The following is a 283,970-nucleotide window of genomic DNA, read 5'->3' as shown; positions in this document are numbered from 1 at the left end:
CGTTACGCGCGGCGTTGCGCGGGGCTGCGCGCGCGGCGCGCCCCGGGCGCGCGCGGCCCCCGCCGCTCCGTCCCGCCGCTCCGCCCCGCCCCGCCCCGCCTCGCGCGGGGCCCGCCCTCCCCGCGGCCGGCCTGGGAACGGGCGGCGGCCACGCGTGTGCCCCGGGAGTTCCGCTGCTCCCGCCTCGGGGAACAGCCCAGCGGTTCGCCTGGGAGCAGTCCAGGAGCGAGCCGCCTTGTGTTCGGGGTGGAAGATTTCCCTGCGATACGGCCGTGCGATGGCTGATGGCTCTGCTGTGCAGAGCCACGTGGGTTTGCCCAGAGCCGGCAGGAGCAGGCCCGGAGCTGTGCCGTGCTGGTGGTGGAACAAAGCTGATGGCAGGAACATGGCTGCTACGGGCCTTTGTAATTTCCAACGCAGTTGAAACTATTGCTGTTGTAGGAGGTCTCCTTTTTAAAATGGCCATTGTTACGGTGTCATTGCTTTCTACCCGGCTCTTTTTACGCTAGGGAAATACAGGGAATATTGCAGAAAAAATAAAGCACAGCAAAATGGTTTAGGGATACTCTGTTAGGAAAGAACAAGCTTTCTTCGCTCTTGTTCCCCATCCTGTTCCCGGCCGTTGTGATGCACGACGATGAAGAGCCTAAGACTACAAGATTAAGCAGTGCTCTGACTAATCAGAAAGTTGCGATGCTCCTCGCTTCGATTCCTGCACAGTTACATAAAGGCAGTGTATCTGAAAGCAGAATCAAGTCAGTGGCTTGTGGAACAGCACAGCAAAGAATACAAACGAGTCTCAGTTACACTTATACAGAGTAGCATCCCTGAACTGCTTACAGCAACAAAGTATAAACTGCCAGAGCTGACTCCCCCTTATCTGTCTGTCCAGAAGCCGACAATGCTACAATGAAGGAGTTTATCAAACGCTTAAGAAAATGTCGGGCAGATTATAATAGTCTTGTATGCATCACTCGGATTTGCCACAGAGCAGTCTTGAAGGGTGGCTACAGACTACACCATATCCTGCATTTTTATATATGTGCAGCAAACATATGTATTTTATTCTAAAATATTAAAGGACTAACTTGTAGGTAGCAGATGTTAGGTTTTCATGTTCCTAATGGCTGCCTGGTCCCCTTGTGGTGGCAAAAATGGACTTGAAGCTTACTCAGTGCAGCTTTCCTTGTTCATTGGTAGCACAGTGTCGCAGGAGTGGAGTGGGGAGTGGGTCAGGTCTTACCCTTTCATCTTGGACCGCCAGCAGATCTTTGCTGGTCCCAGGACAGCGAAGAAAAGTCACACAAAGTCTCATAAACTTATTTTATCTTCTTTTATTTGATCCTGTTTACCTGTTAGGGCCTGGCTGGACCTGTGAATCATCCCAGATCTCTGCAGTCATTAGTCAAAGCAGCTATCACCTCAGTATGATATTTTCTTACATTGTCATTATGAAGTAGTAATTTTAGAATTGCAGCAATTCTTGTCCCATTAACATTATGCTTTTTTCAAAACAAAAAATTACTGTGACTATCTCTGGGAATGTGCCAAGCTGCCATCGTGGAAGCTCAGAAACGAGGCTTGAGGTTTCTGATTAGTAGTTTGAGCAGATATTTCAACAGTCTGAATAGAATTTACAAGTTCAAAACTACAATGATACAAATGTTATAAATAACATTTCCTACTTTAACAATCTGTGATTCAAATAAAGTGTGACATAGTTCCAAACATATAACATCATGGAGAGTGCAGAAGGAATTTAGTTTTGAGGGAAGGGGATGAGGGGAATGACAGAAAGAAAAGGTCCGCTGGTACATTAATAAATTCACAAAGGTAAGATAAATTGCACATGCATGAGGGTAGCAGTTGAAAAGCTCCCCTGGTACAGTGTACTTGGAGCCCATCGCTATTTGTGACAGTTCCCAAGCTGAACCTTAGTTTCACAAATAAGATTAGGAATCTGATTAACTCAACTGTTCTTGATTTCCCCTTCTTAGTGACTTAAACTATGATACTTGAGGAAAAGACACTTGAGGATACTTTTGAAAGATGTGCAGTCAACAACAACAACAAAAAAAAAAAAAGAAAGAAAAGGAATAATATGAGAAAGCAAAAAGAAGTCAAACAGATATCAGGCTGACTTACAGATATCTCAATAGTTGAGGGAGGTGTCAGCAAGGGAGAGGGCAGCGAGGAAAGAGAACTGAAACTTAAGTGCTCAGGAGAAGTGAAAGTGAAACTCAGGGCTGTGAATGGAATGAGGACATCGTGGGGAAATGCTCAAACAACAGCAAGCTGGTACAGCAGCAGAGGTTATTGTAAAATTATCTTGCCTAGGACAGGTGCCCTGGAGTTTTTTTAACCTGGTTTTCATTAAAAAAAGTATAGCTTGTGTAGATCTTTAATGACTTGAGCCCACAGTCATGATGACTTAGGGGGAGCAACGGCACAGAGCCTTAGAGGGAAAAGTATGTCTGTAATCTCTGCCTGAGCTGAAAGCCAGATGAACTCTGATGCAACACAGAGCAGGCGGAGGAGCAGGCAGAACAGTGCTGCTGGTTTGGGAGCCTCACAGCTCCTCTCTGGGAGGTGGCTCTTGTTGGAGTACAGCAGGGGTCTGGTCTGACATCCCAGGTCAAGGGCCAGGAATGTACCACATGGAGGAAGAAGCTGTGTCCAAGAGAGCCGCTCTTGCCACAGCTGGATTTGCAGCAAAAGGAATAGTGGCTATTCTGAGTCTTCCCCCACCTGCTGCCTTTCCACCTGTACAGCAAAACCCCTGTTCAAATTATCAAAGACCCAGAGTCTCCTGAGTGCATTGAGGCTTCATTGGGGGTCTAGAAATGTTGTCCTTACTGATAGATCCTTCTGTGAACCTGGTTCCCACTGGCTGCTGGCTCTGCTTTTCTGCCTGGCTGTGACCATCACTGTTTGGATAAGTGAGCTGTGGAGAACACCAGGAGACACACAAACCAAGGAGAGACTGTTTCCTGTACTCAGTGTGTCACCATACTATGTACAGGCAGCCACAATGTGTCTTTTGAGTGAAACATCTTTCCTCACTAAGTTCTTCCAGAGAGGTCATTGGCATTTTTCTTTACCAGGCCTAAAACTTCCCCAGCAATAGTTTTAGAAAAGGAAAAGGGGAAAAACCACTAAGAAAAATAAAAAGCACAGCACTGGGACACTGGACTGAATGCTGAAGCTAAGGGAGGAACTAACAAAGCAACCTTCAACACCATTCAACATACATTTCTTTAGTTTTTTAAATAATCCTGGGGTTTTTTCAGTATTGACTTCTCACAACACAGTCAAAAGATTTTGCATTAATTTCAGCAACATATAAAACCAGTTTCGTGGTCTGTGAAACTCATTTTGTTTATTCCTTTACTGCTACTAAGGATATGCTAAAATTGTTTTGTAAGAACAGGAATGAGGTTAATCTGTGGTCCACTTAAAAATCAGATAGGAATGCTGTAGGATATGTAGATACATATTTCATATATATATCAGGAATCTCTTTTTTTTTCATGTTGGTACTGTTCCCTGAGTGCTGTCTTTGCCAATAAGTGTTTTCACTTAAAAAAAAAAAAAAAAAAAAAAAAAAAGCTGTAACAAATGCTCCCTGAGGATCTCTGCATGGATTCCCATCCTACAGGATAGAAGATACATAAATAGGGAAAGAAATCTTCCTATCATCCTTTATTCCCTTTCTTTTCCTTTCCCAGACTGTAGGAAGACCAACTGCTTTTTTATGCAAAGTCTGTAGATATGTTTAATCCACTGTTGATTGTACGGGCTATTGTCAGGTCTTTCAGCCAAAATCCTAAGGTGTAAGGGAATTGTTTTAGACAATGTCAGACAAATGTCACACGCACAAAAAAACCGCCAAACAATCTGGAAGAAAAGATAAGTTCCCTGATAAAGCTTTGGGGCAATTTTGCTGACTCATGATTTGTCATTTATCTCATGACAATTGGCATTTTTGTGTGTAACTTACCTTTCATAAAAATGGGAGGCAGTTGCCTTTCAGCCCTGGGATCTGGAAGAAAAAGCCTTGAGAATGTGACAACTTGAAATTCACTACAAATAAAGATTGTCAAATTGATAGCTTGTTATTACTTATTTTTTAATTCTTGTTGCTGTGATGGGTTATGAATATTTGAGCTATTTTATTCTTTCAGACTCTTTTTCAGCAGGAGTTGAGCAAGCTTATGTTTGAAAACTGAAGATACGTTTAAGAAATGACATTTTTTTAATATGCATATCTGGATTGAAGACAGACATTTTTAGGATTTTATATTCAATATGAGTAATAAAATGCAGATGACCCATAGTCCTAAATACGTTAACATCCAGTGTAGGAGTAAACATACAATTTTAAGCACAGTTTCAATAGTTTAAACATAGTTTGGGATTTAAAGTTACTGAAAAATAAGTTCTGTGTAGGCAGAGGGTGTGTTCCCAGGATCAACTTCATTATGAAATACTATTTCTAAAGTTAAAGTTGTTGGTTATTCATTTGCAGAGGTCATCTATCCCAGGGCCTCTTTGGCAAGCTTGCCAATAAAGGTACTATTATGAAACACGGTTGCAAATTTCAGCTCCCTGTTCAAGGGAAGCTGAACTAAGGTCATAGTCTTTCTTTTACATAACTATCAAAGGTGAGTTATTACTATTTTCATCTGGATGCAGCTCAGAAACCTATGAAAGATAGAAACATTACCAAAATGCTAAGATAGGGGTGTCTATTTCAACTTCTGTGCAAAGGAAGCAGGTTCTTTGCCTCTGTGGCATTCCAGCCTGTGGTACGCATGGCAGTCTGTACTGGTTTGCTTTTCTCCGTGTAAAGCTGTCAAGAGAATTTAAGGAGAGTTAAGCATTCAGAAGCATTGGGATATTCTTATTCTTGGATCTTCTGGCCATCAATTTCCTCATACCAATGGAAATTTTCCATGAGATTTTACCATCACAGAGCACAGCCTACACTGGTTCGGATCCCCTTGAGGTCAAGCCAGTATATATTGTGCAGTACCAAGACATATTATACTCAGAAATGAAATTTGCACAGAAAGCTACTGCCCAATCTATATGACAAATCAGTTTCAGCAAAGAGAGCAATGGGATTTTCAACACTATTCAGCTTCAGGCTTTCTAATGTTTCAGCAAGGACAGTGGTGAAGTGTCTGTGACTCCAGGGTGTTGCAGGTGAACCATCAGTGTGTGCCTTCACAAGGAGCAGCACATGAACTCATGAACATGAGCAGCCTGCACACACAGCTCAGCTAATGCCAGGGCTTTGCTGTCATGGGAATTCCCCTTAAATAAGACCATTAGACAGAAGGCCATTTAAGTGCATGGCCAAACCAGTCTCTCTTCTAGTTAGCAGTGTATTACGTCCTTAAGTGTAAAGCACTGAAATTTAAACACCTACACAAAGACTTAGGCCACCTTAAACATCTGATGAAAGTTAATTGAAAGCTGTTCCGAAATTAGGGCTCACAGGAGGAATGTGGGTGTGTCTCAGGCACCAGGCCTGCCTGATATTAGTCATGTGCATGGTAATTATGCATGCAACAAGTACCCGGCGTCAAACTGAAAGGTTTATTGGCTAGATTATTTCATAATCTCTACACTTGGGCCAGGAGGAGGAGATGAACAACCTGCTGACCAAACCATGAGGAACCATTGGGTGCACTGGAGGTTCTTCAGAGTGAAACTCTCATCTGTATGGATTCCAAGGGACCAGGGAAGAAGCACTATATCCTGACCTTTAAAATTTGCAGTCACAGTCACAAAGACCAAGGGGTGTCAGTGTGAGCTGCAGAAGAGTCATGAGTCACTTGTGAGATTTGTGCTGCAGAAGGAACACGTTATCCCTTTGCTCTGCTGGTAGTGCCAGTCTCTTTCTGTCTTAAATGATCCATCTGCTGCTGCCCAAATTAGACACACAGCTCTTGCCGTCACTGTGCAAAGCGGTCGCCAACAGCGCTCAGAGCACGGTGTTCTCCATAGCTCGAACCTTGCTTAGCATCTCACCTACGGCCAGGGAAACCCCCTCCTGCCAAATGTGGCTTATGCCCCACTGAAGGCATCAAAAGAGGAACTGTAGTTGCAACTACCTGAGCCCGTTTGTCAAAGCTGGGACCCTGTGGGTCTTTGCCAGCAAGTCTGGTTGAAAGAAAAAGGAGAGATCTTCCTCTGGGGTGGGAGTTGCTGTCATGAGCCTATGGATGAGATGGGGTCTAGTGGAAAGATGAATACCTCAGCTGCACAGCTCAGTGCTATTGGAGGTGTGAGGTGGTTGGCTTTTCCGCTTGTTTGTTTTCTGCTCCACATTGTTTTTTTGGCTCCAGGCACACATCACTGCTGTTCAAAAAATGCTCGAGCTTCAGCTCACCTTGGTACACTCTTTCTGTTTGTTTGCATCCACTGCATGCAATGTTTGCATCCATAAACCTGAAGACAGTGCAGGAGTGCTTTCTGTAGCAGGTGTTACACACTGACATTCAGTTATCGTGGAGTAGGTTGTGAAAACAAGTAAGACCAAAGAAGCAACCTTCACTTCTCCTCATGCCTGCTCATGCAATACATGTGTTTATTTTGAGGTGCCCCTAGTTCAACTGTCCTTGAAAGTTTTCTTATTTGCTCTTTGAGGTGGTCCAGTATTCAGTTCAGTTGTGAATCCCTGCTTGTAAAGCAGGAGTTCTCCATTTGGCAACCTCTTGGGAATAAAAGAAGGAATTGGAAATCTCTCAATGTGTAAGTGTTTCATTCTGGAGGTGTTTCTGGCTTTCCATGTCTGAAGAATGAGTAGGTTGCTTTGAAATAATGACATTTGTGGAAGCTCCTTAAGTCTGATCTGTATTTATTAGGACTGTATAGCATATAAGTGGGATGGGTTACAATCTGGGGTGTATGAAGAAAAGCATCACAAAATTTATTCTGGAAAAAAGAAGTAATTCAATTAATCAGTTGAGTGGATATCTCCTACAGAAGAAACAAGAAACCCACATAAGCTCTGGTTCCTACCGAAATCAATAGCCCCACTTTACTGGTTTTTAAGGGTCCAAGGCATCAAATTTGGTGTTTAGTGTCAAAATCTCAGATCCTGAGCAAACCTAAAGTAGGGGACCGTGGTACATAAAATACCTAAAGCATATATGGGCACTGGACACCAGCTTGGATCCCTGGAGCTACGCTGCCCTCTGCTCAGCCAGTCTCCAGCCTCACCCTCTGGGGCTTCACAGACTCCCACTAAAAGACCCTCCTCTGGTTAGGTGGTTTGGCTATTTTGGTGATGTCCAGGCTTAGCAACAGCAGTGATTCTTTTTCATGAGGAAGAGAGGTAATTTCTAAGTGGAGAATACAGGGCATCTTCCATACTCATGAGGTGAGTGTAAAATACTGTAGAGTATTGCAGGCTCTGAAGAACTAAAACGCCTGTGTGAGAAATCATTGGCAAGAGGGTGGGGTTTAATTAACAAATTTAAAAACTTTTTTGCCAAAAAACTTCTTAGCATCTTCTTCTCAACTGAGCAATTTCAATATTTTTCTTCATTTATCCCATTATTTTCCTCTCTGTGCCATTTGATCCACAACTGCTCAATACTTGCCATTTGATATCAATGGGCTTCAGAAGTCTTTTGATGGCCTTTGAAATTAATTCCATTATTGAGTCTGTTCTTAGCCCAAATGAGGTTTTCTTGCTGTCATCTGTGCCAAGTCTCTTGGTCCTTCCTGTTCCAGCCATCTCTTCCACTTTTGCAACTTTGACCAAAGAAAGTTGCTCAGTGTCTTTTCCACAGAGGTTCCAGTATTGCCTGATGCAAGGAAAGACATCGCTTTTAGAAGTCAGACTAACACAAGGACAATGTGGATGGGCCCTGAGATGCTTCCAAGATGAGTGGAAGAAGATATTTATTTCCAGAGCTGGCTGTCTTGGGACCAGTGGGGACTACTGTTTGCCTGTGGTCCCCATTCAAAAGTTTTCTTTTTTTTTTTTTAATGCAGTATTTCTACATCCGTTTTGGTGATAAACTCACATGGCCATGACAGAGCCTTCCTATGTATTTGTGCAGTGGCCAAAGCATTGATCGAGGCCTCCAGAAAGTAATAAGATACACAATAAAGAATTAAGAAACCCTCTCTTAGGGACATGTTGCTTTCTATACCTTTAATATGGGGGATGTACTTTGAGACACTGAAAGCATAGCAGACCATAATGTCTTGAGTTTGCCTGAAGATGATGAGAAAGCCTGATGATAGAAGGCTCAAACTGGAAAATGTTGTGAGCACACAGTCCACAGTGCAGCACTCTTATCTCTCTTAACATCTTGCTTTATCACCTCTCAGAGAAAAGGTGGCAAAATCAGTTAAATCAAATAAGTTACCATTGCAGTCTTCTGTGGGATCCCTAAAAAGGCACTCCAGCCCCTTGGGAAAGGATGCTTTGTGAATACATTTTAAATAATTTTGAGAGTTTAATTTTTTACCCATTTAACTACTAACAGTGTCAGAAGCCAGTTGCAAGATAATTTTGCCCAATTCTTTCTTTTTCTACCTTTCCTGTTTTAAAGAGTCTCCAGGGATTGCCCTTCTTCAGTCCTGAACACTCTGTTTAAATATGTTAAGAAAATAGTCTTGACATACAAACATCTAGTTTGGATATGTGGTTTAAATCTGGCATCTAATGAATTCTAAGGGGTTCCCAGATCGCTCAATTCCTCTGAACATCACACTCTGACTAATTTAAAAATTCTGCTGTCCTAAGAGCTCATGTTTTTTAAACACTTAGAGAGCATAGTAATGAGCACGAGAGAAAAGCCAGAAGAATGTGACAGATACATGAATTTCAAACAGCAAGTGTCAAAAAAAAAAATGAACATCTCTTTTCCTTTTAAATAAGTTTGCAACCATGAGAGAGAAAAAAATAAAATAATATGTCCAATCTCGGACATAGGACTAGATCTCTGGAAATGCTTGGACTTCTTTTGCCATCTGCAAAGTGCTTCTCAAACATTGTTTTCTTAATCTTAACCTTCTCCTGGGGCACCAGTGGGAAATGACTGTGTTCTTTTTCAAGGTATAGAAACTGAAACAAACATGCTTAAGCCTCATCATTTAGGAATTCATTCCCAGTGGATTCAGTCTCTTTGGCAATTCCATTTTCAGGACTGATGGCTGCAGGGAGCAATTGGAGAGGACAAGAATGGGGAAATTAGAAAGTTTCCAGAGGAAGGGGTCTTTATTGGTGAACAGAGATTAAGGAAGAAGAACGTGAACTGGAATAACACTTAGGAGTGGGAATGATTATTTGGAAGCCTTGTAAAATGTTTGAGAGTTAAAGTAAAATCCATAGCCCTGGAGAGTCAGGGGGAGGTGAAGCTGGTGCCTCAGAGGAGCATGCATACTCTGAAGGAAGTGAAGCCTAGGGCTGTGGCACCAACCCTCTCTTGTCTCTCTATTCCTGTCTCCTGTCTGTGAAATGGACCTAATACTCAGGCAGATTTCCCCAGGCAGGAGATGAAAGCACAGTGAAAACAGAGGGTGTTTAATGACAGAAGTGAGGAATACAGCTGCACTTCATTGCCTCTGGTTAGCCAAACACTGACCAACCACTATCTACCGTTGCTGCTGCAAAGGGACTCAGTACACATTTTAGCACTGTAAGTTCTCTTGTTCTGTCTTACATCAAAATGTTTGTTTGCAATAAAAAGACCAGTAGGTTAAAAAACCTTGATGACGTGTCTGAAGAACACGTGGTTACTCTGCCATGCGACATTGTCGGAAGAGCAGCGCTTTACTTGTTAGCTGTAAGACCTGGTAGGCAACATCCAATAGCAGCTTCCTACTGACTTGTGTCTCCTGTGGCCACCTCAAAGCTTTAGCCCAAGAAGGCTGGCAGAATTGGTCCACAGTGTGCAGTTAAATGCAGATTAAAACTCCTGCAGATCAGGAACTTTGCCAATAAAATAATGTGAGACAGTGCACTTAGGCACTCAAGCAGGCTGATTTATCCCTAAACGGTATCTGCCCTTTTAAATATCATCAGAACAGTCAGAACTTTTGACTTTAACAAAAAAAAAAAAAAAGGAAGAAAAAAAGCAAAGTTTGGAAAATTGTCTTGCATTGCATTCAATGTGAATTAGTGAATGATATCAGAACTGAAAAGTATTGCCTTTCATGAACAACATTATTTGCAATAAATCCTCTATCAAATTGTAGCATAAAGGGAGCAGCAGAAGCAGAACATTATGTTAGGAATTCTTTATTCCTAACCAGCATTGCCTAACCCTGTCAACACTCAACCTGAAGATACATTTTACTGCACTGTAGCCATATAAAAAAAAGAGCTTAAAATGAAAGTAAGATGGTTGGAACCGAGGAGAACATCCAACAAACTGAATTTGCATTGAAAAATGTTGCTTTGTCAAAACTGAAATGATTTGTAGGGATACATTTGTCGTGATGAAATTCTTGATGGTCTCTGAAAACTAGAGCATTGCCTTCTTACTGCTGACCAGGACACAAATAGAAACAAACATTGGGATTTTTTTAATCTTGCAATAGATGCCTCAACGTAATTTTGTTCTGCTGCATAAAAATTGTTTTGAAATCTAATGCAGCTTGATAACACATTTCCAAATGGTGGGAGGGTATTCGTGTCCTGAGCCTAGCTACAAATTATACTTGTGTCTTCTTTAGAGCCCATTTACATGACTATAAGGGTGCAGAATTGCTGTTGTATAAATGAGACTCGGAACACAGGCAGTATAATCTCGAGTAGAGCTTGCATATACACCCACACTGTAAATATTGGATACTGTTTGCTTTTATAGATATGGCTTTCTGTGCCAAGAAGCCCATAAAGACGACCAGCATAGGTGTCATCAAGGAACAGCTAATAAAGTAAGAACTGTTGGAAGAAATAGACCCTACCTCATCCTTTGGATCATCATTCTGTATATCAGAACCCGTGTCTTCCTGGAAAGTCCATAAAATGACCAAATTCTGGATACTGTTTATGCTATAGGTATAATGGGCATGTATGCTTTTTGTGGGAAATACTGCCTTTAGCCTCATGCTGTCTTTAGAACTAGGAAAAGTCTTTCAAACTTCCAAATCCCAGACTTCACCAGAGGCAAAAGTAGCTGACAGGAAAGCGTGTTGCATCAGTTCCAGAAAGCAGTTACAGGGAAGAGTTAAAAAAAGAAAAACGCGAAAGAGCCAGGTTTCAGCCACACTGACAGAGACAAGATTGAAAGGCCATGCAGGAAAAGAAGGTGACAAAGAAAGCACAGGACAGCAAAAGCTGCCAGTTGCTTTCCAGCACTCAGGAGAGAGGCCTGAGCTCTACTCCTGTGTCTGACCCATCCATGTACATCACTGCGTAAGGGTGCAGGACAATGGTGTCAGCTGCTGGTGTTTTCCTGATCCAAGTGCAAATTGATTCAGGCAGTTGTGTAAGTAAAATGTTACTGGATTTCTTTTTTTTTTTCCCCCGACCTGATAATTTCAGTTTTGTGTCTGTTAATTTTCTGGTTTGCTCTTTGAATTGTCTCACCATGAGACAAACACTGTATTGGGGCAAAGCAAATGCCTGGCTGGAATTGTGCTTGTGCCAGCTCTGGCTTGGACCTGCTTCAACTGTTGTGGAAATACACCTAAGCTGTTTTCTAAGCCCAGAGTGAAATCCACAGGCTTGGGTCGGTGATAGTTGCTTTAGAGCTGTTGCTAGCTGTACAGTGGGAATCTCTTAAAGTTCAAAACTTTTTTTTTTCCCCGCAGAGACCACCAAGCAGACATCCCCCTAATAGTAATTAGATATCACATTTGAGCTTACTTAAACCAGCAATTGATTTGGCGGAGACCTCGTCCCCTAAAGTATCATCACGTACTTTGAACTATTCAATCTTTATTTTCAATGTTCTCTTGGTTTTGAAAGGGAGGGGTTTTGTGAAAATCAGTCTTCAGGATAGTCTGATCTTACTTATGGTGCTTCAGTCACTGTTGTATCGAAAACAAGAATTTCTGTACAGCACTCTGGTGGCAGCGGTGGTGGTTTCAATAATTTGCATGTCTAGCTCTGATGAGCACTTTGAGCACCTGGCCATGTGCAGTGGTGGTGCTGAGCTGATTCTCATGGCTGTGGTGCAGAAAGAGTTGTTACAGGATAAATGGTAAAAGTGATGAGCAGTGCCCTGGGGAGCTGAGCCCAAGGCACTTTGTTTCCCTCACTGGAGGAGCCAGGGACAGAAAGTATGTCAGTGGTATCATGTGACACCATATCATTCCCATCTGGTGGGACAGAGCACTGGCCAATCTGTGGTGACTGGTGGATGCATAGATCTGGAAGGAGTGTGTCTGCTCAAAAACTCCAGTTTATGGACTTTCTTGCGGAGTTTTGGGATGCTGAAGGGACCTGGCAGGGCTTCTGATCTAAGAAAGGAGAAGATATGGGGAGGTGGGGTATGTGTGAGTATGTTAAAAATCACCTGAGGGCTGAAGAAAAGGCACTTTTTTCCTTAAGTGATTTCTACTTTTTCAGTTAGTCTTTCTTTACGCTGCTGGGTAGAGCAACATAAGAAAACCCTTTGAGTTATTCATTATCTGCTTCTCTGTGGTGCTGCTTTCTGCTGCTCTCTTTTCTATTTCTCTCCATGAAATTCTTCTGTCTCTGAAGCTGTTGAGATAGAGGAATGAAGCTCATTTTCCCAGACTCAAGTGGAGGAAGGGGGTTGATTCCTTCCTCGCTTTTGTTAGGAGAGAGGGAAGAACTTCTTCCCATTCTAATTCTCTCCAGATAATTTGATTTGTGTCAAGCCACAAACTTGGTAAGGTGTCACTGACACTGTAGGATGACTTCCTGAATTTGTACCTATGCAGATTTATAGCACAGTGTATAGGTATGGATTTCCCTAAAATCAATACTTGCTCAACTGCAGCCAGGCTATGCATACAGTACATTTTATTTGTTAGGTGGCATGAGTAGAGAAACACTCCTTTGACTATTGTGAGATCATTTTTGTAGTACCTGTTGTATTTTATCTGCTTGTTAAATAACTAATAATCCCATCTGTCTTGGCAGACCACGGGCAGATTGGCAAGGATGGATGGCCACCCATCAGGAAGAATTGGTGCAGGAGACTACTTGCTAGCCTGTGTGGATGGGACATGCCCCTTAGGGCAAAAGTAGATCCTCCAGATCAGACAGATGGTAGGAAACATCATTTGCATAGCCTGTCAATCCTTCCTTTGTTTTGACTTGTGTTTGTCTAGTCTGTAACTTCACCTTTGAAAACTATGGTAGTTCTGTTGCTGTCATGTTCAAAGCAAGCATTTTAAAACACCTGCCTGTTGTGTTTCTTTAATAGTAAATGTCAAGTCCACCTTCCACTTGTGCGTTATTCTGTGTTTTGGTGATGAAACTAGGGAATTGCCAGGTAACGTTGTGTGTAAGGGTGCAGCAACCTTCAGAGAATACTCTTCAGAGTTTTTCACTCTCCTTCTGCTTTGGGGAAAGCAGCCTGTGCTTTCCAGTGTTGGAAGATGGAAGGAGACAGCTAGTAGAGTATGGTCTTTCAAACGGATTAGTCCTCAAGTCCGTAGCTGCTTAGTTTTGGATTGGAAAAAAAGCAAGGTATCTAAAGAAAAATCTCAGAGACATTTTTGAGATTGGTTATAAGCCAGAGGAGTCCTGTTGGGTCCATTTCTAGTAGTATTTGGTGGGATCTGATGTTGGCATTTCCCCATGACCCCAGAGGTTCTGCTTTAAAAAGCATCTTGCTTTGCTTTTTTCCCTCTGCTTCTGCTTGCCAGAGTAGTAGCAGGATTTTACGTGCTGCCCAAGGATGGTGAAGAACTTTGAACCTTCTTTTAAGGTCACCTAGTACTATCAAAAGAGGAAACAGGAGGATGATCTCTAAGGAGCTGGGAAATAAGGCTGAGGTATGGACAAGAGGAGCAGCCAGTGAGGAGAACCAGAAATGGGTTGAATGTCTGGGCCCAGAGGGTGTTGATTATCAGGGCAAAGTCATTTAGTTGGAGGCCACTAACTAGTGGCGTAGCCCAGGGAACAGTCCTGGTCCCAGTCCCGTTGAAGACTTTTCTTAATGATCTGGATGTTGGGGCAGAGTGGGCTCTCAGCAAGTTTTTTTGACAACACCAAGCCAGGAGGAGCAATGGATGATAATCCAGAGGTAATCCAGAGGGTTCTCCTGTCCTCCTTGACAGGCTGGAGAAATGGGGTGACAGGAACCTTGTCAAGTGCATGAATTGCCAGGTACTATATGTGGGAAGAAACAAGCCCAGGCATCAGCATATGCTTTCCATCTGGAAAGCAGCTTGGCAGGAGGGGCCATGGAACCTCAGGCCTTGGCAGTGGCCAATGTCACTGTGCTCATTTGCATGTGGAAACATTTCCCAGAAACTTTTGCTCCCTGACACATTGTCCTCAGAGCTGGCTTATCACAGGGGCTTGGGCTGGCACTTGTTCACATTCTTGGAGCAACTGCAGAGGTGTGAGGAGGTGGGAGGAGGTGCCTCTCAGGTTCCTGCACTCCAGGAACTGCAGGACCGCTTCCACATGTCCTGTGCCATCACCAGTGCAGCACCTGCACCTCCAAGTGGCCTTGAGAGCCATGCTGTGCAGGGAAGGACAGAGGAACAGCATGTCCAGTTCCTACTCCCCCCCAGGGACTGGTGGAAGAAGTGCGAGTGGGAGAGGGGAGAGGCTGCTGCCACTGAGTTCTCAGCCCTAGTGGGTCCTGTCAGTGGTTCCCCATGCATCTTGGAGGAGCATGGGCATGTTGGCAGAGATGGCTGGTCACCCCTCAGGCAATATTGGTGGAGATTTCTTGCTCCTCTGTCTGGACTGAACAGGCATTGATGTGGCTAGGGAATACTTCACTAGGTCATGCTGATAAGAAAATCCAAACTTGCCAACCAACTATTAAGAGAAATGAGTGGAGTTTTTCCTGCTTGTGAGGAAGAATCCTTGCCTGTTGTTCCTAACTAGCCAAATTATAGCTGTCGTTGTGTTCTGCAGCTCATTAAATACTGCTTCAAATATTATGGGGAAATTAAAGAGACGGTCTTGATAAGATTCTTTCTTTTAACTAGAAGAAAACATGACTTCTCTTCTATCATGACACTTTAGTAAATCAAGCCTTTGTTTCATCCAACCTCCTTTTCCCCTTGCTTTACATCTTTCTTCTAATATCAAAGGACTTTAGTGGTGCTGGTCTCAGGAAAGAAAGAAAAGAAAGAAAGTAATATCGATAGAAGGAGAGACCTCTTCTGCAAGGCATCCTGCTCTCTCACTTTTACAGCCAGGAAGGATGTCAGAGCACAGCATAATAGCTATCACACAGGCTTTAGTGCAAATAGAGTGCGTGACAGAAACAGATTCCACCTTTTCACATTGCTCATATTTTTTCTTCCTTTGCTGTTGCTCTAAAGAAAATAAAGATTTAAATCTACCTGGATTATAAACCACTCACTGTAAAGCTTATGTTTATATACAAAAAGCACAGGAATAACCTGTGAATAAAAGGCTTCCCTTTTTGAATTCCATATTAAAGTCTTACTCCAGCTATAACAAGAGTTTGTAATGGATAAATTTCAACTACTCTTCCACTTCTTAAATATTTAATTATAGGAAGCCTTGTGCATCTCAGTCAAGGATGTGGATCCCATTGTACTCAGCACAAATCCAGAAAGAAAGGATGGAGAGTTCACAGCACAGATATTAAGCCAGATGGAGTGGGCAATAAATGGGAAAATACATGGAACCAATGAAATTATATTGATCTGTGTGCAATGTCCTGGTCTCAGTACCCTGGTGGCTTAGACCTTTTCTTTTCTTTTTATCAACACCATAAAAAAGCAGGGTTCTTTAAGGTAGCTAGTGAAAGCAGTTAATAAAATAGCCCTGTGCACACCTTCAGTAAACTCCATTAAAGCAGGAAAAGTGGTGTCAGAGAAAACCTGGTGTTGTTCATTTCCTTACCTGTTCAAAAAGTGAAGGCAGCAGCAGTGACTAGTGAGGACCAGCTCAAGGGGCTGTTCCTTTTGGTGAGGACAGGGATGGTGTTACTTGGAGAATGGGCACAGGAAAATGCAAAGAGAGAGGGAGAAAGAAGCCCAGAATCAAAATCAGAGAGGAAGGCCAAGTGGGAACAGTTAGAGATGGAAGATGGACAACATATGGCAATAATATTGCAGGGAATGGAAATAAAAGCTCTTTCAGTATATTTGAACCTAAAGCAAAGAAGGCACACAAGAAGGTGTGTGCAAGGTCACTAATCATGGATGCTTCTATATTGTATAAGATCCTGGGAGCAATAATAGCTATGCCTGCGTGGGGTACTCTCAACCCCATATCTCTGTTATTAAATACAAACATACTGTTTATTCTCTCTTTACCTTAGAAATACCAAGTCTCTCTTCCCTTAGAAATACTTCGGCTAAATACAGTTAAGCTTTTATAAAATTATCAGCATGCTGCTTGGTAATTTTATTCGCATCTAATTCCTGCTATGTGGTTAAAAACTGGGCCATGTGCTCCCTTTTAAAGCAGAACACTGTGTCCCATCTTGAAAGACGCCACGGTTAAGTGTCCACAAACTAATAAGTCTGATAGGGCAGCAAATCTAAGACCTACATAACACTAGTCACTTGTTTATCAATCCTGCAAATAACATATGGGCTTGTCAATAAAATACATTTCAATTTAATTTTCTCCAAGGCAGAAAAATAAGACATATAGAAAAAAAATGTGGTGCCGGAATGTCTATCGGTTCATTTTCAAAATCTGCTTTTATTTATCCTCTGGTTTTCATTGATCTCTGGCAATTGACATGCCAGCTGAGCGAACTTAGTTCTAACAGAGAGTTTTTCTTCCCTCTGCCAAAAGTGATCAGGTTTCCTCTAGGAGCCGTGCTCGGGAGTCTTCAGACAAGCTGAAATATATCTCAGTTCAGCAAAATATAACCAAATTAAATACAGCTTTGCTCCAAAAGATTTTTTTTTTAGGGTCTTCAAAATAGATTTTCGTTCCTTTTCTCTCTAAAACACACAGGTTTATTGACAGCATCTGTCAGTCTCTGAAATCCAGCACGTTTCTTACTGCACCTTATTATGAACCCCTTCTCTCATCTTTCTTTGCTGAACATCTCCTCACCTGCCAGCTCTCTCCTTACCCTCCTACTTCCAGACCCAAACCCTCCTCCATAGTCCTGGTGGTGCCGTCACCTTCATGCACCCAGACACAGAGGTCCCCAGCATGGGAGAGAACCACTCTGAACACACCTGCAAAGCTCGTCACCCCACAGTGGTTTTCAGATGGACTTTGTGGGCTCCTGGGCCACATCTGGGTTTGCTGCTCAGGGGTCTCCCAGCCCCCTGGTGGGAGGCAAAAATTAGGTACTCTTAGCTCTGCAAATCGGAAAAGGTGAGAAAATTCTGCTTGAAACCAACCCACTTCCTCCTTGCTGCTGCTGAATCCCTTTTCCTAGGATGTTTTCCCCAGCTTATTTCCTCTTGAGCATTGTGTGTATTTGAGTATCCTTTTCTGACAGTAAATGTCTCAGAGGCAGCTCTGATCCATGCCGAAAGCTGAAAGTCCCTTTTAGACCATAAGATTTAATTCAGTAGGAAATCCCAAGGAGCAACTATTTTAAGCATTGTTTAATTAAGGAAAAGTGGTCCCCATAGCTTAGAATTGATGCATCCATACACCCCAAACATATGCTTGGCTTGATAGGGCATACACAGCATGCCACATTTGCACTGAGAGTACTGGTGCTTTTCATGTGAAATACTGGGAGCAGTGAGACTTCTTAGTCACACTTCTCTATTTGCATACTGATACTTCTGAGCTTTCACACAAGAACTTATGAATTTCCCCTGTGACTGACATATGTAAAGCACAGGTACATTCCAGAAAGCAAATGCATGTCAAGAATGTATTTCCACCTGTGCTTGCTCCACTTGGGCTCTCTTTTCTCTCCTACAATGAAACCTCCTAGCCCATTTAAACCAGGAGGGTTACAGACTAACGGTTCAAACAGCCCAGCATATAAAAAAAGGGGTAAGCTGAACCTGGACTGAGATTCAATAAATCAGGAGCTAGTTGAAGGTAATTAACTAGACCTAGTCTTTACCACAAACGGCCTGGTATCTTGAACCACAAAGAGGGTGAGGACTTGTAGAGAAGTGGTTCTATTTGCAGCTCTATTGCCACTATCATCTGGTTGGTTAATATTATTAGCAGCATAAAACAAATTTAATTAATTTGGTGATGGTGAAATAATGTACCTATAAATAACACTGAACACCTTACTTAAAAATATTTAAAACTGAAAAAAATGGCATGACGTTCTACCTTTCCTGAAATTCAATTTTCTGTCATTACAAAGTTCAATTTCCAACATTCCTGTGAAAACCCAGCAAACAAAGCAGTACAACTGTTACAAACAGGTTAGGAAAAAAATCCTGTGACATCAGGATACGTTTCACTTTTAAGTGGGAAATATGTTCTACTCACAGCTTGACTGTCTTCTTCTGGTTATTTAACACCAGCAATCTAAATATCCTTTGATTGAAGCTAACGGGGCTTTTTGTGTGCAAATTCCCAGGGCTCAAGCAGGAAAGTGAAAGTGATTTATAGTACACGCAGTCAGGTGCACTTGAGCATCATGCATGCATTGCTGGGGCGAGTTGAATCCCAAAGTCCTGGCAGAGCCAGGCGTGGAAGGGGTCCTTCGCCTCTTGGCTAGTGGGGCTGATGATCAGAGCACCCCAATCCCGGCCTCATGGTGAGTAGTGGGAGAGCTGCTGCTCACAAGGAGGAGGAGGAGGAGGACATGGGACCAGACGGCAGTTGTTTGGCTTGGCTGTCCTCCCCTCTTACAGCAGCCAATCTCTCTGCCAGCATCCAGCCGTTCCCACAGTAAGCCTGGTCTTAGTCTGTGATGCTTGTGCTCAGTTACTCCTTTGGATATAGCTGAAGTTTTCCTGGGAAGCTTGAGCCATGGCACGGGAAACACATATTTCAGTTTACAGCCTGGGCCAGAGTGAAGTAGGATTTCTCTGGCAGGAGGAAGAAGACAGTCATTTCGCCTCAGGCCTGTCTCCTGACTGGATAGTGAAGGCTGGTGGCAAGGGATGTGGGAGAGCTCTTCAAAGAAACCCACAGGAATCTCCTCATGGAAAACCTTCAGCTTCCTAAGACACTGAGCTTGGGCCAGGTACCCTGGAAGCGAAAACAGCTACTTAACAATTTCATAGCCTTTTTTATGTTTGTTTGTTAATCACTTTGCAGCAAGTTGAGTTAACATTATCTTCCCTCTATGGGGAGCAGAAACAGACAGAGGTGTCAAAAAGCACCCGGCAAGGTAATGGTAAAAATATAAAGAGAAGCTGAGGCATCTCATTCATAGGCAGGTTCAGGGGAAAAATAAAGGGAAAAAAAAAAAGAAAATTGAGTACACAGAAGGTAAGAAAAGCACATTCGTCTGTTAAAAAGTTTTCATAGGATCACTGAGCTGTGACTGCAGCTGATGTTGTTTGTGAGCAGACAGTGGCTTTGCTATAAGCTCTCCTTCCCTGAGGAACCACAACAGAATGGGTCATTTGGACAGAAGGGAACACGGCTTAGATGCTGGCAATCTGGCTTCCTTACTTATATCAGGGTGACCTCAACCTTCAGAGGTCTATACCATTTAGATCATAACTTGTTAATGATGTGGTAAGTCAACACATCTCCATTTTGTCTGAGAGATGTAGAAGTCGACATAGTGGTTTGAACAATAGTATTTTGATTCACATAAAAAATGGATCAAGTATCAAATATCTTAAAAATAATATTTGATAAAATTTAAATAATGGGTAGAGTTATATCCTTGCTCAAAGCCCAGTAACTCGCAGCATGTACACACATACACACACCAAAAAACATGCAAAATCATGCAGCAACCAACACAATGCAAAGTATTGTCAGCAATGGCTCTGAATCACCCAGGGAAATGCTTGTCAGAATCACTCCGAGAACAAGAGTCTATGGCTGCTCTGCTCTTTTTATTACCAGTGAAGAGTATGATGTCAGTAGAGTGAACCACACTGCTATTTGTTGCATAGTTTCCCTGTGGTACTGCCTTATGTCGCTAATTTACGTGTGGAGTTACCATGCAGCCCAATCTAACTGTGCTCTTTACAGTAAACGGAGTATGCCTGGAATATAATAATAATGGCCAGTAGAACTGAAGGAACAACTTCATTAGCTCAGCCAGCAGAGGGAACTGCTAATCAGCACTAATTGCTCACACAGGCCTGACGGATACCCTGCCAAGTTCAGTAAGTACCCAGTAAGTCACGGTACTTCAAGCTTTCTAGGCTGTGTCAGACTGCAAATCATCCAGTGCATTTCAGCACCATGATCTCCCTCCACAACACTCCTCCAGGCCTTCATTTCCCCTCACCTTATGGCTTTCTGCTGGAAGGAGGGCAAGCTCTGAATCTGTTTTTGCACAATGGCATTTTTGTGTCTTTTTGGTCGATTAAGTACTCAACTAAATTCAAATTCTGGCTGAAACACACACAGTCTTTTTCCCCCTCAAGCTCCCTCTTACTCTGCTCTAGCTCTGCTCCTGTCCCAGATATATTCTGCCGAGCAGCAGCTGTACAAGAGAGGGTTAAATCATGTAGCTCATATTTAAGCACAGCTTAGCAAAGCCAGAGGCAGGTTTGACCCACACCGACCGGCTTTGTAACCAGGCTGTGAGCTTGTACCACAGTGTCACAGCCACAGTGCTGCAGCCAGCGCTCTGACAGGTACTGCTTCTCAAGAGTATGCCTTGTAATTCCTCACAGCTTTTCACAGAGGAAACATACACATAATGGGCAAAACATTCTTTGCTTAATAACAGTCACTTCAGAAACTCTGTGGTTATCAAGAGTGAGTCAAGGTATGGCTTGGTTGCATCCCCTTTGCTGCCTCATCCCAAGCTAAGCCTACATGCTTCAAATCTTCCAACACGAAGTCCTTCCCAGTGATACCAGTTTGCTTCCAAGAGGGTAAACGAAAGCTACCCCTTATGCCATCTGTGATAACAGTCCAACTTGCTTTATTCAGTTGTTGGTGTTTTATTTCCGCGCAACAGGTGAAATAAAAGGTGCTTGCAATGTCCCCTCCCTGCCAACAGGTGTAGCTCCCATTCTGGCAGGAGCCGCCCCACCAGCACAGCTGCACCACTTAGAGCCGCAAATGACAAATCCTGCATCAAACTCAGGCACTCCAAAGCGGATCCACTGGACTGAGAGCAAAGAAGGCGTGCTGCAGAAACCTAATTAAGCAACTTCTGATGATCTTAGACCTTGGGGCACATTTAGCAATGAAAGGAGCCAAAGGCAGCTCTCTCTCACACCAGCCACCTGTGGGTCACCAACATTCCTATAATGGCCAACCAGCAGCTGGAGCATAGGCTGTGTCAGCCACACCTCAGCTGCAGAGGCCATATAGAAACCCCTGTGGCAGTTGCCTGACACCTCATTTCCTTCATCTGAAACAGTGTAAGGAAAGGCTTGGGTAGCTGAAGACCTGGCCTGCTGCATTCACATAAAGTCAGCAGGGAGGTCTCTTTTGGAGGAATACAATGAATTAAACTGGAAGAGGTCCAGGACTCAGGTTACACTAATCATGGGTTTAAAATTAATGTAACACTAAACACCTGCTTTCTTCAAGCCTGAGAAAGGTGCCTTAGAAGAGTGTTATGTCTAATTTGTGCTTTTACAACCTTGAGAGGAAAGTGCTTTTACCATGTGAAATTAATTGCTTGGGAGCCCTCCCTGGGCTCTCACATGGAAATCGGAGCTTTTGAAAAAATGAAGGAGTGAAAAGACAACAGCTGTAACATGAAACCCATGATGGAATAAAGGCAGCACCTTATAGAATTAAGTTTACTTTTCCCTGTAATGCATCCCTGGTTGGCTTAGTAATTATCCATCTGCTTAAGACTTCCTTTCCTATTGCAATTTGTTAAAAAAAGAAAAAAAAGAAACTTTTCCAGCCTGGCTTTTTTTTTTTTTTTTTTTTTTTTTTTTGCATTTCAAACAAAACTGGTTTTAAAGCAGAGAGCTGTCAAAGCTCAGAGTTGATGAACTTCACCCAGCCTACTCCCATCTCTCACTCTTCAAGGGAGTCTCTCTCTCTTTCTGGGGTACCTGTGGGCCACAAGAGCCACCCTCCTCCTCCAGGTACCCTGTATCCAGCCCCATCTGGCAGCAGCTAAGAAGCAGCCTTGTCTGTGCATGCCTCTTGGGAGCAGAAGGAAAGCCACCCATACAGCACTGCAGCTGGAGAAAAATGGTTTAGAGGGTACATACTCCAAAAAGCCCTTTGAGACTTTCTGGGAACACCTCTGACTGTAGTCTGATGACACAGTTCCTACCCATAGTGTGGCAAAACGCATGTTCCTTCCTCTCAGACCTGACCTGGCATGCAGGTGCTTCTCCATCCATCTCATGGCCTCATAGAAGGGCAGAAGAGACAGAACCATTCCTGCACACTGATCTTTAAAAGTTGTGTAACTTGCATATAGCCATAACACCGGGAAATCACCTACCTTTGGGACTGGTTTATGGCTTGTAAATATTACTCACGCAGAGTAGATATTCTAGAACAGTGACTTTTGACATATGCATGCACTGTCATTCTTACTTCTTGCAGCATCTTGTGCTTCCCGCGTTTCCAAGGCTGTATTTCCAATTCACCATGTGCTGCACTGCACCTGCAGGGAGACTCATCCCAGACATCCAACTTTTCGTGCAACTTGGAGCAGCTGCAACTTTATAAAAGAAAATAATGGTACATAAGAAACAATTTAACTTTGCCGGCTGAGTGAGTTCCTTAGTCAGGTGGGAACAAGGATTAGCTGCCTAATATTTTGAGTTTGACAAACTTACTCCTGAAAACAGCACCACTGCTGATGTCCCAGAAGTCATCGGTTCTCCATGGGGCAGCACTTAGAAACCAGAAACCATCTGACTTACTTGCAAGCATTTTCTTTTCCAAAAAAAAAAAAAACAAAACCCACACCCCATAACAGATAATGAAATAGATCCTCCTCATTCCGTGAGTAGATTTTTCCCAAACTGAATAAAATTAGGTCAGTGCTTCCAGCTATAAGCATCCCTTGCTCCCTACTGCCGCATCCTCAATATGTTATGAGCCCAGAAGTACGTCCTTGATAAAAAAGCGGTCCCACAGCCATCAGTCCAGGGGAAGGGGAGTGGTAATAACTCCCTGCCATCCCAGGCACTGGGATGTTGACAGACTCAAGCAGCTGTGGGAGGAAGGTGGGAACAGGCCAGCAGGTTTGATCAGAGGAGGTGGCAAATTACAGAGCCAAGAGGGAAAGAGCCCAGAGTGGCTTAACTTAAGTAGTTAAAACACTTTAATTTTTGCACTTGTTGATACTATTTCAGGGCCTCCGTCTGTAACATCTGGTTGCCTTAGATACATGAGGTAACTATGGCAACTAGATATTACAAGGAGAAGGATAAGAAATAGATCAACATTAGTGAATTTGGCAGGCTCTAAAATAGCTTTTCTGTGAAGCAGAGGCAGGTGAAGAGGGTGCAGCACCACCGTGGGGCACTGAATGGCAAAGGTGGCCACAGGGGTACAACACCCTGGCTTGAGGCTGTGTAAGCATGTGGGTCCATTACCCCTTTACATCTGTTTGCGGCAGAATTACTGGTAAGAGAGCACCAAAATACTTGGGATGCTCATAGGGGTTGTCCAGTATTTGTCTTGGAGCTATTTTCACAAGAAGTCATCCCACCCCCACCACCCCACCCTCCCCAAACCTCTCCCCCTCAAAAGCAAGGAAGATGCTGGGAAGTACAAGTTGTCCTTCCCAGATTCCTAACTAAAGGGGGGATATATGAGGTGAAAAGATTGAGGCGACCAGAATCACTGTGAGCCTGAACACACTCACATCCTAAATATCACCACTTCAGTGGCACAACTGACACCATGCCTTGGTCATCTGACACACTGTAGAGCCACAGAACAGATCAGAAAATGATGTACAGTTCTCATTTACTGATAATTTTGGTGCTTTTCAGAATATTGTTAATCTGTTGGAAGGCAGGCAGCTTTCAGACTGTGTGTGGTGGTTGTCTTCCCCGTAGAAAGTCAGTGAAGTGCACTGAAACACCCTAGTGACCTCTTTGCTCTAGACAGTAGGGAGGAGTGGGTGTTCCCAGATTTGAAAGTGAACCATCTGAGACTGCCAGAAAGACGTGTTTATGCCCAAAATGTCTGACTTTTTTTTTTTTTTCCTGGCTTGCAGGAAAAGCTGTGTTAATAAATCTGCCTGAAAAGCTGGATCCACATGCTGTCTGAATATTCTTCGCCACGATTATTCCTACACAGAAATTTTCCTTACATAGCTAGGACAAAGCCTTCATTTCTTATTTGACTCAAAACTACAGCCATTTACTGAAGGAAGCCAGCACCACTGCTCTATCTCACATATTTCATTAAAAATACTTGTAGGATCAGGGTGTTACAGTAGCCAACCAGCCACAGTTCTGCAAATCAAAGGCATCACTCATTAAACCTGGCAACACTGTCTTCCAGACCACAAAGGGCGCTGCCTTATTATATTGCTTACATGTGAAATCCGAGCATCTAAACCAGAAGGTCCTCACCTTTTCACCTCAGCAGGCTGCTCGAGTGCAGTCTGCAGAGTTTTGCTTCACTTACGATGTTTTCCTCATTAAACAGGGTGGTTGGTAACTAAAGAAAGTCATATTTTTCCCAGCCAATTGCCCTCGGAATTCTTTGCTATTTATCTTCAGAGACGAGAATTGGTTAGATGAACAGAAGTGAAATTCAGCCTCAATAAATGTAAAGTAATACACACTGGAGGAGTAGTGAGAGCATTTTCAAGCCCCTTAAGTGCTCTAAACTATCTACCACAATTTTGTAAAGCAACCCAGGTGGCAATATATAGCTCAGTTAAAGTCATTGCTTAATATGCAATCAAAAATGCTGACAAGATATTAGAAAGTTTGAAGAATGTGTGCAAGTTAAAAAAAAAAAAAGGAAAAAGAAAAAGAGAAAAAATTAAGACCATTTGAAATGACTGAGCACTGGGCAGACTCTGGTATAATATCGTGTGTTTACTGTTCAAACAATTTCAGAAAAGGCATCACAAGGGTTAGGAGGAATTTCATAAAGAATAGCAAGTGAGAAAGCTTTCCAGTTAAAGTGACATCTGAAGGAGTGAGACTATATTCACTAGGAAGCACAAAACTGGGAGGGGACCTGGGAGCGAGCATAGAGAATGAGAAATGATCTGGAGAGATCAAGAGTTTCTCCTTTTCTTCTTTGTAATACAAATAAGGAATATCCAGCAAATTAAAAGATGGGAAGTGCACAACATAAAAAAAGGAAACACTTTTACATAGCCCATGCAATTTAAATCCCTGGAGATGGCTGTGAAAGCAATATAGGATGTTACAGCCTGGACCCTCTTTCCCATTTTGTACCTACACGTGCAGGCACTCGAAGGATCGTGTGCAGGCTCTTTGGTCACCCCCACATCACCAGATGAAGCCTTAGCTTGAAACCTGAATGAAAGTTGCCATGTAGCATGATGTATGAGGTCTGGCAGCTGGGAGCTGGGGTACATGCTCTGCTCTACTTCATTATGGGACTGACAGCCAACAACAGAGAGGTAGTAACAAGTACGTAACGATACAGAGCTGCAGTTGCTGGCTCAGCGAATATAGGTCAGAGCTACAAAACCTTAATCTAAGGAGGAAGCATGAATGTCAAAAGCATAATCAGATTCGAGCAGGATTGCAAGTTGTGTGGGTAACCAGAGACCTCAGAGTTCACCTAAATTAACTGATAGAGAATTTATCTCTTTCCATGTAAATGCAAATCGGACTAAGCAACAAGACCTTCTGAAGACACAGTGACCTTGTCCAATACTTCAGAAAAATTGCAAATTTTTTCCACCCAGCAGGCAACATAGGGCCAGGACCTTTCAACAGCAGTGCTGCAAGCTCACCTCTGCAGTCTGCTGTTCAGACACTATTAGCTGGGCGGTGTTCAAAATGAGAGGGCAGGTAGAGGAATGGGGTCAAACAGAGAAGCAAGTCGTCATTTCCATGGACACAATCCACCAGAATGCTGGTGCATCACTGTGTGCCACAGAATGATGTACATGTGTGAAACATCAGTGTGTGCTAAATAGTGAAGTACGTATGTTAAATGGTGACCATCACTGTGTGTTAAACCAAGAAGCAATCTCAAGCCAGACAGAAATTTCACAGAAATTAATTAGCTTTTTACCTGTGAAGAAGTTCCCTTCTGACAATTCAAACCCATCTTTAGAGCTTCAGTGCCCATAAAACTGTTGAAGGTGATTCCCTCACCATCACCAAATTGCCATGTCAATGTTGTAGCCAGATGTGGGAGGACAGGCGAGGGCAGGGTTCCTTCTGTGGGCTGGAGGGGTAGAAGGGCTGGTAGCAAAGCTGGTGTTTGGGAGAGGAGCAAAAATGTCAGGTTAGGAAACATTATGACTTTTACTCAGAAAGTAAAATACAGGCTTCAGTTTTGTGCAGCCTTCACAAGAGCATTTTTCTTGACACGTGCTGATATTTATATGTGGGACAGTCACACAAGCAGTGCTGCTAGGTGCAGAACACTTAATGATTCCAGTGGGAAAGTCATACATGGGCTGCTTCAGAATCCAGGAACCCTGGATCTTTGGTACTGTGACAGTCTTAAGGGATAAGCTGCTCTAATCAGACATCTGTTTAGGGAGGGAAAAGAGAGCCTTCAAGTCTTGCTTTTTGCAGACCCATGTCCTTCTCGCTGTTAATCTGAAAAGTGACATTGTTTCTTTACTCTGAGGCAGAGCCATGATTACCTAATCTGTAGCTACTGAAGCCTACGGCAAAAACTTTTGTGAAAAGAAGCATAGATTTTCACAGCTCACTTGAAAACTAAAATGGGGACAGACAGAGGAAGACCTAAGTCTAGTCAAAACTCAGTATATGAGGTAGTATCCCACTGGGACGAGGGTTTAAGCCCTCTGAATGAGCTCTCTCTCAAGGAGCAGGGTGAAGTAAGGCTATCCCTTTAAGATCAGGCTTTTTTCTTTATAGTGCCATACAGTGATTTGAACACTGTACCCTCCCTTGGTCATTCTCTGATATTCAGGGCATTAAGCCCTGCTTTAGTCTACAGAGGCAGAAGAGGAGCCTGGGCTTTGTGTGATGGGATCTGTTTTTTATAGAACTGGATTACTGAGACTGGTTTGAACACAAAGAAGCCAACCAGACTCATCCATGGCCACTAAGCATCTGAGGCTCCCCAGCCTTCCATAAGACAACAAATGCCTCACCCTTGGATGATTTAGGAAGTGAGAAAAGATTTTCAGCAAGAAAATCTTTCTGCTGCCTTTGTCTTTAAATTGATATGCATGTAACTTTGGGGAAAACAGAGAAAAAATTCTTTCAGAATGAATGCACTTGCATAAGAGTCAAGTACTATGTGTCTATATATATATTACTTTTCAGCATTGCAATACAACATTCACTCTTTAACCAAGCATGTAATGCCTCTGCTTTGTTAAAAGCTGTCTTAGGCAAACCCAAGTTCTGTTTGTGGCTTTTTTTGATGGAGTTTGAATCTGTACACAAATAATAATAATGGCCAGCCTTTGCGAGCGAAGATCCAGGGAAGGTCTTTACACCTTCCAGCCTGCGCATTGGATTTTTTAGGTGAGACACACTGTACACAAATATTCAACTATTTTTTAACACTGTTGTGATAGCTACTACTGCAATGAAAGACCATCAGGATATTACCTGGCTGCCAATATATGCTTTAAAAATGTAACTTTTTTTTTTCCTGATACACATAATCTTTGTTCATAAATTTAGAATCTTATATTAATGCTTTCCTTTTTAGGATATATGTATGTTCTTCCTATATAAGCTAGATTTTAGCCATACATCATTCTTTAAGGAAATGGCAATGGGGAAATACACACAAATGTATTTCATATTTAAAACTCTAAGTGTCATCATCAGTCTCAAAAGTACAGAAGTTATAGTAGTTATAAAAGGAATAGTTTTTTCTTTGTTGAGTTTATTAAACAGAATGCAGTTCTCAGTTTAGGAAAGCATGTCCAGGTTAGACTCAGCAGGAAAATATTACTTCTATATTGTAATTTTCAATACAGTACATTTAAAGGGTTCTTTTTCTTTGTTAAGAAAAGGATTTTACCACCCCCCCTTCAGAATTTCTACTCTCAAAGACAGCTCAGAAATGAGAAGACTTCTAGGAAAGGATTTCAAATGGAGGAAACTCTTGTCCCAGTACAGCAAGAGTCAGATAAGAAAGCTTTAATTCTAGCACGAAACAGTCTTTGACTTCAAAATTTTAATTTCTAGCTGGCACAGGACCAATAAAACCAATCATTTCCTCTTTAGATTTTGTTTTCTACTAATTGAATGTCTGCTCTTGTAAAGCATGTTAGTGAGTGGCACAGAGCACTGGCTGCAGCCCAGCTAGCTGAGCTCCTGTGTTTATCCATTTGGTAAAACACATAATTATGTGCATTGTGTTCACGGAGCCCAAAGTCCCACTGACTTTGGCAGCTGATAAGATCTCATTTTAAGACCATCAGCATCTGTTCATAAGTTATTATTCCTCCCATTCAGATTTCAGTTACATTATTTGCTGTGACTGTTTATCCTTGTTGGCTAAGGATTTCAAAGCAGCTTCAGGGATTTAGATAAATTTTCCCTTTTGTGTCCATATTTACATTTCCTTGAAGAACCCCAGTTACCCTATTTATAGACCCTTGTTAAGCTCCACGGGCAAAGCAACCTCATGGGCTTTGGGCACAAAATGTATACATTTCACTTAAGGATCAGTCAGTGGGTGAAACAGGCTGAAATATGTATTCGAAGGGCACAGGAATAATATATTCTGTGTATATAGTGGCCTGAAAACAGGAATATAGGCTTGAACCAGGGCATCAGTGACCTAATTTAGACACTAGGAAGAATTACTTAGTGATAGAGGAAGCGACATATTAAGACTATGTTGTTGTGGGATGCTAAAATGTTTCCATCTTCAAAAGGAGCATGGTCAGATTCTTTTGAAGCTGAAGGGAGCTGATTCTGCCCCTGTACTCCACTCTGGTGAGACCCCACCTGAAGTACTGCATCTGGCTTTGGGGTCACCAGCGCAGGAAGCACATGGACATGTTGGAGCGAGTCCAGAGGAGGGCCACCAAGTCTATTAGAGGGATGGAACACCTCTCCTATAAGGAAAGAGTGTTAGGCTTGAACAAGTTAGGCTTGTTCAGCCTGAAGATGGCTTTGGGGTGACCTAATTGTGGCCTTCCAGTACCTAAAGGCAGCCTACAGAAAAGATGGAGAGAGACTTTCTACCAAGAGCATATAGTGACAGGACAAGGGGGAATGGAATCAAATTTAAAGAGGGCGGGTTTAGTTTGGATATTAGGACGTAATTCTTCACTGTGAGGGTGATGAGACACGGGATCAGGTTGCCCAGAGAAGCTCTGGATGCCCCATTCCTGAAAGTGTTCAAGGCCAGGCTGGATGGAGCTCTGAGCAACCTGGCCTAATGGAAGGTGTCCCTGCCCACAGCAGCGGGGCTGGAACTAGATGATCTTTAAGGTCCCTTCCAACCCAAACCTTTCTACAGCTCCATGGTTTTAAGGGCGGGTTAGGTTGTATGGTATTTCATATTCAGCCGTGCCTCCTTTCAGGCTGGCTCTTCAGGACCCCTCCGGCTTTGTGGCTGTGCAGTTTCACACCGCTCCTAGGGAAGAGCGTTCCATGGGTAGGGAGAGCGTTCCCTGGGGCCGAGGTGAGGACTGCTGAGGGCGGTGGGGGCGTGAGGTGTCGTGTCCGGGCTGAGGGCTGCCGGTCGGGGTTAGCCTGCCCAGCGCCTCGCTTCGCTCGCCCTACAGCAAGCAGGCTGGCTGCTGGGAGGCGAGGAGAGGCCGCGCCCGGCGGGGACAGCAGCCCTCGGGGAGCCGGGCTAGGCGGCGAAACGCCGCCTTCCCCTCCTCGCCGGCTGCGGGCGGGCCCCGCCGCCGTCCCCTCAGGGCACGGCTGCCCTGCGGCGCCACCGCGCGGCCGCGGCCGGCACGGGCGGGGCGGGGACACACCGCTCCCGGAGGGACCGCCTCGCCCATCCCGGCCTTTGTGCCTGCGGATAGACACCATGCATCCGAGCGCACGCAACGGGTGCGCGGCTGCCGAAGGTGTTTTAGGTGCGCCCACCCGACGGCGAAGAGCGATCTGCTTATTTCCACCAGGTGAACAGCGCCGGGAGGCCGTAAGGTACCACGCGTGATGCCGGCACCGCTGAGGAGAGCCAGCATTCTTCGTGCACGCTGGCGGCGTGGAATACAAGCCACGTCGGGACTCCTCTAAGTTTCCGTTTTGATCACGCTGCTCGACCATGAGAATGACTCACCCACCGTGCTGAAAACCGTGACCTTTTGTGTTTGTGCCAAAAAAGGAATGATAAGCTTAGGATAGGGAAAGAATACTAGAGAAAAGGAAAATAAAAACCAACAAACCACATAAAATCCCCAAACCCAAGCATGTCTTTACTCTCTTGGAGGCGTAGTCAGCTGCTGTTATTCAGACGCAGGCTAAAGAAGTTGTGGCTGTGATTGGGTTTGTTTAGCATGAACTCCAAGGGAATCAAGTCAGTGGCTCTGCAGTCCCTGCAGCAAGCATACTGTGGTCACAGTAAAGCAGGGCAAAGCCTTTTGTGCCCATTCATCCAGTAAAGGAACCATGTGAGATTTTTTTATTTGGAAATAGACTCCATCTTTGATTTACAGCAATCCTGCCCTTCAGTCATCCCCAGAAACAAAAAGTAACAGAATCACAGAATATGCTGAGTTGGAAGGCACCCACAAGGATAATGCAGTCCAACTCCTGGCCCTGCACAGGACCATCCCTTAGAATTACACCATGTGCCTGAGAGTATTCTCCAAACGCTTCTTGAACTCCATCAAGCTCGGTGCTATGACCACTTCCCTGGGAAGCCTGTTCCAGTGCCCAACCACCCTCCAGGTAAAGACCTTTTTTCTAGTATCTAACCTAATCTTATGCTGTGAGGAATAAAATGCTGGCATTGAAGACTGTTTATTGTCAAAGTAACCAAAACATGGAGATCCAAAAGGAAACAAATCTTCAAGACTTTTAAAAATGGTTAATGGGACAGAATTCTTGAGTGTGTTTTTCCGTTTCCTCCCAAGGAAGAATAAAACCACTAAGCTAATTTCTAGTATTTTTGATCAACAGAGGACCAGCTCTAACAGTTACTACAGTGCAGATAAAAGTGTAATGCCGTGGCAGCCTGACAAAGAACATGACTTTGAAGAGAACAGACTCAAAGCATATCAACATTTAAATATAGTAGGCCAACCTGACTGACAAAACCTAAGCACTGAAGTAGATTTTTTATGCCTCTATCATACTTGGAGCATCCTTTCAGACAAAGGGGACAAAACCCTTGCCATGAATTTTTTGTGTAAGTGAAGACAGTGAACTGGACAGGTTTCTAATGTACCCCTGAAGTGTTCCACATTCAGCAGACAAGTTGGATCCATGGGGTGAGGATGAAAAGAACAGGGGGTTCGGGAAACATTTATGAGTAGCCTGCTGAGATGATCATTAGAGTTACTTGCATCCATCCCATTCTCCAGTACATTCAAAGAGTGTTCTGAGAAGGAAATTTGGCCATGCACCAGTGGGCAGCTGCATTTTTAAGTGGAAACCCCTGTTAAAGAAAATTTTTCTGTGTTATAGTATGAGCTCTACCATCTGTTGTCTAGCTCATTTATCACCAGCTAAGCTTGCAAAAAACCCAATGAGGAACTGAAATGATGCAAATGGCAAATGTCCTTAGGGACACTGTTTTGTAATTCCCACAGGGAGCAAGAACTTTTGTGCTTTAGCAGTGCCTACAACACGAAAAGAGAGATAAATGGATGTTAAAACTGAACAAAGCCATAGAGAATAAAGAAAGTAAGCTGCTTCATAAAGGGTATGTAATAGAGAACTGTAATGGCAGGACTGCATGCTGAGAAACACCTTCTAAATCCTCATTTAAGGTGCTTCAAATAACTGAGACTTTGTATAAATAGCTTTCCATTAAAATCCAGTCAAGATCAATAGAAACAACCTATTAGGCCAGTAGTTTCTGCTTTTGAAATGGCTTGTCCTCATGTGCTGACTATGGCCAATTTCAGTTCATTTTGTATACAGTGTGTTTTTTTGAGAGACACACAAAAACACACAGACCTGATTTCATCTGATGGAACCCTGGATCAGTTGCCGGCTGCTTCTTCCCCTGTGGGAAAGAGGGGACCCAGGTCTCACTGGGTAACATTTGGTACAGGCCACTGGAAACAACAAAGCCTCCAAGATTCTGCTGCCCTCCTTGCCTCCTCCAGAGGGGTAGGGGTCATATCCAGTAGCAGCAAGTTGCTGTCTTCTCCCCACATCTCCATAGGGCAGTGAGAAAGGGAAGCACAGCTCTTTCAGCCTCAGCTCCTTGCTCCAGCTCCAGCCTTGCTTCTCACCCTCCCCCTCCTACAGGCAAGAAATTGGAAGGTGAGTCCCCAGGCACAAGATAAAGTTTTTAGACCTATAACCAGACAAAGGCACAACAGTGGGGAACTGGGTGAAATGTTGGGGGTTTCTGTCATTTTAGAAACCAACTGAGGAAATAGCTCTATTAGAAAAACAGCAGCAGCTTCCAAGCTTTTGAGGAAAGAGAAAAGGTGGAAGAGGAGGAGGGATTATAATAATATAATGGCCAGTCTTCGCGAGCACAGATCTGGGGAAGGTCTTTACGCTTTCCAGCCTGCGCATTGGATTTTTTAGGTGAGACACAGTGTGCGCGGAACTGAGCCCACCCTTTAATCCTAACGTTCATTTGCCGGGGCCAAGCGAGCTTGGACGGTGGCAGCGAGGTCCTCAGGACATAGATGGGTTGCCTTTAAGGGCTAACGAGCTCCATCTGGCCCGGGAGTGTCCCTGACCTGGGAATCGAACCCAGGCCTCGGCGGTGACAGCGCCGTGCCCTTAACCACTAGACCACCAGGGGCTCCCAGAGGAGGGATTATACTCCAAGTAAAAGAGCAACTTGAGGACACAGGCAAGAGGGCAGGTCAACTAAGTGCCTTCAGGTCAAAATCAGAGGTGTCACCATCAACAGGGTGTGGTGGAGCTTGTGGTAGGTGTCTGCTATGGAGGACCTGATAGGTCAAGACAAACAGATAAAATCTTCTTCAAACCAATTGAAGATTGACAGTGGCAGCCTTGGCTGCACTTGATAAGATTATCCTAAGGAGTGTGAAGAAGGTGAGTAGAAGAATAAAGTCCCAGACCTTCTAGGAGATTTCATCTTGCTCAGAGAGCTGTTAGAAGGTATCCCAAAAGAGTCTATCTTGAAAGCCAAAGGTGACCTGGAGCATTAGGAGACTTTCAGAGACAGCATTCTCCAAGCACAAGAGCAGTTCATCCACCTAAGCAGGAAAAGGAGCAAGCACAGCAAGAAAAGAAACAAGCCTGGTTGAACAGTGAGATACTGAGAGAACTGAGGTGCAAAAAAAGGAACATGAGAGTGATGGAAAGGGGAACAGGCTTCCAGAGCAGAATATAGAAATACCACTGAGGCATGCAGAGATGCAGAGAGAAGGAGTAAAGCCCAGCCATAGCCCAAACTGGCAAAAGATGTCAAGAACAATAAGAAAGTACTAACATACTGCATGTATGTTAGCAAGCAGAAGGACAAGGAAAAGGTAGGTCCACTGTTAAATGGGGTTGGCAAGTTAGTTATAAATGACAAGAGGGAGATCTGAAGATTTTCCTTCATGCCTTCTTTGCCTTGATCTTCATGACGAAGGTCATCCTCCCCAGTCTCTATGGAAGCAATTATGGAGCAAATAATGAATTGCTGACAGTGGGAGAGTCTGAGTTAGCTGAGTTATGTGTTGTTTTCTCCCAGTTGCCTTCTTCATGCCCAGAAATAGCTTCCAAAAGTTCCATATTTTTTCAAGGTACTCAAGTGAGGTTGACTAATCTGTAATTTCCCAAATCACTTTTTTCCCCTTCTTTTTGTACATGGGTGTAATTTTTTCCCTTTTCCAGCCAGCTGTGACTTTCTCTGAACTCCATGACCTGTCAAAGATGTTAAAGTGTGCAGTGATGTTGGCAAACCCTCTCAGTAGCCTCAGATGCATTCTGCCAAGTCCCACTGACTTTTATATGACCTGCTTGTACAGGTGGTCCCAAAAACTCCTGAGCTCCTTTGCTTTCCTTGGAAACCTTTCTAACACTTTCCTGTGAAGCTGAAATTAGGAGGCATTTCACATATGACCATCTGCATATATTGTATAGAAATGTGAGATCGCCAATAGAAATATGATGCAACAGACCCGTCAACTTCAATGCAAGTAAAAACCAGTGCAATATCCAAGGATCAGTGAAGTGGTCAGGCAAGCTAAGGAAGGAACCAGAAGGGCTGTGGTAATCCTCAACCAAACAAAGAAACCATAAGCCAGGTAGCCAAAAGAAAAAGAAGAAGAAGAAAGAGAAAAGAATGTTAGAACATATTGGATCGGACACTCTGGCATGCTTGTCTACTGCATCATGGTTCCTTAATGCTATGCTGTCACTGCCTTGTTCATATGCCAGAGAGAATTGTAATAAAACAGTTTTACCCTAAATTCATACTCATGGATGCTTACATTTTGCAACACAACAGATGCTGGACAACGTGAAAAGTGTGCTGGAGGGCCTGAAGGCAAGACTGGAACAAACCTTGCTGCAGAAAGGACACAATCAACTTGGAGGCAACAATCGACTTTGATGCCTGGCAGAAGGACAAAGCAAGCAACCACAGTAACAAAGTGAGAGCAATGGGAAACGCACGTATATGCGGGGGTCTGTCAAGGTGCTCTGGTGGGAAGTGAATTCTCTAATCACTGTAGATTATTTTTAAGGGTGTGGGGGTGTGCGGTGGTGAGGGGGCACTGCTGCCTAATTTGAATGGAGGTATCTATAAAACTGTAGCTCTATTAAACACCTGATTAGCACAGAGACATTCTACAGCAGGGTCGTGTTTTATGATAGACACAGAGGTGTAATTACTCAGACACCATCAATATAATAAAAGGAAGGGAACTTGAATGGACAAGAAGAAATGACATTTTAGTCATGCTACTCCCAGGTATGCTGTAAGCCTTGCAGAGTTATTTCCAGTCTCTGTGTGAACATGTAGCAAAGTACCCAGATTAACAGCAGTTACTGTCCATATTGATCTTTAATGCCATAGTGTGTTACATGGGGATAAGGAGGACTCCTCCAGTGCCCTCAAGCAAAAGATTGTTCCTGTTTTCCAATGGCTGTGTGCAGAATTACTGCTGTCCTTCCAGGTCTGAAGTGGCTGAGTTTCAAGAACACCTAATAATATATTCACCATGGATAAGCCATGTGACTCCTCAGACTTGTAAAAATGCATGCTGTGCAGGAGGAGGTTTCAGGAATGAGTTGGAATCAGTGCCTAGTTCTCAGCAGTAAAGCATTACGACACTAGATCTGTGAGAGGTCCTCTTTGGTTCCGTGCATGAGCGGAATGTGCATTGTGGCACATATCTGTGGAAGGGGAGCGCTTCTTGTTACAACAATTCTATGTACAAAAGATGTTACAAAAGCCTAACCAGGAATGTATTTATATTCATATTTTGCTCTTTTTTTTTTTTTTTTAATAGGCACAGGCATATAATAATGTCTTTTATTTTTCCCATTAATTGAAATAAAATCTTCACTTTTTTCTCAAATAAATCTTTCAGATTTTTATTTTCATTAATTATGTGTATTACGATAGCAGCCAGAAGCCTCCAAATTAGTGCCAATGCATAGGTCCCTGTTGTACAAACAGATGTTAAAACCAGCCCCAGCTCCAAACTGATGACAAATGAAATCATGAGGATAAAGAAGTCCCTTTGGGATCCATGTCAAAGCAGTCAGGCAGAGACCCAGGGAACATGCAGCATGCTGATGGCTGTGATATTCTTTCTTCACTTTTGGGTAGACTCTGAAGGAAGAAAAAGAATTGGACCTGTTGGTGCATCACGTTTCCCACACAGGACTCTTTTCTTCATGCTTGCTGATGATCCCAGTTTCAATCCTTGCTCAGTAGAAACCTGAAATTCAGCGAGTGAAAAATGTGTCCTCATTGAGGACACGTAGTAAATTCCCATTGTCTCCTCTCAAACCAGGATTCTGAGCCTGCTCTCTGGTGGCGGATACAAACCAAAGGAAGAAAGAAGCTCCAGAGGGAGAAGGAGGAGATGACAGACTTCAGACAGGTAATTTACCCAGAGATGAGCACAAGAATTCAGTCCCACCTGCCCTGTAAATGGGGCTGGTTGAATGCTTTCCGGAAGGACTGATGTTCTGGAGAATGCTTCCCAGGAAAATACAACTGAAAAAATTAAGACAAAGTGGGAAAATATCTGCACCACCTTGCCTGAAGGTGGTTCTGCTGCCTTGTCCCTATTACACCAGTGCCTAAGGGATACAGAATTACTCCAGAGGAGGCTAGAAGGAGATTGTAAAAGATCCAGCAGGAAAGACAAAATAATACCACAGATAACAGAGCCTCAGCCTCATGCCTTCAGAGTGCCAGAGGTAGCTTGGGCCATCACTGAATGGGACAATCTACCTGCCTGGCTAAGTCTAAGCTAGGGTAGTCTAGTTTTAAGAAGGCTACACAGACTGTTTGCTCATGCACACTTTTTGTCAGCCACCCAAGCGGAGTCTTACATTTACATCCCAGGTATATAACCAATGCAGAATTATTCTCCTGAGGGGCGAAGGTGGCTAAGCCCATCTTTTTGTTTTATGCATGAGAAGCTCATCATGACAGTGGTCACCTTGTCAGCTTTATAGGTGCTCTTCCCTCACAGAGCAATGCTACTGCAAACAGAGCAGCTATACAGTGAACCTCAGCTTTGAAACCTTCCTGGAGAGGAGCCCTCCCTACCAGAGACCTTTTCCACTAGGGAAGCCAAAACTACACTAGGTAAAAGATCCTTTTGCTGTCTGGTAGGAAACACAGCACTTGCCTTCCTGAAGGCTCAGGCTGCACATAGGTTACTGCAGCACTCATATATGCAGCAGAATGTCAGAACATTTCCTCTTGTCAGGAAATCATTAAAAATCTTATCCTTTACTCTTGAGAGTTCCTTGAAATTCTGTTGCCTTCACCTTTTTCTCCACAGAGGCTGCTGGAGGAGGCTGAAGGATATTGGACCTGAACCAAAGCCGACTGAGTAGCTGAGACTCCCTTTTAAACTACTATTATTCTTTAAAGCCAAACCTTTGGTCCCATTGCTCATCAGCTCTCAGTGTGACAGTGGCTACACTCTGACTTCAGCTCATACAGGTCAAGTTGTGGAAATAGCTTCATGCTAACTAAATAAGTCTCTGCTCATTAACGAAAATATCAGAGGGAATGAAAAAGTTGTTTGGGCAGATGAAGGAACATATGGTTGACCCTGATCAAATTCTCTGTCTTTGGGTGATCCCTCCCTCTTCTGTCACTGAGGAAATACACACAGCTAGTTATCACAGGCCCTTCCTCCACCTGCTACCAGCAATGTGTCTTAAACTAGAGCAATGTTATTCCCAAAGCAGCATACCAGGCACATGTCGCTCTCGTCTCCAGGGGTTTGAACTCCTCTGGCAGTTCAAACTGCCATAAGTCAGAGGTGAATCAAGGTCACTATAAATGCTCTTTGCTCGAGATTAATCTGATACGCTTTTAAGCCATATCAGCTGTATTTTGCCTTTTATCATCTGCTTGTGGCAGCATCACACAGACCTATTTATACCCACATGTTAATAAAGGGCAGACCAGGATCTTGGCTCTGGCACTGGTTTGAGACTGGAGCGTCTGCTTCCTTGGGGAAAGATGGGAAGGGGTGATGCCATCAGCTGTATCACCACAGGGAGGCAAAGGTCGGCAGCTTCCTTCCACCACCAGAGGCCCAAGACCCAGCAAAATGGGTACAGCTTAGTTGCGAAAAAAAAAAACCCAAGGTGGCACCCAGGGGCCCCCATAAGTCCAGTCCTCTGCCATGATGTCCCCTCTCAGAGCGCCTGGCACACCTGGCCAGCAGAGCTCTCCTCCTCACAGAGTCCCCTGACCAAAGGAACTGAACCCCCTTTTGTTGCTTGCCAGGGAGAGGTGCCAGGGAACGAGGGTCAGGCAGGGAGCCCATCACCCCACGGGGGAGAGGAGAAAGCTCTGCTGCTGCTTCTGCGATGTGGGGGCAGAGCGCCCAGCTTCACGTGTGCGCCTGTCCCCATCGGTCACCTCCTCAGTGAGAGCACCACCACTGCCTGTCACAAGGATTCTTTCCAGCTGTAAAATCTCCCATGAGACACCAGGAGCAGCTACAGTCTCACAGTCTGTCAGGATACAAGGGATTTTGGCAGCCCCATGCCCCGTGAGGGGCTGCCTGTCAGAGCCCTGGCCCGCAGTGAGGACACCATTTCCCTTCAGTTCAACACCTTCTCCGAGAAGTGTCCCAGCTTCCCCTCCTCCTGCACGGGCTGTGAGGCTTGTCCACAGCAGGATGGGCCACGCTCCTGGGCCAGGGCTACACCAGGCCACCGCGGCCCCCCGCTCCCTGGTGCTGGGCAGGCGCCCTGCAGCTCCGCACACTTCTCCTTGTAGTGCTGGGCATTGCCGGCAAAAGTCTCGCAGCGGCTGAGGTTTTCTTCCTGCACGGGGCTGCCCACGTTCTCCTCGTTCGGCCCGGAGGCCGCTGTCCCCTCCTGAGAGTTTTGGCTAAGGTAGACAACGATGATGTCGCCCTTGAAATTCATTACTTGTCCACTTGAGATAAAGGTGGAGTTACTGTTTCCAGTCACATTTCCTGTGGAAGGAGAGGGAAGAAAAGAGACAGACATGATTAATATTTTCCCCTCACAAGGTGGATGCTTTGCGCAGTGAACTTAATCTGATGTGATAGCTTTACTCTTGTTCCATTATTTTTTCCCCCGTGACGTGAGGATGCTCTTAGAACCAATGCCTTCCACTGGACCTTTTAATTATTTCCATTTTTGTCTCCTCAGGACAAAGTCTGTCATATAAGGGAGCCTGTCTGGAAGGCTTGGAAATATTTTCTCTCAGAGCTGTGATCTGGGAAGCAAGAGAGAGTGGGAAGATCTCATGTTCCCTGTGCTGCCTCATGCACAGGCCATGTCCAACTTACCTGTGGTTTGTGATGTAGTTATTTCTAGTTATGAGATTTATTAGAGTCCCAGAAATCACACTGTTTACCAAAGGGGAAATGAAACCCCAATCAATCTCACCATGTGGGCTGGGTAGTAGGCTTATTGAACAAACACTGAAAGGCTTAATGTCATATCACACAGTCACACAGTGCCCAAATGGCATGGAGCTTATATGATTATCTTATATTGTCCTGATCCTTCATATAGGCACACTCTGGTACTCACCTAGCACCCTCATGATGCTACCTGGATATATGCCAAATCCAGTGGAGAGACTAAGTCTATATTACAGTAAACGAACAGAGTCATAGTTTCAGTCAACCTGCCTGTGATAAGAGATTTTTCAGTATAAATTCAATCTTTCTGCCATTCAAGAGATGGTCACTGACTCAAGTGACAGCAGGATCAGGCTCCAGGAATTAATAAACTCCCTGCAGAGCAGAAAGAAAATAACTGGGAACAAACTTCCAGCGTCAAACTAACAAATCTGTTAAAGTTTGAAAAGTTAAAAAACCCGAAGGAACCAAGTAAATAAAATCTTCCTAGCCTATGAACACTCTTCCTAACAAATGTTTTTCCTGCTGTGCTTCACTTAATCATGTCTTGAGTAGTCTGAGACCTTTTAGGTGTTTTGTGCCTTTCCTCATTACATTCCTCAACACTTCAGACATTCCCATTTTCATTGCAGCTAGGTGTAGCCCAGCCCAGTAAAATGCTGTTTCTCCAGTGGCCACGGGTGATGTTTGCACATCAGCAATGGACATGGGGCTCCAGCTGTGCAGAATTAGGACCTGTGCCTGCTCACAACTGAGTCTGGGTAGCATTTGGGCATCTCTCTAATAGGCCCCCCTAAGCAACCTTATTTCTTTCAGCTAAACCACTGCATTGCCAGCTCTCTGCTTCCTTTCCAAGTGCTGTTGATTAACAAGAGATGTCCACAAGAGTTTTCTCTGCAGGAGTTTTTCCATGCTGGTTGTTCCCCCTGTGATCGATTCAGTTTGGCTGTTTGCCATCAACAAAACTCTTGGGCATAAATGGGAGTACAAAAATAACTGTTTGTCTTTAAACAGATTGCCTGTCAATCACAAAAGGTGCTGTGAAGTTTACCAGTGCTCAGTACAAGATCAAGAATTTAGAAATATATGTGGCAGTGGGGAGGGAAATAAAAAAAAAAAGGCAGATTAACACATTTATAATTTTTAATTGAATGTGGCTGGCAAATCTTTAGTGCTTTCTGAAGACACCATGCTGAAACAAGAGAATATTTGAGGCCCAAAACCACAGAAAATGGACACATGAGCTTCCTGGACTGTACTAAGTGAAGTGATTCCAATTTGAAAAGCTTAAGGGACACCTTCAGAGTGAAGGCATCATTCTCTGCAGTGTTTCAGCCTTTTGATCTCTTCAGACTATCTGATGATATTAGTTACAATGACAGATTGATCTTTGTGATAATTGTTCACTAAGAACTGGGACAACGCAGGTGAATAATTTTCCCAAGGACATTTAATGTCCTCTAGGTGTAAGAACTGTTTGTTGCTGCCAAACCATGCTGGTTTGGGATCTGGAAGTGAAAGGCTCTGCAAAACCATCTCTTACTGTGAGTCACCCAAGTCTTCCCACACTCATACTTCATGCTGTAGCCCTACAAAGGACTTGAGGTGGGCATGAACCGACGCTTCACGTTCTGACTGCCTCCAGGCCCGTGGGGTTTGAAAGAGTGCTTGAAGGTTTACTTCTGTCTCCAGTGGTGACCCCTGTAAGTGGCACCTCTCCAGAGGCTCACTTTGGTCCTCTAGGGTTGTTTCACAGGAGGGACAGAGTTTGCCGTTTCTGTTTTCTGTCTCTTTTGTATCATTCTGTCTTAGGAGGACTGCGTGCAAAGCCTGGTGGCTTCAGTTGCTGTGAGAAGTTTTACAGAAAGCTATTTTACATGAACATTCATTCCATCTGGGCATTTCACAAGGCCTAGCAAACTGATCGATGCTGATGCAGCTCCATGTGCAACCCCAGTGTGGCTGGGGTGCTTTGGTGTGGAATCTATGGCTAAGCCCTGTCCCAGTCCTTTTGCAACCACGCGTTGCCAGCAGGGCACAGCCATTCTGTGGATAGAAAAATTACTCTGCCAGCAAGCCACATTACCTACAAATTAACTAGCCCACACTCTGATACTGCCCACAACTCAGTCAGTACCTTCCTGCAGCCGTGCCTAAAAAACGGCAGATTAGGAACACAGTATCTGTGCTCAGGTTTCACCAGATGGCACTAGAGCATGTAAATATCTGAAATCACAAACACAATTAAAATCCCATATGAAGAATGATGCTGCAGACCTGAAATGGCACTTTCTAGCACGTCACTTAAATTCAAGCTCTCCTGTTTGCTCTATTGTCTTAATATTTTCCTTAATATTTTCTCTTTTTCTTTGTTTCAGATTTAGAAAGCAAAGCAGTATCAAATACAACTTGACTTTCAGTTGTATCTCAAGAATCACCTTCCAACAATAACAAAAAGGATAATCCGTGCTCTCTTTATTCCTGCTGCATTTTGTACAGACCAGACAGTGACCAAACTGCGTCAGGATTTCAGGAAACTGAAGCAGCAGAAAGAGTTTTTGCTCTTCGGAAGATGAACGCTACACACTTTCAGATTCCCATATGGCGTGCATGTTGAGAGAGGAAGGACCTTCAAGTGTGTTGTTTTGGGGCTTTGGCAGACTGACAAGAATGCCTCTGTAAGAAACTTTAAGGCACGACATGGTTTTAAAGAAGGGCAACAGCTTACAAATGCTGTGGGTATTACAGTAATACTTGGATGTCCTACTCAAAACTAAAGTCTCATTATGTTTGGCAGTGCATCGATAGAAACAAAAATAGAACATCTGACTTTAGGATTTATAATCTAAAATGACTAACAACACATGACAGGCAGACTGCAGACTTTTATACTGAAAAAAAGTCTGAGGGAAGAAGGTTTCATCCAGAGAAGGCTCATAACTTCCCTTCTGCCGGTTTTGTTTCACTGATTTTTTCCGCTGCTTTCATTTGACAATTTTGATATATTTACTCAATTAATAAATTGGTAGACAGTTAGCAAATTGGCATCAGTGTTTCAGAGTTGTTTAGGGGACAAAGCATGTGTGTATGGAGAAACAGTGTCTGTATGAAACTATTTTTATGTGAACGCTTATGTCCTACTGAATTAAAATGAAAGAGCTAAAAGAAGAAAGTTGTACATTGTCTTTCACACCTGGTGCAGCCACCAGGTTACAGCTCCAGCTGGAGTTTCACTGACCGCCATATAAATGTAACTGGATCTAATCTATCAGCAAAAACATGCATGCAGACTGTTGAATGGAAAGTATCTGTCTGGGTATTATGCACCCTTCCTTGACTCAGCCTCTATGTCCCTATACTGTCTTACTTCTAAGTTTCCTTCAATACCCACACCTGCTAATAGAACTCTGCAGTGAGAGCCAGAAGATGGGTTCTGCACTGCTGGTTAGAACTGGGCAGGACAATGGTCCCTCACCGGGCTCACACTATTTGCAGAATTCACTACAAACCAAGTGGCCTTACTACTTCAGATTTGTTTTTCAGATTAGCTTCAGGGCAATTAAGTGAAAAGGCATCATTATATTCTTATCCTAAATCAGATCGTCTGAATACTACTGATTTAGCACAGAGAATAATCCTATACAGTGGTGTACGGGTCAAGCCTAATGGGCTTACCAGATGCTGGAGGGAGGTCTGAAGTGCTGCTGTTTGTCCCTGAAGTGCTTCTGTGTGCCCCTGAAGTGCTTCTGTTTGTGTTTTGGTACTTCACGTTGGTACTGTCTGAAGATGCATCTTCTGAACCATGATCATTTCCTAAAGTGCTCTGACCAGCAGAGAGAGAATTCAAACCACAGGTGCACTGTGCACAGGAGACAGTTTCTGGGGAAGTGGAGGTACTGTCAGCCACAGCACAACAAGGTTTGCTCCCCTTTTGTGGAGATTCCCTGTATGAAATGCCACACCTCACACAGATCTTCTCTGAGTCACAGTTTGTTGCAAAGTGATCTGTGTCTTTGTTGCCCGTTTCCTTTAGGCAACTGTTGGCACGTTGGCAAGATTTCTGAAGAAGCTGGTCCTTGGCAATGTGTGCTCCATCTGAGTTGGATGGAGGGTGAAATCCTTGAGAGACTGATACGTCCTCTGTGCTCCCAATCCCTGAAAAGCTGTCATTTTCCCCTGCCTCCATTGGTTCTGAGAATGATGACATGGTTTTACTGGCAGTCTGACTCAGTAAATATAAATAATCAGTGTTATTGAGATCCTTATCCATGTATTCATCTTCCATGGGAACTGGTGGGAAATGGTAATCATCAGTCTCAGTTCCCACAGAAAAATCTCCTGCCTCGCATGGTTCTGTGCTGGGGCTCCCGTCCCTGCATGGAGTGGGATCACTGGTGCAGCATGAGTTTCCAGGGACAGGAGAGCCAGAGGGGCCCAGGAGACACATGCCTTCAGGGATCTGGGGTACAGCAGCATTCGTGATGTTCACAGTAACAAACGCATCTCTGGGGGGCCTCTGAAAGAAATTCAAAGTAAAAATGTCTTGAGTAAAAAGAGATCAGCAGAAAGTTATTTTCTTGACAAAGAAGGAAAAGGTAGATCACATTTTTTCCTCTTTGCGGAGCTGCTGAGGTTGAGCCGCACTGCTATATTTGAGTGTAATTCTATTCTGCTGTGAAGTTGTGACTAGTGATGCTGGGTTCAGTGGGTGAGCTGGTGGTCCAGGGAAGGGGGTAATAACATTTAATTTTGTGAGACCACCATTCCTAGTTCTTATGAAAGAACTAGGTCACTGAAGTTCTTAAGAAAGAACTTTAGTCACTTAAGAAGACTAAATAAATCTGGAAGAGTTGTTGGATTCTGCTGTCCCTTATGGACCATCAGTAAGACACACCTAACTGTTTATTAAGATTTTGGAAACCCCCCATGTGTCTGAAGGGCTGTTGATCTGTGAAGGCCTTATTGGGGGCTGAATCTTTAATATCATGATTGAAGAAAGAACATGGGTTTATTCAGAAGGCCTGAGACAAGCTAGAACAAAAGAAGTCACACAGACAAGGTTGCTTTAACCCACAAAGTTAGGACAACAAATGCAAAGGCCCGTGACATCATGTCAGTACTTGTCAAAGTAAAGCTGTGTTTTTGGTTTCAGCTCCAAAAAAAGGATTGGGAAATACTTCAGGGGTTTCCTTCAGTTCATGCGAGTTGTGCTTTAAAGACAGGTATTTGGGAACTGATACCTTTAATTTTTAGTGTCTGTTCAGCTCTTCCAGGATAGAAGAGAGAGTGTAAATGCTGCCAACCACTAATTGCTGTTGATTCACTCCTCTGTCCCAGGGGATCTGAGCAGCTGCCAAGGCAGGAGGTTGCATGAACACTGATGAGGCAGAAGAGGAACTGCCTGCTTAAAAAGGTGGGTTTGTTTGATATGGAGTTGTTTATTTTTTCAGCAGTGGAATTTGACTCTTTCAACAGCTAAGATAAGCAGAACTCCTAGGAGGGGTGGTGGGGACAGCATATACATAAACACCTCAGTCCATATCCACGGTGTGAAGCAGGCTGTGTACATGAACTTGGACCAGTGCCACCATCTGGTGTCCTTCCAGAGCGAAAGCCTGGCAATTCTTGGTGTTGTCCCAAATCCAGGTTTCTTGCCTGTGAACCCTCTGGTATGTAACAAGAGGGAAACTCAGCTGAAGCCTTTCCTGCTCTCGGGATTTAGAAAGGCTCTCTCCTAGGCAGAGTCTCAGGTGTGCAGCCATTGGTGGGCTCATGTTTAACTTTCTCCTAATAAATATTTAACAATGACAGAGACCTTTATCTCTGTTAAAACTGGCTGAAACCAGAGAGCAGGTTCAGGAGCTATTTGTGAACAGTGATTTCATATGCCTCATATTTACAGAAAACCAGACTAAAAAAGCCAAACCTGAAAGCATTTTTTGAGGAACTCAAAACTTGTTTTCTAGCCAAACATTACCACGGAGTCTACTTCAGACGGGGTGTCAGGAATGCCATGAGCAAAACATAAAACAAAGACAAAATGACAGTGTCTTTGACTTTACCTTTGTTCCTTTTATTTGGCTGCACACTTCATTAGCCCAGTTCTGTAGATCTACTGCAGGGAAAACAAAAAGAGTAGCTGTAACATATAGCAGGCCCTGAAGTTAACCACAGACCTAAACACCCACAGTCATTCACAATCCACAATATCATATTAAATAAAACCAGTAAGCTGTTTTTACTGACTGTTCAAGTGTCCCAGCATCGGTTTAGCTGAGGATTCATTGTAACTGGAACAGGGATATATTTCTGTGGAACAAATGTTTCCAAGCTCCTAAAATAGACCACGGTTAAATTGTGTTCCACATCAAATGGGGTTTCTTTCCTGGTCATATGTCACACCAAGCGATGACTGGTCCAACAACGACCAGCTCGCAGCAGTATGGTCTATTTCAAGAGAAGTCACATGGATGGCCCAAAGGCCCTTCCCAGACAGGAGTGAGAAGCCTGGAGAGAAGAGGGTAAGCCACTGAAACCACAGCATGGCAGGCTCAAATATAGCATATTCTACTTAATCAGGGTATGCTTAATGGGGAAATTCGTTCCATTTTCCTTGGAGTATCTCCCAAGGAAAAGCCTTAAGTCCAACATATTTTATGGCAACAGCTGCCACTTAATTCTGGTTTTCTGCTTACACATTCAGGAGACTTTGTAGGGCTCAGGTCTCCCGTACGTTTGAAGCTTACACTGTTTTTGTGTGTCTGAAGATAGATCAACTTTGTAGCACCTGCCAGTTCACAGGAATGACTTTATTCCTCTGATGTGGAATCTGCACGTTTACCACCAGAACCCCCTGAAAAGCAGGCAGAGATTCTTCCTGAGCCTGCAATTCTCCCAGGCTTGGGTTAGCAGAATTCACCAAGCAAAGGCAACGAGGGACTGTCATAGCAGAGCAGCAGGGCAATAGAAATGTCAAAGAAATTGCATTCCCCCCTAACCTGCTCTACACTGTATTTGGTTTGTGAGGAGAGTCACCATTTCCTCCAGCCCATCCCAGAAATTCCAGATTTAGCACAACCCATGTTTAGTGTGGCAGAGGCAGCCTATTTCTAAAACACAGGCTGAAATATACTTTACAAGAAGGGATTTCTGTCTTCCCTTCCACTGTTCCCAAAACATTTCATAAGTTGCTAGCACTTGGGAAAGGAGACGATGGAAACTTTTCCATGTTTAGGGGGGAAAAATAAAAAATGAACATAACATCAGAGGTATGTCCTTCACTAAGGCTTAACACCGAGTTGAGTAACTACTGAAAGTATTTCCACTCTATTAATAATAAACTCAGTATCCCACTGCTATCCAGTATGCCCTTGCTAGAATTTTTCTGTTTTTAATACTTTTACTGTTTATGCTACTTCCTTCTAGTCTTTCTTCCATATCTTATCAGAACTTTGGCCTCCAGCTAGAAACATTGCCTCCACCATGTTTTCAAATACACATCAGGCCTCTGTCTTGAAATCCATATTTTAACCTGTCCAGATGTAGGTTTTTGCATAGGAGGAGAAGACGACAGGAGGTAGTGAAAGCCCCTATGTCTGTCCCTGATTCTCTTTGGCCAAGGAGTCTGCTGTACCACACAGTGTGGAGCAGCCATGCTGCCCTGAAAGTCTCCAGCATCAGCCCTTCTCCTTCCACACCACGGTCGTGGCTGCCCCCAGGGTGGTCACCCCACTGGTCTGTGTAATACACTGCAATACACTGCCTGTAATATGCTGTAATACACTGCCTGCCTAGAGGAAGGGAATTTGAAGCCTGGCTTTGTGCTAGGTAAAGCACATCCATATGGACAGCACAATGGAGACAGCACAAAACTTCTAGTGTAACTCCTGAGCTTCTTAATCTAGTGGCTACCCGTGAAGTCGGAGTGCACAGAGAGCCATAGCTGTCATGTTCATGAATGTCATTAGATGTCACGTACCTGTTAGCATTTTTCCCCTATTCTTGTAGTATACAATGAAGACGATGATGCCAATTAGTGTCACAAAAAACAAGATGACAATCAACACATATAAGACCCTGTTTGTTCCTGCAGGATGTAAAAAAGATAGTGCCATCAACACGCAGCTTGGACTCAGCAGTATAACAAACGTGGCTCATTTCACCTGTTTTTCTAGGGGAGAGGGTTTTTTTTTTCCTTTCTATTTGATTTTTAGTTTCTGTAATAAGAACAACAGCTCCCTTACTGAAGGTACCTGGTACCAAGACATCTCCATAAAAACCAGAGCCTTGGTGTCTCAGAGAGGTGTGATTCAGTCTCAGCGCTCCCCTGAATGTTCCCTTGCAAGCTACCAGCAGACCATGGGCTGTGCTTGATCTCACTCAGGGAATAGGAGACATAAATATCATGGAGAGTACAGAATTCAGATGGAAAACTCTGTCCTTTATCTCAGGTTATGATGAATCACTGCATGCCAGGCAAGCAGCCTCCCTGGTACCACACCTACATTGGAGAAAGAAGTGGGCAGTGGGCAAGAAGGGCTTATCTGAGAGGGATTGAGCTGAGACTGTATCCACTGCCATAAAATAAGCATGGACAGGAGCTGCTGGTCTTTATACAGGTAATGTGTGTATGGCAATCAGTAGGCTGAAAAAATGAATGAGCTGTAAACGTGATGGAGGTCATGGGTATAACAGCAATGCTGCTTGCCATGCAGTTTTAGTGGGAGGTGTAAAACTCGGCTTAGTAGTGGACATAGGCCTTAGAGCCACCAGGCTTAAAGTAATTTTTAAGGGTGGGATTTTCCAAGAACTCTGTCTTGGTCTACGGCAGCTCTCTCTAGGGTCACCCACAATGGGAATGGATTTAAGCCAGCCAAAACCCCACAGTAATCACATCCCTCCTCCTCCCTGCTACTTCTGAAGAGACAATCTATACAAGGACACGCACCGTCTTCTGATGGCTCAGACATCTTCCGTTCTGTGCAAACTGCATCAGACTTGTCAGTCCCAGACACGATTTCTGTCATTCCTAAAGCTGTACAGCTAAAAAAAACGATAAAGAGGCTACATTCTCTAGAGGAAGCTTAATGTGGCTCCTACTCTTATGCAGAGCAGTACTTTCTGTTGTAATGTACAACATTTCTCCACCCCGAAGAACACCAGATATTTTCTTTATTTTCAGCTGTGCCAGCGTGAGGATGTTTCCATTGCCGTACAGCCAACAAAGATGCTCTGTGTAATCTGCAGGCAGCCTGGAACACCCCACCGACAAAATGCTTTCACACAAGCTTCTCCCTGCCTTCTGGCTGGTGTGGTGCTTTCACAAGATACAGGGACTTACTTGGTCCAGGGTTTACACTCATCGGTGGATGAAGACACCTTGGAGAAGTATCCTCTTGGGCATGGTATGCACCTTGTGTCCTTGTCTTGTTGCACTGTGTGTAGTAAAGGAAGAAAAATTTCATAGCTGAGTTTCTGTGAATTCCTTTCAAGCGAGAGGAAGGTGACTATGCTCCCCATCCCCTTGCTCCACTCTCCCCCCGCAGTCCTCCTGAAAGCTTTCCTGAAGAGTGGATCTTAGGTTACATTAGGGCAGCAGTGACAGTCGCGTGCCAGCAGTGAAAAGTACGCGTGTCTCACCTGAGCACTTCCCTACGTGATCAAAATGAGAAATGACCAGGAGCCATTTGTAGTTTTTGTAAAATAACACACAGCTGTTACATCCTTCCCCTTCTAATAATTCCCTCATGTCAATGCTACGCCACAGACAGTGACGCTGACTGGTATTGTCACTTCTATACAGTCACAGTAAACAAAAGGCTATATCAGGATTTGCTAGGTTGGAACAGAAACTGTGCTCTAGGCCCTTGCTGCACCTCTTCCTCCATTACTCTATTACGTGCTGCTTTTTTGGGGTTCCTTAGGCTTGGTGCAGCTGTTCCCAGCGTTCACTACAACTGTGAGCTTGACTGTGTACTTTCCACCCACAAAACACCTGCATTCTGTTTTCAATCAGACTTGAGAGTAAAGCAAATGCCTGTAATAAATCTTTGCATTACTAGCCACCTAAAACAGAATACAGGCTAAAACAGAATAATTGTGCTATATGAAAGGTGTTAATCACTATTAACTTGCTTATAACACTATAAAATGGCAAAGAAAAGTCATCGGACAAAACCAGATTGCAAATGTCCAGCCTCAGGAACAACCCCCAGAGGAGTGCTTCTGTGAATACTGGAGCAGTGCACGACCTTCATAGTCAGACACCTCAGCAAGCATTAGAAATGTACTGAACACCTCGCAAATACTGCCATGTCTACGTGACATCTTGCAAAAGTCACTTGATAGCATTTAAACTACAGAGGTAGAAGCCTTCAAAATGTAAATAGTCCAGGAGGGTTATATGCAGTAGTAAGGACAACTGTTGACAGTCATCTGAGAATCTAAAGCAACCTCTTTAATGTCACAACCCATGCGATTCTGGCACCATCCAGTAGGCCTGAGCTGGACATTTCACTTCATACATGCCCTTTCTGTATCTTACCAGGAGGCTTGACTCCAAGTCCTGGAGCACACATGGTATTTCGCTGACAGCAGTCACAGTCTTCATCCCAGTGGTAGCCCACTGTACAAGCACACTGCCGCTGGAATGTGCTGTTCCCTGGGTTCACTTCTCTCAAAGCTTTCCCTAAAAGAGAAAGCAGATGGGAGAGAAAATCTCTCTGATAATAAGCCTCAAGTTTCTGAGCCTCCTGTTCTACCTATTTGCTTTGCTTGAATGCCAGACACAAAACCATTCACATTAGAGGAAATGGTGTCTTTCAGGAAGCATGGGAGACCCCTGATCAGCACAGGGGCCCTCACCAATTGCACTCCTGAACAATACTCCTTTAGCTGTCGTAGAAGATAAATGGAGCTTTTGCAAGGGTGAGACAAACACACTAGGGGAAGTGAATGAACAGAATGCTGGGTAAAAAGACAACCCTTAAGATCAACTCACAGGAGGGAATGGCCCGAGTGCAGATAACCACTATCAGCAGCACAGAGACTACGGTCACGGTGCTCAGCACAGCACAGAATCTCTGCTGCCTGGGCACCTCGTTGTCCACCAGGGCCTTCTGCAAGCCCAGCCTCCAGTGTTGGGCACCTGAACAAAGCAACTTCCCTAGACCCACTTTCCCATCTTCATGCTTCACTAATTTGGATTAAAGGTTCTGCAGTATGAACAGCTCACCTTGGTCACATATTTTATGTAGTAAGCATTTATCTTCTTCATTCCAGACATCCATATACTCATTTGGGCCACATGGCTGGCACACGCTATCAGAAGTAGCAGTGCATCTAGCAGACAAATACTTTCCTGTGATCGAGAAAAGGACAAGCAGGTCACCCAGAAGTTGCACAAAGTTGTCTTAAGCTGTTTAGAGAAAAATAACAGGTTGGACCAACACTGAAGTACCGCTGTGAACAATTGCTGCACCTTTTCAGTTTGTCAGTGTGGCCCTCAATTAGTGTGGCACTGAATTGTTCATGAAGTTGATGGTCTGGGGGCAGTCCTACCTACAGACAGCCCTGCTACCCACAGACATGCTGCTTTCTGTCTCCCACAGTGGTTAAGTGCTATCCCCACAAAATAGCTGCTGTGGCTTTTGCTGAGGCCAGTAGGACCACTCCTGCATTAGAAGACACTAGTAAGCCTGAAGTCACACACCTGTGAGGGTATGCCAATAGACTGGCAGAGTCACAACAGCCAGTCACCTCACTGACCTGCAGAGCAGCTTCTAGTGAGCTTTTCAGCTGTGCAGGTGGTACAGTCCAGTCAGTGCTCACATACCTGGCTCACACTTTGTGCAGCACCGTCCAGAGTATTCATAGTGTTGTTCGCTTTCACACGGCGGAGTGATTTGTAGTGACAACTGCAGCAGAGAAGGAAAGAGGGAACATGAGAACCAATACATCTGGAGAGCTTCAGACCCACCTAGGCACAGTGCTGGCAGGGAGAAGGGAAACTCTTCTTCTGTGTGACATTTTGGATAGCTCAGCTAAAAGTTACCCAACATTTGTGACTTCAAAGGTGCTTTGTAGACATGCTAAGAATACATACTTCATGCTGTACACATAGGGACTTGGAATAGAACCAGGTGACAAATAAATGACACATCTTGCAATTTGTCATGAACTTTTGGCCTGCTATATAAGGTTTTCTAACAGGACTCCATTATTTGAAATCTACGACTTTAAAACAATTGTAAAGGAAAAAAAATGGCATAGAGATACTTCTGTAGTCTTTTTAACAGAAATGACCTCAGATCAAGACCTGTGCAACTGACAGTTTTAATGCAGAGCATTAAGCAAACAAGCAAGGTGAATGATTTATACTCCTGAACAAGAAGAAGCACCCAGCTTCCCACTGGAATCCACAATACTCCTGGCTAGTCCCAGAAAACACTGGAATTGAATTTTGCAGCTTTTTATGGCTCCACTGTGCCCTGCAGAGCTGGTCTCACAGAACTGAGGCAGCCATCCAGAAAGGCGATCCAAATAATCCAACAGCCTGTTGTATCTCAAAAAAACCCCACAAAATAAAACCAACACAAACAACCCCTTCCCAAACCACCTGAAACTGGTACAGGAGAGGGCATCTGCAGGAAGCAGTGTTGTCTCTGGCCCTCACTGGCCTTTGCATCCCCTCCTTGCCTATATACACTGTGGTCCCACCCACAGCCCAGCTCCCTCAGCCAGACTTAGGGGCATGGCTTGTGATGGGAATCCTGACCAGCCAAGCACCGTGCCCAGCCCCTCGCTGACCCTGATTTGGCTGCCCAGAGTCCTCCAGGAAAACTCAACGCCTTACAACCAATTGTTGATCTCGCAATAGATAAAGTGATTTAAAACCTAGCCCATGGCACGGAATTCTTCATTATTGGATGCAGTTGTTAAAATCTCATTTAATTGGAGAAAGCTACAATAAAGCTCCTACTGCTGGTTAAAGGGAGCTTTTGCCATCTAATAGCACATAACAGCCCTGTGCCTACTGATACCAGTTTCCATTCCTCTACTTAGCGTTCTCCCCTTGTTTCCTCCAAGTCTTTAAATGTCCTCTTTCCTCCTTTCCTAATTTAAGCAATAGCAATCTCTTCAAAAAGAAAATAGTTTTCCCTAAGCACTTTGTCCTCTTCTAATGCTGGGAAGGGTCTTGTAAATTAAAGATGACCAAAAAAGTTTGAAATTTTTCTTTAAAAAACCACCTTTTGGCTTGGAGTTTGAGCCATGGGTTGGTGCATGATTTGTGTTTATCAAAACGGTGCTAGCTGTGTTTGGAACAGAAAAAGTAGCACAAGTCAAAGGTCTTGAGTTTGAAGATTATAAACAACTTACAGCTTTTTTTTTATATCATTATAACAATTCCAGGTCAAATTAAGAGTCTAGTCTTGCAAGAAATCTTCTGTTGCCTCATCACTTCCTTCTCTCTTTGCATTCATCAGCAGTACCTTGCTCATGATTAGATTATGCATTTTTGGAACAAACATTACATTCCATGTTTACACAGCACAGGATAATGATCAGCTCTGGCAAGGCAAGAGGTGATCTAGGAAAAGGAAAGCCGGGCCAGCCTGGCAGCTGAACAGTGACACCCCTCAGTGTCCCTGGGGAAACGGTGAAAACACTCCTGTACTCGAAACAGCTCAATTTCTGTAATGCAATTCAGGCATTATCTGCTAAAACACTAAGCTGTCCAGCAAGGGGTCCAGGTGACGTTGCAGGACCAAGCAGCAGAGAGCAGGTCTTGAGCAACTGATTCCCTACCCAGTCATACAGAAAGGTAATAGAAGTGATGTGACCAACAGCAGGTCCAGTCATTCATTTTTTGTCACAGAATGTCCTCTTCTTCCTCATTTGCCACAGTTTAATAGTTCCTCTTTTAGACAAAAAGACTGAAAAATTACTGAAATGTCAAACAAGGGCAAAGTCATCCTTTTTAGGGAAGGATATGCAAATCTGCTAAAGAGCATTCAGCTAAAGGGTCTGGAGTGATTTCTGAGAATCACAACTCAGCCTGAGGAGAAGCAGCAGAGCCCTGGTGTCAAAGTGAATGGAGCTGAGTAATTGCTTGGACACCTTTTGGAAATTGTTTCATACATTCATGCTTTATCATATAATGAGGTCTATTGTTATGGTATAGTTCACAGCTGCAGCTGCAGAAATCTATGCTGTATGTCAATAAGCAGTCTCTTCTGTAATCGTGTCCTCCCCCTTTCCACTCAAGCCAGTGCAATCACAGAGCTGCAATATTCCCTCTTTGATTTACGCCCAATGGCAGACAGACAAGGCTCTTGGCACCCACGTGCCAACCCCCACGTGAGCCCAGTCTCCTTGTGAAGGTGAGGGATTTTGGACTGGTATGGACTGTCTGGACCTGCCGAGCATGAAATCTTGGGGAAGAGAGGACAGGAAAGGAAACCAGAGCAACCTGTAGTTTGCTTAGGGTGGGAGCCAAACTTGGGCCTTTTTGCTAACAGAGCCCCACTGATGTCAGGCTATCCCTTTTTTATCTTTCTGCCAGGGGGCTATATGTGTCTGTCCCAAACTGTACATCAGCTTCCTCTGGGGGCTGAGAAGTGCTCGTGCTGCTGCCAGCACCACGACCTGACGCTTTGCCATCAGCAGCACACTCCTGCCACTGTGTCCTTCTGAGACAGGGAAGTGCAATTCATATTGCAGATGAGGAACTTGCACTCAGAGGCCAGCTGGCTTTACAGAGGTGACAGGAAACCAAACCAAGTCTCCCAAGGCTCAAGTTTGCTCCGTAACCCCTGGAACATCCTTCCTCTCATCGGATGCTGGCCCATGGGTCAGAGTGATTTGGACACCAACAAGCTCTTATCTGGGGACAGAAAAGGCCTCAATGAATGAGAAGGTGCCAACCTCCTCTGAAGTGCTTAAAATGAGACAAATCCCAGCCTGGACATTCCTTTAATGGTCTCGCTATTGATGAAGCTGCCCATTAAATCCCAACGTCACATGCAAATAAGTGCTTCAAAAAGCTCTAGGTATTCTGTGTAAATTTAATGTGTCACTTCAAAAGTGTGCAAAGCACACAGATTTGCAGCAGTTCCTAAGAAAGAGGCAGCTTTCCTGTTAGATTAACATTACCTCAGAACACATATATCTGACAGGGAAAGAGTCCATGGCGAAAAAACGACAAACCTCCTCCTGGCCTGGTGGATCCAGTCCAGTAAAGCACACAAACACCTGCTTACCTTTAAGCACATGGGCAGCACATGGGAAAAACAGGCATTCTCATGTCAAGGTTTGTGGAAAGATTGCATTTTGGCATGGAGCTACAGGCAGCCTTTTCAGATTCGATTTTTCTTGCCTGTTTGTTGAAAAGGATGCTAAGCAAGAGTGAGCTTGTGCTTTTAGGGCTGGAGAACACTGATGACAGTGCTAAAATCACCGCTGTGTTACTCAGACCTTAAAAAACACCCCCACACAGGTGCTTCTAAAGGGGGAACCAGCCACATTCCTGTCCTCAGGCTTAAGGAAATATTTATTCTTCGTGCCGTTGAGCAATCAGAGGGCAGTAGAAGCTGTGTGTCATGGATGCTAAAATTACTTCTTGCTCTTCACATTTCAGAAAAGATACAGTTGCACGGGCCTCTTTCCTTTAAAAGAAAAAAAATCTGGAAGAACAAGGTCGGGGGTTTCCACAGTCTTTTTCCCATGACACTTTTGAACAAGAACCTGAGGCTTCAATGAGGATTGCTCATTAATGTTAATCTTAGTTTGGCAAAAATTGAGATGTAAAAAGACACGTCAGGGGGTAACTATCTTTAAGATGATATACCTTCTTGCTCAGCGTAGTTGTTTCTGGAGAGTATTCAATTCATCTGTCATCATTTCACTGAACAAAGCACATTTTTTCCTCCATTTATTATCACAGCATCAAAGTACCTGTGGGAGAGACAACTACGATCTGTCCCACCTTGCACACACCATTTGTTCTTTATACTTAAGAGCCCAGGTTTATTCAAACCACTTGCTTTTGCGGTCCTTAGACTTGCCTGCTGCAGAATCAAAAAATTCCTGTGGATTTAGAGCAAAGGCTTTATTTGCCTTTGTCAAGAGGACTGAGCTTTGAGCAACATTTCCTGAACTGAAGTAGCCCCTGAAAGCACAGAATCCTGGTATCCAACTAAGACAGCCTCTGCAGTCTGCTGCTGCTGCTGCTTCTTCAAATATGAGCCACCGCCTCTCCTCTCCCAGGGGGACTGACTGTGTGCCCGCAGCCTTTGAGCTTCCTACCTGATTTGGGTCAGCAGTATCACCGACCAAACTCCAGATTTCTTCAGGCTGTCACCAGTTTTAGAGGCTTGCCTAAAAAATTGTTTAAAAATAAAACCAGAATCTGGTTCTCGATGGGTGCTGCTCTGTGGCTGGCGCTCCCAGGCAGTCTGTTGAGGTGCGTCGTAGTACCATGCACAGTGAACAACTCTGGAAAATTTCAAAATTGTGGGTTTATGGGGGAAATGAGAAGTCTTATTTTAAAGTCTTAACTGTAATCACATTATATGCAAGAGGTCCTTCACGGACAGTCTTCACTGTTGATAAAAATTACATCAAAGCAGCAGACCAGTCACAGCTTTGCAATTCCAGCTATTTGCTTGCAGGCCTGTAATTCATCACAAAAATCTTAGATTGTGAATGAAATGCTTTTGGTGATGTCAACTTTCCAGTGGCCAGTAAACCACATCACAGAACTACCACCACGCGGTAGAACAGAGCCGGGAAATGGCAACAGCTAAAACTAAATATTATTTCACTCTTAAAAATAGGCTCTTGAAACCCTGCTATAGAGCCTGAATACCTAAACAGTCCAGAAAGAGTGTGAGGGATAAAACCGATAATGAAGAGGTAAAGAGAAAACTAACGTGCAACCAGGACACGGGCAAATGGCGGCAAAAGCCACTGACTATCCCCCTTGTCCCTCTGCTTTAGTGTGCAACAAAAAGCAAACACATGAACCACTGGTGCTGCCCCACCGATGGGAAGGACCATTCACCAGTGTCAAACCCACCAGAGCTATTTCTAGCCAGCAGGCTACGTGAAGGAGAAGTGCTGCACTGACCACCCTCGGCAGGGCAGCGGGGTAAGGCAGACAGGAACCTCAGGTATATCAGATGGGAGGTGATGGAGGTGGAAGATGGCAGGGCTGAAACGGTTGCCGACTGAACCTGTGAATCAGCCAGCCTGCTTCTGTGGACAGGAGACTTGTCATCACATGCACAACATTTGTCATTCGGAGACGAAGTCACCTTCACATGACAGCCAGAGGGGTACACTTAACATTTTCACTGACTGGGCAGTCTGTAGTGCCTGCATGTTGCCTGCACTTAGGTGCAAAACCTCAGGCTTTAACCTACGTGCTCCCACTGCCACAGCAATTCAAAGATTAACAGCTACTAGGTAGAATATTTTGAAGATGAATCAGAAAGTAGGAACGCAAAAGACAACCAAACCAAAACATTTAACAAAAAGTCTTGACAGCAAGACAAACAGTCCATAACAAGCAGAAATAAAGAGTGTAGAACAATGACGCTATCAAAGCTAATACCTAGGTGTGTTTGGGACAAGGCCTGCAAAGGCAAATCTCTTCTAGATTGAACAGGTGCAACAGCAGCACTCCAAAGGAAAGCTCAGCAGCCTCACCGCTCCAGGTACAGTCTCAGTGACTCACCTTGAGTAACTCTACACCCATTCATGCTTAATTAAAATAATAAAAAAGACACTATAGACACAAGGATTTAGGGGGAGCATGCACCTCCTGCATTTTAGCTCAGCACATCATTTTTCTATGCTTCATCAACTGAAGCTGAGACTTAATGGAAGAAATGACCATGAGAGATTTCTTGGGTTGCATGCCAAATTAGGAGTTCAATGGGGACTTTCTATGTTTAATATCTGTATGTTTATCTACCCTTTCTTTATACATGTCCACAGAGTGGGACATAATGTATTAATCTCTTACAGGGTGAGGGGGGATCCCATAATTATAGCTGAGCTGCCAGGGAGAATGAGAAAACTTGTAGAGAAGAGGAGAAGCTTGCTTTCATCTCCCGATGCTCTGCTTCGGTTTTCTTTTCCTGAACCTTAGCACTGCCCATGGAACAAATGCTGTATATTCTGCAGGCAGAAACATGAAGGACAGTGGCAGATCTGTAGCCCTTGCTTCAGATGATGGCTGCGTAGAGGGATGTAATATGTAACACCCACAGACTGTTCTGCTTTGGTGTGAGTTAAAGATTGCATGATTGTATCTGCACCTTCTCCATCCCGAAGGAATCGCTGCCTTTATTAAAGGGTTCAGGACTCAGCTGAGAATTGATTAATCCACTCATTAGGTGTCATCATGAGGAACCAGCTCTGCCAGTGATTGTGGCCCAGTCAAGTCAGTGGGAATATTTCTTCCTGATCTGAAGATGCCCTGGCTTGTTTCCATAAGCAGCCTGTTTTACTACATGTGGTATTGCAGGGAAGAGTTTTTTTTCCCAGTGAGATCAGCTTCAAGGAACCATCTCTTCCTCGCTAATGGCCAGTCTTCGCGAGCGAAGATCCGGGGAAGGTCTTTACACCTTCCAGCCTGCGCATTGGATTTTTTAGGTGAGACACAGCGTGCGCGGAACTGAGCCCACCCTTTAATCCTAAGGTTCATCTGCCGGGGCCAAGCGAGCTTGGACGGTGGCAGCGAGGTCCTTAGGACGTAGGTGGGTTGCCTTTAAGGGCTAACGAGCCCCACCTGCCCGGGAGTGGCCCTGACCGGGAATCGAACCCGGGTCTCCGCGGTGATAGCGCGGCGCCTTTACCACTAGACCACCAGGGGCTCCTCTTCCTCGCTACTGAAAAATGAAAAGTTACTGAAGGACATGCTGCTCATAAGGCTGTAGCAAAATAACATGCACAAAATAGATTTCCTTGTGTACCTACATAAGCAAGTTTTAGGATTTCATATGAACCTAGTAGCACATTTTTCCCTATCTGTATTTCTGCATTCCAGATTAATGTGTTGCCTAACAAAACTTCACAGTATTTTTATTTCCATATAAGAATTTTTTTCTTTTCCCTCTACTTTGACCACTGACTAAATATATTCTGCACCCATCTGCAGTCACAAATGTTGTTCTTTGTCATTCTTGAACAGACCCTATATACTTTTTTTTTTCTTTTGGAGTAGCCACAAAGTGGTAAGGGTGAATGACCTCATTTTTTTTTTTTCTTCCTCCTTGGCTAATTGGCTCTTGCAGGGTGGATTAAACCGGACAGCTTGGCTCTTTTACCAAAACGCAGCCTTTCCTGGTCACTTTTATCTAGATTTTAAGAGAGAGGCAGCCAGAGTGTTCTGCAGAGCTAAGAGGCAGCTCCTGGTCTCAGCTCTCTGCCTGCCCGCTGTGCTGTCATCCTCTGTCACAGCCCCTGCTACAGCCTCTCCTTCGGGGACATTGAGGGGAGGCACCACAAACACATTTGGCCAAGTGGTGTGGGGAATGTGCCTCTGCCATGGGGATGCTGGTGGGGTCACGGGCAGAAATGTATCCAAAGAACAAGGGTTGGATGCTGCAGCCTATGCCATGGCATCCAGCCAGGCTGAAATATCCACTCCCTTCCCAGGCCTGCGCGGGCAGACCTCCCTGTGACTTTGGTGGGAAATGGATGGGGTGCTATCCTGCGGTGATTAATGACTCTTTGGCTTTGTTTGCAGCCATGACATCCTAAGCACTGCACAAACACCAAAGAAAGCCAAGCCTTTGGCCCAGAGAACTCACGCCCTGAAAAGGCAAACAAAAAAAGGTAACCATGGGAAGCACTGTGCAGAGCAGCCTAGGTGGCTGCACAGGTATGGGACAAAAACCAGGATGTCCTGGAGTGCCAGGGTGATGTCAGCATCACTCCTCTTGTGCAGTGCTGAGCCCTCCACAAGGCACTCCGTTGCAAATGTGATGACACACAGACAAGGAATAATCAGGAAACCTGCACTTCCCCAGTGCCAAAGCATCACGCCAAATCCCACTCCCACGGGGCAGACATAGCAGCAGGCTGCCCTGAGTGCCAGCGCAGCCTGCAGAGCCAGATTCCCACCTGTAGCCCACCTTGCGACTTCCAGCCATTGCTGCTTGTAGAGTTTTTCTTTTACTACATGAACTTTGGACCATTTTCAAAGGGTAAGTCATAAAAAACGGCAAGTTCATGCAGGTAGGCTCTTGTGATGTACAGACCAAGGCCTACCCAAGTCCAGAGTGCAACCTGATTAAACATCACTTCATTTTTATATTGCATTTATAACACACAAATATTTGCCCTTGTGCTTTGCATCAGCAGTGAGCCGTTCTCAGAGCAGCTGCTTCTCTGCACAAGCAGTGCCATCCGAGGCATCCTTAAACCAGGGGGTGCATGGCTGCAAGCAGAAGCCAGCGCCACCTGGTAAGTTGAGTTTCCGTGGAAAGGAAGGGGGATAGTCTGTTTAAGTAGCACAGCTGCAGCTCAGGACACGAGGCACCAGACATCTCTGTTCCCCCCTTCTCCTCCAGTGAGCTCAACCAGCACCCGAAGCAACCATCCCTTCCAAGTGTCCAGCAGCCTTTGCACTGCAGAACATCCCCTGGCAGTGCAGGGCGCAGGGTGGAAGGAGGTCTGGGTTCTGTGGTCACAGCACGTGGTGGCAGGAACCCTCCTGGCTCTGGTCACCACAAAGACTTCCTGGAGACCTGGTCATACCGAGAGGAAAGGAGCAGGGAGAAGCAGGAGGACAGCCCTGCAGCAAGGATTACCTTCTCAGTGCACCTACACATGTACCGGGTACAGGAGGGTCTCTCACCACGTTAACTCCAAGGGACAGATGGATAAACATAGCCAAGTGACTCACATATGATTCCTCTACATAGTGTTAAGGTATAAATGCCAGAGGGCACCACTTTGAGGTTTCCATGATTTTACACACTATAGTTATGTACTCTTTTTTTTTTTTTTTTTTACCATCTCTACTGGTTCTTGCACAGCTGTCAAATTACATACCACTTTTCTGAGCTTGAGGGCAACAGACAGTAATGGGCAATAGAATCAGATCCTTAGGGCCAAAGTTAATCTCTCTGCTTGATATGCCTTTTTTTTTCTCTTCTGGCACAGAATGAAGAAAGCCCTGCGCCCTAAACGACACAGGTCAGTACCCTCGAGATGTCTGACAAGCTTTGAGTTCTACTGACTTGAGAAATGTGGTAAAGGTTTGTTTAGGTACTGTTGGTGGAAAAGAAGAAATTACATCAGGCAGATGATGCTCAACATGAAAAAAGAAGTTGGAGAAGTTTTTTAATTATGGATTGATGCAGTTTTATATGCATTATATTCCTCTCGTATGAGGTGCTGTAAGATTTTTCATATGTTCTGGGGTAAACTGTAAAGCAATTAAAAACTTGTCAGTGCCCCTCACAGGAACCATTCCCACAAGGGAATTTTGACAAATGAACTAACTTAATTATGGTCGCTTTGAAGCCCATGCTGTTAACAACAGAATAAATCCAGGAGTTTAGATTAGATATTGTAGATGTTTTGCTCTACTGCATGATTCCTTTGGCCCTGATCAGAGCAGGAATAATGAACCAGGGCAGCCCATGATATAAGACAGTATAGTCACTGTTACACTTTTTTTCCCTCTCTCATCATGCAGACAATGCATTTTAGGAAAGCAAAAGAAAAATATATATTTTGGTCAAAATTTTTCTATATTACAAAGAATTCCAGATGCTTGCAATGAGTAAACTTCCCCTATAAAGTAAATATTACAGAGTAGTGGAAGAACCCATCCCATTGCCACAAAAGGGGACACGAATCTGCGGTGCAACTGGTTTATTGCATACTTGCAAATGTACATTCTCACAGACTTTGACTCCCACCTGATGATAACACTCATGCTCTTCACTCAGGTTAAGCAAGGAAAGGGATGTGACTATTCTGCGCAAAGAATCTGAGCAGATCATGCCTCAGAAAGCAAAGTACCTCCTACAGGCACCCAAAACAAAGTCACTTGGAAAGATCATCTTGTGGCTGAAGCACAAGATAAGCAGGAGGGTAGAGCTCTGCTCCCAGTTCTGCTCCATGCTCTGTGTGTGACCTACAGCAAGTCACGAATTCTCTGTTCCCATTTCCTCTTTGGTGAAAATGATGATGATGAGGATGATGTCCATTCTCAGCAGAATTATGAGTGGGTACTCATTAACTTACATTTCCAAGTGTTTCTCATCCTTTGCAGGAAATACATTGCAAATATCACTGTCCTAGCACTATTCCACTATATTATTGAGTCTAATATAAGTGCATCAGAAAAACCTCAGCCCTACCATGCATATTCTCACAATTCATTCCATCAGAAAACAGTACTCTTCTAAGAAACCACTGTTAAAATCAGTCAAACAAAGGAGAACCTGAAAGGTTGGCTGGGAGCACCACCTCTCCAGGCTTGCCTTACTCTCACATTCTTGACTTGTAGGTTCTGCTCACTGTTGCAGGTAGAATGTTAAATTAACAATTAATATTTTAATCTTTGACAAATTATGGCTTATCCTTATTCTTACACTACAACTTTCCTGGAGCCTCCTACAATTTTGTACTGTTATTTGTCCCGTAGCAACTTGAAAGTTTCAGCCTGTACAATCACTTACAGACTCAGAATTAAGCATGTGTTGGATACAGTGGAAAGACTTTATACACCAGCCCAAAATAAATACAAGTTCCTTGTTTTGCGTCCTGTGAAAGGCTATGAATCAAGTGAGAAATAATGAGGAGCTCCTCCTGGTTTCTACATGCTGGGAACTATAGCATGGAAATCCAAATTTTCAAGGTTTGGTCAAGAGCTGAGCAAGTTCCAGGAAATGAGCAGATGCCAAAGGGAAAACATGCACTAAACCAAAATGGCTCCAGAAGGAACTACAGCATGTAAGGGTTAGTGACCTGAAGCACAGGTAAGAACACTGAGGTCTTCTCTTCATTCTGCATTGATCAGAGTCCTCAACTCCAGCCCAGGAAAAAAGAGACAGACACAGAGGATACCAAGGAACAGGGCAAACCACCTGAAAGTTATGATGTAAAAATCACTTTTGAAGTTTGCAGGCTCATTCATATACATACGGAGGACACCTGGAAAGCAGCAATTTAAGGGAAGCCTAAGAGTGAGGGTGGACAAAATGAAACGTATGTTTTAGAGGGGAAAAAAAGGCCTGTGTGGTTTTAGGCAACATATTTAGGACCAGGGATCCAAAGGAAAGGCTCTCAGGACTATGTGGTCAGACATTAAATTGTAAGCTGTAGACAGCAGAGGGTTTTTTGTTTTGGTTTGGTTTTTTTATCTTCTTTTTCTTGAAGCTGCACCTTACTCTCAGGGAACCCAGCCATGGCCCAGTTACAGCACTGTGTTGAGGGAAGCACTTAAAATTACATAACTTATCAAGAATAATGAGACAAAGAGAAATACTAGAAGTTCAGATGAAAGAAATACAAATGGTAGTGAGGCTGCCAAACATTGATTAATGGAGGAAAGAAAGTGCGATAGCATGGGATTTGTAAACAGCCTGCCAGTCTAGGAGGGTATAAATAACCCGAAGGGAGAGGAATAATTTTTAATCTGTATAATTAGAAAAAAAGCAAAGCAAAGTTTAATTCTGCAAAATTAAACCTCTGGAGAAAACGCGATGCATGCCATCTGCAAGGCTCAGCAACAGCTGGTTGTAGAAAATGGTCTTTCTGAAAGCCAGGGGAGACCAGGGAGACCGGCAACGACCCCAAGCGTGAAACGCGCTGACCATCAGACACCTGGCACTGCACGCTGTGTTTGCAAACAACCGCAGAGCTTTCCCCTTCAAGAGGAAAGGGCTGTCCTTTCGGGGCAGCTAAAGCCGGGATGGGGATTTGGCTCCGGGCTCTGCCATGAGCAGCACGTGAACCTCCAAGCGAGCGCCGGCAGGAACCTCAGTCGAACCTCAGCCTTCCCACCCGTGGGCCCGGGGTCACAAGGCCGTCCCATCTCCCGCGGCCGCCCGGGGGCTGCCAAACCTTCGGGACGGCGGGACGGGTCAGGGCGCCGGAGGCTCTGCACACCCCAGTGGGGGTGGCTGAAAAGCTCCATCGGGGCTGCGAAGACCGTACGCGCTCGTCCCATGCCCGAGGGACGAGTGTGCTCCCGCTCTCTCGAATAAATCTGTTCGGTAGGGTGGAGCCTGCCTTATTTTTTACTCTACATGCAAATTATATCCCTCAACAACCTCACTGCAAATATTTTCTGGTTTCTCACACCCTGCCCTGGGCAAGAAGCAGGCTGTTTTCGCTGCAGATCCTCTGGCTTCCTTTGGAACTCTGGGTTTAGACTACTTTGATTTTAAAGAAGCGAGAAAAGCTCGTGAGACAGGATGAGCTGCCGGGATAAAACCAAAACCAAAACCCAAACAACCAGAGGGGGGAGAAAAGGCAGGCGAAGCTGTTCTGCTAAACCCCGCTCTCCCAGTGCCTTGGGCTCCGACCTCGCCGTCTTCTCCAAGCGAACCTGTCCGTGGGAGAATGCAACACCCACCTTCCCCCTCCGCCGGCTCGCAGCCTTACCTGTTTGCCAGAGGCAGCGAGGCAAAGGAGGAGAAGGAGCCAGCAGCCTGACGGGACGGGCATGTCTGGGTGTCCGTCTCTGCCTCCTCCTGTGGCTCCTTTTCCTGCCACCGAAGAGAAACTAGATCCTTCCAGCCAAGCCCCCGCGCCCCGGCAGCAGAGCGAGGCGCATTTGAGCTAAGTACTTCTCTTTCTTCCTTTCCTTCCTCTCAGCGACACGAGGGGAGAAGAGAGAAGAAGAAGAGAAAGAAAAAAAAAAGGCGCCAGGCTGTAGTTCCCACAGCATTTCCTCAGACTTGACATGCAGGGTGTTGTTTTTTTTTTTCCTCCCCTCTTTTTGTCCCTCCCTTTCCTTTCTCCACCCCCTTTTACAAGAAGTTTAGTCATCATATCCATGACCCTCCTCCTGCCGGTGCCGACTGCTTTCCCGGTCAGTCCTCGGCAGGGCCACCCATCCACCTGCCCCCGCCCCGTGCTCTGTGTCCTCCCATTCCAGCCCTCCACTTACCCAGTACGTTTCGTCACTGGCGTCTGCCCTGGAATTGCCGCCTTCTCCTCGCCACCCCTGGATGTTGCCTGGCACTGTCAGAAGACATCTTGAGCCTCAGGCAGCCTCCCACCTCGCCCCCTGAACCGCCCTCCTGCTCCCAGCACTGAGGAAAGGCTCCTGTCCCATCCCCTACCCCATCTCTGTGCCCGTGCAGCAGCCTCGGCGTTCTGGCACAGCTCGAGGCCCCCCCACTCCTCCATGTTCTTTGCTTTGGCTGAGGGTGAGAGCTGGTGGATGCGACTTTTGCCAGAGGGGAAGAACAGCGGAAGATGGGCTTTGGGAGCTCTCCCAAAACAATCCACACAGTGCATGGGGTCAGTCCCTGCGACCTGACTCGGAACAGTGCAGACTACCCTCCTGACCCCCAAGAATTCCATCGCCACCACCACCAACCGTGCAACAACTACCTTGCCAGCTGCAGCTGGTGGAGTGCTGGGAACTGCCTCCCATGCCCCTTTTGTCACGAAGGAGCAGGAGTCCTCGGTGCTGAGGCAGGACAGGGCGGCACTGACTTCCAAGGGCTGAGGATCCAGCAGAGCTGACTGCATCAGTACAAAACCTTCCCTGCTGTCCTGTACTCACATGCCGTGAAATAAGCTGGTATAGCACGATTATGGCTTAGGCAAAGAAGGAAGTTGTTCTTTCGCTTATATATTTAGTTAACTCTTGACCAGGAAAGAAAAAAGGGCTATTTATAAGTTTCTCTGTGTTTTCAAATAAATACATACATTCAAGCACAAAAGATGAAGAGAATATTAACAAAACATCCTTCCTCTGTGGTGCTGTGGTCGGATTTCTGCTCAGAGGAGTGATACACTCAGGACAGAAAGGGCTGCTGGGTTTCTCTCCAGTAGCTAGTGTGGAGGGCCTGCCTGCACAGCAGAATTAAGCTATGACCTTCACTTCACCTCTACATAGTTTCCAGGGGCCATAAAGCTTTTTTAATCTTCCTAATGTTCCTTTCAACACTTGACACACTCACTGTCATCTGCAAGCACTGGGTCCCTGCCCGATCCGTGCTCAACCAGGTCTTGGTGCCCAGGTTCCCCTGCCTGGTCTCTGACACAACGTGGCTGTTTGACACTGGTGACCCCTACATTTGATGCTCCACAGTGGACTGTGGGGCGAAACAACACTGCATGATGTGCCTGGCTTAGGGCCAGCGGCTGCTCCTGAGGCCCTCACTATCTGGAGATGAATGGGCAAGGGTCGTGCTGATGAGTTTTAGCAAGCCATAGAGCTTGCAGTTCCAGCATCAGAGCACTGTCAACCTGCCAAAGAAGTTGGGGTCTCACCACGCTTGGGCTGGACAGGCTACAGCTCTGGCACCAAGCAGAAATTGAGTTGGTAGTGAGGGGTAGGAGGGATGGCCATGGCACTTGACTTGCGTGGTAGGCAACAAATGCAAAGCCAACTTCATCGGGGGGCTTTGCAAGGGGGTAAAGTGCATGCCCAGCTGCTGGCAGTAGAGTTATTCCCTGTTGGTCCTGGAGGGAACCCAGAGAGATGGCAGGGCAGCACTGGGGTGAGATCCTTCTGCCAGAGCCACATCCACACATTGCTGAAAACTTGCAGCCCTGTGTCAGCCAGGATGTTTTAAAATGTTTGTATTTATGGTACAAGGAAATGTTGGTTTGTTTTTTTTTTAAACAGAACAGTCTGTTAGGTCTCTTCCCCTTTTCACATTTAGCACACCACCGAGGCTATAGGCTCTGTTTATTTACCAGCTGCTCATTATAACCACAGATTTACAAGAGCAAACTCACACTCTCAGTTAGATGTGTTACTGCCTCGCTCTGAAGGTGTAAAGTAAAAGTGTAAAGCACAGAGTAAAGTCAAGCCCTGTGCAGCTCACAGGGGCTCTAGACTACTCAGTATTGCATGTCAGCTCGATTACTTTTGCATTCTCACCCTTGATCCTGCTTGAAGTATTTCTTGTTTGGGCTGAAGTTTCTCTCATTTTCTACCACTATGTGAAAACAGCCTCTTTTTGAAAGCTCGGACATTTTCCTCTGAGTTAAATTTTATGTTTCTGAGCCAAAACCCGCAGAAGCCACTACTGGGTGCTTTACAGTCTTAATTATGGATTGCAGTAGGTTGTTAGAAACTAAAATCTGAATGCTAGAAAATACGAACTAGGGAATGTATAGCACTGTCAATTCAGATTTATCGCATATATCATTCTATGTAGCACGAATAAAACCTAAAAATTTACAACAAAACTGGTTTGTCAGCCTTTTCTAGAGTTTTTTTTTGTTTTGTTGTTTTTTTTTTAATTACAGAACATTAGTTTTTCAGCTACCTTTGTAAAACATCTATTTCAAATAAAACCAAAATATTATCGAAATATTAAAGCTTCAAATGTAACTGTGACATTTGAGTGCCTCTCGTTTCTGTTCACCACTGTGGCAAGCAAGCCTAAACTGGAACTAGCCTTTGGGAAACTGTTGTTAAAGAAGATAGATGGAAAACCATGTCCAGCCTTAGAAGTGTGAATCAAAATAATACCTTGGATAATTTCAGGATCCCTTCTTTGGCAAAGCCTGCCATGGAAAACAAACCGTGAGCCCAGCTGACCGCTTAGCAGGCTGGTACGGATCTCTTCTTACCTCCTTCCTAGAGAGAGAAAGGTGGGTATTGCACGATAAATGCTACTTTAAAAGAAGCACATCAATGTAATACTGCAGGGTTTGTAGCTGTTTGAAAATAAGACTCTTTCAGCATCAGTTAAAAAATGCCTCTTTTACAGGAGCTTAGATAAATGGCAACTAACTCCCAAACAATCCCTGAATTTGACTCTCATCTTTCCAAAACTTTCAAACTAAAAAGCAAGCAAGGGTAAGGAATGGTTTGGTGGATACACCAGTCAACTGGGCATCTGAGCAGCACCTGTAGACTCATGTTCATGTCCCCAGCTGTTCCTTCACTTTATCCATGCCACTGAACTCCCCTTCCCCGCACACAGACACCAACCCCTCATGATGCCCCATTTTCCCAGGAGGGAGAACCAGGAGGCTGCCTGTTGAACCTGAGTAGAGAAGCAACACTGAAAGGTCCATGGTTGCACCCCAGGATGCCTTTCACATGTGCAGGAAGGCTGTGAAGGAGCTTGCATTCCCTTGCCTCTCGCATGCTGTTGAGGGATGGGGGATAAGATGAAGGGTTTTGATCAATCCACATCATTGTTTTTCTTTCACTACATGTCACAAAGGTTGGTTGGGGTTTCAGGCTCTGCACTAAATACAAGCTTTGTGAATACAAGCACCTGCCTCTCAGCAGGAGGAAGCCAGTGCATGTACAAATTTAGAGCTCTAGAAAAGATCCCTCTAAATCAGGAGGATGCCGTGGAGGACAGTGGGTCATGGTGCAGTTTCTAGAGTACCATTGCACAGAGCCTGTCCTGGGGCCAGGGAGAAAGGCTGCCTCCAGCTGCCTCATCACCTGCCACAGGGAGGAACCCCTAATGTGACACCCAATATGTGGTCTAGAGAAAAAAAGATAGAAAAATATCTGCACACACTAGCACAGAGGGCTCTAATAAAAAAACCCCAAACCATACACAAAACCATGCTGTCAACTTGAAACTGTTTTCTCACCATGAAAAACAAGTTTCCACGGCAGACTATCACCCAGTCTCCTTGCAATTTTCAAATGCACAAATATTTTCCATGACAGAGCAGCCATAATAAAGCTCCTTGGTCACAGTGGTGTGGTTTACACAACACACCTTTTACAATCCCACCAAAATGTAGCAGTGATAAATACGTGTAAAAACCCCTCAACTCTGTAGCATTCAAAAGAAAAATATCTCAAAACCAGCCACTGTTAGCGCGTTACATATTTGATGAATGTGCAAGCAGACACTGAGCTGATAGGTTGTCACCAGCCACCGTGGCAATAACAACGCCTGCATAATTCTAGAAGGAAATACAAAGTCATGGTGAATTTTTAACTTTGAATATTGGTTCGTGTTTGTAAGAGATACCTGATGACCTCCTAGACTTGAGTCATATATTCATCCTTAGGACAAGAGCAATACTGCCATGAAACTGAGGAGCTTGCTCTGCACAGGGTATATCTCAAGTTCTGTCCAGCCTGGAGATGAGTCTTTATGGCTGGCAAACACCCATCAGTACCTCAGTGGGAGGACTGAGACCCGAATTCTTTTGCAACACCCCATTACCAGCTCCACAGTCACCTGTCATTTTATCCAACAGCACACTTAACAAATTTGAACTTCTTTCAAAGCTCACCAGAACATCAACATGACTCATACTTAGATCAATAGAGTGCATTCATCTGTTAGCAAAGGATCAAATCTAAATGAAACCTTATTGCCTTTTAAAGGCTTCGGCTGCTTCTTCCCCATTGCCACTTCCCCCTCCACTTGCACAATATTTAAAGGGGAGGTGCAACATGGCTGATAGAACAACACACACATGATCTCACAAGGGACACACTTTGCTACAGTCACTTCAGCACGACTCCACCGTACTGCCTCCACCTCCAAGAGGAGCTGAAGGGGTCTCTCAGGTGCTGGGGAGCGGGAAATACCTCTGTGAAAATGCAGGGTAAAGAGCAGCAGCACAAGACCACAATCACAGTAATGCTGGGAATGGTAATATTCATGTACACTGCCAACAGCCCTATTTCCAGACAGACAGTATGAAAACGGTAGAATAAACAGCCATCTGCCTCTGTGGGATGGTAAAGCTGGAGAGTAGGGTACAGACTAGCCTGGTATGTGGTATCCGAGGGACGCACTGACAAGCACGTGCAACACCATTGCTGGGAAAGGAACCAGACAGACCATGTCACGGTGTTGCCCCTTCACACCAACTAGTGAGTCACCTTTTCAAGTCACTCGCTTCTACAGCAGAACTGTTCACGTTTGAAGTTTCTAGGAAATTGAAATTTTCAGTGTAAGGAAGTCTTTCACCACATTGGAAGTGCAATGGACGTTCAAGCTCAGAACATAGTGCAGATGCCTCCACAGAGGCTTTTTACCACTGCCTTGCCTATTAGGAACTCCAGAAGCAGAATCACCTTTTCTTACAGCTTCCCTATATGGATGAAACCTGACCAGCATTAAACCTAAAGGCAGAACACCTTAGAAACAGCTTCTCTGGAAAAAATGATTACTTATTCATGGTTACTTACCAAGACTAGCTAAAACACGATATATTAGCATACATTACTATCACTCAGAACCTGAGCAACCCACTTAACAACCACACTCCTCTGTGCCTTTGTTGACCAGTTTCATAGATTAACCCAAATTAGCTACATATCTGAGTGTATTTGCTAGAAACATTAGCCAAATGCACTCAGAGAAACACCAAACCAGTTTCCTCCAAGTCTTGTTGCCTGCATCCCATAATTCATCAGCATTTACAGCTGATGCAGGAAATTCTGTGATTCCACCTCAGATCAGTGCCACACCAATCAGCTTGCCATATCAGCTGCATCAATGACTTTCTGCTTCATGAACCTTTGCTGGTGCTTTGTATTTAAGTACCAATAATTACTTACAACATTTTGAATACATGATACCCACCACTGTAATTGCACTAAAAAGTAGAGCTGCTGACTCCCGGAACACGGAGCCATTTACGCTGCCACGACAGAGAGAATGGAAAGATTCTACACTTCTGCTTTTCTGCACCTTTTTGGATCACCTTATCATCCACATGTAGCAATGAATTCACACAATATATTACAAAAACTCCTCCTTGTTCTTCACAACAGATGTTTCTCATGGATAATTTTTATCTTTCAATCCATCAGCTTCCTTGGGTTTTCTAGCCCTGAATCCACTCAAATACTGGTTTTAGTTCTCCTAACCAGAATATACTTTTATATACAGCAATAGCAGCATTTTTTTCTTCTTGGTGCACAAGGGGAGAGGGAAGAGTGACAGAAGACTGAGCTCCCTTTATTCACCTTTATAGGAAAAGAGTAATTTGCCTAATTTATCATTTTAGAAAACAATCTCTTTCAGAACAAAATATAGGCATAACATCAGTCAGCCTTATCTTTAATACTTAGATCATGAACACTCATTCAGGCAGCCAGGTACCTTCAGCCCACTGATCGCCTTTGCTTAAGAACACAAGAGTCAATATTTTAAATAAATACACTGAAGTTTCACTGGGGCAGCATGAGACCTTCAAGATACTTCCTATTTCAAGCCAACAAGTTGGAGAAGTTCAGGCAATGCCAATAAAGCCAACATTTTGGGTTTCTTACGGAATCCTTTCTCAGGCAAAGTCATAGCAAGTGAAGATTAACACTTTGGGGACGGATTGCTTTCCATGCTGCATAGCCAAATGCATTCTTTTAACGAAGCATTTTCCCCCAAAAGGTTCACCTAACTTGTTTTCAATAATATTGGGAGAGGGCAAAAAAGTGAATTCAAAATATTCTGGAAATTTTTTTCTTTAAAGAGATCTCTCTTTCCCTTCCCAATTCTGAATGCTACAGTGCCATATCTAGGAGGAAAAAAAAAAGAAAAACCCCAAATATCCCCCAATCCCACATAGAACAACTTTTTGCAATCTTCTTGAAAATTTGTCAATATCTGGCAAACTAATAAACATTTTAAAAAACTTCTGCAACCAACATATTCTAACAGAGACCTGAAATTTAGGATGCAAACCTGCTGGAGAAAACTTGCATTTTAAGTTTGCTGCCTAGACAGTAATTTTTTCACCTCACTGGTTATTGTTCCAGTCTTCCTAGAATCCTCACTCAAATTCCTACAACTGGTATGAAGTAGAACATTGGCTAGTAAAAGCTACATTTTGCAAGGGGTTGGAGAGACTGAACCTAGTTGGGTAAAGCGGCTACATTTATACTAACAAATTAAAGAGTCTCAACCCACAGTCATCCACAGTTAAACTGCTGTCACAGTTTTTTGGCTTGCACTGATTCACAAGTTCTCCAAACACTGGATGAAATTCAGTGTAGGTGAGCAGCAACTCTCACAGGCAGGTGCCCTGCTTTGGAAAGTAGATGTTTAACCATAAAGGAGTCGTTTTGGTCTCATGACTACAAAGCTGTCTCTGGCACTGCAGCTGCTGGAACAGACAGAAGAGAGAAAGAGAAAACAAAAAAAAAACAAGAAAAAACTGTGGCACGGGAGAGGAAGACAGCCTGCATGAAAATTTCTAGCAGTAAAGCTAGAAATCTAAAAGCAGAAAATCTAGAACCCAGGCACAGAGATAGGAAACTTAGCAAGTTCAGTGCTACGTAAAATGAGTTAAGACTAAAGAATTTCTGCACATTAGACCTCTCTTCCGTAACAGCTCTTTTGATGTGATAATCTTTGTTGGAGAAGATTAGAAGTAACAAGACAAGGCAGGTATACAAAACTTTTTATTGACAACAGAACAATAGAGAGGAACGTCACCACTTCCCATTCCTCAGGAATGTCTCCATTTCACAGTCAGTCTGCTAAAAGTATACTTTCATGGTAACAAGCAACACGAAGGCATGGAGCTGTCTAACCTCAAGAAAAATGTTTCATCAGTGCAGTGTAAAGGGACCGACAGTGTGCAGGTGAGCAGGCCCTGTCACAACACAAACATGGCAGGCAACAGTATATGCAGAGCCAACCGGCACAGACACAAAGCAGTCAGAGGCCTCAAGTTATCTCCATTATTTCCATCTAAGGGCAATACCTGACATGCTGTTCCATCCATGTTCTGTTTCAGAAGTGAATATGTTATTCCCTCACTCCTGTTGCTTCCCCTGTCCTCAAAGATGTGAATACTTCCAACTGAATGGTACCATGTCAGAGAATGCCTGAGCTTTTATATTTTGCTACCTCATACCAGTTCATGCATGCACTTGAGTTTACTTTCAGAAGCTTACATTGACATAAAGAAGCGGAGGGAGGAGGGGGGAAAGTGCTGCAAAAGAAGAAAAGGATTTAGTTGTTAATTCTTCCTTGCTAACAAAAACGTTTGGTAGTTGTTGAGTATTTTCCTTGTAATGTTGTTTTCAAAAAGTATGTATGCAGTCTACTTAAGATTTTAAAGAAACTGCACATCAAACTATCTCAACATAATTTCAAATACTCAGAAATGGAATTTGAACCAAAATTCAATCTATACAACAAAATTTCTTAATTTTAGTTTTCACAGTACACAGAACTGCACACTGAGTGCAAGATGAAAGCAGTCTCTCTCCTGTATTAAGGTTCCTCTGCCTGCAGAACTCTACTGGGGACCCTATGTAGTAGCTTGTATATTTATTAACATTTATTAATTTATCATGTTTTTCCTTTACTTAATGGATGTGCCTCTGGATGTGTAGACTGGTTGTTAAAGTGCTTTAAAACAAAACAAAAACCCAACAAAAGAAAACATCCCTCAAAAAACCATAATAGATGAGAGAATTTTATCAGAAGGACTTTGTACAGCATTTACAATGTCAGCATAAAGCATCTGAAATATGAGCATTCCCTGCAGACTGATGCAGTGCAAGCAGTCTCATACATTAGATACTGCAATTCCTCTGGATTCAAGATGCACAATACTTACAAAAACAACCCTAGAAGCACAGACAAATGCTGGTGGCTCTTCCTCTTCTTTTTAGAAACATAATTAAAAAATCTGCATTACTCTCTCATAATTTAAATACATAAGTAATCTTCCACTTTTATTACTTCATGACAATGACTTCAAATTTACATTATTTTAAGTACCGTCAGAATAGCTCCAAGTATAATACAGATATTTGCTGATATCCTGTCAGAAAATAAAAAAACCAAAACCTTCCACTATATTAAAAAAAATAATGCTGGAAAGACAAGAACACAGAACAGGGACTTGGTACAGACTATGATTTCAGTTTTATATCAACCACAGTTAACCCAAAATTAACAGATACACAGCGATATTCAAAAGCAGTGCAAATATCTTTGGAGGTTAGAATAAAATTATACTACAAGAACATAAGACAGAAGAAATTAAAAGGCAAGTACTTCAAGTACAGGAACCAGTCTCTGTGAGGTCCATCTTAGTGTTAGCTGGGAGTTCCTCTTCCCATCTTACTTCTTCCTCTGGAACACATTAGCCAACATTGCACCTGATGTAGTCAGCTGGCCCATTTTGTTCAAAAACTTGGTCTTTGTATCTTCACTCACCAGACTCGCTGCAATTGACATCGAGCTAGGAAAATAAAAAATTTAGTGACATAAGACTACAAAGAAAAAAGAACATTATGCTGCTATTTATTAAACAACTGAAGTGTCTTTGCATTTTAGAGGTTTCAACATAAAAGACCAGTCCATGAAGAACTGAAAAATCATTACCACCCAGTGCAGATATACACTGTCAAATTGATGTTAATGTCCTCACAGTCCTTGTGAAAATGGTAAAATATTTTTGCGCACACTACTTTTTGGTACCTTTGGATGTCACCACATTAGCATTTGTTACCTATTCAGCAATTATTCTAGTGACAAATACCTCTGTGAAAGATTGGCTTTACCTTCTCACCAGAAATGTCAATCCTTCTGTTTACTTAGTATAAGTACGACAGCACTGGTTCAGACATGGACCTATCTAGTCCGAGTATCCTGCCTACAACAGTGACCATCAGCAGACACATACAGAAGAGTAGAAGCAAGGTATGCACAAAACTGTGACCTCTTGTCCTAATTTTCAACTCTCTTATTTTCCAACTATTTCCAGCCTGAGCAGAGTTTAAAACTGGGTGTGGACTGTCAATTTAGTAACTGCCAATAAATCTTTATCTTTATTGATCATCTTTCCTTTGATCTCCTCGTAAAGCTCTGTAAACCCCACCCTGAGCTGTACTGGGTCAGCCCCTCGCTGGGTAAGGAGCATTCTCCTTCTGGTTGTTGTGAAAGTGGCTCCTGGTACCTGTGCTTCAATGTTCCTGCTTCATACATAACTAGATAAGGCAACTGAGAGTCCACAGATTAGCCACAAACTGGACTGGAAGGAACAACCCAACCAGTGCTGAAGCTACAACACACTACAACTTTGAACATGTTAAGAAATTATCCAAATGCTGCAAACAGATATAAACTGTTTAGCATAGTACCAGTAATCTGTCTCAAGACAGAAAAAATGTACAATAACAGGAACACAAATAAATATTCCATACTTCCCATATTTGTAGGAAAATGTTTGCCATTTTAACAAATTAGAGAGTTCAAATTTTAAAACCATTTCCAATTAAATTCTCCCTTGTAAGTTCAGCATGGACTCTGCATTTCAAAATTATACAGAAACCACAAAATCTGTCTTACTGGCATAGCCCAGATTCCAGGAACAGACTTTTCAGTTTGCAAGGTTATAAACAGTTCTGTTAGACACAGCTGCATCAAGGCAGGTCAAGTTGAAGTTAACTGCTTCAACAGAACTTGAATGATTTCTTCAAAGTCAGCAGGGATGCACTCAGTACTTTTCACCATTTCATACCACAAAAAAAAAAGGTGCTTATTGATAATTAATTCTGGGATTTTTTTTTAAAGTACCTTAAAAAACAAAAGGGAAGCTTCTCACTAAAGCTGTACTGTGGATTTACAGAGAGTTTAATTATAAACTTTTAAAGTGAAATATTTCTTTTAGGTACAATCACATAGCCAGACATCTTTGGCTTGATTATACACCTCCTGTCAACTAATGAGTCACCTATTTCCAGCTGATAAAACTTAGGTAAATTACTGCTACTGTAAGATGCAATTTCCTTTGATTTCGTGATAAAGCAAAGGCATATAAATTATGTAAATAACAGTTTAGACTCACTATCAGCTGGTTAAGGACAAGAAGCTATTCCTGACTGATGTATCCTAGAGTTCTGTGTAACTAGGAAAAATTATTTGGGAAATACCGTACACTGCAAGCATAAGCAGCATTAAGAAAATAAAACTTGCCCACTTCAGAAAAGAAAGTCCATCAGCTGGTGACAAACCTGTAGTTTTCAAACAAACTGAGCTTTCAGTATTCTAATAATCCTGAATAAGTTTGAGGAAACTCAGAAAATGTTCAGTTGACATTCAAAACAATTTCGGGGGATAACAGTCATCTGCTGTCAAAAATAAAAAAATAACAACTGGAGTATCTAGGAGTTCATGTTTTCCAATACTATGTTACTGCCAATACAAATATAATCCACAGCACTCAGCACACTTGAAAGTTTAAATATGCCCCCAAAATACTTCTATTACTATGCAAATTGAACGTTTAAACATACCAATAAAAATAGTATGAAAACAAGTAACTTGAGTCTCACATCTTCCAAAAGTAACCAGAGACCCCAAAAAGGCAGTAGCATATCTTATTTGAAACCATCAGTCCTATAGAGAAGTCCTTGAATTTATTAATTACTTAAAAACCAAAGCAAAACCCAATCCACCAACAAAAAAAAAATGTGTAAATATCAAATTTTTGACCAGTGTCTAGATGAATTACATGCTGCACAGAGTTCTGCCTGTTTAATGGGAAAGCTCTAGGCCAAAACAAACATTCATGCCGGGCATTTTATAAAAATCAGTTTGTAACATAAGTTGTTAGCCATGACTGAAATACCTTGTTAATTGCTAAAGAAAATGTTTAACAGAAGTGGTTATCCAATATATAAAAATGCTAAGTTTAATCTTCTTGAAAAACTATTTCTTTGACCCCATATTATTTGACCAATCTTTTCTAACAGCAAGGGGGAAAAACAAGATAATCAGCAGCATCTTATGATTGCTTTTCCATCCGTTTTTCTCTCTCTGCATGCATTCTCATGCTGTTAACAAAACCCAGTAATTTATATCCCAGTTGCACTGAAATCCTTTGTCAAATACATAATTGTCACTGAAATCAGGAACTGAAATTAGCAAGGGCTTAGGGAAAAAAAGGAGATATTTATGTCTATAAAAAGGTCATTTCTTCAGTGGTAAAATATTTCTTGTTAATTTTGTACAGTAAAGGATTGTGACCATAGTCTGCAGTTCCTTTGTTCCTTAGTTAGCCTTCCCCTTCCTTACTCAAAATCAAAGACTTATCCTATCCAAAACTTAGTTTTCAGCAGTTGCATCCTGAAAGAAAATATACTAGATGTTGTATCAGGTTTGCATTTACTGTTTTCTGCAATGGTTTAATAGGACTAACTGTGATTTCAAAGCATTTACTACCAGTAACCCCTGAAATATTTTATTTGGTGCATGAGAGACTGACCCTTTTTCCACACCACATTTCTTCTGTTCAATTCTTGTACAGCTTTCTATTTTGGTAATTCTCAAACTACTAGTCGCTTCCAGGGCCATGCATGAGCTCTTTCAAGAAGTAAATTCTATCCATTTGTTACAGATATGGAAGCATGACACAAACAAGCTTCAGTAATTGTCTCAGTTCCCATGGCAAAGTTATTGGAATTGAGGACAGATTTTCTCTTAAGACACCTACTGTTTCTTCTCGAACTCTTCCTGGCAACACCACTAAGGATTTATGAAGTTATATAATTATCCACGAGAAGTTACCTGTTGGGACGCCATTCCAAGCAACAAGCAAGCAAAAGAGTACTTAGAACTCATCATAATGACACCAGGCTTTCCAGATCTCCGTGTCCAACGTGGGTCTGTTAGCTACCTTTCTTTTCAGGAGACTCACACAGGTAGCTCAGTTTACACACTGGAGAAGCTGTTTTTGTGTGCACCAGTCACAGGCAAGCGAGGACAGCAGCCTGGAGCAAGCCATTCACAGGACCGGAACAATTCCCTCAGCCTTCAGGCTGCCCCCTCCCTGGGTGGCAAGGTATGTACCACATACCTTGCTCTGAGCACTTAGGCCAGATACTCTCTGCTTTCTCAGATTCAGGACAGAAATTTAAATACTGCTTTAAATGGATAAAAAATTAAGGACAAAGTAACACAGGAAAACAAGAAAGTCATTGCTACTGATACAAATAAAAATTTCTTGTCCTGTGTTTTTACACTGGAGACAGAAACAACCACAAACTGTGTTAAAGTTCCTAAAATCTGTTTTCAAATACAGAAGATGTCAGTATGGGATTTCTGGTCACAAACCTTGGACACCATTATGGAATACACTCTGCAGAGCATTACTCTGGAGGCATATAAAAAAAGGGAAGTGGAAGTCTTACCCTTGCGGTTCTTGGACGGTCTTGTTTTCCACTTTCTGTTCGCACTCTTTTATCATGGAGCTCAAAATAACCTAAGGAAGAGAGATACATGACATTTGACATTTTTCCTTTTACATTAACATTTCTTATGAAATGTACTCTGCAACTAATTCTGACGTTAGCAGAACTGTTTGAAAAGTTTTCTTGTTCCCCAGTTACCTGGTGTCTTGTGGCTAGAAACAACAGAAATGTTCAAAGTACCTTAAGGAAGAAAATGTGTTTGGGAACATTTACAGGAGTTCTAGATGCCCTCCTGTTTACCCTCACTTTTTGAAATAAAGTGAACTCACTTCTGTGACACACCAAATCTTCATGAACATTATGCATGAAAGAAAAAGGAAGAAAAAAAAAGTGTGACGGCATCCCGAGACAACATCTTAGTGGGAAGGAAATGCTAAAGCAAACTTGGTATCACTCCACTGGTGTCTTCCAGGGTTCCTATGAATCATGGCTTTTTTCCTTTATTTAAGCAATTGCAGTGTTAAAGGTTTCTGCAAGGTATTTAAGACTGAAAACACCTCCACACTGACATTTTTACATTTCTCCAAAAATAAAGGAATGATTCCCACGAGAAGGAGGAGAAGGCTTTAAAAAAAAAAAAAATACTGTTCATGGGACAGGTATATGGCTCCCTGCCCTGCTCACACAGTACCCACACATTAAGACAAAAGCATTTGAAACATTTAGGCAAAACAGCTACACAAATGTGCATAATGCAAAATGTGAAACTATAAATATATATATGCATATGTACATATATATATACACACACACACACACACTACATAAATGGAAACTTCCTCTGCTCACAGCTCAGGAGAAAGCTAAGCTTTTTTTTTTTGAGACACTAAACTTAAAATATCAAAGCTACAAGAAATATAAATTAGTAGTGTCTTACCAAACCTGAACATATACAATAAAGGAAAACCCCCGATTTTAATCTCTAAAATACAAATCAGTAACTAATGGTTACTACCAACTGGTAATTGTTTTTAAATGTATTTGTACACATTAAAAACCTGGTTTCTGTCAAGTTGCTTTAATTACACTGATAAGAAGCGGCCTGGTCTGCAGATCTGTGCCACTGTTCACTCTATTTCTCTAGAAGTATTGCTCCAGCATTTGAAACATTTTAGGTAGCAGGTGTTATATACACTTGAATGTTCCAGAGAGCAGCATTCAAAAAGGACTACAACTCTTACTGCTAAATCTGCTGTCCTTCATCTGCATAAAATGTTATACAAGGTACTTAAGAGTACAGAGATACAAAAGAAATACATTCAGAAATCTGGTGAAAAAGCAAACTTTTTGTTCTGTATCAAAAAATCCCCTGAGATTTATAAGCCCAGTGGCCATAATTTTGGTTACTCAGCATTTCTACCTGTGCACTAGAGCTTTTCTACAATTTTGTACATCTATCTGAATCTAGATGTTCCAAACATCAACAATATGAAGTCTTGATCAAAGGGGAGAAAAATTCATCAAGGACTCAGAATCATTTCAGTAACACGACAGAGTTCCTGGCAACTGCACACCTCCTTCTGGGAAGGCTTTGTTAATTTTTGGATGAAGTGGGGCAATTCTTTCCTCTTCCCAAAAATTAATTTATCTTAAAGTTCAGGGTGAAATAGAGGAAAGATATAAATATAATATCATATGGCAATTCTACATTATGGTTTTGCACATACTGCTCAGACCTGTTCCCTTGGGTTCTCTTTGTTTGATCCTAGGACTGATTATGAAATCATTTAGACCTCCTTTAAGAGAGAGATTTTAAAGTTGTAACTCTAAATATAGAGACATTTAAGAGATATAACATGTTTAACTATTATAAACAATACTGCAGTCTATAGACTAAATATTTTCATCAAGTACTGACTATATCTCACTATCATGCAACTCAAAATCCAGTTAATTTGAAAATAAATGGAAGGCAAGTGGAGAAGGGGGAAGAAGGGACTTAACATTGAACTAGAGATGCTGGTAAAGTATCTGAAATGTCTGCACAAGGTGAAATAATTCTTTTAAAGATGAGAAGGTCTGGTCTAAATGCCCAACTTACTCTTTTGTTTATATGAAAAAAGGAAAGCAAGTATGAGGGATAAGTGGTAAATGCTGCCTGACAGGATCACAAGCCAATTCCACAAATGTTACCTTTCCAAGATAAGCATAAACTCTGTACTGATGTTAGAGCAGTAAGAACTAAGGCTCTGTAAATGAGAAAATGTATTTTTGTAAGTCCTATAACCATTTGAATCATGAATAACACCAGAGTAATCAAAATACTGAGAAAAGGGTTAATTCTGTGTATGCAAATATCTAACTATTTGAGATAGTAAATGGTATTTTTTTCAGAAAACAATTTTAAGACAGAAGGCTTCTAAGACAGACACTAGAACTAACCAGGCCTCAAAGACTCTACCATACTGCCTAAAAACTCCTATTGTAGCAAGGAGCTGATCAAACACCAGATTTCCATTTCTACAGTAAAAGCTGTAGCGAGTTTTCTAACCCACTGGAGCAGGAGTAAATATTTTTAATTTTATATTTCTCTCCAGCTAAAAAAACAAAGCACTTGGCATCATGCCCGAAGCCACTTAATCACAGTGATGCAAAATGTGGTAACGGAGGATTGGGAACTGTCTTTCCTTATTGATTTATTTTTAATCCTATTGAAGTTCCTTCTCTGACTAACAAGGCTCAAACTCAGTCAAATAAGCTCTTTTGTTCTAATTCCGGGCATCTTTTAACTGACTGTGCCCTTAAACCTTAGAAGTTGCATTAACTACAGAAATGAAGTAAGCAGTATTTTTATCAGCTGTTCCATTAGTGAAAGAAAATTAAACATTTGCCTACTGTAGCTTTCAGATATATTCTTATGACTTCGCTAACCACAACACATCTCTCAGCTCTCTCTGAACACAGTATCTATCACTGCCACCTCTCCAGTGCTGCCTGTGGTAAGGAAGCACAGTTCTGTTGCCTTTGACTGATGCTCAGTTCACTACTGTTCCTCCTAACTCACCCTTCTGAAGTCAGATTCTTTCTGTTTAGGTTGGAAAGTTCCTTAAATAATAATATACAGAAAATAAAAGAATGAGACTATTAAATTAAAAATGTAACTGGAAGAAGGAACTTTGTTACTGAATATAAAGACTTAAGACTCCTAGAGAATACAGTCATCTCAAGTAAGTCACTTTTGCAAACATAAGGAAAATAAATTAATTTTCTCATGTACAAAGTAATCTGTGAAAGTGCAGTATTAACATTCAAGGACTACAGTGTTCCTTTGTACATTCTGATTAAATATTTTTCTTAATCTCTTGAAATGGTCATCCTTTTAAGGTTTCCCCCAACATGAAACTAAACAATGTCTTGTTTTCAGCTACTGACTTAACATCTATGTGTATCAATTGGATACTATTAATTCTCTTCAAGTATTTACAAAAAGTGCGTATACCAAGATTTTCAAGTTTCTCAAGTTGACTTCTCATGCTAATTCTTTTCTTTTACTGCTTTCTGTATTCTCCTCCTACCAGAGAAGATCTTATTTGCTTCCATGTTGTCCTGTCTGCTTATTTTAATCTGCTTTTCACAATTCACAGAATCACAGAGTGGCTGAGGTTGGAAGGTGCATCTGCAGATCACCTGGTCCAATCCCTTGCTCAAGCAAGGCCATCTGGACAAACAAAGTTGCCTGTGTCCAGATGGCTTTTGAGTATGTCCAAGCTGTGGAGACTCCACTACCTATTTGGTCAATCTGTGCCAGTGCTCAGTCACTCTGAGAGTAAAAAGAACCTCTGCCCATTGCCTCTGGTCCTGTCACTGGGCACGACTGAGAAGGACCTGGCTCAGTCCTCTTTGGATCCTCAGGTATTTGTCTATATGCTGATTCCCCTGAGCATTCTCTTCTGCAGGCTGAACAGTCCCAGCTCTCTCAGCTTCTCCTCCAGTCCCTTCATCATCTTAGTGGCCCTTCACTGAACTCTCCCCAGTAGGTCCATGCATCTGTACTGGGGAGCCCAGAGCTGGACACAGTACTCCAGATACGAAGTGCGTTCCATGTATTTTAGGACTATACTTTCTCATCTTTAATTTCTTTCCTCCACCAACTCCATCAAATATTGTAGCCATTCATTTCAGTGTACCCTTGATTTGATGAAAAAGAAAGATGGTAAAACCATTTAATTTTTCCTCAGTCTACAAAGATCTGTTTCTACATGAATTTCTGACAGGCAAATATTTCTCTGCAGAGATTCTCAGTTTAGAAATAAATTTTAAAAGATTTTACTGTTTTTTAAATAATGTGACCTACTCCTTATAAAATAACCCCTCAATAGTATGTTTTGATACTACTTATGAGCAGCTCTTCTTAACTTCTGGTTTTTAATACCATTACATTTCAACTTTTTCTGCCACTTGCACCTCAAACTCAGTAAATAGCTGCTCACCTCATGCTCTGGTGAGAGATGTTCCATGTCCGTTCGTAAACACTTCAGTCCTGGTAAAAAGTGATTGACCATTAAATCCTCTGAAATAACTAAAACCCAGGTTGTTAAGGTATTATAAGGATTGAATTCTGAAATTATACAAGTTTTTGTCTGTGTTCCAATAACGTTATTCTATGGAACACATAGACAGCAACAAAACAAAGAAAACTTCATGACTAATAAAAAGGAAAAAGGATCTTAAACATATTTAACATCTTGTATTTCATACATCCATACCATCCTTTTAGTACTGTTTCTTAATTCACTGGTTAAGATCAAGGGCTTTGTTTATGTAGCTTTGTTTTATTAAAAGTATCTATCACTTCCACTGTGTTGGGCTGTGCTGAGTTCACTTTCCCATAGGTGCCCTCAGAGTGCTGTGCTTTACGCTGGTAGCTGAAAGGTGTTGACAACACACTCAGCATTTTGGGTACTGCCGAGCACCACTGGCACAGCATCAGTGCTGTCTCTCCAACATTCTCCCCTGACCAGCAGGCTGTGGGTTAGCCAGGTCTTTGGAGGGGACATGGCCAGGACAGCTGATCCAAACTGACCAGAGGGATATTCCATACCACACGATGCCTGCTCAGATACGCAAGCTAAGAGAAAGTGTGGGAGGCGTTTGTTATTATGATGTTACCCTGCCAGAGCAACTGCTACGTGTGCTGAAGCCCTGCTTCCTGGGAAGTGGCTGGACATCCTCTGCTGATGGAAAGCAAAGAATAAATCTTCAGTTTTCCTTTGTTTCCATGCATGGCTTTTATTTATTAAACTGCCTTTATCTTGACCCATGAGTTTTTTCTCCATCTTATTTTCTCCCCCACCCTCATCCTATCCTTCTGAGGAGGGAAGCGATAGAATGGCTTGGTGGGCATTTGGTGTCCAACTAACCCACCACATTTACCATCTGTGAAAACCTCTTCCTTATGCTGAATAGACCATGTTTTACCTCACAGATTTGAAGACAAACGTAGTTATTTCTCCAGTATTAAACTTCTCCCACCACCTGTTACAGAAGTAACAGCTGAAGTTCCCCCCAAGAAAGGATACAACAACAGGAAAGAGCACTGTAGGATTCAAACAGGTGGGTAGCGATATCCAGTCTCTTCGAATCCACAGACTGCTGGTTGTTGACCAAGGCTAACTTGTGCAAGTGTGGAATAACAACTGGAAAAGTAAATATGGGAATAAGTGTTTGAAATTGCTTTCCACAGACTTGTTTAGCATTAAACAGTTGCTATGTGGCAACTGCAGGCACCTGAGGCATCACACATCAGTGTGGAAAAAGAACTGCAAATAATTGTTTTTGATGGCACTGCCCTTGCAGATTTAACTAATGAACTCAAACTTGAAATAAAAATTGTGATAGCACCACTTGAAATAAAAGGTACCTTTGAAATAGTAACAGGTACCTCACAGATTTGAAATAGTAACAATTCACAGAAAAGAAAAAAAAAAATCAGTATAATCAGAATGCCTACTAGCTTTTGGACAGAAAGAGGAAGACTGCATCTTCCCACAGAAGCAACTTACATTCGTCTCTAAATCTGGGCTCAGCATTAGGTCCAACTCTTCCAAATGTCTTTATGATTTCTGTATGTAAAGAATGTTGGTCTTGATATTGAGGGTCTTCCAGGAAAGATGCCAGCTGCATTTTTACTCTCTCCAGAAGCTTAAATATTCACAGAGAAATAGAAAGAACACAAAAGAATGAAGATGCTAGAAATTGTTATGGTCAATTCAGAGTATGTTTATAATCTTCCATATTTCAGATAACAAATCTTGGACCTTCTTCTAATTTACTTTTTTTCCCCTAACAGGATGTTCCAAATTCTTCAGTGCAGCTTTATGTCTTAAAGACTGTTAACAGGGTTTTAATCTGATTTATCTTTTAACTATAGAGAGGTGCTTCCACAGAGCTGGTCTTTCCTCCTGAGGTTTCTTTGGGTTTGACACTCCCATTTTTTACCTCCTATTAAAATTTTCCACTTGTTATTAATAACTACGGAGTTTTCTTGTTTAATTAGGACTTAATTAATCAGATTTTTTGTAATGTAACTCAATTAATAGGCTAAAAATTTTCTGCAGAGGACAGAGATGCAAAAGTAACCATCATAAAATCAATGGAATTAAGAAGATTTCTTCAACTAAAGGTGAGAAAAACTGAAAATAAAATTACTTAAGTATTTAATTTGCATTCAAAGTTGAAAAAGTAACATTTTATGACACACTTTGGAAGGTGCTATCACCTCTGTACTCTAAGGCTTGTTTTAATTAGTGCAATGGATACAGTAATTTCTGTGTGGTAACAAAACAATATTCTTCCCAACTGATTATAGGCATGCATTCCAAGCTACAAAATTCTAACTTTTCCATCTTCCAAGTACTTGTGAGTCATCACTGACTTGACTCACATTACTCACATTTCCTCAAACACATTCTTTTAGAATATGTTGAAATTACGGGAAGAATGCAAGCTCTGCAAAAAGCTGCAAAGATTTTAAGAAGAAATTCAATTGTACAGTTGTTATCTAAAATAAAATCCAGTATTTCTACTGCTTACAGCAGAATCCTGGGTGTCTTCAGAATTCTAATCTATTACCGTAGTCTCATCATTTAAAAAGAAGGAGGAATTGCATCTCTACATTATCCTCAAGGATTATTTTGGTAATGTTACACTATGTCTTTTAGTGCCATCTTGCTCACCAAGGGCTAAACCAGCAGATATGATTGGAACTACAAGAGACTTGTCCTCTCTTCTGAAGTAGTTGGGAGCCAAGCAGGATATCCTAAAGCATCTAAAATGGTAGAATATACTTATGTGGAGGTAACTGACTCCCATCATGTCTTTCTGGTTAGCATTTTAAAATAAAGCTATTTTATTTGGAAATACTGGAGTTAGATTTCACAACTGTACTGGACAATGTTTTAAAAACCATTTTGAGCATGGGATTTCCCATCTTCTAGCACAGGCCTCCCCTTTACTTATCTGTCTCTCTTTGTTTATGTTTGGTTTGTTATTTAGAAGGGAATGTTTTTATTAGTTAAGAGGATCAGTTTGTTTCCAAAAAAAAAAAACAACTAATTAAAAAAAGGCTGTTGCAAAACCAGAAAGCATTTTGGAAGAGAATATGACAAAAAAAGAAATAATTTATAAGCTGCCCTTTCTTTTACTCTGGATTTATAAAAAAATTATCCACCTATTATGCTACAAAAACAACAGCCTGACAACAAGTGTTTTACCTCTCTCTGAGTGACAGTTTCCATGATGGTACCAAAAGCAGGAATTGTAGCAATCCTTACTGAACTACAATGGAAGAATAGAGTCTTTAAGATGCATTCAAGATTAAGAACAAAATTAATTAAAGCAGAATTAAAAAATTAGTACTTTTAAGTTACACATTAGTTTCTAGCAATGACACACACAAAAAAAAGCAGGCCAGGAAAAAGACAGACAGGATTAACTCAAGGTCTCAATCTGAAACTCACAATTCAGGATCACTGGACAAGGTAACAAGGGCCGGAGCAACCCGCTTGTCAACTAATGCTTCACTCATGCCTCGAAGAGTCAGCTGTAAACCAGTCAACATGCAATAAAAAACGGTTTGGTAAACGTGAAGAACTGGGTTAGCTGTGACTGAGGATGGGCAGGCAGACTCTTGGGGTTGTTCTTGGTTTAGTCACCCACACAAGACATTAAAGCGACTAAGAGTCATTCATGCTGTAGCATTTGTTAGTAACAACCTGTTAGTGAGATTAGCAAAAGCATCCCTCTCTTAGCCTGAAAGAAATATCACATCAGAATGTCCAGGAAATCAAGTACCACAGTTGTATGAGAAATGTACAGACAAAACTACTTTGCATTTCATTAATGCAGATGATACTTAATTTAGCAGTAGTCAAGCTGATAGCATTACCAAGTATAATAATATCCAGCTTTCTGCTAGAAATGATGTAAGCAATTTGAAAACTGAGAATATGATTAAATATAAAAGCCCATACAAATATATTAAATGGATCTAAGTTTTCTATTTAAATTTTATTCAGCAGTTGTATCCAGTTTAGTTCTAGGCGTTACAGTAAAACTTTTTATTTAAAAATAAGTGATTTAAAGGTTACATTTGCTTAAAAGTAATTCAATTTTTGTTCATCTAGACTAAAAAACATAACTGATGGTTATTTCTTCCTAAGCATTAAGAGGGATGCTATGTATATAAGACAGTCAGGGAACTTACATTTCAGGGTCACTGGAGAGAGTAATGAGAGCAGGAACAACTCTCTGAGCTACCAGAGTTTCATGTACCCCCTTCACCAACAGCTGAATGGTCGGAGCAGGGGGGTATCACAGGTGATGCACGAAAAGAGTGAGCACAGTATCATGGGAAGAAGAGTGGCACAACCAAGAGAGAGAAAGAAAAAACACAAAAAGCAAACCAAAATTAGAAGCTAAGCAAATACTGCTACACTAGTGCTTCATAAATGCAAAGGCATGAAGAAAGCTGAAGTGGTCTGGCAATCAGCACAAACGTCAGCACAAATTCAACAATATGATGTTTTCTCTATTCTCAGGTCTTTTAAAACTTGAACTCACAGCTTTAGCAAGTGTATTATAATTCAAATACTAATTATGTATATATTATATATTATGTATAGATTATAATTATAAATAAAATTATGTATAATTGAATTCTAAACCAATGCCAATTTGAGTTTGACACTTTCATCTAAATGCTGCTCCTAACTCAATACAATGGTATTTATCATAGTAAGTGGCTGTCACACGCAAAATAGATGTCTTGATTAGGCCAAATGCGTGGTTTTCCCACACTGAGGGATACCTTTCACATCTTTTACAACACGACAAACAGCACCTTTCCAGATGCCAAAAAGCTTTCCTGAAAGTCATTCAGGACTACTTTAGATTTAACCACCATCCAAGCAGTATATATATATGCTGCTCTATGCAGGTAGAAAATGGGAAATCCTTGAATTATCCATGAAATATACTTCAAGTCTTTTTGCAAACTAAGGATAGATATATTTGTTGCAATACATCCCAAATTTTAAAAACTTGAAATCACAGTGAAACTTATTATCCACGAACATGAGAAAGTTGTTCGAATTTAGATGTTGCCAGGTGATCTTTTTTACATTATTTATGCAGCTATACATCATCATTTGCTGCATATGTTGTAGATGCCCTTTACATATTTTCTACTACTAATGTTCAAAAGTGACAAGTTGCAAACTTTCTCAATATTCAACTAAACAAAGTGGTTTTATCTTCATTAAATAAAGGGGAAAGCCTAGATATTTCCATTTTGCATCTCTTGTAAAGAAGTCTGCATGTATTTGCTGGTTTGAGGAGATAAACATAAAAAGTTAATTAGTGAATTCATGTGAGAAATCTGAAATGTCTTTTGAATATTTAGCTATATTCTAATTACTCACATTACATATTGAACACAAATTAAATTCTAAGCTTTTTCCCCAGCAATGCAACAAGAGATCCACAGAACAAGGGGAAAGCAGTGGCTGTCAGTATATCAGTACTCAAATCAGGCAATATTTACACCCTCTAACTAGAGAAGATTTTACATTCTATTTGCTTGAGTAATCCTGCTTTACCAACTCTGAATTTAAACCGAAGTTGTGAAAGATTAGAAGTAACCTGACTTTCCAGAAGCTTCTATACAAAGTAGTCATTTTTATTAAGCAATATTTGTGTGTGCATGTATGTGCATGCATGCAAGTGTGCACATAGACACAGAACACAGTGTGGCCTTAAGATAATAACTGGGGAAGGAAGAATGGGGAAAAGCTGTGCAAGAACATATGCATTATTGCTGCAAAGCACCTGCAGGGAAAAAGTTGCAGCTTCTTATACTTGTTATTCAGAAAGTATTAGGAATGTCAGTTCATCTACAGCATTTTAACATTAATACATTTCACAATGAGTTACACTGGTGACAACTTAAAGTGCTGATCTGTTGAGTTTATGGGCTACTCTTCAAACAGCTGTTAAGGACATAGCTCACTGATTACGATGATCTTACTCTCATATACAGATTTACCAATTTTCCCGTTTATTAAAATAGAGAATGCTTACTATTTTCAACCTTGAGCAAATAGGGACTTGAGTTTTCTTTACTGATATTTATTTTGAGAAAAGCCTAGTAGTGCTTTATAAAAAAAAAAAAATGCTTGTGATTTGTGTATTTAGCAAACAATTTAGAATGATCTCAGCTTCATTACCATGTGGGCTGCCACACTTCTAAGTATGGTAAAGCACAGTAAACAAACTAAAACATGCTTTATAACACAAGTGTCATTCTGAAGATAAGTGGTCCTAGCTTTGAACCTAAACAGACCAACAAAGCTTATATATAACTCGACTAAGCACTTCATGTCCAAACCAGCAGCAATCAAATCCTTTTGCATCAATATTCAAATGGGAAACTACTGACTGAAAACATTAACACAGAAGCAACAGAAATAGCTGGAAGGATGAAGCCGTGTAGCAGCATGTAAGGTTGGAGTGAGACAATGTAAATTTTTATCCTGTTTTAATTCCTCTAGATCATTAGTTATACATACTACACCTTAAAAATGGTAGCACAAAGCTTCCTGCCACCAAAGGAGTGAAGGGGTAGAATGGCTCCAAATCAATTCTGTGTCTTTGCAATCCTTAATGGACTGTAAAGGTTTGGTAATGCTGCTCAGAATCTTTATTGTTCCCATACAGTTGTCCTGCAGATCACATACTATTTATCTTATTACCTAATTGCTGGGCTTTGCCATTCAACAGCCTCTGAGACGTCAAATTCCTTAAGTGAGGAATCTTCCAATAGTGAAACCAACTATTACCACCTCTTTACACAGGCAACTTCCCAAATTTATGTACTGCCACGTATAAACATGTACGCTATGGCTATCAATTAAGTGCCAATATGCTACTATTTTTTGAGTGAGAAAAGTGTCTAAAACAAAGCTGCCTGTGCTTTAGTAAAAACTGAAGTATGCTAGGAAACAATTTGTCAAATAGCATGTGTATATTGCCTGAAAACAATCAACATGCAGTTGAATTTGAAAAGAAACTGCAATCAAGACAACAGCCTATTGTAACTGAAGTCTTTCACATTTGGCTAATGCGTATTGAGAAAAGAACCCTTTATTATTACAAATATGATATAAGAAATGTTTCTGTTAGATTAAAAATACTCAAACATATTTTAAGGGTGTCCATCTTTTTTTTAAAGGGAGAGGAGGGAGGCAAAAAAGTCTCAGGATAGTGCTTATTGTGGCTGTTTATTGTCTTAGCTGCTATGACTTGCAGAGCTGCAGTAAAGAATGCTAATGGATAAGTTAAGTGCTCTTTTTTTCTGAGGCAGACTTGAGATTTGTTTTTGCAAATGGATACAAGATGGAAGAGGTTCAGCTAGAGGTCCACTGCAAAGCTATTCAAATTAGTCAAATATGGAAGAAATAGAAAAATAAAGAGTAACATTGCTTAGAAATATGTGTTTCTAGCATGCAAAGGAAAAAAGTTTCTCTTTGTTCAGCAAGTGGAGTTTGTCTGAGTATGTCTTAGGGTTTTTGCATGAGATTTTTAAAATGAACGTTTGATGAAACAAAGACATAATGTGGAAATAAAAGCAAACATCAGTTATATGTATCAGTCTTTATCCTGACCAAAATTCTAGGTGTTAGGGGAAAGATGGAGCTGTCATTATGAGGCATGTAAAGTAACTGTAAATTATTTTAAATTATTTCCATTTTTGCAAAAAATACAGAATCGGTTACATGTTTGTCTTCACCACCATATCTGGTACCAATGAAAACTAATTTGAATTACAATGCAGGTGTATTGTATGAGTATACACAAAACCTACTGAAAACAGTAACTGTGAGTTAGATATTCACGATGTGTTGAGTAGCAAAAGCAAAAGTTAAAACCCAGAGATGCTTGATACGTTTAACTACATACCTACAGAAAGATGTGCTGAACAGAGAACAGATACAGGAACAACTACACAACAACCTCCTGCTCCATCACACAGTACACAGCTTATTAGTTTGTAATTATTAAGAATGTAACAGCATTGTCTGAATCCCTGTTTTTAAAAGTAAAGTCTAATTTTAAAGAGGTGCAAAAACAGGTTGGATAACACTTACCTCAAACATTCTAGCAGCTGTACATCGAACAAGAGCAGAAGTATGGACAACTCCATACCATAAAACAGTTAATAGCAGCTCATGATAAGCTGGGTTTGCACTAAAAGAAAACAGTCGAGCAATCGATCAAACAGAAATACTCCTAAACCCTGTTCTTTAAGTACAAAATACAGTCTTAAAAATTCATTATTCAACAAATCTAAAACCTCACCATTTATCCTTTCTGAAGGAAATAGAACATTTATCTCATTCTGAAGGACAAGCAACACTTTGCAGTCTAGAAAAGATGTTGCATTTTCAAGTTAAATACCCCCCCAACTTTAAGATCATAATTTTCAATATATTATGATACTGAATGTAAATACATGACAATAGTACGGTAAATACAAAATAATTTTCCATTGTATTCCATTGTAATGAGTGATTTTTGTGGAAATTTCGTGTTTCTTTTTTTACACTTCAGAATTATTTTTACCACTACATTTTTAATCTAGAGATTGCATTTGCACCAAGAAAAAAAAAGCAAGTATAACCTTAATGCACCCAAAGCACTACAGTTATTAAAATTATAGCCAGATTAGCAGCTTTTAATAAAAGCTTCTAATGTATTTAGATCTAGTCAATGCCAAGGTGTAATCTTTACCCTAGTTCCACAAAGGAAGCTTTCAGGCTATCAAGGGGAGCATGGGATAGTGAAAGCATGGTCATTACATCTTCTAGGAATCCAACTAACAGTTTGCGGTCTTCTTCCTGAAAGAAGAGAATACAATGATGAATGTAGTAGTACAAGTGTTGCTGCTGTTGTGATAACAACCTACAGATACCAAAGAGACAAACTATGAATAAGAACAAACTAGATAAGCATTTAACAATTTTCTTAGGAACTTCAAGAATGTGGTTAAAGAACAAGAACTTTTCAAAACAAACATATGAAGAGAATGTATTTCATTAAAGATGTCATACTTATGCTTGAATTGCCCATATTGTTTTACTAAAGAAAGTTTTAAGAACAGTATTTAAGCATGCTTATTACTCTTGAAAGTTTTTATTTGCTCACAGTCCACTAAAAATTAGTAAGATTATGAAGAATTTATTTTTTTTTCCTGTAAGGTATGTATATGCCAGTCTGTAATGGTTGGTTGCTGGAGGATTAGGTAATATTACTTATAGTGTGTTTATTTTAATACTAGGTAACACTATAATTTTAAGACTCCAACTAGGCCCAAAATGGCAATTTACCTTCTTATTTGTTTCAGTAAATTTTGCAAAATAACGTTTGCAAGGTTCATAGTTAAATGGCCAAGAACCCATTTAAGGAATAACATTAATAGTGTTGATAGAGGGACATGGCAGTGCATGATCTAAATGTGCATCACCACCTCACTGGAAAACTGCTTTTAAATGTGTTTACAGCTGCCCATTCATCTACCTATCTTAAAGCACAAGAACACTAAGTTTTCAGACAAAACAGTTTGTTGTTTTTTAAATAAATTTTGCACACTATTATACATTTAATGAAGGAACAGAAAAACAAACTTACTTGAATATAACATGTAAGGACCCCTGTTGCATAGATGGGAACTGTGGCTTTTGTTAGCACTCCATTACCTGCTGTGGAATCTAATGAAACACAATGAAGAATTTAGGTTCTATACATACATATGAGGGTGTATACAATGTGTATAATATATACTACATATAGTATACTTACATGTGTGTTTTTAAGTACTATAGATTTAATCACTTTTAATCACTTTTTTATATATCCATAGAGAATTTATATACATGTATGCATATATACACATATATGTGCTAAAATAACACTTAAGTGGTATTTGGATTTAATTTTTTTTTGTACCTTACACACATTCTTACACACATTCTACAATTTCAGAGTGTTCCATTTAGAATAACATTAGATTTTCCAACATTTTACTAAGATGACAAATTTGAGAACTGTGCTCTGGAAATGTTGTTTGAACAAGAGATTGACATTTTCTTTGGAGTTGCAGTTAAGATCAATTTATTTGAGTAAAAAACTACTTACCTATGTTTTCCTCAGACAGTCTTAAGATTTCCTGGAACTGTGGTTTTACCTATGCAAATGATGATGAATCCCATGTAAGAAAACTTGTTACCAGTGTCAATTAACTTAAAAAAAATACAAGAATTGAAAAACAAACCAAAAAATTCCCCCCCCCCCAGCAAAAAAACCCCTGAAACCACAAAAAGGACATTTGATGGAACAGAAAAAATAAAAACCTTTAAAAAGCACAGCCAGTAAAAAAACCTGACAGTATGACATAAGAGCGCAAAAATTTCTAATGAGTACCCACAACACAAGTAGCAGTATTTAGTACTTGTGATACAAAAAGTTTAAGTATGTAAAAAAAAAAGTTTATGTTTTGTATCTTTGCTATCAATGGACCCTCTTCCAAAAACAGCTATGATAATCAATATCAGAACAATTTTATAGAAGCAACAGTTTTACAAATAATTTACAGAAAGGGCTTTCAAAGACCAGAGACTTGTTTTAATCTCCTCTCTGGAAGCAGCATGTAATGCTAACACACTTTTATAATTTTACCTTTAGGTAATCTTCTCATGTTTTTTGAATTCCCTTTAAATTATTTTTTCATTATATTCAGAAGTTATTTTATGGAGAAAAATTATGTAATTCCTTGATTAAAATGTTTAGATGTCATCTATAGAAAATATTTCAGGCTGGGAAAGTATTAATTTTAAATATTCAAGTAAGTACAGGCTGGAGTACTTATGTACACCACAAACTGCTGCTGCTCTGAAGAAAGAACATTTTTAAATCACTCGAATTAGGATGATCTCTCATCTGTCTGTCATTCACAAAGCAATACGAAGAACATAGTTTCAAAAACCCAAATCATTCCTTGTTGGGCAAGATGAGGCAGCCATTCCAAAATGACCAAAATCAGAAAAGGATGGAAATAGAGCTTTAAAGATACCAGGTTTAAATGCACTTCTGGAAAAGCATCAGTGTGACTTGAAAATATAAATGGTCACATATAGTGTGGGTGTTCAGACATACTGTAAATGCAGACAATGTATATTATCAAGGTACTCTGTATGTAGAATATTTAAGGTAATATCTTACCTTAGTGTTTGTAAAAATTTTCCCAAATGTCCTACAAAGTCTCCAGAAAAATCTAGAGAACTCATGGACACAGGCGGTTGATGCTACATTGATCTTGCCAACTATTTCTATAAGCTGTGGTAGCCTAAAAATCAGGAAACAAAATGATATTAAACACTACTCTGATCTTTTGTTTCTCTCCAATTACATTTGTATAGATTTACTGTTTATATAAATAAATACATGCACACACAGAGCACTACTGGTTCTAATAAAATTAACTACTTGTCCCATACAATTCCTGACCTATGAAGAAAGCAAGGGTTCAGGTGCCAGAAGTCTGACCTACATTTTCAAACATCTGTTACTATCTATGAGACAGTCAGAATACAACAGTCTTCAGTTCAACAGAGAATTGACAATATCAGAAAAAAAAAAAAAAACCCAACCTTATCAGAGCAAGTAGTTACCTACACATTCTGTTAAATTGTTGATATTTTTTGAATAAAATCCAAGTCAATTCAACATGAAAATTAAAATGCCTAAAATAAATCCAATGTTTTCCTCTTCAATAATTCTCAAAGACAATCATATTTAGTGTTGTCTTATTCGGTAATTGTTAAACATGACCATGCTTAAGAACTATTAATTTTGCCACATTTTAAAATTAGGAATCCTAAGATACCAATTAACTCACAGTTGATTGACTACCCATAGCAGAGACTCCCAGCCTGTGGTACCCTCATGTTCTAGCTGATAGTCATAGAGTTGCAACAACACTGCTAATTGTTCGCGGCTTCCGATGATGATGGCCACATCCTGAAGGGGCGATACGGGTCGGGGGAATCTAGTGACTGTAACAGCAGAGAACAAGCAATCATGAACAAAAGAAGATGATAACACCATGGAGGTGATGTTTGAAATGAGAGCCAAGAAAGTAGGAAAATCCGTGGTGCCTTCTGCATAAGGTTATCAATTTGCTTTTAAAAAATTCAGTGAGTTAAAATCATCTCTGAAGAGATTATGTAACTCTCATTTAAGAAGAGAAAATGTTGATACAGGGAGATTATGCAATTATCATTGCCAGCATGGCTTCACCAAGGTCAAACCTCTCCTGACCAATGTAGTGGCCTTCTGCGATGGAGTGACTACATCTGTGAACAAGGGAGCCTGTAAAGCCTTTAACAGTGTCCTTTCTAAACTAGAGAAATGTGAATTTGATGGATGGACCTTTCAGTGAATGAGGAACTGATTGGATGGTTAAATCCAGAGGGTAGTGGTCAACAGCTCAATGCCCAGATAAACAGTGACAAGTAGTATCCCTCAGGCATCCATACCGGGACCAGTACCATTCAATATCTTCACCAGTGACATGGACAGTGGGATCAACTGCACCCTCAGCAAGTTTGCAGGTTACACGTAGCTGCGTGCTGCAGCTGACATACCTGAGGGATGGGATGCCATCCAGAGGGACCAGGACAAGCTTGAGAAGTGTGCCCATGGGAATCTCATGAGGCTCAACAAGGCCAAGTAAAAGGTGCTGCACCTGGGTGGGGCAACCCCCTGTACCAATACAGGCTGGGGGATATGAAAAGATTGAGAGCAGACTCTGGGGTACCAGTGGGTGAAAAGACTGGACAGAACCCAGTAACGTCCACGTGCAGCCCAGAAAGCCAAATGTATCCTGGGCTGCATCAAAAGAATCATGGTTAACAGATTGCTCTCATGAGACCCCCACGCATAGTACTGCATCCAGCTCTGGGGTGCCCAGCACAGAAAAGGCGTGGAGCTGCTGCAGCGAGTCCAGAGAAGGGCCACAGAGATGTGAACAAAGACACAGAGCACCTCTCCTAAGAGGAAAGGCTGATAGTTGGGCTTGCTCAGCCTGAAGAAGAGAAGGTTCCAGGAAGACTATTGTGACCTTTCAATACTTAAAGAGGGCTTATAAAAAATATAGGGACAGACTTTTTCATAGGATCTTTCATGATAGGACAAGAGGTAATGGTTTTAAAAAGAAGGTAGATTCAGACTAGATGTAAGGAAGAAATTCTTTACAGTGAGAGTGGTGAAACACTGAAACAGATTGCTCAGAGAGGTGATAGATGCCCCATCCCTGGAAACATTCAAAGTCAGATTGCATGGGGCTCTGAGCAACCTAATCTAGTTGAAGTCCTTGCTTAGTGAAGGAGGATTAGAACTACAGGACTTTTAAAAGTCCCTTCCAACCCAAAACATTCTATGATCCCAAAGAACACAGCAAGCTGACTTGCAGACAAGGTTTCTTGACTTCTATTGCTACGTTTAAATCATCTAATGGCTCCTAACTTTATGTATAAGTAGCTTATGATGCTCCCCACTCCCACCCACAACTCCTTAATTATTATTATTATTATCTGAAGAGAGTAATTTACACTTAAAAAGCAAGACCACAAAAAAATTCTAGACCATTAAAATACATGGGGACTGAAAGCCTGCTACACCAACACATTGCTTTTATTTTTTTTTTAATTCATGCTTAAAATTATTCAGCAATGAATTTAACCAACAAGAACATCATCTTTCCAACTGCAAAACTCAAGAAAGCCAGCCAATAATTCCTGTAATGCTTCCAGATCAATGAAAAATATGTGATATTTTTTCCATCACTTTTGTGGAGGGAAAAATGTCAGACTAGGCTGGAATTGGAAATTTTTGAAATCTTTAAAAAGTTGTTACTCTTTCTTTGCATCTTCACACACAGTACTATTATCAGCATGTGGCAGGTACTACCAGTAACACCTCTAAAAAGTGTTTGCAACAGAAGAAAACATTTTACAGGCTAAGACTGTTCATCTAAGTTCAACTTCACTGTGAGGTCATTGAGTAATAAAATGGTTTGGTTTGGAAGGGACCCTAAATATGATCTAGTTCCAACCCCCTACCATGGGCAGGGACACCTTCCCCTAGACAAGGATGCTCAAAGCTCCACCAACCTGGCCTTGAGCACCGCCAGTCATGGTGCATTCTTCTAAGATACTCCACACACACATAACAGATGGTGACACTCCTGCACTACACTGTATTTTCCACACTTTATAAATTTGTAAGAGCTATTATTGGTTATTAATGTAAATCAGTTCTCCAGAAACCTTCAGGAAGTACAGTTAAAAATTGCTTTGTTTTCTCCAAGTTTCTTATAAGAAGTAGAGAAGAATACAGAGATGAAATAAATTTTTTTCTTGTGATAATCAGGTCTCAAGCATAGTGAGGGGTGGAAAAAGGAAGCATTACTTAAGGATTTGCTAAGGGAGACCAATATGAAATAAATCCATATCAGAAAGTAATCATTTACCTTCTATTTGTGGTACTTCTCCCTGAAGTTTAGCCTTGCTTGTGAAAGGTGCATTCTGTAGCACCAGAGCAAACAGTGAAGGAATTAGTGACTGCAGAGCAGACAGATACATGTGGAGCTTATGTTCATCCAAGCCATGTTCACCTTCCTGAAACAAACAGGACAGTTACTCAAAGTTTTCAATTTGGATGATGTATTCACTGCCAAGAGATGAACACATCTGCGATGAGCTTCCACGCAGAGACACTGATTATACAGCAATTTAGCCTAACCACAGACTTACTTTGCCTCATCATCCAAATCCCCTTGTCACCCTTAAGTCACCTCTACTCAAAAGATTCAGGCAATACCCTTTAGCAGTTCATGCTGATGAAAAGACTGATATTTTGAAAGAACATTTTTTAGCACATTTTGGAAATGTGGAACCTTTGTCTCAGAGACCAAGGCACCTAAACTGACTAAACTAGTCACCTGAACTCTGAAAGCAAGCATCTTGTTTCAGTCTGTTAGACAGTTATGAGGTACCAAATTTTTCTAGAACTTTTGAGATATCTACCAAATCAAGTGTGCAAACTGGATCACAATTGCAAATGACCTAACTAAATAATTTAATTCTACTTTGTTTGCTTATGTAATAAAAACTGCACTTTATTAAAAACTACACAATTTACTACAAACTACAAATGCTTTTAGGCTATAAAGCAGAACAGTATTAAAGAAGAATATGTTTAGTTTTGGAGGGGTTGATGTTTTTTCTTTTTTTTTTTTTTCCCTTTTTCCAATGGAAAAGTAAAAGTTACAGAGTTACAAGAATCTCCAGAAACTTTTTCACTCATAGAACTTTAAGCACCAACTATTTGCATTTTTGTATTATTTTTAAAAAAGCCTGCCTATTTAATAAGAATACATAGAAAATTCTCCAATGTAGAAACAGCTGAACACCTACCCTGAGCAATTTTTCAATTTTTTTAAGCAGTGTAGGTATAAGATGGAACTGTAGATTTCCCAGTTCTGTTGTCCAGGCAGCATAAGCAGGTAAAAATACCTGATGTGTTGCACTAACCACACGTTCTGAAGGGTCTCCTAGAGCTGAAAGCAGCAATTCAAAGCCCTGGTAAAAGACAATGAAGAATGTAATTATTTCCCTAAAATTTATGTACACATTTTACCACTCTGCCTTCAAAAGCTCAAAAGACAGAAGTACTTTATTTTCACTTCTCTGAAACATTATTAGGCAGCATTAAGTTGAACTACAGGTAGGTTTTGTTGTAGCAAATGAATTTGTTAGCAAGTAATGATATCAAACTGGCTAATAGTATCAGGTGGGCAGTGAAATGGTATATTCTTAAAGGCAAATTATAAACTATTAGAGAAGCTTCTGTATAAGGCTTACACCTGCAGTTCTAATGCTACTTGTAGTTTTTCTTTTTGGTCTTGGTGAAATAGTAAAATCAACATTCATATATTCATAATTTTTAAGAGTGCCTGGAAAGATTTAAGAAAAATACAGGAAATACAAATCCCCCTACTCATGAAATATCTATAGAAGAAATTTTATACATATAAAACCAAATTATACCTGTTGGTATTTGTCTGGATCGTCAATATAGCCCATAATGATGCCAAGGCTTTTGATCACAGCTTCTCGTACCAGATCTGCCTTATCTTCCATTAGCATTTGTTGCAGCATGGAAAGTACTAACGAACTACGAATTTCTTTCTGTTTGTAAATGAAAAATACATTTGTTAAATCCAGTGAAACAATGTGGGTATCCATTTTTATAAATAATTTGCACTTCTCTTAGTGCTCACAAACAAAACCCCTTCCTCCAGCCATAGATCCCTTAATGAATATTACATGTTCAGTTTTCCCAACAGAAGATGAATGAATATAAAATGTCAGTAGCTTCATTAGAGTGCCTTTTGTCTTACTAAGCACAGAACTCAGGTCCTTTAATTTGCATGGAACCAAAGTAATAAAACTACTATAGGCCTAGACTTTAAACAGAATCTGTAATCAGTGAATTGCTAAATTGGAGAAGTGTTGTTTTAATTTAGTTCTGAAGTTTCAAATTCTAGTTTGCAACTGACTTAATTTTGCTTGTTTTTCTAACTGGCAGCACTCTTCTTGTAACATTCCATAGTGTCTGAAGAACTATCTATTACTGGGTGTCAATTCTTTTTTCACTGATTGTTTCCTTAAGTGGTCCTAACGATCTTTCCTTTACTTCATTTTTACTGAAAGAAGTCTTTTTTCAGAACATACTGTTTTTAGAAACATTTTATACCTAGATTAACTGGTATTTCTTTATAATAAGCTATCTCCTTCTTAGTGTGATTTACTAAATCTCTCATGTGTGACATAAAATAGAAGACAATGTGAATGTCTATGCACAATATACACACTTGGGAACATTTAAAATCATACAGGATGTGGAACAGATTTTCACCTTGCTTTCACTAGCAAGGTACTGGATGTCTATTAATACTTACTGGAAGGTAGGGTGCAAGAGCTCCACAGGATTCTGCTACCAGTAGCCGTCGCTCTGGGTATTTGTGGTTAATCTGGTAAAGAGAAGCAGATTGGCTATTTGTTTTGCAGTAACCAGTATTAAAAATGTGGTTAGAGTGCACTGCAACGGAGGGATGTGCCTGCTCCTCTTCAATTTACATTAACGAATAAAGAGAAGGTGGAAAGCAGCGTGTGGAATGAAGAATATGCATAACTCCTGAGCTGGAATGTCATGAAATAGTTTGTATTATGTAGCCCTTCAGGAGAGACATTCCTCTAAGAACTACACAAGTGCCCTCTAGTGCTCTGAGCCAACCAATGTAGAAGAGCTGCCTATGCCTTGCTGAGCAATCAGAGTCAAAAGAAGGCACAAATATTAAGTCAAAAAGCATTTGTATGCTATTGAAGCTCTGCTCTCAAGTCCTGCATAAAAATGTGGCTGAAAACAACTCCTATTGCTGAGAACATCTGGATCCTGTGCTATTTCCTCTTTCCACTCAAAAGCTGCTTGAAAATTCTGCCTTACAAATTTAATATTGACACTGTGGAACCAAGTTTGCATCCTGGTAGAGTCAGATTTAAATGCCAGTGTAATGGTTGAACAATATGTTTCAAAAAACCTTTGTGAATAAAAAATTTTATGGTAAAATGGTGAGAGGGATATGTGAATATTTTGATGCTGTCAGATAAAACAGAAAGTGCAGCATGTGGTGCAACTGTTTCTTTCTCTCTTGCCTATGCAGTGTATAGTTGGTAAGACAATCATGTTACCACAGAGAAAACCAAGGTACTCACTGCCTTCTTTGTCTTTTCTGGGAAGAACTGCTTTTAGTAGTCTGAGGTCCCTAAAGCCCATGCCAAATTCTGGAGCAAGGAAGATCTTTGGTGGAGAATTACCAGGTTAGGAAACATTTAAAGAAATCAGTCATAGGCTAGTCTGTGGCCCTGATGGGGATGCACCCATGAACACTCAGAGAGCTGGCTGATGTTCATTCCAAGATCATTCTTGACAATCAACAAAATGTTGTGGCAATGGGGAAGGTTCCTGAGAACTGGAAGAAAGTAAATGTCACTGCTACCTTCAGGAAGGGGATGACAGTGGATCCAGTGAAGCAGGCCAGCCTGCCTCACATCAGTTCCTGGGAAGGTGTTGGAGCAATTAATCTTAGAAAGCATTTCCAAACATATGAAGGGCAAGAAGGGGGCTGGAAAAAGCCAGCATATATTTATATAGGAAAAAAACACACATGGCCAAGCTTTCTGAGGTGACTGGTACAGTGAACAAGGTGAAAGCAGTGAAAAGGTAGAAAATGATGTGTACACTTGAGTTCTTTCTACAAACTCAAGACTTGTGACAATGAGATTCAGCTGGCATTTTGCTGAAGAAAATAATGACCTGGTTCCAAGTCTGGCAAACTGCATTAAATAAATGCATTATGACACATGACTTGGCAGCCTGATACGCTGTACTGTTACAGTTGGACTTGTTTCTGTTTTGCATCAGCAATTAGCAAGGAACGGATGACAAAGATGTGTTCTTACTGATGTGAAACCGATTTTTTAAGCACAACCTAAATTTCATGAGGACTAAGAAAACAAAATGTTGCTTATTTTATGTTCAACTTCTATTTCATGTAATATGAAATTTTATAACCTTCATTTAATCAACAGATACATCAGTCATACATACTAGCAAAATTGGTGCATATAATACATACTTCCACTGTCAGAAAGCATTAAGGCTATTAAAGCTTGGACTTTATTGTGAGATGCAGATTGCTGTGTTATGCAAGAAACAGTAGAAAATTACCAGACCAGAAAGACTGTGCCATCAAAGCAAGCATTATCTCTCTGTCACCACTTAGTTATTCATTGTCTTTTGGCCAGTGAAGAACTCCCTTTTCTCTTCATTATAGTGGGGAAGTGCCATACATTTTCACCTGAACTCATGTTGCTCTGTTTCTATGCCTCAGATGAAACAGTAAGAGCATTTCAGTTTGGTTGTTCAGTTATTTCTTTTAATTTACAGTACCTGTGGAAACAGTTACTGTGATTCTAGAAGTCACACATAAACTTCAGGCTGACCTCACAGGAGTAAAATCATGCCCATCTACAGGAGACTTACTTATGACTACTCTGATCTTTGATTTTTAAGAATTTAAACTAGATTAAGTATGGGCACTACTCCATGGATTTAATACAACATAAAAGAATCAGTAAATGAAATCTTTGAATGAAAATGGACTTCCAGCAGTCTGGAAATCACAGTACAAATTATAAAGGTACCTACCTAGCAATATGTTAGGCTACAGTGATGATGAATATGTGCTCTATCTACATTTCAATATAAGAAATGCAAGTAACTAGAATCTCTAGATAGTCTTTAAGAAGTTTTCCACTTTTAAGTTTTTTTCAATGCTATATATAAGTATATATCATGAGGACAACAACATCCAGATATCTTTCTGAAAAATACTTTGAACTGCCATTCATTGAAAAACAAAACCAAAACAACCTCCTCAAACAAACATTTATGAATTTTTAACTAATTTTCCAGTGCAGAGCACAAAAAAAATCAGTTACCTGCTCCCAACACTGTGGTAAAAGTTCAGCTTCTACACGTGTTGGTCCAACATGTCGGGCAAATGCCACACATCCAGTTAATATCATCTGTCTGAAAACATAAATTTAAAGCTTTAATCTGTTTATAAAGTTCTATAACATATGAAATATATTCTTTAAGTCAAGTAAAGCAGATGTTGACAGGCAACAGGTAGTTGTCTATAGTCAAGACTTCACATCATACACACTGACTTAAAAATTGAAATTTTAAATTGAAGGTCACTTTTGTGACCCTGCTCATTGCAGGGCAGGGATTTGCCTAGATGACCTTCAAACGTCCCTTCCAATACAAGCTATTCTAGGATTCTACCCAGTTTTGTATTTAAGAGGCCTTTTCCAGAATCCTGCAGATCCCAAACTCCACAAACCAAAGCTTGAGAACCTCTGATTTGGCTACTTCTGATTTCCTGTGTCTGAGGTAGGGAATATCTGACTGAATCTCTCATTTAATTCTAAGTTCTGAATGTTGTCATGCATCATGCAGTAAAAGGATATAAAATACTTAATGCTGTTATACTATCAGTATTTTACTAAAATGCACATACTACTTCTTTTAGTAGCATTTGTGAGATTTAATGGACATGGTTCAAACTGAGTAACTTAATTCTTTTGACATGGTTTTGCAATACTTCTAACATGCAAGTTACTGTCATCCCTCCTAAAATACTGGACTTCACTCTTGTGAGAAGTCTTCTAAAGCCCACTACAAAATGGAAGCAATTAATCAATCAGTAGTATCTATAATCACCTGTTATTTGCATTCATATTCTTAATTTTTGTTTGCAAGAAATTGCCATTGTTCCATCAAATTCGTAGGCAGAGATATGTTTAAAATGTCAGTAAGATTGTACTTATCTGTAATTTGTGATACTTTAACTTTCATTTAATGAGTGTTTATCTTGCTAAGATTTTTTTACTTATATTTCTCCTGTTAATAGGATTGAAAAAATACCAACTTTGCATGCAATTCACCAGTTCTGTGTTCACTTTTAGTGCCTACATGAACTCTTAAATAACCAGTTTCAAATGACAACGCATAGACACAAGACACTCTTTTTGTCACCTCCACAGTAAGACGAGGACACACTTATTAATTATTATTACTTTGTGGAATGTAAGCCAGAATGAATTTGTTACCATTTTAGTGTCCTGTCTAAACTCCTAAGTATTTACTGTAGCTAATAATATCCCCTTAAGGTTGAAAGGCAGAGATTCTGCTGGTTATTTCTTTAATAATTATAGAATATAGTCCATCAAAAAAAGGTTTATTCACTTTCAGAATCTTTTTAGGAGAAAGAGCCCATAAAAAAGAAATTCTTTTTTTTTCCCCCAGCATTCTTTAGGCCAACAGTTAGAACAAGCTCTTCATTTTTGGGTTGTGGATCTTGGAGGGTTTTACCTCTCTACCACGTACAAAGAACTAGACCTTTCATCAAGATAAAAAGGTTGAGGGAAAACAAATGTGGTTAGATAAAACTCAAGAAATCAACATCTGAGATGTGATACCAGTATGGAGACAAAAGCCTGTGGTAATTCTGAATTCTACAGCAACCAAAATAGGCATTCAAATGACTGTCTTTGGCTCTACACACTGCACCTAATCACAGAATGGGGCAATAGAATATGCATTTTTAAGATATTAAAAAAGAAAATAGCAGAATACAGTAATCACTTGAAATCTTCTGCATTTGAAATGAGTTAAAACAAAATACAGTTTTTTTAAAATCAAACCTTCTTGAAAAAGTTCCACAAAAACTCAAAATTAACTGGAATTTCCTTTTGCTTTGCCTTACTTCTTAGTGAACATTAAGAGATTTCAAAAATATTAAAAGATATTGTTTTAAGTATTTTACTGCAACCATCGTAAAAGTATATGACAGTAGCCTGCATTTCAGGGAAAGGTTGTAAGGATCTCAACAAGTGATTGAAACTAAAAACCATTAATATTAAGCTGTTACAAAAACAGCAGTCCAGAGTGGATATGAGAATAACTTCCAGGTTATGCACTTCTGATCCCTTAGGCAGGAATATAAAGAAAATTAATGTGATTCAGCAGACACCAGTTTGCTTAATCAGTACAGAAAACAACATGAAATCAAGAATGAAACTAGAGGAATAATGCAGAAGTTACAGTAGAGCAGACATTATCTAGCATTTCTAAATCCTTTCTAGATGTTTTTAAAAGTGATTGCACGCACTGGGAAGCACTTCAATCTTACACTACAGAGTTCAGACTTCTTTTGTCTCTTCTAAAGGCTATATTAGGAAATTACTTACTAGAGTTTTCCTTAATATGTCAGCAAGTTATGTGTGCTTTGTAAGAAGTGGTATAATACGGACAACAAAATATCGTAGTGGATATGATAAGCTTAATGTATTTTAGGTTCTTTTTGTTAAGAGTGCTGCTTCTGGATACATTACATAATAATCTTCAAGAGTTCACATTCTGAACTATGTTTTAACCTTGTCCTAAAAGGCCCGAACATTAATCTAACTTCTTCAGGGCTTCCTAGCCTCCAAAACAAACATAACTGTACAAAAAGTAGTTTAGGTAAAGCTAACATATATTTGTTACTTTGCAGAAGAAAATTTGATAGCCATTCTGAGAAAACTGGTACATTAATGATCAAAGCCTTGAGGACAAAGTGGCCTTATGAAATATAATGTTAGTATACAAGGCTACAGTGATACGCTATATACCAAAAAACATCTCACATGGGCAAGAAGTATAATACAGGTTTTCCACATAATTGTTTATATACTTGAGATATTTGACTTTCTAAAGTAAATTACTTCTTTTAATGGTTTAATTCTTAGAAATGCAATGTCACATATCAGTCTCCTGCATTTAGCAAATTAAAAATGTCAACTTATCAGCTGCTACATTAATGTATAACATAGGCCTATGCAGTAGAACAAAGGTAAACAAATAACATGAGATAACTGTTCTGGTGACTAAACCTGAATGTCTTTGTTAAATTTATATGGTATGAAACTCTTAAAACATCATTTAAATATATTTAGATAAAAACCAAGCATGCATAATACACTTCCATAGGTATAAAAAACCCACTGAAATTCTGAATAAGTATTTTCTATCACATTTGTATTCAGAGTGTCTTTTACTTAAATAGAATTCTAACTGTTCTTTCATCAGGTATTATGGACCCTCTGAAAGAGATTATGATGTTTATGTGTGTAAATGTTTATTATGCATATGTGTGTTTTGTCCTGGAGTTTACGGCAGAATATTCTTCCCAAATTTCTGAAGAAAACAAGTTTTTTCAGATATAAATCTCTAATTCACAACAAAGAATGAACAACTTCAAGGAAAAAAGCTTGGATTTTCTTCTTTCTTAGCTGCTGGAAAAGACACACTTAATGCACCTAAACAGGTATATGAAAAACCTACTTGATAGGCCATAAATCCTGTAACAAATTAGCCAAAAGAGACTCCAAGTGAGATGTAACTTCCTTTCCCCTTCAACCACAAATTAATTTTAGCTTCTCAATCCACACAGGACATTCAAAACAACTTAGACATTTCAGAAGCAGATTTCTAAGGAATCTGAAGTAGAACAAGGACTGCATCTTTTTGTAATTTCGGTCTGCATGGTGCCACTATGCTACAAGTTGCCTTTATTTATTTAAGCATTTTTTTTGTCTCCAAAGCTATGGCTTTCAGTTATCCCTAATCTGTACATTTTACCATGGGAATGGTCTAGAAAGACACTAGAACAGTTTTGGAGAATCTTCAAAGAAATGCTTTCAACCTACTTCATAAAGTATGAATAGATACAGATGCTTTAGAAAACACCTCTGGTGAAAATAATGGAAAAACTACAGGACAAACATGAAAAATCTTTCCACAGTTAGAGAAGGAAACATAGCAGTTAAAGTACTGTCTTTCAACCTTAAGGATATTCTCATCAAGATTGGTACAAAGTCACATTTCCTGAGTACTAAGGAAGAATTAATTTTATAGAATAAAAGGTATACTTTATTTTAGAGTCTTAGCCAAAATAAAATAAAGTTCTTAACACTTGTCAGACCTAAACCACTGCTATAGTCTTTTGAATTTTTTGTTGCTACAATAGTGAACCATAAGTAGAAAGAGCACTATTATTTTCTCATGCTATTTTCCCTAATCAAACATGGTAGTTACCTTATAAACATATAGATCACTAGGACACATTAAGACAGAGGTTTAAAAGAAAAAAAACCCTGCTTTGATTTCTCCACCAACCATTGCTAAGAACTATGACCTTAAAGTTCATTTTAACAAAAGAGTTTCAAAAGAGTTTCAGTTCAACTTTAAACAAAAAAAGGAACTGAAATGTTACACTGCAGCTTACAAGCACATTCTTACATTTCAGTAACTAGAAAGTACAGGTCATGGAAATGGAAAGTCCTGATGTTTGCATAAATTTGTCAACACTATACAAGCAAAACACCATCTTAAATGAAACTTGTCTAAAATCACCCAATAATATCCAATTTCTATTAGTTCTGCTACTCTGACAGAGAAAAAAGGTTCCTCCTTGTCCCGTAACACACAAACGCAAACACACCTTTGCTCATCATCTGGTCGTTTGATCAAATTGAACAGTATGTGTAGAAGTTGATCTCTCTCTTTGGGTTCAGGATGGAGGCAGGCTGTACACAGTATGAGTGGGATCAATTCCTAAAAGATTGTGGGTAGGGGAAAACCAAACAAAGTAAAAACGCTTTGGGCATATATTCATTAATGGCAAAAGAAACTAAGAAGATAAATCTAGTCACATAACATCAAAACAGTTTGAAGAGATGTTTTAGAGTCTTGATCTCTTATTAAGTGACCTGAAAAAAGTGAAGGTCTACAAAAGTTAGAATTATTTTCCTGCTAGGAAAAATCAGGGGAGAACCAACACATAAAATGAAAAGCTCTGCAAAGATTACAATTAACATATGCAGGTCACCTGTAAGCAGAATTAGAGGACAGTCATGATTTCATTGTCTTCACTACCCACTGAACTGAAGCAAGCTCCAAAGACATCTATGGAACAAAGCTCCTATGGAAAAATGCCATGGAGTTAAAGATTACAATTTCCAATTAGGTATGCACACAGTTTCGTGCACAAGTTTGAATAAGCATTGAGAAACACACATTGGTAAAGGTGACTGCAGACATATCCCCTATAGTGTTGAGTGAGAACTATATGATTTTTTTTAAAGGTTTGTTGATGTGTTTTTTTTCCATAAAGAGGCAATATCTAAAGCTGAATTTTCTTTTTAGGGCGATAAAAAATCCCTTAAGGAACAAACCACAAAGAAAATACTGCGTAAAACATCAATTGAGAGAAAATATAAGGCTGTTCACAATAGCTTAGACCTCCTCCTTTCTAAATATGCCTTCAAAGCTCATGGTATTCATTCCCAGAAGAAACAAATGTTTCTAAAACATGGTCTGGAAGTCCCTTTCCTTGATCTTGCTGATAAGAGCCTTTATTCCAACTGAATTTGGAAGCCACACAGTTTCTAGGTGATTTAATATCTTAGGGACAGAAACATTGGACTGGGAGGTCAGGGGAAAAGAACAAGACAGCCTAGGTGTCTGCAAAAAAACGCCTAAATAAACATGGACAAGTAATCTGGACACTTCCTTGCACATGTGCCATGTACTTTTGAGCCATTCTCAACAGAGAGGTTTTCTGTGAATTAATAAGCTGTGACAAACAAGCAGGTGATAGTGGGAAACTTATCTAATGCTACAAGGAAAGATTATAAAAAAACCTGGAAAAATCTACGGTTATTTGTAATGACTTCACAAGGAGGTGACCAATTTCTTCTTACAGACATTCAAAGTGACCTAGTTACGATGTTCTTGAGAGTAAGCCTGTTAACTGCACAACTTGTCTTTTCCTAAACAGCAAGTCCTATGTTTAAGTTAAACATAAAACAACATTCTATTTTAGAGCAGTGTCTAAGTTAGTCAACTCCTGACAAACTTTTTTTTTTCATTTTACAAGAATTCTACACAGGGTGCCATTTTCCACCCTTGAAGTTGACCAAGACACTACCTATTCTAACATTATGTGATTCTGATATATATTTTGGCAATATTTAACTGAATTATGGTACAGATTAGGGAATTTAAGACAGAGGAATGAATGTGGAAATAACCTACCCATTGCTTAAAAAAAAAAATCTAAAAGGACAGAAAGAGAAATGAGAAATAAATCTGAACAATTTGGACATTTCTATTTCTTAATACTGTTAAGTGAGCCAGTTTTGGGTGTTGTTTTCAAGTAAGTGTAGTACAACACAAAATAACATGAACCAAAACCTGCATTAAAGAAACACTGCATGAAGAACTAAACTTTCTTCAGCTGAAAGCTCCTTTCCCTGTTGAATTTGCATGTTAGATTTTTTTGTTTTTTGATACTTAAAATTCAGTTTTTGCCCATTTAAAGTTCTGAGAAGTCAGGGAGTTAGCCTATTTAACTTTGTTTTTGTACTTCACAGAAGAATTTTTTCTCCTGCAAATACTGTTTTAATTCCAAAACACTTGAAAGAATATTACAAAAATAACACAGACATCCACCACACTACTTATACATTAAGCTAAGATCTTTTAAATATGAAATCAGATTGCAATTTCCAGATATCCAACAAAGCTGCTAACTTTGCCATAAAGAATAAAGTTCACTGAAAAAAACTTTAAAAAAGGAACCCTCTGTTACTTTAGTGAGATCTAACTTTCTCAAATCTAACCTAAGGTCACATTGTCCAACTGCTCTTGCAAGTATTCTTAAGAGCTCCTATGAAAACTTTTTTTAAAAATATACTCCATGAAATGGGACATATATGGGGCTTTTATTTCATCTGATGAAACCATGACATTGACTTCACATTCTTAGTACGTTTGAATACCTACTCAAAAATCTCAACTGCTCACTCAGAACTATTGCTAGATTTCAAAACAGTGCCAGGAGCTGCCTCTTTTTAAGCTTCTTACTGAATTTAAGGACGTTTAAGTTGTCTTCCTCCAGCTGAGTCTGCACAAAAGGAAAAAATCTCAGAATATTCACCTAGAAACTACCACCTTGTGTCTGAAAGGCTAATGAGTAACCTAACACCATTGACACGGGGCAGATACAAGGCTAGTTCTTTACCTTGCAGAAAGCTGGTTATTATAGCTGATGGAATTAGCTGTATTTTCTTGTCCACTGGTCACATTCTCTCATGCATACTATGGGAGAAGAGAGTGTTCTCTGCATCGCTTCACCAGTGCTTCTACAGTTCCTTCTATTAAGGGGAGTGGAGAAATAGTGAGAAGTCTTGAACAGTGTTTTCTGTATTCCCTTATAGACCTAATGGACAGGAAGGTAAAACTGCAGGTGAAGGGGACTTTGTATGGGACAAGAAGAAAAAAACTGCTCTGACAGATGGACAAAACAGATCAAGTGAAGTCTCTCAAAGACTTATAAAGGGCAGATTCTTCTTGGGATATGCAGGATGATGACAAACAAAAACCAACCTACTGCTCAGTTTGAGCTCATTCCTTCCTGCTGCTAAGGGTCATGTGTTAGATGTAGATTTGTTTAACAAATCTCAGATTTTTCATTTTCAAAACCAGCAGAGAATTTCTATAGAAAGTAGTAATTTTTCAACAGGACAGAGTAGTACCCACACTTGTCTGTTTATATTCAAGAGAAAAGTTCACAGCATGGTTATAGAGAGTTAAAATATTTATTACTAATCAAGGAGAGGGCTTCCAGTGCTTTTTGAAACACTCTGCCTTCCTTGGGAAGGAATACCACTTGTGCTACAGTCATAAAGCAAGACCATAAGTTTAAAAAAAACCCAACAACTCTCCCTTTATTTAATTTTGGATCCTTCCTAAACATTCAGTTCATCCCCAAGCCCCTCTTTTCCCTTTTGCCTCCAAGTTTGGAAAACTCATGTCGGTAGGTCATATTAGTATTAGTCAACAGGAGGAGTGATTAGTGACTTCAGTGACTATACCACCAGGAGATGTGGTACCAGAACTTTGATATGCATTCCTCATTAGATTCCAAGCAGATTTGACATTATAACATTGTCAGCACTCGCAACTTGATGAAATAAAACATCATGTGTCAAAGGTCTCACCTCTGCTACTGAAAAGACAAATTCGTATCTGAGGCAGTTTATATCTGTGAGGTACCCAGATGTATAACAGAGAGAAAAAAGTTTTGTTTTTACTGTGAAGTAACCTACAAACAGGTGAATGACAGAAAATGCTACGAGAGTGGTCTAATGCACTGCACAGGAGAACTGAAGCGACACATCTCTCTGTTCTACTTCTGTGTAACTGTTCACGTGGATCTCTCCAAAGAAAAGCCCACATTTTTCTAACCATAGTATATCTGGATGTCTTTCTAACATGTAACAACATGTTCTGTTATTTTGGAAGAGGATTCAAAATTTGAGTTGATTTAAGTTCTCAATAAAGATAACATTTACACGGGCATATGGAGCAGCTCTTCATTATGCACAAAAGAAGGTGGCTTTCTAATAGTAATTAGTATCACCTAAGCTATACACAAGATAGTTCCTCCTGCATATTAGAAGTATTACAACAAAGTATTGAAGTCTGGGATTTTTTTAAAGTGCATTGTATAGTGACCATCTTAGAAGGTAGCAAGGAATTTTCCGTGTTTTTTTCATCATTATAACTATTTTTTGCTAAGCATTCCAACAAGTCTTCCACCTCATAGTTTCACTCATTAATTACTGTCTTGTTGGAGTGTTCCTGAGCAAAATAATTATCTCAAGGAACAAATTTAATTAGTGTTAAGTGTCAAGACTGGTTACTTCAATAGGTTAAAATAAAAGTATTTTATTAATTAAATATTAATGTAATAATATTGCAAATAGGTGACAATGTATAAACTAGGATGAAATTATGATGGATTTTTTTAATGTCTTCCTTTAATAGTCAATGCTTATATTGTAAACCAATGCCATGTAACTTAGCTTCTGACAACAAGTTAATAAAATAAAATAATCTTATTGGCAGCAACTGAAATAGTTGTAGGTACTAACAAACTACTGATATGGACTATCTTGTGCACAAATGTACTTGAGGTTCAGAATTCGTCCTTTTAGTTTTAAAATGAAAAAATATTTAGTCATAACATCAATGCATGACTCAGAATATTGTGCTAATAAATATTAAAATCACAACTATAATTACCTTTCATGAGATGAGACTATTACTCCAGGGTCCAAATCAAGCCTATTATAGATCCCAAAGGTAGGGCTTTACACAAGAATCAATGCAGGTAAGGGTGTGAAAAAACTTTCCACTTCTTTGTCTATATCTAGTGTTTATTTGCAAACCTGCATATAAAAGTTGTGACACTACCAGTAACAATTAGTAATTCAGTTCATAAACATCAAATTTAACTCCTTGCATCCATGTTAGGTTTAAAGACAGTGCTGAAAGACATCAGCTTTCAGACTAGAGATAAAAAGGATACTCTATGAGCCTGAGCTATTTCATTCTAAGAAACTACACTAGCCCCTCATATCCAAGAGAAGGGAATTAAGGGATTTAATTTTTGCCTGATGTTAGTGAGGCACTCCCATCCCCAGAACAAAAAAAACCTGCAAACCAAAACCAACACCCCATGTAAGCCAGAAAAGGACCAGCGAACAGGCTGCGGTCAACGCTATTCCTGCTTTCCAGACACACAGTCTATAGAACCTACCACAACCTAAGTTTTACAGAGTAAAAGAAAGTATTGTAATTGTTCATTTAAATTTCTCTATTGTCCCGTATTCTGTGAAATAGAAACAGTCATTTAGAAGATACCAATGGTTGACAATTTTCATGCCCAGGACTAACACTGGAATAATAGGTGAGATGAAGGACGTAAGCAGTTAAAAGACATGTCTCTTGATTAAGAACAAGAGTAACAAAATATTAAGCCAAAAAGTATACTCTGGCCCAATTCCATTAAAGGACTACATAGGAACAAGATTACTTCTGTTTTCTGACAAAAAAAATTGACTTTTACATTTTATAAAGGGTAAGAAATAGTATTGCACTGATTATTTATCCCAAACATTTTAAAATATTGCTTTTCTCTAATTACAGTTTTGACAAAGGAATTTTTATGGTACACCTCTTGACAGATTTTGGTGCCTGATTTTACTTTTGGGTTTTTTATACCTTAAATGTGTTTTACTTTTAAGTGGTAAAAAACAACTGAGAAAGCAATTTCCAATGTAAATGAATTTTTATGAACTCAAGCTGCTCATTTGCAAGAACTGTTATCACAGACCGCATGTCAATCCAACAGGCTTTTTTTTTTAAGAATTGGATTTTAGAATTTCATTACTGTAAATTCCAATTACTTTTTGGATTGCAGTACTTCCTTTGTTTGTCAGTGCATTCACATACAAATCTCAATATTGACATACATGTTTTCAGGAAGTTAGGATAACCTAGACACTTGAGATATAAACAAAATTAAATTTCTATGGTGTTACATGGAATTTTAATTACTACAAATTGCTTTAAGGCAATTATCCTGTGTTATGTGCTATTCATTTTACCCAGTTGAACTGCTTTTTTAGAAACAACTAAAATAATCCCCTCAGTCACCCTACTCAATACTGTGTCTTTCCTTCTTTCTTACGTTCCACTGGAACCTAAAGTACAGACATGAAAGAACAATTAAAGTTGTATCAATACAGAAGAATAAGAAGTAATTTCAGAAATGTGTCAACTGTAGTATCTACTGGAACACTTACTACCAAGTTAGGTGGGTTGCTATTGACCTTAAGATGGCAAAAAGCATAGGAAAAATGGTTACTGAATCTCTGTTAAGGGATAACAACTACTGAGAGATTGTCAACCTCAGCAAACTCAGTTTCTCCAAAACAAAGATGCCTAACACAAAATTTTCAGCTTAAGATTTTGCAACCAATTTCAACATAATGGATGCTTAAAGAACAAAGCTATTTCAAGGAGTCATCAAAAAATTATGTTTAGCTCTCACGCCTAATGCATTGACAGTGTAAGACTTTAAATACTACCACTCATCTTTTCAGAGCAGAGTGGCGATCACTTTGCATTATAATCTGAACTTGCTACACATCTTTCTCAAATTAGCGATCTTTAGGTATATTTTTACTTCTTTGTAACATTGCGTAAAATTCTCATTATCACATTGTTTTCGGACAAGACTCAAAGTTATACCTTGCTGAAGAGAGCCTAGTTCTTAAGTTAACTTTTCATAATATCAATATTAATAAATACTAACAGATAGTCTACCCAATTTTTCCTTCAAATTCCATGACTACATCTGAAAGAACATCACAATAGTTATAGCAACTGGTGGCAGGTAACTAAAACCAGGTATTTTTACAGCAAATTTCAATACTTGGAAAATTAGGCATCCTGTGCAATCCAGTTACCCAATTCTCACTTGAGGCTTTTCAAGTAAACTGGAACAGACAATTCATTTAAGGCAAACATATATGTAATCATATGTAACTTCAACAGTAAAACAACATAAGAAGCAAATAGGCTAAAAGGTCACAAAAATATTAAATGCATTACACAGATTATGCTACAAGCTTTGAAAAGAAGCCAAAATACCACATCCTGCGCCAAGCAGAAGGAAGGAAAGGAATAAATAAGAAATCAGAAATTAAGCACTGATCCATGAACATTCACAGAATTATTCTGAAAGACTATTAACAGAACCATTTCCAGAGCACCCAGTTAAAATCCCCACCCCCTTGGCAAAAAAAAAGCCTTTTATGAACTTTCAAAACATGGCACACATCTGAAGTTCACCATGTCAACGACTGATAATTACTTGTATGGTATAAAATTTCAGATTACAGGATCAGTACAAATTTCTTGAGGAATTTTTCAAAGCCTTACAATTAATTTATGCAAAACACACTACTAAGTCTACCATACTGTAGGTCCTGTCAACAAGGACTAAAACTTGCTCAACAAGCTATGTCACTTCAAACCCTTTATTTCAATGTCAACTATAAGGTCACCGAATTTTTGTTTGATATGTTTTTTGGGTTTTTTTTTACACATTGGGTAATGTGTAATATTTACAACAAAGCATATAAAACCAGTCGTTTGCTTTCCCATCTTCAATCACAATCTTCCTTTCCTATGCTATGAAAGAATGACTATGCAAACCACCATCTTTAGTTACATTCAAAATACACATTACATTTTGTAATTTTTAGTTAGTTTCATTTTAAAGTTAAGGAAAACATATAAGCAAGATTGTAAGAAAATGACCAAAGGACTATTTTTTATGAACCTTAACTTGGCTGATACATGGAGTTTCTAGAAAAAGACATTAAAAGATATTTTTTTAAGTCAAGTACATAATGCTGAAAAAGAACCTGAACATTAATCCTTATCAAAACCAATAGCCAAAATAAACCAAATTTAATGGTTGAACTGATAGCCTCTGTTCTTTATAATGCATATTAACACGATCTTCTCTAACAAAAACATCCGTGCTACCACAAAAGGATGGACCTACAGTAACAGTCTTGCTGAACACTAATGGGTGCCTCAAGCAGAGGAAGAAATCTTGGGATACCATGCAGGTTTACTGAACTCACCTGACAGAGGTGCAAAACCATTTTCTACGAGCAGAGATGCATGCACAAAAGTAAGAACATGATTGCAAGTAACAGACTTTCATGAAATTACACACATCTTCAAAATGAATAAGAAAACAACCTGTTAAAAATAAGATGTAAGATTTCAGGGTTCCTCACCTCTCGCTTTGCAAGTAGCACATTAGGAACAATATGAGGCAGGCAGCGTCCCAACATTAACATGACACTTTTTTCACTGTCTGCAATCCGAGATACCTAGAAAACCAAGTTGTTTGTTTGCTTTTTTTAAAAGAAGCACAGGAACAGAAAAATATCCTTTCAGAGGACTAAGGGTTACAGCAGGCTGACCACTTAGCAGAAAAATACCTAAATTACTCCCACATATTAAGCTGGAAGTTTTTGATCTGTCAGCAACTTCAAAACCATGAACCCACTTCTAGAGACTCAAAGCTTCCCAGTAATTACACATCTATCACTAGGTTTCACATTTAAGCTAAAATCCTTATTTCTAAAATTTAAGCACATCCTTATTTCTTAAGTTTCACGTACATAGATTCATCTCTCCATCTATGATCACGTTCTGTTTCAAAGCAATTAGTGCTTGTTTAACTACTGCTGCCATGCAAAATAAAGGATCTTTTAGTTTATGTCAACTGGGAAATATACCTCTGATCCCAAACGGCTGTCTGCTGACATCCGACAGAAGGACAGTAGTGCTTGATGGAAACCTGGTGACAAGGTCCTGAAACATCATCAAAAAGGGAGTGGGGTGAAAAAAGCATAAATCAGATAAGTGATAAAACAAGTCCTTTCATTCTTGTTTACTTGGTTAGGTAAAATGACACTCAGAAAGCATGTTTTAACTGGTACATAATACAGAAGATTTTGTTTAAAATCACTGTTGACTTTCAGGGTGTTTAGTTTGTAGCAAGACAAAAATCCCTGAGTGTCCTAATTAAGAAGTTACTTTTAGCTCGGAAAAATGTAACATCTTTCAAACTGCTGCACAGACAAAAATAGGACTAAAGCACGAAGAAAAGGAAGCTTTAGCAATACAAGAGGAAGCACACAATTATGCAAACAGAGGAGTGTGGGCACAGAAATCGCAAGAAACAGTATTTTTTCTATTTTTGCTTAATGCTCTGATTCTGCACATTGCATAAAAGCATTTGAGTAGTCGGTCAACTTACAAGCTTCAGCATTATATAGAGATTGCTCAACCACCACTTATGGATTGAAACGGATTCAAATGCATAGCCAGAAACTCAAAATTAACCTTACATTGCTGTCTGAGCCCTCATTCAATGTGTATCTGTAGAAGCACTGCCTCACGGCCACACCCAGCACCAGCCAATGCAGCCGAGCTACTCAAAGCGTTAAGTACACATATAAAACCTGATAATAGTCTCAAAACACCCTTGTCCCAAGAGGATAATTTGGCAAAAATGTTCCCAGAAAACTGTCACTGATCATTACATTAAACAGGCAAAGCAGTATCAGCATCCTATTTTTCCTCATAATAACAACTTCCTTGGTCTTATCTGAGGCCCGTACTTATATGCTAACACTGCTATATTTAAAGAGGAATACCAACATTTGTCTTCCAAAACAAACAAAAAGCATGTCACCCTATATCATCACCTGCTGTTTGAATCCTCTAATGACACTATATGACTTTAAGAAAAGAGGTACGATTCCTATTTCTTATGTGGAAACTGGTATCATCTTTGAACTCTTAGAAAAGCACCTGAGTGCATTTTTTGCAATCCTACACACATCTAATTATGTGCATGGACATAGATTTTTATCTAACAGATTGAAGTGTAACACTATAGTAAATACATTTTACCTTCATTCACCCTTTTCTAACCAAAAAAGCACATCAAGAATCAAAGTTCCTACTTATAACTGTTTCAACTAATCAGCAGGATACAGTTTTCCTCCTCTATTTAGAAAATACGATAAGAATTTACATTTACTACTTAAAATCAATTTTCTTGCTTGACAGTATGGATTTTTAAACCACATTTTAAATTTTAATGAAGGAAGCACGTTTTGCTTCTAGTCAGCTTGGTTTTGGTGCGAGGTTCACTTTAAAAAAGTTACTAAACTACTTAAATGCTAGCCAGTTTTAAAGAACCTCTGTTAAACAACATATTAGCCCTTATTCTGTAAAATATTCTTGACTGACAGATTTACAGGCTCTACTAAAGGCTTTATAGTTTTTTTACACTGAAAGAACAGGAGCAAGCCTTGCACTTGGAATTCTAACTAAAATCCTACATAAGGGTAAAGTTCCATGCCAACTTTGCAGAGACTGAAAACTAGGTATGACAGTATGTCACTGAACTTCCCTGTGGGTTAAATAACAACAAGCTCTGGGCAGCCTGGATCCCGTTATGATTGCTGGCTATACTTGGAGTCAGGAAAGCTTCTCCTTGATGAAGTCTAGCAAAATCCTTGATGGCTATGCTGGACAGAAACAATGAAAGACCCAAGCCTCTTGCACACAAATCAGTGGAAAGTCTCTTCAAAATGCCACTAGTGAAGATGTTCAAATATATGAAACTATGATGAATACAGAAACCAAGTACTGCTATTCTATTCCGTATAAGACCGTGACAAGAGTGAATTTACTCAAAAAGTCAGGACAGCTATATACAGAAAACACCTTGTATTTGGTGCAAATTACCACACATCTTAAATTAGTTGAATAAATACATGTGGTGCAGTCTATTTAAACTGCTGCTACTGCTTTCTACTGCAATCTGTTAGATGAGGCATTTTTCCAATGATGGCCATGTCCTCATTTGCCATCATGCACGCACAGCTGCTCTAAGTGCAGTCACACAAAGCAGGCTCACTTGCTCTTCTATCCTCTCTTCCCATCTGGGCAAGATTTATGCCAAGAATCCACTCTCTAGATACAGTAGTAACAATCTTGCCTTTTAGGATAGAGACTTCGTTTTTTATCCCTCTTAATGCATTCTGAATAAATTGTAGCAATTGTCTCCTACAAATAACCACCCTTGGACTGAAATCAATAAATATCCAGCACTTTTATTGTGCAGTTTCTTCCACAGATCTCAAAATACTGAACAAATAACGTATTTTTAAGTGAAAAAAATTACTGTGTTATTAAAAACCTAGTGCCTAATCTGGGAAAAAAATTTAGTACTAGATACTGTTCTATAAATATGTTTTTTCAAATATGGTTTCCTTTGACCCTTTGTTGACGTGTTAAGCCCAAAGCACAGTACAAAAATAGCTACATATTACACATGCATTACTTATTTCTGCAGTGAACTGCATTTGAGGGGACTTCTGAAGTTAACTCAGTGGGGATTCATGGCTTCATTGAACCACTTTTCAAGTAAAAACATGTGCTGTTATTTTTAAAACAGCTGTGAGCAGCAAAACAAACGCTGTTCTACTGTCATAAATCCCACTAGAAATACGCAGTTCCTTCCTCACTCAGTGATTTCATCCTATTTTGATACACATCCTCACCATCCCCAAACTGTCAATCTAATATTCATGCACTTATGGTCACCCAGCACTCACTGTTAAACTGAGCAAACAAACCGGAGACAAACTACAAATGAAAGTAGGCAGACAAGTATTTAGCAATCCATGTACAACAGTTCTGATTATTACCTAGTCTAGATATTCAGTTAGGATATGAGAGAAATTTAAAAAGAAAACAAACTTTGGAAAGCTTAAATGGAACCACTGACCATTCTTCAGAAAAATCTAAGCTGTTTTACTTTCCTGTTTAACACCAGTATATTCAACTAAAAGAGAAGAAATTTGCCATGAGACTCTTAAGCACTGTATTAAAAAATCAGAAATCATTCCTCCTGTCCAATTCTAAAGTTGATATCCCTGAAAAAGTGCCCCTGACCCTAGAAGTCTGTGCAAGAAGTTCAAAAAATCCAGAGAAGGCAGGATACGTAGAGCTTACAAGTAAAGGTAATTATTAGCAGGGGTAGCAACTCCTTTTTATAGTTATTCTTTTTCTTCAACCCCTTCAGCTCGCATTTATTTTCCATCTGCACAGAATGGCACACAGATTTCTACTTGGTATTTTCAGGTGGAAGATAATTCTAGAAGCATATTACAGTATCAACACCAGCAAAAAACACTACGTAAACTGACAAGATACAGAGCAGGATAGCTGACTGCTTCCCTAGCAACAGCAACAGTAAGATCATAACGTGATCTACTTGCATATCTTTGTCCACAGTGGTAGTGCTAGAAGTTGTACTCTCTCCTTAAGTCTGTGTACATGTTACTCCTGCCGGCTACACAGTGGTTTATTCTACCACTTAACGAACAAGTCACTTCCCCTCTTCACTACAAAAAGACTTTTACAGATCGGAGAGGCTTTCTTAAGAACTCTTAGACACACAAACTCAGTCTCCAAGTAACAGTACAACATGAATAACTTATTTTAGTTAAAAGAATCATAGTTACCTAGTGAAGACTTGCCCCAAAATCAAAACTCAAAAAAGCAGAATGCCATCATTCTGATAATTAAATATCTTTATGATAATTAAAAAAATATATAAATAAAAATTGCACTGCTCTCTTAGATACTCTATAATAGAGTTATACACATCTACATAGGAACAACAAAAAAAATTTTTCAAACAACTCTTCCAGTGGAACAGAAGACAATTATGAAATTAAAACTTAAAAGAGAATCTTGTCTTCCCATTCACTATGTTGATTTTATCTATTTTTTTGCTGCAGCAAACAGGACTTAGAAACAAACAGGTTTTAGAAATAAGTAGAAGACAAAAAGAAACACAAACTTAATACTGAAACTGTAGGTTTGTCATATGTACTCCCTCCTAAAAAGATTAGGGACAATATAAAAATATCAGTACTGTATCGTAGAGGTACGGTAAGTATTTTACTTGCATGCAAAACATGAATGGTCTCTTCATGTGGCAGAATTTTACTGTTAGAAAAACATCTAGTCTCTTTAAGAATTTTTAGTTATAGCACGCCAGTTTACAACTTATCACTAACCTATTAGGTTTATCAAAGTGGACTGCAGTTTTAGATGATGGAGTACGTGAGGACAGCTTCTCTGTCTCTTTACAGGGCACAGAATTTAGCATATCGTCTTTAGAAGTCCTTGAGTCCACTTCAGCTGATAAAGCAAGGCTTGTTTCCTCAGTGTTTCCATGTTTATTGTCATTCTCAGAGCTCTTGATATCCAAGTACCGTCCATTGTCCTCTGAGACTGTGAGAGGCACTTGTTTTAAAGAAGGATGGGGAGCTACACCATAAACTGTTGACACAGCAAAGTTTTCATTCTTGAGAAGATCTATTTCACTGAAAAAGGAAAAGCAAAGAATGAAATATTTCTGTAGCTTTCATGCAAATGCTGTTAAAATCACAAGGCTGAAGCACATAAATAAGGACAACATACTGAAAAGAGTTCGCTCTTCAATTCCGGTATGTTTAAAAATTCCTTTAATAGAAGTAACTTATATTACAAAAGTTATTTAAATAAATACTAGTTTCATTGAGTTGTTTAGTAGCGGGAAAAACATTGCACTTGGAGTGAGTGGATCAATGAAACAATTGGGTAACAACAGCCTTACCTACGTTTGGCTGAACCCTGAGCACTGAGACACAAATGGTTGCAAGACAGAACCCTATCTGGGTGCAAAACTTAAAACACTATAGTGGTGAAATCAATATATACTATCCTACCTCAATATATACTATTCTACCTGGCTTTGAAACGGTAACTATGCAAGTCAATAAAGCCACTTAAAAATTACACACTTTGCCATATGCTGCATTAGTGTACCTCTTAAGAGGAATGATATCTTAAGGTTTACAGTACCGCATGTTTCGACCAAACTTTTAAAGTACTTTTAACAAGAGCAAAAGCACCACTAGTCTTGCTCTTTAGAAAGAAAAACTGTGATGACATCAATCATTAAAACAAGCATCTTTCTAACAATGTTTGTAAGCTGTACACACCACAGTACTAATGAGTAACAAAGCTAAGGGAAAACTTATATAAAACACATCAGAACAGATTATGTTTTCAAAGAAATAAAGAAGTTACATTGAAAGAACAAAACTAATTACAAAATTAAATTATATAGGCAATAATAAGGAAATAGTCAGTTTGAAGTCTCTTCCTTTTTCTAATGAAATACCATCTACTGAAAAGGAAAGACTGCCCTGCCCTGAAGAATTCCTAATAATTTCATACCTTTATGTTGTATGTTTTTATTATTGTGCTAGAAAAACACTGAGAAGTTATCCAACATTTATCAGCAGTTGAGTAGACTGATAAGTACGTACCTCTCAAGTCTTTGGATTTGTTCCATCAAAGACCATTTCTCACTGTTCAATACACTAATTTGATCTTCTAATTTTTGCACTATTAAACATTGCTAAATACAAGATAGAAAAAAAAGAGTTTAGTACAGTAAAGTAGTACTGCAAACAGACGTAACATTTCTTTTATACACTTACTTCTATTGACTGTGGCGTTGTTTCAAATACAGGGACGGTCCCAAGTATAGGAGTATCAGCCTCTAACTCATCGTCTTCTACACCGACTGATGCATCCACCATATCTTTTGCAGTAACATGATGGTTTCCAAAGTCACGGTAGAGTTGTAACAGGTCAGGAGGTTTTGGAATGTTCAATCCTACATCATCCCAAAGTTCAAAATCCTTCAAAGGAATTAAAAAAAACTAAAGCATACAAAATACTTCCTTTTATTTTTGTTTCTCTTCCTCATTTGACCCCAGGCCATACAACAGCAAAATAATCACATCAAGACTGCATTGTAGTAAAGCAGATGAAAGCTTAAATCAGATAGCAAGAAACAATAGCAGAGAAAGGATCCACTTCATGAATCAAAGCAGTTTCACCCTAAAGGCAGCTCTAGGTAACATACTAAAGACAGGACCTTTCAAAACCACACAGATTACAATTTATCTTTTTACTAGAACATGAACACTTCTTAGAATCAGAAATAACATTGCTCAAATTCTAGCAGAAGCCAGTGCAGTTGATAGAAGGCTTTCTACTGATGGAGGTATTGGTTTTGTTTCCATTTCAGTCACAAGTACAGGTGTAATTTCCCAGAGGCAGACTGTTACAGTACCACACAATCATTTAGATCATTAGGCATAAAACTGATTGTCTTAGCTATGTTTGGGAAGATCTAAGATAACACCTTATGACTGGGAGCTTCTTCAATACTGTATTCAATGACACAGGGTGATTAAGTACACTCACATATATACCCAGATCACAAACAAGGAGTAAATTGTATATCCTGCACAAATCAAATGAGTATGATTTAAGGAAAAGATCATGTTCAAGATCCAGTTCTGTCACATCAGAATCCAAGACAGTATGTAGGTACCTATAACTCACAGTACTTCACTTCTTCTTTGCTTCCTTTAAAGAACACAAGCACTGTTTCCTTCCTAAAATTTTTGGGAAAATACTCCACAAACTGCTGTGTTTTCAAATCAAGCTTTATATATGAAAATGCTAACTAACATTTAACTGAAATGAACTACATGCTCAGGAGAAGTAATTCTAATCACTTGAGTTTATGACAAGATCAGAATATGGAAAGCAAACATGTGAAAAAAACCCTCCCAAAAAAAACCACAAGCAAACTTTACCTGATCATGATTTTCATCTGAAAATGTTATTGATGTAAGCTTGTAACTATTCTTCAATAAAAATTCATTAACTAGGAAGTTTAGAGCTCTTTTCTCAAGAGGTCTGATTGGCTCCTGGAAAAAGAGAAAACAATACACTACATCTTTGGTTCATCTTTATTCTCATCATAAAGTCCATGCAAAGCTCAGTTATCATCAGCCACCTACCTGAATTTCAGGACTTGATTTATAATTTTTTCGTTCCTGCAAAGGAACTTCATTTTCTGGGGAGGAAAAAAAAGTAACTAAATTTTACTCTCTCACAGAGGATGAGCTCAGCTACTTCTACATTGTTCAAAGTAGAGACTTAAGAAAAGGTTTATGTACACCACCTGCAGCCTGAGTCAGGTTGGCTCGAAGGGCCTGTATGGTCTCCTTGGCTTTCCGTAGTTCAAACTCCAGGACTGGACAGGGATTTGGATTAAACACACACAGGCATCCAACCAAGGCAAGGGAAACAAAAATAAAATATAAAAAGCAAGGATGGGTGTGAAAAAAAATATACTGTTTGTATTAAACAGAAAGCATGCAATCTTTATGGAACTTATGAACACATGCAGCAGAGTTGGTCTGAAAGCAAACTGGTGAATGTTTTCCATAGTTTCATTGGTCTTAAGTCAGCTAAATCAAAATTTCAAGCTGTCTGACAAGGACTCGCTGTAGGGTTTTGGGATAGTATTTGGGAGCTGATGCTGTCAAATGTTTTGATTTCTTGGGGCAAGGGGAGTATATAGACAATCAGAGCACAGATCTAAAGGAATCAAATAGGTGCTGTCAGCAGAGGAAGCTGTCTCCATGTAGCAAAGCTTAAACCACAAAGTGAATGTACTGTCCCATTGAGGCTACAGACCTTTGGAAAAAATTATACACTGAAATCTTAGTAGTTTTAAGGGGAGATTTTTGAAACATGCTTTATTTTACTATAAAAAACAGTGTAGTTTTAAATCTCTCTTTCAAAACAGAGGAGTTTTAGGAATACACTAGAGTTGATTAGGATTTTGAATTCAATTGAATACACTGAAGAGATGCACACGACTAAACAAAGCAAAAAATGCAGCTCTTCTACAGTACTTATAAAGAAACCTGAAACAAAAAAAGCCTTTGCTTCATTACTCTTAAAAGTTTACAGTGATTCTAGACTCAACATTTTCAAAGATCTATGGTCAGCTTTAGAGTAAAAAATACGTAATTCTAGCTGCTGTCATCACCTACTTCTCCTCTCTACTCTCCTGGTCACTGTTATGTGTTTCTCATGTTCCAGTGTTTCCTCCAAAAAGGGCCATTGGTCCTTTGTTTGCACTGGGGTTTCAAGTGTTTTGATGTTGAGGTCATATGTATATATGGTGGTTTAAACTTTAAAACCCTGTGCTTTTGCAAAATATAGAGCAAATGTTCTTTTTATAGCCCTTTACAATTAGAGCATCTAAGGGAACCTATTTCAGGACTTACCAGATAAATACATGCATTTCATTAATTCTCAGATTAGTCTAATCACACTTAAAATATACAGTTACCAGAAAGAAGGACTGTTATATTTAACTAGAAAAGATGAGCACAGAACAGCTAGAATACTGAACTGTTAGATAACCTATTAAAAATATTTTAAAGTCTACTCTATTCGCATGTAAAAAAAAAAAAAAAAAAAGTTATAGCTGCTTTTAATAAGAAAATATCAATTACACCTTTAAACATTGCCTGGAAAAAATTTAACATGGACTTTTGAAATATCTGCACAGAGGACAATGCATTGCAGAATCACTGCATTGGCTCTAGATTGTAAGAAATGCTACTGAAGGTTGCAAATAAAAATGTTTCCTCTTTTGAGCATCTGTTACTAAGACTCTTGATAATTAGCACACATGGAAAAAAGATTCACTCAGTTTGCATTTATCGATAAAAACTGAAGGAGTAACTACAGTACACCACATTTGCTACATGAAAGTAACTTGTTTGATGCACAGAATTTTACTGCAGCAATATAAAAGCGCAACTGAGGATACAATGAATAAAATATGTAAAATCTCTCTAGTATTCAGCAATGCTGATCTGCAAATACTTCTGTGCAACAAAGTTAGAAAATGCTCTCATAGTTAAGTACCTAATTTTAGCACTTCCTTGCATTTGAGTTACTTATTCACAGTTACAATTCTAAGTTGTAAACTACTAATTTGTTACTTTTTGAAAACTGTAAAGAACTCAAATTGAGTAATTTTTGTGACAGAAATGACTATGTGTTAACATTTTACTGTTGTAAAATATTTTCAAAGACCAGAACAGTTGCAGATCAGGAGTGCCCTGCACTAGAATGATATAAATAACAAAAAGAGTTAGAAAAACAACACAAACTATAAAAACTCAGGAAATCCCATTAAGGAAAATAGGAATAAGACATGTCTGAAGGCGTAGAAAGCCAAAAAACTCATGTCAGACAAACCCATGTCAGACGGCAAGAATTTTTAGTGAACTGTGATGATGCTGAAAATTCTTAGAAGCCATTAGGACTTAACCCATTCAACCTTAAAAGTAGATGACTCTGCTGCATGTTTTTCTGTTACACAGGTTCTAGACACAGTATATTTGAGAAGCTGTCACTTTGCAGCCCCACAGTTCTACTACAACACAGCACTGTCACAGTTGTACCTCATCCAGCCTTATCAATGCCACCATTATATTTGCCACCATACAAAACCTTGATGATTGCGAGTCTGTCACAAATTTAGCTTATATTTGAAGAACTTTGTATTTTTGTTATATAAGCATAAATACTTGTAAGTAGCTATAACATAACTTCAATCAAATGTTAAATTATGATTAAAAGTTCTTTATTTTAGAAATTATACTGAAATGTGATCTTCTGCCAAAATCTGTAATGATTTTAAACTCGGCATGTGTACTAATGAAATCAACACTGGAAATCCCTTAAATAGAAAGGCAGCTTCTAACCTCGCTCTTTGTAACCCTTATCAAGTGCTGACTTTTAACATAATAACCTGATCTCTCTCCCCCTCTCCTGTTACCAAGCTGTAGTACCTTAGAGAAGTTACACCTTCAAAAGCATTGATAAAGCCAGCTAAAGTTTAACTTCATGCTCAAGTGAGCTGATAAAATGTAGAACTCATTGCACTTGATGAAGGAGCAGACATTCCTTAAAAAATACACATAAGTTTTGCTGCAGATAACCTTGGAAAGAACCAAACTGACACTCATCTACATCAGGAAAGCAGAGAAAAGAAACTTAGAGCCTTGAGTTTGGTTAATCTTCCTGCCAGGAAAGGGCATTTCTGAACAATCTGGTTTGCCTTAGGGGTGATAAATTGAAATGGATCTCTAGCTTCTTATTTATAAAAAGAACTCTAATCACTACAGCTACCATTATGAAAAAAAATTCCTTAGACTTCCTCAAAAACTGAATTTTTCAAGCAAGCAACCAGGCATTAGATAAAGATTTTCAGATTAGCCATTTTTACATGAATCAGTTTTCAAGAAGCTAATCTAACACACCTTAAAAGAGAAGTAGCTTGCCTGCTGAGCTCTGACATTTAAAAGTGAAGTTTCCTCAAGGATCTTATTCTATTTACTCATATTTGTCAGTGACTTCATAAGATATTGGACCATAGGTTGAGAAGATAGCTATAAAAAGCAACCTGCGATTTGGGATGGAATAAGTGAAAATCTACATGAACAGCAGTCTTGTTGGGTCAAGGCCAAAAAGCTGAAGAAGTAAACAGTATTTCTAAAATTTTTCAGTGCTAGCTTTTGTATAAGCAGTATTATTTCCAATTATACCAGAATTTTACATTCCACTTATGAAATATCTTGTTAGACTCTTGCATACTTCACTGTGAAGTACTTCAGACAACAGGAGAAAGGTAGTTTTGTGTTGTGAAGCCAAAAAAGGCATTCAGACAATTTCTTTTAAAAGCAGTTCTCCTCTGAAGGAGGAGGGACCCTGTGCTTTCCTAGTTTTCCCCAAAATTTCCTACTGTTACAAGCTTTGTTGTTAGTTCCTTAACTGTTATTTTGAGTTCATCCTCCTTGCAAAGTAAATGAAGAACTCCAGATGTCCAAAATTATGCCCTTTAAAACATGTATGATATCCCATTACATTTTATGGATTTGTATATACATTTTGAGTCAATCAGAAAAAAATTTAAATTCTCTGACAATAGTTAGCAATGAAGTCACTATCACAAACATACTTCAAGACCTGAGGTGTCCCAATTCCCACTTTCCTAAAACAAGCACTAAGAAGAAAAGCAACCTTATTTACAGTTGTTGTGAAATTCTTCAGGACATAATACCTATAGACCTGAACCAGAAATTTGCATTACAGCATGAGATATGACTACCACACTACAAAGATTAAGACCAGCATGAGAGTTCATGAGCAAGATAATGGAGAACTTGTTGTCATAGTGGGAAGCCAACACTTGACTCGGCAGCCTCACTAATGCTTTTCAGTTAATGAGACAGGACTAGCTACGGAGAAAACCTCAACTACAGCAGACTTGTCTTCAGGTTCAACCCTTGGAGATCATCAACCTGGAAGGAAATTCAAGAGGCTTACAACTGCTTCACAGGGCCTGAGGCAGGAAACGGGAAGACAAAACCCATTTTCAGGATAAACAAATTGCACACACAGGGTTAGCACATGACTGTTGTACTACAGATGCCTTTTGAGTTCAGGGATTTTTTGGGTTTTGCTTGTTTGTTTTTTTTAAGATTTTCCTCTCATTTTGGTTGTGCTCAAGTAACAGTAATCATTAAAAAAAGCAAACAAAAAAGTCTATAAAAAGCAGAAACTGTGAACCCAAGTCTAGATAAAAGAAATTCTCAAAAATAATCAAGTGGTTTTTGAGCTTGTCTCTTCCCTTCAAATCCTGACACAAACAGTATTTCACTCTGCTAACCAGAGATACATAGTCTAGCCAGAAATCAATGCTAACACAGAGAGATCTGAGAACATAATTGATTGAAATGGAATTTGGCTATGACAATTAACTTTATTATCATGAAAAACACAACATGTGTTTTTAAAGTTATCAGATTCTAAGAATAGTAGGTGTGAAAGGCAAGTTAGCAATAACAAGGATTCTGAATTATGGAAAGTAGGGGTTCTGGATCACAAGCATACTTGTGCACATGGTCAACTTAAGATGTGGTAGAAGATTCAGTTCCTTAAACTGAATGTCAGATGACCTATTTAAAACAAATGCTGTGGGTATTTGACTTAAGTTAGATATACTCTTATTCCACAGGAAGGGAACAGGTTTTCCATTCCCTCATTGTTTTATGAAAATCAGTATTTGGAGGAGGTTTTTTAACCCTAATAAATCCTTAAGTACTGAGTTTATCTTAGCACCATTTCAAGCACTTAATACATGAGTTCAGATCCAAGATTTGTCAGTCTTAGAGAACAAGTTGTTTCCATCTAGTAAATTGCAAGCTGTAAGGATGCAAATATTTTTTTTAAGCTCTTAGTGGATTACAAGTGTATTATCCAAATTGTTACATAGCTCTCATTTTCATTAAGGTTGGGTAGATAATGAAGAATGTTTTCTAAATTGCAGTTAATTTTCTCATGCTTATCTACACCCTCAACTTGCATCTTTTCAGTCAAGCTCATAATATTACAGAAGAGACTTAGTTGCGTTTGATCAGGCTTCCCAAAAGAAAAATTCACACCAACTCTTCAAAACATGTTTACTTCTATGCCAAATTTTGTTTCTAATTCCAGATGGAATGGACTGGGCTAACAGTTTTGAAATACTGAAATCAAGTCCCTTTGACTTGGAACCAGTTTACCGATTACATTTAGTGACTGATGTGCATTTATGTCCTATCTTTCATTTGACTAGGGAAATAAGGCATTCTATCCAAACACTAAAAAACAAAGATAGCAGCATAAGAAGGGTGCTTACAAAGAGAAACTACTCAAACACCACTCTGGGAACTATCAAAAGGAAAATATGGCTATTAGATCATGGCCTCAAGCTTGCACAACAGATTACCATTTTATCTCCTAATCATCAAAGCTCTTCACAGCAAAGAAAGAATTTCAGAAGAAATAAGCAGGATGGACTTCCATTTACGTTTCAAACTGTACTTGCAGCTAAGAACTACTTCAAAAGCAGAAGTTATAAGCCAGAGTTTGTTCAAAGAAGGAACTAGATTTGCAAAGTTTTTGAAACCTCTACTGTCATAATTTTTTCATGTGCAAATTAAATACTTATCAGTTTTCTGAAGTTTATTGCTCAGGAAGATTGCTTTAAACAGAACTGCGGCAAAATATTTTAAGCAATTATGACTGAACCAGAATTTTATGTAGAAATAGGATATTTTGGAAAACTTTGAGTCTTCACGAATATCCAGAAATAATATCCAGTCTTGTTTTGTTCAAATTCTTAGGACATTTCTTAACAGCTCTTTAAAAAACATCTCTAAAGAGACACAAAATGTAATGTAAATATCCAGATATAAAATTTACTTGTCAATTACATATGACAGCAATCAACTATACTGCAATTGTCCAAAACACTGCTCTATTGTAGGATCACTTAATTAAATTTAATATTTAATTTTAGGATGTATTAATTTCATACTGGAAGCAATCAGTATATTTGGTTATTGATGTTCCATCAGAAGATTAATGGTTCTACTGAATGTCAATTCTGACTGGGAATATACTTTCTATAAGCATCTCTAATCCAATTCAGTTACTAAAGACAGCACACCAAGCACTAGTTCTCTCAGTAATACTGTTGCCAAGTAATACTGTCTAGAAACAGGAAAATCTACTAAGATGATGAAAATAAATAAAGTAAGTATTGGAAATTTGCTTGTTTCTTTCTTGTATTCCAGGACACAATTCACAAGTAGTTGGGTTCCTGAAACAATCTGCTTAGAAGATTAATTGTCTATTTACAGCTATTGCCTCCTTGAAACAGACTACTTATATTGAAAAAGAGAGTAACTAGAGATTAATAAGAATCTGGAAGATTCCATATAAATTGAAGAACAGTAAGTCCCTATAGTTTTAGACAAGAGCACCAAATAGCTGAGTTTGCTTCATGTTCATGAATTTAATCCACCCCTTTCACTCAGTAACACTGGCCAGGTAAGAAAAATTAGATTTTTCCACCACTTTTTTTTCTTCTCTCAGGTTCAATACTGGCTGCCATTTCAGACTAAGTGAGAGAGAATTTCTGAGTCAAGATCCTTTACAGAACTGTTTCACCAGCCTTTCTGTTGCTTAAGAACATGACAGTGCTTCTGCTAGGAAGCTGGTGGTTCAGAGGAGGGACAACAGCGTGGAGCAGAGACACAGCAGCTTGCATTATTTCAGGTTTCATAAAGTTTGACTATGTGAGCAAAAGTCCCAGCATCAACAACCTTCATGTATTTGTGATATTAAACAGCATTAAGTGACAAGAAGTAAACAGAGTTCTGCAGTAGTTTTCAAGAGAGTTTTATTGAGTTTCTCTATAGAAGGCATGAATAACTTAACATCTGAACTTAGAAAAAACCCTGGACTAGAGAAACAGGGTTCACATGCAAAAAAGATTACTAAAATAATCTCAGATATAGAGAGAAGGTTCTGCCTTTGGTGAGAGAAAAGATCCTGAAATTAAAAGTGCCAGAGACTCCTAAGTTCAGAACAAGAGGCAAAAAAAGTCACTTCCTTAAACCAATCTTACAGAAAGAATAAAATGGGAGAGAAAAGCACTATAATTAAGATTCATAGCAAAAAAAGATTTATGGAACTGAGTAAATCCCAAATTCGCTCTGGGTTTGGAAATGCTTATTTGACTGATCTACATGAAAGTTGTATTTAAGAGGTGACTCGAAAGAAATGTGTATATCAGAAATCTATCACCCATGTAGTAGTCACAGAATACTACACAGAATATTTTAGTATATGTTTCAGTTAAACAGTAATAGTCAGTTGACAATATCAAGATACAGTTCTACTGTCCAAAGATGGGCACAGTATTTAAGTATATTGCTTATTTCTACCTTGGTGATATCTGGAATCATACACAAGTACATCTGACTGACTATTATTGTATTAGAATTGTCTAAAACATGATAACATCAAGTGACTAGTTAAACCACTACAGTGAAGTCTTGTCATCTTTAGAAATGTTCATTTAAATACACTTACGCTAGAAACAAGTCTAACAGTAAAATTAACATTCTATGATTCCTAAATTATACAGAAAACTTACCTGCTACTCTTTCATCTGTTTCCCTATTGCCATCATCAGAGTATCTTGCAAAATCTAAGGAATCAAGAGTACTGATGCTTCCAGCGCGATCTTAAAGGGGAGGAAAGAAAAAAAAAAATCAGAAAAAATCCTGAAGTTGCCTGTCTTTGACAGATAAAGTCAAAACACATTATAAATCGAAGGTTAAGTAAGTTCTGCAAGACTGAAGTTTTACTGCATTTTCTAGAAGTCTGTCTCTAAGTAAAGACTCCATCAGAAAATCTGAACAAAAAATAGAGCATTGCAACAAGTTCACTGTAAGAAATTCACTTGTGCTCCCCCTGAAAGGTGGTGTTTCTACGCTGTACCCAGCAGCTGAGGAGCACTGCAGTGTAGCCCTTCCTCTTTTCCACAAGGGCCAGGGACTTTGGCTTGGACATGCAGGTGAGCACGCACAAGGAACCAGAGAGGTACAAACTGTTGTGCCACAGGTTTCAAGCATTTCTGTTCCCATTTTACACAAACCTTTAACTACCCCAAATATGCTACTTTCTTTTCCCATTTTTAGTATTTTGAGGCATGTTACTGTGACCAAATACTTTTCTACATCTCCTGATCTAGCCATTAACTTCAGTACGTATCCACTTAATCTACACTTACTAAGGAACATATTACCTAACAAAAGCAAAGGAAGTACAGTTCATGCTATTGCAGGCATAACATTCACAGTCTAGAATTAAATTCTTAATTTAAGAAAAGAAAAATGAAAACATTCAAGAAATTCAGTAACAAGCACAAGGTTTTGATCTAATCTTGACATTTTTCATTTCAGGAGAAAGAGAAAAGATCAAGCAAAACCCAATTTTGATAATTTCAAGCCTGTTGATGCACACATTAACCATTTTATCAGAAAAATGCCCAAAGTACTCAGTAACAGAACTCAAAATAAATTGAACATGTTTCTAGAAGAATTGAACCTGCAGAAATTATATTAAGTACCTTAATATCTTTCCCCTCCCTTTGAAATTAAATTTCTATGTAGCACTTCAGAAATAAATTTAATTACATTAGAGCTGTTGTCACATTAACAAAGAACAAACTCCATAGAGCTGTCAAGAAAACCTCCTGACTGTCAGTGGAAATAGAAGTAATTTCATCACTTGTCAGTCAGATTTTGTCATGACTAACATCTCTAAGTATTAAACCTCTCCTCCCATTCTGTGTTACATAAAACAAGTTTTTTTTGGTGTTGGTTTCGTTATTAATTAATTTCTTTTGTATATTTCTTCCTAAGTTGTCCCATAAGATCTTGTGACATCCTCTCTACATACAGACCAGCATTGCACTGAAATAAGAACACCTGAATTAAGACTGATTAAAGCATCTACACTGAAAAGCTATTGAGAATACTAAATTTGCCAACTCTAGCTGAGTGACACAGTACTGAAACAAAAGTGCCTGGCAACCCTGACTTGTTTGTTCCATGGACATAAAGCGTATGACAGTACATAGTTTATATCTAACCACAGGTTTCTTTCCTAATACTATGACTTCTCATTCAAGTAATGAAACAGACTGCTGCTCCTCAGTGAGTCTGTATTCAGTAATTGCTTTTAAACCTCATTGTTCGTATGCAGGTTCTGGTCTTATCTACTGCATTTTTTCAAGACGTTAATCTGATTTAATAATTCTCTCCAGGCTGTTCTATAACGCTTAGGAGCACAGTACAAACTCTTCTTTTAACAGTCCACTTTGCAAAATGGACTGTTTTGAAAGTAAACCAGTGGGGAATCACATTTAGAGTGGCTAAGTCAAAAGTAAGCATGAACTTTGCAAGCATAGCATCAAAGTCTTAAGAGCTGACTTTTCAAAATACTCAACACCTTGATCAGTATGTACTGTTCAAATTTATTTCTTTGGGAGCGTCAAGATAATTTTTTGAAATCCAATTCAAGACTCGAGTTAAAGAAACAGGGATCCCAGTGAAAAGCTGATGTTTAAGAAAAGTGAACCAGTCTCACAATAGCATCGCTATGGCAAAACCAGAAATACAACTGTTTCCTCATACAGTCTCACCATGTTCACAAGGTAACAATCAGAGAAACAATGCTCAGATTTTCAGGTAAAGTTAACCACATCATCATTACTGACGTATCCAAAGCCATAAGTAACACCACCTTTTTTTCCTATGACTAATGGCCCACTTTTGAGGCAAGGGCTCTCTCCTGAAAACTGATAAAACAAATCCAGCTGTAAAATACAAATGTACTAGCCAAAGCATCCAAAAAGTTCTTGAAAAAACCTCCCATGTGTCTAGAAAAACACAAGGGGTAATCAGAATCTTCATCAGGATAGTACAAAATGGACGCCGTTTAAGATGATAGCAGTGGCTATGAATCCAACAATTTGCAGTATCAATCTATTCTACAGCTTTAGGAGTCCTACAGAAACTACACACCAAGGGGTTTTTACCATTTTAACACTCGGAAACTGCCTTATGCACCACATCTACATGTACAGCAGCAATCTGTAGGGTTGAAACTTGTGTGTTCACCATTTAGGTTTCTCTTTATCACTGCAGTGTTCACAACAACAGCAAGCATCTGACACTTTTCATATAGGTTGATGTTACGAAGACTCAGATTGATTAAACAAAATGAAAGTCTAGTAAGGAACTTAGCATGGCCTGTTTCCTGCTCCATCACTGCACTCTCCCAGTAATGCTGATCCTCCTTCCTGTTACAAAAAAGCATACCCCAGCTATCATCACCCCTCAAGTATGCTGTCATTACTAGAACAGGCCAATTTGGGTGCTAGAAGTCATTATGTCCAGTGTTCAACCTGAAGACAAGGTTTAAAATGAAAAATGTCTTTATGAATTCCATGGGTGGAACCCGAAAATACACAGAGAACTACCTACAGCTCTCCAAACAAACAGTTGAAGGAAATGAAACAGTAACAAAGACAACCTATATACACATACAGGCTGAACAATATCTTCTCAGTTGATCGTCCTGCTAGATGATATATATTGCCAAATTTCAAGCTGTGAAATTATAGCTTCCACAATGCAACTTCAACTAAATGGTCAGCTTGTAATGTATATGTAACATTATCTTATAATGCAACAAGACTTTTACCACTACTTTGCTATAGGATACTGCCTTTAAAATATGTGGTGTGGCTAAAGAAGCGCTTCTTGATGGCAGGAGGCCATCAGTGCTGAAGCACTTCAGCTGAGACACCTCCTGGCCAAAGGAGCTCCACAGCCATCAATGAACCGCCAGTTCCCTGCCAAGCCCCAGTGCAGGGAAAGCCCAGTCACAGCCACAGCTCCCTCTGCCTTCAGTGCTGGCACAGCTCCTTATTTCTGCCACCCACCTGGGAAGATGGGCTTCCACCACAGCCAGGCTGGGGGAGGTCTAAATGGCAGCTCCACCTCCTCACTCTCATACTGCAAAGTTTGTAGTGCCACATGGCCCTTGCCTGCCCTGGCTACTCCCAAGTCTCCTGGCTACTCCCGAGGCACAGCTGTGGTAGGGCCAGGGCTCAGGAAAGATCGGGCAGCAAAGGGACCTGCTGCTTCTTTCAAATGCCACGGCAGCACTGGTGACCTGCTGGGACTAGGCAAGACGAATTTTGGGGCTGGAACTGCACAACAAAAGGAAGCACCTCAAGGAAGAGCCAAGCACCACACAGGAACTCACACCGGTAGGTTTACACAGCAAAGAGGGATTTCTGACAGAGCCTACTATGGTATCAGCCATGGGAGAACAAGGTGAGAAGAGAAAGCTAAACGAGACAGTTAAGAGAAAATACGACCCAGACCTGCCAGATCTATCATTATCAGCAGGGTCACAGCACAAAGGTGCTGCCAGGCAGGGCAGTGCTGAGTAGTGCCTAAAGCTGAACAGCAGCAGGCCGGCCCCATCGCCACACCTACCCAGAATGTCTCTGTGGGGTAACTCTATCTCGACCTCACTCCTAACCAATGTCTTTGTAGGCAGTCATCAGCTAAGGTTTAACTCCTAAAACTAATGCCATCATCCAGAAAATCATGGAATAACATCTTATAACCTCAAATTTTACACTTCCATAAAGGATGTACCTGCTTAGCAAAGGATCAGAGGGTGGAAAAGGTACCTCCCTGCTGGCAACTCAACAGCCTTGCTTGCCAGGAAAATGGAAAGGGCTGTTCGAATGAGAGGAATTGGCAAAGGAAGGGCTATGCTCAGTCACGTAGCTCACCTGAAGAATGTGAAACATCACCATTTGTCTGAAGTACCAATAATTGTACTCCACAACACTGAGTGGAAGTATTTCAACCAGAGCGTTCAGAAAAGAAGTCTATTTTCTGAACTGAAAATAGAAACTTAAAAAGGAAAAAATACATAACTTTTTAGAAGAAAACAACACATATTTCCTCACTTTATTTGTTAATAAAAAATAAAAATCTTAGGTTTAAGGTACTTGGTAAATAATATCAAAGCACAACCCTTCTCCTGAAAAGGAAAAGTACACTTTGGCTGAATTCTGTTTCTTTCCCAGAAGGAAATACAATTATTTCACAGCAGTGGGAACCCATTTTGCTGTCTGGATGTGTGCATTCTTACCAACAGTCCCCTGTGCATGGATTTTAGACTTCTTTCTCTGAATTAAAACACTTTTCAAGCAGCAATTAATTTTTGCTAAAAGCTTTCCTAGTGAAAAGTGACAAAATAACTGCTGTCAGCTTCATGTTTCAGAAATGGTAAAGTAAAGTAACAAGAACAGTTCTGACAAGGAGGTATAAACACCTGCAGAACACAGATCACCTCAACATGGAACAAGAAAGTGCCATGGGTGCACTGAGGAAAAGTGAAATAGGCTTAGGCTTTTCATAGTACATGCTAGTGAAGTGCCAGGACACAGACTGAGACAGTAAAGGAGAGCCTGTGTATTAGTTCTTGTGTCCTACCTTTACCAGTGGAAAAGGATGAACAAAGTCAGAATGCCAAGATTCATACTGGATACTCTAAGTTAAGAAGTTTTTTTAATCCATTTGTTAAAAAATGCAATGTTTTTAACTTTCATTTGTGAAATTAAAAATCAGATTCAACACCACACTTGGCTTAGCAACTTCTATAATCCTTTAAAATATTGCTTCATTCCAGAGGAAAGGAATTTCAATTCTTTTCTTATTCCCAGAACTGTCACCAGTATGACAAGCAGATTTTTGCTGACAGCTTGTGTTCCCTAGGCATATCCAGCTCTTACTGAAAACAGAGCATAACTATAGAAATAGGAAAATATAAGAAGATCTTGAAGTGACACATTCCCTTCTACTGACTTACACAATATGAAAGAAGTTAAGTTTCATTCACTCTGATGGTAAAATGAGATTATTTTTACTAGCTAACCTTAAGAGACACCAAGAGGGATCATATTAGCCATATTTTCATATTAGTCATATTTTCACAGTACACTAATAAAATAGAAGTTACATTCTTCTAAAAAACCACATTAAATAATCTTTACATGAGCATTTACATTGTAAAGCACCTAAAAACATAGACAAACTAAGTGATATTACTTATCAGATAGGAAGGCTCAAGAAAAAATATTTTAAAAACTAAACTAATGTTTTAGAAGATATTTGAATTTATTTTGCAAACATCCAGATCGATTTTTAAAACTACTAGTTGATAAAGCAGCCAAGAAGCTGTCATATTTCCTTTAAGATTACAGGAAATCATACCACCATATCCTAACAATCAACCAAATGGAGTATATGAAGACCAAGAACTCCATCTTTTTCCTTGAAATTGAAAGATAAGTAATGATACTATGCCTGTGCAAGACAGATTCACTTTGCATTTCTAATGAAATGTTCACTTGTACTGAAAGATATCTATAACCCTGAAACCAGACTGTTGCCATATTTTAAGGTGCTGTGCAAAACAGCTGGCTAATCACATTTTAACATGATCAGAGAAATAACTGGCTACTGGAAATTGGGTTTTGATTCACATACATATGGAACTAAAAGTGAATCCTTCCCAGTCAAGATCAGAGCAGCCTCCCACTGGATATTGCATATACTAGGACAATATATTTCCCAGTTTAAGCCAAGCTTTACATGAATTACCTGATTATATACGGGATGAAACAGCTATAGCCAAACAGCTCACACATATTATAGGAAGATACAACCTTTTCTTTGAGATAGCAAAAGTCCAAAGTTCATTAGTCTGGATAATAACTTACAGGTATCATGCTGTGACAAAGCCATCATCTGGACTCCAACATCCATCCTCATACATCACTATTTTGAGAAAAAAACCCAAACACTACTTTGCATTTAAAAAACCCAAACCAAACAAAGAATACTCTTTGAAGACCTATCTGATCACTTAATACAGTTCCATAAAAACCTGTTATGGAACACTGCTCCCTATACTGCATGCTACAAAGGATTTACATAGAGAATTCTGAATATTCATCCAAGCAGAGCTCTGCTTCCAGGAACATGGAATTTTTAGTTGATTTTTTTTTTTTAGTTTAAGGAAAGTTAAAATGTTTTTAACATTGGCATTAGAATTATCACACGAGGAACTGAATCCACCAGTAGTAATTTAATTTTATTTTATATTAATACACTCTCTTCATTAAATTGAATTTTCCCTACACAGGATTTCACTATGGGGAAACTAACAAATCCTCTCAGTTCAGTGTCAGGTACAACTCTACTTAACAGCCACCTCAGGTTAATGCCTTCTAGCTTCTTCTGAATAAAACCAGATGCGGAAAGTTACATAAGGGAATGACTGAGGCCACCAAAAATTACTCCTTAACATCATTATCTTGATGGCTATTTCTAGAAAGGAAAAAAACAATAGGACTCCAGGATGCAATTCTCTGCAGCAGTAGAAATAAGCTGCACTTCACACTTGAACTGGTCATTGAAAATTTGTTTTGTAGAACAAAATTATTAAAATAGGGAACTGCTAAGGTTTAGTTTTACTATGAATTTTTTTAAAAATACAACAGAATAATTCAACCAACAAACATGCTACACCTTAATGTAGGACAGTAAATTAAACTACAAGTGTTATGATCACAATACAAAGAAAGTTGTTGGGGATTTTATAAATGTCAGAAAACCATGTAATTACAGCTATATGTGAAAGAATTAAAGCAAAAATTTCTAATTCTGAGATACTCTTTCAGCTCTTTGAAAAGTGAGAAGCTATAAAAGCTCCCTACTGCAATGTTTTTCAACCTACAACACATGGACTCCTATTAAGACAAGCTTACAATAATCACGTAGTTCCATGTAACTTCAGAAAACATACAGAAGTTTTTCCTGATGAGTTGTGCTACTGCTATGAATTAAGATCTCCCTCTTCCCAATATACACATAAAACCCTTCCTGCATGGAAGAACCTCTGGTAGAAAATTCTCCATCCAAAAGAAAATTATGTCATAAAGAGATCAAAGCTGAAACTTAAAGAGATCTGCAAATCAAAGGCTTGAAAAAAACTTCATACACATCTGGAAAGGACAACAGTATCTATATTTTATAGAGTACAGATTATCTTTACATTTAGGACACCCAACCTAATTTTTAAATTCAAAGAGACACGGGCAAATCAGCAAGTACTCGGATGACAGATAACAATTGAGAAGTTTCAATGGAAACCACTCAGGTCTGCCACTTTTTTTCCTTTTCCTCTATGCTACAAGTACAATGATAGAACTGTTGAAGTTCATTCCTAAGGAAATGCAGATGCATAAATATTTATTTTAGATCTGCTTCTGTTGATGGTAAAGAAGTCTGCAAACTAGGTATTTTACCTCCCTTAAATATTCCAGACCTATAGTAAACTAGCCCCTACGGTCCTGCAGCAGATGGCCTGCTCTCTTCTAGAGATACTGATCCGGAAAAGCATGTCCTTGAATAACTTGCATATTCCACTGTCCTGCACAAAATCACAGGCACAAAACAGCAAAAGCTAAGGAAACTGGGAACAGAGGCTATTTGGGAGAAAGAATAAACTTCCTCTTGTATTTATTGGTACATGCTTAAGCTCCATATTAGTACTGAACTCCACATAAATAATAATAATGGCCAGTCTTCGCAAGCGAAGATCCGGGGAAGGTCTTTCCACCTTCCAGCCTGCGCATTGGATTTTATTATGAACTCCACATATACATACGTGAATAAACCAAATGGCAAGAGAGATAAAATTCACAGACATGGGATAATGCAAAAACTTGAACAGTTTTAATGGAATTCTTCCTACATTAAATGGAAGAATCAGACATCATGAACTCTTCAACAAATGATCATCACTTAGCAGTTTGTATTTGTTGCTACATTGTATAGCAACTGAAATAGGTATGTTGTGCAATACATATGAATAAATGAATTAAACTATTTAGTTCCCCATAAATGATAATTAAAATTTCTTTAAGCCTTACCAAATTTCACAACACAACTCTGGAGTAATATTACTTTGAGAAGTCTTAAATGACTGCTGCATTTAAAACTTCTGGTATGTTTCAACTTGTTCCTAGCTTACCAATGCTGGATCGGTCAGCAAAGCAAACTTGATCCATGGCAGCAGATATCTGATCTAGCATAAAACCTTTACAGTAGAAACAGACTCATACAACAATTTTTTAAACCAATTTGGGTCTGCAGAGTAAGTTTTACCAGACAAAGACATTCCACATCACTATGGTAACTCTGGGAACTCTTCTGGAATGAAGAGCCTTAAAGTAATTCATTGCATCAGGCACTAAATTGCAAGCAGCTAACCTACGTACCTTGCTTTGCAACTGCAAGTGCCTCTTTTGCTCTCTCCCAGATGTTCTAATTCAATGAGACCTGCAGAACTTCAAAGCTGGAATGCTCTGAAAAGACTTCAGACCATCATCAAATGAAAGGAAAACTTAGTTAAGTAAAGCCACCAGAATAAAATTAACTTTCAAGCTGTCAGAGTAATCCACTTACAAATTACCTAGAACAGACATTCAATACTAGTCCAGTGATGAGCAATCCAAACCAGATTGAAAACAGATGATCAATACACTTACCTACTTCATATTAACAACAAGATATAAAAATTCATGGAATGTATATGAGGGTAAAATCCCTAAAGCTACTTGGAGAAAACTAACCTATGCTTGCTGGCCAAGGACAGGAAAAAAAGAAAAAACTAGCAAAACACAAACAAACAAAAACCCCCAACCACCAGATGCGTAAAACAGTTTGTAGATACACTGCAGTAAAGAGATATAACCCTCAGTTCCATGACAGGCACATTGCAGAACCTCAATAGAAAGATTAAATTATAAGTAGAACATAGACAGATCTTGCACCCTAAGCACAGAAATAACACACTGAAATTGCGTTAAGATACAGGTGCATCTGGGCTGATCTCGTGGAGAGCCATACCAAAACCAGGCTGCTTTTAGGAGGAGGCTTATTCCATAGACATTCTCAGACAGCATAATTAAACTGGCCCTGCAAAAAACCATCTGAATGTTGCTGCAGTGAACACTGAGGTCCAGAGAGATATGACCTTGGGGAAAGCATCAATTCCAGCCCGACTCCCTACACATGTGCTGCAGTGCACTGGAGCTACCAGAGTTTCCCAAAACAGAACAGCTAAGGGAGAAGCACGGCGTGGAGGTACTTCTTCCAGCTCATGACCCCAGCTGGCTTCAGCAGAAATCAGAAAGCATCAACAGCAACAAATTAACTCCATATGCTTGATGTTGCAAAACAGCGTTTTCTAAAATGTATCCATTAACTTGCATTATAAGGATTTTTCTACTCTCTACAGTAACCCAGCTTTCTGTTATACCCTCTGATATGAAGCAAAATTATATCAATCTAGTCCTTAAATGGTTGCCCCTGCTGAGGGACTACTTAAAGTGTACAGATAATATCTATCTCTGTTCTAAAGCACTGCATTCCCTCAGTTTTCTCCATATTTTAATCCTAGGATGTTCTCCTTTGCCTACTTTCTACATTTATCTAAGGACAGTTGTAAATTTTCCAGTTAAGTTTTAACATGTGTCCACAGGGGTTCTACAGAAAATTTAAAAAGTAATAGAAACTAGCAAATGGAGACCAAAACCTCTCTGTTCAGCCTGAAGAAGAGCAGGTTCAGGGAGGATCTCAGAACGTGTACAAATAACTGAAGGGAAGGCACAAAGAGGATGGAGCCAGGCTCCTATCAGTGGTGACCTGTGATCACAGGCAATAGGCACAAACTGAAACACAGGAGGTTCCTCCAGAACACAGGAAATACTTTTTCTACTGTATGGGTGACTGAGCACTGGCACAGATTACTCAGAGGGGTGATAGAGTCTTAAAAGCCACCAGGACGTGATCCTGGGAAAGCAGCTGTAGGTCACAGTGGTTTGAGCAGGTTGGACCAGATGATCACCAGAGGTCCCTTGTCACCCCAACCATGCCGTGATTCTGTGGTTATTTTTGCCTTGATTTCTCCTACTCCAGCAGTTTTTTTCAACTGACAAAACAGCTGATAGTTTTATCTCTCCTCTAACATCAAACTAAGATGAAAAAGTACTTGTTGTATAAATAAGAAATTCTTATTCTGTGACTTTTTATGTAATAGTATTTCCTTCAATTCAACAACAAAATAATCAGTTGCATCACCATCATGCAGCATTATATTGCAGGAAGGGAGGAAGAAAATTGCCTCTCCCCTATGGTGCACCGGGGGAAATAGGTCACTATTTCTCAAAGGCTTTTTTAGCTTTGTCTGTCTTTAAAACCCAAGCAAACAAACAAACAATTTTTAAAAATATTTATCCCACAAACTCAAATATACTTAGTGCCACATCTCAGGCATGCACATCACAAATAAAAATATAAGGCCTACAACCTTTACTGAATCATTCAATGTTTCAGCCTATACTACAAGAGATTTCAACCCAGTTTCTCAAACCTTCACCTTTACAATACATTAAAAACCAAATACAAGTAATACATAGAGGACAAAGAGTTATAACTTTGAACTCACCAGCATAAGATTTTAGGACTTATCTTTATATACTAATAGAAAAGAAACTTCTGATGTTTATACGTTTATAGAACATAGGAGTACAGTATTTACAGACTTTAAATTAGCAGAGATGAGCTGCACACAGATTGGCTTCCAACATAGCTGGCATCAACATTTACTTGATACTGACTTGCAAAATACTACACAAATCTTTTTATATCAGGTAATAAAACTGGTATAAAATTTTCAGCAAGCATTATCTTGGTTGAACAGAGTTTATGAGTCACATCTTCAGTCAAGAGAAAGGTAATTCTCAGAGGAAAAAAAGCTACAGGAAATTCGATATAGCTTATATGGAATTGAAATTATGTACAGGAGAACTTAGACAAGTTGCCAGTGGTTGGTTCTGAAATGCAAAACTCTATCTCATTTTAATTCCCTTCCTTTCCCCCACTCAAAAAAAAAATCCTCTCCTTTCCCTAACAGCAAAACCTTCAGAAGGATGGTGTGCTGCTTCAGCATAAATCCTGCTCATTAGGCTGGAGCTTTTAGCCAAAGGATGGTTAAACTCACACAGAACTGAACAAGCAACAAGTGCCTATAGACAGAGGTTCACTTCTGCCTTCCCCAACATTGAAAAGTAACAGGAGTTCTGGCACAGGAGGAGAACAGAAAGTCAGAGCTAAAGCAATTAAATTCCCCATAGCATAGGTGTGAAATCCTAAAAGAACAAGAACATGCACTGAGGGTAAAATACAACATAGTCACTTGCTTCTCAGCTGAGAACTTGATACTTGCCTGCCTAGTACTGGTGACTTCTACTCTGTCTTCCTTTGCCCATCACTGTCATGCTTATCTCATGGTACCTTATCTTGTTACTTCTTTGTGTAGTTATACACTTTTCAGACTAACCTGTTGCCCAAACAATCTACCATTACATCCCAACTCACCCCTAAACAGATATCAGCCAAAGCTTAAACTCATCCATCAGGAACAGCTTCCAGAACACCTGGTTTCACTCATATGACAAGTCCAACAACTATAAAAGCCTTAACCTAAGCAGCTCATAAGCTATGAAGTGCATGTCAATGAAAACTTGTCAGTAAAATGGAGGAGGTTTAAAGCAGTCCCAACTGGAGAAAGTTTAACTGGCTTCTCTATCAGTAAAGCCAACATCAGAGCACTACAAAACCTCAGGTTTCATCCAGGCATTACTGTCTTTCGACAGGTCTGCAGAGAACTCTGCTTCCCTTTCCTTCAAGTGTTACACAGAAACCTCTACTCTACCAACAGTTTTCTGTACTTCATTTGAAGAGACAACATTCAGTCTTTCCCATCTGTTGTTACCAGCAGCTTTGAGTACCAATTTATCTGCACCTTTCCATCCTGTCCTTACTCAGGGCAGCACATCAGACAGTAAAACCACTGTCTTACCCACAAGTTGTCAGTCTACCTCCCAGTATCTGCAGAGATACACAACAGGACTAGATATATTTGTTTGCTTTCATAATGTAACAAGCAAAAGACTTGAGCTGACAACAACAAAACACCTAAAAACTAGTCATTAGAACAACAAAAGTTATTTGCCATCTTCCCAGTGTACCTTATTCAGACTGCCATTTAAGCTGAGGTATTTATGAGCTGCTTTGAGCTAACCCTGTTCTGCTGTATTTTCATTAAGAACAAAAATCTGGTGGAACACTGATGACAAAGTCTCTCACAACATTACAATGTCTGTGACTCGGGATTGAGAGCTGTTACCAAGACACCTCTTTCTCACAAAAGTATAATCAATATGCCCTTCTCACATGGATTTTTCCACTAGGATCCATCCAAATTTCAAAGGCAACAAGTAAAAATAGAGTGATACTTCACAATATGAAAAACAAACAAACCAACAAACCAACAAACCAAAACCCCAAGCACTACAATTTGTAAACAAAGCCAGGGACTTACAATGAAGAAGCAGTAATACTTAATATTTTTGTGCTCCCAGATTTGTTTATTAAAACTGGAATCAAATGCAAAAAAAGTCATAAAAAATTTCTTTTGGCAATAACTAGAAACAAATATCTTTCTAAAAACCACAAATATAACATAAGTGTTTCAACCCCTTCTTTATGATTTTCATTACAGCTACTTCAAATTTTGAAAATGTTGAGCTTTTGTAGCCATAAAATAAAAAATAAATGGCAAATGTTAAGATTAAAGCTGGTTCTAACAGTGTAAGCTGCATCCCTTCTGGAAAGGGTATTCATCAGATATAGTAACCAGAAGGATTCATATCAATCACATTATCAAAAAAAAAAAAAAGTTTCTTAATCCATTATGCTCAAGCTTGAATTACTGCCATGGATATATGGAAAAACATATGATTTACAGGAACTGGGATGAGACATTTGAACCACAGTTTTATTTCTAAATTTCAAGTGTCTCAATTTGTACTGTATCTTCTCCAGCAAAAATGATAGGGACTAAAATTTAAATTGTATGTGTAGGTGCTAACTAAAGCTTTAAAAGGTTTTACAGCAAAAAAGGAAGGATTTCCAACACATACCACTCACTGAGCAGCACTACAAAAGCGGTTTTTAAAATGGTCAACAGATGTAGAGCTACTGCTATTAAAACCAGTGCAAGAAGCTCTCACAGAAATTTGGGAAGATCTAGAAGAGACACAGGACACGATGGATGACTGTACACAAGTGATGTGCATCTAAAGGAATAGTGTTATTGCCTTCACAGCATGAATTTGCTTCAAACTAGAAGAGCAAAGTTGCTATAGATGAGATTTTTCATTACAATATATCTTAATCTCTGTTTGCAGCTATAACATTGCTGCTGCTAGAAAAGGGAAGGGTGCTTTTGCGAATAAAAAAAAAGAAATCCTAGTCATCTGACTGTCATTTGCTGTTGCAACCAAGCACTCTGAAGCACGGTTCAAAGACAAAACAGCTTCTAAGTCACTAGCTGACCACATGATGCTGGTTGTCTAAATCCAATGCCACTTCATTAAAAGCTCTTTATAGCAGTCTATGAAGATGAAGAAAAAAAACCCCACCAAAATAAATTCCAGCGTGCACTCACAGTTTAGATTGCCTAAAAGGATTCTGAAAAGTGCCAATGAACACTTGTACTGAAATTCTCCCAGTCTGTATAGCAACGCACAGTACAAAAGCTTTCCACTGCTTAGTGGAAATCCTCAGGCAGCATTCCAAACATACTTCACATTCAGTAAGAATTGCCAGTTGCACTTCTTTTTCATCCACTCGAACTATGAAAAATCTCAGTATAAAGCCACAGAAATTCATCTAACTTGGGAGCTAGCACTGAGAAGAAATTCTGACTTTAGAAATCAACTGAAATAAACAAATTTTTTTAATGATACTATGATTTATTTTCAGTGAGGCATAAAATTCACATGACCTTGAAATGGCAATCATGCCAACCTGAACTACTTTCTGCATCAATAGCTTCTATTAAGAAAGCTATTGGTTTATTTTCAAATACCTTTGGCATATTAAAGCAAGAGAAGGTACATGCGCAACTCTCCAAGTCTCCACGTGAGGATCCACAAACGCAGATCCACAACAGACTGGGTCTCTCAACAAAACTGAACATTTTGACTAACCTAGGAACCTGTTCAGACCTACTCTTGGATCTGAACTGTAGTTCAGTCATCTACCCTAAATCAAGTAATACCAGATGTTTAAGAAGGAATTGAGGGAACTCTTCCAAAGGCTGTGATTTTCAATCCATCACAGTCTTTTGCAACCTAGTTTTTACTATTTGGAAAATGGCATAACTTCAGAGGCATGAGACTATAAGCTCTTGTTGAATCAGCATCAGTCTGAACAGCACTGTCACAATTTCTAGCTCAATGCTAGACTCCTGACTGCAAGAAAGTCTGATGGCACTGAGTTAAAAAGCTACTTAAACTATATGAAAATATTTTTTCGTTTGTTCTGCATCTGTCACCTTTCAATGTCACTCAGTGTGAACTCCTTTTGAATCACTGTTGCGACAAAAAATTCCTTTGAAAAGCAAACCTAACTTGTTGTAGAAAAACACTTACACTTAAGCCTTAGCATAAAGTCTAGCATGATGTTTAACTTTAGCACACTTCAGTATTATTAAACTCGTCCAGAACAGGTGTTAGTCTCTCCTTCTTGCGCTCTCTCTCTCTCTCTTGCCCCCTCCCTCCTTTTTTTAATAGGGACATCCCACAGACATCTATCAATTAGCAGGTCAGCAAAATAATAATTAAGATGTTCTCACATAAATGTCCATTGGTCTAAGACTGCAAAAGGTCATTTCTGTGCATGCATAGCAAAGTTACACAGGCTACTGTTTTTCTAATTCTACTGCAGTATGTGCAGTATCAATAACTGGAAACAACATATTATGGTAACAAAGAAAAGAGAATGTTTAATCAGTCGGGTGAATTGCCCGGAATCCCCAAGGAAGCATCTTGGGGATGAAAGAGAAATTTATATCAGTTCAAAGCCTTGAAGCACAAGATTTTCCAACATTCACTAATCACATCATGAAGAAGACCACAGTGAAGCTCTCAGCTGGACAAAGACAAGTATGAAATTCTAATTATTCATAAAGAAGATAACTGGAATATAAACAACACAGCAGGAATTAAAAAAAAGAGCGCCATTCATTTTTTAAAAGATCTTGAAATGCATTAACAACTTGAAAATTCAGATGTCTCTGATTATCCCAGCCATCTAGATGCTACCAGTTATTTCTAAATTTTAAGTGTAACTGCATGTCTTTGCAACATTAGGAACTTTTAAAAGAAACAAAAATACAGTCCTATTTACAAAATGCCTTTTGGTATCTTAGAATACACATAAGCAAGTCTTTAACCTGTCTGCTATCCACAACTCCTTTCATTTCAAATCCTTCCCACGAGTTCATTAAGTCCTCAGAGGTCAGATGGCTGGGCAGCTTCTCTCTCTCAAAGCCACTTCCACAAGCTGCCTCCTTTTTAGAGCTCTACATTTTTGACAGTAACACTGACAAGACACACAAGCAATTTTATCCTAAGCCACGTGGTCTATTATTAAAACTCAAAAGCTTTTATGGTCAGCTATGTGACGATTGCCCCAGTATCTGCACCGGTTTTGCTCCCTAAAGTTGTACCAACCGAGTTTATTTACTGGTCCCTATCTGCAAATCCCAACGTGGTGAGACAAAGACTGGAGGCACTTGGTAAACACGCCAGCATTAATTATAGGAAACACTGTATTAGTTGTGCAAGACCTGTGAAACTCAGACCTCTCTTTGGACGCATCAGCAGAAATAACACGCTGGCACGCATTTTTACATCTCACACCGCATTTCTGACAGTTTTTCAGACTTTAAATGCAGCAGTCACGGCTTAGCAGCCCCCTCTTTCTCCTAGCGCCGTATGACTTATCTCTTGGCAGTAGGCACTGAAGGCACCGCTAAGAATCAAGGCTGAAATTATCATCTCTTTGCATTTCTTCCACATTTAGCAAACACTCGTGACATTCACAGGGGTACGGTACTCGAACAAACCACGCCTGCGGGACCAGGGTAACGCCACCTTTGGCAGCCCCGGGCCGGCCCGCTCCTACAGTCTCCCCCAGCCCCATCTTACAGAAAGCAAGGAATGACTGGAACCAGGAGCGATGCCAAACGCCTTTCCCGGCCGCCCGGCGGCACCGAGAGCCATCCCCGCCCGGCCCAGTGCGCCCCCCACACCCGAGCCGGGGTCACTTACTGAGCTGCCCGGCCCCGGGCTCCCTGCCGCCGGCTCCCCCGAGCCCGCTACCGCTGCCCAGGCTGCCCAGAGCCCCGCCGGCGGGCGGCGTGCCGCTCTGCCGCTCGAAGTTGCCCGGGTTGGAGAAGAAATCGCGGAGCCGGGGCAGCTCCCGGCCGCTCTCCAGCAGCTCCGTGTGCAGCTCCAGCGCCGTCAGCAAGAGCTGGTCCCGCAGCAGCTGCGCCGCTATCGCATCCATCGGCACCCGCGGCGGCTCCCCCGCCCCCGCCGCGGCATCGCCCGGCGCCGCCGCTCGCAGCCCCGGCAGCTCCTCGGGGCTCCCCGCCGCCTCCGCCGGCGGCTGCGGGTACGCGGGCCCGCCCGGCTCGGTGCTGCTGCTGCTGCCGCCGCCGGCCCGCGCCTCCTCGGGCTCGTCCTCCTCGGAGTCGCTGAGGAAGGGGTTCACGCTGCCGCCGCCCCCGCCCGCCGCCGCCGCCGCCATCTTACAGCCCGGTGCTGCGCGACCGACGCCGGGGCGATGCCTCGGCTAAGCCTGCGCGGGGCCGCCGCCGCCGCACCCCCTCCTGGCGGGGCCGGGGCCAAGGCCGCTGCCGCTCCCCTGTGATGATGATGGTGGTGGTGGTGGTGATGATGGTGGTGATGCTGCTGCTGCTGCGGGCGCTGCTGCTGCTGCGGGCGCTGCCGCCACCGACGGCCACAGCGACTCCCCCCGCCCGCCACCTCCCTGGCCGCCTCCCACCGCCCCACTGCCGCTTCCGGATCGCAGCCCTCGCGAGAGCTCCCGCCGGCCAACCGCGAGAGGCGCCCCGCCAGCCTGACCCGCCCCCTCCGCCGCGGGCGGGGCCCGAGGAGCGGGAGGCGGTGCCGAGGGGCGACGTTACAGCGGAGAGGCGGGGCTACAATTTAGAGGCGGGGCTACAATTTAGAGGCGGGGCTACAATTTAGAGGCGGGGCCACAGCAAAGGGGCGGGGCTTCCGGGCCGCGCCCGAGTCGGGGGCGTGACCATGATAAGGGGCGGGGGCATCGTGACAGTGCCCGGTTTGGGGCGTGGCCGGGGGGCGTGGCCTAGGGCCGGGGGAAGCGGAAGTGCCCGGCGTTCCCGGACGGGCGGAGGAGTGAGTTGTGGCGCGTGCGCCCGCGGTGCTTCCCGCGGGAAGGGGCGGTGGATCCCCAGCTCCAGCCGGGGCCCGTCCTGGGGCACGGCCGTGCGCACGGGCTCTCCCTCACGGCCGCCGGAGGGCTTTGGCCGCTCCGCAGAGAGCACGGCGGCCTCACAGCCTGTTGCTGGGACGCGAGGGGTGCGGGACTGGGCTTGGCCCCCGTGCCGGCCGGGACAGCGTGGGGCTTCCCGGGGAAAGCAGCGCTCTCCTTGGACAGCTGCTTGGACATTGGAATGGGCCCGGGCGGGGGTGGAGTCACCGTCCCTGGAGGTGTTTAAGGAAATACTGGATGTAGCTCTTGGTGCCGTGGGCTAGTTGGTGTGGTGGTGTTCGGTCACCGGTTGGGGTCGATGAGCTGAGAGGCCTTTTCCGACCTGACTGATTCATTGGGCGTGTGAGCCATGGCCCAGCATCAGGTGTGCCTCATGGGCCTGGCGTCAGGGAGGCCATTAGTACCCAGGAGCACAGGTGGATAGTAAGTTTATGGCTTTTGGAAGAAGGGTTTGGCAGCTTGGGAGGACTGCGGGGGTGTTGTGAGGTTATGCAAGGAGGAAATGAGAAGAACCCTGTGAGAACTTAACCTGGCTACTGCTATAAGAGACAACAAAACCTGTTTACAAATACATCAGCAACAAAAGGAGGGCTAAAGAGACTCTTCACCCTTTATGGGATTCAAGGGGAAGCAGTCCTAAAGGTTGAGGAAAAGGCTGAATAATAAAGCCAGTTACCCTCAGGATACACAGACCCTTGAGCCAGAAAACAGGAACAGGCCGTAGAATCCTCCAGTAATCCAGGAGGAAATGTGTAATTGACCTGCTACATTGCTTAGACGCTCACGAGTCTATGGGGCCAGATGGGATCCACTCAAGGGTACAGAGGGATATGGCAGAAGAGCTCACCAAGTCACTGAATCATTTATCACAGTCCTGACTAAGTGCACAAGTCCCAGGTGACTGGAGGTTGGCAAATGTGATGCCCATCTACCAAAAAGGGCCAGAGGGAGTGTCTGGGAAACTACAGGTATGCCAGTCTGATCTTGGTACCAGCGAGGGTCACAGAGCAGATCATCTTGAGTGTCATCGCATAGCACGTACAGGACAACCAGGGGATCAGGCCCAGCCAGCATGGGTTTAGGAAAGGCAGATCCTGCTTGACCAACCTGACCCCCTTCTATGACCACATGCACCTGCCTAGTGGATGAGGGAGAGACTTTGGCTGTTGTCTGCCTGGACTTTACTGAAGTGTTTGACCCTGTCTCTCCTATGGAGAAACTGGCTGTTCATGGCTTGGACAGGTGCACTGTTCACTGTGTAAAAAACTGTCTGGAGGACTGGACCCAGAGAGTGGTGGTGAATGGAGATAAATCCATGTGGTGGCAAGTCACAGATGAAGTTCCTGAGCGCTCAGTTTTGAGGCTAGTCCTGTGTAATATCTTTACTGATGATCTGGATGAAGAGATCAAGGGCACCCTCAGTCTGTTCACAGCTGACACCAAGTTGGGTGTTGATTTGCTGGAGGGTAGGAGGGCTCTGCAGAGGGACCTGGACAGGCTCAGTTAATGGCCCATGACAATTGTATGAGGCTCAGCAAGGCCAAGGGCTGGGTCCTGCACTTGGGTCGCAACAACTCCATGGAGCTCTACAGGCTGGGAGACAGAGTGGCTGGAAAGCTGCCCAGTGGAAAAGGACTTGGGCGTGCTGGTAGACAGCAGCTGAACATGAACCAGTCGTGTGCCCAGGTGGCATCCTGGCTTGTATCAAAAATAGTGTGACCAGCAGGACCAGGGCAGTGATCATCCCCTTGTACTTGGCACTGGTGAGGCTGCACCTCAAATCCTGTGTTAAGTTCTGGGCCCCTCACTACAAGAAAGACATTGAGGTGCTTTAGCATGTCCAGAGAAGGGCAGTGGAGCTGGTGAAGGATCTGGAGCACAAGTGTGATGAGGAAGTGGCCAGAAGCACGTTGTTTTCAGGAAGCTGGGGGTGTTTAGCCAGGAGAAAAGGAGGTTCAGGAAAGAGCTTATTGCTTCTACAACTACCTGAGAGGAGGTTGTAGCGAGGTGGGGGTTGGCCTCTTCTCCCAGGTAACAAGCAATAGGAGGAAAGGAACTGACTTCAAGTTGTGCCATTGAATTTTTTTCATAATATCCATTAGATTGTATATTAGTAAAAATTTATTCATTGAAAGGATGGTCAGGCATTTAAGCAAGCTGCCCAGGGAAGTGGGGGGATCACTATCCCTGGAAGCATTCAAAAGATGTGTGAATGTGGCACTTAGGAACGTGTTTTAGCAGTGGACTTGGCAGTGCAGGGTTAATGGTTGGACTCAGTGATCTTAGAGGTCTTTTCCAACCTTAAAGGCTCTATGATTCTATGAAGTTGTGCATCTGGAAGTTTGAAGTTACCGGTCTTGAAAAGATGATGTGAAGTGTTACTTTGTGTGTTGCCTGATGAGAAACTCCAAGTCAGAGTGTAGCTACAGGTACTCTTTGCTACTGAAGGAAGTTCAGCTCATTAAAAATGATGTGGAACAAGGCCAGCATTGGTTTCTGTTTTGTTTCTTTCAAATTATGTTCCATTCCCACTAATGGGAGCTCTGTGTAAAGCTGATTCATTAGGAATTACTTACTGGGGCTGAACTCTTGGTAGTAGAATAGTGGGAACGTTTTGCAGCAATATGGAGACCTAAAAGCACTGTTGGGTGCTGACTGCAAACTCTTCCATTCACACGGTGGTGTGCCGTAAAAGACTGCTGCTTTCCTTCTGGTTCAGATTTGCATAATTTTTTTTGTAAACTGCATGATCAATTTTGCATCCTGTCCCACAAAAAACTTTGCATTTTATCACTACCTTACTGTTTTATGTTGTTGATACACAAAAAGAGCGTTGAGCGGCAGAGCATGAACTGGTTGTGGCGTGAAGTAAAATGGTGCTGTGTTGAAATTTGAGTAGGATCACAATAAGAATAAGAACAAAAACATTTTACTGTTGCTGCTCCGGTGGAATTAGGAACCCTTAAAGAAACCTTCTGCTTTTTCCTTTCCTTCCCTGGAGAGCTAAAGCATATTCAGTACAAGCTTGTTAAAAGCCTAGTCTGGTGTTGTGCCTCTTCCTTTATAAAGGATGGAGGGAAAGCCCTGCCGGTGTCCTGCAGCGGCCTCTGGTGACGATGGGGAGTGCTCGCATGTGACTCGATTACAGGGAAGGGTTACCCTGAGGGGAGTCCAAACGCTCAATTCTACCTTTTTTTATAAGAAAGTAATTTCTGCCGACTCCAGTGTGCTGTTACAGTAAGGACTAACTTTTTTCTCTCTTCCGCACCGAAAATAACCTAAAAACATTCATTCTTTCAGTACTTTGGAAGAGGCTTGTTTGGGTTTGTGAAACAACTGAAACATTTACACATGTCGCTCAGTTGCTCCAAAATAATTTATGGATGACTGGGACAAAGCTAACGTAGCTAAAATGTGTATTACAGAGTGTAGGTAGAAAAATGTGCTTCTGACAACTTACTTTAAACAGTTTCTTAGGTACCAAAGGGCTATTGCTTTGAGAAACCTGAAAATAAAGCCTTGTAGTCTAGTACTGTGGAGGATGTGTGAGGGAGAATAAGACACATGAGTTCTGGAAATAGAGCATTATATAGGTCTACATGAGGCAGACAACTGCAAATTAATTTTTTCTTAAATTATTCAGTAGTCATTCTGAAAGAGGCAGATTATTCATCAAACTGCTTTGTCTTTTACTGGAGTTGGTGTTTCCTTCTAACTTTTAAAGGATTTGAGTTCTGTGTCTGAAGAACAGCATACCAAAATACATTGTGGAAAGCTGAGTATCCAAAATCCAAGGGGCTTGTAGAATAAAGATCTTAGGAGATTTTTGGAGGAGGTGGTGTATAAGCAATTTTTTCAGTCTGTGCATGGGTTTTTTTTTAATGAACTTTTAAAGTTATGGTTCCTGAGATGGAAAGGAAGTAGAAAAAAAATCAGCCTTGGCTTTTACTGTGTTCATATCAATAGGAGTGTAAAATCTTGAGCTAATGGTTCAAAGTTTGATGAACTTAAACATGACCAGTTTCAGGTTCCCTCTGCTATTTGGTGGGGTTGTGGGTGTGTAAAGTGTGCTTTCTTTCTGTGCTACTGTGGCGCAGCATCAGCTGCTTTCACTGTGAGTGAACACGCAGTTTGACTCAAGCTATAAGGGTTTTCTGTTTCAGCTTCTAAATGCAAGATTAATTTCTTTTAAAGTAATTAATTCTGTTAGATAATTATTGGTTTATTTCTGTGCTGAATACTTGACATATATGAAATAATGTGTTCTAATGAATCCTACAGTGAAGTAGGGTAGTTTTGGGGTTTTTTTGTCTGATTTGAATCTCAATCAAGGCACAGGGAACAAAATAACGGAGGCAAATCTGAAACAAATCTGATTTCTACTTTAAAATAATGCTGATCTGTGCGTTCTGCCAACTCTTGCTCAAGTTTTCTTGTAAAACTGAGCTTCCTGAAAGAATCTTTGTCTATACATGTTTATTTAAGACTAACTTTTACCCCCTTTCAAAAGAAACCTAAAGGAAGTTATGATTTTTATGTTTGCCTTCAGACCTTAAAAAATGAACTTTAGTGCTTTGTAAACTCTCTAAGCTCAAAAATATTTTGATAATTCTGCAGGAACTGAATAATGCAACTGTTGAGACTCATAATGTTGGTAGCTTGTGCTTAAGGACCTCTGCCATCTCTCTGAAACTGTATCTGTCTGTTCCAGATTTAAGAGTATGTTTCTTAATGAGAGTAGCCTGTATCAGTAGTTAATAGTTACTTGTGTGTTACCTACAGGTGTAGCTTTACCCCGAGAAACTGACTTTAAAAAGTGTTTGTTAAATTGAGATTTTAAGTAAAAGTAGTACAGCAATGTGAGGGGGCTCTCAGAAATATTTTCAGCCTCACTAAAATGCGATAATGACGCGTGAAATTGGATAAGGACCTAAATTAAACAAAACAAACTCCCAAAATCACTTTGAATTCAAGTTTGGCTGTGTTTTTCTACCTCTGAGACTACTCTTTTGAAACATTACTGTGAACAGTGAATATTTGAAAGTCTACCATCAAAAACAGAGCAAGCAAACCCTCAGAGCCTAAGAACTATTTTAGAAAACTTGTTCAAGCTTCATTATGCATGTATTTATGTTTTTGCGAGAATGAACAGATGGAAAAAATGCTGTTATGGATGAGTGAGGAGACATAAATTGCAAATCAAAATGTGACCTTTTATGACACCACAAACTCTTGAGTGTTGAATTGCTTGGGCTTCGCTCACCTTAGCCTAAAAGACAGAGTGTGTTGTGTGAAGTGTAGGTGCCCAGAAAGCTCTCGTAGAGGCTAATAGACCCCTCTGAGATGTTGTGCCTTGCCTTGCCTCGCGGTGGGGAAGGGAGATAGTGCACCAAGTAAAGTAGGAAAATAGTCACTATAAAGTTGTTCTTGAGTTCTAAGGTCCAAAGGTACAAGTTTATATGACATGCTGTTTTGCCTGAATTTGGTAAGGTGTCTTCTACTGAAACTTTGTGGAGGTCAAGACAATTAAGGCTTGACATTGAAAAGGTCTTATTGACCTTCCTATCATAGCAGAAACATGGCCCAACTTGCAGGAATGCTGCTATGCTAACCCCATGTCACTGCTCTGTGCTTTTTGGACTTGTCTACTTCACATTCCTGGGCAGATGGAGCTCGTTAGCCCTTAAAAAGGCAACCCATCTACATCCTAAGGACCTCGCTGCCACCGTCCAAGCTCGCTTGGCCCCGGCAGATGAACCTTAGGATTAAAGGGTGGGCTCAGTTCCGCGCACACTGTGTCTCACCTAAAAAATCCAATGCGCAGGCTGGAAGGTGTAAAGACCTTCCTCGGATCTTCGCTTGCGAAGACTGGCTGTTATTTATTTACTTCACATTATTCCCCTTCAATTTAGTACTTTCACAGTTTTGGGGAAAAAAAAATCCACCTATTTTCTTTATATGGCCTGCTGACTACAACTAGTGTGAGATGCAGGCTTCAGGGAATGAAGGAATGTGAGGACATGCTTTGAACATGCTGAGTTAGCACTGTTGGGAGGAGATGCAGTCCTGTCCTAGTGCCATCACAGAGGTTTGTTTTGGGAATTTGGGGAACTAAACTACAGCCAAGTCATCTTTACTCTTTCTTCCCTTTTTTTTTCTTTATGTTATTTTCAGTTGAATTCATTCTCCAGGATGCTTGACTATAAAGTTGTACAGATTGCTGTGCCAGACTAAGGAAGAGACTTGGCATGGGAATAAGTGGGCAGGAGCAGAGGAGGACAGGACAGCTGTCTGCAGCTGTACTGGCTTGGTTTTTCTTGGAATATCTGTGACTGTGAAGACCTCTTGTTCTGTTAACTGCTACTCCCATGACAGCCATTTTTGTATAAAATACCTAATAAAATATATTTGCCGTGCTGGTCCTAAGTATTTTTGAAAATATGCTTTTAGTTGCAAGCAGATTTTTATAGGTGGTAGTGTACAAGTCAATAACTGATACACAGATAATAGATTTTTCCTGTCACCTCAAAACTAACTGCTTGTGTCCTCCCTGAGAGCAGATACTAACTTAGGTATACTTCATCTTCTTGACATTAAGCTGATTTTGGTGCCTGTCTCACAATAGAATTGTCATCATCTCTCAGTCAGATCCATTCCCCTCTTTTGCCAGTAGAGAGATCAGGAAATTACAAATGATTCTCCATTTTGGGGGTGGGAGAAGATGTGAATGAGAACCAGAGAAATGCTGCCTATCTGTGTTCTCTAGGTTTCTGGGTCTCTCTCTAGCTGTTTTTTTCTTGCTCTCTAAGCTTTTTTTTTTTTTCCTACAAGGAATCTACTACCGTTCATTTGTCAAAACAGTTCGAGTGCTGCTTTAAATCAGCAGTGCCCCATATGGCAAAGAGGCAGAATACTGATTGTTTTCAGGAATAATTTCCTGGCTCTAGTAATTATTAGAGTGAGTCAGCAGCTGAAAAGTAAAGGTGTCTTATACAAATGAAAAGTGGCTTGGATTTGTCATGATAACTAATGCAAGCTCACAGGGTTTCAGCCGTTGTTTACGCGTTGATATATCGTAAATGCTAATGAGTGTTAATTACTTGGTTAGTAGAGGTTGATGTAGGAGCAAACACAACTTTGTTCTAAAGTGAGTATCAGTGTTTCAGGCTGCAGTAACTCGTAAGCTGAGTGAGCTTTGTGTCTTATGTCTCAAGATATCCTTGGACAAATATTGTATATACTTACATTACTGCTTGAGTACTTGAATGCTCTTTTGAAGGGGGTGTAACCCATCCTTCTTAGCGCTTTCCTGCATGTTATAACTTGACTACTGCTATTCATTTTAATAGCTTGTTTCGCTTGGTAATTAAAGGAATTGGAATTTTTTTACCCTCCATTTCTTTATGTCGAAGAGGTACTTCCTGACAGCCTTTTCTGACGTTGGGATTTCCCAGGGGCTGGGATGCAGCGATGCAGGACCCTGGAGAGCGCCGGGATGCGGGGGCTGCGGGTCCCGAGGGGGCACCGGCCATCGCCTCCTCCGCCCTTACACAGTCCCCAGGGTGTGGTGTGTAATACCTCTCCGACTGGGATTGCTTTCCTGCTGTGCCTTCACCTCAGGCCTTAAGTGAGTTTTTGTTCTCAGTGGGAAATTTAACTTACCTCTTTCTGTGTCAGCTTTGTTGTGAGCTGAAGTCTGGCAGGTATAGGTATATAAAATAAAAATCCTGCTAGCCAATTGAATAGTATTCAGCTATACATTATAGTCAACTGGCTAGCATAAGTAAGTACTACTTTCGAACTCAAAAGCTCCAAAGTCCTTTTATTAAAAAAAAAAAAAAGAAAAAAAAAAGAAAGCTTTTGAAAGGATGGAAATCTACAAATTGATTATTTGACTACTGTATACCTTCTATGAAAGTATTAGTGTATGCTTGGAAGGTTGTCTTGTGGCTCTTTTTTTTTTTTCTTCCTTCAAACTGAAGCTATTGGCAAATTGACATTCAGAGGCTTATGTATAAGATTCAGCAGATGTGGCTTGTTACTACTTGACATAATTCTTTTTGATTTGTAGTGCTTTATATCAATAAGCAAATGTGACTTAATAAAGGAAAAACAGCTTCTGTCAGCTTTTTTAAACCCTCCTTATTCAGACTAGCTTCTATGGAACATACTTTAAGCACTGTTTGGGGTGTTTTTTGTTCAAGAGTGGTTTTTTTTCTCTATATGTATGCATAATACATTTGCAAACTGATTTTGCAAAGCAATGAAGTTGAAAGTTGTTCTTTTTTTGCATCCTCTTTCCTGTATGCTCTACATTAATATTTGCTGTATGACTTTAAAAAGTTTGATCCTTGCCCCTCTTATTGTTAAAGGGCAGAATTGTCCTTGTATTGATACTCGTGCTTTATTCTGTAGTTTTACTGCAAATGTCTTTAAAATATCTCAGGGGGCCTTCAGCCTTGGTTTGTCAGGGAGGGCTGCAATGAGATAGCAAGACTGCTGTGACAAGCTATCTCCCATGTACTTGTGTTCTCTCAAGTGCCACTTGTCCCTTGACCCTGGCACCTGTGAAAATTGGTGGGATGCATTCTGTTAGACACTCTCAGGATGATGTTCTTTCCCCAGAAGTGTACCATAAAACATTTAATATGAAAGATCTGTCTACAAAATCTCCAAACAGGGTAAGAAAAACACAGTGACAGGAAAAAAAATTTTTTCCTTTTTTTTTCTTTTCCCCACAAGAATAGAGAAAACTGAGAAAATCTGCTACTTTTGGTAGCACAAAAAAGAATGCAACAGTCCATATTGAGATGAAAATATGATGTTAAGTTGTAGAACAGTAGAGCTTGAAGAAGACTTGCTGGTAGAATATTGCTGTATGACTTGGAAATCAAGCAATATGCAGGAGGATTTGCAAATACCTCCTGAGAACAGGCATAGTCCCTCCCAAGTACTGTTACTCAGTGAAATAGCTAATTCACAGCAAGACCACTCAGAGTTTCTTGTTGGGTTTTGATTTTTCCAAATTCTGAATTTGTAGCTGCCTACACACTGAGCAGATGTAATTTTTGCTGAATTTCTACTCTTTCTTCTATCTCCACTTGGTTGACAAGTGGTACCAAAGGCTGATGCTCTTATTTTGTCTTTCATACCTCAAAGTGCTCATTGTTTCTTAAAGATTTCTTCTTGTTCTCTTTATCAATGCTGTCCCATTGGCAGTATTGTTCTCAGGTGTGGATTTTTTTGCCTGGGAGACTTGTGGATACAATTTCCCATGTTTAAGGATAATTCAGAGAAAATTGCGCAGGCTGACATTGGGGTGACTGATTCACACTATGTTCAAGTACTAGGACACAATGTTTTATTGGTGCTTTACAGGCCGTAGTCAAATTTCTCCTTGGAAAGTTTTGGCAAGAGAGACTTTTCTAGGCAGGCAGAGTAATTTTGATTATCAAGTGATGTTAAAAAGAAAATTAAATATTCTTTGAACTCTTTGCCTCAGGTTTGGATGTGCTTTACTGAACCACATTTAAAATTTAAAACAGATGTCATTTGTTATTATAATCTCTAAAATGCTCAGTGAAGTCGTTGAACGTAAAATAATTTTAAAGAGATGCTGTGAATTACAAAAGCTACTTTAGTGCCAAAGCAAGTGGAAATACTCTAGCTGCAGTTTCATTGTGTGGGAGAGAATGTTGTGATTCAATAGAGAAAGAAAATGAAATTTTGGAGAAGATGAAAAGAGACTTGATCATTTTCCCTCTTCATAGTATGATTCCACAATGAAGTCAGGATGAGAATTTTGGGTTTCTTATGTTTAGGAGGTGTGTAAAGATGTGACGGAGAGTTACTCAGAGACTGGCTGGCAAATCTCTTGTATCAGTTACAGTCAGTGTCTTGTATGGTCTTGGATAAATTAGTGTCTTGTGCAGTCAATAGGTGTATGTGCTGTGACAGCAGGAAGGACTTGGTTGCATTTTTTGACTAGTATAACTCTTTAAAAATCTTAATTAGTAAAAGCATAGAGTAGGGCCTGCTAACACCATCTTAGATGTTGTATAGCTGCCATACCATGCACCGTACTGTCAGTTGGACTGCACAACTTCCACTTTGCTCCTCTGCCCTAAGGAAAAGCATCATTTTTTATGGATGGACAAATTGTGCAGTCACTACTTTGACAGTTTAAATTACAAAATACACAACCCTGTTTAGTTGAAAAGTATATTAGTCAGACAGAAACACAGCAGGCATTCCTGTCTATTGCTCTTTTCTGTAAAAGATGCTTACCAAGGCCATTGGTGCTTATTGAAAATGCATTTCCAATGGATTTTCTTCATCTTAATCAACAGACTCGACAGTATTAGTGAAGCATGGTTCCTCTAAAAGGAATGACTAATGTATCTTGAGCTCCCTGTTTTGACATTTTATTGTCCTTAACAAAATATTCCTGCCAGTGAGGCATATTCCATGCAGTATTTTGTGTATGTTTTATTGCATATTTTAGAAAGAAAAATATAAAAGCAAAATGTTACATTTCTTATGAAGAACTGTACTGTATTGCAGTACAAGTCTGGTTTTCTTTGCCTTATAAATAATGCCGAGAGATTATAACTTCAGAGGGGATGCAGCTAAGATGTGGATTACTTAGGGAAAATGTGTGCTGCATTTAATTATGTCAGCCTTCCTGTTCAGCACTGAGGGACCTGATCCAACCTGAGGCTGTGGATGTAGTTTCTATGGCGTGAGTCAAAAAGAAGGTTAAAAAAAAAAAAAAAAGTCTTGTCAACAAGTTATGGATCAGCTTGAAAAGAGGGAGAAGCTCATATGAGGAAATAACCTGCCTGCTTCTTGTCCAATGGTTGTGCTTAGGTGGCTCATTGCAGCTCTCTTGCTCCCCTGCCACCATCACAGTCTGGGTGTTTTAGTCCACGCGCTGACACAGCTGTTGGTGAGGCACTCACAGCTGATAGGAGTTTTGGATATTGTTTTGGTGGGTGCAAATACAAAGAAAGAAAGAATCCCTTCATCCACTCTGCCACCACCTGGGAGCTGAACTTTCTCTCTGAGAATTCAGTGTGAGAGGGCAGAGTACCACCAAAAAACCCTTCTCTAATCTGTGTATCACTTTATTCTGGAAAAGTAATTAATTGCAGTCAGAAGGTCCTTGCTGCTTTTCTTTCTTTAATCTCCTAGACTCTTCAGAAGGGTGTCCTGGGGTTCTGCCTTGCTGTCTCTCAGTTCAGTTGCTCCCCTGTGTGTTCTTGGTCTCATCTCTGCTCAGGTACAACATCCAGTAATGTGAGAAGCTCTCAAGTATGCTGAAGCCCAACCCCCCCATCACCGGCATCACCAGGGCGGTGCTAATTTTCTACTTGATCTGTTCATGTGAACAACTCGCATTTAATAGGCAATGAGAAGCTTAGTGGATCTTTAGTACTTTCCAGCTAAGGATCTGGAAAGGGTCTTCACTGAAGAATTCACACCAGCTTTGTGTTGTTGACTCCAAATTATTTGAACAAAAACTATTTTACTGGAATAGTTTAAGTTCTGACATACTGTAGGTTGGACAGTATCATTATTGGCTCTGTATTTAGTTTAAGAGATAGTGACAGAAGGGGAAAAATGCAGAAAGAATAAATCTGAGTCTGATATATACCTTACTAGTTGGGCTGAGTCTATAGAGCAGGTGATTTGGCTGCCTGTATTAGGATTCTGTTATAACAATTGATGTATTTGGATGGACAGAAAGAAATGGCATGTGACAAAGAGGTTGCAATGTACTCTTTTTACCTACATGGCTAGGAGCTTCTCTTGATGTAATAGGCAATGGCTTAACAGAATTAAGTAGAATAATGCAGTTAAAATTTGAGCAAAGTTTGTGTTTTGCTTTGTGAAAATAAGGACTATGGAAGGTAGTGCACTAAATCACTTGCCAAGGGATTGCCTGAGAAAATATTACAGAACACAAAAATATTGAGATATACTTGGCTTAAGTTTTCTTGACAGAAAGATGTAAGATATATTTTCAAGTGACAGTTTGTTTATCCACATTTTGGATGGTCAGGCACCTAAGGGCAGGGATGTTTTGGCACTAGTAATAAATACATCTGGCTCCTCATCCTCAAAATTCTGTGTGTTTAATACATCTCTATTTTTCTTCTCTCAACAGGCTTTGGCTTTTACTTTTTCTTATAAGCTAGTGCTTAATCCACTTTTCCCTTTTATCCTGGTTATTTTTTCCTTACAAGCAAGAAATTGTTATTGAAATCGTTATCCTTGTTATTTCCATGCCTTGTGAGCTTTCTGCCTTAAACAGTCAAGCACTGGGCTGTACAGAGAAATATGCTCATTATGACCTCTGTAACAGAGGGAGGAGAAAGTTAAAGGACTTTTTTTTGTTGTGTATTATCCCGTAGAAGCTGGGTTTATTTTCTGTATCTTGTGTGAGACGCAGAGAAATAGTACATAGATAAGCATGTTTCCTGGTGGGACAGATACATACACAGTGGTAGCTCTGCTTTCTCTGTATCAAAATGGTTTGAGGAATGTCTGAGCACCCAGTATTTACTGGGTTAGCTGCTTCCCAGCCAGAAAAACATGCTAGAAGGCCATTGAGCCCCAAGGAGTTTGATACCAGTGCTTCCATTTGCAGCTCCTGATAATACTGACAGGCCTGTCAGAACGCCTGAGATCCTGTTCAGCTTCTGGATTCCATGTTGGACTGGCAGGTTCAGACTGGGCTTCAAACTAGCCTGTCAAATGGTGATGCAAAACCACAAAGGGGGAAGAAAAAGATTGCTGGTCTTGGGTGTTTGTCCTACACGGATATGATGGGTGCTTTGGTTTGGAAGTCCCAGAGGAACCTAGGCAGTGATAAAGAACTTCCTTTTCCATTGAAAACCAGTTACTGGAAATGTTTTGTTCTTCTCTGGTACTTTTGATGTCTCAGGAGGATATATTTCGCAAATCAACTGTCTTAAATGAACTTCAAGCACTTTGGGCTGGCAAGAACCCAGTTTAGTGGTAACTTAATCAAGATAAAAGGTGTAGAAGGTCACTGGTGCCTCTCTATCCACAGATGAGTGCTCCTTTGCAACACCTTAGTGGCTTAGTAGGTTGAAAGCCAGACCTTCATTAGGAAAGGGCGTAAGGTGCCATTCTGACATTCAGCTGAATGCAATTAGGAGCTTTCCAAGCCCTTTATATATCTGTGGGAAAGTATTTGTTAAGCCTGAGGATGGAATACTTTTCACAATGTTATGTCACAGTGATAACACACAAAGTCATGCATTAAAGGAACAATGTAAGCTAAGCTAGAGGCAGAAGGAGCGGCTGTGAGGGATGTGGCAAAAGCACAGCTCTGGGAGCTGCCTGTCTGCAAACCACGTGATGGTGATGAGCAGTTGGATATGTTGGGCCCAGATGAATAGTCTAGTGTAATGTAGTCAAACTGGTTGCAAAAGAAAGTATCCTTCTTTTTTTTTTTTTAATTAATTCCATAGATACTATATTCTAAGACAGCATTAAATTTAAATTGTGTTGACTGCACTCTTTTGCTGCAAGCAAGGACTGAGGCTTGGGGAGAGTTAAAGCCAAGAGAAATAGCTAATGCAGAAAACAGATTATGTTAGTAATACTTTAATTAGAAGAACATAGAATATGTTAAGCTATAGAACTGTAGCACTGGGAGTATGCAACAAGTACCTGGTAGAATTTACTGCTTTGTTTAGTAGGGTGTTTAGTCTCATCAGTTTAAGGCGTGAATAGTTTGGATTCTCTTATCAAGCACAACTACATCAAAAGAAAAAGCCCTATGGAAAATAAAACTGATTGAATAAAATGAGGTCTGGCATTGAACTTAGTGGTATTTCTGTGATTGTGATTTCATATATTTAAATTGATGCAGGAACCCTGAATGCTTAAAAATAAACAAAATTATATTTACAGATATCCCAAGTCTCTCTTGGAATCTCACTTGTAGACATAGAAGCATGTAAGATCCTGATTAACAAAAAGTTTTTGTTTGATCACTTAAATGTGACTACTGCATGTCTCTTTGAGATGTTGTATTAAGTTATCTCTATTTTGTTATGTGGTTTTCCCTCCAAAACTCTCAAATGAGAAATTACTATAGAAGTGTTTCGAATTAGGGTTGGAGTTGTTGCATCTGTGTTTCAGTAAGGAAAATGGGTGAAATTAGAAGTTATGGTTAAGTTGTATAAAGATCTGAACTTTCTTTTGATTAGCAAGTAATATTATATATTAACTTTCAAATCTTTATTAGTATGTTCTTTTTTCCTCTAGCTTTCCTGACCTTTACCAAAAAAATTATTTTAAAAATAATCTTTCAGAGTTTTGGTCAGAATTAAAGTTAATTTGGTATTGAAGCCTTTTATCCTTATTTGATAAAAGTAATAGTCTTACCATATGGTGGCTGTCTGTGCCTGTTCAGCCACTGGAATTCTGTAAGTAACAAGATAATATGTATACTGTCATTTAGAAGCACTAACTTGATTCTTGACAAAGTGTTTCTTTTAGAGAGAGGTGTGTATATACACAGGTAATCTGAACCTTCCAGGCTGTTAGGAACATATGTTTCTAAATTGATGAGTGGAGGTACTGTTTTGTTAAGGTTGATAATTAGCTGATATTTAAATAACTAAGTTAGCAGCTTGGACGGCACTAACAGTACTTTGTCAGAACTAAGCCTTGTTCCAGCTTAAATCTCACACTTACCTGAGCCAATATACATATTTACCTTCAGTAGGCATCGCCCGAACCCCACAGTACACTTGGCAAACATGTACATTTCCAGCGAACCTGTTATTAAGCATATTTGTATCCCTAATCTGACATCAGAGGATGACAGGGCAGAAAAAAACCCAAACAAACATTCAGAAAGGGAATATAATTATCCCTGAAACATAATTCTGCAGCTGTTGTGCTTTTGTCACCTGTTTTAGAAGAGGAATAGTGTTCTGCTTTCAGGACAGTGTCTTTGTCCTTTTTAGAAGAAGGTTTCTGTTTCTAGGCAAAATATAACGAGCCCAGATTTGATAGCAAACTTGGGAAGAAAAGCAGTATTGGATGGATGTTTGCTATAGGATGGCTTTCTCTAACTGTCTGGCTCGCATTTGCCTGAACAGACTTCAACTCTGTTGTGCAACTAGCCAGTAGAGGGTAGTATGTTCATGGAGACTTTGTGTTGTCTGAGTCTTCTGTCACTGATGTAGGTCACAAAACAAACTGACTTGATTTAGTGGTCCTTTGAAGCCATCTAATAAACCAGTAAAAACCAGAGATGAGTTGCTGAGACGTAATGGCTCTCTGAAAATCTGAATTAGTCATGCAGTGGCTTTTGACCAAAACTTCTGGGGAAAAAGCTTGTTGGAAACAGAAACTGATTGTGGATCCTGGGTGATGACTGCTAATGTTGTACTCACATTCCATAACAACTGAAATAAATACTGATTCTGATAAGTCTCATCTGCCTGACTTTATTTTTCTCACTCCTTCTTAGTGTTGGACTTTGCCTTTGTCAGCCAGCTGTTGCCATGAAAATACCAGTCTTCATACTCGCTGGTCTCCTTGTGCATTGTGTGTTCTTGGTCTCCATTTTTGACATCTACTTCAGCTCTCCCCTGGTCCATGGAATGACCCCTCAGCAGACTCCACTGCCACCTCCAGCAAAACGTCTTGTACTCTTTGTTGCTGATGGTCTGCGAGCAGATTCGCTCTATGAATTGAACAGCAATGGCACACCCCAGGCACCTTACCTGCGGTAAGTCCATCTGAAAACTCTACTGATCCACGAGATTTCGCTTCTGAGGGCAACTCTGTGTAATGTCAAAAAGAGAACAAGAAGAATGACGGCAGCTGCGGTGGCTTGAATACTGCTTTCCCTCTGCCTTTGAAGTGACAAACTTTAAATTAGAGTTACACTCTGTGTGAGTTTGAGTTGGTGTCCCTTGTCAGGAAAGCTGCTAAAGCAGGAGCACTGTAAATTGAGTCAATATTGTCTCCTGCACACTACAGATAGGCAGTAACTGAGAGGAGTGTGAACTTTCTCCATTCACATCAGCATGGTGTCAATTCTGAAGCCTGACAGGCGTTAATTTAACTGCTTCCTGGATGTTCAGTTTAAGAGTAGTAGTTCATTAACGTGCTTGTCTTCTAACTCTTAAGCTTTTCAAGGAGTGATTAAGAGATGTCCTGAATGGATCTAACAGCAGGCTGCCACCTCCTCTTTATTCCACCCTTCCTGCATGCCTGACCTTGCTGCCTTCCTTGTGCTCCCTATTGTGTGTCTGATTGCTTAAGGGGGTGATTTGGTTTAAGGTTGTGAAAAATAAATCCTACCAAAAAGTCATAGCCTTGCGTGCTTAGAACCAATTTTCATTAACTTTCCCCGTTTCCTTTTACTGAGATAATTATTTGATTATAAGACAATTAATTTCTTAGCCTAAAAAGAAAGACAGTATTAAATAAGACTACTTTTGTGTAATAGCACTGGTCTGGCTTGAATATCAGAGCAAACCCAAATAATCAAACATCTGAAGCTGCTAGGGCTTTTGCAGTCCGCTACTGCAAAAGTAGTAAAGAAATCTGAGGGGTCCTTGCTGCAGTACTCACCAGCTTATATGAGCTTAGTTATACCTGCTTCTGCTGTTGTTACTGTTTTTATAAAGTGCTCTCTGCCACTGGCAGATGTCTGACACATCAGTGGGACTTGTCTTTTAGCAGTGGACTTCACACTTACTTCAGAACAGTTTCTTTTCTTAGCAGTAAAACTGTTGGTCTTTTCCATCATCAACCAACACCATCAAGGTGTGAATGCTGAAATGTCCCCATCAGTAGGAGCAGTGGTGGGTGGTGTCCAGGAAAGAGTTAGAGTGGGTATTTTTACCGTTAAAGGATTTGAGTTTTTAAGTTCAAGCCATTCAGCATTATTATGCCTATCTAGAAAAAAGTTAAACCATGTGTTGGCTAGTCTAATGCTGGAAAGTTGGCACTTTTGTTGTCTCTGCTTCACCTTGTTCGTGTAGTTAGAGGCTTTATCTTTCAGAGTCTGTAGAAGTAAAACATTGTCACCAGTGCTGAAGGTACATGGGTGAATGGGGAAGAACTGTCTTGTAACAAGCGAAGATGCTGGCAGGTCACTGAGTGGAAGAAAATGCCAGTAGAGGTTTGAAGTGCCATCTGTATTTTTCTCGTCTCTCATTCTGCATGGAAGTACCTGAGTGTGAACGTGTTTGTGTGAGAGAGGATGACAAGAAAAAACATGTGGCATGTCACACTTTCTGAAATGTGGAGCCCAGAGCGTATCTTCAGATCCATTGCATGAGCTTCCGCAATTTCGAATCAAGAGGCTCAGTGTTTTGTCACCAAACCTTTAAGTTACATAACTTACATAAGTTAACATTGTAAACAAGTTGACAAGATAAGATGTTGGTTTCTGGAAGTGTTTCCTTTTTTATTCTGCCAAGTTATTGCTGTCTGAGCATTCCTTTTCCAATAATATTAATAATATTAATTCCAATAATATAATGCAATTTAATATCAAGTTTACTTTTTGTGCACATTCATTCGTAAGTGTTCAGTCCCTTATCCACTTCATAGTAGTAGGCAACATGACATCCAGATTACTAATCTTATCCAGGTGGAGCACTTGGGGAACTACTGTGTTGTTAATGTGGTAAGATTGTCTTTAAAGGAGCAAGAACCCTTCTTGTAGCAATGTGCTATAAATAGAAGCAAAACTTTATTAGGTACATGAAATTAAAAATAAATATCCATTAGGCTTGAAGCAGATTGCTAGATGATATATGCCAAGTATCTAGTCTTTTACAAATATTCTTGAAAAATCTGTTTTTCAGCAGTGTTGTGATAGCTGTGAGGAATAGTAGGCGGTCTGAATTGCTGTGGTGGTGATTTCAGGGAAGATGTTTTCTTCCTTGCCTGTCATGTTTCAGCCATATTACTCTATCATATTAATATTTATCATTGTTATTATGGGTAGCTAATGTTTATACTGTCAAGGAAATTAATTTTTTTTCAGTGGTTCTTCTGAGTAAAAGGCTTTGAAATGATTCAAAATAGCTAAATTAATTCTGAATAGGTAAATTATGATATCTGGCTATATTTTTATCTATCTGTCTATCTATCTATCTATCTATCTATCTATCTATCAATCATCTTTTTGCTTGGTATGTATTATTGTTGACTTGAGATCCTGAAGTCAATCCTCTTGTTGACAACAGTCCCACAAAAGCAAAGGTAGAGGATTACTTTTCAATTCAATAGAAATCAAATTCTATTTAAAACAATTTCCTACCTGTTGTGACAATGAAGTATGACAATAGCTGCACATGTTTTATTTTTGTTTTAAATTTTCCTTGAATACTAGTGCAATACATCCTGATCAGTCTTTAGTGAGAATAAATTGGAAACCACTTCAAGTAATATTTAAATTCTGTTTTCAAAAATTAGCACTTTTTTCAGTACAACTTGCCTTAAAACCTAGCTGAGATGAGAGCTAGAAATAACATGCCAGAGTGCTATGTCTCTATGTGCTTTTATATTTCTCACTAGTATTAGGGGTATTCCAAGCAGTTCTGTGAGCTTTCAATTAGGCCATGAGAATGTGAGGTCTAAAATAAGATTAAAAAAGCACAAGCAAACCATGAATGCTGCAACCTTAGAGTAGAGCCTGAAATTTTAGGCTGTAGTTTGATTTTTACTTCATTAGTGAAAAATATATTTACAGCTGAGTATAGAGGTCTTGTAACTAACAGTCATATAAAATCTCTATTAAAAGCAAAGTTAAAAAGCATGAAATTAGAATTTACTTGGGCTAAAATACATCTGATAAGAATATAGCCAATTTTTTATCTTATATCATGAATAACAAAAGTACAATTTTCCAGTAATTTGTCTGTTAAAAACTGCTTTGAATTTGTTCAGAAGATTCTGCTGTTTTATCCTAAAAATCAGTATAAGGAGTGTCAGGGTGTGTTTGGTTTTCTTTCTCCCTTTGCTCTGACAGTAAGCTGAATCTTCCTCTTCTTCCAGAAGATGGAGACAAGAAAACAGCATATGGTAGTGCTCACCACTTGCTGTCCGACAGGCCCCAGCTGTTCATATCTTCAGCAGACAGGAATAGTTTATGAGGCTATTTCTTACGCTTGGGTTTTGTCCCTGTTTTCTTTGCTTTTTATCTGTTGTAACTATTGTTTCTGCATAAACCCTAGACAATTTGATCTATTTCTGTATGTGTGGTGAGAAGGTATTCTCCTTCACTTTGGTGTAATTACAGAAGATACAAGGTTTACTTAAATTTTCTTCTTGTTGCCAAAATTATTTGCAGCTTAAATTTTCATGCGGTTCAGATTCTCTTGATGCTGGCTTCTGCTATTCAGCACAGAAAAAGGCAGACATGGTCACAAGAACTGATTATATTTGAGCATATTTAATGAGTAAGATTTAACTAGACACTTTCAAGCAAAATGGAAAGAACAAAGAAAAGCAGCAGCAGGCAGAAACAATCTATCGGGGGGAAGTAAGCTAAAGTGGAAAACAGCAGAAAAAAATAGTATGTTAATTTGAAGTGTCTTACAACACCAGCAACTCATCTGTTTGCAGTGGTGATGGGCCACAATAGTAATGTTCTCTGTGGGGTGTCATAATATAGAACTACTTGCAGGTTAATGTTCTGCTTGTTTTACTGCACAGCAGGTGGTAGTGAAAATCTGGTTTAGTCTGTGTTCTGGGGGTTTTTTGGGGGTTCTTTTGGAGGTTTTTTTTGTGCATTTCCTGATTCTCATCTACCTGTACTCTTTTTATTTGCAATTTGTTGTGCTTTCAAGAAGTCATGAGCATTAACTGCCTTGTATCCTGTTTTCAGGGGTATTCTAGAGAACAATGGCAGCTGGGGAATCTCTCATACCCGGGTCCCGACAGAATCCAGGCCGGGGCACGTTGCACTTATAGCTGGATTTTATGAAGATGTCAGTGCTGTTGCTAAAGGTATTCTTGTCCTAAAGCTTTGAACGCAGTCCTCTGAGATAAGGTGTTTTCAGTGATGTGCTAGGCTTCTAGATGATGAATTAATAAATACCTGCATAGTGGTTTGTATACCAACATTGTGTGGAAAATAGTAATTTTGGATGGATTTTCCACTCTTAATATTGATAGCTATGATAATAGCTTACCTATGTTAACGTTCTATAACACGGTAAAATTTAGCACCCTAGAAGCAGAAGTACCTTAATGGCCTTACCTCTTCATATAACAGAATTTTTAATTATCATTTGGGATGTAATAGGAGGTGGCTAAGTAGATGTTGCAAACAAGAAAGGTACTGCAGTGTCTTAGCTGAACTGTTGCTGTCTTGAGTTGGAGAATCAGGAGCAAAATAAAGCAAAAGTCCCAAGTATGTATTTTGTCTAGCTGGCTGTCACTGCATGCTTGGGGCTTAATTATGGGGAACAGTGTTAGTGTCTTAGTCTTTTGTGTGGTCCTCTGCCTTCCCCCAGGCTTCCAGGCCTGAACACTGCTTATGTGTGTTGGTTTTGGACAGAGGAGTAGAGAGGAGTTACTTGGTCTTGTCCATGTTCCTAATCAAAAGCTTCTTCCTTCTGACAACTACTACAAATGCAGGATTGGCAGGAATTGTTGTTAAGAGCATCTATGTATTTCTGCCAGCTCCCTTTTTGTGGAAAGAGAAGATCTTGAAGGTTGTATCGTGATGAGTGTGTGACTGCTGGAAATATGATATGAGTGTGTAATTTATTGCCTGAAATGCCAAAAGCTGAGTTCAGACAACAGGGGATTTAGAATTCAGGAGAATTTTAGCTGTTTAGAAGGTAAATCGGCTGTGTGTTTGGCCTGTTTGAATCCCTGCATAATGAGATTGGCTTAGGTTTTCAGCTCACTTCTTAATGAGAGGGGGACTAATTATAATAGAGGTTGAAAAGGAATTAAAGCTAAGATTCACAAATTGGAGTTCATTGTGCAATAATATAAAGGAAACTTATTAAAAATAACCCAAACAACATTTTGCATGGACTATCAGTCTTGTCAGTGAGATCTTCTGGCAACCACATTTAAATCCAGGTGTATTTGTTTAACAGGATGGAAGGAGAATCCAGTGGAATTTGACTCTGTTTTCAATGAAAGTAAATATACCTGGAGTTGGGGAAGCCCAGATATTTTGCCAATGTTTGCAAAAGGTAAGACTTAAATTTTATGAATCTTTAACACATAGTTATCAGTTAGTAAAACAGAGACACTTAAAAATTTTGAGTTAGAGAAGAAGGTGAATGACATATTTCCAGTTTGTGTATTTGTGTGTATTCTATACGTGGTTTCTAGTTTGTGAATTCAAGAGGAGGTGGAGGTAAAGAAGCAAGCTTTTAATGAAGATATCTGTATTTATTAGTCATCTGTTTAAATCTGTTACCTAATTCTGTCAGCATACTAAAAGAAGCACACCTTAAATTACAAGGACCTAGTATTTTTTTCTTTGGCTGAGGTTTAAAGCTCTTGTTTGCAAGCATGCAGCTGGGAATTTTCTTCCTATGCCTGCAGCTCCCACTGATTTGGGAGATAGAACTGCAGCCATGCTTTTCGAGTGTCTGAGCTGTAGAAGTAGCTTATTGTGGTTTATCCTGCTTCTACTCTGAACAATAATATGTAAATGGAAGAACTGCATGAAAGCAGGAACTTGCTGGTGCTATTTCTGAAGCTGAGGTCTTCTGCCCATGGTATGCGGTGTATTAAAGTCTTGTCAACCCAATTGGTCTTTGAGTGTGCAGAGATTGAGGAGCAACACTTCAAACAACTAAAAGTTTAATATTGTTGGTATGAGGGCATATATGCCCTTTTGCATTCTCTCAGAATAAACAGATTGAAGTGAAAAAGAGATGAGCTACAGGCATATGCTGCAGTTCTGTTCTAAGAATTGGTATTGACAAATTAGAAAAACAGGATAGGCAGAATAGGAGTGGAATATAATATTGGTTTAGAAAAAATGTACACTGTATTTCTCGTGATGATTCTTGAACTTTTTCTGAACTCATGTCTCTTCCCTTTCTCATCCTGATATTCCCCCCACATATCTCTTTTCTGTTCTTTGCTTGAGCCTCATAAATTTATGGTTCACTGTAAAAATATCTCCTGATAATTTCCCATGACCTCAGATTACAGCTTGTATTTGGAAATCGTGTCGTGGCAGCTGGGAAGAAGGGAAAGGTAGCTGCCCTTGCACAGATTATTTATATTTTTGGGGATATGTTCTTGGGAAAATATTTGGGGAATTCAAGAGTTTCCCAGAGCCTTGTCTTTCTACTGGTTTTGTTTGAGTAAGAAGATAAGCAGAGGACCTGGGAGCAGCTTTGATGTTATCTGTAGAGATGTGCAAGGATAATACTTTCAATAAGTCTTGTTCTGAGTGGTATCAACAATGGAACTTCCTTTTGCAGGGGGGAGGGAAATCCCCCAAAGTTGGCAAAGGTTTAGTGCAGCAATGTATCTGAGAAGTAGTGGCTGTGTGGGAAAATGTATCATAGTTTCTCATGATAGAGAGATAGATTAACTTCTTTTACCTAGAAGAAGATATTTTTCTTCTTTCAAGGAGGAAAGGTTTAGAATACAAAAGGGAATGAAATCAAGTGTTTGTTCTTTAACTTTACTTTTACAAAAAAGCCAAGAGGGACATAGGGGAGCGTAGCTTAATTTCTCTCCTTTTTATGTTGGAAATTGATGAGGTCATAGGACTCTTCTTATGTGTCTTTTATCATGCCAAAATGTTCAGAATTTTATTAACTATTTCACGATTTCCATTGGATGATGAATAAAGACTATATAGCAACTACTTCTTTTTGGGAAGGATAGGAAAGTCTTTTGTTTCCTGTAATTTTCTCTATTCCCTAGGTACTTTTTTGGTAATAAATCTTTCAAGGAAATGGTTGAGGGTTCTATAGAGAAGGTATATAAAATACTCACAGATTTCTTTCAATACCACTATAGATATGCATGAAATCTAAATCTGTCAAAGTCTTAATGACTGCCTGATTAGTGTTTTAGTTTGAGAAAATGTTTGAAGGTGTTTGTTTCTAATACTTAAACTCATTTAAGATATGCAAGTTCAGTGTGCTAATTTTTACCTTATTTTCTATGATGCTTTTAGATTATACCCTTGAAATTATCTGAAAATAATGTGCTTTGAAAAAACCTATTTTTTTCCAGAATGCTCCTTAAAACTTTGAGTTTCTCTTCTATATTTGCCAGAATTTGAGGCTTGACCTGAAAAGTCCAGTACTGTACTCTTGTCATGGTTCTGGATTGGAGTATAATCTAGAGTATTAAATGTCACATTGAAAAAGGAACTGAGACTGTTGCTTCTCTTAAGGGAATTAGATGCTAGTCTGTTGCACCCACATTGCCATTTGTTCCACAGGTTCCCTTTCTCTTTCTTGGAAGCTTCCAGAAATACTAGAGTCATTGTTTAAATTCAGTATGAAGAAGGGTATCATCAAGACCATGGGGACAACTGGGACAAACCATTGTTGGGGTTATTCTGGACAGACAGACCTCTTGATCTCATGTTTTAATTCCTTGGTGCTAAACAACACACAATTTCTCACGTTCCTCACATGGTTGTGTTTGATGACAGCTCTCTGATGCCCACACTCTGTCCAGCTCAGTGTCTGACTGTCCTTGTGGATTCATTCTTCTTTCCCCTCTTTTGTGCCTGCAAAATTTGCTAGCAAAGTCTCCTACTGGTCTGGACTCTGACCCATGAAAAGCTTGTCAGACACAGGACTGCCCCACTGGCAGTGACAGCTTTGCTTTCCATGGGATGTAAATCTTAGTAAGGGGGTGATAATTTGGTCCATGATCCTCATATTTGGATATTGATGCTGAGGATGAGATAAAGTGCCAGACAAAAGAGCAAAAGGAATAGGCGGTAACTGGTTTGAGTGTTTCTGGCACCTCCAGTTATTTCCTGTAGTGTAACGGCTTCATCAAATCCAGTAGAGCTCTGTGCTCGCTTTTAAAGGATGTTTTCATCCCTGGCTTCCTTCTACTTCTCTATCCCGTCTTTGCTTCCTCATCCCCAGCCTTAAAGATAAGTGTTCGTGTACTGTCACCTGCCACCTCTCAAATAACAGAAACAAAATAGTATTTCCTAACATTTTGCATAGTAGGATTTCTTATTAAAAAAAAAGAAGAAATGCTTATAATATAAGCTATGCAGGCACTCCAAAACCTTCCTAGTATGACTTGACTTTGCTACTGTTTATCTGTATAGCAGTGCAGGGTTGGGTGGGTTGTTTTGTTTTGCTCTGGTAGAAGTTAGAAATGAGTAAGAAGTAGATGTGTTTCTTTGCTTGGTCTGCAGACTCTGTGCTTGTCTGCAGACTGTCATTTGGCTTCTTTTGTGTGGCACTTCTCAAAGAAGGTCTTCTTGGGTTTACTGTGACATTGTGGAAAAACACTACAGCATTCTATCCTCTTAGGTAGTGTTGGACAGGACTTATTTTTTCTTTTGATCTCATTTATCTGCCAGCTGGAACTCCTGAATTCATATTTTAATGCCTGGCAGTATTTTCTTCCTTTTCTTTCAGACTGAGAACTGCAGCAAGTGTTCTGTGTTATAAGTAGTTGTAACATCTCCTGGGGCGCAGGGGAGAGCTGCACCAGAAAATCTGTGCCAGCTTTCATCTTCCTGGCCTGAAATACCTGCATCCCTTTGGGTGGGTTTGCACATAATCTTGGCTAAGCAGCTCCCTTATACTGGGATGTTATTTCATTCACAAGCCTGGAAGCTTACACAACGGCATTATATAATTGTGACATCCAGCAAATCGGTTATATTCTTGCTGGTCATCGTCCGATTGAAGAGCACTTCACCCTCTGGGAGTTTACGCTGTCACAGCATAAATGGCATCCCTGAGCTGTAACAGCTCTGCCGTTGACTGAGTTATTTAATTAAACTTCACCTACCTTCAGATCTCTAAAGTTTACTTTCTTCTAGGTTTCCCCCCCTGCCTCTCTGCCTTTCTCTGCTTTGCTCCCTTCACAGTGAGTTGAGAATGAAAGCAGCTTGTCTAGATGCTGTGTTTGCACATCAGTAGCCCTCGTGTTGTACTTTGTGAGTCAGTAGTTCTCCATTTTCTATTTTGGATGCAAGTTTTAAAGATGCAGACTTTGAACATTGTCTTCTTGAAGTTGTCCACTGGGCTTTTGATAACTAGAATTGATATGTAAGAAGCCTTCTGATGCCTTTATTATATGTCATATAGGGTGTTTTCCTATGTAAAAGACCTAAGAGATATGGCATTGTCTTGTATGATTCAGTTGAAAAACCAAAAGCTGAGTATATTTTTCTCAGTCTTCCCCCAAAACACATGTTTAAAGGAAGCTCTAAATATGTATTTTCCTTGGTTAGAAGTTTCCTGGTGAAATTCTTTGTTTCAAAATGAAATTCTGTTTAATTTGCTTGAACTGGGATTTGTTTTACTCCTAACTGCATTCCATACTTTATTTCCTCACCTGAGCATACTTGATAACATTGCTCCTCCTTCCTCTGAGATGCTGATAACCTAATAAGGTAAAATGGTATGCAGGTTTCAAAAAACCATAAATTATGAGAAAGTTTAAAATAAGGATTATAATTCCTGATAAGTTTTTACTCCTATGCATAAAAGTATTTTTGACTATGAAAAGAGAAAAAAACCCTTTTATCTCATATGCCACCTATATTGTTTTTGCAGGTGCTACTGGAGATCACGTTTATACATTTTGTTACACAGCAGAAAGTGAAGACTTTGGAGCACAAGATGCAGCCAAGCTTGACCTATGGGTTTTTGATCATGTTAAGGTAAGCAGAGAATCTTTTTATGCTAGCTGTTTATAAAAAGCACATGTTAACTTTATCTTAGAACATGTAAACCTTGTCATAGAACTGAAAAGGAAGAAAGTTTTGAAAGACCGATCACGTGGGTTTGTAAGTGAAAATGACTTGAATCAACTTTCATGACTAGTGTAATGGATGCTTAGAGGAAGCATTTGTCATTCTATGCTAATTAAAAATCTAACACTAATAAAAGTACCCTTTAAAAACATTCTTGGCGCTTTTCTCTGTGTTGTTTGCCTATAATCTGAAAGCCATAGAATACTACAGACCCTTTAACATCTTGAATGCTATTAGTCAAGGATTTTATAACAGGTGTTACAGCATGGCAGAAATTGTAAGTCTTCATTAGGATAAAGAAATAGACAATATCATTGACTTAATGTTTGTCAGGCTTGCACCCTGACTGTAATTGTTCAGTGTGGCTTATTCAGATACGTGTAGCTGGCTTCTGATTATCTACTGTGGTTCACACTGTGCTGTGGCAGATGAGTCAGAGGAGTCACAGTCAGTTTTGGAGGGGAGGAAGGGGGAAGCAGAGGCAGCTTAGGCCCTGGAGCACTATAATTTGTTGATGTGGTGCTCTGCTCAGCTGACTTGGGTCAGTGCTGGTTCATGACTGTTGTTTTCTGTGACTCTGTTACTGTAAGTATTAATAGTCCAAGACACATAATTTCTGAGTATTCATTAATTCCTATATTTCTGTTACTCCATGCTACCTCCCTTGTTCTGGATTAAGAAATGCTGATAGTGGGCCTTGGTATATGAATATCTGTATCAGTGAAGCAATTAAGTCAGTTACTTTCTGTATCTCATAACAATGTTAATGGAGCTTAAGACTTCAAACTTTTTCCATGAGATCTCTGGGCAGTATGCATTAGTATTAGCTAACCAACATAAATCAAATCAAACAAAAAATCAAACCAAATAAATCAGTGAACCAAAACAGCATCTATTTAGGAAGCCAAGAGTGATTCTGCTTTAAACAGCGACATAGGTGGAAAAAATTCATTATAGTTTGCTGATTTTCAAAGGACGCTATTTCCTGAGTTTGCAGGTGAAAAGATGTTTTTCCTAACTGCCATCCTCTCCCTGAATGTGCACTTTGTGCCATGTTGTGTGTTGTAATGCATATGAATAATACAAATCAAATTAGGCTGTCAGTTACACTTGAATAGCTGTTGTCATAAAGTTGCATCCTGCTGTCATTTGGAGCAGCACAACTATGTGAGGGTGGTACTGCCTTTTGCTTCAGAACACCTAATGGCATTTCTCCTTTCAAACTATAATGATGTGTGTAATATATATGTCATCACTGATTACTTTTTCCTCGGAAGCAGCACCATTATTTTAAAGACATATTTTGCCCATCTAAATTTCATACTGTGGATGGATAGGACTTGATTGACTGGCGTAAACCACACATTCCATTAATCATGTCTTCAATTACACATCAATGATTGCTTCAGAAGTGCGAAACTCGAGGCTTACTGAAACCCAGGTCACTCTGTTATTACAGCTCAAACAACTTCCAGCTGTGCTAATGAGATTACATATAAGTAGGAGCAACAGTGCTCTTGGCCTACTCTTTTTACTCCTCCTTTGAGTTTTATATCAAGGATTTAACAACATATTGTTTAACTCATATATTGGCCAAGGTCATCCCTGGATTTCTACCTCTTTAGTAAGTAAAAGATGGTAACACATGCTCCCTCTCTGCCTTTGTCTGTCCACAAAAAAAGGTGGGAATAAAATGAAAAATGGCTAACTAATGTTTGGGCTACTAGTGCTGGCACTCTGAAATTGCTTGTTCTCTTAAAAAACCCACTAAATAATAGTAACTTGGTCAGAAAATAGGTGACTTTGACTAGTTTTTATTTGTATGGCTCAGAAGCAGATTGCTTAAATCATCACTGGAAGAAAAATTTATGACACTTGATAGTTCCTGTCATGTCTGCTCATGATCAAGGTGCTCCTAAGCCTTTCTTGGGACAGAAAATTTAGCATAGACTAGACTGTGTGGGGTTTTTATCAGCAGCTGCTTTAAAACTCAATAATTGTAATGTGCAACAATAGCTTGGAGCTGGCTTGGAGTTCCAGGTGGGCATGGAGTTGATTGACTGTGGGTTTTTTCTGGGGTTTGGGTTGTCTTTTTTGGGATTTTTGTTTTTAGAAGCTTTTCAAATAAGTATGGTACTGAATATAATCTAGTGTGATGTGGCCTGATGATTGTCAATTAAATAACCTTTACGTAAATCATACTGTGAGTCTGTACTAAGAAAAATTAAGGAGTAAAAATATTGGGAGTGTAGATTAACTCATGGGGAAAAAAAGTCTTCCTAATGCATTTCTGATTATTTAAAGTATTTTGTGGAAAACAGTTTTGTAAGATTGAACTCTTTTTTTAGGGTAAAAGGTTGAAAATTCCATGACCTTGGTCTTGGAAATGAGTCCCAGTAATGGCCTAATCGCAATTTATTATGATCAAAGAGAAGGATATGCTCCAGATATTCAGTTGGTGTCTTCTGACTTAAATGGACATGTAGATACAGATGGCAAATATTTGTGGTTCTTTTCTTTTATTCCTTTCTCATTTTGAACACAGTACTTCATTCTTGCTTTGACCCCTTTCTGCTGGAAGAAGGCCATCCAAGCCTTCAGACTGTCCCTTCTGTGCAGGGTGGCGGACAGAGTCCAGAACTGAATTATGTCAAACTTTGAAGCTCTGCAGACGGTGCCATGACCTGATGTTTGTGCCAGTGGATTTCAATACAGATAGCTCTGCTCTAATTAGCAGTACAGTGTTTGAATGATTTATTTTAAATGCGTAGGTGTCTTGTGCATGATCGTGCTCAGCTGATCCAAACCTGGCGTATGTTTATCCTGCCTTTGTACATTTGTTTTACATCTGAAAACTGGCATAACTTTTTAAACTCTCCCATTAGCACAAGTCAATATGCACAACTTTAAACAACCAATTAAATTAAGTTGTCCTAGATTATGTATGAAGGAGCTGTGTGAAAGAAAAGTTGTTTTGGTCCCTCTCCTTGTACGTGCATGCAGTCAGCAACAGTTTATCAGCCCTATTAAAGGATCATGCTTCCACTGAAGACTCTGTTTGATGGAACAAATGGTCCCCAACAACTTAGATGTTTACAATCTAAAAGTTCATATTCTGTTCAGACATCTGTAAGTCATGTATTTGTTAGATCTGCTAGGTAGTCTTTTTTTTCTTTGCTTTCTCCCATCTGAGGAGGGAGATGATTAGGAAAAGATTTCACATAGTTATAACCAATTGGTTACATTATAATTAGGCTCATATCTTGCTGTAAATGTTTTAACGGAAAACTTATTGCTGATCTCATTAAACTGCATATCAGTTGTAGCCAGTGCATTATTTTGTTGTTAGTTGACAGAAAATCATAGAAAAGTTGCCAGAATTGTATAAAAATAAGTTTGGAATAAAGCTGTAGTGGTCATCAAGTCCAAGTCCCTGCAGGAAGGAGGTTCTCTTAGAGCGAGCTGCTCAGGTCTTGTCCAGTCAAGTTTTGAGCATCTTCAAGGATAAGCCTTTTGAGAAGCTGTTCCAATATCTGGCTACACTTATGGTTTAAAAAAAATAATTTAAAAAAGTCTCTTTGTCTGTGCTGGAATTTCCCACATTTCAAATTGTGAGCTTTACCTTGTCCCATCTCTGAGGCCCCTCTTACCAATCTGGCTCAGTCTTCCCTTCAGCCACACAGTAGATGGTTGTAAGACAACAATGGGATCTCTCCTTTGCTGCTTTTTCTGGAGACTGGAGAAACTAAGTGCTCTAGGCCTCTTAGTTGTTTATTGCCCTCACTGAAACTTCTTGGTGAGATTTGGCTTAAATATAAATGTAATATTTATATATATATTTATATATATATATTTATGCAGGTAATATTACTGAATAGAGCAAATAAAAGGGAAGAAAAAAAAAAGAGACAGAAAGTTAAAGTTAACATAATGATGGGTTGGGTGGTTTGGAAACTAGTGTTGAGTGGTGATAGGACTTAAGTATTGTGAACTCTGAGAACCATAAAGAAGAGACCTTTAGCAGGCTGCAAGGAGATACAAGGATAGTTCTGGACAAACAGTTGAGCAACCACCCAAGCAAGGCCAAGTGGTTTTTACCCCTACTGTTCGGAATCCTGCTTACCAACTCACCACCTTTATCAGCCTAAGATTACTCCTTGTGGTGAGCTTCCTATTTGTGTTTGGTTTTTTTTCTCAGTTAACAATTTTTAAAAAAGCTCCATGGGATCAAGTTTTCTATTTGTTCTGGGAAAAGGTGCCACATATTAGGTGACACTTATATTCTGTTTATCATCTTGTTCTTAGCTAGCCAGCATTTGGGCAAGCTCTTCTGACTGCTGCTGCTCTGGCTTACAAGGTGGCTGGGACTGGGGTAGTGGAGTGGTTTTGATACGTCATGGGGACTCGTCTGGTGGGAGAGAAAGCTCACGCCTTACCTTCCTCTGAATGGTTTCTTTCACACAATCATTCTGTGATAGAAAAATGTGTGCCTTCAAATATTGATCTACCATTTAGGATTCAATTTTTGTAGTTTCCTGTCTGTCTGTTTTGATATGTTGTTTTCTTTTATTTAATTAAAAATAAGAAAACAGAATTATACTGTATCCCGCAAATTACTGATGAGCTCTGGAAAGTTTCTTCAATCTGTTGTCAAATGTGGGCAGGTGAACGAATCTCTGCTGCAAATGGAAATTTAAAAGAAATAATTATATTGCTATTTAATGTAATCAGATTTCATTCTTGGGTCTTTATTTAAAATATCTCTGGACTTTGGTCATGATTTTATTTGAACAAGCTGAGAGCGTGCAATTGTTAGTCGATGCAGCTTGTGTATATTCAGAGTTAAAAGGTGGAATTGCATATGGCCATGGTTTCCTGACTTAGCTTACTATGATACTGTTGCTGCCAGCTGGGTCTTCCTCTGGGTACAGTGACTTTTGTTTACACAAGGTGTGAGCTTTGGTTTTTAAGAGCTCCACTGCTGTCACAAGTGTGTGGTGGACTGCCCTGTCCTTTGGTGGCAGAAATGATTCCCTGGCTATACCAACATTTTCCCTGGACTCTTGCATGAAGTTTGAAAACACTCTCATTTATATTAGTGTACTGCAAGGTTCTCTAGATGCTCTTTGGACTAAAACCCTACCCAACTTTGTTTCCTTGGGCAGTGTTATTACTAAGGAACTGATGTTGGAATAGCTGTCTGCCTGCATTTTGCATTGCTGTAATATGGCTGGTCTAACACAGAATAGCTGTGTCAAGACTCATTCCATCTGAGGGGAAAATCCTCCCCTGGCATCTGCCTCAGGGATGCTTAAGTAGGACATGTGCAAGGCAGATGTATGTTCTGTAGTTCATGTATTTTCAAAACATGTCATGTTTTGTTCTGTTATTTTAGTTTCTAAGAACAAGTTGTAGCTTGGTATTTCAGTCCTGCAATACCTGCTTTCAAAGCAAGAGTGTTTGAGATCTTTGCTTCCAGTGTAAATTCAGTAAATGAACGCAAATGTAAAGCTATAAGTGATGCTCAGGAATGGCTCTTGTTGTGTTTATACAGGAGGCAAAGAAGGGATGGTATGCAATTAGCTGGTATTTCTGCCTACACGAACTCAAAAAAGCCCCCAAACAAAGCTAACAAAAACAAAACTAACAAACAAAAACACAAGAAAAAAAGTCTCCCAAAACAACAAAAGGACACCTCAACTTGAGTGTTGCCCTAGATAAGCTGAAACTGTGGACTGGCTATACGGATAGTAGTTATCCTCCAAGAAGTAAATTGGGAAGTAATTATCTTTTCCCTTTTTTTAACTCTAATAACTACTAGTATTTTGACATGAAAACAGGTGTATTTTAGTTTTAATAAACTGCCTTTTTCCATTTTACTCAGATTAATATATTAATGGCTTATTCCACGCAGAGCTTCTTTAATTCTTCTAGAAGTAATCAAACATTGTTCTCTGCACTGAATGAAGAGAAAGTGGTTCTGTTCCTACATTTGCTAGGCATAGACACAAATGGACATGCTCATCGGCCAAACTCAAGGTAATTGAGATATTAAGCATATCTTTCTTATTAGCTTTAAATGCAAGCAGTAACTTCTTTAACAGTGCTATTTATCTAGCCAGAAACAAGACTGTTATTGTTGTGGGTCATATATGTAACCATGATTACCTATGTTCTGAATTTTCTGGGTTATTTTGTTTTTTAAGGTACCATCTATTGAAATCACAAATTTTTGCTATATACAGTATACCTGGTTATGCTCCTGTACTCAAGTCTGATTTTTAGCAGATTGTCTTAGTTATAGCCAACACATAATCTAGAGGATATGTAGGAAATGGTGGTTTTAAATGTAAAATGGATACAGTTTTGAGATTTCTCCTTGCTGAAATTATATAGTTGAGTTTACAGGCAACAGTAAGCTCAGCTATAATTGCTACAAGTTCCAACATTATGCTTTGGCTTTCCTTATGACTCTTGAACAAAGACGAGTTTAGATTAACAGCTCTCACCACCAGTTTGGTTTGAAGTGCATTATTTGCAAACTTTCTTTTCACTTCTTCATGTGCTTTGAATGTAGGATTTTATGTCTTTCTCTTGATCATACTTTCAAAGTTCATACTCTGATTCCCTACATCATTCCAAAGTTCATATTTGCTGTATGTCTCATGTTTTTTTGTTATGATTTTTTTGAAGACAGAGTTTTAAAGCTGACTTTAGCAACAGCACCAAAGAGAAAATTAGTTGCCTGAAAATTAATCATGGTCACTTACTAAAAATATGTAGATTTTTTTATTTAGCCTCTATTCCACAAAACTCTAAGAGTTGTCCTGATCTATGAACTGTCTCAAAACAATGCCTGCGTGGTGAGATCTTTATTTGCTATTTAGTTAGTCTTAAAAGTAATTTTTACAACTTAAAATTTAAGGTGTTTGAGTTTTCCAGAATTTCTTAGTTTTCTTATTCTCCTTAACTTGCCTGATAGGTGAGAGTGATAAAATTATAGTCTTAAGTCAAGGACAGGTCATATTTGAAATATAAATCCACTTGAAACTGTGGTTTCAGGAACCTTCAAACTGTGCTGTGACAACTTAATATCTCACATAAGACTCAGAGGAGGAGAGATACTACACCTAGGAGGCCTTTTGTTAGCTTGAGGTTCTGTAGAGGATAAAACTGTCTATAATAAAAGAAGTGGGCATTATGACCACCTTGAATCTAACATTTTTTCCTATTTTTCAAGGGAATACAAGGAGAATATTAAAAAGGTGGATGAGGGTGTGAAAGAAATTGCATCAATGATTGACCATTTCTATGGAAATGATGGAAAAACTTCATTTATTTTAACTTCTGACCATGGAATGACAGATTGGGGTGAGTCTTTTTAAATGCTGAGTCAGCTGATATTTTGGGCATCTGGAGTGTGATTAGAGCTCTGTCCCATTAGAAGTTTTGGAGCCCCTGCTTTGATTTGATATCCTAAATGTTGCTTGCGTATCAAAACCCGTGCAAATTGCTGTGACAGCTGTGTTTCATATCTGGACAGAAAAAAGGCAGTAAGGTAAAGTTTAACTCCTCGGTGGCTGCTAGTAGGGATAGAAAGACCTGAATACCTCCTCTGCCAAGAACTAACCCAAGCAGGAGGAGACTCTGTTATTTGGCTGCCAGAAGCAAAGCTGGTCTTGTTCCAGCCCATGTGGGAGATAACAGTTTTCACTTTGGTGCTCTGAAGCACCTGGAAAAGGTGCAAAGTCTGTCCAGGTGCTGGTCAAAAACTTGACGGCGGGGGGAAATGGGAAGAGAAGAGCATCTTTTTGCTTATTTGGGCCTTGTAGGCAAAGCAGAAAGGATGGGAGTGCTGTGTGATCTTTCTAGAGGAGACTGGTGCTGGGAGACTGGATGGAGGAGCTGAGAGTACAGAGTGAGGCAGGGGTCAACCATGCAGATACCCACAAAGGGCACTTGTGAAAGGCGTGGCCACAGTGGCCAAATGCCCTGAGGCAATTTTGGCATAACTAGATTAAGGGCAGATGAGAAGAGTTTAAGATGGTAAGCTCATTTAGACTTTTTTTTTTCCTGAGGACCTTAAAAACACTCCTGTCCTTGTGTGCAGCCAGTGAAAGTGCTAAGTCTCTCTTCCAATGTGTGTGTTTATAACTATTGTGATATTTTTGAACCAAGGTGGCGTCAGGCATGGTCATGGAAAAATTCATCTTACTCTGTGTCTGAAATCCTAAACTTTTTCAGTTGAAAGGATGCAGATTTATTCTGCCACCAGAGGTGACAAAAATATTTATATTTATTCGTAATCAGCCTAAATACCAACTGCTCATTTGCAAAATAGCGCATTTTGAATATTACTTATTGTTGAGCTGACTACCACTTGCAAAAAATTTTAGTTCTGCTGTATTTTTTTCTGTTTCAAGTAATGGTTTAATAATTTTTTATGAGGAAGGTGTGTATATATATATATATATATATATGTTTTGTGTATATGTGATCATAGGGACCTCTAGGAAGTCCAACCATATTCTCAAAGCAGGATTAGCTTTGGGATCAGACACAGATGCTAGGACTTTATTTACCAGAGCTTTTAAAACCTTGAAGGGATGGAGCCTATGCAACCCCTTTGGGCAGCCTGCTCTGCTGCTTGCCTGTCCTCATTGAGGGGAAAAGGTATTATTTATCTGCAATCTGAACTTTTTTTGTTTAAACTTACACCTGTTCTCTCTCATCCTCCCACAGTGCACCACAGTGACACTCTGACTCCATCCTCTCTCAAACCCTGTCACAGGGAGATACAGGCAGGATGCTCAGTTCTGTCCTGCCCAAAGCTGTTTCTTCTCCAGGCTGAACAAGTCCCAGTCCCTCAGCCTTTCCTCACAGGGCAAGTGCTCCTCACTGAGACCATTTTAGGTGATGGATGTATTCCTGTACCAGAGGAGCCCAAAACTGTCTAGATGTGGTCTCACTCAATAGAGAAGGATAACCCCTTCCCTCTACCATGCCCCTGTTAACAGCCTGCAGTGCTGTTGGCCTTCCTCACTGCCAGAGTTTGCTGTAGGGGTGTTCTCATTATGTACAGGATCCTTTGAAATGGGAATAAACGGTGATATGAGTAACTCTTCAGGCTTTGAGAACCACTGGTCTGTCATAGTTTTCTGTCATCTCTTCCTGCCTCCAAGATAAAGCCTAATCTTCTGTCAGAAGTGTTAATAACTTTAAAGCTGACTTGAGTGAGTCCAAGAGCAAACACAGAGATGCTGCTCAGGCTCATAGCGAGCAGTCTGAAGGCTAGTTCAGTAGCTTTTATTTGAACTTATAGTATACCAACTGCTGCAACCTTTCAGTGGTTATTTGCAGAATGGGATGCGCACCAGTTTTAAAACAAATTAAACATTAGAATGTCAGGGGGGACCTTTTAGGGAGAAGAACGTGTTCTGGATTAGACATGATAAAGAATCTGTGGTTGCTGGCAAAGACCAATGAAGTCACTTGCTTTCTCTGTCTGACTCCATGATTTTGCTTTAAGCTGATGTCAGATGGAACTGCTGACCACCAACGTAGGCAGTTCCATACCCACCCTCACCTTGCCCACTCCTTCCTGCTATAATCCTGGTATGAGTACTACTGGATGATATACTGGATCAGAGAATGGAGAACTGAACAACAGCACCCTTTCCCTCCCTTTCTCTTGAGAAGGTGTGTTTGCAGGGTGCTGAGGGGTGGAACAGACCCAGATGAAAGTAATTATTTTTCTTCCCCTCTTATCATTCAGATCAGGCTGAAACCTGGTTCTTATAACAGGGAGAGAATGGATACAGCTGCCTGTCTCAGCTGTATCTGTCTTAAAGTATTCATGGAGGCAGAGTCTCAGTAAAATGCTGATGGAGCTGGTGACTTGGTTAAAATGTAAGCTCACCAAAAATTCTCTTTCCTCCTGCAACAGAAAGAAAAAACTCATGCCTGGAAGATGGAGGATGTACTCTCTCCATCAGCTCTTTTCCCAAGTTCTGCAAAGAAGAGCAGTTGTTGCTGCTTTTAAGCCCAGAGAATGCCCTCCAAGGGATTTAAGGATATCAGGAATGTAATTCCCAGACCTGTGTGTTCTAAAGCTTAAGGCTGTTTAAAGAAAGCAAAATTGGATCTTTGACTCTGCCATAGTGATTGTTTTAAGGACAGAACGGGGTATGAAATTGGGAACAACCTCGAGGCTGTACAACAATGTGCTTTCTCTGTCCTTTGTAGTTCTTAAATATATATTTGTACACACGGGGAGGAGCATGTGTCTATGCAAATATAAGGAAAATGTATAATCTTGTAGACCATGCAGTGACCAACACAGGGTTTGTATAACGATGTTACTCCCTTTGAAGCTGGGTTATCTCAGTGCTATGGTACCTCACCCACTGGGTTTAATGGCCAGCGTTCCTTTCAAGGTTGTGTGGCTCCTGCTTCAGTGCAACTTCTGCTGAAGTGTCACAGTTTTCAAGCTTCCTCCTTTTGGCTGCTGATACATTAATCTGGAGGGAATCAATTTCCCCAGGGAAGGAAGTCATGTTTTATCAATTTTTAAGGAGTGTGCTCCTAGGCTTTAAAACCTTTAAAATGAACTTGTATCACAGTGATGATAGTGATCAAGGATCACAAGGATGACAGTTGCAATGCATGTTGCTTCCTGGTTTTGAAATAGAAGTCTAATTCTTACTGGGGAACAAGAGATGAGTTCTATTTTTTGTTTTGTTTTGTTTTGCACACATGCCTAATTTTATTGAAATCAACCATTCCTGGTTTTGGTGGGATACTCAGGATAGGCATATGCATGTGTTTTGGGCAGGCAACTCTTCTACACCTCAAGGTTAAGATATATAGATATATAGATATATATAAATACTATGGCTTTAGTTTCTGTATGTTAACAATTTGGGGATTTTAATATACAAATTCTACCTTCACAGATAGACTTAATAATTATTATAATGACTTAACTGGTACCAATTTCCCAACTTGCGACTTGCATTTAGTTATTTTACTATAACTTTATTGTTAGTGGCATAAAAATAAGCTATGAAGCTGGAATAGATTTTCTGTAACAGGATTTTAGTATGTCTGCTGTAACAAGAACTTAGTACTTGTGTATATATTTTTGTTGCATGTAGATTTTGTTTGTTTTTACAGCACATGTCTTAAAGTTTATATTTTTTTTAATGTTTGGTGTGTCTTAGGATCCCATGGAGCTGGTCATCCTTCAGAAACTTTAACACCACTGATTGTGTGGGGTGCTGGAATAAATTACCCACAGAAAGTTACATCCCAGTTCTTTGAAGACAATTTTTTGAAAGGTAGGTAAAACATAAAACTGGAGCGCAAGATTTTGTTGGAAAGGGAGGTGTTGATCTTTACGGACTTCTGTTCCACTAAGTCCAGTTAATATGACTTGCTTTGTGTAGTGTGTAAAAAAAAAAAAAAAAAAAAAGAGTGACAGGGCATGCTGAAGCAGGATACTGCAAAATTGGATAGATAATATCAGAGTCAGTTTTCTTTTCTAATCATAGAATTGAAGACTTTCTCTCTTTGGGGACAGTAGGCTATTCATGTTTGTGAAACTTAGTTCCAGAGGAGACTTAATTCTTAGGAAGACTCCCAGAGGTTAAAAGCTATTTGTACAGAAACATGATAAGTTGACAGGTTCAAAGGCTCTTTTCTAGCTTCACAGTACAACCCTGGGGAATTTCCAGGGGCTGTTTTGTCTCACTTGCATCCTTGTAGCTCTTGTGGAAATGTAAACAGTTTTTCTCAATGAAAAGCTATGACTCTTTACTGGTATTCTTCCCGTTTGTAATTTATTTAGGAATAAATTAAAAAAAAATTATTTTTTTATTATTTAAAATACATAATGTAATAAATATTGGCTTACTGAAATATCAAGGAATTTAGAGAACCATGTGTGATTAAACTGTGCAAGCTCTTCCTCTTTCACGTGCCCCATTCTTGTAGCCTGCTCTGTTTCTTAAGATGCTTTGAGTCTTGAGTTGTTACTCACGATCAATGAGGTAATGACTTTCTATTTTACTGAATTGCTTGTCAAGCTATATTAGAGAAAACAGGCAAAAATTACTTCAACCCTGAGGTTTTAAGTTCGTCCTGCTCTTGAGAAGGTATTTGATAACAGATTAAGCAAATGGGACTTTTCAGATATAGACTATACTAACATTTCACTCTGCGATAAACTGCTGCTATAAAACTATGACACCTGTGATAAAATTGAAAATGAGTTGAAGCAAAAAAACAGAAAACAGAATAAACCAACTGATCTTGATTTCTGTGATGGCTGATCTGCTCGACTTTTAAGGACACTTGACATCTTAGGGTTGATCTGTAAGAGTTGAGTTTTACATCTGTCAGGGTCCTTGATTCACAGCATTTGACTTAAAGTTGATGAAAATGGTGCGAGAGCATTTCAAAAAAGATGAGTATTGAACTGGCTTCCAGATGCACAATAGGGAAAGCTCTTTGGCCTTCATCTGTTAGGAAATGTCTGTTTTCTTAGAGGAGGACACTGGTCTGCACCCTACTGTGCCTGCTTCTTATTTTCCTTCTGATGGTTAAACGAAAAAAAAACCAAAAAACAAACCAAACAATCAGACAAATAGCCAAGCACACCAAAGCAGGCATCAGAAACTCCTTCCCTAGTTGTGGACTTGCTCTGCAGCTTCCCAGCTGTCGATCATGTTGTTGGTCTGTGTAGACACTATCTTTACAGATTCTTAATTGCTGTGGATGATCTGTATTGGAGATTTGAGTCTCTCTGACTGTCTTGGGAGTTTGAATCTCTGTTTGAGTAGCAAGTATCAGTTATCACTTAAAAAGTGACTGTTCTGTCTGTAGTTGTACATTATAGCTTCGAAGTAAAGAAAAAATTGCTGAAATGGAACTTGGTGCTTTCACAGGTCAATACAGTTCAGCTACTCCATTAAGTTACAATACCAGATATTTTCACAAAGCTAACATGTAAAAGAAAAGATACTTAAAAGAGTGCTCTTGAAATGTTCTTTGAATCTACCTTTCCTGCTCCATACAAATGCAAGTGAGACGGTGTGCAGCGAAGGAGAGTGTCCTCAAGACTGCTGTGGCACTGTTGAATGCAGGTATCAGGCTTACATTTGTAGTTGCATGTGCCACTGTTTAGATTCTTGCATCTGTTGACAATCCTTCCTAATTTATCTGAGTTAAGAGTCCCTGGAAATATTGACAGAATATTTCTAATGCTGAGAAACTTCTTATGCTCTGTTGAGTGCAAGCATCCTGTGGGCAGCTCAGTGAATTGTCTCTCTTCTCATTATTACCATTGAGGGTTTGTAGTGCCAAAGGCAGTGCCAACAGGCAGGACTTAGCCTGTCCAGTTTGTCATAGAAGGATGAATGTGCTCCTTGGATGGCCAGAAGGGCACACAGTCTGCTCTGGGATGACAGCCTTCTCCTCATCACTTCCTTCACCTGTGCTCTGCCTTCCCTCAGGCCTGGTCAGGCAATCCTCTTGGAAAGATTTGTTATGGCAGCCCTGCATCCTGTGGGCAACATGTAATATTTTACCCATTTGGCTATTGGTTTGAGCCTTCTTCAGAAACAAGGAGAATACAGAGCTGCTTTTCATCTTCTCGTGGACTAACAGTTGGCCCTGGGGTGCAAGTCCAGAGAAGCTTGTAAGTGAAGGTGCAACCTTCTACAGCAGGACAGCAGCAGAGCTGCAGCCACAGCTGAGGAAGCTCAAGTGTAACCCTCCACTATTTTTGCTTCTGTGAAATCTTTTGTGAGATTTTCTTTGGTTCATGTGGCCTCATCCTCAGTCTCTTGAACTGGCACTTCCCTGCTGTTTCCCCTGGACTATTTACCTCTGACAGCCCAGTGGGCTGCAGTAAAAGCAGGGCAGGATAAAGGCAAAAAAAAGCCTCTATCAACTGGTTGGAAAACTGAGCACTGTATAAGAAACCTAGACAGTGAGCTGGAATCGTTAGACAGTGTAGGCAGCATGTAAAGCCAAGGCACCTCACTCCTGGAAGTACAACCCAGACTGGCTGGTCTGTAGGTGTGTCCCAGTTCTCGGTATTTCCTGGGCTCAATGTCCTGCAGCTCCTGGTCCGATGCCTTTGAAAATATCTGAGTAGGGGAAGTGGAGATGAAAAAGGCTTTGACAAAGCTAGATGTTTTCTTTAGTAGAACTAGGGTTTCTTCCTACCTTAAGCACATTTTGTGTGTGCATAGACAGTTTTTCAACTTTTTTTTTTTGGAAAATCTTATGTAAAGGAAAGCAAGCAATGCATTTATGTAATAGAAATATGGGTGAGAGTCTGTTTCTGGAAATATAAACCTATTTCCCTTTTCTAGGAAGCAAAAGGAAGCAAACTTGTTCATTTTGGTGTGAGTTTAGCACAATTCACGATTAATGCTTCTAATACCTCTGTTGTGTTGCCATGGGAACTTGCTGTAGCTGTATGTCTCACTACTGTTAAGGTACATGGCTGCTCTTCAGGGAATTTTTGGGACCAAATCATAGTGGACCTGTACACAGATCCCCAAAGTTAGCAGTGGTATAAACAAATTGCTGAAAATAAGTTTGGTGTATTCAGTACTGTAGATGTATGAAAAAAAAACCCAAATCTTGCTAAACTCTGTTTTTAAATAATTCTCCACCCCCAAAGAAAGCAGGCAATTTTTCTCTTGATTTCCTTAGAGGCCAACGGAGAGCAGGAAAATACACTTTTGAACTAGCTTTTGGTGTGATACACCACAGCTTTAGGGTCTAATATGTTTGCATCACACTGTACCAGTACATTTGGGTCCTTGGGTTAACCTTTTTTATAAACTGTTGAAGAGATTTAACAGCCCATCTCCTAAACCTGAGTTTGATTCTTTTAGTTGGCACAGGAGGTAATACATCACTGTATTGAGACAAAAAAAAAACAAAACCCTTGGCCTTTCTTCAACTGATCTAGGTCACAGATTTGCAAGCAGTGATTTATCCTGCTGGGTAAAAGAAAATGTGAACTGAAATGAATGCATTTTGTTGTTTCTGCCTGTTGAGTTCCATCTGTAACCTTCTTGAGCTAGCATCCTACAGTCAAATTATGATTTTCTTTAGTACCAACACTTTACAGAAAATGGCAACAAGACATTAAATGTCAATGGAATTACCCCTTTCAAATCTGTGTAGATTAGCTGTTCATGTACTCTGTTATTTCTTGCAGAGTGGAAGCTGGAGAACTTGAAGAGGCTTGATGTCAATCAGGTATCAAACATACCTAATTTAATAGTTCATAAATTTTCACCTTAAATTATTGATTTTGTGTGATTTAAGCTAATTTAATTTGAACGAATGATTACACTGATATACCATTTCCCTAGAACGTGTTACTTTAAGAGTTGCAGGAACTGCACTGATACTGAATATAGTGAGGGTAAGTTTAAACTGCTTGTTGACACATGTGGCAGCAACATACAACTTCTTCTCCTGAAGATACATTATTGCACCATTTTAGTTAGGTGATCATACCCTTTGTAGAAATGATGCAATACAGTATAAGAGATCCTGCTCCAACTCAGTGCCAGTTACCCAAAAGTAACTTGAATGGCATCTAGCAGGCTTTCAGAGAGGGAAGTAAGTTGTGAGGCTTTCCCTCTGCTTTTTACCTGGGAAATGCTCTGGAGCAGGACTTGAGAATCTCCTGTGTATCTCCTCAGTATCTCCTATGAAGGTGCCTAGCAAAACACAAAAAAAGGGTGGTCTGATAACCATTTTTCCCAAGTTTGTGAGCATCTGCTATGTACTTTTTCCTACACTTGTTAGCCATGTGTATGTTTGATTTATTTTCTCAGACCTGTCTATTCAATGTCTGTATTTTGTCACTTTTTTTCAGAAATTGCTGTTATTATTGAATCAAAACCATTTCTTGCTATTAGTGTTAAACTGTGTTATTTTTCAATAGGATCTGTGATTAGGGCCCAGACACTTTGCAGTTTAGACGATTAGTACTGTAAAGGAAGAAGAAAAAGTGGACAACTTATCCTTTGATACTAAATCAACCAAGCCTTTTAAAATCATGGTTCTTATTACTACCTATTGTCCTACAGAAACCAATACGTGAATAACAGATTTCAAATCTGTTCAAACAAGGGAAATAAACTCATGCTAAAAGGTTCAAGTTGGCGCTGTTCTGGATCAACTGCTTTCAGCAAAGCCCTGGTGTAAAACTAGAGATCAGTCTTCCTCTCAAGGTTGATAGGAGTTACAGCTATGTTATTTTGAGACTGTATAGAAGAGTCTTGAGTGTTGCTTTGTCCTGGATAATGGAGTTCCCAAAGACAGAGCTTTTGTCCTGTAGTACATGTGGGACTATGGGTGAAAATAGCAAAGTAGGCTTCTGACTACCATTAGACTACATGTATATTGTTATCTACAAGTTACAGTTTTGAGTCTGCACAGTAGATCCAAGTCTGGAGCAGTGCCTTGTTTTCAGGGCAGTTTCTTCAGATTTATACTGGAGAAACAAAGAATTTTGGTGCATAGTTTTATATTAAAGGAAAATATAAACCTAGTGAGAGGGAGTGTTTATCATCATGAGTAGAACATAACAGTAACTTATTTTATGAGATGCTTTTGTGTAGATTGAAGGGCCTTTCTGAGGGCTGACTGGACACAAATAAAGGTGCAGAAACACCCTCTGAAGGGGAGTAATCAGCACTGTGGAAGCATGGGATAAGGAGTGTTGTGAAGAGCAGTATATCCGGTGTACTGCTTAGAACTGTAAATATGAAATTAGTTCTTTCCATTATATAAATAGTCATAAACAATGTTATGCCTCTCTGAGTGCAGTGAAGGAGGTGCTGGATTCCTGTGAATAAATACTGGGGGTGGGAGGTTATATTTGCTTTTTAAACTAAAAGTATTTTTGAAGGTTTATTGGTAGTGGAGCCTCACAGTTTGAATCTAATTATACCATGACTTCTGGAAACTACAAAAAAAGAGAAAACCTACAAAGGAGAGTTGTGTGTTATAACTTTGCAGTATTATACTATTTTCTTTTTCAAATGCAGATATGTTAAAAATAAACTGAATTTATTAGCTCTAGAGGCTGAAATTGTATTAAAATGGGAATACTTCTGCTTGCACAGGCTGATATAGCACCGCTGATGGCTTCCCTTATCGGTGTGCCTTTTCCCCTGAATTCTGTGGTAAGAAGTACAAGTGTTTTTACATATTATAAAAATCTGTTTACTGTAGAGGAAGAGGTGTTGGGGACAAGTCTTGAGGCATATGAAGAGCAAGACTGTAGATTTGTAAAAGTGCTAGAGGGTATGAAGACTGCTTGTAGTCTTCGGTTTATATGTGCATCTTCAGTTTAGAGTACAGGCTCAATCTTTTTATATAATGCAGAGGACTTTCAATTGAAAAGGAAGCTGATCCCTTTGTAATCTGCAACTTTATATGCTTGACTTGCATAAAGGTTGTTTATTATTTTGTTTTTAGGGTGATAAAAATGCAGTATGGCTTGAATAACACATGGTTTTGATCATGAAAGCTGAGCCTGTAAACAACCTTGTTCCTGCAATTTAAGGTTTAATTATTTCTTGATTAAACTTGAGTATTTTCTTCAGATGGTATCTTGTGCCTCTAATTTAGTGAACAGTGAGATGACTTGGCTTTTTCTTTTAATTTCTTTCATGTATTATTACACAGTCCAAAAGTTGCCTCATAAATATCTAATTGACAATTAGCATTTCATTAGTGTGCTTTCATGCTGCTAGTTTCACATTTAACACACCTATTTGCAGAACATTTTTCAAAATATTTCTTCTGGAGACTCTGCCCCAGTTTCTGTTGCCCTGTCCTGCTCTCATTGCTGGCCGTGCCCAGCACAGAGTGGCATGGGAACTGCTCACCTTCCTATCACAGGTACTGGGTTGAGTCAGGCACAGGCTGACTTCCTTCCAGGCTTTGGATGGAGGACTTTTGAGATATTTCATAAATGGCCTCTGATTAGAGGTCAAGGTTATATTATTTTATAGTATATATTTTAATAACAACTTCTGTTATTTATGTTTTTGCATTCCTGTAGAAGCTATTATAAAAAGTCCCTGTGATGTTGCAAAACTATGTGAGAAGAGTATTTTCAGTGGAGTTACATTAGTTATTTCAGCAGTAATTTGTTGTATTCGTACTGCTCATTTGGCCTGCAATTCAGTCAGAGAAATTCCTGGTTTTAATTTAAATTTTTTATGTATATGTGTATTTTTCTTCCTCAGGGGACTCTGCCTCTGGAATATCTGAACAATAGTGCTCATTTCAAAGCAGAGAGCATGTTTACCAACGCTGTTCAAATTCTTGAGCAATTTAAGGTACTAAACATACTAAAAAAAATACTTATTTGAATAATAGTTGTTGCTACATGTACAATACTTGTAGGACATACTCTATATATAGTATGCTGAATTCAAAGGAATAAAATTGAATCCACATACTGGGTGATGTTGATGGACTAGCTGTGAACCATATCTGAAGGAGTTGGAAAGGCTTGAATAAACGACCTTTATTTTGGAAAGGGAATGAATAACTTTTTTCTTTAATCTTAATAAAAATACTGTTGTTTATTGATGTTAATGTAAACCTACTTGCAATATGGAGGTAGAATCTAAGTTCTGGTACCTGAGAAGGTACCTTTGCAACAAGGGCTAGGAGATGAGGCTCTAAGTCAGGATCAGTACACAAACAGATTGAAAAGGTAATAGGCTCCTGTCCATTGAAGAAATTAAATTAGTGGTCTAATTAACTTTTAGCTAATGCTGCTGTATCTGTTGTTTTGCTTCATTAAGTGTTCTTTTCTGGCTTCTCTGTCTTGATCCATTTAATATTGGATATTATGTTTATGAGAACATTTGAGTGGTCCAAACAAAAAAGTTTGTTTCACTAGACAGTGGAATAAGAAACTGTCCAAAATCACAGTTTTGGCAAGGTGTAGAAATTCCCTGAGGGGAAACCATCCTCTCCATAGATAGGAAGCTGAGACACACAAGAACTATTGCCCTGTCCAGAAAACCACATGATGATAGTGGAACAAAAAATTAGCATGAGATGACCTGCGAGAGTTTAGCACCTTCAGCACCTTCTCTCCTTTGAATGCTGGGTTCACAATAGTGTGGATCCTAGGGGGACAGTGTCAGCAGCAGAGTCACTTTCAAACATATGGTTGGAAGCTGCTATGTAGCAGGGCAAGTGCTGAACTGGACATGAAGGTGAAGCATCCTGATATCACCTCCACAGCTGGAAGACCTCTGCTTTAAGAATTAAGGATGTGACTCAGGTCTTTTTCAGTTAAATTGGTGTCTTGGACATTATTTAAAGAAAAAAGTAGTTCTATTTCTCCTTTCCTTTAGCTTTATTCTGTCATTTTTTAGTGCTAGATTATCTTTTTTTTTCCCTTAGCTTTTTTCTAGCATTGTTTTGCAACGATCCTGTGTGAATTTCCTTTGTGTTTCTGTGCTGAAGCAGAAGTAGCACACTGGCTTAGGCATGCCAAGTGGGTTTTTGCTTTTCCTGTGGTGGACTACCCTGACCAGAATTTGTACTCCCTGGAGAAGATGGTGCCTTAGGTGGATAGGGTGGGACGTGTGGGTTGCTACTTCAAGTTGTCAGGTTTTGGGAGCAGTGTGCTTAGGAAACTCCTGACTGCACACTATACCAACTGTCAAACTTGAATCAGGTTGCTGCAGAAGGCTTTAAAGATGTTTTGGAGGTCCTTGGCAAAGTGGCTCCAATGACATCAAAACCTATTTTTATCCATGTGCAGATTAACTGATTTAACAGCATTGCTTTGGCATTGTTTGCTGCAGTGTACTAGTTCCTGTCTGGGATAAATAATACTGGTTTCATCGAGGGAGTTGGTCACTGAGGCCTGGTAGCACTTCTAGCCATATATTCTCTTTATCCTGCAAACTGTAGAAGTCCTTCTGAGAAAATCAGTGGCTGGTGTGTTGTTTATTTTATTTACTTTAAAACAGGTCTGAGTTTCCAGGAACTCTTCTGAGTTGTGCATACTGGAGGGTAACACCTAGTTTCCTGGACAATATATTGACAGTGTGATTTCATTCTTTTTCCAAAGTCTTAAAAATTTCTGTAATGTTTTTTATTTTACCTCCTGATACAATTTTTAGTCTTGTTGCAACTTGCATATAATGGTTTAATGCTCTTTTATACAGGTTAAGATGAGTCAGAAAAAGGAAAATACACTGTCATTTCTGTTCACACCATTCAAGTAAGTGACTTCTAAAAGCTATATGTATTTTATCTGATTATTTGTCTTACCACTCATTTCGGTATTTCAATGAGATACAAGAACAAATTCAGACTCTTGAGTCTTTTTTTAAAATGATACTATCCCTATAGGGTTAGGATATGCAATCTGTTCTTGGTTTTCTGTATATCTAAAAGTTGATCTAAGAATTGTTTCTTCTGTGATTTAAATTCTAATGAAAAATAAATAAAATGCATTCCATCCAGAAAAGAACATCAAAATCTTCAGAATTTGTGTTACCTAGTGTCAGCGTTTCCAGGGCTGTGAGGGAGTCTTCATAGTGATTCATGTATCTGCAAACTCTGTGTTCTAGTGTATGGAACAGTTACCGACTCCTTCACCCTTCTGTCTTATCCAATTAAAGCTGCTTTTTCCTTTCTTCTCTAAAGGTTTTTAAAAGCTCTGCCGTTGGGTGCATGTGATAGTGTTCACTTCTGCTGTTGGTTTGTGGAGTGCTCAAAAAATGCTTTGTCACCGAGAGCAGCTGTTTTCCTTTGAGAAATAAAACTGATGGTAATTAACATCTTTAAGTCATAGCAGCAGTAAAAAGTACTGGAGCCACTTCCTGTGAAGTATGTTTATTGCTAAAGATGATTGCTGTCTGTTTGAACAGACATTTACTGTGTTATTTTATACCACTAGCTTCTTCAGAGAGAAAGTTCAAGACAGTCTCTGAGATACAAGTCAAGTCAATCTTGAGCACATAATGAATCTTTTAGATCAAATTCTGATTAAGGATGACAGTTGCATTATCAAAGAATTTACTGATCTGTATGAAATAAAATGCCATGTGGAAAGGATGGTTAGTCATCTTTGATTCTGTGGGGATGACTATTAGTTTGATTTCACAGCTCTTTAAATTTTACCTTTCCTCAAGAAATAAGACTGATTCTATAAAATGGGATGTGCTTTTCTTAATGCTATATTTATCTCTAAAGGAACTAAGTGTTACTGATTGTCTTATGGACTGGTGACTTTCCTTTTTTATGATATGTTGGATTGTTTTAAGTGGAAATGCCAGACACATTTATCACTTTGAAAATGCGACTAAAACTTGGTATGAACTAGTTATTTGGTATGGTCTATTGCAAAAATAAATTTGTTTTCTTTGGATATTCTTAAAACTTTTCTGAATCAATATTTGGATTAATGGTCCTTCCAAGAAAGGTTTTTCTATGAGACCAAAATAATTCCTTCAATGTGTGAATGTCACAGATGGAGTGGTGCACCTCACTCATAAGAGAGAAGTAGCAACATGTTTACTGATATAAAACATGATTTAGCAAAATTTGATAGTAAATGCAACAGCGGTTAACAAGACTCAGTGGCAAGGTACACTTGATTTTTTAGTGCACAGAGGACAGGGTCAGACAAAACTGTAAGAGAGACCCTCCCATTGAGTCGCAAGGTTCAGAAGGGACCCCCTAGCATTCTAAACTCCTTCTCAGAGAGAGTTTAGCTGTGACTGGGTCCAGACTTAGTCCCAATCTTGGTCAGTGGTTTATATCTAAAGAATTATGTGTGCACAAACAGTCCTTTATATTATTTAGCTAAGATTTCCAAGTTAACATGCTAGTAATCACTTCTTGAGAATCTGTTGTGGCAAGGAATCTCAACCTCAAGGAGTAACCCAGAGGCATCCCTACTCAAGGGGAGATCCTTCTGTGCAGGAGAGCTCAGCAGATCCTGGACTGTCCACTAGTTATGGAGTAATTTGGTTGACTTATAGTCATACTTGCATACCAGCTGTATTTCGGTTGGTGCAGCCCTCCAACCAGGCCTCAGTTGTTGAGCAAGATTTATGGCCCTTAGCAGCTGCTGTGTTGTTACCTGTTTCCCCGAAGTCCAGCTTGAGCCAGATGCAGCCTTCACGACTGTCACTGGTGGCTGTCACTTAAGCAGAAGGCGGGGAGCCCACTATACTGCCACGGTGGATTACTTAACAGGAGGTACCTATGCTTGCAAGGTGTGTACATAAAGACTTTCTTTGATACTCCAGTATGGTACTGTTTATCTTCACTCTAGAAAAGCAGAAAAAGGCTTATACCACAGGTGGTCACACGTTAGTGTAAACACTCATCCACAGTGTGCTGGGATGGGGGGAGTTTGGCCAGATTCTGATTAGGCTTCACAGCTCTCCTTGACTTTCAAAACTTGGCCCAAGTCTGGGAAGCTGCCAAGGGGTCTTGCCCACGCTGTTACTAGTATTTTGGATGAAGGGATTAAACACTAACTTATTTTTAAGCAGCCAATTAACTTTCTAGTGCTCCAACTTGCAGAAACTGAAGGAAAACCCGAGGTAATTTTAGACATGACCTGTCTAAGGATCTGTCCCTTCTTTCATATGTAGGTGAGACTGTGTGTGTGCAGTGAACACAAGCCTGAGCTTCAGCTGCAGGTCTGATGCATTAGTATAAGACAAACCACATCTGTTCTTCAGATAAATTTTCCGTGAATTGAGCGAGATACTGAGGGAAAGGCATGTATCCCCTTCTGTTTGCTTTAGACACTCTTTTTGGTGGTAAATTAACAGGTATAGAAGGGTTTGGTTACTGTCTCAGGAGAAGTTAAAAATGCAGAGCTGGGGATACCTAATCCCTGTGTCTGGAGCAAGAGCTCTCTTGGTATGCTGAGCTACATTTTGGAGTAATTGTTAATTGTATGGAGATTGTGTTTCTGCATAGCTGTGTGCTATTTGGACTTGTCAGGCCAGGTTTAATGTCAAGTTTGATTGCTAATCTGTGTTTATCTATGGTTGGCCTTACCTGCTGCTGTAGCTGAGCACAGTTCTGTGCTGTGTTTCTGCTACGCACTACTGTCCTTGCATTCAGACATGAATCCTTCTTCCATCTCTGTTCAGTTGTTGCACAAAGGAGTTATATCCTTTTTTTAATCCTTCTGGTGCCTGAAATATGTAACTTGAAGCTCAGAAAGTGTGTGTTCCAGCATATAATGCTTTATTCCTTCCTAGTTTATTGGAGGGTAGTGAAGCATAATTCATTTCTGAAGAGCTTTGGGATCATGAAATTATGTAGAAAATGTAAATATTTTGTTTGGGACCGTTACAGATTTTGTGGCTTATTTCAGCATCTTGAGGACCTGAAAATGAGCAAAGATATCGCTAAGAACTGATTTTCTTAAATTATTTAAATTAATTATGCAATTGAATAAAATCTGTAAAAGAGAAATGTAGATATGAGTTCCAGAAAAAAATCTGGGTCTAGAATTTCAGATTGAGGTATACTGGTTTTAGAGAAGTTGATGCAATTACTATTGAATATGTAGTATTTGGGGGGTGGGGCAGGATATATTCACAAGTAATGTGTTCTGTAGAAATTGCAACTTAACAAAAACCTGAGTGCTATTTTTTCAGTCAGAAATAGTGTTAAAAAGTTTGTTTTAATATTCTGATGGGAAAATCCTGTTTTCTGGTTTGATTTTCAGGTGTTTTATTACTGAGTGAGTAGAAAACTGCTCATGACCTTCAGCTGCACTGACTCAAAAACTAGTGTTTGGGTTGTCTGGTGAATATATTGCACCAAAAGCATTAAACTGGCTCATAGCTATATAGATATATATATGGATAAAACAAGTCTATTTTTACAATGTTGGCCACAGAGGAAGAATCTTGAATTGATATAAGACTTATGATTTCCACAGGGAATCTCATCCCTAGCAGAAGTGTGGCTGGCACAATGGACAGGGAATGAAGAAGGCCAGTAGACATGCCCCCTTTCCTACTTGGATCTAAATTGCATCTCTCCCTGAAATCCATCTATCAGGTGTATAATGATGAGAAGGAGGATGGAACTGATCATTGTGTTAAGTGATAGAAGCTTCAATAGTGTCTACTTGACCAGGTTTGAGGGAGTTTAGAATTTGGATAGCTTTATCTATGAATAAGGATATGTCTGGCTGCCAGTAATACCATTTTTGTTCTATCAAAGTGCCTTCATCAAGGAACAAATCTGGGTAAAAGTGTATTTTGAGGCCACTTGTGAAACTGTTGAGAATACGTTTCAGAAGCACAGCTGTGTTTCTGTGAGTATTTGCTGATTCTGCAAGGCAAGGTGCACAACCTGTTCCCAAGGGAATGAATGTGTGAGAGCAGAACTGTACCCACTGTTGATATGGAATACTTGCCTGCAGTTCCAGTTAGATATATGGAAGGATTTACTGTCTGAAATTGTTTCCTTCCCCCTTGCTTTTTCTCCCTACCTTTTTTTCCCAACTACAAAAGACGTATTTTCAAAAACTATTTGCTTAGCAAAATCAGAGGCTTTTCTTATCAGGGTTTGGATAAGAAAGGCACAATGCCTTGACCATTATGTGTAAGAAAAGCAGGTGCCAAGTTACCAGATGCTTTGAAGGAAGAGAGAGGACAAATCTGAAGACTGCTGACAGAGGCAAACTGATGTCCAGGATAGTGAACTATCTTAGATTTCTGACCATTTGATGTACCTTAAGGCAACTGCCGAGCTGGCACATCTCAAAGAAGAGTGTGCCAAGGGGCCAGATGCTAGTGTTGCAAAAGCATTCCCAAGGTTGGCGTCTTTGATCTGTGGAAGTAGTCCTTCAGGAAGTATCACAGGGACAGTGTAGTGAGATGGGTAAGTGGGGCTTCGATATTGCCCTAAAATCCTCTTAAATGAATAATACAATTTTATTATCCCAACAGGTACAAGAGATTTAACACAGTAAGTTACACAACAGCACAGGAGTTCTTTTGCATATTCCTGGTGTATACAGCACTTTCAGGAAGGGCTGTGCTTCCAGCTGTTCCAGTTGTGGTGTCTCACAGTAAGATGGCAAGATCAGTTGTTAAAGAACCAAAATATACCAAAAAATCCAAGAGATGGGCAGCTAAATTATAATCAGTGCTTGCTTTCCATTAGATGTGCCTTTTTATTGAATGTCTGGAAATTGATATCAATAAAAGCTGGGGTTTTTTTAAGCAGGAAATAAGTGTCTTATTTAAAGTCAAATTTGTATCCTCTCATATGTGAAAAATCTCATATCATTTGATACTACGTTTTTCAGATTACCTAATTGTCTGAATGCTACATTTTAATCATCCAAAATACTTATTTTTGTATGTGTAATCCAGCTATAACTTACATATTTATATAAAAAGTTACTGTATTTTTAATGTGCCGTGTGCATCCAATAAATAAAAATGTACCTCTCTCTGACCATATGAAAATCTAACTCTTTTCTTTTCCTCTACCCTGTAATATAAGTTGAGATATAACTCTCCTAAATGTTTGTATGGATTTGGTGCAAGGAAGTATCAATCATGTAGAGACTGAGTCTTTCCACATAATTGCATGTCGTGTATGTTGTCATAGTGATAGGAAAGGAAATAAAGTGTAGAGTGTCTTTGAAGATTATGGAAACTTCAAAAAAATGCCATGTGCTCAAATACCTCTCTTTCCTTCCTTTCTCTGGTGACTGGAGTTACAGCACTACATTGTTCCCTCTGTCTGATGGCCTTTCAAAACTTTAATAATAGATATTTCTACAAAATTGACATTTGGATCAAAGTGAAGCAAGTGATTTTTTTTTTTTTTTTTTTTACCATTGAGCAAGGCAGGGTTCCTTAAAATGTCAGTAGATCCTTTGGAACATCTTATTCTTGCTTTGTTTAAATAAATTACATTTATTTAAATAACTGGTAATATGCAAGGTATCCATGATATGTGTGATAATGCATTGCAAGAGCAAACGTTAAGGGTTGAATGTCAAGAGAAAAGGCTGAAACTATTAAAAGTAGGGAAGGATATTCTGATAGTGATCACTCTCCCTGTCCATTTGTTTGAATACTTTGTGTCTTCAGAGGACCTTTGATTTAGCAGAAGCACTGATTTATCTGCAAAGCCCCTTTATCCTATGGTCAAGAGTGAGGGACAGCAGCTTCTATCAATTTCTAGTGAACCCTGAAAAGGCAGCCGGCCTTTTCCTTTCTCCACTTTGTCCTCATTGTTTTATCAGGTGTGAATATAGGCATAAGCTTGCTGCTGGGACTGCTGGCACAGGCAGGCCAGAATGGGCATCTTTAGCCTGTTGGTGTCAGGGAGGTAGACTGGCAGCCCTCTCCCCTCCACCCTTGGCTTTGGGAACCTGTGCATATGCGTGTGAACAAAAAATAGAACTGTGATGCTGTAGAGACAAAGGATCAAATGAAAACAATGGCTTTGTATTATTTTAAAAACCCCTACTGATTAAATAGTATATGTATTATCTCTCTAGGGAGAAATCAATGCCTGTGCTGTAAAGTGCATGCTCTTTGGCAAAAATGTCAGCTACTCTTTTGCTGAATGGGCTGTGTCTGAAACACTCTGTTAAATGCTGCTCAGGGAGGAGGCAGTCCTGTTAGAAAACAGGCATCCTGCTGGTCTTGAGTTTCAGCAGTGCACTCATGAGCTTTTAGTTTGTATATGAAAAGCTTAATGGTAGTGGTTTCTGTGCAAGAAGACTGGACATAATTGGATTTACTATTAAGTAAGAAGTAGGTAAGGTTTTTAGAAGGAGCTAAAAGATTAGTGTGTAAGATAAAATACCACGAAATTCATGTATATGTCTCTATTTCCTTGTACTATAAATCGCTTTGGCCTTTTCTTGGAGCTTGTGAGGCTTCATGCTATGAGGGTGAGGGAGGATGTAAAGGCAGGTGGTGGGATGGGATGGGCAGAGAATGTTCTGCTCTGGGGCATGAGGCAAGGGAGACTGTGCAAGGCTCTTTCTGGATCTCAGTAAGAAATGCCTAGTAACAAATAGCTAAATAAAATAGCTGTTTTAATAAGAAAATAAATGGAAGAATATAGATAGCAAGTAAATCATATACCCCTTCAGATGCTGGGTATGCTTTGTTAGTGTAGCATCAGAGGGATTTTCTGACTGTGCTGCACAGATACTGGCCATGGAGAAATTCCTCGTTTTGGTCATTCAAGCTACTATATGATTTTATATTAAGAAATCCACTGTGGTAATCATTTCTGCTGTCAGATGGAATAGAGGTTCTCATGAGAACTCCTTGCAGCACGTCATAGATAAACGTGAGGACAGGCAGGCAGTATAATGGAGTGGGAGATGATTTATATATCAGTATGATGTGGTATGGAGAGGGAGATGTCTGCAGGCTACTCAGTTGTTGCCAGCTATTGGGTTTGTCCTGTGGCCAAGGTATTTGGACACCACAGGCCTGGGCCTACTTAGGGTAACTGTCATGTGAATCATCGACTCCTTGATGTACAGTGGTCTCCTGCTCAGGATCAGTATGAGTGGTCTCCCAGACTTTTGGTTTGGTGGCCATGGGGCCCTGCTGGTAGGTACTTAACCAAACACAGCAAAAGCTGCCTGCTTTGGATGCAGCTCATTGAAAAATGGTCACTAGAGTTTAGAATTGCCATACAGGATTGTGGAGCAGAAGAGGAGCTGTGGCATGACACTGCCTAGTCACAACACTGCAGATGTCTAGATCCAGTTCACTGTCATAAATCATTGATATAAATCATTGTGCATCTTGCAGATGTGAGGGCTGACTTACAGCATTGGTAGAGCGTTGTTATGTAGAGTCAGCACATGTCCCTTCCCTGTAGTACTGAAATAGAAGAGACTTTAAAAATGGTGCATTTCTTTTCCTCCAAGGAGTTTCCACCTTCCCTGGGAAGCAGTTTCCCTTTCCAAGCTGCAGCATCATGTCCTGCTGTGGGTTTTTGGACAAATATGCTGTCCCTGGAAGATCCCTGCATCCAGCTTCTCAGTTCCACTTTGAGGGGGCCAAAGGGATGGGTTTTGGAGCGTGGCCTCCTTGCTCCTGGCCTCTGGTTCTCTGAAGTTTTTGCCATAGTAGTTTACATGCAAAATATGCTGTCTGCAGCCTAGTTACCTTAATTGCTTCTCTGTTGTGAATTGGCAGCTGGCAGCTAACTTGTCTGCTCCTTTTTCTCTCATCTCTGCTATCTAAAGAATTAACATAAATATCCCAAGGCACTTTGCTGTTGAATATGCAAATATGCTACATCGGGGATGCTGATTTGTAGATATTAAAAGGCTATTTTAATTCCTGGGACTTGACAGTCCAGGATTAGACCATTAGCAGTCAGACCACTTGCTAGGGTTTTACTGTTGTCTTGCTGATTCCTCCTCTGCATGTTTGTAAATCTGAATACAAAAGCATTGGTGGGTTTTTGCAGCATGTCAGTAAAGTTGCTTTTTGCTACCTTTGGCCTGTGGAAGTGTGTGTGTCCTCCCTTTATTTCATTATGCTTTGAAGAACAAAAACCTCAGAACTTAAAACCAGAAGCTTCTTACTGACTTTCTTCCTTTTCTTTCTTTTGGAGTGCCAGTGGTGCTTTTTAATGATTCTTAAAAAGAAAAAAAAAAAGATGCAAAAATAACTGATTACAACCCTACAACTAGACTGTCTGACTTGAAATATAACACAGTAGTCAGAAAATTTAGAAACACGAAAACCTGCTTGAAATTTAAACACTCCAGAACTGAAACTCCTGGCACTGGAACAGCAGGAGCAAAGAGAGTAGATCAAGTTGGAAGAGGGAATATTGAGGGTCTTGGGGCTTAAGAAGCTGTAATAAACCCATTAGTGTAGGTGACGTTGAGCAACTTTTCTTTAAAAAAGCACAGCTTTCGCACACTAAAAATGGGGCTGTAATTTTTTTGTCTGTAATCAACATGCATCTTGCTTCTGAATTATGAAAATCAGGTTTTGTTAGGACTTGCCTGTTTTAGCAGCTTACCTGAAAATATTTTAGTAAACAAGTAAGATTAAGGCCATTTAAGCAGATTAAGGATCACTGAGTTACCCACCCAGCCATTTAATCTTTGAAACTTCACTCTTTGATCAAAAGTAAAACATAAGCAAAGGACTGTCTCTGTATCTCATAGTATGTGCTTTCAGTCTGTCTTTGGCAGATACAGTAGAACAGTTCTTTCTTTTGAAAAGGCTGCAGAATTGGAATTGAACACATTTTGGAAATGGAAAAAGTCCGTTTCTGGCCATTAAAATTCATGTAAATAGGTAATTTCTTGAGGGCCAAAGAACTGGAACGCATTCTTTTTTCCTGATCATTGCCTCTGGTAGCATCATGGACTCTGTACCACGCAGCAAGTTCAACAGAAAGTAAATATCATGGTTCCAGACTTTGATTTTTGAAATATTTATTCGTTCAGTTTTTCCACATCTCACTGAATGAACTCAGGACTTTACATCACTTGCCATGCACTGTTTTTCTTATTGTTCTCTGCTGTTGACAAAGTAGGAAGGTTTTATATTATGCATTTTGTTCTACTCCTGTAAGACTGTGCACTGTACTTTCAAAAGAAACAATTGAATGATAAAATGAGGCTCATTTGTCTCTGCATTCATGGGTTGCTAATAGGGGCAAATTTGATGTGGAGCAGGAATAAGTGTGCAATCAGGTTTCTCCTACATTAATAGCGTTGAATGCAAGATCTGTGTCTACTTTCCCATTACCCGTGTAATGCTTTCTGAGCTGCCATCTCTGTTGTGCGCTGGGAATGTTTGAAGGCAGCTTTCATGGGAGACTGACTTTGGTTTTTGAAGCCTGTTGCTACACTGGCTTGGTTACTTGTATAACTTTTGAGTAGCAGCCTTGCAAAAACGTCAGGCTAGTCTTACATACACACTGTCAAGATACCACTTGGCCAGCAGTGGGAGCGTAGATCAAAACAGTAATAGTGAGCCCTGTAAGTACTACTTCAGCTGCTTGCAGAACTGACGGGTTGGAAGCCGTCTCTCCTGCATGGTATGGCACTCTCACAGAGGGATGGGTGGCAGCAGTGTGTGAACATACTCACCTGATTCTGTTTCTGGCAACTTTCTCCCATGGTGAGGGCAGAGATGCACTGGTGCCTGCCCCCAGCAGTATCGGAGTGGCAGAGGACAGGTGTGGGTGTCAGAGGCCTCAGGCGCTCTACAGAATGATGCCAGTGGAGACAGGCAACATTAACCTGGGCAATTTATTTCAGGTTGCAAGTCACTATGGTACCAGGGTTCTTCTTTCTGGAGAAGAGGACAAGAACCTGTAATTGCTCAGCATTTTGTTGGAAGAGCTTGCTGAAGTTGTTTGGACAGTGGCAGTCTAATGATTCTTTTGCTGCCAACAGTTTTGGAGTTAGAAATTTCATAGCCAAGCAAGAGAGAAGCTTTGATTTATGTGGTGTTCTGAAGAAGGCAACCCATACAAAATTCTAGCATGCTTTATTCAGAAGGTCTTGTTCCATCATGGGTCTATCACAAGGTTCAAGGGCTGTACATCCCTAGCCTTTAGCTTTTTTAGTTTTGTATCAGCAGGAGTTGGTCCTTTTCTCCCCATCCCCCAGGCAGCCAATATGAAAAGTTAGAAGACTGAAGTCTGCTGAGCAGCTACTTCTGATTTGCTGCTGGATATGGATCATGGAAATGTGACCACTCTATCTTCTGCAAATCTTGTCTCTCCCAAAGAGTTGTAGGATGCACAGTAATTTCTTTTTTTCTGATAGGGGAGAATGAGAAGACAGTGGTAAAAGGGTGGAGATGTGCATGAGCTGACATATTCAGGTACATGGAGCTTGTGTGTATATAAAGAGAATATATGTAGTGAAACAGCTGAAATAAATTTGTTTTCATCTGACAGTGAACTAGGCAAAGGTCTCAGAGTTTATCATTGTATATTTCATCTACAAGTCTATGATGCTTCCTTGACTTTCATTATTAAATCTACAGCATCTTAAGTGTTAAACTACTACAGATCCTAAGGGGTTACTCCTTATAGCAGAATTATGGAAAATTTACTGTGCATTAAAATGACTATAAATCATTACCCAAATAACCAGTTATAATGAAATCAACAAACTAGCGGTGGTGGATACGGATGTATTTGCAAGACATCTCCTTCTGTTCTGAGTTCTTTTATTTAGTGGTTTGACTGCAGCATGCTACCTATGCCTTTGGGGATGGTAATTTCTGTAGTGTGATGATAAACAAGACTCGGTGGCCAAAGAGAGATCCCTTGACATTGCTATGGTGAATGTACTTCATTACAGTCTCGTTGAGAAGTGCTGTCAAATAGCTTAGCTTATATGAAGCATAAATGATGTGTTGGAAAGATTAATTTTGTCAGGTATACCTATGACAAGGGTAGCTAACATCTCAGAAGGGAGAGTTTACAAGCACTTGCATGATTAGGCCAATCATTTTGTTTCATAATTAATTATGTTTATTCATGGATGAAGCTGTGATTTCTGTCTGGAACTAGAATTAATCTCTAATAGCCATAATGAAAAATAAAGTTACTCTTGTAGAACGATTATCATTTTCTGTAAGAATGTAGTCTTAAATCTTTTGAATCCTGATGATATTGTGAATGTGAGTGTTTATAGGATACATGGCCATGGAATTCTTGTTTTTTTCTCAGAGAACTACACTTTACAGTGCATGTGTTTTGCAATACTTTCAAGAAAAGAATAGGAGGACGGAGTTGAATCTATTGAGTGAATTCTCTTTGTGTGTATCTGTTAATAAGACAGGTATTTTTGTGTTATGGAAAAAGACTTTTAATTTTACTGGTCAAGTCTGTTCATCTTGAATTTGGTAGAATTGGATTTTGGTGATGGGTGACTGGGAAGAGTGTATGCACACATACCTTTTTTTCCTTCTAGAGTTCAGAATCTTTATAATAATGATCTTCATTACTATTAATGTTAATTATATGGATGTGTGCATTACGTGACTTCGAGAATACATTGACATACTACAAGTGCCTCTGGGACATTGCGTGATAAAACATGGGGAAATCACTCTGATCGGTTTATTCTTTTCTAACACTATCTGTATTCTATTGGAAACCTTTCAAATAGTTTAAGTTAAAATTAAGTGGTGCTAAGAATAGTTCAAGGTTTTACTCCTCAGATTTAAATTTTCCTTGTGCTTTGTTTTTTGGTAAGTCTTGTAGGTCTTATAGAGTCACCATTTCTAAAGTCCATGACTTTTTTCTATAGGCAACTTTCCTCTTTGTTCATGGCTCATCTTTGTCTCTTTTTGCTTTCTGCTACATCTAGCAAGGGGCTTCTTTTAAATCTCTCATCTGCTTTGTAGCTTCAGGAGGCAAATCAGTGTCCTCAATGGATGATAAACTGCTTATGGTGAGCTATACCCATTCTTTAATTAAGGGATAAGCAGCGTATTTGCTAACTCTTCTTTATAGGCTGGTGTAAGATACAAAAATTACCTAATCACTTACTTGCCTTTTTCTTTAATACAGAGGCAAAAAAAAAACTTAAGATAATGATCAACCCTTGCATCTTCATAGAAATTTATACATTTTACAAAAGCAGTTGTTAGACAATTGTAAGATCAGCCTCTTGAAAAGCATATATATGGAAATAAGCTAAAACGGGTGGTATGATGTTAGCCATTGAAAATTAACAATGCCCCTGCTAATGGTAGCTCCATTTGACAAAATAATTGCTTTCTGTGTTTGACTGGAAACTTTTTTGTTTAAAAACCCCATTTATTCTGTTACACCATCCACGTACAGAGATCCCAGGTGCTGTCCTCTTAAGAAGAAATAGGTGAAGACTATGGTTCGTGAATAATACAATGATTCATTGAGAGTAAAAAGATAATAAGGGGGTTATAGCTAAATGACTAAAGATATAAAGTAAAATACAATTTTACTTTATAAGGAGTTTGCATTGAATTTGACAGGGATAAAATTCATAGAAAATAGTATGTGTAAGACAATAAAAATTAAACAGGGAACATAGGAACATTTGGATGTATTTAAGTCCTAAATAAAGCTCCTGGGTATTTATTCCAGATCTTCTTTTAAATCCTTACCTAAACGCTGTCTTTTTTTTTCCTCCAATAATCTCCACACATGGTGAAAAGTTCCTCTTCCGTTTGTTGTTTTGCCCCCTTTCCCCTACCAAACAACTTGGCAAAATTTGAGGGCCAAAAATTTTCTTGAGGCAGTGTTTGGATCTGGTTTACCTACTTTAAGAATTGATTCCAGCTGTAGTTCTCAGGCTGTGGAGCTAAAATGCTGGCTTCCATAGGGAGATGTCATGAAGGTACAGAAACGACCAACATTCGCTTTGCTATTTTTCAACTCTAGTTTCTAAAATCCTCTGTTCTACCCCCAAAGCGAAGGTGATCAAACTCTTACCAGCACCTTATCATCATCTTTTCCTCACTTTTTCCTCTTCCGTGGGAAAATCTTATTTATAGATACCATCCTTCAATTGTTTTCTAGATTGAAAAGAGACAAACATTTTTAAATACAGTTATTTACTCTTCTCAATAGTAAGGTTCGTTGCTGCTCCTATTATCCAGTGTTTTGGGAGATTCCTGCACAATGCTGCTGTACTCTGAATTTAAGCGAAGAGCATCAAAATATACCAGGATATTATTAATAATAACAATTCAGATTGTTCAGCCACAGAATACTTGTAATATATTTCACGGCTCAAAAGGATGGATGGATGTATTGTTCATTACGTATCAACTGCTACTGGGCTGTAGGCAAAAGTGGTTCATAAGTGTTCGGGAGCTGCAGGAATGAACATTTCCATGCAGCAGCTGTGTAAGATCAAGACCTGCCCCTGTGGTTCAGCTGAGTGGGAGTGACCGAGGGCTGGTCCTGATTTGGCACTGCCTGAAACACGAAGCTGGTGGTTGTGTATGAGGCACGTGAAGGAGCACGTGCAAGGGAGGGAGGTGTGCGGCTGGGCCATCATGTGCTGGCGGAGGTGGTGCTGTGCCACGGTGATGTTGTGGAAAGTGTGAAGCAAAACTGCTGTATGAATTCATCAGCTGTCAGAAAGCTGTGACCCAGGATAGTTTGCCTGTGTTGGCCCTGAGTGACAGTGATTGTACTGTGGCTTATAACTTACCCAGGGTAAGCCTGGGATCCTCTGGCCTGCTGCTGTCCTTAACTTGGAGAGAAAATAGTACAGGAGAAACAGGTCCTTTCCCCTTCCTGTGGTGGAGTTTGGTTGACTGGCTTGTTTGCCCTTGTTGCTACTTTCTGTAAGAGAAGAATTGTAGCAATTACTTAGGTTGATGATCAAATCCATTAAAATCAAAGAGATTTTTATCACTGACCTCAGTGTAGCTGGGTGACTGTGCTATCCCCTGCTCTTGGGACTCTGCTAATAGCTCGCTGTGTAACAGCAGACAATCTCATAACTTTTTAAAGAGAAGATTGTTAGGCATCATCTACTGTTATCATGGAACCAGAGCAAATCATCCTATGCTGTCAGGCTTACAAACTGCCTACAACCATCTTCAAATCAGTTAAATTGCTTCATTCTTGTATGTGCCACGCTTCTTGTCCAGGGCAAGGGTCAATAATAATGCACAAGAGAGATAATTTTGGCAGTATTAGATGGGATCAGCTACATAAAAGAAATGTCTCTTAATGCAAAAATCTTGAGATAGGTTAAACAGAAGCCATGTTTACAGGTATGAAGATAAATGTAGAGGATAAGATTAGTCTCAGTTGCCTATTTGCTTCTAATACAGTTTAGGATATTTTTGTTATGTTTCATTCCAGAGTAATTTTTTTTTTATTGCAAAGTTTTTTTTCTGCTCATAAAAAGAAGAAATGTTAATGTCTCTTTATATTGTTGTACAGACCACTTTCTGATTCTGAACAAATAAACTTTTTAAAGAAAATAAGACTATGTATTCAGCAGCAGAAGTACAATGAAGCGGTAAGTCTGTTTTTGTTATATGTAAATATTTAGATTTGTTTAAATTGAAATGAGCTGAGAAATAACTGTTTTTCTTCCTATGATGCACATCTCATTAACACAAATAAAATTCCACTTTAAGTCTAAAAAATTTTTCTTAAATTGTTACCATTCGTAGTATACTGACACACTGTATAAAAGGGTAAATTAAGAGAGAAACTAAGGAATGTAATTCATGTTCACAGTTCTTAGACCGCCAGTTGCATGAAAAAAAAGTGATATTTTGCTCCATCATAGATCTTGGGGGGGCTTTTTTTGTTCTTTTACCTGAACCAGCTTTCTTGTTTTTAATTTCGCATTTTCAGTTTGTCAGACTGGGAGCCATATATGAAATCATGCTTTCCAGTTCCTGTATTACTTTCCTAACCATTTACTACCACTCGTTGTGTGACAGGGTACCTGGTGGGTGCAGTTTTCCAGTGCTTGTATTCTGATGTTCACAGAAATAATTTGTAGAGTTAAATGGTAGCAAGAAGTCTTTCATTTTAACAGGTTTAGTTTGGTCATTGACTTCCGTGTTAAAAAGTACGTGAAAAAATTGAATATATAAGATTGCATTTAACCTGCCAGATGCATGGAAGAATAATTCCATTATGTGTTAGGGTTCAGTTCTTTTTTCCTAATATGATTCTCAGGATAATAAATTACTATTTTATGCACAGGACAGCTAAATCTATTTTATACCTTATACCTTTTTATTTACTTTGTTGCAAATTGGAAATAGTTCAGTTTAAATAAATGGATCTATTTTGCTGTGGGAGTGGGTTTTCTTTTTGGTTTCCTAATACTGCTCCTTGGCTGTCATGTTACTTGTAGGAGAGACATTTTTTACCTTTCAGGTGTAAAACCTGTGATTTTATGTTGTTGCTTATATGTAAGTTTTACCCTTTGTTTGCTTGAATGCCCCAGCTGTTCAAATTCCCTCTTGATCACTAGCACATGAGACTTGTGCCTGTGTCCTGTATCCTTAGCATCCTGTATCGCAATGCAGGAAGGTCAGTGCATTACCAGGAGCTGGGATGTGGATGATTCTTTGCCTCAACTCTGTAGCTTTTTGCATTGCAGATGTGCAGTCATAATTGTATCCTCTAGAATGGTGTCATTTGGGGAGAGTTTGCCCGTTGGCAGACTTGTGATCTCTTCAGTTGTGGCTGTACCTTTTTCTGTTGGTTGTTGTTGTTAAGTCCCAACTGAATACCTGCACATACAAAGAAGCATCATTGCATATGTTCAACTTCTTATTATACTCCTCCTTCTTATTATACTCCTCCTAGTGATTTCTTAGTCACTAGGGAATCCTCTGTGACCACAAATAGCACAGATGAGCTTCCCATCTTTGGGTAAATAAGAGGGGTCAGCACTCTCTTAATGACACTCATGATCAGAAAACCCATTGTTTTTATCATGATGTCTCCCCATTGGAGGTACTGAGTGAGAGGGGCTGTGATTAGATTGGATGCAGCCCTTCTTGTGTCCAAATTATTTAGGTCCTGAGAGCCCCAAGCAGCTGCTTTGTGAATGAAGCTGGGACTCCAGTGTAGTCTCTGAACCCCAAGAAGGGGATATTTCAGGCTGTGGAGAGTGACTGTGTTTCAGCTACATCCATAATCCTCCTCCTGCATAAGTGTGCCTTCAGAAACACATGACTGTTTTTAATGGAGTAACTTACTATGGAATATATATAGTCAAATGCTTATGGGGAAATCAAGTGACATGCTTGGTAGTAGGTGGTGTTCAAGGTGTGCTATCTGTGTAGCTTTTGCCATCTAACCACTATCATGGCCAGGGAGGGTGGATAAGGAGCCGAGCAATGGCTGATTTTATGTCCAACAGGAGTCCAAAGTGGTGTGTATTCCAACTCTTGGTGCTGGCTAAAACACTGTACCTGAGAATGGAGAGGACATGGTGCCAAGAGTGCTGGAGTTGCCTGAGCTCCATTTGCTGTCGGTTAGGTTGATCTGTGGAATGGGAAGCTTATATTGTTCTAAACTGTTGCTTATATATTTGGTCTGCCTCCAGGTATCCTTGTGCAAAACCCTGATTAACCTTGCTTTGGAAGGCTTGTCATATTACCATACTTACGATAGATTGTTCCTGGGTCTAAGTATTGCAATGAGTTTTGTGGGCTGGACGACTTACGTGATTTTGGTGATTATCAAGACCCATACCAATTTGACCAAGACTGTCCCAACTAATAATAAGGTAGGTTGGAAACATGCAATTATTTTTTTCTATCAGTTTTCAGCATTATATGTGTGCTCAGTGACTCTGTGGGGGACAAATTGCACACCTTACACTTCTTTTGACTTCATGTGGAAACTGGCAAGCTGTTGAGTTTTCCAGTCTCTGTAATCCTGTGTAGTGTTACTGTTTGGTCCATTTATTAGGAAACTGTGCTTCCTCAGTTTCTTCCTTCCTACAGCTTTTCATTTTACTAGATGCTAATGCAACTGGAAATAAACATAGTGGTTTAAAACTGGTAAAGGGTCTAATCAGGAGCCAATCTGCAGCAATAATTTCAGTAAAGTCAGCATTCTGTTGTAATAGTACTCGTTTGGAAGAATGGTCTTCCAGTTTAATTTTTGTTCTTTACTGTAAAAAAAATTAGTATGTAAATTATGGTTATTCCTGTCCTCTTTGGCAATTTTAAATCAGTTTTCAGAAGCTGTGCAGTCCAGTCATGGCATTTTTAAAATATATAACCCCTTTTAATAGGTGAACTGTGATTTCACAGAGCATCCTGCTCTCTTGCTCTTTGTGATTTGCAAGGGTGCAGCAGAAGACATCAAAGATGAAGGAAGATCTTTTTGACAAGGTTATTATTGTTTAATTTTTCACAAAGTAGAAAATCCTAGGAAATTAATTTACTTTCAGTCATTCATCAGGAAAAAAGATACTTCAGAAAGGTGAGCAGGCAAAGAACTGTCATTTCACTAGAGAAGGATTAAAACCTTCAGTGAGGAAGGGAAAGTCTCCCAAACTTCAAGAATCTGTTTCAGAATAAAAGGAATTGTTTCATTTGGTAAGTAAATGAGAATGAGCACTCACCATCTTTACTGCCTTCAACACATTACTGTGAGAAAATTCCTATCGTGTTATCTTGAGGCTTCTACTACTGCCTGAAATGAGATAGTCTTGGCCTTTAATGAAAATGATCAAACGAAATTAAAATGGAAAATATTAATAAGTGCTGTACTGCATGATTTAGGTTTTCTTTCATCAAATAACTGAGAGGAAATAATCCAAGATGTATAATATGTTAGATATGAACAAAATTATCACAATAGATAAACTGAGGATCAGGCATATTAATAACTACATTAAGGAAAATGTTGCATTTTTAGTTTTACATAGATTTTCATTTGGTATATTGATTTTATTTGTGCAAGACATATTTTATGCTAGTAACACTGGCAGAAGAAAAATAGCTTTCTTAGTTCTTTGTCTATATAATTTCTCTTTCCTCAGTTTTCTCTAGAAACCTTTTTTAATGTTCCTAAATACTTAACTACAGTGTAAGGCTAACGCTTCATGTATGGGAGTTATTTTGTTTATAGCTCATATTGGAGCTACTTAAAGGATTTTGCTGAGAAACTAATCTACCATTGACAAATAGTCTCCTGCAAAGCACAACCTTGTAAAATCAAGGAGCTTCTGAATAATGAAACTCTGTATCCTGTATATATCATCTTTAAAAGTTTTTCATTTCTTATGCTGCATATGAAAAAAAGCTTTTTTTCTTTTGGTGTTGTGTGCTGTTTTGCTTAGCAAGAAGCATAACCTTTTAATCTATTTTAAACATCCACAGAAAATGCAAATCTGGTTTCCATTTTCAATGCATGACTAACTCTATTGGATTCTATAATATTTATGTTGCTATATGGAATAAAATGTTGATTGTATGTGTTTACTCATTCAATGATAGATTATGTTGTGTGCCTAGCATATATACATGTTCATTCTGTCTATATGTCAGCAAATGTAAAGTTTAAAACTGATAAAGCAAAATTGCACTGTCAGCTTTCCATAAGGCATATCTTTTCTTAATTTAATGGCATATCTTAGGAGAAATTCTATTTTAAAAATCATTTAGAACTTGCATTTGCTGTCAGTTTAGATCAGGGCAGTTGTATGTCAGTTACAGGGAGGGGGAGTTAGAAAAGATGTTAATCCATCTATGTGAGCTGGTAATTGATTTTCCTTTTCAGCATATTTAACTTAGTTTTGTGTCCGTCTACATAACTCTTCAAAGAAACTAGCATTTGTGTAGAAGAAAATAGTGTCTTTGTCATTACCTACACAGTACACTAAGACTGCTCAGTCACTAAAGCTGTCCTTGCTATGTCAAGTTGCATTACCTACAGATAAAATTGTTTATTTAAAACTTGTACATAATCTTCCCTTACCACTAATTCTTCTGATATCTGAATGTCCCTGAATAAGAAAGAGTAGTTCAATGACCAGATAAAAGGCGGATGCAGAGTGACTGTTTAATGCTCGTCTTTGCACAAACAAGAGATTGCTGCTATCTGATGATCGAGAACTGGCCTACCTATCATAGATAACCCATTTAAAAAATTTCCTTTCTCTTTTTGATGTTCCTCCTTACAGTGCTCTCAATCTGAGCTTGTATTTCTTTGAGTATATAACGTTCTAATCCTACATCTAATTTATTTTTTTTTAAGAAAAGCCCGAAGTAGGAGTTTCAAGTTGGGATTAAGTATGTTAACAGTTGTAGCCATGCTACTTTTTAGTGCAATGCTAGTCCTCTGTTGTATTTTGAAATTGTTGGTTCTTTGAGTAAGACAGTTTCTCCTGTGGGAGTTTGGTCACAAGCCTCTTTCAGTAGCTGTTCCTAGATCCTGAATAGTTGTGGGTTTTTCCGGTAGGAGTTAATACTTTATATTCTAATTTAATCAGTTCTCTTACAAATGTCTCAAGTAGTAAGAGGAAACATCCTGATGGAATTTTCATTAAATGCTTTGACCGTGATGCTATGACCTTGAACTCCAAAGGCTGTACTCCAAGTCTGTTTTTAGAGTCTAAACTTGAGATTTCTTTTTTCCAAGACCCTTAACCTCTCTGAATGCAGATTGATTTCAAGTCTCCATTGAACATAAATAGCATTGCATATATTGGGCTTCCAGTTTGTACAGGTTTGCTTTTCCTGTGCAGGTTTTCCTTCAGGACCTTATGAAGATTCGTATTTAGAATTAGCTCTTCAAATCCCGCAGTTGTTGGGTTTTTTTAATCTGGCTGACAACTTTGTCCGGAGTTGTGTACATAGACACATGATAGGCTGTGTTAAAATAGCATTTGTTTTACTGTGTAACTAAAAAATGGAAAATAGTGTGTAGTTTAAAATATGTTATTGCTGTTTCAAGAATGTTTGTCCAACTGTTTGTTTTTCAGAAATCTGCTGTTCTCTTCTATGGTTTTACCTTTGCTGGAATGATAATAGCTTTTTTCCTGTTGATTCAGACATGTCCTTGGACATACTATGTATACTGTCTCTTGCCAGTACCAGTATGGTATGCAGTTGTGAGAGAGTAAGTAAAGAATGCAATTTATGACTACTCTTTTACAAGACCAGGTCTGGGCATTCTTTTTGTTGAGAGTTAAATTTTTCCTATGACTTTGGGAAAAAAGTTAGATACAATTTTATTAAATTTCATTAAATGTTTTCTGAGCCATTCCGAAGGACTCTGGTTTATATTTCAGTTGACATCAAGTAGTTTCCGAACTGACTGATACAGCTGCCAATTCTAGAAGATGCCTTTTCTATTATGAAAAATAAATTGAAGTGTTTCCGAGACAAAATGTTTTTAGTACTCTTGTAACTCTAGTAAAAGAGTGCTAAAATCTTGGGCAAATACCTGTAGCAGCTGAGTTCTTTTGTAAAATGGGACCAGTTGTTCCTTTTCTTCAGTAATTTCGAAACAGTTGAATCCTGCAAAGTGTCAAGTGTGCTGAACGCCAGCTGCTCTTGGAGAACCTGTACCAGTTATGTTGAGGAATGTGCTCCCATATTGAAACAAATTTGGTTTTTTTGGGTCGTGTTTACTCCAAACCCAGAAGTACTTGTTACCTTCTGATTCCTATTACTTTCCTGATCTACTGGCGATTTGTAGATACCACCTCAGTATTATTCAGAGAAAATGAGACCAACTGCAGTTAGATAATGAGCTGTCTCATAAAACACAGGAAAAGATAACAGGGATTTTTTTTTCCTCTCTCTAAACCTTCTGAATGTTTTATCAGTTATGACAGACATTAAGCAAAACATAACTGAAAATATTCAGAGTCAATTTGGATAGAGAATAATCTGAAGCTTGTCCAAATACGGGCAAAGATGTGCCAGAAATGGGAGGAAAAGAGCAGGAGGGGTTTATTGATTTTATATCAAATAAAGCTGGACAGAAGGATCCTCTGGCCATCACCCACTCAGTTTCCAAACAGCAGGCATGTCCAACAATATCTGTAATTTATTTTGTGCTCTGACCCCTTCCTTGCCCTTCAAAGGTAAAATCTATGTTATTTCTGTTTTTTAAAAAATAAATACTATCTTGTTCCATCACTTTTAACAGAATTCCTGTTATTCAAGACCTTGCTGCAAATGTTTTGTCACTACGTATCAGTCAGTCTATAGGATTCCTCTTGGTTTGTATACTGGGAATTGAAATACTAGTAAGTATTTTATCCATATGTATCAACAGGATATCTCATTGCTAGCATTCTAACTCTCTGAGAAATGAATGTCTCTGATTTTCAGTCTTCTGCTGGATTTTTTTTTTTTCTTTTTTGTAATTAGGTCTTCAGCTTTTTCTACCGCTCTGCGCTTACTGTTGGTCTTCTTGTCTTTGCTGGCTGGCCAGTGATCACACAGCTCTGGGTTCAAGCAAAGGTACTGTATTGCTTTGCTTAAGCAGAGCATTTTAAACTGTGAACAACAGCTGGATTGCATCTTAGCCTGTTGGAACTGGTCCCTTCGGAATGCTGCTTTAGGTTCCTGTTCAATTTATGCTCTTATTCTGATCTCTGTCATGAGCAGCAAGGAAATTTAATATGATCTTGAGAGATCTGTAATACAACATAGGTAATAACACTGCTTAAGAATTTTGGGGTAGCTATGAATTAGCTATCAGTTTTCTGTGGTTAATAACAAAAAAATACTTGACTTAATCATATGAAGTGCACATCATTTATCAAACTGTCACAGTGACAATAGTGTTGACTTGTGCAATTGGTCATCATTTAAGTAATAAGATCACTTATTAAAAAAAGGAAAAAAAAATTTGAAGATAACTGAAAAACCAGTTGTCAATTCATCCTGGTCTGCAATCAGCTGGCACACATTGTTCCTCACAGCAAGCTTCCTGTACGGTTTTTCCCAGGAAAAAAACTCCATTTTCATAGATATGGATGTGAAATGGCACAATTTTTAAGTTAAGGAATTTAATTTTATTTAATTTCTTCCATTAGTTTATTCAAACATCTCTTTTTTCATAGGATACCTAAAACCTAGGTTTTGGGGTAAAAAAAAAAAAAGGAGTCAAGTTGCTAAGTCTTGTTCTGCAGGAACTGTCAAGATCGAAGTTTGTATTTGTTCACCTACAATTTTTGTTACAGTTGAGTAATCAAGTAACTTGTCTTAAAAGCTGGATATGCACAGAAAATGTTTTGCAGCACTGAAATTTCCGTTCAGGAATGCCAGTTTGACTTGAGCTTGAAAACTTTAAATGATATAGCTCCTAATGTTTTTATTTAACTAAAATACCTGGAATATGGTTTGGTATTTTTTCCTCCTAGCAAAGAGTTTAGAGAACGGCTTAGATGATTATAGTGGTTAAATCAAATGGCACGCAGATTCCAAGACTGGAAAACGTTACCATATTCTCAGAGTATTCTCTCTCAATGCTGATTAGTTAACTGCTGCAACCTTCTGTGGACCTTAGTTTTATGTCTTTCTTCTGTAAGGTCACTCACCAGATTTCTGGCCCCTGCAATGTGTGCGAAGGCCATGCTTTGAGAAAGTGCTTACAAGTGTAAACTTAGCTTAATTATCATTGTCTTTGATGGGATTTTGACAGCTGTATAAATGAGATTCTTTTCTGTATTAAATTGAAATGCTGTAATATCAATGACCCCATGCCCCTTTTTTAGTTAATTTTACTCTTGAGAGATGCAGGGCTTTTGGCTGGTGGAAGGCGCAAGTAGCCATTAGCAGTTCACTGAATATTTTTTTATGATTAGACCATTTTCTGTTCACATGACCTCCAAAAAACCCCATTTGTTTGGTTTTTTTTCAGACAATAGCCTTGATCTGGACTCTTTTGTGTGTGCTCCTTGCAATATTTCCATTAATGCCTGTTGTAGGAAGAGAACCAAACATTCCTCTGGTGTAAGAATCTCATTTTGTTATTTAAACTTTTTATTTCCCTCTTTAATATATAAAATTGAGGCTGCCTTTCGACATGTGTGAGGAATTGTATTATTGAAAGATGTCTGAGGCAGGAGTTGAAATTCAGAATTTAAATAACATGATTATAGAGACCTCTGTTATTCACTAATGGGAACGAGAATAGACTTTTAATTCTTTTTCCACATCCATTTGGTCTTTCTGTTATTCTGTAATTTCTTGTCAAGGGAAACATTTCTCACAACACAAAAATTTGCACATTTTACATTAAAATAAAGGTTATCATTAAAGGAGGAGCTTCACTGGGGTGCAAACATGGTAAATAGCACTGACATGAGAATAGCAACATTTAGTCAAAAGCAATTTACTTTTGATAGTATCTTTCTGAATTCGTCCATCTAATTTTGAATAATCTGTCTTTGAATAACACTGTACCTAGTGAGATATTCAGGGAAGTAGAAAATATAGGGTAGTCGAGAACTCTCTTCTTCCTCGGTGTCTCCTTTGTCTCTTCTTTTTCCACTTCTACTTCTCCGTTCTGAATTTTCCTTTATGGTGTTGCCTGTCTGATTTTCCACAGTTGTTGATTTACATTTTTTTTCTACTGCATCTTTGTCATCTCTCCCTTTCCTCTTGTGAGCTACTCTTTGATCATACAAGCCCTCTCTCATATCTGGATGCAATCCAGGTGGTTGGCCTGAAGTATTAGGCTTGTGATGTCATTGTATTTACTGTCGATAGGGACTTGAATTGACCCTGGACTGCAAAGGCTCCTACTGTCTGCAGAAAACACTGTGCCCCACGAGAGCTAGGGTGCCTGAACCTCAGTGAAATATGGGATTTGAGCAGTAAAATGTGATTGCAGGTAGAATTATGAGCCCAGATATTTCCAAGATAATTGACATTCTGCCTTGTTTTTTTTCACCATGTTTTAAATCCATCTGTTGAAAACCCTTCTTAGCCTCAATCCTTGGGCACATTAGAAATATTCAGGACAGATTTGCCTTGGCTACATTACAACCTCTCTGCTGTATATACGCATGTATGTATTTCTACTGGTCCAAACTGAGGTTTTTCTATTCTTTAGAACATTTGTGTACAGCTTAGAAATCAGAATAGAATTAAATTACCTTCAGATCTTCCTCCCTGACATTTCTCTATATTCATCTTACCCAGGCTTTCTAGTTATTCTTCTAATGAAACACTGCACCTCTGAAACACTTTGTGGTTGTCTGAATCTTTTCAAGGGAGTTTTGAAGTTGAAAAAGCTTGAAGCAACAATTAAAAATATATGTATATGTGGCACTTCTAGATGTTAAAGATAAGTTGATGCTGGGAGACAAGATACAGGAGGGAGAAATCAGAGGGCCAGTGAGAAATAGGTGCATCTATTCTTGAGCAGTGGCACTATATGTCAGGTTAGAGCTTCTCAGTACATTAATAAAACATATGGTAGGAGCAGGGAACTCCTGACTTAGTTCAGTCATAAAAAAGAAGTATATAGGAGGTGGAAGCAGGGTCAGGTGATCCAGTAGGAATCTAGAGACACTGTCTGAGTATGCAGGGTAATTTAGGAAAGCCAAAGCTCTCCTGGGGTTGGATCTGGTGTGGGGTGTAAAGTGCAACAAGACAGCATATGGCATCAAAAGGAAGACTTTTGATTATATTTCCTGGGATTTTATTGTTATTTTGTTTGCTTTTGCAGAATAGCAGCTGGTTTGCTGACCCTCTTGATCTCTTGCTTCTCACTGGCATCTCTTTGTGGAAACAAAAATAAGTACAGAAATAATGAAGATCTGAAAGTATATTTTTATCAGGTCAGTTGCTACTTTTCAGTAATTGCTCAACATTTTAAATGCAAATTTTTACTTACTTTCTAAGAGCGTGTTCCTATCAAGGCCACAGTTTTCACGAAGAAAGTTACTGTTTCTAGGAGTTTCCCCTTGACTATTTCAAGAGAACCATGTGCACATGTATAAGTACCATCATGCTGTGTTCCCAAAAGCCCATCCTGTGTGTATTTATATTGACTGATATATAGATGTGTGTACACATTTTGATGCTCTACTTGGAGAGTTTGAGAGTTTGTCCTGTCTTTGATCTGTGTACATAAGTTCTGGTGACCTTTGCAGTAGTTGCATGTTCACACTAAGGACAGGCTTGCTGGTTCAGGGGGCTAAACCAGTTCCAGTTTTTGGCTGTAGAGTAACAATCTGAGACTAATGCTAAGCTGGCTTTCCGTTGGTTAAGTCTTTCAGATGAAACGTAAGATTTTTTTTTTCTTTATAGCCTCATGAAATAAGTAGATTTTTTTCAGAGTAGCCATTAATTAAGTTCTAGAGAGCTTTAACATTCTAATAATAGCTTACATGTCTACTGTCTTTTTTTTTTTTTTTCTACTCAATACAAGACAATGATTTTTATTTCTGGACTGGCTTTATTAGTTATGACTTTGTATGTGCTGGAGTTTCTTATTGAGCTAAGCTATGCATTCATTATATCAGTGGTTTAGGTACAGAGCTCAAATTGGTTGAAAGGAGGAGGGGAAACAGTAATGAATAGTTAAAATGCCTTCACCTGAGCATGAAGGCATGTAAAATATGGTGGTGATTTCTCTGAACTTTTACAGCTTTCATGTGGAAAAGATGTGCCAGTTCTTTTCCTAAGCCTTTAGAACATATATTTCCAGTATAGAATCAGCAATGGGTTTTTCACTGGAATGCCTGAAAACAACTTGCACTGGATGAAGGAATGAGGGAGCAGCTGGGTGGGCAGCTGTCTAACCTCAACTCAGCACACAACTGCTGCAGCACCTCATGTGGTGTAACTTTGTGGAGAAGCTCACAAATTATGATGATGAAGAAATAGATCTGTAGTAAAAAAGTAATGCCAGAGTGTTCTTGGGCAAACTTAGAGAATCAGGAAATTCACTCACAGAGGCCTGAGGTACTTAATTAGATGAAAATGTTCTGCTTACTTGTTCAGAAAGTAATGTCTTAATTTTTCTCCCAACCTTTAAGAAGACCATAAGGTTCCTCAAATTGCCCCTTAATCGGAAGATACTTTACAATAGTGACATCTAATTACTAGTCTCCTTTAGACTTTTGTTTCAGCACCTTACTTGGGAATGGAAACCATGGGATCCACCATTCATACTTTGGGTAAGGAAAGGATTGAGAGGTGAGATTATTCAGATGTAGAGGGGGGAAAGGACATTACGGAGGCATTATACTTGTTTCTAAATAAATACCTTGTTCTGAGGTTAGGTTGCATTTAGTTGCTTTGAAATGTGCAGGAATACGAAAGGAAAATGCTTGTCAGAATCTGAGTATTTCTAGGCAACAGAATTCCCTCATTCTCCTTTTATGTTTTCCTTTGAGTTGGACTTCTCGGTGGGAACAGGAAGGGATAATTTTCAAAATGCTTGTTTAGAGCATTTGGAAATCCTGAGTTTTGATTTACAGCTCCCAGACAGCTTTAGGAGTGAGATGAATCCCCTGGTCAGAGGAAACATACCCATTTTGCAGTGACAGACAGTGATCAGGGCACTGACATGCATATTCATAAGTACACTCAATCAGATCCCTGCTTTGCATCTGTCAAGGGGTTTCTTAAAAGTAGGCTTTGCAGCTCCCCCATAAGTGGTGTTTGGAGGCAGTCACTGAAGGTTATGCTTTTCTCTCATAGTATTGTTCCTTCCTAGAGAGGAAATTAAGATTGTTTCTTTGATGTTTCTTCATTTTGGGGAATGAGAGGATAGATGAATTCGCTGTAGGTCCTTCTTCCCTGTGTTCCACTTTTTTCCAAGTGTTGACTGAAGTGGAAGATGTGGTGTCCCTCACTCCTTTGTTTTTTTGGGGGGATTTCTTTAACTGCTCTCCTAACACCTTTTATAGGTTCAGCTCTGACGAAAAGCCTTTGAATTACACAGTGGAAAAGGAATAGCTGGAGAGTCTAGCTGTTTTTGTGGGGTTTTTTTTCCATTTAGCAAAAGTTTTATTAATCTGGCCAAACTTTTTTGCTACTTTGATCAGAATCTCATGACTTCTTTTTGGCTTTGGCTTTGTGGTTTTTTGTTTGTTTGTTTTTAATAATTTTTCCCTTTGTTTTGATGGTGTCTGCATGCAAGAACCCTTTTTTAAATCTTTCATTTCATTTCACTTCACCTCAATTTTTTTGCATCTGCTGATTTGGGATGAGATGCATTTTCTTACAAGAAATAAGATAATATTTCTTAAAGGCTCAAGTGGTTCTTATTTGCCTGAGTTGTTCTTCACAAATTGTTTTGGAATTACATCTGAATAAAGACACTTCCCTTTTCAGTTCTCTTCCTATTTCAGTCACAGAAAGAAAGGCATTCAGCATAGCCTATGCTTTTTGTTGTACTTACGATGAATTTTGTTCTCTTCTGTAGACAACTTTGTTCTTTCTTGTCCAAGTGAGCTTCCTTTTTCATCTGGAAATTAGCCTGTAGTGAAAATATCATGCCTTGTAAGGAACAAAGCTTGTTCCATTACAGTAATTGCTCTCCTTTTGGTCAAAAAGAAACCTGAGCTGGCAGATACCAACAGAGTAGGTGAAAAACCTGCCAGTTTGCAGGCAGTCCTTCACAGAAAAGATAATTCCCTCCAATCTGGTCCTGAACAGTGTTATTTTTGTGTTGGTTTCTCCATGGATGGGACAGAGTCTAAGTGGCCACTTACAAGCTGCTCATTTATTCCCTGGTTTTTGTGCATACACACTGTATATTTTCAACATGTGTATCAGCCTTAAAGTAACAAAAAAGTCTTAGACAACAGAACAGCATGATCAAAAAGATTTTTCAGTAAAAGCGTGTAAATAAAGACATTTTTAAAGTAAAAATGCAAGCTTGAGTAACTTCATAGGGTTACATTTGCATTTGTGTTACAAAAACTTCAGTTATTTTTAGACCTAATTTTGAAGTTTTGATGCATGTCACTGCTTGAGACAGAAGGTACTAGTTACACCTTCACAGTTTTTGAAAACTACCAGGAGTTTGTCAGGTTTTCTTTTGAGATCATTAAGAGGGAATAACATTTTTTTTAACTGAATTTTGTTTGCTATGGCAAGGAACTGCCTTTTGGTGAATTCTCTCTAGTGAAATGGGTGTTGGTCTCTTCTCCCAAGTAACAAGTGATAGGACAAGAGGAAACGGCCTCAAGTCACACCATGGGAGGTTTAGATTTAATATTAGAAAAAAATTGTTCACAGAAAGGCTTATCAGGCATTGGAACAGGCTGCCTGGAGAAGTGGAGGAGACACCATCCCTGGAGGTATTTAAAAGACATGTAGATGTGGCACTTAGGGACATGGTTTAGTGGTGGACTTGACAATGCTGTTAGTTGGCTCACTGGTTTAAACCTAAGCAAACCTAAGCAATTCTTTGATTCCATGATCTCTGAGAGGTCACTAGGGCTTCAGGAGTGATGAAAACAGGAGTCATTCATAATCCTTTTGACTGCTGCAGTGCTTACTGTACTACTTAATTTTTTTGTTGGAGAGAGCACTAATTTCTCTCTGACAGCAGTTTCATAGGTGATGTCCAGTGTTTGCTGCACTACTGAAAACAGTGATGTTTCCATTGCTTGATAGTGTTGCACCAAGTTATTATTCCTAGGAGCCTTGAACTTCATGTGTGTACGAGGTGATCAGTTTATTAGTTTTCTCCTCTAAGTTAGAATTATAGAATCACTTTGTTTGGAAAAAGCCTGTAAGATCAAGTCCAACCATTAACCTAACACTGCAAAGATCACCACTAAACCATGTCCCTAAGTACAACATATACACATCTTCTGAATAGGAGGAGAAGTAAACAGTAGGAATCCATGTTATATTCTTGGAACCACGGGAAGGAAGGGTGTTTTCAACCAGCCTTGTGCCCAGCTGATGATGCTAGTTCTTCTACTGTTATGCCTTCGGGTCATTTCCATGACAGATCTCTAGGAAAACTAGAGCAGGCAGAGCAGCTGGCGGTATTGGGACTGCAGGTGTCACCCTTGGTTTGTGACCTACGGACAAGTGTGTCTCAGAGACCTGCTCTTAAGCTGTTCAGAGCTTCAGAGAAGGTTGTGAAGGATGAAGGAAGACAGTTTCTTAGCTGTTTCCATCTCCAAGTTGCTTCTACTTGGTTCGACAGCCCTGGAGGTGATGGTAAAAGCTGAGAGCAGTTTGAACATGATTTAAACTGTGAACATGGGATTCTTAAAAGCTGCTGCTGAGCCCTTCCGTGGACACTGGTATAGATCTTGCAGCAGTACATTGTGTTTACTAACGTGCCCAGGTCATCACAAGTCTTCCAAGGTGCAAGGTACGTTATGGGACATGACACAAAGTGAGTGCAAAGTGACTGCACCAGTGTCTAGGGAGATAGCAGAGGGATTACCGGAGCTCGTGACACTAAAAGAACTTGAAAATATATATCAAAGGCCTGAATGCAACAAAAGTATCCAAAATAAACATCAGAGGTCTAAAGGGTCCAATTCCCTGTGCTTTTGAATGCCTACTGTTTTGACCTTGGTTATTGATGTCACAGAGAAGTACAAGGTACATGTTCTTGTGGCCTCAAATTAAATAGAAGCAGCAGATACTGAGCACCTTTGAGACTGGCCAAAAATGAATGCTGACTGCTAAGTGTATCCTCTGGGCTGATACCTAGGTATCACTGTGTCTAGCAGGAAAATAGCAACTATTTGTATGGCAAGAAGTGATGGATGTGAACCCTGGGTAGTTGCTGCACACTAAAAAAGCCACAAGAGCAATTACATCTTGTAATGCAGTTTTAAAGCACATGTTTGCAAAGTACTGTGCATGCTTGATTTGCCTTTTAGTGGAACCGCAGAGTTGTGAATAAATAGCTGTAATTGAAAACTTGACTCAAACATTTTCTTGCATAATTGTCACCTTTCAAAAATAACTGACTCATGAGGTTTTTGCATGTACTTGATGACTGAATGGTGTCTCTTGAATTAGTCAAGGAAAAAACCCTCTTCAGCTTCTCTGCTTCTTCAAGGCAGAGGGCTCTGCTTGGCTCAGACAATTTAATTGAAGGGGGAAAAAAGCTTCTTTCCATCCCTTAAAAGCCACCTCCAATCTGTTCCACTGCTACTTCTCTTCTTACAGGAGGTGGTTTGCCTGTGCAAAGCTCTTGGCTTAACTACCCTTCCCCTTTGCTCTGTACCTGATCCTGCAGCAAAGCCAAAGGTTCTGCTTGTTCTTAGTGGTGGTTATTTGAGGACAAGTGCACCTTTGAAAGCTGGGGGTGTATGTTTTCTGTGGTTTGCATGAGTGTTTAAGTAGTTACTCTTGACAAAGAGCATATCCTGTCAAATCAGTGATCCAGGGCTCTTGTTCATGCTATTTTAAAATAGCACGAATAAATAATAATAAGCGTACTAGTAAAAAATAAACTAGAAGGAAGTTTTAAAAAGCTAGTAATTATAAATTATAAACAGTTAGAAATTCTTAACACTACATATCAGACTTCCTGTTCTTATGGTGATTCAGAGGAGGTATTTATGCAACTCCAAAGCATATTTACATATTTAGTATGGCATGGAAGAGATCCATACATTAATGTTGTGTTTCATTTCTTCTTTCTAGATGTTGAGTATTGGTCTTTCGACATATGTTGTGAGCAGTACCCATGACAGTCTTAAGAACAAACTGGGATTGCCTGTATTGAATCAAATTGTTAGCTGGATGATTCTAGGTAAGAAAATCTTCTCTCTCAAACTTCTGACAGTTTGCAGAGTGTGGGGTTGGATGGTGGATGATGTCACTTTTTCGTTACCATCCTACTTTCCTTTATTTGACTCCTGATAGTTCCTCTATGTGTTTGCTTTCCTAAGTGAGATTTTTGAGGAATGTGTTAGTCTTCTAAAATATTATTCCTTTGTAGGTTTGTGATAAAACGCAAATACCTTTGATTTACAAGTAGCTTTATGTTTTGAGTATTCAGAATATCTTGAAAACCCCTTTTAGGGATGCAACGGTATAAATGCCCTCCTTGTTTCACTTGAAACCAGATAAGGGTGATCTGAGATGTTCTGCAAGCAATCCAATTAAGCATAAGGAAATGAGGAAAGATTGTTGTTGTATTTCAAGGCAAACTTGAAGTTGCAGCTGATGGCGGAGACCCTTGGGGTGTGGAAGTGGTTTTGAGAGCTGCCTTGAAAAATACCTGTGAAATAATGATGCTAGTGTATGACTGATATTTGTTAGAGCCTAGTTATTAAAGAAAAAAGCAACTTAAAAGTCCATGGAATTTTCACCTCTCCAATGAAAATCTTACAATGATTCAACAGAGCAAATGTAATTGTCACTGAGTTTATGGAATACAGTAAAGCAATACCTTTCATATTTCAGCTATAAAATAATTTCTCTAGGGCTCCAGTAGAAAATGCTAAGCATAGTTTATCCCTGAGTGATCTGAAATGTGGGATTTATTTTAGAGCTAAACATATCCCATGCAAAGTTTGATAGCAGCTCTTTGCAAGAAGTCAAGCTCAGGAATTTAAACATAACTTAGCTAAAGAATTATGACTCATATTATCTAGTTGCTGGATGTCTTGTATGTTCCTGTACAGGTGACATTGTTTTAACTTCAGCAGATCTTGTCAATTTTAGCATCCTGCTTCTGTTTGAGCAAATGGATTCAAGATTAATTCCAGTGATTGTGATCAGAGTGTGTATAGGCAATGCTTCCTTAGTAGTGTAGTTTTCTTTGGAGCATTTTCCTTTCCATCATGCTTTCCTAACCCTTTGTAGCCTGCTAAGCTAAATGGGGATCTCTGTGTGGATGAGTTTCTTGCAGTTGTAAAGTCAATGAAATCAATGAGGTCCTGCTTGGCTTACTGGAGCAGGAATTGAGCATAAAGGTTATATTTCTCTCCTGTGTAAGGATGAAAGAGAAACATTTTTCATCTGAGAGATGATTCAGTCAGTCAGAGAGGTTTGGAGTTATGAGAAAAAAGTATATTAGAAATTCTCTTTGCTGTGGGTGATGATAAAAATAAAGCTTAACAGTGAAGTAAACTGTAGGTACCAAACAGTCTACTTGCTGCCACAGTAGTATTGAATATTTTAGCAAAGTCTTTCAGACTGGAAGTAATCTTTTTAAGTGAATATGATATAAATTGTCCGGGTAATTACAGCACCTCTCTAGGTGCAGTTAATGGAAATACTGAAGCCTTGTGTACTTGCTGAAATTGCTTTCCATAATTAAACACGGAAATAAGCAGGCAAAACACTAAGGCATCCAACATGTCCTCAGTACTCCTCTTGGAGAGAAGTGCTTTGACACTACCATAACCACAACTAGCACCTGCCTTGTTCCTGGTGGGTACCACAAATTAAGGTACCAGAGTCAACTGTAGCTTTTCCAAGGTTGGTGGTATTACAGGTGGTCAAACTCCTCTTCATCTTTTTACTTACTTGTGGAAGAATAACACTGTTACTTACTGAACTCTCATTTTGCATCTCTATGTATTTATAGAACTAGAAACATAGTTATCAGTATTTATTCATAATAATACTGATATTATTATCATGTCAGTACGATAATAAGACTTTTAGCCCCCTTCCCAGCTATTTGTTCTGATTAATATGAAGCCTAATTTGTTTACATTTTAACTTAAATCTAAATTTTATTTTTTTTTTAAGAAAGACTGGTATTTGGAGAATCAGGCAAATGAATTCATGATGAGTGGGTTCCTGCAGACCCATGTCCAACTGGCTTTAGCTGTTACACCTTATGATTCATGTACTATGTGTTAACCACTAACACAGAGGTAAAACCATAAGGTATAAAGTTAATCCAACTGCTACCCATCTTCTTGAGAACTGTCTTTATATTAGCAGGTATTTCTAAATTTATGTTATGTCTTAAAATTTTCATCAGTGGAAAAGCTGTAGGTCTTTTTCTGATTAATATCTGATGTGTCACATCAGAAATGTAAGGGAAAGGCTAATTATCACCTACCAGCCACTCATCTCTTCTCATCTATGATTGCACTCAGAGAGTGTTGCAAATCTGATATGTTGAGTGTCATTCACAGAGGCCAGTTGCCATGCTGAATTGACTTCCAGCTGTTCTGACTTGCAGTGAGGTCCCTGGAGTTCCTCCTTGAGTCAGGCCTTCTGGAGCATCCTTGAAGTCACTTATTCTGTAATTGTAGCAGTGGCCAAGGCTGAAAGCCAGAAAATAAAACATACTGACCCACAGCATTTAGAAACCGCCTCGTCTCTCTTTCATTGATATGTTTACTGTAAATACTAATGTATACTATGATTATAATAGCAAGGGAGCACTTTCCATATATTAGTTTTATTTCTGTTCCTTAGTGTGACTATTAATTATGACTTATTGTTGATGCAGTCTTTGAATGATTCAGTAATGTGAGGGTACTATACTGCAGTGAAGAATCCCATGAATGTTATTTGTCAGCATACTTCTTTATAAACATACCATTTTCATATAAAAAAAAAAGATCATGTTTAAAGATTAAATCACAGCAATGCTTTTCCTTCTCCCTTTATTTAAAGCAATGGCCACTTCTCCCCTGTTTTTCTTCCTCTTCACTTGCTGTTGCAGTATTCTGTTTCTTCTCTTCCCAATTATCCTCACCTCCTGCAAACTGTTGGTCCCTGTCCTGACCAGCAGAGGTTTCCCAGCTAGAGGAGTCTCTTTAGGAGCAGCACGGACTCTGCTAACAAGGGTCGACTGGGCAGTTGAGCCATGGGCTGCACTAAGAAGTGATGTGCAACTCCTAAGACCTCACATCTGCATTAGAGAAAGGCGAGATGTTTGAGTCATGACAGATACGTCCTTTGTAGGTCTTTAAATATTCCTGTTTTAAAAGTTTTGAGTAGAGAACCTAATAAGTTGATGGTTTCTGTATTTTTATTACCAGTATTTTCGGTTGCATCTTAGAATGTGTCAGGTTTCCTAATCTAACTACTAAGAACAGAAGGTCAGATTGGATGGGGCTCTGAGCAACCTGGTCTAGTGGAAGGTGTCCCTGCCCATGGGGGATTGGAACAAGATTATTTTTAAAGTCCCTTCCAATCCAAGCCATTCTATGACTCTAATGCAACGGAGCAGTGACTCTGTCACTGCAGTCTTCGAGCTACCAGAAGTCCTCAGAGCCATGGTAAGGGGCTCTCAGAGGAGCATTAAACAGTCAGGTTCCGCTGGTTTCTAGAGTAGCACTTCTGCATCTTCCTAAGGACCTATTAGTATCAGTTCATGAGAAATTATAAATGCTGTGAGGTAGAAAGACTGGGAATTAAAATTATAGAGAACTAAAATTACTTTTGATAAATGTGAAGCATTCCAAACATTGGTTTTTCTTTAGCTAAAGTAACTTCTGAAAAGAGAGGATCATATATGACCTGTATTGAATTTCTGTACATGAAGTGTCAAGATTTGAAGAATATTACCTTGCTACCAAGGATGAAATGTTTTGCATGTTGTGACTGACAGATCTCTTCTTATTGTTGCAGTTTCTTCCCCAGTGCTGCTGTTACTGAGCCCCACGTTTCTCTTTCAGCGACTGTTCAGCATATTGCTCTCCCTGATGTCCACCTACCTGCTCCTCAGCACAGGGTACTTCATTCTTACTCTGTTTGGATTGGTTTTACATATGAAAACCCAGGGCTGTATGTGAAGCTGCTTCATCTCACGCGCAGTTCTGTTGAAGGTGTAACATTTGCTTCCAACTGTAGTATCACTGTTTATCTCCTTGTTTAGTTTACTAAATAAAATTTCAGAGGAACTTCCATATTCCTGCTTGTATTATAAACACTAGTTTGTTGACATTCCTTTCAACTAGACGAAGCTGTGCCTGGAAGGGTGTGTATTCAAACAGTCTTGCAGTAAAATAAGGAAGTCTGGTTTAGTTTATGTCCTTTGTTGTTCTGACTTGTGCTTTTCTGCTTGCAAACAAAAGGAAATGGTTCCTCTCAGCTGCTCAGCACTGGTGTCTAGTTATGGCTTAAATGATGTGGGGCAGGAAACAGGTAGTCCCAAAATGAGGGAAAATTTTATTCTGAGAGATTTTCATGGAAGTAATTTTTTTTCTAAAGGGATGGTTGTTCCCATAAAGACTAGATCTTGCTTCTTTTTGGATAAAAGTCAACTCCTCTGGTGTTTTAAATGAAGAAAACACTATGTCAGCCCACCCTTTCTTTTCTTTCAGACTTGGTAGCTCTTAAGAGCATAATTAAAGGGGAGTATAGGAACCATTCTTTCTGCTTCCCCTCCCACTTATCCTCTGGATTTAATTACACTGGAAAATTAAGTGGTATTAAATATCTTGCAGCAGACATTTTGCAATAGCTGCCTCCTGTGGATACTCTCATTTTGGTTGAAGCATCTCTTTTTTTCTTTTATCTTCTGCCTCCCCTTCCTCCCACTTCCCCATTAAGATTTTGATCCTAATGTTACTCCTGACTGCACACACATTCTTACACTCAACCTTCTTAGCCTGTGCTGCTACTGGATAAAGCATGAATGTTGTTCTCTCTGAAGCTGGCAATCACCCTCTTTGTATTTTAGCCCTGCAGCAGACCATGTAAACACTGACAGTTCTGATGGTTCTCTGCTGTCTTCCTAAAATGTCCAAATAGAAAAAAAAAATTCTGGAATAAGTCTTAAAAAAGAAGAGAAAAGCCAAAGCACTTGGTACCGAAAGTATCCGGTAGTTCTCTCCTCAGGGTGCTCTTATACCTTTTACTCGTAACCCAGAACATTGTCTGGCTAATTACAGCACCTCTCTAGGTGCAGTTAATGGGAGTATTGAAGCCAGCTGGAGATCATGGTTACATACAGCCAGTTGTCACTGACTCAGTTGAAGGCATTTAATTTGTAGGCAAGTGTAGGCCATTATGAGGATTGTAGGTACTTCTGTTTACTGACAACCCAGCTGTTGTTGTCTTCATGTTTAACATCTTGTCATTCTGGTAATTAAACAGAAATGTCTATTCAAATTTTTTGTTCCAGCCTGAAACTGCTTTGTTGCTGTGCTAGTGGGGAGCCCAAGAGGAACAATACTAAGATTAACTGCGATGATTTTCTTATTTTCAGACAAACAAGTGTGTGTCTAAGGAGGAAAAAATAAAAAGGAAAACATTTACAATCTTGTCAGTATTAGTATCACAGTCAGTGAATTTTATCCTGGAAAAAAAAATAGAGATGTATCATGAAGTTCAACAGAGATGTAGAGGGCAAGGAGAAACTAAATATTATCCCATTACAATCTACACCACTGTGTTATCTGTGGGTCTTAATCTCTCACGTAAGTGCACTCATACTTTGCTATTTGAGTGCTGTAGGAGCCAGAAGTACTCCTCTGAGATGGAGGGTGTAGCTAGAACAGCTTACTGGCCATGGTTAGACTGTGACTCGGGACTGCTATTATGAAGGGTTGGTATATAGTACTATATTGGTGTATTTCACTTCAGTGAAATGTCATGCTCTTTTTAGTATACAGATGCCTCTCTCCTCCCAGAACTAAACTGAGATCACCAGAATGAGTTTGTGTGATTAGGTCCTAAGGAGACACAATCTATAGTTGCTGTCTGAGTTGGACTGTAACTCCTCAGTTCCAAGTAGCTCTCATAATAAAATTTTCCGTTTCACAGAAAATGAATGTCAAATGTGATTCTTTTTCTCCTACTTCTTTTTAACTTTATTCCAGTTTTGTTAGAATTAAAAAAGTTGCTCATACAATGTTGTGGCAGCCCTCAAATAAGAAAATGGGCGCAAAACACAACCGAGCTGAAGTAACATCTGTTTCTCATACTTTTACTCTTTACTGTATGGACTTAAAATTCAACCAACCAATTGTGGGTACTCAGAAATGGGGAGAGAAGGGAGAGAGTACCGCTAGGTCTTGGTATATTCTTTGTGTGAAGAAAAAAGAAAAGAAACATGTCGGCATTTGATGTTTAGTTCTTAGTGACTACATTTACTATGATCATTATGTTACTCTTCAGATACGAAGCTCTCTTTCCACTGGTACTATTTGGTTTGATGTTTGTGTGGATAAATATGGAGCAAGAAGCACTGCAGCACTATGGTCTTTCACTCAAACCAAAGGTAAGAGCTCTTGACAGATATATCTGGTTAAGTAACAGCTTTTCTTTTTTTTTTTTCTTTTGAGAATGAAATAAATATTCTGAGTGGTTTTCAGACGGCAGCACTTTGCATTTCTTCAAGTTTGGGAAGCCCTTATCAGCTGTTTCATGGACTAGCAATGTGACCTTGTAAGAAAGATTTGTAATTTGTGTTATTGAAAATATTGCACATCAGAGCCATTTCTAGGAATACAGGAAGACAGTTTGACTTAGTAAGACCTAGTGGTATGTTTTGTAGGCTTCAAAGCTCTGTTCATTAAGTATAGTGCTAATTCAGCATAAGGTACAGTAAGTCTTTTTAGAGTGAGTACAATGTGACTACTTTTTTTATTCTGATCTCAGAGTCAGCTGAAAAGAAATAATTTGATTTCTGAAAAGTCACATAAGAAATATTAGAAATCATTATTTGACTTTGTCCTACTCTTTGTTCAGGAACGGAGATTTTTCTCTGTTTAGACAGACATGGAGCTGGAGACTAGCCTGGAACTAGCACCTTCTCAGATTTGCTTGAAGAGGGAGTTTTGAAATCAACGCAGCTTCTTTCACCTTAAAACTTAGTATATTGTCAACAATTTGCAAAGCCCATGCTGCTCACGATGCAACTTAGCTCTTAGGTTAGGTCGAGGGTTTAACAAACTGTGGCTATGCCATTGTTTTGGTTAGATCCACGTGCTTGTTGCAGTTTTTTGGGTCTTTGGAGTCAGGTAGTTGTGCAGCAGAGCTCTCCCCTGTTCCTCCCAAATGAACCTCCTTGGTGCAGGTCACAGAGAACCTGGTTACTGTTGCATGGGAATGGCCAAAGTCACTTGAAGAGAAGGGTTGGTACACATCTTTCCTTCCTTTTGCAGCTCATGATAATTAGGGAGATTAGAAGATTATTTTGGGATTGAAATCTGAGCCAAAGCAGTCATGAGAGCGAACCTGACACATATTGTGTTTTTGTTGTGCTCTTACAAGAAAGGCAGTTTGGAAACTTGAGAGAGAGCAGGTTTTACCAATTCAAGGCTGAATATCAGAAATAAAATCAGGAATCACTTTTAATTTATGCTACATTTAGTTAGGATGATGAGTGTGAGCATGTTTTGTGGCATCTTAAGTGATAGAGTTGGAATCTGAATGCAAAAATGTACATTTAGTGTGATGCCATGATTGCAACTAAGGGTGCCTGGCATCTGTGGGATGTGCTTTCTCTTCCACTCTAGAACCCACTCTGTCTTTTACATCTTATAACAAGGCATCTGTGTGGTTGGTCTGGTGTTCTCTTTGTTGTAAAAAAATTTCTATTAAAACAGTATTAAACAGTTATAAACACTTTATTAATCAAATGCAAATGAAAAGAACATGGGTGTGCTGTAATTCTTTATGTTGTCACTTCCTGTATGTCAATATTCACTTAAAACTTTTGGTTTCAAGTGAAAGGAACAAAAACGCTTACCTGTGCTTTATGTTTTAGGTTAGAAAAAATCATCCCTAGAATGCCTGTTAATATATGCTGCAAAGTAAATCTTATATTAGAGAATCCGGCTCAGTTCTCTGATGATGTGAGATTATTTTTAATTAAAACTTTGTCAGTGTTGAATGCCTATTACTTGATTTTTTTTCTTTTCCCTAGTGAAAAGCAGTTCACTGACCTCTTAAATTCCATAAAGATAACTTCTCTTCAGCTCAAGTGATACTGTGCTGAGACCTGAGTAAAGGAGATGGAGAATATTTTAGTATTTTCATTCACAAAAGAAGTCAAATGAGGATAATTGCAGTCTTTTATTTCTGCAGGTCTTTATCTACATGCTTGTGTGAGCAGTGGAAGTGTGTGTGTGTGTAGGAGGAATATTTATGATGATAAGTCTAAGGCATAGAAATTCATTTTTAGTGTAGATAACAGCGGAAGCTCCACTGTTCATTTGATCATCTCACTTGTACAGTCTTTCTGGCAGATTCATTAATTCAATAAAGTATAATGGAAATACGGGAAAGGTTTGCGATCCTCATTATAATACTTTAATAACAGATGATAGGGAAGTAGGTTTTTTTCTCATTCATTTCAGTAAAAATATATTGGCTCTATCAAAGTCCATCAGCTGATATTCAGTATTGATTTCTTCTGCTCTCTTTCCAGCTTGCTGTTTTCAACTTTGCCTATGCTGTGGATATAACTCAGTTTCGACAGCTCCACCTAGATGATGTTCGGAGATCCTTCTTCTTTGTATCCTTTTACTGGTTGCTGCATTCCAGGGAAAAGATGAGTTTGTTTGAAAAAGACCTGTAATCATCATTTGTAGCCTGGTAGTCACTGGAAACAGAAGCTGGTAAAGATGATTTGACTCATGTTGCTCAAAAGGCAATGATCTTGTACATTATGCTTTTTCATCAAGTAGTTAAAAATGCACTGTTTTGAAATCTGGTTCCTTGCCCACTTATAACCACTACAGCTGAGGTAAACTTTCTTCTAAGGAGTTCTGGTTTTGGTTTGTTTTTGTTCTATTACATTTTGGCTGGAGGGAACTCATTCACCTTCATGACTCAGTTGAAAAAGGTGATATTAAAGTTATTCTCATTTTTAGAGTATGGCAGTGTGTTAGGAAGCAAATGTTAGGAAGCAGGCATGGGCCATGGCCAAGCAGATGAGACAAGAAAGAAATTTCCTGCAGGCTCTTAGTAATACACTTTCACAGAATCTGGCCTAGAATTATTTATATCACAAGTGATTTCTGCTGTTAGAGGTGATGTGGGCTTAGGAGGGAAGAGCTGTTCATTCTCTAACATAGAAGTTAGTTTACACTGCTGTAGCTGAAACTGCAACTGATATTTTTTTTAATACTGTACAGACTTGATAGCATTGTAATTTTTCTCTTTCATTGTGGGACTGTAATTAAGTGAGAGCTATTTGGCAGGAAGGATGATCAGTGGACAAGTAAGAGAGAAATTATGAGCTAGTCTAGAACACAGGAATTTCTAGTGCAGGTGGGTTATTGTAGTTGCAGAGAGAGTTGTCTCAATAGTGGTTCTTGCAAAAACAGACCTTACAGTTTGCCAAATAACCAAATCTGAGAGAGTGTATCACAGTCACAGAGTCCACACTCTTTGAATTTGGAACTATGCTGTTGAACACTGGGAACCTGCAGCAGAGGAAGTATAACAGAAACCACTTCATGATAGCTAGGGTGAAGCTATGTTTTGGATTTGTGCTGAGAACAGTGTTGATAGTACAGTGCTTACACAGAGTCAAGGCCTTTTCTGCTCCTCACAGTGCCCCACCAGTGAGCACTACTTTAATTTAAAACACTTGAATGTATTTTGTTCAGCACCTGAAAAGATAAACAGTGTGCAGATCTCCTTTGCAGAGACCAGGTATGATGCTCAAAAGATGCTGTGGCTTTTTTAATTTAGGTGCTGTTTAATGTTTAGAAATAGTGGTATTAGAGGAGAAACCTTTTCTGCTAGAGCAGTCATAGTGCAACTATGATCCTGCGAACTGTGTGTCTTAAGATTGTCTCAAGGTTCCTATATAGGGCCCAATAGTCAGCATTTGCTGAGAGACTGTATAGCCTCGTCTTAGGGAAGAAGATTCATGCTTAGCATTTCGATTAGACCTATGTGCCACTGGTATTTTTTTGTTTGTTTTATTGCAGACCTCTTGTTCTTATAAATCTTAGCTGGCAGAACTGTGCTATTCTGTTAGACTGCTGTGTTACTAAACTTGAAGTTATGTGATACTCTTGGGAAGCATAATTTCTTCAGCTATGCTGACCTAATCCTTCCAAAATATTGCATGAGGAATCCCAACAATTCTACTGAACAGTTGGTAGCAAATTGTTTATGGAGAGACTTAAATGATCCAGTGCAGGAGCTATAACAGGAGCGAAAGGACCAGAGGGAGCCCTGGCAGCAACAACCATCCTCACTAACTAACCCTCTGCCTTATGCAAAAAAGCAGTTAAAAACCATCCTTCAGCTGAAGCTGTGTGAGCTATAATGGGCTCCAATGAGCTCAGGAGGTAGAAAAATGTCTTTTGTGGGCTCATATAGCAGCAAGTGTTGCATCTAGATGAAAAGTATAGGATTTATCAAAAAACTTCCAGCTATACGGATATTGCTGGATTCATCCTCCCTCCCTCAAGTAAGATAAAAAATGGGCATCCTGTGTTGCAATGGGTAGACTCAGCATAACCTTTGGACAACAGATCTATGGGAAGGATAAACCTTTAATCTTGTTTAAGAGCCAGCTACCTCTTCCATGGTCAGTTCCTCAATAAAGCCATCTCTTTTGGTGTGCAGAACACACGCATATGTCATTACTGTCTGCAAAAGCGTGTGTGTTTGAATGCTCACTTGGGTTTGTGGTCCAGATATTTCCTGTATTGCCAGGTAGGGGCCCAGGAGGCTAGCTGCAGCTTTCTTACAGGGGCCTCAAGACAGGCTCTAAACCCTTACCCAGGCAGTCCCTGACATTTTAAAATTGACTTAGTCATTTGTGAAATCTAGGGTAGAGCTAGGCAATACTTGGGATTTCTTAATGCAGTATAAGCTGTCATAGTGGGTCAGCGTCTTGTAATTTCATGATAGATTTTGAAAGTAAATTGGAATGAAGGTGGGGGGAAATGCTGGATTTTTATTTTATTGTAACCATTTCTGTGGTGTATTGTCCTTAAATACATTTAGGTTTTCTTCATAGTGACAGCCTTTTTTGGCACCGGAAACATAGCTTCTATTAACAGGTAAATTTTATTCATTGATTTGAGACACAGGATGCAAAAAATTCTTCCTGCAGTTGACATACTGAATATAAATTTAGTTAGCAAAATCAGGGCAGCAGAGTTAAAGCAATAATCAGTGGAATGGTGATGATTTATTTTGCTTCTGCTCTCTGTGACATGTCCCTGAAGAGCCTGAAATTGTTGGTTATGAGATTTGTCTCAGTTCTGTTAGAAGTTACTGACAGCATGAACAGAGAGAGTTTGGTTGCTCACCATCAGCATGGCACCTCGAAAAACATAAGCAGAGAAAAATTGTAGAGAAAGAGAAGTGAGGCTGGTAGTCCCTGCTAATTTAATATTTCAACAAGAGAAGAGAAAGTTGGAAACCTTGTTTAAAAATGTATGTACACTCAGTGTGTTACAGGGTAACTAAATGCTCTATTTTTTAATGGAAAATGCCATTTCAAAGATGTATAATGTCTTTTTCATGTTTCTTTAGTTTTGATCCTGCTTCTGTCTATTGTTTCTTGACTGTGTTCAGTCCCTTCATGATGGGAGGCTTGCTTGTACTGAAGGTTAGTAATCTTACCTTAGTGAAATTCTCTCAAAGAACTGTTGAATAAATAATGTATAATGTACATGGTTGTTACTTTGGGATTCACAAAAACATATATATGTATTTGAGCTTCATTGGCCTTCTTAATGACGTGTGAAGCTTTCAGCCTTTGGAGTGTTTCTAGAGAGAGATCATTCTATTTCCCAACAGAGAGAAGCTAAAGTGTACAGAGGTATAATATAACAGCATTAGGTCAGTATATTGTATTAAAGTGGAAATATCAAATGTTGAAAAGACTTAATTCATTTTAAAAATTATAATCTTTTCGTTTAGCATAATATCTACAGAAATGTTAAGATTATAAATATATTATTAGCTTTAACTATATTACATTAAGTACAGGCTTTGAATGTTCTACTGATTAGGTTATCATTTTACAACGGATATTATTTTTTATATTTTTAAATAGTCTGTCAAAGATTGGATTGCATGCACTTCTTGTTTGCAGGCAAGGTATGGGAATTCTTTTCTAGAGTATTTGAGTAAAGGATCTGCCAGAGGGGTGAAGGGGAACACTGACTTTTTGGTGATTGCTAAAATAAGCAGTATTTCCTGTCTCTGCCTTTCTGCTGCTTCTGTCCTAGAGAAAGCAGACTTAAATTACAGGTATACTGCATGTTATATGGCAGGTCACCAATAATGCAAACCTTCTGGATGCAAGAAATCAGGTTTAGCAATATGTTGACATGGCTAACTTAAGGATTGCAAGTCAGCTTTGTAAAGAGCAAAAGGCAACGTTCATATTTCTAACTTGTTTATTTTGTTCTTAATTTACTCAACCATGTGTTTGAATTGGCTTTTGAGGGGCACTATGATCCTTGTCTTACTGAATGCATTCTATATTCAGATTTTTTTTGTGGCTGAGATGAGATGAGATTGTCCTATTATACTTGGAGCTCTGCAGCCTGTCACATGAGATACTGAATCTGAATAGTTGAGACTTCTAGTCTTGTTGCAGTGTTTATCACTCGTGCTAAAATGGATAAATGAAGTGAGGATCATTAATGTGTTTTAATTATAGTTTTTCGTTTAATGGAAGTGTTTCCTGCTAAATTATTTTCTACTCTGTCTAGCCTATATTTTATTTTCTTAACATAGACATTCTGTGATAATTTGAAAAGCAAGAACATATTTCCACAACGTGCCCAGGTTGTTTTGTAAATATTACTGTAAGCCAACATGTAGCTTGTGTTTTAAACAGGTTGTAATCCCATTTGTTCTGGTATCATGTGCTTTCGAAGCTGTTCAAGTCACAACACAGCTGTCTTCTAAGAGGTATAGTAAGTGCTATATTTCTACATTAGTAAGAGTTTCAAATCTCTTTTATAAGGATTCAAGACAGTCATAACTCAATCTGAATTTTAAAACCGCAAAAACTATTAGACCACATTGTTACTTTTATTTGTTATTATGGTTTGAGGTTTTGTTTAGTGATTTTTGCAAGCTCAGGAGTTGTTTCCTTAGTGATAAATGAGTATAAATGGAAGTGTTCACCCTGTCTGAAACAATCAGATATTTAATATTCTTTGTTGACAATACACAGAAAGAGCACTTTTTCCTCCATAATGTAAAAAAATGAGCAGAATTTAAAGTCCAATTTTTATTTTATATTGCATCTCTGCCTATAGTATACTATTTTTAAAATAGCCCATTTATAATGTAACCACTTTATAGCTTTTAGCACTGACCTCACCTAAAATAGCATTTGAGAAAAAGAAAAAAAAAGAAGGCCAAATGTCCTTTCATTGCACTTCAGTGCTTCCCAGATGTGTTCAGTATTACATATTTTTTGTAGTAGGACCAGATGGCTGCCAGTCTTTTCCTCATCTCTAAAGACTTTGCAAAGACCATGTGAAATGGGTGCCCAGCCTCACAGGGGGCTGTATCCAAACTTGAAATATCCTCATGCTTTTCACTATCTCTAGATTTTTATCTTCTGTATTAGCCTTCCTTACCCCTTTCAGTGGACCCAGTGCACATGACTGAATCCTCTGCTCATCATGTGATGTTTTGGATGGTGCTGAGGTGGAGGAGGTGCCTGTCAGCCATGTGATTTTCAGGTTGTCACCATGGGATGTTGTGTGGGGCTGACTAGAAGTCCTGCTGTCAGTGGCAGAAGGACCACAGGGACTTTCTCCTTCATTTTGCTCAGCTGAGCAGGGGAAAGCTGCTCTCACTTACTGCGATGCTCTCTGCCTTTGTTTGTTTTCATCCTGCCTGTGCCCTGTGTGTTATCTCCTTTATACAACACCACTCTGTACTAATGAGAGACGGGGTAGCCTGAAATCTGACTTCATGTTGGAGTGGCAGCGCAAGGCTCACCATCCCTTTTACCTGCTCTGTGTGTGCACTGTACTTGGGCTATCCTTGGACCCCCAAGGAAGGATATTCATCCTCATCACTAGTGCTCGTACAAAAGGGACTGGGGTTACTCAGACAACCAGCTAGTGATTTTCATTTCTAGGGCTTGAGCAGCATAAAGGTCAGCATTTCCTAACTTGTGAATGCTTGCCTTGGCAGCGCTGGTGATATTGCAAACTTTTATGCAATGTTAATCTGTGTGTGTGAGAGGGGAAACAATACCAGCTTCGTAAAACAGAAAACACGAGTATGTCTGTGCTACTTTATGAGGCTGTGGTTGTTACGCTGTCTGATGTTTGTGCCAGCTTCATTTAGCTGTGCTCAGGTAACAATAGCAGTGATACTGCCACAGCACCAGCCTGGGAACAAGCAGAAACCGCAAGACGTGCCCAGGATCCCTGGAGGGGTTGTGCTCTGATTGTCAGCACATCCTGAAGTCTGTGCTGCAATCTTTATTGCTCTTGCTGCCCCTGCTAGATAAATTAAGCCATCCCAGGGAACAGTCTTGTCTTTGCAGTGTATAAACATGCCCTGAAATTAGCATTGTCCTTCTGTTGTGAAAGGCTTCCTGCAGTTCAGAAAGGCAAGAGTAGATTTTTATGATTTGGACAAATTGCTCCTGAAACTCCCTGTTTACAGATTAATTTCTTTTCTTTGGGGAATATTCTGTCCCAATATGTTCTTGGAGCTACCCTGTGAAAATAGCCCTCTAGCTGAGTGCCTCCTAGGCACTGTAAGATTGCAACATCCTATCTGAGCCATAGGTAGGTGGAGAAAAGCCTTTCTGTGTGTCCAAGATGCAGTTAGTTTGTTGCATCCTGATTTACTAATGAAGTACAACTGACATAGGCAATATCAGAAACTTCCTCATCTGGAGCCATTGGTATGGGTGTCACCCCAGTACATGCTCATGCAACCCTGCAGCAGGACATTTTCCCAAAAAAACCCCTTTGTGGTTTTATGAGGGTAGTACTGATAAATTATCTCTAATTTTGTTTAAAGGGTTTTTTGCTAATGGGTCAGCTGCTTGCAACATTATTTCAGTGTCCTTAACTTAGAAACCAGTTTTAACCAGTTACAACAATTGCTTTCACGTAATTTAGGATTTGCATAGTTTATGAAAAGAAGATTAGGTTAATGGGGGAAAAAACTAGCTCTGCATCCTCCCTTCTGATTCATTTTACTGGCCACAGCCTCCTTCCCAGGAGTAACCTGCCACCTGACAGAGAGGCCCATGGGTTTGGAAGCATGCCACTAAAATGCTGGGTGTTCCCAGAGCAGCTTCCGGGCACCCAGAGATCTGGAAGGGGGCAAAGCTCCTCCTTTATCAGCCTCTTTCCCAGCAGAGTGGTTGTCGGGGTGGGACTGATCAACTCAAGTGTCTGTCTGCCTGTTGCCAAACAGCTTTGCTCACTCTTGGGTACATTGTGAAGCTTCTAAATCAGCTGTATGTGGTCTAACCAGCACAGAGCTCCCTGCATCAGGAATAGGCAGGTCCTGTTTGTAAGGTGCTCTTGTTCTCCAAACACGACTCAAGTTAGGCTCCTCTGTTGCAAAATTGAAACTCTGTTAGTTTGAAATGCCTTTTTCAGGCAGGGTGGGATTATAAATGCCAGATGTCCTAGTCATGTACTTTAACTGTTCTCTAATGCATTGACATGTACCTGAGTGTTTGAAAGTCAAGTATGAGAAATTGTATCTTACTTTAATTTCTTTATGGGGGTTTTAATAAGCTTTTTTAACATCTGTGGCCATAAATAAAGGTCGGTGGTCTAATTTTGGTGGTTTTTTTTGTTTTCATTGTAGCCTTTTCCTCATTGTTCTTGTGATTTCAGACATTATGGCTTTGGTAAGTTGTTGTTGCACATTCTGTTCCAGTAAGATCAAGAAGCAGAGGGTTCTCCTAATTCCATCAAGAGAGATCTGAATTTGTTTTAGACTTCAAAGTTTCTGTAACTAGGGCAGAGAATTGGATTGAAATCCTAGCATAACTTGGAGATAAAACTCTTCCAATCACTGCTCTTTGAATTTCATGTAATTAATGCTTCTGAAGAAGCAGTGTTCTCATAATAATAGGAGACAAATATGAAGTAATAAGTTACCATTTTGAGTTTTTCATATACTTTACAATCAAATTCCTAGGAAAAATTTAAATAAGAATATCAGTTTTAGCTGTGGGCATGGTTTGGGTAATTTTTTAGGAATTTTCAACCTTTTACCCACAGCAGCTTCCCTTGAAAAAGAGAAATGCATTACCCACCAACTCTGTTAAATTTGTCAGAATCCAAGAGATCAGCAACATTGGAAAATACACTTTCTGCACTTTGTAATAAACTGTTAGGAAATGCTATCTTCAGAGAGCTTGCATCCGCAAACCAAGCTAGCTAAAACAACCCAAAGCTGAACAATACCCCAACATAATTTCTGCAGATTAAAAGTATGCTTTTGTTGTCCATTCAAGTTGTCTTCAGCTCAACAAGCAGTACCCCTGTGTATCACAAGAAAAACAGAAACCTTTTCAAACCAGCAGGTAGAGCTGGTGTTGTTACTTCATACATGCTGTTTTTGTTTTGTCCCTTGGAGTAACCTTTCCTGATCTTATATCCTAGTACAGTGTGATCTGTGAATATCGCCTGATAGGAAAAACAGTGATTAAAAATCCAGTAATTACTAACTTGTCTGTAGAGTGAGAAGTGAAGAAGGTATAGTTATATCCAGCTTCAGATAAGTCTGTATGACTAATCTGATTTTGGATAATTCCCAGAGGAAAAGGTTTAAAATACCATTAAACCACATTCATAGCATTTCACTAATAAAATCAGTATAACTAAACCAAAGGAAGCCTGCAGGTATTTAGCGTTGTTTAGCAAGCCCAGTATATCCAGGTCTTACATCTCATGTAATCTTCTGTTTTGGTTTAAATATTTTAAAACAATTAGCAAGTATGTACTTGGTATACAAGAAAACCCACCACCACATGTTACTGAATAGGTGTGATATGTAGGAGCTCTGTGTATATCAAGAAGAGAGGAAGTTGCAGGATAAAAAAAAGAGAACAGCGTTTGTGATCTTGAATCAATGTGGCCACCAGCTAGAAATTTTCCTTTACTATTTTTAATTTACTATGGTCCAAATGACCATTCCTGGAAATGTTTTACCCTTATTCTACTTGAAGAATTAGAATTTTGGAGTAAACATCCTGAAACATTGGGTTTTAATTTTCTGTTTTGAATTGTGCAGTGTTGATGTACTAATCAAAGTTGTTTTATTTCTTAGCATTTTTTCTTTTTGGTGAAAGATTATGGAAGCTGGCTGGATATCGGAACAAGGTACAGTACCTTTTTTGCCTCCATTGCATTTTAAAAGCTCATTGGTTCATGTTGTTGTTTATCTACTCATAACTCTTGTAATATTTTCTAATTATTCTCCTTAATCTAATGATTCGGGATGTTCCACATACTTGGAACACATGTGCCCACATATGTATACATATCACAAGCTAAAACTTGTGTCTTAAAATCTGTGCTAGAGCAACACAGAGTAACTAATGAATCTAGCATGGGAAGAAATACAGTTAGTAGGATTTGTTTCATTGCTAAAGAAGAGTAATTACACAAAACATATTCTAATTACTGTTTTTCATTTTAATTAGTTGTAATCACTGTTAAAATAACAATTTATCAAAGTTGTTAATAGTCTTCTATTTCGTTAAGCCTCCATATACAGTCTGCTGTGAATTCATGAACCTTGTGTAAATATGTTAGTGGCTACCAAGGCCCATGCATTTATCCTCCCTCTGCTTGGGGAAGAGTTTAAATTTAGCATTTAAACACGGAAATCACAGGTAAAATGAGATAATTTGCTTAGCATTATGAGTCATATTGGCCTCCACAGCATATACATCATGGGGCAGGTTTTCAAGTGTGCAGTTTTGTTTGTGAATAGTCCACAAATATAAACACAAGGAATACACATTTCAGATTTACCTTCCTTGAGTTGTGGAAATAGATAATATGCCGTAATAAGCTTAGCAGGGAATGCGTTCTTACTAATCCGGTCAATCTGGTCACTTGACACTGTTATTTAAACAGAGGTTGAATAGTGACCCATTGTTAATATTCTGTTTAGTCTACTTTGCTGATCTCCCCACGTTCCCAGCAGCAGGTGTGTGCGAGGACACATGTGCACACGTATTCTACCTCTTTTCTTTGGAGGTTCCAATTCCTAGTGGAATTCCTTCCTTTTGAAGGTTCCTAGTGGGCAGAGATACAGTTGGATCAGATAGTGAAAATGATGCTTTAACATCACGCTTCCTTGCTATGGTCAGTTTATGGTAAATCAGATGGCCTCATCCCTTGGTTTTAATTCCTATGGAGATTAATAAGGATATTAAAGACCTCAGGAAATTCCTGTTCTGCTGGGCAAGAAGCTTGCAAAGTAGGAGGAAAAATAAGAGGAAAAATATAAATTGTTATAAGTACTCAAAAGCTTCCTCTCTGATACATGGCCTTCGTAGTGTAGAGCTTTACAACAGTGATGCATTGTTTAATCCATTTCAGCTGGAAGTTTGCCTCATTCTGAAGAGTTTAGGAGAGCTTGTTATGCACCACTGTAACTCTGCCTCTCTGCATGTGTGTTTTGATCACTGAAGAAAGCACTGAAAAAGACCTTTCAAAAGAGTGATTTGTGATTAATTTTTAACGTGGCAATGCATAATGTTCAGGCAGTCTCTGTCATTACTTCACTTTTGAGTGCTTGACTCTACCACCTATGTTATTTTATTGTAGTCTCTTTGTATTTGTTATGTATGTATGTATGTATGTCTGTACAGGCATATAAGATAAAAATAATGGGGTTGCATAAGAAAAGAGGTAAAGCCATAGGGACAGTGCTGAAATGGTCCTTCTTTTATATAGCATGAGCATTATTTTGGCACCAGAACATTTTCCTCTGAGCAGAGTTCTAATGTGTGATCCACAGGCTTGGCAAAATTAGCAGGCAACAGCAGAAGATATTTTTTTTTTGTTTATTCCTGAAAGGGAAGATGAGTTTCACGGGGGTTTGGGCAATTCCCAAAACCAGTGGGAGTGAGATACTAATATGGCTTTTTCCTGTCCTCCTGTTGCAAGTGCAGTGACAACTCTGTGGCAATTCTCATTGCAGTGTTGTCTGATGCTGTTTTGACAGCAAGGTCTGAAAATATCCTGTCTTAGTTGATATTTTACGTGTTGCCAAAATTTTCCTGAGAAGGCTGAGTCAGTTAAGGAAATCATGGTTCTTTTTTTTTCACCCCCAACTGTTTGTATCTGAACAAAACCTGGACAGAATTTCACAGAACAAAGAATAGGAACACTCTTAGGGACAGCTGCTCTCATGTTTTTTGGGTTTTTTTGGGGGAGGTGCTTTGTGGTTTTTTGTGACACTGATACAAGAGGGGTGGGGGTGTGAGCAGAAATATCTGGATTTGTGTTATCTTACTGGTTACCACATTGTTGAAATCACAGGTGGAAAAGCAGCAATGTAATTGCCCAGTAGGGGTTCATTCCTCTGAAGTCTATCAGAGTCCCGTGGTATATGTGCCATGTTTGTTAAGCTTCTGATGAATGTTTCCATACTCATTCTTTTTTGTGGTGATGGCTTTCTATGGATTTTCTAATTACCGCACTTTAAAACTTTTGTATATCCTCTCTCTTTTACCGAAAGTGTGCAAGTTCAGTAGGAGACTCTCATTAAACAATACTTGTCTTTTCCAATACCCAAGTGTCATGTGGAGGGGCTGGTTTTAAATCTCTTGTGATAAAAAGACCTTCACTGCTTTTTTTATGCTGATGTTTTGTTTGCTAGTGGATCTCATTGTTTGGAAGTAAGGTTTGTTTACTGAACTGACATTTCCTTTGTTCAGAAATTTCGCCCCTCACTCCTGGCTTCTACATCTCGTTCTGCCATGTCTTAACTACATGACATGTCATTTTACTGTGCCTTGTATTTGCATTAACAATGTGATGTCTTTATTCTCCTGGCTGAATTCACTTAAGTATTGTCTTTGAATGGAAGCAGATTTCTACCTTTTCCACTCTTCCAGTTCATTAATGAAATGCTGAGCAACAACAGATCCAACATACAGTCCCGTATTACCACGTTCAGCAAGTTATCAGTGCACCACTGATTCCCTCCTCGCAGTACGTTATCAATTACCATAAATATTTATGGCTTCTTAGAAAGTTTTAAAGCCCCTTTTCTTAATGGCCGCGCCAAAATCAGTGCGAACTTGTCCTTCAGAGCGTGCTTTTCATTGTGTTGGTGTAATAACAGGATAATCTTGCGGTGAATGTGGAACTCAAAGCAGCGGCTTACGCAAGCTTCTGAGGTCAGCTAACCTTTATCTCTGTATCTTGAGGTAACCTAATTTGCATCATATGAAATGTCACTAAAATAATTTCTCTGCAGCTTAAAAGGTATATTTATCTGTCCCTATCTATAGATCAACAGAGAGAGAGAAATAGCCTTTAAAGCCTGCTATGTCTTTACAGTATATGCAATATGTAAATAGCTTTATAATCTGATAGTCAAGATAAACTTTAAAGGTTCTTTGTATGACTATGATATAGCTTTATAAAGACATGTACCGTGTTGCTCCCTCTTTTTATAACAGTTGCTGGAAGATAAAGTTATGATCTTAACTGTTCTTCTGCGGTCTCGAAGGTCAGGGGACATAGATTAAGCACGAGACTGGTTTTGTAGGTTTTAGGGATAACGGAATCAATTACAGGGTTGGGGTGCTGGGGCTTCTTGGTCTGACTATTAAAACAAAACCAATGTGCTTTGTGATTTGTTTTTTGTGAAACAGTGAGAGGGTGTGGAATCCTGGCTGTCAATGCGAGAGACTTAAAAGTTTGGTGTTGTTTTCTCCATGCACTTTGGTCCTTTAGTTACTGGTACTCTGGCTGTGGAAGAGCTTGTGCTCATTAATGAACTTTTTGGATTACTTTTACTCTCTCGCAGTGGTTAGTGGCCCAGCTTTGTAAGAGCTGGTGCTTCTACACTTCACAAAGCTAAATTGTGCTAGGCTAGTGCCAGAGTTGCTATAGTCTCAGGGTTGTGAGGATTGATAGCATCGGCATTATGAGCTTTACTGCTCTTCTGTGGCTAAACTCTCAAACTGAATGAGTCCTCTGGCAGAAATTCCAGGTCATTAAGCCAGCAAGCGTTCCTTGCAATCTTTTTTTGTGACTAAACTCAGACTTCATTGAGTCTGAAGTTACTCTGCTTGTCCTAAAGAGCCATCTACTTTGAAATTGTGGGGATAAGTGCATCAGGAGATATGATTATCTCTCATGTCAGAATGCCAGTATCTTCATTAGTCCCAGAAAAAACAAAACAGCACTGGATGCATGATGAAGGCAAGTGCAGAGGTGTTTCATCTGCAGCTCTAGCCTGGAATATCACTGGTTTTGGAAGAATTCTGGTTTCTTAATGACTAGTGGTTTACACTAACAGCAGCTCGATTGAATTGCAGAATGGTTGAGGTGGGAAGGTACCACTGGAGGTCATCTGGTCCAACCTCCCTGATCAAACATGATCCCCCAGAGCATGTTACTCAGGATTGTGTCCAGATGGCTTTTGAGTATCTCCAGGGAAGGAGACTCCACAGCCTCTCCGGGCAGTGTGTTCCAGTGCTCAGTCACCTGCACAATTAAGAAGTTCTTCGTCATATTCAGGTGGAACTTTCTGTGTTCTAGTTTTTTGCCTGTTGCCTCTTGTTCTGTTGCTTGGCACCACGGATAAGAGCCTGGCTTCATCCTCTTGACATCTTTGTTGAGGAGGCATCTGCCCCATCATCCAAGTCACTGGTGAATAAGTTAAACAGTACTGGGCCAAGTATTGAACCTTGGGGGCCACCACTAGTGACAGGCCACCTACTTGACCCTGTGCCATTGATTATGACCCTCAGGGATCGGCTGTTCAGCCAGTTCTCAATCCACCTCACTGCCCACTCATCCAGTACGCACTTCCTGAGTTTACCTTTGAGGATATCACATGGGAGACACTGTCAAAAGCCTTGAAGTCCAGGTAGATTGTATCCACTGCTCTCTCCTCATCTATCTCCAGCTAATATCCTATCACAGAAGGCAATCAGGTTGGTTAAGCATGATTTCCCTTTGGTGAATCCATACTGACTATGCCTGATCACGTTCTTGTCTTCCATATGCTTAGAGTTGACCTTCAGGATGAGCCATTCCATCACCTTTGAGGGATGGAGACGAGGCTGATTGGTCTGTAGCTCCCTGGTCCTTCTTCTTGCCATTTTTGAAGACTGGGGTGACATTGGCTTTCTTTCAGTCTTCTGGCACCTCTCCATGAGCTTTCCGTGAGGTCACTTCTACCATGAGCTTTCAAAGATGATTGAGAGTGGCCTGGCACTGATGTCTTCAGTTCCTTTAGCACTTGTGGATGCATCCCATCAGGACCCATGGACTTGTGGGTGTCAGATTTTAAAATAGTCTCTAGCTCGATGCTCCCACACAAAGGGAAGGATTGCCTTTCTCCAGACCTTTTCCCTGATCTCCTGGGTCAGGAGTTAATGAGAGCCAGCCTGGGCAGTAAAGACTGAAGCAAAGAAAGTGTTCAGTACCTCAGCTTTCTCTGCAGCCTCTGTTGAAAGGGTCCCTGTTCCATTCAGTAGCAGATCCACATTTTCCATAGTTTTCCTTTTGTTACTGGTGTCTTTGAAGAAGCCCTTCTTGTTATTCTTGACATCCTTAGTCAGATTTAATTCCAAATGGGCCTTGAACCCTGTTGAACATAGAATGCTGAATATCCTAGGTCAGATCTCAGTCTGACCCTAAAAAGCCCATCTGTAATACTACTGATTATCAGGTAACAGAATTTGAATGAGTGGAGAACAAGCTCTCTGCTCATTAGACTTTTAATCCTTAGTGACTTAAGGACTTTCTAACCCAGAAGCTGCATCTTCATATTCTGTTTATTAGCCACTCTTGAACTCATCGCTTTAATCTCTTTGAAAACATGTGTTACCACAGCAGAGAATTCTACAATTTTTAGAAATGGTGAGTGAAAAAGTAGTGGTAGTGGGGAGTTTGTTTTTTGTTTGTTTGTTTGTTTGTTTTTCTTAAAGCTTCTTGTCACTGGAATAGTTTTTTCTCTAGAAAATTGCACTTCAGCTGACATAAATATCTGAGTTGTCTTACTACCAAGGAATGTCTACCTGATGGCAAGTTCTCACTAGATTCTGTATTATAGTTGACAGCAAATGGAAGTTTTGCAATTGTTTCAGTCACATAAGTTGAATTACCCACTTGAATAAAAAGTACACCTGGCACCTCTTACTCACTTGATGTATGCTCAGTTGTGGTTTCTGCTGTCCCCACCATTTTATTTTGTCACAGACTTTGGTTTTGACATGATAGTGCTGCTCCAATACTTGTCTTCTAGGAGCAGCATATATAATGACATCCTAGGTCAATAATTAGACCTAGTTAAAATGAAAAAAAGAATATTCAGAGGGTTGTTTATGTCAGGATTTTTTTCTTTTTAACTCTGCAAATTTGTACTTTTCTCTCACTTTTTTTATCTGCCTTCTCCTTGCAGCATTAGCCACTATGTGCTGGTGATGTCGCTGACCATATTTATGATGCTGATGAATGGACTGGCCCAGCTGTTAACCACACAGAGGCTTGAGCTTCCCAGAAGGACTAAGCACCATTCCACGTGATAAAGTGATAAGTGTTCCCACCTTGTTCAAATCCTCAGGCTTCCTCTGAACCAGTGTCTGCCTCCAGAATGTAAATATGACTTAATGGACTAGAGTGCCAAAATCCCATTCAGGGATCAGAGTGCTCTGTTGATTCAGATTAAATACTGTCACGTGACTGAAATTTGCATTTGAGAATTGCCATTTAGGCATCGATGGGGATAAAAAAGCCTCTGTTTTATTCTCCAAGCATACATATTTATTGAAAATAAAAACAGCAACAAAATTCTTTTTTAAAATAAATAGGCAACTGTCTTTTGTAGTTGGTTTGTTTGGAGTTTTTTTGGTAGTTATAACTTGTCTGCCAGCTGTTTGTCTCACGCGTACTCTCATTAGGAGTCTGCAAAGTTCCAGCTTCATTTCATGCCTCGCATAAGCACCTCACCGACTAAGGCGTAAATGAAATCGGTCTGGGCAGGTCACTGATTTGTGTGTAACTGATGTGGCATACGCTTTTCAGTACCTCTGAGCCTGGCTGTGCATTTTGCGACCGTGTCAGTGTGTGTGTGTGAGAATATGTTGAGGCAGGTTAAGGCTGTTGTGCTGTGAGGATGTTGCTGTAAGACAACATCTTTTAAAAGCTAATCTCACTGTGAATTGCTGCCACTGCCTGTGCTTCTCCTGCTGCCTCCTGTGCTTTGGGCGGGCTGAGCAGTATGCCACTCAGGTGGCTGATCCAAATGAAAAGAAACCTGATTAAAGGACAGTAAATAGCATTTGAATTCCCTGGTCCAGTTCATGACAGGGTAGGCAGGAAGGATAGGGCTTATTGTTTCTGAGGCAGCCCAGAGTTAGATCAGCATAAAGAGGTCATGAAACCAGCTGGAGATGCTGGTTTGCAGAGAGTGATGCCACATGGAAGCTTTTCTCTTTGTTTCCATGTTTTTCTTTCCGCTTGCGTTCTGCTCCTGATTACAAGTGTCGGTATAGGCTGCACCATGAATCAAATGCAGACACAAATCCCCTGGCTGTACGCTGATTACAAGTGAGAGCAAAGAGCCAGGGTGCCTAGAGGCTTTGCTGTTGTGAGTGCTCCTGGGGACTGAGTAACCGTGAATCCATTGCTTTTGAGATAGCCTTGTAACCTTGTAGCCCTTCCAACACCAAGCATCAGCTTCCCTGCCACTGACCTTAGCTGATTACATATCGCAAACTACAGTACCCACCTACACCTCAGTGCTTCATCATTCCCTGAAGTCATCTCTTGTGAGAATTATACCGACATTATATCTACTGAAGTAAAAATTGTATTTTCTGTTAGGTGTCCTGCTTTGAAACAGCTTTTTCCATCTACACCATCACTAAAAGAGCCTTTGAAGCAGATCCCTTTGCACAGTGAAGGAAGCAAGGAAATGAAGAAGCATTGTTCATTCTGTCCCAGTCTATGATGGCATCACTAAAAATTGCGCTACGTAATATCCCTGTGTCACACTCCCAGTTTGCAGCCAGGTCTTCCTGTGTGGGAGCTGGTAAATATGGGACATGATGCTGGTAACCAAGGCCAGACCTGCATCGTGAGGGCTGCTCCAATTCTCTTTCCAGCCATCTGGCGTTTCGCCATGGTCACATGTCTGTTTAACACTCTGGAAACTAGTCATCCCTCTGCAGGAAGTTTGGCTGGGAGAAACCAGTCACAAACCTCCATCTGCTTTTTGAGTACTAGGGAAAAAAATCTCATCAGGGGCCTGCAGTCATCCATACAGCTTTGGAGTGCCTCTTGAGAGCGTCTGAGCACCAGAGAGGGAGTAATTTTTTCTACTAGATAGTGGTCCAGTGGTCCTACTGGGCATGTTGCTAGCACAGCTGGCCTCAGTTGTGGAAGCTATTTTGCATTTGTTTCAAGCTATACCTGCAGACCTCACAGCGGAAGGTGGGTGTGTGCCCACTGGTGGTAGTTGTGCCATACGGCCAAGGCAAGGAGCAACATGAGCAGGTGGAAAGTTGCCACTACAGCAAAGCCTATGCGTAGTAGAACAAGCCACACTTGTTCTTGGATCCAGTAAGTATCCTTTACAGAGAGCTATCGTCACCTCAGCCCCACTCTGCAAGTATCTACAGTGTGCTCTGTCACTGCAGGGTACTGCATCGTCAGCTCTGTGTGACCTAACTGATGTATTGACACCTCTGTCTCCACTGCTGTCACTTCAGTACACACGGCTATAAGCCACTGACCATCCCAGTCTCCATTGCTGGAGTGATTTCTTTGCAGACCTGCTGTTTGTAGAGCAAATTCACTGATGGGAGCAGCCAAACAGCTGGCCATTGGTATGACATGAAGAAACTGAAAAAGCAGTAATGTGGGACTCACAGGGCTGCCACTCCCAAGGCACATCTTCTGCAAGCTTGTCAAAACTGCTTGTTATCTATGACAAGGCCAAGTGGATGTCCTACTTATTAAGAGAAGGCACTGGAGGTACACACTGCTGGTTCTGCAGGCTCCCCAGGAGAACACACGGGAGCTCAAGCCTGATGTCTTTTCTCACCGCAGGGGGCTGGTAATAAAACAGTATCTCAGCCCAGTGAGTCTGGTGCTGCTGATCTGTGGTGGTAGGGATAATCTATATACTCTTGTATGCAGACAAGGAAATGGATGTGCAAAGTACAGCCTGCATCAATTGCTCTTTCTGCTTTATGGTTTCCATAGCGCACTTTTGTACAAAACAGGGTTTGTTTCTTACATCTGTTCTTGTAAGAGGAGAAAGGGGACGATGAGCACAGTGCAACGTTTGCAACACACACGTTGTTTTTCCCCAGTGCTGCTCTGCAGGTGTGTAGTCTTGTTTGCCATTTTCTCTGGTGCGGCCAGGGTGGTTAGCAACCTTAGCTGACCTTTCTCCCGCTGGTTCCTTGCATCTCTGTGCCATTTGTGAATTTGGTTTCTATCTGAAGCTGCGGGAGTGCTGGAGAACAGCTCTCATGGAGAGGCAGGATTGGCTGTGCTATTCTCACATTTCCCCAGGGGAAGTTCTTGCTGGAGTCTTGGCCTGCACTCTTGGGTTGACTCCAACACAGGGAGGTGTCAAAAATTCTCCCACTCAGCTACTTTATACAGCCACATGGGATGTGTGACAAAGTCAACTCTTCCTTCCCACAGATACATGTTCGTCTCCAGAAACAAATGTCATCAGCAATGAAATGTCCTCCCCAACCGTAGCAGCTAAGGTAGGGAATAAAATTTAGTGCTCAGCTGGGTTTAAGCTTTCTTTTGTTCTACTTGTGGGTCTTCAAGCATTATCCCTCCTCATGGGATTCATACAGGACTCAGGCCAGAGAAAGGGGCATTCTGAGCCTTCCAGGTCAGCCTGTATGTTTTCAAGGGCATGAAGACAGAATTACCACCAGCCCTCTTGCCTGCATTCTTTCACCTGTAGCAGAGCTGCAGGTGACTACAAGACTACATGACTACAAGAGCACATGAGGCTCCAGAGAGTGAAAACTTCAGGGAGGAAAAGAAAGGTAGATTGAAATTGTTATTTATGCCTGGGACTGCACCTTTGCAAGAAGCTTCTATCTTCTTGCTTTCAGATCCGTGGACCCCTGAAGAGCTAACCATAAACCTGGAGTGCCCATCAGGTGGTGTAATGTGAGAGAAGTTATGCTGAAGTGCAGCTGATACAAAGACCTTGTAGTCTTCAGCTCTAGGAATTGTTCTTTGCTATTGTGCTATCAAGGCTGTACAAGGCAGCCTTTTGATATCAGGGAGTGAGCCATTTCTTCAGATATGATGAAGCTTAGATTGTATCAAGACCTCTTATGACTCAAACTAAATGACTTCCCCTTCTGCCTCACTGAGTAAATCAGATTTTACAAGCTTTGGCAATTTCAGTGCATGCCATATCTGTTAGTTGTAAGTCTGCTACAGTCTTCACGTTCTTGAATGAGAACAAAGATATGAATGAACTTAATGGTCTTACCCAAACCTTAAACTGCAGTGTCTGGTTTGGCCAAGCCATAATATAAATGTTATTTCAGCTCCTACCATTCCAGCTAATCTATAAGGTTGTGATGCTTATTGCTTTTCAAAATTGTCCATGTGAATCCTGCAGTCCCTTTTCCTGTGGCTTTGGAGTGTTCAGGGTACTCCTCCGAGATGCCTTTGGCAAAAAAGATTAGAGCATGGAGGGTACCCTGCTTGCTTCTGCATCCTGATAGATGTGGGGTGCTCTGAGCAGAAGCCAGCTGAAGAGACTATTTTGGGGAGCTGTAGTTGGGGTAGAGAAGGGAGAACATCTCTGTCTTGCATCTGCTCTGGGGTGTGCTGTGTGCCACAGTAGTAGGGCAGCTCCAGATGCCCCCTTCTCCATCATCACATGGCTTCATCCAGCCTGAAGGCAAGAAACTTTCTTCTCCTACATGTTGCCCTTGGGCAGCTGCTTTGTGAGCTGCCAGGCTGGGGGTGGTTTGGGAACCTGTCTTGCAGTGCTGCCACATGTGCGGGACAGTCCCAGATCAGTCCTGGTCATCCATGTGACAGGGCTTGTGGTGAGCTGGAATTGACTGTCATAGCAGCTGGTGGTCACCAAACTATTTACAGTTCTCACTAGTCTCTCTTGGACTAGTTATATTTATAAGGATATGCAGAGTTGAGTCTAGTTCATTGGTTTAAAGAAGCTCTGAATTCAGCTGTTTCCTGCAAGGGCTCCCTCCTCACCCTAGGGCTCCCTCACTAGGGCAGGGCACAGTTTTTTTAACATTTGAGGACTGAAAGGGAGAAGGAGAAGGCTCGAAAGCATGGCACTCATCCTCTTCCCATGACCTTTGAAATCAAGCTTGTCGATATTTTCTTCATTTGTTTATTTATTGACTTATGCTCGCCAAGCTTCATAACTTTCTGACTTTGAAGGTGGATAACATAAGATGGAAACATAAAAATGCACCTTGTTTTGTTTGCATTTTATTTTCCATTTGTGTTGTAAGAGCAAATGCTATTTTTCCTTTTCACCTTACATAAGGTGAAGCTGACATACAAGTTTACATGTCATTAAGGTCAATACCACTGGCAAACTTGTTAATGGCTGAATATCATCCAGTGCTTTCTTGAGACAGGGAGAGAAAGCACCACACTAAGATCCCACAGCCATCAATGACTGCAATGGGGCACGACCAGCCACAGAGCCCACTTCTGCTCTGAATTTCTTGCTATCTGCTTCTCAGGGTATCACCTTGGCCGCGAGGCAGTCCTTCCTGACCTGAACTGTCCTGTGACCAGGTGTACAGGCTACCAAGTCCTGCATATGCCCAGTGCTTGGGCCAGTGGCTGAGCAAGGGATGGGATAGGGCAGAGTCAGGCCTGGGGAATTTCAGTGTAAATCGCTGCAAAAGCACTCACACCCAGGTCCAACGTTTTTGCCTCACAGCAAAAAGGGAGGAGAAATATGAGAAAGCCATGAGCCACTAGCATGGCTCTTCACTGTTCCCCCTGCCACCTCTTCCTTCTCGAGGGGTTTGCAGTGTTGCTCCAGCAGTACCTACCCAAGCCCAATCCCAAGCTTCAGCAACCACAAGCTGATCCAAAGGGCATGTGTCCAGTAACAAACGTTCCAGAAATGAATCACTGGCATTTAGGGCTGGGATAATCTCTGACCAAGACCTAGACTCCTCTAATTAAACTTAGTTTGTTGCTCTTGCAGAAATGCTGAAGGACAAGGCATTCGCAGTGCAGTTCTCATATTGACTTTCTGTGGAGTAACCTTTATATATCTCAATAGACGTGGCCTTTTGGTGCTGGACATCATTATTCTGCCTTCTTGGCATGTGAGACAGTGCAAGACAAAAACTGCAGAGTAATTTCAGCAGGGGCTGAAATTTGGTGGTGTGAGTCCCGATGAGCACACAAGCAGACACAGGCTCTGAAAATATTGCAATTTTATTTTTGTATCAATTTCCATATTAAGTTAAGAGACGCTAGAACTTATTGTACAAAGCACTGCTATCCAGAGCTATATTTAGCTGCTCAGATGTTTGTGTCTCCATCTCACTAGATCTCCAGAAATGAGTGGATATTTTCCATCGTGGGCTTCAAGTAGGAAGCTTGTTATATCTGACCTACTGTGAAAGGAAAATATCTGTTTCGCCACCATGCATTTTTTCATACAAGTGGTATCTTTCTGTGTCTCTTCTACATTAACACATTATATTTCCTTTAAAATGCTACAAATTTATTTGCTTTAACGTAACTTGGTAATTAACTGGTAGTTACAGACAAAAGTAGAAGTGAGCATGCATGTCATTTTGAAAGAATTACATCGTGCAGGAAAACATCCTAGTATTTGGGATGATGGCCAAATCTCCCTCCAGGACCTGGACTGAACACAGGCCTTCTGAAATCTTGTCTGAGCCTCCTCCTTTTCCCAGGGCTTTATTTCCCTACCAATCCCAAAACAGCCATGCAGTGAACCCTGCCCAAGATTTTCTTCCCAAGCATGGCTTTCAGTGGTTCCCCTCAAGGATCCCTCCTACCCTTGTTCCTCCAGAGGCCTGTGTGGCCTGGGACCTGCCAGTCCAAGTCTGCAGCAGAAGCTTGGGAACATTTGCAGAGTCAGCGCCTGAGCTCAGGACAGTTCAAGGGATAAGTTTTGTCCTGTTCAGTAGTTCATGATGGCAACCAGTCTATCGTGAGGGAGCCTCTTTCCTTAGTTGGCTGCTTTTTTGTTTGTTTGTTTGTTTGTTTGTTTGTGGGATTATTTATACTTAAAGCTTGAGGTTCAGGTTTTTTCAATTAATGATTTTGAGACCAGCTGTTGACATTAATTCGTTTTAATATGATTCAATCTGAGCAGTGTTCAAGCTTCCTCTTTAAAAAAGTAGCTGACTGCAGGGGTTTTTTTTTCAGGCAGTTTGCTTGACAGAGAATAAATTTTTACAAAAAGTTGCTCTACAGAGCAAGGGATTAGACTCTCATTTTCCCTTCCCAGTATTCATTTCTTGCAAAAGTACCTGACACCTGGGGAAAAGCAGCCTTTTCATTAGTGGGTGCACAGAAGTCCCCACAGGCAGGAGCATAGAATAACTGGCTCTGCAATCTACAGAACTGCAACTAATTGTATTTTAAGGCCCTATTTCAGTGAGGTACCATTGCTGCTTATCGTTCCAATACAATATATAGGAACCGAATGGCAGTAACTATATTTTTCTCTCCCGTGGCAATTTTAATTCTTTGTGAAAAATCATGGGAGCTGTGAGCTTTCTGAATACAAAGCAACAGGGCACAGGTAAGTGGAGGTGACATTCCCCTGTAGTTCACAGCAATTAACCTCAGGAGGGAAAGAAAAATTAAAATGGTCACTGATGTTTGGGAGAATTACCTTGTGATACACTGCAGATACCCTTGTAGGCAGTTATGTGCCTTAATCTGTGCCAAAGTTACACAAACATGCTTGTGGTAGGTTTGACAGCTTGCTCTCTTTCTCACTCTCAGTGGGGTGGAAGATGGATAGAAGTACATGCTTCTAAAGGCAAAACGCGTGATAGTTGTCAGGTTAGAGCTAAATGGCATTATTTATTTCCTTATTTTGCAAGTCTGTGAAGGCGTCTGACTATTAAGAAGAGGAACACGGTAATGATTCTGTTTAATTAAGGGAGAAGTAACTTTCTTGCCAGTTCTAAGTGCTTCTTGATCTATCTGAGGTGTCGCAGGACCGGAGAACTCCTACAAAGGGCTGAGAAAGCATTATTTGTGCTCGCTGCGCAGAGCTTTGTGAAAGCAATTTACATATTTGCACACTGAAGCATAACTACCAGAACATAAGCAGGGTGATAAATGATTAACTATAAAAGATTGACAGTTTGGGCAAATATCCAGCAGAGCACTTAAGTGTGTGCTTAACTTCAAACAGCCTGGGCCTGCTGACGTTGTCAGGTTCTCTCTTAAGTTCAAGAAATCACTTATGCACTTTAGTTAAATGCATGCTTAAGTGACCTGGAGGAGCAGAGTCTGGCTAAGCGAGTTTATAAAGAGGAAAAACTTTCTTGTATAATGCTTAAATTGGGATGGCAGCTGTAAGCAGGACTCTAAACAGATCAGAACTCATCACAGACGGAGCATTCCCAGGTCCTCTTAATGAAGTGGGAGTTGTCAGTTGCCTAGCATTTCTCAGACACAGGGCAAGAATAGAGGTATTCCAGCAAAAGACTAGTCTGTCCATTTCAGAACAATTTTTTGTTCTGTGCATTTTGTTCTGGTTTGGTTTTAATTTGGGGGAACATAAACATACTAAATATTTTATTGTTGTTCTGTGAAAATCACACTCTGCTTTGGCCAAATGTTGCTTTCACTAAATGGTTTAATTGTAAATAGAATTAGGAAAAAAAAAAAACAAAGCAAAAACGAAACCTCCAACCTCCCAACATTGTTTTCATTTTCCAGTAATTTGAAACTCTTCTCCAGCATTCATCTCGCACTGGCCTCATGCTACTCACCAGGAATACTGTTAGTAACTTTGCTTCATGGCAAGCCAACTTTATTTACAGTGTATTGGAAGTTCCTGCAGCTGAAGGTTGAAGACAAGTGTTAATCAAAAGTTAAAAGTCATCAGGGTCGTTCTGATGAAGTTGGTTTTGGTCTCCATGTAACAATGCAGGAATATTTTCATGCACCTGAGTGAAATTTAGCAAACTAGAACTACAAATGAAGTCCAGTGCTTCCTCCTTTTATCCATTCTGAAGGAGAATATTTGGGCTTATATGCCTGTCAGTTGTATGCTCCTTGGTTACCCCTTCCATCTCCAGCAGATACCTGGAGAAGAATGGCTACTGTACGTTCATCAGGCATTCACTCAAGCATACAATCTTCACAATGATCCTTGTGGCCTTTCACACCACCACAGAGCAGTACATGCTAGTGCTGCATGTTCTTTCCATTTTGGGAAGCTTTTTGACTCTCTGATTTTATTTTTATTGTATTTTACCTCTGATCTCATATCTCTTAAAATACATCTGAAGTTCTTGCTATTTGGGTGAAGCTTAATTAAAGTGTGTCAGTGTGATGGTGTCTTTCATTCAGGAGACATGTAGGAAGATGATGATCTCCTTTTCTTGAATAAACATGAATCAATTCAGTACCCAAAACATTGGCTCTGAATAATTAACAAGAAGTAGTGTGATGGCTTTGGTCTAGGCCTTCCTGGTAACCAGCTCGTAACCAAGGAAGTGGCCGTGTACCCAGTATTCCATACGATTTTTACGTAAACCAGGGTATAAATAAGCTGGAGATTAGAGACCTCGCTCTCTTCTCTTCCAGCAAGGTTCGGGGGCAGTGGGTCCTTGTGTTGGTCTCGCTTATCTGGAGCCTGAGGCCTGCAGCGACCGCTGGTCTGCCATGCAGGGGTTTGGAGAGTGCTGGCCGTGTCTGGCGATCTTGTTTCTCTGAGGGAGGTGGTGAGATTTGTTCTGCTAGTTCTTTATTTTGCTTGTTCTTGGTTTTGATTGTGTATATCTGTTCTGTGTCCCTTTTTGTTCCTTTTTCCCCTTTCCCTTTCCCTTCGGGGGGTGCTCGGATTCCCCTTGCTGTGTACATCAGCATTTTAATTGTATATAACTGTAATATACATAAAAATATATATTTTTATATAATTAGATTGATTTCAGGTTCTTCAGTTTTTATAGGGTTTCTTTTCCTTTACCCTAAGGGAAGAAGGGAGGGGGAAGTGGTTGTTACTGTGAGTTTGGGCATTTGGCAGGCAGCCAGGTCCAAACCATCACAGATTTTCTTGGTGTCAGAAGTGGAATTGTTTTGGTTATCCCGGTTTGTTTTGGAACAGTTGCCGGGAAAACTGCCAAGATAGGCTTGTTTATATAAACATACCTTTTGTTTAAGAACAGAGAGAGAGAATAATATAACAATGGCTATTCTACCTACCTGTTTCTTGGTGTTAGCTATATTTGTACTTGTCTTGATCTACCCTAAAGGGAAATGCCCAACTGGGGATGAATGGGAGGAGTATATCCCTTTCCTTGATTTTGACATCAGAGGCCTGTTAAAGGAGGCCTTCGTTACAATTGGCTCCAATTTTTACTTAAATTGTTTAGCAACAATCCTATTACTGGTGAAGGTAATGGAAGTGTTATTTAAAATTGGAAGAATGGTGTTGTATTGCTTTCCTTGTTGTAGAAAAGGCCAGACCTCGAGAGGATTCGCTGGAACTTTGGGAAGGGTCTTGGAAAGGCCAGTTTCTGGATGGCAGGAAGCATGGGTAAATTTTGGCAAGTTGGTAGGGTGTGTGACACCTCCCATTATTTGGGACTTCACACCAGAACAAGTGTCCGATCCTGATGAGATGACACGTTGTTTAGTTGAAGGATGTCTTTCATACGATGACCCAAATACGCAGCTTCTTGCTTTATGCTGGGGTCTAGTGACAGCTTATGGAGCTGCCTTAGATCACTATCAAAAGCCTAAGGCTGAGGCAGAAAGTCAAACTATGTCGCCTGAAACCAATGATACCCCTATTGAGTCCACAGATGTTGGGATCCAGACTCAACCTGAAGTCAGCGCCATCTCTATTAAGTCGAATGAGTGTGGGACTCAGACTCAACCAGAAGTCAGCACTGTCTCTAATGATTCGACTGAGTGTGGAACACAGACTCAACCTGAAGTCAGCGCCGTCTCTATTAATTTGACTGAGTGTGGGACTCAGACCCAACCTGAAGTCAGCGCCGTCTCTATTGAGTCGACTGAGTGTGGGAGTCAGACTCAACCTGAAGTCAGCACGGCTTCTGCTAAACCTGTTGAAACTGGAGTCCAAACTATAGATCTCATGGACACTGGAACTCAAACTACAACATCTAATGTTAAGGCTACAACGGAGATGGAGACCCAAACTACCAACCCGAGAATCACTGTTGCCCCCCCAACTAAGAAGAAGATACAGATAAGGGATAATGCAGGAGCTACAGGCCTAGTTCTGCGATTAAGGCATGTAGAAGGAGGAGAAGGAGAAGAAGAAGAAGAAGAAGAAGAAGAAGAAGAAGAAGAAGAAGAAGAAAGGAACAAAGGGACTTGCCATCCCCACAAAACCTATCCCATCCAGGTATGTAGTAGTGGACGAATGGATGGCTGCAAAAGAGGAAGAAGCAGCCACAAGAGAAGGAGCGTGCCGAAAAGAATTAGGCGTGCGCCCAAAAAAATTGGGAGCACGCCCAAAGGAAAAGGAAGCGCACCTAAAGGAAGAAGGAGTGGCAGCACAGATGGCCAATGAACCACCAAAGAGAAGGCTGACACCCAAACATACTCTTCTTGACTTTCCAACAGAGGTCACAGAAGAATGGTTGAGACCTTCATCCCAAAGTCTGAAGGACGATTCGCTACCTCCACCCCATGGGCTTAGACAGCACAGTAGAAACCTATCCTCACAACATGCTCAGTCTCTGCCTGCACGTGAGAGAGGCAGAGAGAGAGAGAAAGCAGTTCCGCGTAGAAGCGGCAGAAGGGAAGTGGAAATGGTTCCATGTAGGAGAGACCCTTATTCTCGAGCGGAAGTTGTGCAAACGAGTGAAGTATTGCGAATGATGACCCCAGCAGAGCTCCGGGATCTACGAAGGGATTACATCCGCCGGCCTGGTGAACGAATTCTCACCTGGCTGGTACGATGCTGGGACAGTGGGGCCAGAAGCCACTTATTAGAAGGTCAAGAAGCACAGCAACTAGGATCCCTTGCTCAAGACCGTGAAATTGAACAAGAAATTGCAAGAGAGACATATAGTCTCAGTCTCTGGCTCCGGATCCTCCATGCTGTGAGGGAAAAATACCCATTTAAAGAATATTTAATGAGTTCTCCAAGAAAGTGGACGACTGCAGAAGAAGGCATCCAGTACCTACGAGAATTAGCCATGCTAGAACTTATTTATTGTAACCCAGACTATTACAATTGCTTAGAACCAGAGAAGATCTCCTGTACGGAGCTGATGTGGAGGCAAGTAATTAAAGGTGCCCCTGCGTCATTTGTCAACTGCTTAATAGTAGCATACAATCCCAAGACAGATGAACTGAATGTGGACACCATGTGTTCATGGATAAGGACCATAGCGGAAAATTTGGAGGACTCCTCCAATGTCCAACACCAACCCACCCATCTTAGGAAGGCAAGGGAGAGGCCTTATGAATATTCCAGATAGGAAGACGACTATAGAGACAGAGATTATAGAGACTATAGAGACAGACCAGTAAAACAGTCTCGACCACGATTTTGACCTCAGTCTTGATCTTGGTCTTGGTCTCGTTCACGATCTCCTTCCTTAGCATGCAGAAGGAGAGGAAACTCCAGACGCAGATCACGTAATCAACTGTGGTCTTATCTGCGCAGCAAGGGACAAAACATGAAAAAGTGGGATGGTGAACCCACTTCCAAACTCGAGGCCAGAGTAAAAGAGTTAAAACAATAAGAAGCCAATAAGAAAGTTGTCTACATGGTTGATGCAGATGTCCTGAGGAAAGAACTGAGATCTCCGAAACACAAAAAGATGGAGGTCTGCTTTGACAATGACAAGAAGGCCTCTAAGAAGGCAAAATCTAAGTCAGATGACGAATGCTCTTATCAAGACCAATAGAGGGGCCTTGCCTTCTGCCAGGAGAAGGAAAGGGACCAGGAAGATAATTGGGTTTACTGGGCTGTGTGGGTTTGATGGCCTGGCACATCAGATCCCCAGAGATACCAGGCTTTGGTGGATACTGGTGCACAGTGTACTTTAATGCCATCAGAGCATAAGAGTACAAGGCTGTTTCTATTTCTAGAGTGACTGGAAGGTCTCAAGAGTTGTCAGTGGTAGAGGCTGACATGAGCTTTACAGGAGACCAATGGGAAAAACATTATTCCATTGTGACAGGGCCAGAAGCCCCTTGCATTCTTGGTATTGACTACCTAAAAAGAGGATACTTCAAGGACCCAAAGGGGTACCGGTGGTGTTTTGGCATAGCCACGGTGATTGAAGAGAAGTCCAAGCAATTGTCTGCCCTTTCTGCCCTCTCAGAAGACCCTTCCGTTGTGGGACTACTCTGAGTCAAAGATCAGCAAGTGCCTATAGCCACTGCAACTGTACACAGGTGACAGTACAGGACGAACCGAGATGCTGTGATCCCCATCCGTAAGATGATTAGGAAGTTAGAGAGTCAAGGGGTGGTCAGTAGAAAACACTCACCCTTCAACAGCCCCATCTGGCCTGTACGTAAATCCGATGGAGAATGGAGACTGACTGTGGACTATCGTGGCTTAAATGAAGTCACACCGCCATTGAGTGCCGCTGTACCAGATATGTTGGAGCTCCAGTACGAGCTGGAGTCCAAAACAACGAAGTGGTATGCCACTATTGACATTGCAAATGTGTTTTTCTCCATTCCCTTGGCAGCAGAGTGCAGGCCACAGTTTGCTTTCACCTGGAGGGATGTTCAGTATACCTGGAATCGACTGCCCCAGGGGTGGAAACACAGTCCAACCATTTGCCATGGACTGCTTCAGGCCACACTAGAGAAGGGTAAGGCCCCAGAACACATCAGTATATTGATGACATCATTGTATGGGGGGGACACAGCAGAAGAAGTTCTCGAAAAAGGACAAAAGACCATCCAGATTCTCCTCAAGGCCAGTTTTGCCATCAAGAAGAATAAGGTCAAGGGACCTGCCAGAGAGATCCAGTTCCTGGGGTAAAGTGGCAAGATGGAAGGCACCAGATTCCAACTGACATCATCAATAAGGTTGTAGCAATGGCTCCACCGACAAACAAGAAAGAGAGCCAAGCTTTTCTGGGAGCTATAGGCTTCTGGAGGATGCACATCCCTGAGTACAGCCAAATTGTGAGCCCTCTTTACTTTGTGACCTGTAAAAAGAACGATTTCCAATGGGGTCCTGAACAACAACAGGCTTTCAGGCAGATCAAGCAAGAGATAACACATGCCGTGGCTCTTGGACCAGTCAGGATGGGACCAGATGTAAAGAATGTACTTTACTCTGCAGCTGGAGATAAAGGTCCCTCCTGGAGCCTCTGGCAAAAGGTGCCTGGCGAGACACGAGGGCAACCACTTGGTTTCTGGAGCGGAAGCTACAGACATTCTGAGGCCAATTACACCCCTATGGAGAAAGAAATCTTAGCGGCATATGAAGGCATACGAGCAGCCTCAGAGGTGATTGGTACTGAAGCACAGCTCTTCCTCACCCCAATTACCAGTGCTGAGCTGGATGTTCAAGAGTAAGGTGCCCTCTACGCATCATGCCACCGATGCCACGTGGAGCAAGTGGATGGCTTTGATTACACAACGTGTCCGAATGGGAAACTCGAATCGCCCTGGAATTTTGGAAATTACAACCAATTGGCCTGAAGGTGGGAACTTCAGTCTGGCAGATGAAGAGGAAGAACAGCCAGTGAGTTGAACTGAAGAAGCTCTGCCATATAATCAGCTGCCAGATGGAGAGACACACTATTCCCTTTTCACTGATGGTTCTTGCTGCGTTGTAGGAAGGAACCGGAAGAGGAAAGCAGTTGTGTGGAGTCCCACCCGATGGGTGGCAGAAGCCACTGAAGGTAAAGGCGAATCGAGTCAGTTTGCAGAACTCAAAGCTGTCCAGTTGGCCCTAGACATCACAGAAAGAGAAGGACGGCCAAGGCTCTACCTCTACACCGATTCGTGGATGATGGCTAAACGGTGGAAGAAAATGAATTGGAGGCGTAGAGGAAAACCCATCTGGGCTGCTGATTTGTGGCAAGACATCACTGCCAGGGTGAAGAAACTGAATGTGAGAGTCTGCCATGTAGATGCCCATGTGCCCAAAGGTCGAGCTAATGAGTAACACGCTCATAACAGACAGGCAGACCGAGGTGCACAAGTCGAGGTGTCACAAGTAGACCTAGACCGGCAGCAAAAGGGAGAGTTGTTCCTAGCTCGATGGGCCCATGATGCTTCAGGCCATCAGGGCCGAGATGCCACCTATAGATGGGCACGAGACCGAGGGGTGTTGGGAAAAGTATAAATACGGGGAGGCATGGCAGGTTGACTACCTCACATTGCCACAAACCCGCCAAGGTAAACGCTATGTGCTTACCATGGTGGAAGCGACCACCAGATGATTAGAGACACATTCGGTACCACATGCAACAGCCCGGAATACCATTCTGGGTCTTGAGAAGCAGGTCCTGTGGAGACATGGCACTCCAGAACACATTGAGTCAGACAATGGGACTCATTTCAAGAATAATCTAGTGGCCACTTGGTACGGGAGCATGGTATTGAATGGGTCTATCACATTCCATATCATGCACCTGCTGCTGGGAAAGTTGAAAGGTGTAATGGATTGTTAACAACTCTAAAGGCACTAGGTGGGGGAACTTTCAAGAACTGGGATAGGCACTTAGCCAAGGCCACCTGGCTAGTTAACACTAGAGGCTCTGTCAATCGAGCTGGCCCTGCCCAAGCAGAATCCCTCCACACTGTAGATGGAGACAAAGTTCCAGCGATCCATCTAAGAAGTATGTTAGGGAAGGCTGTTTGGATTACTCCTCCCTCAGGCCAAGACAAACCCATTCGTGGGATTGTTTTCACTCAAGGGCCTGGAAATACCTGGTGGGTAGTGAGAAAGGATGCAGAGATCCAGTGTGTGCTTCAAAGAAACTTAACCTTGGGGAAAGACTAATTATGTGCTTTGAGTTGTGTTTTGCAGGAAACCAGTCACCAGATGAGAAAGTCCGGAACAAACTGATGCCGGTATCCAATGATAAACCAGCCCAGACCAGAGAACCAACCCTAAAAACCAGAACTGTGATTGTGACCAAAGGGCCAAGGATCCAAACCGAGCTAATCCTGATGCTGATCTTCTACGACAAGACAATTGCTCTAAAGGACAAGCAAGGACTATATATATATATATATATATATATATATGTATATATGTGCGGGATATAAATGAACACGAAATATAAGTGTTACGTAAAAATAGTAGGGAATAAGGGGTAGAAAATGTGATGGTTTTGGTCTAGGCCTTCCTGGTAACCAGCTCGTAACCAAGGAAGTGGCCGTGTACCCAGTATTCCATACGATTTTTACTTAAACCAACATATAAATAAATTGGAGATTAGAGACCTCTGGCGAGGTTCGGGAGCAGTGGGTGCTGGTCTGCCACATGGGAGGTTTGGAGAGTGCTGGCCATGTCTGGCAATCTTGTTTCTCTGAGGGAGGTGGTGAGATTTGTTTTGCTAGTTCTTTATTTTGCTAGTTCTTGGTTTTGATTGTGTATATCTGTTCTGTGTGCCTTTTTGTCCCTTTTTCCCCTTTCCCTTCAGGGGTGCTTGGATTCCCTTCGCTGTGTACATAGCATTTTAATTGTATATAACTGTAATATACATAAAATATATATATTTTTATACAACGAGATTGATTTCGGGTTCTTCAATTTTTATACTTTTTTTTTCCTTTGCCCTAAGGGAAGAAGGGAGGGGGAAGGGGTTGTTACTGTGAGTTTGGGCATTTGGCAGGGAGCCAGGTCCGAACCATCACAGAAAAAGGAAGATTTTGTTAGGGCCCAAACTGAGATGTAAGCAATAAGGTAATGTTACTGGAGTGTGTATTTTCCTGAGTAGCCAGGAGCAAGTGGGAAAAATAAGATCTGGAGAGTCTTGGAGACAGAAAAGAAGTTGGAAATACAATTTGGAGAAAATGGCTGAAAATTGTCATTGTAAGTTTTGAGTGCAGGCTAGAAAATGATAAAGAAATTGTCTCTGATTTGATTCAGACTGTCTTCAAGGCTTTTGTATTTCTTTTTTTCTTTTCAAATCGACAGGTTTGCATAAAATTATCTGAATCCCTCAGCAATTTCTCCTCCTAATGGAAATAACTTGAAAGATGCTGAACAATGATCAAACAGCATGAGACACAGCTACAATGAAAGCAGCCATATTTTTGTAGTCAGAGGGGAGGGATGGCTGGAGCTTTCTCCATATCTGTTTAAAGCAACAAAACAGATTTTATGTTTCTGTAATGCGTGGACCTTGGATATAAGCCAACAACTGCAAAATCCACAAGAATTTCCCAAAGCCCTGGAAGCCAGTGGATTGAAAGGTCACTTGTTGATAGATAAACAGTTAAAATGCTCTCTCAAGAGCATAAGTTAAAGGCTGGTTATTACAAAATTCAAATGCTTACATTTTTTGTAAGTCTACTATAATTCCCTTTTTAAAGCCAGGTTTCATATACTGGACCTATGTGCAAGTTGTGGCTTTCTGAAGTGTTGTTACAGGTGCCAAATTGCTGCAGCTTTTCCAGGTAATGATTGAGGTGACAAGCTGACTGTCTTCTCATATGCACCCTGCCCCACTCCCTCTGGCCAAATCCTCCAATTCCCTTGGCCTCAGATTTGAAATCCCCACATTTATTCAAGAGTCTTTTTGTATTGGTCAACTCATGAGCGTGAGCAGGAGCAACACCTGGTTGGCTGTGAAGAGGGAAAAATCACTAACATTAATTTTCTTAACCAATCCTGATTTCTTAGGAAGAAGGTATATTGAGGCGGTTTTTATCACTGGCAAATTAACTTGAAAGTTGGTGAGGGATGTGGAGGAGGAGCTGACGACTCTTCCGTTACTGTTATTGAATGATTTGTCTTTGCATCTCTCACTAAAGGAAACTATATATATATATTTAGTGGGGTTTTTTCTGTCCTTCTCCTCTGGACTCAGACAATGAAGAAATTAGTAAATCACTTAAATTCATACCAGGAGAGGCAAGTTTATTGTATTCTGGTTTGAACCAATTCTTTTGTGTTTTGTCTTGCCTGCAAAATCTTTCCTGTTTCTCAAATGCAGGATAAGTAGACGGTCAGAAAATATGTGATTATAAATGTTTAACTGCAGTTTTCCATTCCATATGCTGAAAGTAAGAAAAGAGGGGGAAAATAGACATGTTAATGATGTCTTATCATTATCATATTCTCTTAAGCTAACATGGGAAGAGGATACATAATTACCTGGACAGAGACTAAGTATATTGACTTCAGCTATTCCTCAGCTGGAGCTGTTTTTCAGTCTGTGAGCACAAAAAGCTTTAAGGAATAATGCATAAAAATGCTATTATCTTTGGAAAAAGCAAAATTCAGCTGGCTTGGCCATTATGTAGGTGAAAGCACAATGGGTATCAAGACTGCTGAGTACATTTGCATGAGGTTAGTTAAATCATCTGAGCACAATGTCCCCCCTGTCTGTTTCACCCCATCCTCTGATGCTGGGGAACTTGGAAGCAAAAGTAGCAAAGAATTTGTAACACCACATGAGCACTTCCATTATTTTCGTCTCCTGAAAACAGAGGCACAAAAAGGTGGGAAGAAACTGGCTAGTCATGGGAAATGCTAGTGGGGAAATTGGCAGCTCTGGGTTCTGTCACAGTGCACAACCTCAGGTAACTTGATAAAGTATCTGGAATGACCTTTTTGCACTTGATTTAATTTTGAACAAAATGTCATGACACAAAATTCCCACTGCAATCCGCAGCATTCAGTAGGAGGGGCAGTACTTCCCCTGTGAAATGGGAATTTTTTGAGAGGATGACCCACCCGCAGTTTACCCCCTTCTCTGAAAGGTTAACGGCCTATCTGAATAGGAGAGGCAATTTCCTATCACTCCCTTTGTACTTGCAGCAGGAATCTGATCTCTGTTGTGGTTTCTGGGAACCTCAGTGATGCAAATAATATCCCCCTCCAGCATCAACTTAAGTGCCATTTCCCAAGTTTTGATTGCCTGCTGCCGATAAGGTACAGCATTACTTGTTGAAGCCAAAAGAGACTCTAGCCCTTCTGGTGTAGCACTAGTGATGGATGGGGTCCTTTTTCCTGGGCTGGATTTGTGCAGTTCCAAAGCCTTTGTAGGCAATTTAGAGAATGTGTCCCCAGGATGTTGTGCTTTGGAAAACAGGCATAGGGATTGGAGCATAGTAGCTCAGCTGCAGTTTAATTGGCGATATGGGACATGAAATAACACAAAAGTTTTCAGTTGACCATAGAAATGACTAACTAGAATTATTTTACCACTTAGGGAGTGTTACATTCTTGTCATGTCTCAGCATTTTCAGATACAACAGATGAAACGAATGATGCAAACACTAAAAGAATGCGTTGTTAGCCCCATCTTTGTTAACTTGCCTGAAAATAAATAAACACAAGTAACTAGAAGATGTATCTCAAAGATACAGTAGGTTGGGTGGGACTTTTGCCTTATGCTTATACATGTAATATGCATGTGTGCACATCTGTAGGTGACCCATAAGCCATATCTGCTGCGCTTGTTACCTGGTGGTTCTTACAGTGTAGGAGAAACCACACGACTGCACACCCCTTATTTGCATTCCCGTTGTATACAGCTTTGGCAATTTTGTTTATGCAACTGAATGTGTGCAATCATCAATAACAGTCTGCAATAAGTCCCAATTAATGTTGCCGCAGGAATCGTCCTTCATGTTTGTGCTGGCTGAGATTTAAACACTCAACATTAATGATGCATTAATGTTGTTTTCTGGGTTTGGTTTTGGGGTTTTTTTTAATGCTGTGTTTGCAGTATAAAGTCCACCATTTATTTTGTTCTCTTTGCTCAGCAGGGACACTTTTTCCACTGACTCTTTATGAGTCTTCTTCATGAGTACAAAAGCCATTTATCTTTATTAGTTGTATATTTTGCTCATCACCTCTCTTACATTTATGAATTAAATATTTATTGATTTTTTTCCCAAAGAAGAATGCTCCACTGCTCAGTAAGAACAATTACTACCAGCTATGCACAGACAACTGTAAGCAAAACAAACCTGCATTACTTTTGTAAGTCATGTCAGAAATGACAGGAGCTGAATCTGTCTTTTAATAGAGATCCTTGGGGAGTTGAGGGGTTTTTTAAGAAATCTATAAAATGGGCTGTGGAAGAAGGGCTTGCATCTGTTTGCATAGTTTCTTTTTTTGCTTTGTGATACACAAACAAAACTGAAGGAATTTTTTTTCTCTTCCCCACTTTTTGCTTGTGATCCCATTGGTAGGCTGAGAGAACTGAGGGGTATTCTTTCTGTCTGATATCATATGAAACCTATTCAATTATAACTGAAAGCAATTAGCTTACTCCTAATTTTTCATCAATTCATTTTAAGGCTCAAAGTACCAGTGTGTTCAGCTACCACATATTACCGCATCAAGCCTACAGCTATAACTGGAAGTTGCTGCAGAAGGGCTTGCAACCCTGCACAGAAAAGGGTGTGTTCCTGTAGCACACAGGACAAATCCTCATCACCTCTGAAAATACGGAGGTCATTTTCAACCTAGATGATGTGCCTTCCAACTGCAGGCAAGGAATGTGATGCTGAGTTCTGTCTAAAGCATGGAAACTCCCCATCAAAGAAAGCAGTCATGGAAAATAACTACAAAAATTGTTTCTCCTCCCCAGCAATATCCTGTATTGTTTGAGGTTATGCCCTAGGAGCAGAAGATCTGGTAGACTCTAGGAATGCTGTACCTGTGCCCTCTTCACTGCTGCCTGGCCATGTTCCCTGGGTGCCCAGGCAGGGGACAGATGGACAAGTAGCATTTGTTGACCCACTGACCAGTTGTGCCCAGTCTTGGCCATGTGCTTTTCCCTGGGATCTCTTATTCTCCCAGAGTGCTATATCTTGTCAGCCTTGAGAAAGTTCAATAATTTTTGAGACTTATAGCTCTGTGACTCCTTTGAATTCTGCTGAAATTGTCTGAGAGATAGAGGCAGAGAAGTCTTCTCTCCTGAGGACATGAGGTAGTAACTCTGGCCTCCTGCTGACCATCCTTCTCCACCCTCCTGTATTGCAGCCCTTGGCAGTTAGACATTAAAGACAACCCTCTGGTAGAAATCATCTAGGTGGATCACCCTTTATTTTTGAAATACTGCCTCTGGGGAGGCAGGTCTCCGCACCTTGTGATCCAAATGGGCTGAAACTAACCCCATCCCACTATTCACTACTGATGCCCTTGAAGCTGGCAGGCTGCCCAGAAGACCTGAACTTAGACCTTTTTTTTTTTCAGGCTTGGTGTAGTTTGAGAAACAAAAGAAGCTTCTGAGACCCTCACCTGGGAACTGTTACTCACTGGCCCCTCCTGAGCGGACATGCAGCTGCAATGGCTTTTTTTCAACTTGATTCTTCTGCTTTGCTAGCACCACCTGTCCAGTGGGATCACCATAAGAACACACAAAGAAATGTGGGAAAAGGCCCTTATGCCCACTGTCCATTGAGAAACACCTTGGGTTTAACACTGGTGGAGCCAGACAGCTCAATGGCTTCATGCTGGATGCATTTTTCATTGGGCTCCCATAAAACCACTATTTTTTTGCCAGCACTTGAGGGTTTGCTTTTCTTTTTAAAGGAATAGAAACACAGAGAGGAAAAAGCCTTTCCTCAGCAGCGCTGTTGACAAAGCCACAATTTTGATTATCTGCACTTTTCTTCCGCGGCAGCAATAATGTCACCTCCCTCCATCTCCTCAGGCCTCTTGTGACACATCAGTCAAATGCCCATAGCAAGATTGCCACGAAATGGCTTTTGACAGGAAGGGCAGCTCGTGCCCTGCAGCTACGACGGCTGTTGTGGTGACAGTGTGAGGACAGCACAGGGGCAAGCGCTGACGCAGCAGCGTCAGGCCTTGCGCCCTGCTCTCTGGTCTGCTTCTCTTGTAGGACTTTCCCCCTTTTGCTTCTGATGGATTAATTTCTCTCTATGGCTGCAGCCCCGTGTTTGCCGTTGTTTCTCTGCAGCGAGACACCTCTGTAGTGATCTGCTGAAAGGCAGCAAAACTGATGGTAATTTTCTGTGTGTCTTGGCCGAGGATGTTTGGGTTAACGCTTTCTTGACAGGCACAAGCCACACAGGCCATCCAAAGCTAGGCTCTAATGAGTCATCCTCCTAGAATTTAAGCTCTACTGATATTGCATCTTCATTTTACTGTTTCTACAGTGGGTAAATCCTTTCTTTGCTAGATGCTTTCCTCTAGCTAAGGAGGTGACCATGCCACTGAGATAAATACTGCTGAGGGCCAGGAACCACAGTGCCAGGAGGTCCAGCTGGAAGCACTGCTGCCCTTCGACGTTAACAACCCTGGCAACCCTGGCTTGTATGGTAAAGGTGAACAACCCTCATCAAAATACACGTGTCCTATCTCTCTGTCCTCCCCTACTAGTGTTTCTAGTGTGAAGTGTTGCAGTGGGAAGACCTCATCCCTTGGCTGCCAGGGTGCTGGGATGCTCTCAGGTATGCAGAGGGAGGAGGTTAGCTCCGTGTCCTTTGCTGCTACATTCTCTCCTGGGACAAAAACAGGGTGCTTTGGGGTCAGTTTGGCCCCAAGGGGCCTGTGCCCACCAGGGAGAGCCCAGGGCTCTGCAGCAGCTTCATTTCTGCCTAGTGAAAAAGGCCCAGCTCTGCCTGACAGTGAGTGATACATTCTCCTGTGGCATCAATCCAGGAGCAACTGCACCCACGTCAGGTTTGTGATGAAAGATACTCTTCCTTGCCACCTCCTCCTCCCCGGGACTGCCTCGTTGAAAACTGTGCCTGGCTTTCAAAAGCTGGCTGTTAAAAGAGATAACAAAGTGCCTGTCTATGAAAGCCAGCCATCCTGGGTGAGCTCATGGGAAAATCTGATCTAACCTGCCTGTCTGAACAGTATTTATAAACACTGCTACCCAAGGATTAGGCAGCCCAACCAGGCTGCACTGATGTAGTCAGTAAAAGCAGCTGCTTATATTTAAAACTTTCTGATATAACATGGTTTTATAAAAAATGTCAGAAGGTCACAGTTTCTTTTTCTTTTTTTTTTCCCCAAAGCCTCTAGGGGAGCAAGGAATACTTCAAAACACTGCTGCCTCCGTTTATTTAAACATTTCAGGAGCTTGATGCTATGTCCCCACCTCCCATCCCAAACCTCGTCAAATATCAAGTTTTGTCTTTGAAGCTGTAAAGAAAACCAGGATGCATCCTACAGACCAGCGCCTCGGTGAATGCAAATTCCCACTGTGGCACCTAGGGTGGGGATGCTGAGCTGATTTTCACCAGCTGATGAGCTTTAAATGGTCCCCTGCTGCATGTAGGACTGAGATTTTCAATCAGGTCTGGCCAAAATACAGCTGGTTTATCGCTCATGGGTTGTGAGCCACTCAAACAGCGAGCCCCCGGGCAATGGGTTTCAGGTAACCTATTTAGGATGATGGGAAGTATCTAGGGGATGAGGGTTGCCTGCTGGACTCGAGGTAGGATTGCTGGGGTTCTGCTGTTATTCTCCTCCTGTTGGTTCCAGTGTTTCCCCTCCTGCCCTGGGCTCCTTCAGGTAGGTGTCCTGGGCTCTCGCTGTGCGTGGGGTTCGGTAGGTGGCTTTTATGTCCAGGCAGAAATGCTTTCAGGGTGTCTGTGCTGGATACTCTTTGTGCTCAGGGTCCACCCCACCTCCTTCTGAACATCAGAGGGGCTCCCACGCCCAGATGGTGTTGAAAGAGCTTTCCTCCTCTCTGCCTTAGCAGCTAAGCGGAGGTCTGTGCTGCTGCATTTGTGATACCCTAGGAATGTTTTTTTTTCGGTTGTTTGTTGTTAAAGCACAATAATCCTCTGATTCCACCCCCGTAGGAATGGAAACCCTGTGTTTTATGTTACTCGACAGTCAGCATTTTTACTAGATGAGATTGAAGGATAAAGGATGTTTACTTAGGCCTAGGGGTGCGTGATAATAGAATGAAGTTAACAAAATAAAAGAATTAATAGCGTTGTACTTAGCTTTAAGTATTTTTTTTGCTCTTTCTTCAACCCAGCTAGCTTTTTGGGGTAGTTCATTATCTGCTGCCACTAACGTTGGAATATTCTAATATCTCTTCCTCTGATTTCAAAGGTGGCTTTCTAGAAAAACTTTTCTGGTTGCTATGTTCCTTCATAGAAAGAAACTTTTTCTTCCTCCTGTGTGCTTGCCCCTTGGTGCCTGGGACTTATCCCTGGGACCCGGCTCTGTAAGGACTTGCCTCGCTTCTGTCTTTCCCCACCCCTGCTTCAGGTTACTGAATTTACATTTCTTTTGTACAAGTAATTACCTCATTCCTGGCTTCAGGCTGCATGCGTTTGCTTAGGAAAACACCGTGCTGTGACTCTAACATTTCTCATACTATATCATTTATAGCAATAGAAACGCCGTTTAGGATTTATGATTGATAGCTCGCCACAAACTTTGCATACAGCCTAAGTGCATAAACATGACTAAAGGGTGATCTGAGGATGTGATTCCCAACACGATGCGACGCTTAGCTCCCACTTTATTAGTTTTTTGGGACTCCCACCCCAACCAGCTGCAGAAGAGATGCTTTAATTCCCACTGCTGATGAACGGCAAATCCCATACCTGTTGCCCTTCCCCTTTTGGCAGCATGTTGCTGTTTTTGCAGCAATTTTTCTGCATCAGTATCTTTGGCAGATGCAAGCCCATAGAAGAGAGGGACCTCCAGTACCTGGCTGGTAGCCTTGAGGAGAGGTTTCTCCAACTCTGGTGTGTTCAGGACTCGATGGTTCCCTGCCAAGACAAATATGTTTTGACATCATCAAAGAGAGGGCATGGGCTAACAGGCTCTTCCGAGCAGGAAGGAGCTTGGTGTATTTGGCAAGCCTGTTTCTCCTTAGGCTTTACACAAAGATGGGCGTGAGTATGCACATGTGGTGTGTAACTCCCTGACTCTCACACCCCTCACTCCACAGGACTTGCCTAATTGTGCCAAGTGTGACCCTATGGATGGACAAAGAAAAAGGGTGGTTCGGAAAAACACTTTTAATTGAAAGGCAAGGCCAAAGAGGAAATATTTTGCTGAAAAGTGATTTCTATCTAAAGAAGTAGCCCTTCTTTGCCTAGTTTCTATGTTTGAAATTTTATCAGAGCATAAAGTACTTTTGCAGGAAAGTTTCTGTCCAGAGATATTGATTGGTTCAGTGCAGGAGTCAAGAGTTTTAACAGAAGGTAACTATTTGCTGAGCCATATTAAGAAAAAAAACAAGACTCCAATTAATTTTCTTTTTGCTGAAAAATACTCTGTTGCTGAGTGCATCTGGCAAATTTCAGGCTAGCAGTTCTGTACAGCAAAGCTGTGCTGGGCCTAAATTCGGACTTTACATTAGAAAGTAACTGGTGTCCTTCTGTCCTTTTTCTGCTGCATCTTTACAGTGGATGTCAGCCCATGAATTTAATTGTCAAAATGGGTCTGAATGATTAGTTTGTCATACCCCTACACATGCATATGTTTGCTCTTCTCAATTAGGGATGATGTTTGGAATTTGCAGCCAAGGCTTGATTCATAGATGATAAAGCAGCTTTGAACTTCTTGTTGAAACCCTTCTAAAAATAATCCACAGGATTAAAGATCTCTGTCAGAAAGCCAACTAAATGGTAAAGTTAATAATTCCTGCCAGTGCTCCAGGCATAGGTTGTCACCTAATAAACAATTGGTGTTTGTGGACCTTTAAGAGCAAACATCTACAGTACAGCTCATGGATCAGTAATACTATGACACAATTTAGCAACATTTTATAAGTGTGGGGGATGGAGAGGGAAGTCAATCCAAATGTCTTCTCCTTACTTGAAGAAAAGGGCACTCAGAATGAACTCTTTCATCAGCCTTGGAGTTTTCAGTTGACTGCGTTAAAACAGCAGAGCAATAGGGTTTTTTGTAACAGTTTATGATAATACTTTCCTTTATGAGGGTAATCCTACTTTAATGTTTCTAATTTATAATTAAGCTTATTCACTAGAAAAAACCTGCTAATTTTCACTAGAAATCATACCACCTTCCTGCCCCATAATCTACCAGTGCATTTACAGTGATAAAATGAACAGTTGCCTTCTTATGACTGAACAGATCTGTGCATGCTGGAACATGGAGACAGCCTTGTCCCGGGTGGGGGGTTCCTCAGCAGTGGGCAACCCTTTTCTCTGTCACTGCAAATTAAAAGGGTTCAAGAGCTGTGAGAAGGCACAGGCCCCTGCTTCCCTGCGGGGTGCAAGTGGGACAGAGGGCCATGGTGTCCCCAGATGCTCTGCTGTGGGGAACTAAGGCTGGGCAGGTGGGTGGTAACACAAACATGGTTTTGCTGCTTGTTTGCTCAGGTTCAGAACAGGCACCCTGGAAGGTCGAGATGGCTCAAAGACTCACTGCTAGGCAGCACCCTGGGGTTGGAGAGGGGGAGACAGAACAGGGCTGAATCCTGGCGGGAACACCGCAGTGGGCATCTAACCAGCAGGCTGCCATGGGAGTGGGGACCACAGTAAATGAGACACATTTCTGGCTGCTGACATTCCCTGCATTGGCACTGGGGAGAAGAACCCTGATTTAGAAAGCTGCAGAGATAAAGTACAAAACTCCTTTCCCTTAATTCAAAAAAGCCTGGACAAACCAGCCTAAAATCTGCTTAAAGTTCAGAAGAAAAATGAAAATTGGGAAATGCATTCAAAACTTTCATAATTTGATATTTCTTCATTCCTGGTATTAAGAACAGAAATGGAACTCAGTTTTATGCTATTGTGACCTGAGGGGAATACTTCCCATAAAAACTGGGAGGAAAATCCTGAAAAAAGGTTTTACTTTTAGTTTTTCTCTGGTTGATCATCTTAGCGTGAGGTCTGCAGTTGACAGATATGCCGTTTGTAATTTTCAAGTCTAGGGTGTTTTGTTTGTTTTGGTGTTTGGTTTTTTTCCTCTGTAAAAACAGTTTTAATAAAGGGACAGACTTATTACAACACTCGATTGATGAAAATCATCACTGCCTTTTAATGTTGCATCTTGATACAAATGTGAAAACACAAAAGATTTTGAGGCTGGACTTGATGTTCTGCACTGTTTTCTCTATCCTCCTCTCCCCCTCTTCCCTTCCAGAATCACTGATGCATTTCTAATAGGAAAAATGCAAAGTGTGCAAGTTGTCTTGGCACTGTGGCTCAACATCTTGTCATGTTGCACTATTATGTTGACTCTTCTGCACAGGGAGAGTGCATGAAAATATCCCAGAAGCACTGTTCTGGTTCAGGCAACCACAAAAACAATTCTGTTTTTTGTTGGCTGTGGGAAAAGAGATTCTACAGAGATGGACATCTTGGAGCTAATCAGCTGGTTTGACTTAAAGGGGGCCTGTATGGAGGAAAGCCAGTGGCATATTGCAGACCTAACTGTGCTCAGATTTATCTATCCTTTCTTTTGTCTGCTTTTTGGAAGTAGAAGGGAAAGAGAAGGAGTTGCAGAATTCTCCTTCCAGAAACTGGGTGTATTGAATTGTTCATAATTATCTTATAAAGTGGAAGGGGACAAAATAAGGAAATTTGACCTAATTATTTTCAAGACTTCTCAGGGACGAATTTAATTATTTTGATATTTTGTGGTTTTGCCCATTGAAGTATGAAGTCTTTCAGCTACATGTGTCTGCCCATGTGTTTTTATTTTAGGATATTTTTAGAGCTCCACTATTGTGGTAGATATGCCTTTCCCAATCCACAGTTCAACACATCGCTGTGAACTAGTATTGGTGACAAACCCTCTCTTTACACAAAGAGAACCGAGACAAAGCATAGGAACTTTTTGAATTCAGATGGAGTTTGTTCCTCATTTAAAGAAGAATGTTCCTTTCAGTGTATGTTGAATTATCATGCTTAATCTATTTGCCCAAGCCTTGAGGATCCTCAGCACAATGATTTGGAAACATTAAACCATTAAACCCTACCCCAGATGATGCAGCCAATGCTCTAGTGCTTATAGCTCCCACCTGCCTCATACCCCACTACATCCTGTGATAGCCTTAACACAGTCTACCATGGGTAAGAAATGGGACCCAGCCTTTTCCAGAAGCAGAGTCCTCAGCCAAAGCAGATAAAAAGGCTCATCAAGGAAGCAAAGGCTTTTTGTCCCCACTTTTTCACTTGATTACAGAAGAGTTAATAACAGACCTAAGGTTAATTTCTTTGATTAGAGCAGCAGTTTCCCAACTTTTTCTCATTAGCTGTGGTTTTGTAGCAGAGCTGTATGAAAACAAGTTCTGTTCTACTTACCAAGACCAACAGGCAAATCACCACCCTGTTAATTTGCTGGTTTGCTCACATGATGTGTGTTCACTGAAAATCCTACCTTAGGTCAAAATAAAACTGAGTAGGAAAGCCATGTGACTGCTAAAGGAGAGAAAGGGCATGCTGAACAATGCAGTCGTGTGTTAGGAAACACTTGTTAGGGTTGACTGGAAAAGGTAATGGTGATATCTTCTTCAGGCTTTTACAGAAAAGCATTCAGGCTCATTCTGTGGTAGATTTACGTGTAAGAGTTCTGTAATTTGCTGATTGTGATAGAGGGATGCCTCAAGGGGCTTTACACAAGTCACTTGGGCATGAGCAGCAGCCTGGTCACACTCTGTTAGAGCAGGAGCCTGGGGTGTTTCTTTCAGAGCCCATTTCCTACTCTGCTCTCAAACCTTGCCTCGGCAGTTCTGATACTGCAAAGATTAGATTCCCTTTAACGTTTGCATGGTTACAATTGTTCCAAGCATTGTTGTTCACACACTTGTTTCACTCTTAAAGTCTATATGTGATCAGTCAGCCCTCCTGTATCTACAAGGCAGACAGAAAAGGCCTCTGAAGGTCTTCTTGCCTCTCTGCTGAAAAGCATTTGAGTTCAGGCATGTCAGTGCTGTCTCACTGGAGGTCTTTGGGCTTTCCAGGCCTGACTGATCATCAGAAGTGAATCCCTCCCTCCAGAGACCCACAGTTCAGGAGGGAGCTAGATGCTTTAGGCAGGGCTCTGGATCATGCCTCAGCACCCCATGCTGCACCCTTGGAGATCTGCTGTGCCAGGGAGTGTGGTCTGGATCCAGCAGACCTGCCAAGCTGCTGGGCATAGGCTGACCCTGGGTGCCTGGGGGATCTTACTGTGCCAGTGGTAGGCAGTGCCAAGGGAACATTCATCTGTCTCTGCCAGCTTGGCTGGCTAGCCTGGGCTCCGTGCTACAGAAAAGTGCATCTCCTCCTGGAGCTGAGCTGCTTTGGAACTAGTCTTTATTGTGTTACTGTGTTGAGGCAGAGAAGTCTCCCAAAGCTTGAGCTGAGATCATAGAACCAAATTCAACCCACAGCCATGCCAGTCTACAACTAAGATAAGCCATCCCTGCTTAGCTTAAAGTTGCCTCTCAGTAATTTATTCCCTACTATCATAGAAACATAGAATGGCTTGGGTTGGAAGGGACTTCAAATGTCACCTACTTCCAACCCCTCTGCCATGGACAGGGACATCTGCCACTGGACAAGGCTGTTCAAAGCCCTGTCCAAGCTGGCCTTGAACACCTCCAGGGATGGGGCATCCACAGCTTCTCTGGGCAACCTGTTCCAGTGCCTCACCACCCTCACAGTGAATAATTTTTAATATCTATTCTAAACCTGCCCTCTTCATGTTAAAAACCATTACCCCTTGTCCCATCACTATATATGCCCACGTTTTAATACTGGCCTTGGTGTGTCCACATAAGCATGCACTGCCTGGCTGCACTTCTTGTTTAGCTGTGCATGAAGATAGGAAGATCTGAGACAGGAAGGTCTGAGCCTTCATCGCCATATTTGCCTACAATACAGAAAGGTGGGGCAGGCGGTCAGATTATTTGCTTTTTCAGTGAGGAAAAGCCTAAATAATTAGCTGAGGTCACCATGGCTCTGCTAGGGTGACATCAAGACATCTGTCTAAAGGTAGCATAGTGCTTCTGTGGGGCAGAGGTCTTTGGCCCAGAGAGGCTCCTAATGCCTATCTGCCCCGCTCTCACTTTGTCAAACGAAAATTTTCTGCATATCAAGTCTGGTAGCTATTCATCTGAAATATTTCATGCCCTAATAGGTAAAGTTTGACCCTTCGGACACAACCATCAACCCCAGAAAACACGGCTTTTGGGATGCTGAGGTGATGCTGTAGTTGGCTCACAGTGTAAGAGTGGATTACAACCTGGTGTTGGCAAGCCATTTTGAAACGCTACAAGGAGAGCACCCTAGATTCATAACTCATAGGATTTAAGGCCAGAAGGGACTATTAGATCATCCAACCTGACCTGTATAATGCAGGTCGTAGCATTTGGCTGAGTAATTTCTGCTTCAGCCCTATAACTTCTGTTTGAGCTACAGTGTACCTTATGGAGGAACATGCACTTTTAATTAAATGAAGCCAGAAATTAATATTAGTAAAAATTATTATTAAAATTATATATAAAATTATTATATAAAATTATTATTTGGTGGTAGTTCGGCCTAGCAGCTAATTACTCTCAATGGTTAGTGATTGTTAAAATTAATTTTAATTTTCTTTTTTAGACAAGTTTCCAGCCCTTAGATCTTGGTACTTTTTATGTCCTGTAATAAAGAGTCATTTACTATCAGAAACATCTTTTTCAAGTCAGTTTTTTGCTATCCTAAAGTTCAGGATCTTGATCATCTCAACTGGGCGTAATGCAAAGAAGGGAACCTCTGTGGTCCTTAAATAGATCACACTTTTTTTCTGTACATTTAATATGCCTGCAGAACGGACTTGGTATTTGCAAAAATTAACAAAGCAAATCCCTTCTAATACATTAGCAAGCATGGCTCAAAGCCTGTTCTTCACTCAGGCAGAGGAATTGTCTCCTGCCTTGGAAAAAAACCTCAGCTGAAATAAAAATTTATATTAGAGCAATGCAAAGCATTTCATCAGACTTCAGACACAGCTGAACTTAGCCTTGGGCCAAAGGCTGAGTGAGTTCATGAACCACAGCTCGTGTTGGCAAAAATTCAGCTGTGCGAAATGCTACTTCTCCTTCTCCCTCAACAACTTGCACCTTTTACTACTCTCTTCAGAGCCACACATGCAGAGAGGACATGGAGGGATAGAAAAGCAGGAGGAAGCAGCTTACATCTCCTGTCACCACTCATTTTTGCTGAGGAGGATTTGGTTGTCCTTCCCTACTTCTCCCTCAGTGTGAGGGGACGTAGGATGGCATGAGAGTGTCTGAGATGTCCCTGATGTCCCTGATTCAGAGTGCCTTGTATTATCCTTGAAGGAGTTTCTGTGTTGTTGGATATTAAGCCTGCCCAGAGGAAAAGTAAATAAGGGAAAAACTCCCATCTCTAAATAAGGAAAAAACTCTCCGTCTGATAGTGTTTGGAGGATTGGAATACTTGTGCTAGAACCAGGCATCTCCACCAGAAATTCTCTGCTGGTGAAGTGCTCCTGACATAGGGGCAGTTTGTAAGAGTCTTCTAAACAAAACATGTAATGACTGTAAAATCATGTTACTGCATCATCTCTGATAGTTATGCAAAAGATGCTTTATACCTACATAACTACTTTGATCATAGAATGTTAAGGGGTTGGAATGGACTTAAAGATCACCTAGTCCCAACCCCCACTGCCATATGCGGGGACACCTTTCACTAGACCAGTTGCTCAAGGTTTTATTCAACCTGGCTTTGAGTACTGCCAGGGTTGGGGCATCCACAGCCTCCCTGGGCAACCTGTTCCAGTGTCTCACCACCCTCACAGTAAAGTATTCCTTCCCAATGTCTAACCTAAATTTCCCCTCTTTCAATTTGTACCCATTACTCCTTGTCCTACCTCTACAGGTCCTCACATAGAGTCTCTCTCTGGTTTCCCTGCAGGCCCCCCCCAGATACTGGAAGGTTGCTGTGAGGTCTCTATTCAACCTTCTCTTCTCTAGGCTGAACAGCCCCAACTTTCTCAGCCAGTCTTCCTAGGGGAGGTGTTGCAGTCCTTTTATCAGCTTTGTGGCCGTCCCCTGGACTTGATCCAGCAGTTCCATGTCCTTATGTTGGGGGCACCAGAACTGAACACAGTATTCCAGGTGGGGTCTCACAAGTGCTGAGTAGAGGGCAAGAATCACCTCCTTCAACCTGCTGGCTCCTTTTGATGCAGCCCAGGATCCAGTTTGGCTTTCTGGGCTGTGAGCACGCACTGCTGGCCAGGTGGAGCTTTTTGTCAACCACCACCCTCAAGCCTTTCTTGCCAGGGTTGCTCTCAATCACTTTGCCACCCAACCTGTGGGTGTGTCTGGGATAGCCCCGACCCAGGTGTAGAACCTTGCACTTTGCTTTGCTGAACTTCATGAGATTTGCATCAGCCCATCTCTCAAGCTTGTCAAGGTCCCTCTGGATGGCAGCCCTTCCCTTCAGCTTGTCAACTGCACCACACAGCTTGGTGTTGTTGGCAGATTTGCTGTGGGTGCACTTGATCCCACTGTCTCTTTTGCTGACAAAAGTGTTGAACAGTATCAGCCCCAGTACCGACCCCTGAGGGACACCACTTGTCCCTGGTCTCCATGTGGACAATGAGCCGTTCACCACAACTCTTTGTGTGCAGCCATCCAGACAGTTCTTTATCTACACAGTTTGGTCCATCTATCAAATCCATGGAGACAAGGATACCATGCAGGACAGTGTCAAACACTTTGCGTAAGTCCAGGTAGATAATGTCAGTTGCTCTGCCCCACCCACCAATGCTGTAGCCCCACTGTAGAAGGTCATCAGATTTGTCAGGTGTGATTTCCCCTTTATAAAGCCATGTTGGCTGTTATCAGTCACCTCTTTGTTTTCCGTGTGCCTTAGTATAATTTCCAGGAGAATCCTATCTGACAGAGAGGTGAGACTGACTGGTCTGTAGTTCCCTGGGTCTTCCACTTTTCCTTTTTTAAGAATGGGGATTATAGTTCCCTTTTCCCAGTCATCAGGGACTTCACTTGACAGCCACAATTTTTCAAAAATTACAGATAGTGACTTAGCAACTTTGTCTGCCAGCTCCCTCAGGACCCATGGATGAATCTCATCACGTCTGATGGACTTCCATTCATGTTTAGATTTTCCTCCTATAGATAGTTATGAATATTCTCCACAGCTTTCCATTTTGGCTAAATGCTCTAATATTCCTTTATTTTCCAAATGCTTCAGCTATGCCTGTACTGAAGAAACATGCTCTGATAGATTGGTGTCTCTAGTGCAATCAGAACCTCGTCAGGAGTGTAGCACCTGCGTGTTGCTGTGTTAGCACCAACACTTGATCAGCTCCATCAAGGGCTTCCACCAGTGAGAGAGACACCACTGCACCTCCAGTCCTTGTGTCCTACTGTTCCCATTCCATGGGGCCAAGGGGCAGCAAGTGATCTGTTAAAAGAATCCCCTTTACTTAGCACTTGTCAGTCCTAGAGTAGAGCAGTCCTTAATGGCTCTTTCAGACATTGTCATCATTCTCTCAGCTGGAGCTTTGCTAACAGGCTAATCCCTGTCTGCAGCTCTTGACAACCCAGGTAGAATTTGGAGAGCAAAGAAGGTACGTACAGGTGATATTGGAACTCTTAAGCATGATGCAAGGTACAGAGGAAAGCTGAGAGAGCAAGTTTGGTTGAAAAGCTCATGCCATAGTTTTATGAAGAGACACTGTAAAGGAGATAACACCTCTCTTATTGGCTACTTATTCCTGCCCTCTTCTTTGTTTTGGCTCACAAGTTGATGTAACTGGAGATTAGGGTGCTTATCTGGTTCAAAATAAGTATGAGAACCATCAAACTGCTACATTGCTGGCTGCAAAGTGCAAACAATCTGTACAGAGCTTGCTATAAAGGTGCAAAACCTGGTGTCAGATTCTGACATCTTGCCATGAAAAAGTGGCTAGTTGTTGCCTGTCCCCCAGCTATGTTTCTTTTCCTGGTGACTGCCTGCAGGAAAGAAAGCCAAGGTATCTAGTCCATAAATGTTTTGATAAACCAGACTGATCCCTTGCCAAGCCATCCGATTTTATTGAGTTTTATCTCCCCATTTCTTTTAGAGCCAATTTCTATTGTATGTCCAATGAAACTGTAGTGCTGCTATCTGCTGTGGTGACTCTTCCCTGTGCATTGACTGGCATTTTGGCAGCTGCACGATGACCTCAGACTGCTGCGTGAAAGCCCCAACGATGGCAATGCTTGCAGGAGTGTAACAGATGCTTTGATGTTGCTAAAACGGAGGGCTAGACTGTAATGCTTGCAAATGTAAGTGCCACTGATTTCATTGAAATAGCTAACCTGTAGTCACTGTTCTGATCTGAATGCTTCATAGTATTACATTAGGCCTTTCCCTTATCCCACTTGTAACACTTTCTTTGCAATGACGAGACCTGTGTAGCACTTGCAGAAGGGTGTTTTATGGGGATATTTGTTTTCTTTAAGTATATAAAGAGATATCCATCTAGATGTGTAATAAACACCCCATAAAGCAGCTT

General features: G+C 40.3%; 3 protein-coding genes across 9 annotated transcripts; 1 reads left to right on the top strand and 2 right to left on the bottom strand.

Annotated features, from left to right (window-relative positions):
• Positions 1–35,880: 35,880 nt before the first annotated feature.
• TNFRSF11A (TNF receptor superfamily member 11a) lies at positions 35,881–64,418 on the bottom strand. Of its 3 annotated transcripts, none has more exons than XM_050322775.1 (10): positions 64,104–64,418; positions 51,301–51,382; positions 50,701–50,826; positions 50,011–50,154; positions 48,808–48,901; positions 48,415–48,509; positions 47,446–47,553; positions 45,530–45,582; positions 43,143–43,983; positions 35,881–39,050 (listed from the first exon to the last, which is right to left on the bottom strand). In XM_050322775.1, exons 1-10 carry the CDS (start codon positions 64,164–64,166, stop codon positions 38,671–38,673), a joined length of 1,986 nt encoding a protein of 661 aa, XP_050178732.1. In that variant the 5' UTR covers positions 64,167–64,418; the 3' UTR covers positions 35,881–38,670. The 3 variants fall into 3 exon arrangements, with proteins under 3 accessions (XP_050178732.1, XP_050178739.1, XP_050178748.1); XM_050322782.1 differs by having other exon boundaries at positions 45,530–45,579; XM_050322791.1 differs by lacking the exon at positions 64,104–64,418 and having other exon boundaries at positions 50,701–50,883; positions 51,301–51,385.
• Positions 64,419–72,017: 7,599 nt separating this feature from the next.
• On the bottom strand, positions 72,018–147,979 carry RELCH (RAB11 binding and LisH domain, coiled-coil and HEAT repeat containing). 3 transcript variants are annotated; one of them, XM_050321751.1, is made up of 29 exons: positions 147,407–147,979; positions 130,649–130,738; positions 122,753–122,824; positions 122,589–122,644; positions 122,382–122,495; positions 121,209–121,412; positions 121,035–121,126; positions 119,736–120,044; positions 115,365–115,440; positions 114,858–114,953; positions 106,631–106,743; positions 102,021–102,111; positions 99,419–99,490; positions 98,505–98,645; positions 97,872–98,036; positions 96,926–97,073; positions 94,292–94,448; positions 93,616–93,739; positions 92,533–92,581; positions 92,026–92,105; positions 91,129–91,235; positions 90,486–90,585; positions 85,800–85,882; positions 85,554–85,617; positions 83,844–83,982; positions 83,361–83,477; positions 82,272–82,360; positions 77,782–77,852; positions 72,018–73,829 (listed from the first exon to the last, which is right to left on the bottom strand). In XM_050321751.1, the coding sequence occupies exons 1-29, from the start codon at positions 147,885–147,887 to the stop codon at positions 73,709–73,711; spliced, it is 3,621 nt and encodes a 1,206-aa protein (XP_050177708.1). In that variant the 5' UTR covers positions 147,888–147,979; the 3' UTR covers positions 72,018–73,708. The 3 variants fall into 3 exon arrangements, with proteins under 3 accessions (XP_050177708.1, XP_050177691.1, XP_050177699.1); XM_050321734.1 differs by lacking the exon at positions 85,800–85,882 and adding an exon at positions 86,546–86,628 and having other exon boundaries at positions 147,407–147,970; XM_050321742.1 differs by lacking the exons at positions 85,800–85,882; positions 122,753–122,824 and adding an exon at positions 86,546–86,628 and having other exon boundaries at positions 147,407–147,968.
• Positions 147,980–148,472: 493 nt separating this feature from the next.
• Positions 148,473–262,309, top strand: PIGN (phosphatidylinositol glycan anchor biosynthesis class N). Of its 3 annotated transcripts, XR_007629752.1 has the most exons (30): positions 150,525–156,246; positions 164,140–164,400; positions 168,523–168,644; positions 169,751–169,849; positions 174,398–174,504; positions 180,512–180,636; positions 181,838–181,968; positions 185,820–185,936; positions 189,839–189,879; positions 191,763–191,822; positions 192,894–192,986; positions 194,844–194,899; positions 209,599–209,677; positions 211,736–211,918; positions 215,129–215,265; positions 216,304–216,403; positions 216,528–216,620; positions 218,026–218,117; positions 219,841–219,952; positions 225,756–225,864; positions 229,659–229,761; positions 232,152–232,254; positions 234,409–234,495; positions 236,952–237,007; positions 237,486–237,561; positions 238,804–238,877; positions 241,770–241,812; positions 243,240–243,292; positions 249,573–252,897; positions 258,974–262,309. XR_007629752.1 is itself a non-coding variant. In XM_050321776.1 (29 exons), the coding sequence occupies exons 2-29, from the start codon at positions 164,174–164,176 to the stop codon at positions 249,694–249,696; spliced, it is 2,802 nt and encodes a 933-aa protein (XP_050177733.1). In that variant the 5' UTR covers positions 148,473–148,522; positions 164,140–164,173; the 3' UTR covers positions 249,697–262,309. The 3 variants fall into 3 exon arrangements, 2 of the variants coding, with proteins under 2 accessions (XP_050177733.1, XP_050177721.1); XM_050321776.1 differs by lacking the exon at positions 150,525–156,246 and adding an exon at positions 148,473–148,522 and having other exon boundaries at positions 249,573–262,309; XM_050321764.1 differs by having other exon boundaries at positions 249,573–262,309.
• Positions 262,310–283,970: the final 21,661 nt, after the last annotated feature.

Source organism: Myiozetetes cayanensis, unplaced genomic scaffold, assembly GCF_022539395.1.
Source record: "Myiozetetes cayanensis isolate MyiCay16 unplaced genomic scaffold, myiCay2020 scf1, whole genome shotgun sequence".
Classification (NCBI taxonomy): domain Eukaryota; kingdom Metazoa; phylum Chordata; class Aves; order Passeriformes; family Tyrannidae; genus Myiozetetes; species Myiozetetes cayanensis.
Note: the sequence above shows the minus strand (reverse complement) of the source record. Positions and strands in the feature narration are given on the sequence as shown.

What these genes read in the sequence shown, in the direction of transcription:
- TNFRSF11A (XM_050322775.1), bottom strand. Translation starts at nt 64,166, where the DNA reads ATGCCCGTCCCGTCAGGCTGCTGGCTCCTTCTCCTCCTTTGCCTCGCT. An exon ending in ACATAAAATATGTGACCAAG is followed by an intron (nt 50,155 to 50,700) that starts GTGAGCTGTTCA and finishes TTTCTCTTTTAG; the next exon opens with GGAAAGCTTTGAGAGAAGTG. An exon ending in ACTTGGAGTCAAGCCTCCTG is followed by an intron (nt 48,902 to 50,010) that starts GTAAGATACAGA and finishes TACTACACACAG; the next exon opens with TGCAACAAGACAAGGACACA.
- RELCH (XM_050321751.1), bottom strand. Translation starts at nt 147,887, where the DNA reads ATGGCGGCGGCGGCGGCGGGCGGGGGCGGCGGCAGCGTGAACCCCTTC. An exon ending in CAGATGAAAATCATGATCAG is followed by an intron (nt 121,413 to 122,381) that starts GTAAAGTTTGCT and finishes ATTCCTTTGAAG; the next exon opens with GATTTTGAACTTTGGGATGA. An exon ending in CAGTGCTCTTTCCTGTTGTT is followed by an intron (nt 82,361 to 83,360) that starts GTATCCTTTCTT and finishes CCTGGGTTTTAG; the next exon opens with TTATTTCAGAGGATTTAATG.
- PIGN (XM_050321764.1), top strand. Translation starts at nt 156,023, where the DNA reads ATGTCGAAGAGGTACTTCCTGACAGCCTTTTCTGACGTTGGGATTTCC. An exon ending in TTTCTGTTCACACCATTCAA is followed by an intron (nt 194,900 to 209,598) that starts GTAAGTGACTTC and finishes ATTGTTGTACAG; the next exon opens with ACCACTTTCTGATTCTGAAC. An exon ending in GAGGCTTGCTTGTACTGAAG is followed by an intron (nt 237,562 to 238,803) that starts GTTAGTAATCTT and finishes TGTTTTAAACAG; the next exon opens with GTTGTAATCCCATTTGTTCT.